General features: G+C 56.9%; 15 protein-coding genes and 1 long non-coding RNA gene across 31 annotated transcripts; 2 read left to right on the top strand and 14 right to left on the bottom strand.

The window, feature by feature from the left end:
• Nucleotides 1–561: 561 nt before the first annotated feature.
• Nucleotides 562–3,897, bottom strand: mustn1b (musculoskeletal, embryonic nuclear protein 1b). 5 transcript variants are annotated; one of them, XM_088637195.1, is made up of 4 exons: nt 3,784–3,897; nt 3,518–3,643; nt 2,293–2,400; nt 562–1,174 (listed from the first exon to the last, which is right to left on the bottom strand). In XM_088637195.1, the coding sequence occupies exons 1-4, from the start codon at nt 3,875–3,877 to the stop codon at nt 1,065–1,067; spliced, it is 438 nt and encodes a 145-aa protein (XP_088493321.1). In that variant the 5' UTR covers nt 3,878–3,897; the 3' UTR covers nt 562–1,064. The 5 variants fall into 5 exon arrangements, with proteins under 5 accessions (XP_088493321.1, XP_088493323.1, XP_088493325.1 ...); XM_088637197.1 differs by lacking the exon at nt 3,784–3,897 and having other exon boundaries at nt 3,518–3,662; XM_088637199.1 differs by lacking the exon at nt 3,784–3,897 and having other exon boundaries at nt 2,277–2,400; nt 3,518–3,661.
• Nucleotides 3,898–5,926: 2,029 nt separating this feature from the next.
• On the bottom strand, nt 5,927–16,277 carry stimate (STIM activating enhance). The gene is made up of 8 exons (XM_088637193.1): nt 15,194–16,277; nt 14,711–14,759; nt 13,854–13,949; nt 13,601–13,722; nt 10,159–10,271; nt 9,773–9,850; nt 9,504–9,653; nt 5,927–9,280 (listed from the first exon to the last, which is right to left on the bottom strand). The coding sequence occupies exons 1-8, from the start codon at nt 15,408–15,410 to the stop codon at nt 9,164–9,166; spliced, it is 942 nt and encodes a 313-aa protein (XP_088493319.1). The 5' UTR covers nt 15,411–16,277; the 3' UTR covers nt 5,927–9,163.
• A 1,089-nt stretch (nt 16,278–17,366) lies between these two features.
• On the bottom strand, nt 17,367–34,352 carry sfmbt1 (Scm like with four mbt domains 1). 3 transcript variants are annotated; one of them, XM_088637183.1, is made up of 21 exons: nt 34,234–34,352; nt 31,877–32,019; nt 31,680–31,774; nt 31,135–31,375; nt 30,478–30,566; nt 30,078–30,327; nt 29,505–29,602; nt 29,239–29,340; nt 28,625–28,775; nt 28,135–28,217; nt 27,226–27,352; nt 26,839–26,952; nt 26,392–26,434; nt 25,232–25,299; nt 24,735–24,874; nt 23,590–23,699; nt 23,318–23,493; nt 22,805–22,983; nt 22,482–22,703; nt 21,367–21,495; nt 17,367–19,471 (listed from the first exon to the last, which is right to left on the bottom strand). In XM_088637183.1, the coding sequence occupies exons 2-21, from the start codon at nt 31,929–31,931 to the stop codon at nt 19,331–19,333; spliced, it is 2,613 nt and encodes an 870-aa protein (XP_088493309.1). In that variant the 5' UTR covers nt 31,932–32,019; nt 34,234–34,352; the 3' UTR covers nt 17,367–19,330. The 3 variants fall into 3 exon arrangements, with proteins under 3 accessions (XP_088493309.1, XP_088493310.1, XP_088493311.1); XM_088637184.1 differs by having other exon boundaries at nt 25,232–25,296; XM_088637185.1 differs by having other exon boundaries at nt 31,907–32,019.
• A 6,126-nt stretch (nt 34,353–40,478) lies between these two features.
• On the bottom strand, nt 40,479–47,872 carry rft1 (RFT1 homolog). The gene is made up of 13 exons (XM_088637192.1): nt 47,600–47,872; nt 47,029–47,114; nt 46,829–46,945; nt 45,975–46,164; nt 45,640–45,741; nt 45,413–45,547; nt 44,847–44,925; nt 44,562–44,612; nt 44,145–44,275; nt 43,460–43,604; nt 42,515–42,620; nt 41,984–42,233; nt 40,479–41,891 (listed from the first exon to the last, which is right to left on the bottom strand). The coding sequence occupies exons 1-13, from the start codon at nt 47,660–47,662 to the stop codon at nt 41,724–41,726; spliced, it is 1,623 nt and encodes a 540-aa protein (XP_088493318.1). The 5' UTR covers nt 47,663–47,872; the 3' UTR covers nt 40,479–41,723.
• A 10,464-nt stretch (nt 47,873–58,336) lies between these two features.
• prkcdb (protein kinase C, delta b) lies at nt 58,337–87,542 on the top strand. Of its 7 annotated transcripts, none has more exons than XM_088637173.1 (19): nt 58,337–58,470; nt 69,109–69,240; nt 71,028–71,227; nt 71,504–71,570; nt 73,103–73,265; nt 74,512–74,543; nt 75,443–75,528; nt 75,643–75,772; nt 76,874–76,974; nt 77,549–77,566; nt 78,421–78,502; nt 79,566–79,702; nt 79,981–80,154; nt 80,669–80,760; nt 82,235–82,297; nt 83,707–83,845; nt 83,971–84,159; nt 84,248–84,376; nt 85,261–87,542. In XM_088637173.1, exons 2-19 carry the CDS (start codon nt 69,132–69,134, stop codon nt 85,417–85,419), a joined length of 2,070 nt encoding a protein of 689 aa, XP_088493299.1. In that variant the 5' UTR covers nt 58,337–58,470; nt 69,109–69,131; the 3' UTR covers nt 85,420–87,542. The 7 variants fall into 7 exon arrangements, with proteins under 7 accessions (XP_088493299.1, XP_088493296.1, XP_088493295.1 ...); XM_088637170.1 differs by having other exon boundaries at nt 70,983–71,227; nt 79,569–79,702; XM_088637169.1 differs by having other exon boundaries at nt 70,983–71,227.
• A 679-nt stretch (nt 87,543–88,221) lies between these two features.
• pfkfb4b (6-phosphofructo-2-kinase/fructose-2,6-biphosphatase 4b) lies at nt 88,222–113,705 on the bottom strand. Of its 4 annotated transcripts, none has more exons than XM_088637177.1 (14): nt 105,347–105,589; nt 103,179–103,295; nt 102,682–102,778; nt 102,460–102,526; nt 102,297–102,371; nt 101,714–101,770; nt 101,464–101,585; nt 100,862–101,069; nt 100,620–100,766; nt 99,374–99,478; nt 97,540–97,669; nt 97,388–97,450; nt 95,832–95,896; nt 88,222–91,300 (listed from the first exon to the last, which is right to left on the bottom strand). In XM_088637177.1, exons 1-14 carry the CDS (start codon nt 105,441–105,443, stop codon nt 91,241–91,243), a joined length of 1,410 nt encoding a protein of 469 aa, XP_088493303.1. In that variant the 5' UTR covers nt 105,444–105,589; the 3' UTR covers nt 88,222–91,240. The 4 variants fall into 4 exon arrangements, with proteins under 4 accessions (XP_088493303.1, XP_088493305.1, XP_088493302.1 ...); XM_088637179.1 differs by lacking the exons at nt 88,222–91,300; nt 105,347–105,589 and adding exons at nt 92,630–94,615; nt 113,515–113,705; XM_088637176.1 differs by lacking the exon at nt 88,222–91,300 and adding an exon at nt 92,630–94,615 and having other exon boundaries at nt 105,347–105,587.
• Nucleotides 113,706–117,955: 4,250 nt separating this feature from the next.
• LOC148662240 (actin nucleation-promoting factor WAS) lies at nt 117,956–125,828 on the bottom strand. The gene is made up of 10 exons (XM_088637165.1): nt 125,595–125,828; nt 124,235–124,375; nt 123,644–123,730; nt 122,978–123,083; nt 121,615–121,729; nt 121,372–121,414; nt 121,006–121,159; nt 120,132–120,520; nt 119,090–119,204; nt 117,956–118,360 (listed from the first exon to the last, which is right to left on the bottom strand). Exons 1-10 carry the CDS (start codon nt 125,685–125,687, stop codon nt 118,308–118,310), a joined length of 1,296 nt encoding a protein of 431 aa, XP_088493291.1. The 5' UTR covers nt 125,688–125,828; the 3' UTR covers nt 117,956–118,307.
• A 128-nt stretch (nt 125,829–125,956) lies between these two features.
• Nucleotides 125,957–138,315, bottom strand: mapkapk3 (MAPK activated protein kinase 3). The gene is made up of 10 exons (XM_088637166.1): nt 137,156–138,315; nt 131,950–132,089; nt 131,057–131,121; nt 129,839–129,918; nt 129,386–129,512; nt 128,751–128,826; nt 128,416–128,540; nt 127,913–127,998; nt 127,280–127,360; nt 125,957–126,552 (listed from the first exon to the last, which is right to left on the bottom strand). Exons 1-10 carry the CDS (start codon nt 137,420–137,422, stop codon nt 126,400–126,402), a joined length of 1,200 nt encoding a protein of 399 aa, XP_088493292.1. The 5' UTR covers nt 137,423–138,315; the 3' UTR covers nt 125,957–126,399.
• Nucleotides 138,316–141,856: 3,541 nt separating this feature from the next.
• On the bottom strand, nt 141,857–202,666 carry dnah1 (dynein, axonemal, heavy chain 1). Its single transcript, XM_088637167.1, has 79 exons — nt 202,615–202,666; nt 201,022–201,252; nt 199,953–200,025; nt 199,467–199,641; nt 198,605–198,761; nt 197,876–198,008; nt 196,648–196,794; nt 195,895–196,144; nt 195,635–195,792; nt 194,611–194,822; nt 193,315–193,613; nt 191,963–192,113; nt 191,626–191,819; nt 190,631–190,856; nt 190,129–190,248; nt 189,696–189,778; nt 188,994–189,135; nt 188,388–188,543; nt 187,947–188,145; nt 187,383–187,636; nt 186,586–186,798; nt 186,059–186,223; nt 185,518–185,639; nt 185,141–185,246; nt 184,561–184,740; nt 184,009–184,149; nt 183,571–183,734; nt 182,968–183,081; nt 182,477–182,665; nt 181,724–181,829; nt 180,917–181,030; nt 180,537–180,686; nt 179,349–179,435; nt 178,618–178,804; nt 178,007–178,098; nt 177,523–177,677; nt 177,247–177,424; nt 176,378–176,572; nt 175,829–175,948; nt 175,118–175,276; nt 174,242–174,349; nt 173,333–173,473; nt 172,598–172,758; nt 171,539–171,696; nt 170,547–170,720; nt 169,732–169,761; nt 168,559–168,737; nt 167,653–167,883; nt 166,951–167,147; nt 166,320–166,455; nt 165,494–165,702; nt 164,645–164,816; nt 164,029–164,220; nt 163,559–163,669; nt 162,787–162,972; nt 162,488–162,679; nt 161,471–161,638; nt 158,519–158,710; nt 157,826–157,957; nt 157,215–157,340; nt 156,502–156,621; nt 155,527–155,676; nt 155,229–155,389; nt 154,624–154,849; nt 153,951–154,146; nt 153,165–153,316; nt 152,668–152,864; nt 151,903–152,047; nt 151,150–151,308; nt 150,578–150,709; nt 149,760–149,930; nt 149,196–149,375; nt 148,551–148,727; nt 147,237–147,407; nt 146,674–146,804; nt 145,669–145,813; nt 145,275–145,481; nt 144,948–145,182; nt 141,857–142,317 (listed from the first exon to the last, which is right to left on the bottom strand). Exons 2-79 carry the CDS (start codon nt 201,238–201,240, stop codon nt 142,196–142,198), a joined length of 12,657 nt encoding a protein of 4,218 aa, XP_088493293.1. The 5' UTR covers nt 201,241–201,252; nt 202,615–202,666; the 3' UTR covers nt 141,857–142,195.
• A 1,338-nt stretch (nt 202,667–204,004) lies between these two features.
• Nucleotides 204,005–211,030, bottom strand: efcab12 (EF-hand calcium binding domain 12). The gene is made up of 8 exons (XM_088637129.1): nt 210,181–211,030; nt 209,823–210,026; nt 209,306–209,468; nt 208,396–208,601; nt 207,575–207,788; nt 207,192–207,378; nt 206,973–207,101; nt 204,005–205,029 (listed from the first exon to the last, which is right to left on the bottom strand). Exons 1-8 carry the CDS (start codon nt 210,703–210,705, stop codon nt 204,798–204,800), a joined length of 1,860 nt encoding a protein of 619 aa, XP_088493255.1. The 5' UTR covers nt 210,706–211,030; the 3' UTR covers nt 204,005–204,797.
• Nucleotides 211,031–212,625: 1,595 nt separating this feature from the next.
• uroc1 (urocanate hydratase 1) lies at nt 212,626–224,901 on the bottom strand. The gene is made up of 20 exons (XM_088637128.1): nt 224,540–224,901; nt 223,146–223,276; nt 222,128–222,221; nt 221,389–221,448; nt 220,296–220,424; nt 219,836–219,897; nt 219,051–219,117; nt 218,248–218,391; nt 218,068–218,156; nt 217,448–217,510; nt 216,371–216,550; nt 215,832–215,929; nt 215,540–215,612; nt 215,157–215,275; nt 214,732–214,802; nt 214,110–214,208; nt 213,741–213,840; nt 213,526–213,607; nt 213,167–213,266; nt 212,626–212,894 (listed from the first exon to the last, which is right to left on the bottom strand). Exons 1-20 carry the CDS (start codon nt 224,753–224,755, stop codon nt 212,754–212,756), a joined length of 2,118 nt encoding a protein of 705 aa, XP_088493254.1. The 5' UTR covers nt 224,756–224,901; the 3' UTR covers nt 212,626–212,753.
• Nucleotides 224,902–226,245: 1,344 nt separating this feature from the next.
• LOC148662235 (mitochondrial intermembrane space import and assembly protein 40-A-like) lies at nt 226,246–231,577 on the bottom strand. Its single transcript, XM_088637162.1, has 3 exons — nt 231,385–231,577; nt 229,784–229,882; nt 226,246–229,328 (listed from the first exon to the last, which is right to left on the bottom strand). Exons 1-3 carry the CDS (start codon nt 231,404–231,406, stop codon nt 229,033–229,035), a joined length of 417 nt encoding a protein of 138 aa, XP_088493288.1. The 5' UTR covers nt 231,407–231,577; the 3' UTR covers nt 226,246–229,032.
• A 1,783-nt stretch (nt 231,578–233,360) lies between these two features.
• sec61a1a (SEC61 translocon subunit alpha 1a) lies at nt 233,361–242,883 on the bottom strand. The gene is made up of 12 exons (XM_088637143.1): nt 242,726–242,883; nt 241,566–241,633; nt 240,455–240,520; nt 238,774–238,852; nt 238,295–238,426; nt 237,828–237,937; nt 237,540–237,693; nt 236,641–236,801; nt 236,122–236,319; nt 235,373–235,564; nt 234,039–234,115; nt 233,361–233,943 (listed from the first exon to the last, which is right to left on the bottom strand). The coding sequence occupies exons 1-12, from the start codon at nt 242,730–242,732 to the stop codon at nt 233,757–233,759; spliced, it is 1,431 nt and encodes a 476-aa protein (XP_088493269.1). The 5' UTR covers nt 242,733–242,883; the 3' UTR covers nt 233,361–233,756.
• Nucleotides 242,884–244,286: 1,403 nt separating this feature from the next.
• hemk1 (HemK methyltransferase family member 1) lies at nt 244,287–252,651 on the top strand. Its single transcript, XM_088637158.1, has 12 exons — nt 244,287–244,552; nt 245,081–245,180; nt 245,266–245,442; nt 245,626–245,717; nt 246,109–246,202; nt 247,499–247,651; nt 247,826–247,890; nt 248,450–248,499; nt 248,927–249,032; nt 249,352–249,447; nt 250,576–250,677; nt 251,863–252,651. The coding sequence occupies exons 2-12, from the start codon at nt 245,106–245,108 to the stop codon at nt 251,909–251,911; spliced, it is 1,059 nt and encodes a 352-aa protein (XP_088493284.1). The 5' UTR covers nt 244,287–244,552; nt 245,081–245,105; the 3' UTR covers nt 251,912–252,651.
• On the bottom strand, nt 249,329–257,991 carry LOC148662232 (uncharacterized). The gene is made up of 3 exons (XR_015939686.1): nt 254,382–257,991; nt 249,598–249,786; nt 249,329–249,437 (listed from the first exon to the last, which is right to left on the bottom strand). It is a non-coding gene; the product is annotated as an uncharacterized LOC148662232 (long non-coding RNA).
• A 3,478-nt stretch (nt 257,992–261,469) lies between these two features.
• On the bottom strand, nt 261,470–267,795 carry cisha (cytokine inducible SH2-containing protein a). The gene is made up of 3 exons (XM_088637161.1): nt 265,477–267,795; nt 262,768–263,018; nt 261,470–262,334 (listed from the first exon to the last, which is right to left on the bottom strand). The coding sequence occupies exons 1-3, from the start codon at nt 265,494–265,496 to the stop codon at nt 261,847–261,849; spliced, it is 759 nt and encodes a 252-aa protein (XP_088493287.1). The 5' UTR covers nt 265,497–267,795; the 3' UTR covers nt 261,470–261,846.
• Nucleotides 267,796–269,590: the final 1,795 nt, after the last annotated feature.

The following is a 269,590-nucleotide window of genomic DNA, read 5'->3' as shown; positions in this document are numbered from 1 at the left end:
TGCTGTTCTGGGAATCGGGCACGGACGGCCTTGTGCCCTTGTGCAACGCTGCCGATCAGCCCGACCGTCAACAGGAAATTAAGCCAGGTTCCAGGAACAGACCCTTCCGCTATTTATGTGTCGGCAAGACAGACCGCAGGGGCTTTCAGCCGATCTCCAGCGGCTGATTGAGCCTCTCGGGCCTGAGTAGATGGGAGTCTCACCCCTGGGGTTCGCTCTTGCATTAGGGGGGGCACTCAGAGAACTGGGGGCCCCGAGTCACCCCTTCAGTGTTCAGCTCTCCCACCTCCCCCCAGTCACACTACCCCGAGTCCAGGGAGGTGCCACACTGGTCACCCCACACACAAGCAGGATGTCCTCTGACCCCTGACCTCGCCACCCTCCCTCTCCCTCCCCGGGCTGATGAGCCTCGGACCCGGGACCAGAACCCCAGCCTGTCAGTTCCCTGCGCCCGGAGCCCAGAGCTCTCCCTGCCTCCTGGCCCAGGCCGGGGCGCGCGTCTGTCCGGACAAGTGCAGCGAACACCACTCTGACCAGCACAGAAGAACCCAGAGCCTGCGGTTTCCGAAAACTCGTTTATTCACAAAGGGAGCATCTTGATGAGGACAGAGAGGATGAGATCTGCAGCGCAACAGATCCGCACACGAGCGGAGGTCTGGATTCACGCCGACAGGCGCACACCGTCTCTGCGTCAGGCTGGGGTGACTCTGCCGCCAGCAGATGTTCAAAGCTTTTTGCCCCAAGCAAGGGTTGTCCGTATTATTCGGGAAAAACCCAGCAATCTGATCATTTTTGCAATTCTAGTCACGCAGCAGAACGGACCCCAGGGCAGACGGAGTTTTCCCAAAAGCCTGGCCTGCTCTCCTGCCCCGCTCCTCTCCGGCACACGTCAGGAATCAACTGGGAAGCGGCTGTGTGACGGCCAGCTCATTCGAACCCGCGCAGGGGCGCGGCAGGAGGAGCTGGCGGCTCAGTCACACCCCCCGGGGCGGAGAGACGGGCCGGCGCGGGTCCGAAGGCAGGGAGGGGCCGCTGGCGCGGGGTGCGGGGCGCCCGGCGGCCCCCTACTTCCCGAAGACGCTCTTGGGCGGCTGCTCCTTCGGCTTGTCGAACACGGTCTCCGTTCCCGTCCGCACGCCGCTGAACACGGAAGGCGCCGCCTTGCCCGCTCGCTCTGAAACGACAGCGGTCGGCGCAGTCAGGAGGCCGCGCCCGTGCCAGCCTCCGCTCTCCGTCGCTCAGCGATCGGTGTGAACGGGTAACCAGGCGGGCAGGGCAGCTCGACCCTCTTCCCAGCTCGACAGCGGGGGGGATGAGGCTTCCGTGACCCTTGACCCCGAGCGAAGCAGGAGCTGTGTGGTGACCCCTCTGCTCTCCCTTCCCCGCAAATAGAGACTCCATCTCCCCCAGTTTCAGGCTCTGCTGGTCTTGAACCAGGAGCATGGCAAGGAGGCAAGGGAGAGCAGAGGAGAGTCCGAGCTGAAAAACATCCGCTGGGGCTCTGTCTGCCACAGCTGCGTCCCGTCCTGGCTCCTCTGTGAGATCCTGTGTCCCTGTTCCTGCCGCACCCACCCCGCAGGGCCTCGTCACTTGTGCGCCCCCTAGTGGGTGCTGGCAGACTGAGTCAGTCCCTGCCCCCGAGATCCCTTGGCGCCCAGGCTGTGGCCCGGCGGGGGGGTTTCGGGGCTGTGGAGAACTGCGACAGCACCAAAACAGAAGTGGAATTTCACAGGGGCCACGGCAGCCCGTGTCCTACAGGAACACCGGCAAACTCCGGGCCGTGCCAGCCTGCAGGCTCACCCCTGTCCCCCGCGCGAGCGCCGTGGCGCAGCAGGCTGGGAGAGCAGCCAGAGGGCGTCAGCGAGCCCCGTCACGAGCAGCCTGGGACAGTGTCCTGGGGAGGACCGGCTCTCTCTCCCTATAGAAGGAGTGGAAATTCAGAGGCTCTGAGGAATGAGCAGCTGGGCCTGAGGGCTGGCCCAGCCTGCGGCGCTTTCCCACACTGCTGCCTGTCTCTCTCCCCTCTCCTCCTCCTCCTCTGAGCCTGCTGCCTGCTGTACAGCGTCACTGTCCTTCCCCGAACCTTTCAATGTTTGGAATGGTAAGTCCTTGGAACCCATGCATATAGAGAGAGAGCCTTGCCTCATGTGAACTAGGGGGTTTATAACCTTCGTCCTAGTGCGCTATATAGAAATGAATGTCAGTCTCGCCCTGGAGCTCCACGGGCCGCAGGGAGACCCCCTCCACCCCCCGCTGGGCCGCCCCGTGACACTCACCGCACTCCATCATCACCTCGTAGGTCTTGGACTTGACCTCCCCCTTCAGCCCCAGCTTGCTCCGCGCCCCCTTCAGGTCCTCCTCCTTCATTGCCGGCCGCTTCTTCTTCTTCACTTCCTCGGGCTGGGGGGGCGAGACCACCCACACGGCCGGGTTACCCCACTGCACCTGCGCCCCTCCGTCCTGGGGGAGCGCCTGGCCCCCCACTTCCCAGCCCCTGCAGTCTGCTTCCAGGCCAGAGCTCACTGTAGGACAGGTGTGCTCCTTTGCAGTGCCTTTCCCTCCGAGGTACACCGCAGCTCGCTGCGCCAGATGGCCCAGTGACGGCAGACCCAGTGCAGAAGAGAGAACCAGTTTACCCGCGGACCCCAGTGTCCTCTGTACCCCCATGCAAACCCGTCACCACCAGCAGTGTTTATTACTGCCAATACAAAAACACACCTCTTCTCCTGAGACAGACACCTGTATCACTGGGCATCACCTGGCACCTCCTCCCCAGACACTGATACACCTGTATCACTGGGCATCACTGGCACCTCCTCCCCAGACACTGATACACCTGTATCACTGGGCATCACTGGCACCTCCTCCCCAGACACTGATACACCTGTACCACTGGGCATCACTGGTGCCTCCTCCCCAGACACTGATACACCTGTACCACTGGGCATCACCTGGCACCTCCTCCCCTGACACTGATACACCTGTATCACTGGGCATCACTGGCACCTCCTCCCCAGACACTGATACACCTGTACCACTGGGCATCACCTGGCACCTCCTCCCCTGACACTGATACACCTGTATCACTGGGCATCACTGGCACCTCCTCCCCAGACACTGATACACCTGTACCACTGGGCATCACTGGCACCTCCTCCCCCGACACTGATACACCTGTACCACTGGGCATCACCTGGCACCTCCTCCCCAGACACTGATACACCTCCATCACTGGGCATTGCCAGCCAGCTTCTATAGCTCTGTACACATACCACATTAGCCTCCTGGCACATGACTTCACCCACAGGGAGCATCGTTACCATCTGTCTAGTAGCTCTCAGGAAGGAACAGCGATGATCTAAATTTAAGTGCGAGTCCTCCGGTCGCGTCTCAGCTCTCCTGCGCGCAGTCGCCACCCGTCGCTCAGTTCCTGTGCTCGCTGTGGGAGTAACAGCAGCCCACCCGAAACAAAAGCTGACGCCCCCCGTGAACACCGGGGAGACCCCGCATTGCGTACCTGGGACATGTGTGCTGATCGCAGAGCCGAGTCCGACTGCCGACTGACGACTGACAGCGCCGCTCTCACTCCTCCTTTTATCGTGGCCCAGAGGATGAGTCAGTCTCCCCCTGCCCTGCCCCCGTGCTGTAAGAGGGTATTATTAGATCTGACGAGCTGCGCCGAGACCGGCCTCTGGACAGCTGCCGAGGACGGCGTCCCCCTGTCCCTCTCATTCTCTCCAGCCCCCTTTGTGTTTCCGGCGAGAAAAAACACCACCAGCTCACTCTTAGAAGACAGGAGATCTCCGCTTTGCCCCCTCATGGTCCTGTGTGTGTGCTTGCGCCGTTTCCCACAGCCCGATTCTCCTGCGGGGGCCATCCTCAGCGCTCGCAGGATCCTAGTGCTCCGCGACACCGGCAGAGAATTCACTAGAGCCGGTTAGAAAAGGGATGGATGAAATAAAACCCCACACTTCCCACACAACTGCTCCAGCAGCTCGTTAGCTCTATTACAGCTCCCGGTACGTCAGGTAATTGAATGAAACACCCAGGGGGGCCAGTTGGGCCAGTCCTGTTCTGGACACCCCTGGTCCTGAGCAGCGACATCACCTCCTGGTCCGAGAGGAGCCCGGAACACAAGAACTACAGCAAACTCCCCAGCATCTGCCAATCCCCCGGAACCCCAGGAGCAGGCTGACACCCCAAGATGAGTCGGGGGGACCCCCTTTCAGACGCACAGCAGGGAGCAGGTGAACGGGAGGGTCTGACCGGACCAGCAGGTGGGGGGTCTTGATTGGGTCACTGCTGAGAAAGGAGGGTCACCAAGCTAGAGCACTGAGATCCTAATCTCGACAGCCCCACAGACACAAAGCCCATCTGCAGGCGCTCGGCCGCCCAGCACGTCCGCCACAGCTTCATGGGAAAGGGCAGCGTGGATTTAGAAACAGCAGGCAGAAGGATTTAACCCTTTAGGCAGTGGCTGGGGGTGACTGTTGTGGTCTGTGCTGTGAATTCAAACCCACATACTGTATCTCCGAAGGTCATTGGTGCTGATCTTCCTGCCCCGTCCACCATCATGCATGTGTTTTACATAAAGCAGAATCCATCTGTGACGATCCTTCACACCCCTTGTTCAATAATGTCCAGTTACTCCCATCAGAACCCAGATACTGGCTCCCCAACTCCAAAACCAACAGGTTGAAGTTCTCATTCATTCCTGTAGCCGTATCCTTACTTAACACTGGACTTTCTATGCAAAGAAGGGTGTATATTGTTGTTCCTGTCGTGGTTTTTTCTCTGTCCGTCTGTATACCAACACGTGCCCTCTCGGGGATAATAAAGACTGTCTCTCTCTCACAGATCTCCGACGCTGCGCCGACACGCACACACTCTCGCTGGAATTCTGCAGGAGCTGTGTCGTCCGTGAGGAAGCAGGCCAGCAGAATTCCCAGCATGAGTCATTGTTACGAGAGCCTGAGGCATAAACAGACCCTGGGTGTCCTGTTTCACTGCTGCCCTTTCCAGCACCTGTTCCTGCTGGACGTCCTGGGGTTCCCCACGCTCTCTATTAGAATTAAAGAGACGCCCCCCCCCTCCCCAACTCCCATTTAATCACAGGGGGTGGAGGACTGTCGTCTGCAGGACAGGGCTTGTCTGAAAGACAGGAAAGCAGAGCAGCCCATAGCTGCTGGTACCACTGCTGTCGTTATCAGATCAAGTTAGTGTGGCTGCTATTCTTCAACTTTAAAAATAAGCACTTCACCAGCATAAACACACGAGACAACTGACTGGACTGGAGACACTGCTGTCCCTCTCCTGTCACACTCCCCCTGAATTCACACACTTGACACACCTGACTGGACTGGAGACACTGCTGTCCCTCTCCTCTCACACACCCCTGACTGGACTGGAGACACTGCTGTCCCTCTCCTCTCACACTCCCGCTGAATTCACACACTGACACCCCTGACTGGACTGGAGACACTGCTGTCCCTCTCCTCTCACACTCCCTCTGAATTCACACACTGACACACCTGACTGGACTGGAGACACTGCTGTCCCTCTCCTCTCACACTCCCGCTGAATTCACACACTCACTGGACTGGAGACACTGCTGTCCCTCTCCTGTCACACTCCCTCTGAATTCACACACTTGACACACCTGACTGGACTGGAGACACTGCTGTCCCTCTCCTTTCACACTCCCCCTGAATTCACACACTGACACACTCCTGACTGGACTGGAGACACTGCTGTCCCTCTCCTCTCACACTCCCCCTGAATTCACACACTGACACACCTGACTGGACTGGAGACACTGCTGTCCCTCTCCTCTCACACTCCCTCTGAATTCACACACTTGACACACCTAGCTCAACCACAGCCAGCAGATCAATCCCAGTTTCGCACTGAAAATAAAAAGAGTACATTTTACTTTATAAACTTTATTGTAAATGCTTATATAATGTCAGTACATCGTACTATAAGTAAGACATTTGAATTGATCTCCCAATAGCCCTCATGTTAAAATGCAACACAGGAAATCGGTTTTAACCTGGACTCCTCCCGGGCTGGACTGCAGAAGATCCACTGGACCCGGACCCGGACAGAACTCCCTCAGGGAGGCCCAGGTGCGACGATCTCTCCTTCCGGCCGTCTTCTCCAGAGCCCAGACCGAGGCCCGACAGCAGCTCAGAACCTCCAGGGTCCGTGCGGTTAACCCAGTCCTTGTGGACGCGCGTGGGACAGTCCTGCTGCCTTCAGCTGTCCCACCCACAGGAGACGGGACATGCTGCTCCCTCCAGCCCACACGCTGGGGTTCAAGGACAGAGGGAACAGGGAGCACAGGAACACCGCTCACGGAGCAGGAATGGGGTTCGATCAAGGAATGACCTGCAACGCTTTCTGCTCCAGTGCAACATTCCCCCACCTGGTGTAAACCACTGTAAGCGACACACCAGCTTCCGAGATCCGCTGTGGAAACTGCCGAGTGACGGAGGAAGGAATCCGCCATGCAGAGCAGAGGATCATGGTTAATGCACGCCCACTGACACCGAGAGCCCGGCTCCTTCTCCACACCCCCACTGTGGCTCCCCTATCCTGGGCACTGGGAATGCCCACGCCCACTGGTGTGTACTGGCACTGCCCACAGGTACCTACCGGGCCCAGCTTCCCAAATATATACTGCTCATCTCGGACATTCAGCTCTTTCCCCTCGGTCTAGCTTCCTCCGCACAGAAACAATTCTACGGCATCAGTCTCCTTAAATTTCAGGCACTGCCCTTCACACACACGGTCAGCCCCAACAGCCCTGCACGCCGGGGTCCGAGAAGGGCAGCCGGTCAGTGTGGGGGTGCGCGGGCGAGCCCGAGGGGTGAGGATCAGCTCCTGACGATCTCGATCAGTGTGAACGAAAGAGCCTCCCACCTTTCTTCTCACCCCAACCGGGCCGCGTTAACGAACCTTCCATCACCATCGAAGGCACTGGAGGAGGCTTTCAGTGAACCACTGTTGCCCGTGACGCACACAAACAAAAGGTACCCTCATCGTGCACAGATACATAAACATTTTGCAGCGCCGCACACAGAGTGCCCATACTGTACACAATCTCTCCAGAACCACAGCTTCGCACTTCCAAAACACAGAGGACAGCAAGGACTGTCCAGCCCTGGGGCTCCCCCCTCGACCCCAGGGGACCTCCTCACACAAAACAGGAAGGATCTGGAATGTAGGTGAGGAAACCATTTCACAGTGGGCAAATGAATCATCTAGAAATAAATGACAAAGGAAGTTAGGAAGCGAGTGCAAGAGGTGGCAGTGGAGTACTGAGGAACCAGGCCCTGCAGACGGGACTCCGCACCGAGCTGCCCGCTCTCCGGGACAGAATCCCTCACGTGACCTTTTATCACTAATCACACGAGTCGCTTCAGAACAACGCACTCATCTCCCCGGGTCGCTCCACCGAAAGGGCCCAAGAACTGGGACGCAACATCGCCTCCTGCTGGTCAAACAGGAACAACCGCTCTGCTCTAGGGGGTCTCGCAGGGGGTGTCCGCCATCGCCACAGCCCACTTCCCCCCTCCGAGAGCGACACCAACGACCGCTTCCCCGCAGAGGTGCTGTCCCAGAAGCGCCGGAGAGGCTCGGCCCACAAACTGCGCAGTGGGTTCACGCGCGCTGCTCCCCGTTAATCCTTCAGCCGGCCCTGGGGGTCACACAGGCCTGGGCTCCGACTCCCTGCTCACAGGAGCGCCGCTCCAGGACCGGCCAACCGAAGGAGAAGCCATCGTCCTCCCGGGTCGAGTGGCGTACCAGCAGGACCAGCCTTCATCGCCAAGGGACTGCTACCGCGGGCACTGTGAGCCCTCCTCCACAGGCCAGAGCCCCAAGCCTGCGCGCTCCAGAAACAGCCTTGCTACCACACTGATGGCACGGCCTAGCTACGGTTTTTAAATATTAAATATCTGTCCCTGAGCACGCATACTCTCTTGGCTCTAAATCATCATCATGTTTGCAATGACCGTAAAAACCCAACGTCCGGCAACACTTTCTCAAAGCAGCAGTCCGACAGCACACGGAGGGCCCCGGTTCCCCCAAGGCTGCGCCAGCGCTGACAGCAGGACCTCAGGTCGGGCTCGCAGGAGAGGGGAGGAGGGCAAGGACGTTCCGTGACTCGTTCACAGTAACACGGGGCGGGCGGGCCCAGAACCGGAACCTCACAGGTACCAAACCACAGGAGCACCCAAGGGTGAACCGCTCGTCCCACAAGCCCCTGCCCCAGGCGTCCGCCTCTGCCCTTTCACCCGCAGAGCCAGACGAGGGTCCGGGAGAAGGCCGAGGACAAGAGGGGGCTCAGGACGGGGAGACGACCGCTACGGGAGCAGTTCGCCGTCTTACAAGGGAGAAGTCGAGTTGTGCTTGTGTTCAGCAGCAGCATGTGGGACAGCGGGTCTCCACAGCGCGCCCCTGAGGCTCGTGAGCACCAGCGTCCCACGACGTCTTCAGCAGGCACGCGGGGAACGTCCCAAGACTTTGAACAAACCGCTCCAGCACTTTCCAGACGGCGCACGAGCTGAAGAGCCACATCCTCGCAGGTCTCACGGTGCACTTGTCCATGACTACAGGCCAGGAAACGCAATGCGCAGACCAGTCACGTCCCCAGTCCGCCCAATAATGTCACTTGGGTCTCTGGGAGGAGAGCCAGAAGACCCCACATTTCTCCGGGGCAGGACCAGGAGTGACAATCACTGCACTAAAAATTAGGAATGAAAGAATCCCTCAAAACTACCCAGAATGCACATGCATAGTCCCGACCTGAGGGACTCAACTAGAATTAAAAACTACTTTTTGGAAGATGCCCGTCTCAGGCCCCTGTGACAATGCTCTCCAGGGCAGCGGGGAGGCAATACAGACCCCGCCCCACAGATCTCCTCTTCGTCCCATTGGCTAGTGTATCACCACGCCCCCTTACCCTGATTGGAGCAAAGTGGCAGACTGTGGGTGTGGCTACCGTCCTGGTTGGTTCCTCAGACCAGGCGGCTTTCAGAAACTCCGCCCCCCAGAGTTGGCCAGCTTTTGCGAAGATCAACAGTGATGAAGGTGAGCACACCCTGCAGTCTGCGCCCCTCTTCTCAAGGGCGACGTGGGGCGGAGGGGGCGGGGGCCCTCAGACGGGAAGCCCCATCCGGTGTTTCTTCTTCTTGACCGGCTTCAGGCTGGTCAGCCTCCGGAGGTCCTCCTCCCCCTCCGAGTCGTCCATCTCGTCGTCCGCGGAGATCAGGATCTGACCGGGAGATGGACAGAAAAAGAAGAGCAGTCACCCGTACGCCCACTCGCAGGTGCGCATGGAAACACCCGTGACACAGTCTGCCCCCGCTGTGGAGAACGTCTCTCCCGCCTCTCGTGCGTCTGGACGAGTTGTGCCGAATACCTTCCTGCGATTCATCTGGTCTCCCGCCCTCCCCCCCCCCCACCTCGAGCAAGCGTGCCCCCCTCCTCTCCCTCACCTCGGACTCGGACTCCTCGTGAGAGTGCGCCCGCCGGTATCGGATCTTGCTGTTGCCCCTGGAGTCCTCAGCTCCCTCCTTCTCCTCCAGCTTGGCTTTTGTCCTCCCCTTCTTCATCAGGAAGTTGTCCACCACCCAGAACATCAGCGCCTGCCCACGCGCACACACAGAACAGGCACCGTGGGTATTCTGGGAAGGAGCTAGAAAACAGTGCCGGGCAGGAGGGGGGGGCCACGCGCCCCGGCGAGACGAGGACGGGGATGACTCACGTTGACGAAGAAGGGGACGATCAGCATCACGATGGCCAGCTCCAGCTGGGGGTTGGCTATGGGGTTCAGCAGGGCCAGCTGGAAGCAAAGGGCAGGGGGTGAGCGTGCAGCCCCCATCCAAAATCCAGATGTGGGGTTCGCGCAGCAGCACAGCTGTCCGACACCCATTCAACACTCTGCTATCCTGAACAGGCTCTTTCCCTCATTAGAGGCGCTGGCTACAGCTCCCCGATGGCAAGACTGATGGCGCAGCTTCCGCCTGGAGAGACTGTCACGTTCGTGCGAGACGACAGATAGACCCCACCCCCCAGAGTTCACAGCGTACCCCGCTCTCCAGACTCGCAGCGCACTCACGCACACCCCGAAATCTAGTGTTGAAACTGCACCTTCTTCCACTGCGGGATGAGGAGAACGAGGATGATGAGGATCTTCTCAAACATCATGATGAGGATGTAGAGCGCACACTGGCCCACCCAGGCACTGCACTGCAGGGGCTCTCCTGGGGCAGAGACAGAGGTCTGGATTAATACCCTCTCCCCTGGGGCAGGGACAGAGCTCTGGGTTAATACCCTCTCTCCTGGGCCAGGGACAGAGCTCTGGGTTAATACCCTCTCTCCTGGGCCAGGGACAGAGCTCTGGGTTAATACCCTCTCTCCTGGGCCAGGGCCAGAGCTCTGGGTTAATACCCTGGGTAAACAAAATGGACACCCAGACACCGACACAGAGACACAGAACTTCTCTCTCTCACCACAGACAGAAGGCAGGAGCTGCGCTGGAAAATGTAAACGAGGGGGCAGGCTTAGGGAAACTGCCCCAGTATAAACAGGGAAGCAAAAATGTAAACGTCCCCCTCCCCTTCTCACCGCGAAGCAGCTCTGCACTGTGTCTCTGCATCAACCTTCACCCCCATGTGGAGTTTAAAATAAATAAAAAGGGTTTAAAGGCCTCACAAGGGCAGAGCACGAACGTCAGTGGCATTACACCCTCCCAGCTTCACGTGGCTCAGATGCTCCGATGAGAAAGAAAACTCCGCAGGACTCCATACACAGTCTCCTTCCCCCCTCCCGCACAACGGGAGGCCGAGTCAGCTCCAGGAGCTCCTCGCCGCAGGGCTCTCTCTTCCCGAGCTCCTGTGTTCCTTTCGCTCCGGCGGTTGGACAGCTGTAAGACCAGCAGGCCAGCAGGAGCCTGAAGTGGTGCGCCATGCAGGGCCTGACGCAGACGCTCAGGCAAAGGTTTGACATTTATGATCAAGGTGGACAATTTACGACCTAATTAAGCCACTGACGTCAGTAATGGGACTGACTGGAACTCGGGATGCGGCATCTCTCCAGGACCAGCAGCGTTTTTTTCCACAAGCCACAAGGAATGGGAAGAACATGCAAACTCCACACAGACGGCACTCCAGCCCAGAGCTGAACGCTGGTCTCGAGGGCCGCGTGGCAGCAGGAATGAGCGCCACGCTCCGCCCCACTGCTGCCCGGCTCGCACCCAGCCCTGTTTTAACACCATGACATGCGAGTGCGTCGTGCCCCCGGGATCGCGTCTCGGAGGCCTGTGACCACGAGGAAGTGTGCTAATCTCGTCCGGTCACTCAGCGGGAGGACAGAAACAGCAGAATGACCGAGCGCCCCCCTCGCGCTCCACTCCCCCCCCTCCCGATCTCCCCCTCTCCACCCCCGTCTGCCTGAGTCTCAGCTTTCCTCAGCTGTGACACCTGATCCCCTCCCCGGCCGTACTCTCAAACTCACGCCCAGCCTCGGGCAGCAGGAGAGGCGCTCGGAGCCTGGACTCCAGCCTCTCCGGACACACGGCTCTGTGGCGGAGGGAGCAGGGGGGTGCCGGGGCTCTCAGGAGTTAAACAGCAACACAGATCCCACCCGCACAGCCTGCTCCGCTCGGAGAGCGCGGGTCGGAAGAGCAACAGGGAAGCTCAGCTCCAAGGCTGGACAGTAGGACCGGTGACAGCCGGAGAGCTCCGGAAAGAGTTCTCCCGGAGGCTGAGCCCGAGCCGGACTGACGGGGTGGAAGGAGAGAGGGGAGCAGACACGGACACGGTGTGAGCACCTGCCACCAGGCGTCCGGTCCCTGATCCCTGATCCACAAGTGCTCAACTGCGGCCTTACGGGCTTTCCAGATCTCTTTAAACCCCCCACAGCCGGAGAGCTCTGGAAAGAGCATGGCTGCAGTGCATCAGAGGCAGGTGAAGAGATGCGCTAATCCTGTGCTGTAAACGTCTTCTATTTGATGGTTTAGGAGTTCGAACGCGATCGCTGAAAGCACAAGCGGAACGGAAACCCTCACACGCTGGGGTGTGCCGCGCACCAAGGACATGGACTCTGGGGTCCGTGAGCAATTCGAGAGGCTGGCGAAGCCGTGAGCCCGTCCCAGCCCATAGCGCCACCGCGTTATTCTGGAGCGCCGACGGGAGGGGGAGTGGAGCTCCGTCCCTCCATCGCTGGCAGGCTGATCACGCAGCGTGACGCCCAGAGAGCAGGGGAGGTGGCACACTGTTATTTCTGCCGACACCATCAGCCCTCTTCAAAAATTCGGTCTCCTGTCAGCTGACCGCCTGCAGCCCAAGGGCACAAACCCTGAACCCCCACCAGACTGCAGGACTGACGGCCACAGGCTAGGAAAACCGCAACAACTGGCCTTTAACTGCAGATAACCAACAATGATTAACAAGGCCGGGGGCTGCCTCAAACAGCAGCAGGGGAAAAGCACTGATTGCACTGATTGTAATCTGCTGAGTGAATGTCATCGGAGCAACCGTGGGTACACAGGAGGCCCTTCTTTACACAAAGGGTGGCGGGGGTCTGGAACAAGCTGCCCAGCCATGTTGTTAAGCCAGAATCCCTGGGATCTTTCAAGAAAGAGATCAAATCGACACACTGGCAAGCACATCCACTAATTTATCTGGCTCACACATCTATTTAAAGCAGCTTACACTGTATACATATGTATATCCCATAGCCTTTAACCAAGAAGTCGGCTCCGATTCTCACAACTGCCAACTCTAACAGGCAAGGGCGACACCTAGTGGTCAAACGCATTAGTGACGCCACCTCTGAAAACAACTCCAGGCCGAGGCGATGGCGCTGCTTATGGGCTCCCAGCCTCTTGTACAATCAGTCCTGTGACGGCGATGTCGCCCCCGTTAACAGCTCTGTTTAATCGACCTGCAGACGGTCGTGCACAGACAGGTGTTTGTTACACGTTTAACGCCTCTCTGTAGTCACGTGCACAGAGCTGTTCCACACCTCGTTCACATCACGGCGCACCCTGTCGGTCATCATGCGCGCCCCCACGCTGCGACATTGTGGTCACCCCGGTTTGCCACAACCTGCTCCGCACTCCAGGAACTCTGGTCCAGGCGCCAGCTTTCTCCGGGCAGCCCGAAAACACGCGGCCGCCTTGCGTTCACGCGACGCCGGCATTACTCCATTCCCGATCGGACCACACGCACCGGTCCAGTCAGGCACGGGACACCTCAAGATCCGGGGCGGTCTCCGCAGGTAAAATCCTCACGGATTCAGAACCGGTGACAGGAGCCCCAGCCTGCCGAGAGAGCTCTGGGGGCGAACGTACCGCTGTAGCTTGGGGTACAATAAAGACTCCAGACTCTGAGAGCAACAGCACCGTCTCAACAGATCTCCCACTGGAGAAGCTGCTCAGACTCCTAGACTCCGGACTGTCCAATTCCCCACCTCTCTTTTTCAGCTTCGTGAAAACACAGCGCGTCCGCTCGCTGCTAGCGGTCAGGCGAAGCCAAGACCACCGGCGACCTCAGCTGGGGCTGCCCCCCCGCGGTGGCGCCGGGCTTACCGTACTCCCCAAACCGCAGAGAGTCCCACTGCCGCCACTCCACCAGCACGCTCACGGCGCGGACGCCCGCGTAGATCACCAGCATGCCCAGAGACGCGTCCAGCAGGAAGTTGATGAGGTACCTGCAGGGGCCACAGGGCAGCTCAGCTTAGCCCAGCCCACACGGGCCCGAAACCGGCCCCCGCCCCTCCTGCCCCCCCACTGCACACAGGCCTGAAACCAGCCCCCCCCCCACACACGGGCCGACACTCACAGTGAGCAGGGGTCCTCCTCCGTCAGGTCGGACAGGTAGACGTTGGCGAAGTGGATGAACAGCATGCCGATGGCCTGCTTGGACGTGTCGAGGAACCTGGGTGGGGGGGGGCGGGACAAACCATCAGGGGTCACAGCAGCACGAAACACCAGCAGCCAGCCTCCTTCGGCACAGAGAGACGCTGCCGGCGCTGAACATCTCTCCCTCGCTGTGAGGTCAGCTGGCCTGGGCTAAACTTTCCCCTTGCACCTGGGATCACCCAAGAAGAAGGCCGGGGGAAAGGGCTGCTTTCCACCCCCCCCCAGACTGCATCTGGTGGAACAAGCCGGCAGGACAGGCACTGGCGGCTGGAGCTCTGGACTCAGCTCTCCGGGCCCGATGACCACCACCACCCCAGGCTTAGACACTCCCCCACACCCACCAGCCACTCCCCCACCTCCTCTAGCCACACCCCCAGGCCAGCCGAGCCCCGCCCCCACAACAGCCAACAACTCCCCCACATTCTCTAGCCACACCCCCCATGCCAGCCAAGCCCCGCCCCCCTGCATCACCAGCCCCGCCTCCACACCCAGCACAGCCCCGGAAATACAGACCAAAGGCAGAGAAATTCCCACACAAGTCGCTGCGCTGGAGAAATTCCACAGCCCGGCCCAGGAGCAGGGCAGGAAGGGGCAGGGAGAGAGAGAGACGGCGACCAGGAGGCAGAGGGGAGAGGGAGAATGAAATGAGAGGCAGAGGGGAGAGAGGGAGTGCCAGACAAAGAGAGAAACGGGAGAGGACCAGGGGACCATCTCTCCCGTCCAGCAGGAAGCCCCCCGCCCCCGGGAGAGGGTGTCTGGGGCAGGCGAGGGGTTTACCAGATCCTCCAGGGGCGCCTCTCGTGCTTGGGCTCCCGGAAACGCTTCACTGCGGGGAAAGAGAAGAGCAGGTGAGAAAGACAGCACCGCCACGCCGCCGCCCCCTGCTGGTCTCAACTGGAGACACCGCCGGCCAGCGCTCATCCACACCTGCGGCACAGGAACCGGACCCCCCCGCGCCCCCCACGCATGGACCCTCAGCACATGTGACAGGCCGGCCTTCCCAGCTCGAACCACAAGCAGGACTGCTTTTACTCCAAGCAGGGCTTTTCTCCTCCATTTCCAGGTGCCAATACCTGCCGGCCTGTCACACCTGGCCCCCAGGTGTGGGGAAGCTGACTTGAGTGGTCCAGAGAGGGAGAGAGACAGACAGGGTCCCCAGGCAGAGCCAGGGCAACACTCTGACCCCGCCGAGACCCCCGTCGCTGACTCGACCCTGAATCGCTTCATGGGACGGGCGTGTGCGCAGGGCTGCGTACTCACACATCAGCGTGCTGAACGCCACCACCCCCAGCAGGCCCTGCAGGAAGATGCCGAAGCTGTCCATCAGGGCGCCGTTCTCGCAGCCCCGGGAGTCGCTCCCGGGGGTCGGGCTGGCCGACAGGGAGGTGTTGTGCGGGGAGGAGGCCGGCAGCACGGCGCCCAGGACAGCCTCCTCCCCGGGCCGGGACACCATGCGCCCCAGGCCGCTGTCCGCCATGGCGGCGCGCAGGGGGAGAGTCCGGCCGCACGCCGGGCGCCGCCAAGTCCGCTTCCCACGAAACTGGGGGGGTTAGAGGGAGGTCTGAAGTGAGCCTGCTTCTCCGCAGTCGGTCACAGTGGCCGGAGAGTTACTGCAGGCCGCGCCGGGACCCATGACCCCGGTCCATCCTGGCCGGCCTCCCGCGGTTCCGATGAGTCCCCCCCCCCAAAAAAAAAAAGAAATAGACCGTTTCACTTTCCCAGACGGGGCAGCACGTCCCGGGGCAGAGGCGGCGCGTCAGGGCGAGGGGCCGCACCCCGACCTGCCCCCCGGGGCAGCTGTGGCGACCCGGCCGGCTGACCGCGACATGTCCCGCGTCTGGGCGCCTGTCGGCACCCGCTGCGCTCCGGGGACTCCGCTCTCCCAGGCCAGGGATGTCCGGTCCTGTCTTCTTCTGTTTCTGGCTTAAACGGGGAAGCGGGTGGAGATGCTCCTCTCCTCACGTCCTGAGATAGCCCCCAGCCCGGGGGTGAAGAGTCGCTCCCGGCTGCCTCCCCAAATCGCACGTCTCCGCTCCGTCCCCTGCTGTCAACAAGCTGCCTGCTCCAGTCGGCAACACCGCACGACGCAATCCCACCCCCGGGCAGCCCGACAGCCAGCAGGATTTCGTAAACCAAATTTCCCGAGACAAGCTCCGCTACTTCTTTTTTTTTTGTTTTAAGCACAATCGCGTTTTTCTCCTCCCGAGTTCAAGCGGCAGGCGCGCCAGCTGCTTCCTTGCTCACTCATTCTGACTCCCAGGCCGCTCGTGACGTCACGGACCGGCGCCGCCCAATGACGGAGGGGGCGGGGCGTCCCAGCTGCCTTGTGGGAGATGCAGTCCAGAAGCGAAACTCCGTCTGTCTGCACAGCTGGAGACGGAACGAGACTACAGTTCCCCGATGACACCGCGACCGGTGTTTCGGAGCTTTTTTTTGCGTAGAAAGTTTAAATAACATAAATGCGTAACTGAGGTCACCTGTTCTTCCTGGTAGTTGCTGAATTGGCTGCAACACCACTGTATTGCATACATCAATAATATAGATTCTGCGTCTGTTGTTTTGTGCTGTGTTCTATGTAGTACTTTATTTGTATTCTGCATAGACTGTTTTATCGGCTGTATTTCTGCGAGATGCATTCTTTTCTAACACTTCTCGGATGTAACCCACTATATTAGATCAGATCGCCATGAATTCTGCCTAGACCCACTTTCAGACGCTGCTCGTGTCGGCATTTTAAATGGCAAACGTTTATCATTATTAATAATCATGTAATAATAACAATTAAAATGAATAATGGAAAATAATTATGATGTACCGTCTTTACACTTTATAGTAAGAAAGGAGAGGTGATAACAGAATTAGAAGAATTAAAAACAAGGTTTTCGAGTGCTGAATGCTGTGACATAATGCAGCAGATAACAGCATGATATAAATTCAGAGACCCTCTGTCAGACTAATGAGGCGAGTAAAGGGTGCAAGGTGAGACAGCCTGGCCAGCAGACACACACACACACACACACACCAGGGCTCATGAACCCTCCAGCATGTCTCTGGACTGCGGGAGGAAAGCAGACACAGGAATTGAACCCCAAGCCCCAGCACTGCACGGGGGCCACGTCGACCAGCCTGTCGCCCCATCATCATCGTCGTCAGCCTTGAGCTCGAAGCGCTGTCTTGTCACGCGCGGAGCTGTCGAGCTGAAGAGATGAAGATGGGAGGTGACAGATGGCGAACGCTGGTGAGGGGGCCACAGAGGCCACAGGCCCCTCCCTGGGCTCCGCTGCCCTGGAAACTGGCGAGCACCCCGAAAGGAGCCCCCATTCTAAACCCGCTGGCGAGGACAGACCCCCGATGTGGCGGGGAGCTGCTGAGCTACAGGCTGGAGGAAAAGTCCAATTCAACAACAGCCCACTAACCAGAACTCCCGCCTCCATTAGAGAACATATTTTTATTTTCTGCATTTTTAAATAGTAAACATATTCCACAAAACTCTGTACAATCTTATTTACAGACACATATTAAACCAGACCCACGATTTGCTTTGCCTCTCCCAGCTCATCAGACGGAGATGTGAGCCTGCTAGCTGGCTGGACTGCTGCCCTCTGGGACCAGTCCTGGCCACCCCCAGTCTCGGCCAAGCGTGACTCGGCTCTTATACTCGCTGGCTCGCCCCCTCCCAGATTCTGGCTGCTGCCTTTGCATACAGAGCTGTGACGAGAGACCTGCAGCATCTCGGTACCTTCCCCGGGTGCCGCTGGGAAAAGCCATGTGCCAGAGCCAGGAATAAATGCACGTCTGTGCAGCACTGCTCTCAGTCCTGGGCTCTGTGAGGGCAGCGTCTGTGCAGCACTGCTCTCAGTCCTGGGCTCTGTGAGGGCAGCGTCTGTGCAGCACTGCTCTCAGTCCTGGGCTCTGTGAGGGCAGCGTCTGTGCAGCACTGCTCTCAGTCCTGGGCTCTGTGAGGGCAGCGTCTGTGCAGCACTGCTCTCAGTCCTGGGCTCTGTGAGGGCAGCGTCTGTGCAGCACTGCTCTCAGTCCTGGGCTCTGTGAGGGCAGTGTCTGTGCAGTACTGCTCTCGGTCCTGGGCTCTGTGAGGGCAGCGTCTGTGCAGCACTGCTCTCGGTCCTGGGCTCTGTGAGGGCAGTGTCTGTGCAGTACTGCTCTCAGTCCTGGGCTCTGTGAGGGCAGCGTCTGTGCAGTACTGCTCTCAGTCCTGGGCTCTGTGAGGGCAGCGTCTGTGCAGCACTGCTCTGTCCTGGGCTCTGTGAGGGCAGTGTCTGTGCAGCACTGCTCTCAGTCCTGGGCTCTGTGAGGGCAGCGTCTGTGCAGCACTGCTCTGTCCTGGGCTCTGTGAGGGCAGTGTCTGTGCAGCACTGCTCTCGGTCCTGGGCTCTGTGAGGGCAGGGTCTGTGCAGCACTGCTCTGTCCTGGGCTCTGTGAGGGCAGTGTCTGTGCAGCACTGCTCTCAGTCCTGGGCTCTGTGAGGGCAGTGTCTGTGCAGCACTGCTCTCAGTCCTGGGCTCTGTGAGGGCAGTGTCTGTGCAGCACTGCTCTCAGTCCTGGGCTCTGTGAGGGCAGCGTCTGTGCAGCACTGCTCTCGGTCCTGGGCTCTGTGAGGGCAGCGTCTGTGCAGTTCTGTCAGAGCAGGCAGACAGAAGCCTGATGTCAGCAGCCAGATAGGCGCGGAGCTGTAGGGCAAACTGCAAACCTTCTCACCTGTGAAGATCAACACGAAAACAACAGTACACACTCCTGAGAAAAACAAAACAAAATCTGCTGTACACACCCTGCATTTTAAAAACCTTCTCAGAGATGGCATTCCTTCTCCATCCGAGTCGGTGTTGTGCTTGTCTTCCACTAGTAAACTCTCCCACTTTCACCCACCCGCACCTGGCGTGAGGGGGAGGGAGAGGGCAGGACTACGGTCCCCATCACTACACACAGAGAGGGGTGCCCTGACCCCCACTGGACCCCCCACCCCCAGGGCCCACCGCCCCCCATGGCACCAGGCCCCAACTGGAAGTCAACCCTTGTTCCCGAACACGGTTCAGAGTCCGTCACGCTGGGGGAAAGTCCTGTTCCTCCAGGCCAGTCCCGCTCCCAGCTCGGTCTCCCTCCAGCCCAGCTCTCCGCGCTGCAGGGGAACTGGTGCTCTGGGGCAGTTACCGGGGGCACCCCGGCGGGCTCCCCGCATGGCCCAGGACTGACGTCTGCACCTGCGCCCAGAGTCCCCAGGGAGCGCGGCGCTGTGAAAATCCACAAACGCAGAGCAAGAGCAGCCGATCTGACAGCCGGACTGGGAAGTGGCCGGCGACGGGAGCCGAGACTGGGCCTCGGAGCCAGGGGGCGAGGGCACGTGCAGTTCCGGCCCCCCGGCTCGGCCCGGCGCAGGGGCACTCAGCTGGCGAACTGCTGGTAGAAGGCCAGCTTGACCCGCTCGATGTGATGGCACAGCTTGATGGCCGGGCCCAGCTTCAGGTCCAGGCACTCCTGCACCGTGGGCAGCGTGAGCAGCAGCAGGGCCTGTCCGTCGATCTCCTGGACACAGACACACACAGGTCAGACAGCGCTCCGGACACTGGACACACAGGTCAGACAGCGCTCCGGACACTGGACACACAGACACACACAGGTCAGACAGGGCTCCGGACACTGGACACACAGGTCAGACAGGGCTCCGGACACTGGACACACAGACACACACAGGTCAGACAGGGCTCCGGACACTGGACACACAGACACACACAGGTCAGACAGCGCTCCGGACACTGAACACACAGGTCAGACAGGGCTCTGGACACTGGACACACAGACACACACAGGTCACACAGCGCTCCGGACACTGGACACACAGGTCAGACAGGGCTCCGGACACTGGACACACAGACACACACAGGTCAGACAGCGCTCCGGACACTGGACACACAGGTCAGACAGGGCTCCGGACACTGGACACACAGACACACACAGGTCAGACAGCGCTCCGGACACTAGACACAGGTCAGACAGCGCTCCGGACACTAGACACAGGTCAGACAGCGCTCCGGACACTGGACACACAGACACACACAGGTCACACAGCGCTCCGGACACTGCACACACAGACACACACAGGTCAGACAGCGCTCTGGACACTGGACACACAGGTCAGACAGGGCTCCGGACACTGGACACACAGGTCAGACCAGGGCTCCGGACACTGGACACACAGACACACACAGGTCAGACAGCGCTCCGGACACTGGACACACAGGTCAGACAGGGCTCCGGACACTGGACACACAGACACACACAGGTCAGACAGCGCTCTGGACACTGGACACACAGTTCAGACAGGGCTCCAGACACTGGACACACAGACACACACAGGTCAGACAGCGCTCCGGACACTGGACACAGGTCAGACAGGGCTCCGGACACTGGACAAACAGGTCAGACAGGGCTCCGGACACTGGACACACAGACACACACAGGTCAGACAGCGCTCCGGACACTGGACACACAGGTCAGACAGGGCTCCAGACACTGGACACACAGACGCACACAGGTCAGACAGCGCTCCGGACACTGGACACAGGTCAGACAGCGCTCCGGACACTGGACACACAGGTCAGACAGCGCTCCGGACACTGGACACACAGACACACACAGGTCACACAGCGCTCCGGACACTGGACACACAGGTCAGACAGCGCTCCGGACACTGGACACACAGGTCAGACAGGGCTTCGGACACTGGACACACAGGCCAGACAGGGCTCCGGACACTGGACACACAGACACACACAGGTCAGACAGCGCTCCGGACACTGGACACAGGTCAGACAGCGCTCCGGACACTGGACACACAGGTCAGACAGCGCTCCGGACACTGGACACACAGACACACACAGGTCAGACAGCGCTCCGGACACTGGACACAGGTCAGACAGCGCTCCGGACACTGGACACACAGACACACACAGGTCAGACAGCGCTCCGGACACTGGACACACAGGTCAGACAGGGCTCCGGACACTGGACACACAGGTCAGACAGCGCTCCGGACACTGGACACACAGTCACAAGCACAGGGTCGGTCAGCACTGGTTTCTGCCCAAAGACAGGGCAGGTGAGGTGTGTCTGGCTGCTGTAATGTGTCCCTCCTGGTCCCCCCAGTCTGACCACCTGCTGCATGTCGTGTCCTGGTCACACACTGCACACCTGCCCGATGCTCAGCCCTCTGTGAGAGTCTTGGCTAAGAGCTCGGTGTGATGAGCATGCTGTTCCTGCTCCTGGCCTCAGAGAGCCTCCCTTGAGCAGTAGTGAACCAGTCCACCTCACCGGTCTGCCTTCAGACAGCCGTTCAACGGTGTCATGTGTCTGCTCCGCTTCCTGCTCGGTGTTTTTCTGTGTCCAGCACCGCTGGCTGCTCAGAGGGCGTCGGCGGGTACCTGGTCCAGGAAGATGCGGGCCAGCGGGGCGCAGTCGGTGCTCCGGATGAACCGCACGACGTCCGCGACGCTCCAGTCCAGGGGGCTGCTCTCCAGGCGCAGCTTCTCCGGGACCTCCGCCCGCAGGCCCTGGGCACACACAGACACACAGACACACAGACGGTCTGAGGGGAGGAGCTCTGCTGAAAGCTCGTGTGTCTTTAATGGAATGTCTTCCTCCCCTGGACAAGGCTGCCAGATTGGGCGCAGTCACCCTCATTCTGGGGAGGTCCAGGCTGCCTCAGAGATGTGCATCACTAATCAATCCTCAGGCAGTATAATTCACCTGCAGGACACAACGCTTCACACTCAAAGCTGATGGGCGCAGGTGTCTGCCCACACATGCTCGGCCAACGCAGTGCAGGAACATCGGCAATCGACTGATCACATCACGTCTCGCTGGACAGACAAGAGTCTCCGCGTGACCGGATTTCTGCGCAGGGGTTAAACCTTTCTGTTTTGTCCAACGGTCCCACTGCTGCAGGAACAGACATGTGCCTAACGGGCGAGGCTGCAGCTTCCTCATCTGGGTAACTATTACACCTCACCCAGGCTCTACAGGTCGATCGAAGCCTCGTCAATCACACAACACCGATTTCCGATGTTCTGGCATTGAGTGATCCAGACACCCACGTTCGTATAACGCAGCTCAGGGCGTAAAGGGCCAAGCAGCGGGCTCGGGCCCTGGCATGAGAGAGATCTCTCCAGCTCTTCCAGGTTTCACTCCACTGGAGCTCTAAACTCGAAAACTGCCTCAGGATAATCTGAACTGACCCTGATTAACCTGACTGCAATTAGCTTGGGGAAGCCTAGAGGAGGGAGGCCACTGGCACACATCAGAAAGGGCAAAACAGGGGCAGGAGCATAAGGACATAAGACAGGTCACAAACGAGAGGAGCCATTTGGCTTGTTAAGTAGTTAGCAGCGCAATGTTCCCGGGATCTCGGTATCTCTATCAACATTAAAACAGCGTGGCGGGTCAGCTTGTTCCACACTCCCACAGCCCTCTGTGTAAAGGGGTGCCTGCTGCTCTCAGTTTTAAGATGGCTCCGTCTCGGGCCCTCTGGGGTGATTACCTTGGGGGAGGGGGGCCGGTTCTCGTCATCGGAGAAGGACGGGGAGCGAATCTTCCGCCTGCGGCGGTCCCGGCCCGGGGGCAGCTCCGCGGGGCAGGGCGAGGACGGCTGTGACTTCCGCTCGGACACCTCGGAGTCGTCCTGCAGCTCGTCCTGCAGCTCCGAGCCCGAGTCCTCGCTCAGGGAGTCCTCCTCGTCCAGGTCCTCCTCCTCGCCGCTGCCCTGGGGCCAGAGAGAGGGAGGGGTCAGGGGTTAGGGGTCAGGGGTCGCACAGATGCAGACACGCACGACGGACTGCGTGTGCACGTGGCGTGGGCGGGTACCTGCGGAGAGCCGGCAGGCGTGTTGTCCAGCGATGCAGACGAGCGCTTCTTCTTGTGCACGAAGAAGTGCTTCCTCCTCTTCCTCCTCTTCCCCGGCTTCTTCACGCCCCCCTCCAGGTTGGTGTGCCCCCCCGGCGGGCGCCCGATCCTCCTGCTCTTCTTCTTCCCATAATAGTGAGCTGCAGGCGAGACACAGGCGGCTCAGTCCCTCACTCCCCTTCACCCTCCCGGCTGGCTCGGGACAGACCGAGCACGCTCACGCCAGGCTGTCTCCTTCTACCCACAGCCCAGCCCTGCTCTCGTCTGCAGCGTGGGCACAGAGCACTGGGGCTCCCCTGCCACTGCAGCTGATACAGCAGGACGACAAGGTGCAGGGAGACAGGCAGAGGGGCAGGGAGTGAGACAGGGAGACAGGCAGAGGGGCAGGGAGTGAGACAGGGGTGATGTGAGTGGCGCAGAGAGGCAGGCAGAGCGACAGGGGGAGACAGGGAGAGAGGCAGAGCCAGTACTGACTGTATTTGGTCTTGGTGAGCACAGAGCAGTTCTCCGAGCAGTGCTCCAGCACCATGCGCGGCCCGAACAGGTTGGGGCAGCACTCCAGCTTGATGCACGTCTTCCTGCAGAACTCTGCCACCCGGTCCGCCGTGCGCACGATCTCCACCGTGGCCCGGTAGCTCTTCCCCTTGTACCTGCAGCACAGCACAGCACAGCACAGCTCAGCTCAGCCCTGTGCGCTGGCAGAGCACAGCAGCGCGGCGGGCAGCGTGCAGAGCCCGGTGTCTCACTTGGCCTTGAGGGTCTCGCCGTGCCCGCGCCAGCGCGCCTCCTCGTCCAGCTGCAGCTCCCGCAGCACGCGGCTGGGCTTGTAGGCGGCGTTGATCAGCAGAGTCAGGACCTGCGGCGCAGCAGAGAGCAGGGAGAGGGTGAGGCACAGGCACGCAGTACAGGCAGTCAGGGACAGCGGAGCAGTGAGATACAGCAGAGAGGAGTGCAGAAGAGCTCCAGACCCAGGGCAGTGTGACTCTGCTCAGTGAGACCCAGGGCAGTGTGACTCTGCAGTGTGACTCTGCTCAGTGAGACCCAGGGCAGTGTGACTCTGCTCAGTGAGACCCAGGGCAGTGTGACTCTGCTCAGTGAGACCCAGGGCAGTGTGATGCAGTGTGACTCTGCTCAGTGAGACCCAGGGCAGTGTGGTGAAGTGTGACTCTGCTCAGTGAGACCCAGGGCAGTGTGACTCTGCTCAGGGAGACCCAGGGCAGTGTGACTCTGCAGTGTGACTCTGCTCAGTGAGACCCAGGGCAGTGTGGTGCAGTGAGACTCTGCTCAGTGAGACCCAGGGCAGTGTGACTCTGCAGTGTGACTCTGCTCAGGGAGACCCAGGGCAGTGTGGTGCAGTGAGACTCTGCTCAGTGAGACCCAGGGCAGTGTGACTCTGCTCAGTGAGACCCAGGGCAGTGTGACTCTGCAGTGTGACTCTGCTCAGTGAGACCCAGGGCAGTGTGACTCTGCTCAGTGAGACCCAGGGCAGTGTGATGCAGTGTGACTCTGCTCAGTGAGACCCAGGGCAGTGTGGTGAAGTGTGACTCTGCTCAGTGAGACCCAGGGCAGTGTGACTCTGCTCAGGGAGACCCAGGGCAGTGTGACTCTGCAGTGTGACTCTGCTCAGTGAGACCCAGGGCAGTGTGACTCTGCTCAGTGAGACCCAGGGCAGTGTGACTCTGCTCAGTGAGACCCAGGGCAGTGTGATGCAGTGTGACTCTGCTCAGTGAGACCCAGGGCAGTGTGGTGAAGTGTGACTCTGCTCAGTGAGACCCAGGGCAGTGTGACTCTGCTCAGGGAGACCCAGGGCAGTGTGACTCTGCTCAGGGAGACCCAGGGCAGATGAGCTCAGCTCAGGGAGACGCAGCCCAGCGCCCCGCCCCGCCCTCACCTCCTTCAGCACCAGCACGCAGCTGCCCGGCCCCACGCACTGCGGCAGCTCGGCGATGCGGCCCTTGTTCAGGTACGGCCCCGAGAAGCAGCGGTGGTTGAAGTAGATCTTGGGGCAGCAGTACTTCCCGTTGCCCAGCCCTGCCCAGAGGAAAACAGGGGTCTTGAGTCACGGACACGGAGACAGGAAAACCAGCAGAACACGGAAAGGAAGGAGCCGCTGAGTCCAGAGACACACGATCTCTAACTGTGTTACGACTCAGACGGCCTAGATTCCAATGCAACTGGGTTCTCTTATCCCCACAGCTATTAACCTACTTAATCTGAACAACTGGTTGTGTAGTTTACTTTTATTTGCAAAGGCCTTCTGCTTCCTCATCATACACGCATGGCTCTTACTTGTGAACAGGCTCGTGTTATATTGAGTGTGTTGCTACGTCCTCGACCTGCCTGCAAGGCTGATTTCCCTGCTGGGACAGTAAGATGCGCGATACTTACCGCTCTCCGACTGGCCATTTTCCTGCTGCCTCAGGGCGTCGGGGCGCGTGTTCCGAGGAGGAGCTCTGCTGTACACAGACACACACATCGGTCGCAAAGCAGGAAGTTCCCAGAAACGTTTCATGAACTGGACCTTCAACAAACCTCACTCAAGTGCATCCCAGTGTCCTGGGATCTGTACTGACCAGCAGTCAGGACACTGGGGTTCACACCCCTATCCTAAACAGTGTCCTGGGATCAGTACTGACCAGCAGTCAAGACATTGGGGTCAACACCCCTACTCTTACACACAGTGTCCTGGGATCTGTACTGACCAGCAGTCAGGACACTGGGGTCCACACCCCTACTCTTACACACAGTGTCCTGGGATTGGTACTGACCAGCAGTCAGGACACTGGGGTCCACACTCCTACTCTTACAGTGTCCTGGGATTGGTACTGACCAGCAGTCAGGACACTGGGGTCCACACCCCTACTCTTACAGTGTCCTGGGATTGGTACTGACCAGCAGTCAGGACACTGGGGTCCACACCCCTACTCTCACACACAGTGTCCTGGGATCAGTACTGACCAGCAGCCAGGACACTGGGGTCCACACCCGTACCCTAAACACAGTGTCCTGGGATTGGTACTGACCAGCAGTCAGGACACTGGGGTCCACACCCCTACTCTTACAGTGTCCTGGGATCGGTACTGACCAGCAGTCAGGACACTGGGGTCCACACCCCTACTCTTACAGTGTCCTGGGATTGGTACTGACCAGCAGTCAGGACACTGGGGTCCACACCCGTACCCTAAACACAGTGTCCTGGGATCTGTACTGACCAGCAGTCAGGACACTGGGGTCCACACCCCTACTCTTACACACAGTGTCCTGGGATTGGTACTGACCAGCAGTCAGGACACTGGGGTCCACACCCCTACTCTTACACACAGTGTCCTGGGATCTGTACTGACCAGCAGTCAGGACACTGGGGTCCACACCCCTACTCTCACACCTAGTGGGAGGCTACATGCTAAACGAGTCCACGGGACTGCTCTCCTGACTGTGGATCCCTGGCTCAGTCTTCAACAGAGCAGGAGCTCATCTCTGCAGAGACCGACCGGCCCTTCCGTTCTCCAGCAGGGCTTCAGAGAGAAAAAGACCAAGAGGATCCTTACTGTTTCTCCGGCTGGACCACTGCGACTCTCCGCTGCTTCTGAACTGTGAAGGGAAGAGGAAAGAGCCTGAGAGCAGGTCAGCAGACAGCCAGGCCGAAGCGATGCAGGAGTCGGGGCCTCGTGCCACAGCGAGTATCAGCCCCCGACGCCAGGCCGGGCAGAGAGGATCACGAGCCGCACCTGAGCAGCTGTGTGTGTGCAGGTCGCAGACCAGCTGAGCAAAGGCCAAGGTCTCCACAGCTGCACCTCAGCAGTACTGTCACCCTGCTAGCAGAGCTTGCAGTGGGCTCCACTGTGGGCTGGTCTCACGGTCAGTGTGGTGGACACTGCTGTGGTGATGTCTGGACTACTGGACTCCACACTCTGAGTGAGCAACGTCAGCCACTGAGCCAGTTTGGAGCCCCCCTGGGCCGCTCACTGACCTGCACCCCGGGGGGCGGGACTCACCTTTGGGTTTGCAGGGGTGCCTCAGCGTGTAGCCATTGGTCTCACACCAGCTCACGGGGAAGATGTCCATGGAGTGGACGTGGACGATGCACTCTGGCACAGGGGGCTTGACCGCTGCCGGCCCCCGGGGACAGACAGGAAGAAGGGAGACGCCGTTAGCCGCTGTCCGGACAGCAGATCTTACATCACAGTTCAGGTTGTGTTTTCTCTCTTCTCTTTTCAGCAGGGAATAAACCTGTAACGTGTTCCTTTGATCTTACATCAAGCTCACTGAGCACACGAGACGCCACCAGAGAAGAGAAGACAGTACTTGTCTTCAGTCAGTTGATTATTGAGACAGACGGACAGATAGCTTGGCTGCCACCAAAAAAGGACCCTGCTGCATACCTTCCAGATGCAGCCAGATGTGCTGACCTTTCACCTTGGTAACCGTGGCGACGTGGATGTGCTCCGGAGCGAGAGGGTTCACGGCCTCCAGCCTCATCGACTCCTTGAAGCCGTGATCCGCCTGCTCCTGAGAGAGGAGAGCAGGAGAGCTCGGATGGAAACAAGCCTGTGTGTGTCAGGGCATCGTTCTGTGTGTGTGTGTGTCAGGGCATCGTTCTGTGTGTGTGCGTGTCAGGGCATCGTTCTGTGTGTGTGCGTGTCAGGGCATCGTTCTGTGTGTGTGCGTGTCAGGGCATCGTTCTGTGTGTGTGTGTATCAGGGCATCGTGCTGTGTGTGTGGGGGTGTGTGTGTGTATCAGGGCATCGTTCTGTGTGTGTGTGGGGGTGTGTGTGTGTATCAGGGCATCGTTCTGTGTGTGTGTGGGGGTGTGTGTGTGTATCAGGGCATCGTTCTGTGTGTGTGTGGGGGTGTGTGTGTGTGTATCAGGGCATCGTTCTGTGTGTGTGTGGGGGTGTGTGTGTGTGTATCAGGGCATCGTTCTGTGTGTGTGTGGGGGTGTGTGTGTGTGTATCAGGGCATCGTTCTGTGTGTGTGTGGGGGTGTGTGTGTGTATCAGGGCATCGTTCTGTGTGTGTGTGGGGGTGTGTGTGTGTATCAGGGCATCGTTCTGTGTGTGTGTGGGGGTGTGTGTGTGTATCAGGGCATCGTTCTGTGTGTGTGTGGGGGTGTGTGTGTGTATCAGGGCATCGTTCTGTGTGTGTGTGGGGGTGTGTGTGTGTATCAGGGCATCGTGCTATGTGTGTGGGTGTGGGTGTGTATCACGGCATCGTGCTATGTGTGTGTATCAGGGCATTGTGCTGTGTGTGTGTGTGTGAGAGTATCAGGGCATCGTGCTGTGGGAGTCTCACCACAGGGAAGCAGTGCTGGGGGGCAGGCTCGGCTCCACACTGCTTCAGATAGTCAGCCCAGTCAAAGTCCTGCTCAGGATATCCTGTGGCACAGACAGCTGGTGTTACTAACCAAGCCCTGAAGTAACACGTCAGTGAACACAGAGCAGCGTGACATTAAACCTTCCTCTTCTATTGCCCTGAAGAACCCTGCAGCAGACAGCAGGAGTGGGGGGCTGAGGGCTGACTGAGTTTACAGACGAAGGGGCTACTCTATAACAAAACGCTGATGATTAACTCTTTGTGTGGCAGATCCCGTCTCCAGGTGGACATTCCAGCCAGTGGCTCCTGAGAGCCCTGGGTAATGTCAGGTGTCTCTCCTGCTCTGGGCTGCCCTGCTGGCCCGGTACAGACCAGAGCAGGAGAGACACAGGGGGGCTCTGTGTTAGCAGTCTGCACGCTGCGTGTGTGTGTGTGTTGAGGGCTGCGGAGTGGCTCTTAGGTCCCTGACCTGGAGGGGGGCTGAGTGTCACCCCATTCTTCAGGCTCCACTGCGCGGGGAAGATCCCAGCACTTCCTCGGTGACACAGGAAGGAGACCCTGTCCCCACCTTCTTCCCGCAGGTCGTCCATCTGCACCAGGAAGAACTGCTCACTGAACACCTGCAAAGACACCCGCCTGTCAGCGCAGACCCCCGCAGACCCCAGAGAGGGCCCACAGGTTCGCTTCTTTCGGTTTCAGACACGCAGCTGCACCAGAGGAGAAACACGAGCCTGACGTGGGCGACAACGCGAGTCTCCTGCTCAGTTCCCAACAGGGGCACTCGGCCTCCACACTTCCTCAACCTGGAAAGTGACACCAAGCTCCGCTGTAATAACATCAACGTCCACCCCAAAATGTCGAGGGGTTCTATTTCTGCACCCGTTGTTAAAGCATCTGCTTAAAGCTGGACAGTCTGCATCAGGCCCTGCTCGATTTACGAGGGCGGACGCGGTCATCTCGGCGCGCTGGTGCTGTGTCTCAGCTGTGGTAGCCTTTCCTCTGCGGCCCTGTGCCGCCGTAGCGCACCACAAGCTCATTCACCTGCAGCTCAGCCCTCCAGCCCACAGGGGGCGCCCCTCCTACCTTGGCGACAGTGGCGGGGCGAATGGCGAAGGGCGCGTTGGGGTCCACAGCCTCCAGCTTCATCCCCTCCGAGAAGCAGTGAGGGCCGATCACAGGCTGGTCCTGAGGGCACAGGACAGAGTTCGACTCGCTGAGCAGATGAGGCTGCACACCGCACACACCTGGGACTGCGGAGGTCAACCCGACCCCTTCCCATGAGGCCCAGGACAGCGCCAGAACCGCGGTTCTGCCTCGGCGTCAGCAGGACCAGGCTCCCGGGCTCCTACCTTGAAGAATTCCTGAGTGACGGGCGGCTCCGGCGTCTGTGCGCGGACCTTCTGGAGAACTTCGGCCCAGTCCGCCTCAGTCCGCAGGGCTCTCAGAGCTGAAACACAGCGCAGGGTCTCATCGCACCCTACTGGTCACCCTCCGCCCTGCTGCCAGTTCAAACACCGCCAGCACCCACAGATCCGCTCGGCTGCCTGTTACCAGCGGCGGGAGCAGCAAGGAAAGGAGGCGTTTGAATCCGCGAGCCGACACGTGAGCGCAGCTCTCTGGAGCACACAGCAAACCGACGCCGGGCTGAGGGGTTTCACACTGACCCTTACTGCTCAGACCGAACAGGCGTCACGAGACTGAGGCAGAATGTCACACCCATCACTGGGCAGCAAGACAAAACACTCTGGGGACACTCTCTGTCGTTTGACGCTTTCTGTCAGCTCAGCCTGTATTCCACACAGGTAGTGTTTAACGACAACTTCAACGAAGTTTAACTTGGGATTTGTTCTCGGCCTGAAGACGGCGAGAGAGGTCCGGCTGTGGGAGTGGCCGAGGAGGGGTGTGCGGCCGCGCGCTCTGACCTGCGGGGGGCGTGAGCGCGCAGCCCTGCTGCTCGGCCCAGCCAGGGGGGTGCAGGAGAGGGTGCAGGTAGAACAGCCAGCGCTGGGGCGTCTGGGGGAGCCCTTCCGTCCCGGCGTAGCGCAGGCGCAGGCGCCCCCCCGCGTTCTCCTCCACGACCACGGCCCAGGCCAGCCCGGGGTCCTCGCTGTCCTGCAGCTCCAGAGTCGAACCCGGGCTCAGCAGGTCCAGTGGGTTCTTGCCACGGTGCGGCTGGGGGGGACAGAGAGGACAGCGGCTATTCTCAGCGCTCACGGCAACGGTCAGTTTATCATGCTTGATCTCCAGCTCGGCCACTTTCTCCTGTATGTGGGGGGGGGCAGAACTGATTTGTGGGGGTTCGGGGGTTCACAGGTCACTCACCCCCTCCAGAAGGTTGGCGGGCACGCTGCATGCCCCTTCCTGGCCATGTGCCAGGACGGCTGCCCAGTCCGAGTACTTCTCACGGAGACCTGCAGGGGGCAGGAGCGAGCGGCGTGAGAGGGGTCCCAGTATGGTCTAATACAGGGTTTCCCACCCTGGTCTTAGGGCCAGCGTCTCTCAGAGGGGTCAGCAGTCCAGGACAGTCAGGGTGTCTCCAAGCAGACAACGGTCCAGCGGTCAGCAGTCCAGCAGGGTCAGTGTCTCTCCGAGTGGTCGGTCTTCCAGGAGGGTCAGTGTCTCTCAGAGTGGTCAGAAGTCCAGTGGTCAGCAGTCCAGGATGGTCAGTGTCTCTCCGAGCAGTCAGCGGTCCAGTGGTCAGCAGTCCAGGATGGTCAGTGTCTCTCGGAGTGGTCAGTCTTCCAGGAGGGTCAGTGTCTCTCCGAGCAGTCAGCAGTCCAGGATGGTCAGTGTCTCTCAGAGTGGTCAGTAGTCCAGGAGGGTCACTGTCTCTCTGAGCGGTCAGCGATCCAGTGGTCAGTAGTCCAGGATGGTCAGTGTCTCTCGGAGTGGTCAGCAGTCCAGGAGGGTCAGTGTCTCTCCGAGCGGTCAGCAGTCCAGTGGTCAGTGTCTCTCCGAGCGGTCAGCGGTCCAGGGTACCTTCAGGGGGGCGCAGCGGCAGGCCCTGCTGCTGGCTCCAGCCGAGGGGGTGCAGGTCCGCGGTCATGATGTCGCACCAGAAGTCTGCGCGGCGGTCAGCGCCGTAGCCCTCGTAGCGCAGCAGCAGCAGCTGGCCGCAGGTGGTGATGATGGTGGCCACCCAGCAGGCCGCGGGCTCGCCCCGGAGGGCCACCTCCAGCTTCATCCCGGGGCTCAGCCCGCTCTGCAGGCTCAGGTCCACCTGGGGGGGCGCGGGGGCAGTGCGAGTCAGGGGGCAGCGGGGAGGAGGAGGAGGAGGAGGAGGAGGAAGGAGCGGCTACAGTACAAGCCTGCGTCTCTGCACCATCACGGATACCAGCGCCAGAACGACTCCATGTTTGCCCTGTCTGCCCCCCCCGGCAGGACCGAGGACGGCTCCCTCCTTCTCCAGCACGAGACGCTGAGCTCGGCCAGGGGCCCTCTGTCCAGTCACCCCACACCCCACACCCCAGCCCCCCCGGTCGCCCCTCGCTCCCCGCTGTCGGCCCGGCGAGGACGAGACTCACGTGTTTGAAGGCGTGGTGTGGCACCGCCGACACCCCGTTCTCCTCCAGGTACTCGTCCCAGTTAAAGTCCGACTCGTCCTGACCAGAGCCACCGCCTGCAGCACAGAGGGAAGGCCCACAGTCACCCTGCTGCGCCCCCTCACCCTCACCCTCACCCTCACCCTCACCCTCACCCTCACCCTCACCCTCACCCTCACCCTCCACGCGCGGCGCCACCTCCGCCTGACCTGATTCCTGCTGCTCCTGGCTCATGGTGGCGCCTCCTGCTGGCCGCTGTGCTGTAGTGCACCTCCCCCCGGCTCCTTGGCTGGCCGTGCTCCCGCGTGACCCCCGCGTGACCCTGCACACAGACGCACAGAGAGGGGAGAAACCACGTTAGGGGCTAGAGCACCCCAGGATTCACAGGGCCCTCTCCTCCGGAACTGTCCCTGTGTGCGTGCAGGGTGTCCAGTCCTGTCCAGGGGGGGGTCAGTGTGTGTGCAGGGTGTCCAGTCCTGTCCTGGGGGGGTCAGTGTGTGTGCAGGGTGTCCAGTCCTGTCCTGGGGGAGTCAGTGTGTCTGAGGGTTTTCCCAGGCCCGCAGGTCCTCAGGAGCTCTTGAACAGCACCACGTCTCCAGAGACACTTGAACCCCAGCCCAGCAGAGGACTGTGGGCTCAAGCCCCCAGGTGTGAGACTGCCTGAGCCCAGGCACTGCAGCGGGTTCAGTACCGGTAACAGAACAGCTCACAGCTGTACTCGACAATAAACCATAAGAAGTATCTTCTCCGACCGGAAAACCTGAGACGCTGCAAGAGGCATCGGACTGTTTCCCCGGCGGTGCCCTGCAGGCGCTGTCAGGAGCGGCTCCGGGGCCCCCGGTACCGGTACCGGTGCCGCAGCCGCCCAGAGCCCTGGACTGACCACAGCGTGAAGCGGCACAGATCTCTCCGTCACCGACTGCAGTCCGACACGACTCGCGAACACGCGTGACTTTCAGGAGCTGCGTTTCTAATATTCTGAAGGGTTTCTGCGACCCACGCCTCGCCTTCCACGCGAAAGAGAGAAGCCCCTTCAAGCACAAATTTCATGTCAAAGTCCAGATCCGACTAGACCGCCGGATCCGGGCCGGGACCTTGAACTCCCGAAATCACGAAACCAAATGTTATAAACTGACAGGTGCAGTTATTCTTGGTTCAAGAAACGTGTTCGGATAACGAACAACAACAACAAAAAAAAAAAGGTTCGTCCGTCAAAAGGCTTAACTTCCGAATAAAAACGCACTTGGTCCCGTCTTCCCGTTTCCAAAAACCCGCCCACTGGGGCTCCAGGCGCGGGTGACACCTCCACACGCCCCGCTCCCGCCGCCGTGACCTTTGAACCCCTGCGTCCGAGCGCCCTGCAGCAAGACCCCCGGCCAGGTCACCCTCGCCCCCCGGCTGAGGCGGTCCACGCCTTGCTCTTCCTTTCCGTAAACAGCTGGGGGAGGATCTGTGGCGGCACACTCTTCAGCCTCCATATTTAATTTTTTTAATCCTAACGATATGTATGATTGTGCTGGATGACAATAAGTTTGTGAACGAATCAGGTCAGCGGCTCCGGGTGTCAGGCTGCCCCCCCCCGGGCGGTCCCCGGCGCGACAGCGGTGTGAGGCGACACTGACCGCTTTTAAACACGATTCAAAAAGAATGACACCTTTACCCGCCATTTTACATCTGCCAAAGTTAAAATAATGCCAAGAAGTTACGTAACTGGCAAAGAAACCCCCGGTGATCGAGCGAAGCCGCCGGTCGCGGTGTTGAAGTTGCTGCGGGCGACCGCAGTTCTGTCCACCTGAGCAACACCCGCGTACTGAGATGGGCTCCGCTTAAAAACTGTGTATATTGCACGTACCTGAATAACTGAACGGTGAATAAAACTAACACGCGAAAATGGAGCTGGGCTCGGCCACTGGCTTTAAGGAGAATATTCCAGGCGCCGATGAGCCACCGTGACGATAAACGCGGATTCGAAACCTCGCTTTCCTGAGCTGTATCCCAACACGGGTACCCGAAGCCTGCCCGCCTCTCCAGCGCGATGAACCCGAGCCCCAAAACAACACGCTGCTCTTCTCGTGATCTCTCGTTCGCTCAGCTCCACAAATGGACTAACCCAGCTGTCCCTGCCGAAAACTGCCACTGTTACACAATTTCTCCATACCGACACTGTCAGCGCTGCAGACACAGTCTCTGCTACACAATTTCTCCATACCGACACTGTCAGCGCTGCAGACACAGTCTGCTACACAATTTCTCCATAACCGACACTGTTAGCGCTGCAGACACGGTCTTTTCTACACAACCGCTCCGCACCGGGCTCAGTTAGCGCTGCAGACACGGTCTCTGCTACACAACCGCTCCGCACCGGAGAGCCCGGAGCCCAAGTTGCTGAGACGTCAGAGCCTCTCTCGATCACGGACGAGCTTTTTTAGCGCCGGGAAAAAAGACGGGGGCAGCCGGAAGGCGCGCGAAACCGCTTTCACTCGGTAGCCCGGGCTGCGCCTTACTGAAGTAATCAGTCCCCGGCCGCGGGCCTCACCTGTTCCGAGTTTTTCCGAGTCGGTTTTGGATGCTCTGCCCTGCCCGAGCTGCCTCGCCGCTCGCCGCCTCGTTCCAATATGGCCCAGCCTGCCCGTGCGCATGCGCGCACCCCCTGCCAGCGGCGCGCGAGCCGCTACCTCGCTCTCGCCTTCGCGAGTCAGGCCGGGGTATTTAACAAGCGGGGGGTGCGTGAGTTAGGGGTGGTGCAGGGACTCGCGGGGAGGGGGGGACGACTGTTATTTGCTTTTTTTTGTAAAACACGCAGACAAAAACTCCACCGATCGCCTCTGCATGCTGGTGAAAAACACTTCAGCGCGACACTGCCGGTTTCTGGCGCTGTGCCCCGTGCCTCCGAGTGCTGCGCGCTGTGCTGGGGGGTCGCCCCCCCCCAGCCGTGAAGCGCGCACTCAGATTGTTTCCTTCTCTCCCTCAGCTCTCCGGTGTGAGCTCTCTCTGGCCAGGCGTCCTGGGCAGCGCAGGGGCGGGGTGTGCATCATGCATTCGTTCATATTTTTGGAAGACGAAGACGCAGAAAGCAAATTGACTTCCCCCCACGGCCGCCGCGAGGCCCGAACAATAGGAGGGCGCGCGGTCATTCTCCCCGGCGAGGCGCCGCTTGTGGGCGCGAGGAGCCGACCGCCGGGAGACGAATCCAAAATGTCGGGATTTTGCGCCGGAGCCCGCGGCACGCGCACCCAGAAGCGCCTCTCGCGGGGAGGAGCACGTGTCCCCCGCGTGGAGACTCCGGGCTGCCTCGCTCTCGCCGCGCGCTGCGCTCGGGGCGCCGTTCTGGCAGCTGCTCGGCTCCGCCCAGAACCGGGACCCCCCCTGGGGGGTCACCCAGCACGGACCGCTTCCTTCACGGCCGTCTTGCCGGTGAAGCCGGGCGGAGAGATTCGAGGTCCAGACCGTGATGGCGGGCTGTGTAGTCTATATAGTGTGTAGTGTATAGTGTATATAGTGTTTAGTGTATATAGTGTGTAGTGTATAGTGTATAGTGTATATAGTGTGTAGTGTATAGTGTGTGTAGTGTGTAGTGTGTAGTGTATAGTGTTTAGTGTTAGTAGTGTCAGTGTATAGTGTATAGTGTTTAGTGTTAGTGTATAGTGTATAGTGTTTAGTGTTAGTAGTGTTAGTGTATAGTGTTTAGTGTTAGTAGTGTTAGTGTATAGTGTATATAGTGTGTAGTGTATATAGTGTATAGTGTGTAGTGTATAGTGTATATAGTGTTAGTGTTTAGTGTTTCGTGTTTAGTGTTAGTGTGTAGTGTATATAGTGTATAGTGTGTAGTGTTTAGTGATTCGTGTGTAGTGTGTAGTGTGTAGTGTGTAGTGTATAGTGTATAGTGTATAGTGTTAGTGTTAGTGTTTAGTGTTTAGTGTATAGTGTATATAGTGTTTAGTGTATAGTGTATAGTGTATAGTGTTTAGTGTTAGTGTATAGTGTTTAGTGTTAGTAGTGTCAGTGTATAGTGTTAGTGTAAATGCTGTGTCGTGGCGCACGGGTTTGGCTGTAAGAAAGCTCATTCTGCAGGACCGCAGCGTGAAGGACGCGGCGGTATTCGACCATCCTTGAGACCGGCGCTGCGACAGACGTGGAGAGCGACTCCATTCGTCTGCACCGTCCCCACGACAGCCTGTCGCGAAGCGGTTTGTGTTTATTCTGCTGGGGGAGGAAAGACGAGCGAGCGCGGGCTTCGGGGTACGCGATTTCCGGGTCCCCCCCAGAGAGAGAGAGAGAGAGCAGGAGAGGGGGTGGTCAGCTGCTGCGATGTTCCTCTGCTGCGGAGGAAACGGCCGCAGGACGTCAGTGCGGTCAGGGTGGTCAGACCCTTTCTGTCCGTCAGTCCGGCTCCGCGCGGTTTCGGACCCACAGTCGGGTCCCCGGCGGTGCAGAGGCTCGGGGACACACGGTCTCGTGCCCGGGCGTTCGGCGGTCCCGACGGAACGCAGGCGCGCGCACGCGGAAGTGCACCTGAAACCCAGAACCGGGGGGACGCTTCCTGTACACAGAGGGTGGTGGGGGTGTGGAACGAGCCGCCCAGCCCTGGTGTTGAAGCCGGTACCCTGGCTTCTTTCAAGACAGCTGGGCGGCACTTGTTATCTCATGTGCTGTGTCACCCGTCGTGTCGTTGTGCTCAGGGTACACGGGACAACACTTTCCAACGTGAAACCTGAACTCGATGAGAGCCCCCAATCAGGACAGGAGGCGCTTCTTTACACAAAGAGTGGTGGGAATGTCGCTCAAGCCGAGACTGTGGCTTCTTTCAAAAAGCAAGAAACTGCTGGACGAGATCCGGGGATCGATGAGCTGCTGTCTGTGCCTTCTAGGGCCTGCAGACTTGATAACTCTACACAGCGATTCCGGCACCATAACGCATTCACGTGAACGCGATCGTCCTTCGCTTGTGGAGAGTCTGTCGACCCCTCTGCGAGGGCCGGCGACGGAGCCGGAAAATGACGTGTCGGATTTCTCGCCTCGACAAATCGGCACCCTCTGGGGGACAGTGACGCAGGCGGGTCCGCTGGCCCGCAGTTCTCTTTTCGCGTCTCCTGCTGTTTTTAAATCGGGTCACATTTCAACACGGTGGTCTTGCGCGCGGAAGCGGAACCCGTCTTCCCGTCCCCTCTAGCCCTGCAGTACGCCTCGTGTGAACGGGGCTGGTTCGGTGTGTTGTGTTGTTGCGTTCTGTTGATTTCTGAGCTTTTTTTTTCACACGCGTACGCGTGGTCTTCGTGCTGCGTATAATAAACTACCTGCACTCTGATGATATACACATCCCCGTCTGTTGTACAGCTCGGTGAACGAATTAGCAAGCTCAACGCAAATAAAGATCTAACACTGAGTACCGACTCCTGGGCTCGTTTCTAGCGAGCTGAAAAATAACAAGGGTTTCTATGTTGTATGCGAGCTTTAAATGGTCAGAATAATTGTATTGTCAGGACGTTTCTTAACAACTGGAGAAGGACTGCTTTTGTCTGAAACGCCCCCATACACATTTCTTTATGACCCTTCAAACCCTGGGCAGCATGTGAAAAGTTCAGATGTGGGTTGGCGCACTGCAGCGCAGCCTGACTATCGACCGCTCCGTCTCCGTCTCCCTGCTCTAGCGTGGCTGGAAATGCGCCGCTCTCCCCTAAAACCGGCTCGCTGCAGCACCGACAGCGGAGGTCTCTCTTCGGGGGGGTCCCGGTTGTCCTCCGAGGTGGGCCCTTCTGTCGGGCGGTGTGAATCCGGGTCGGGCCCGGGTTCAGACAGCCTTCCGCCCCGTGACCCCACCTGCGCGTCCGGCAGCGACAGAAATTCAACCCGAATAAACAGACGCGGCTTTCTACAGCACCGAAACGGAAATACAATGTTCCCAAAAAGACACTGCAAATCTGAGCCACTAAACGCTTATTGATCATATGTACCGTACTTATTTAAGGTTGGGGAGACAACCGAAGTATTGACACCCAGTGACAGCCACCCAATGAGCTCAGCGGTGCTGTACCCCGACTTCCTTCAAGATCAAGGGGATCAACGAGCTACATGGCGTCACCAAGACCTGCTCGTCTGGCCTGTGTGGCCGTGCGCGCACCGGAGAGCGGCTCCGCGGACGCTCTCGGGGCTGAAGCAGGGCCGGCTTGTGGTGTCCGCAGGCCGGGTCACTCTCACTCCGACACGTGCAGAAAGAGGGAGAAACGCCGATCAGACGCCGTCGCCTGACACGACGCACTTCAAACTGGTCTCACGCTAAACCCCGTGATCGATGGGGCGAGTCGAGCGACCAGCACCTCCACTCTTCCAGCTTCTAGACCAGCCGCCAGACAGCGCAGGACTATTGATCCGGAGCGCCGAGAGGCGATCGCAAGCCTGTTGTTTCAGCTCGGTTTTCACTGGTCACTGGTGATGAAAAATGACTGGGGAAAAAGGCACCTGCACAAGATAAATTATTGTTATGTAACTGTTACCTTGTCTAAACGTAATGAGATGTGTTCGTATATACTGTTTTAAGTATATATAAATTAATGCAAAGCTTTCTGTTGTGTGATCACCTGTGTTTGTTTGTGAAAAGAAAATAAAGTTCTTAAAAATCGAAATCGTGCCTCGGCCTCAGCCCCAGTGGATACTCGGGCACAGAGACGCCCGCTTTGGAGAGGAAGAAATATATGAAATAAAATTTCACTGAAGCGGCGTGAACGAGGATCGACTCGCGACATGCATGCTACAGGTCACCCACGCGCGGGCCGGCGCCCTGTTTCGTCAGTAATGAGTCCTTCACATCCGCGTCTGCAGCGGCGCTCACTGTGTCCGGGCTGATTTCCAGGCAGCGGGGATCGGGTCCCAGTCACCCCAGGGGGCTTTAGATGTATAGTCCCGACAGAATCAGATGCCAGCGTCTCCCTCCGTGAGTCAGGTGAAAGTCTACACTGGGGTCTTGTGGACAGACGCACTGTTACCTTGTCTAAACTTAATGAGATGTGTTCATATATACTCTTTTAAGTACTCGCAAACTCACACATATTCACTGACACACTCGCAAACTCTTCTGCTTGAATACTGCTCAACATGTTTGATGGGGAGACAAACAGTTTCTTGTTTGGTCTTCCGAAGACCCCCGCAATGCACACCGGCTGTCGGCTCCACAGCGGCAGCTCTGGGATAGAAGACGCCCCCCCCCCCACGTGACACCCTGGTCACGGGGAAGTTCACTGCCCCTCCCTCGCGCACTCAAATTCAAACTCGGAGAGCTTTATTGGCAGGACCGCTGAGTTACAGAACCTTAACAGGAGAAATGTCTCACTCGCTCGACGCGATGAGGACAGTGATTTTACTTTTGTTTCATCAGGTGGGTCGACGCGCTCTGTGCCGAGCCCCCAGTGACGGACGCACAGTGAGAGATTCAGAGCGAAAGCGGTCGAAATGTCTTCGCAGCGACGTTGTTTCTTGGTGCTGCTGGCAGTGGCGGGGCGCGTGGGGTGGGCTCCCTCGATATACTGAAGCACGGGGAGCTTCTGGTCCTGCGAGGCCCGGCACCGAGCCGCCTGGCGGTCCAGACAGGCTCGTCAGTGTCGTCCAGCAGTGCGCGGGGCGCTCCGGGCCAGCGAGCCCCCAGGCAGAACCGAACCTCTCCGGGCTCCTCCTGCTACGGCCGGGAGGGATCTGATCTGATCAGAATACTTTGTCAGCTCAACGCACGCACGGGCTTACTGGTCTACCTTGCACACGCAAACGAGAAAACAGTTCTGGCACCATGTCAAGGTTTAACGAAAGAGAGAATTCCCATCAGCTATTCTTCAGGAATAAACATCGTGAGCAACTCCAGAGGGTGCCCAGTGGGAATCTGGGCACAGCTGTGTGGAGTTTGCATCGGCCGCTGTCTGTACACCCCTCCCGCCACCCAGCACAGACACCGTCCTTCAGGGCAGGGCTGCAGGTCCTCATCGGCACACAGCTCTCTGAGCCAGGGCAGGGGTGAGCAGGGGTAAAACAGGACATGCAGTTTCCGCAGAGCAGTCTGTGCTGGCCGACTGCCTCTTGATTCAGCGTTGGGTGCTGGAATATGTGCATCTGTGCAGCTGAGCAACACTCACTCTGGGAGGGCAGCCCCCACGCCAGCGCTGCACTGCTTCAGCTCATTAAATTGACCACCTGATGCATTTGAAACTCAAAGAAGGCAAAATCAAACACACCCAAAACGATGAAGGTGCCAAAACGACCTGGGGGCTGTCCAGCGAGAATTTGGGACTGCATTCTTGTCGGTCTGTCTGGTTTGTACCTGCTACACTAGACCAGATCTCCGCTGGTCACTCAGTGGAGTCCCACAAAGGCGATGGGGAATTCTCTGAGCTAGATAAGTCAGCACTCTGTGACAGCCGAGAGTCTGTGGTTTGTTAACAACACGGGGCACGAGTCTACAGTCTCTACCCATAGCCCACCACAGGCATGAGGGCCCGGATATAAACCCTGAGCCTGGCCTCTGGCTCCCCCTAAAGGCCACGGCAAGACTGCAGCCTAGATCCAGCGGGGTCAGAGTCTGTGACCAGCAGTAACACAGAAGAGGATAAACCAGCGCTCGAGCCACGTGTCTCTCCCAGGTGTGTGGAAACAGACACACCTGACAGCCCCAGGGCTGCAGCTCTCACACAGAGGCAGCTCTGGAAACCTCTCCTGCCAGCGGCGAGGGGGCTGAAGACACAGGGCCCTCAGAAACAGTTCTGCAGGCGCCCGTGAAAGAACCACTGCTGTTTTAACAGGAGGGACATTCATAAAGTGTTTATAGACCAACGTGTGATAATCACCAGGCGCAAGTGTACATTAATTCTGAGTTACAAAACCTAAATCTGGATCTTAGCCTGGATCGTACCCAGCGTTGATGATGCAAATTCAGTTGTCATGAATCGTTTTCAACACCCTGAGAAGTATAGAGATAAGGCACACTGCCCAACCTCTCCTATCAGTATCTACAGACCTTGCACACGACCAAGAGACCTGCTGACACAAGCAGCTAATTAAAAACTTAAATAGACACACTGTAACAGCGAGTCCTGCTGGTGCAAGCACTGGGAACCCCCACACGGGCTGCTTTTAATAATAATAATAATTGTTTACACTTATATAGCGCTTTTCTGGACTCTCCACTCAAAGCGCTTTACAGGTCATGGGGATCCCCTCCACCCTCACCAGTGTGCAGCCCCACCCCAATTTTACTTTCAGCCCAGCTCTGTTACATAATTAAAGCCTTAATTGGTCTCAATTACAGGATTAATTTGAACCCTCATGGTTTGTGGCACCTGAACATGTCTGAGGTCGCCGTGTACCTGCCCTGTACTCAAGATCTCCAGCTTTCTAGCAGGAGAAACAGCTTTGCTTTCAGTCCAGCAACCCGTCAGAGAGATGACTGTTCGGGTTAATTCACGAGCGCATGCGAGAGGAAACCCAGCAGGTGTGTGGGTCCCCACCGCCGGAGCTGGGGAGCCCCCGGGTACCGAACTGCCTGCCGGTTCTGTTCACTGTGAGAACAGCTAACAGCCCCCCCGACAGGCAGGACTCGGCCCTGCGGCTGTCAGCCACTGTGAAAGCAGAGAACAGCGCCACCTGCTGGAGGCTCACAGAATCGTCACTCCCTGCAGCTGTCCTCCTGGGCATCGGCCTGACCGCGGGGGCCTGACCGCGGGGCCCCAGGGCTGGACCGCGGCCGCCGACGGGTCTGCGACGTCTCGTTCCGGTCTCGTGAAGACCCAGCCCGTGCCGGGGCTGCTGGGGAGCCCGGTTCACGCCGGGTCCTGCAGGCCATCTGGGGCTGGTTCTGGACCCGGGAGGAGCTGGACTTCACACTTCCCACCCCCCGATACCGCCGCCACGCCAGGAGCCCACAGCTGTTCATCACTGCAGCCTCTTCAGGGCTGGGCCAGGGCCCGGAGGGCAAACCAGCCTCCCCAGCGCTCCCAGTGCACCCCCAGGCGCTCCGCCGAGGGGTACAGGGACCGGGGGGGACCCCCTCCGCTACGCCTCCTTCTTCCCGCGCCGGCGGTGCAGCAGCTGCTCCCGCAGGAAGCCGAGCAGCCGGGTCTCCGTGACGCCGGCGACGAGCAGCACGGCCAGCAGGCACGCCGCCCCCACTGCCACGTGGCCCAGCCGGTACAGCCCGCCGCGGCCGCAGCACAGCGCCCCCTGCGGGGCAGAGCGGGAGACAGACCGTCAGCGGGGGGCGCCATTACAGAGCCGAGGAGCTGGCCGTCGCCCACCCCGAGACCTCTCCGTACCTCGGAGGCGCTGGTGACGGCGGCGCAGAGCGCCAGGGCGAGCAGCAGGGCGGGGGAGGGCCGCAGGCCGCGCAGCGGCGCCCAGGGGCTGCCGGCGAAGTAGCGGCGGGTGTAGCGCAGGCTGTGGCCGATCCGCAGGCACATGTTCAGGCAGTTGGCCAGGATGAAGCCCACGCTGCCCTGCCAGCAGGTCAGGAAGTAGGAGAGGCACAGGAAGGACACGGACAGCGCCAGCATCACCAGGTTGTACCTGCGGGGGCAGGAGAGGGCTTACACACACACACACACAAGCTGGAACAGGCGTACAGTCTGCACAAAGAGTGGTGGGAGTGTGGAACAAGCTGGTCAGCCGTGCTGTTAAGGCCAGGTTTCTTTCAAGAAGCAGCTGGACGAGACCCTGGGATCAATTAACTACTCACTAACCGAACAAGCTAGATGGGCTTAACAGCACCTCTCGTTTTTTCGGCCATTCTTCTGTTAATGAAGTCACCGCGATCTGTGATGGCTGAGGTCGCCGGGGCCGAGACGCACCTGTCCACCTCCTCCTTGCTCATGGCAGCGAAGGTGAAGCACTCCGTCACCCCGTTCACAGCCAGCAGCAGGACGTAGCCGCAGTAGCAGCGCAGGAGGGTGGGACCTGGGGAGGGGGAGAGCGCTGGGACTGGACTCGCACAGAGAGACAGACGTTGCCCTGAACCCAGACTGAGGGACAGGACACCCACAACAGTGGAAGCTCCGGCGAGTTTCACAGGACAGATCAGAAAATCACCCATGAACAGTAAATAAGTTAATAAGCGAGGCTCCCTCTGACAATACAACGTTCACCTGAAGCGCAGGATGGATTTCGATCTTAAAGACTGGGCGGCAATCGCAGCTGACGGTACTGTAGCTCGTGTGTAAGGCGTGTAAACCTGTGGTATTATTTAGGAGATTCACAGTGGATGGTCTCTTTCGTTTTTTAGCAACAAGGAAAGGCACCTACATCGTGACTTAGGAACCAGGCAACGTTATTTTAACGCGAGCTAACCTGCTGTGCTGTGTGAGCACTTCTTGCACGGCTGCTGCTAAAACCGCATTCCGATCGCCCTGATGGCAGCTCACACCGGCAGACGGCCGCAGTATTCCGGACGGGCTTATCTCACGCCAGGAAACGGCAGCAGCTGGTTTTCCTGAGTCCTGCAGCACGGGCCAGCAGCCCAGCTACACTGTGGGCAACGTCCGGGAATTATGTTCTGACTGAAAACGCGGTCAGGGAGACACGGACACGACAGCGCCTAACCGGGCGATTTCGGAACACAACCCTCTCTTGGCGTCAACCTCCGGCGTGAAGTTTCCAGGCTTACTCCAGCCCCGAGAGACGTGCTGGCTGGGATTGCTGGTGTCTCTCTCCGTACTGGCCTGCTCCCCGCTCCTCTGGGATAAACCCGCCGGGACGAAGCGAAGGAAGAACGGCCGGCGCCCCCAGTTCCCCCGTACCTGTGCCGCTGCTCAGCAGGGAGCCCCCGTAGATATCGAGCGCCAGGTGCGAGTAGGCGTGGCCGAACACCGTGATGATCAGGCCAATCAGAAGCACCAGCTTCAGGAGGCACTCCAGCACGTCTGCTGCCACGGCAACGTCCTCCTGCAACGGCACGCGACGCATCACCGCGGCGGAGGGCGAAATCAGCAGGCCGCACCGCGGCTCAGGCAAGGCCTTTCACCACTCCCCTGGCAGAGTGTGGATCGCAGATCGCTCCCCGAGAGGGGCTTGGCCACTAGGGCTCTTGTGTCATAAGAACGCCGTCCTCAGATTGTGCCCCTGGGAGACAAACTGCCACTTATCTATTGCAGGGGAGCTGTACCGGAGCCCAGGACATCAAGGGCACCCCCTGGGGGGCTGGCACACCTCTCTGTGCCATCACTGTGGGTCACAGGGATTCCCAGCGGCGTCCCAGACTGTTTCGGTCTGCCGGCACTCTGAAAGATCGCTTTCACTGCTCAGGCTCTGCCAGTGACCCTTCTATTAAGGGCAAAGTTGGGCCCTTCCAGCTAGGGGGCGCTCTAGTGACTTCGCGAACGGGAAAATGAGCTGCAGGCGTGTCCCACTGCTCACCTGTCTCTCCCCTCTGCCAGCGGGCAGCGTACCTGGGGCACAGAGCTGCAGGTGTGTCCCACTGCTCACCTGTCTCTGCTGCCTGGCTGTCTTGCCGCGCTCCAGCACCTTGGCGAAGAAGATGTAGAAGCTCTCCTCAATGGGCAGGAAGAGGAACCGTGCCACCAGCGAGCCCAGGTTATTCACGATGTCATACACCCCTGCAGAGACAAAGGAGAACTGGGCCAGGCCCGACCCACAGAACTGCAGCAAGGGTGCTCCACTGTCACAGCTGTTAGGTATGTAAGACGCCAAGTATGTAATTAGGAAGTTAGCTCTGTCCACGTCACTGTTTAAAGTTAGCGGTAGCCTTAGGTCTCTCATCGTTATAAAATAGTGAGCTGATGAAAAACGCTGTACTAATTTGATCAGGAAGTGGCTCTGAGTGACCAGAGCTCAGCCCTGGACTGAGACACGGCGTGTTCGGACGACGATAAGCTCACTCACCCTGGTCTCCGAAGTCCAGCACGTTCAGGAAGGTCATGACGTAGCGTTCGCCTTGAATACAAGAAGATAAAACGTTTTTTGAGATCGTGCCCGAGACCCCAGGAGGGTGTAGAGGAAGGACAGAGGAGGAGCGAAAGACGCCTCACAGATTCCAGATGTTTAGACTCCTCGGAGTCTCCCGTCTTGCTGTCACAGAGACGGGGGCGTAACCTCCTTCCGCTCTGTCCAGCTCTGGCCAGCGGCGACGGGGGTGTGGGGGTGCAGACGGCGCCTCGTGATTCCTACCTTCTGTGAGGATCTGCTTGAGGAAGGACTGCTTGAAGAAGCTCCAGGTCAGCCTGGCCAGCCTCCCATTCAGCACCGGCTGCACAGACACACACAACAGGCGCACCGTTAAACTGGGGGACACCTGCCAGAGACACCTGCTACAGGGCCCATCCAGCTCAGGGGGTGGGGCCTTATCCAGCCTACAGTCAGAGAAATACCCACGGACTGGGACACCGGACTGTCGGAAGTTACTCAGTCAGAGATTCCCCATCCTGGTCGTTATGATCACACAGCCTGTGCTCGTCTATCTCAGCGAGCTCTGAATCGCATTCTTCATTTCTTATCCGTTCATTAGTAGAATGCAAAACCTTTATTCTTACTATTATTTTCCACTCTTAAGCAGCAGAAGACGGCGAGCCGGCTGTGAATTTTAATTAGGATCTCGAAGTCCGCTGGTTCCCAGGAGCTGGGGAGCAGCATAAGCGTTGCGATTTCGATCGAGTGGTAACTTCAGCGACTACGAGCCGGGACAGAGAGTCGGGGTGCGCTGGGCGGTGTGGGGTGGGGGTGGGGCTGCTCCCTACCTCTCCGTCCACCCTCGCGGGCAGGAGCTCTCCAAGTCTGCGGAAGGGGAACGGCTTCCTGTCCGCGTCCCGGGAGCGCAGGAACCTGGCGAAGTACAGGGTGTAGCAGAGCAGCAGGCCGCCCGTGTAGACCAGCTGCGAGACACACAAAGACAGAGGCCCTGAGCGACCCGCTGGCGAGGCCTGGCCTGGCCTGGCACCCCGCCCCTGCTCCCAGCAGCGCTCACCTGGGCCGCAGAGAAGATGTACAGCCCCCAGCGAGGCACGCACACCACGAGGGCCACCGTCAGGCCGCACTTGGCCACGATGGACAGACTCTCCGCCACCACCTGCGGGGAGAGGGAGACAGGAGTGGGCAGGCGCTGGACCGCCAGCGCTGTGAAGCAGAAGAGAAGACACTGCGGAGAGCATGGCTGCCCTGCGGCCGGTACAGGTCAGTTCTCCTCCCCACGGCCCTTCAGACGGACCCTTGTAAGAGTACCAGGTCAGTACCTGAGAGCCTGAGCAGAGCAGCAGAGCAGCAGAGCGGCCCGCCGAGACTCGGGTCGGGCTGGGTCGGTACCTTGAGCCGGACGAACATGTGGGCCTGCGCCAGGACCCAGAGGGGCTCGGCCAGCAGCTCCTGCACGGCGGCCAGCGCGAACAGCGCCACTGCGGCCGGGTAGTGAGGGATGGCGTCGGGATCCGGCGACTCCAGCAGCCACAGCCACACGGCGCCAAGCAGGACAGACCACAGCACTCCCAGCGGCACCCTGCACAACGGCAACCAACAGCCCCGGCCTCAGCACCCCGGCCTGGCCTCGCCCAGCCCCTCCCACAATCCCGCAGCCCGCGACCCCGCAGCTTCTCCAGCACACCACTCCCCCAGACCAGCTCTCCCGAAGAAAAACCAGGACGCAGCTCATCACCTGAAGCAGTGGGGCGTCGCTGCCCCATCGCTGCCACACATCACACTTCCTTCACAAGCCCATTCCTCACGGCACAGCAGGCGTTCACAGGGCCCAGCTGGGCACTGGGGCTCCTCATGCTGCCCTGAGACCCGGCGACAGTCTGTGCTCGGCAGGCCGTGTGACACACGGATCTCAGCCCAGAGCAGCAGCGGGCTGACGTCAGGGGGGAAAAGAGCGAACGGCTCACTCATCTTCAACACTTCCTTTTCCTCCACACGCGGACCAGTCTGCACGGAGCACCGCTCGCCGCCCCCCTGCGGCAGACTGTGTACCGCGGCACGCACAGCAGAGCTGTCACACCTGCGCCCACACGCTCGGACTGAGCCCCTCGCGCAGAAAAGCACTGTCTAACCCAAGACTGCTGGCGATTTCGAATCCCCAAGAAATAATACCATATCCGCTCTAGCCTAACATCGCCCTGCTGTTGGACACTGAAAGCACACGCTAGACAAATTGTGGGACTCACGTCAGCCACAGCAGGTTGACCACTTGTCTCCAGTTCTGCTGGGCACTCCCACTCAGACAGGCCCTGCGGAAGGCCTCCCTGGACAGGAACACGACGGTGGAGTACAGCAGCGTCAGCCTGCGAACACACGGAGCCATCAGTCACTCACTCGCCCTCCTGCACGCCGGCACGGTACCCCTCCGCAGGGCGCCACTCCTCACCTGACGTTGACCACTCCTATAACCTCTCTGGACAGGAAGCGCAGGGTGAAGGCGTTGAGGACGAAGGTGAGCGCCCGGAACAGCACCTGCGGCAAAGGAACACGACAGAGTTTCAGCTCACGCCAAGAGTGGCGGGGGTCTGGAACAAGATATCCAGACCCTTTTCCAAAAGCGCAACCCCAGGATCCTCCGAGACCATCCGGTCAATTAGCCGCTATCAACCAGATGAGATCAAGTTCCAGATCTCGTTTACTAGGTTTCTTCATACTGCACACACTGCTGTCTTCTGAAAACTCCTGATTTGCAACTTTGAGTGTCGTTTCACAGGAAGTGGGTATTATTTTACTACAAACGTCTTAAATGTCTCGATAAATACTGTAGAGATATTATCATCTCGTCTTCAGGTAGGGTTCCTAAGCCATCGCAGTGGGATGTTTGAGACTTGGACCGCGCATGACCCTCCTCGGGGTGTCGCTGGTATTGACCAGGACTGCGCACTGTAGTAACGGCTACTTAACTCTCCCCCATGTTTACTCGGGAGCGCAGGGGGGTCACAGTCTGAAGAGCGTACCTGCAGCAGGACATTGTAGGAGGCGAGAGCCGTGACGCTCTCCAGCACGTCCCGGGAGCTCATTTTCAGCTCTGTCCACCAGCGCCTCCGGGCCGCCGAGCTCAACTGTCGATTTAAGAGCGCACCCCGGGACCGCTCATTACCACACTCAAAATAAAGGACTACAGCACGAAACTACTCTTCCTGGGTGGGCTCAGCGCCTCATGTCTATTCAACACGTCGCCTTCACTTCCTCCTGCTGACTTCCGTACACAAGCCTGGGCAGGCGGGGCAATGACGTCATCAGACTGCGCCCGGAGCACAGAGATCCGACACCAGCCAGCCTCAAGACAGCACTGCTAGAGCACCGCAACTCAGAATCAACCACATCACATCACAGATCGAACAGCAATACCTCACACAACATAAACTGGAATGCTACAGAACCCTCAACAGACAATACACACTAGCCGAATATTTGACCAAGATAAGAAACAACAAAAACAAACAGACCCTGACGAAGTACAGGCTCAGTGACCACAGCCTGGCCAGAGAAACTGGGCGACACAGGCAGACCTGGCTGCCCAGAGAGGACAGGCTGTGCTCCCACTGCCAGCAGGGAGAAATAGAGACAGAGGTGCACTTCCTACTGCACTGTGACACATATTCTGGGATAAGAGAAGCATTCTTCCCGAAATTCAGAAATCTAATCCCAGAGTTCCCAGATATACACGTTAATACACGCGATTATTTCCACGCAAACCTCATGATTGTTTTTTTTTAGTTTATACGGCACGAGTAAGCCACCAATCAGAATTCCAACCATTGACCACCATATATATGAAATGGTCGTATAGCAGTAATACCTGCATTTTCAAACAGCATTTTTTGCAAATGTAAAAGATACATAGGAGTACAGTTAATGATTTCTGCGCACCATATCTTGGTAGATTTTGCTATAAATAAACTGAGTTGTGAATCGTTTGTGCCGCCGAGTCCACAGCGCTCTCGGGGTCCCATTCCAGCTGAGATCTGCATGACTTATTTGGTTCAATATTTTGCTTAATTAGGACAACTGAGCTTCTGTTTCAGGTCTGGATTGTGGGAGTGTGGAACAAGCGGCTCAGCCATGTTGTTGAAGCCGGTACCCTGGTTTCCTTCAAGAAACAAGAAACCCAAGAGGACTAGATAAAGCGAATGGCTCTTTGGATCCTTTATCATGCTCTCAGGTTTTTATGAAAGACACATTCGTGCCTCCTTTTTGGAATAAAAATCAAGTATACACAGTAAAACAACACAATTATGGTTTGCTCAACAGTAGTTGTTTAGTGTTGAAATACTGTATTGACACCCAGATAAGATCATGTGTAAATGTTTGACAACATTGCGTCATTTCCGTCTAGTCAGCTTTGTCCGCGAGCTCTTCGCTTTCTGGGAGGGGTGCAGCGTCGCGGTCCGGCCACAAGGTGGAGCGCTGACCGAGTCATTTTTCATGCACTTCGGTTGTTTAAAGAGAACTCCAAGTCGGAAAGAGATCGTTCAGATTCAGGATCAAGTGTTGTTCAGCGCGATCGTTATTTTTAGTTACAGCGTGTAACCTGAATCCTTTGCTTTCAATGTATAGCTTTTGCAAAAAGTTCATCAGTTTCGCAAAGGATTGAAAACCTATTAAAACGTTTCAGCTAAAATGGAAATCGTTTTTTTCTGTGTGCTGAATGCTGGTTCTGTATTTATGTAAAAGAGAAAACAGTGTCACTCTGAAGGAGCACAGACAGCAATCCCCAGAGCCGAGCCAACCTCAGCTGCTGCTGCAGAAACCGACAGTGCAGAGAGAGAGTTTCCTGTCGGTCCGTGCCGATCCTGCTCTTCATCCTGATCCCAGAGGATCAGACAGATCCGGGTGAGGAAGAGGAAGAGGCTGGAGGACACCCCCCTGTCGTCAGTCTCCTGCAGTCTCTTGGAGCCACTACTCTGGGGGTGGCAGAGAGAAACTACTAACAAAGCCAAGGAAGGAGAATGCTTCCAGCCACAGCAACACACACCACAATATACACACACCACAAGACTGACCTACACATCACAGTACACACACTACAAGACTGACACACACCGCAGTACACACACACCACAGCAACACACACCACAGTATACACACACCGCAACACTGACACCCACCACAGTACACAATCCGCAACACTGACACACCACAGTACACACACCGCAACACTGACACATACCGCAGTACACACACCACGACACTGACACACACACACCACAAGACTGACACACACATCACAGTACACACACCGCAACACTGACACACACACACCACAAGACTGACACACACATCACAGTACACACACCGCAACACTGACACACTGCGGTTTGGTCTGCGCAGGTGTGAGGTTTGATACCCAGTCAAGCAGCAGGGCTGAGCAGGACCAGGGAGGTGTGGACATGACCCCTCTCAGTGCCTGAGCCACTGGTTGTGTTCAACTGAGTAATAATAAGACTCAGTTTAAAATACTCAATCGTTAAGCTATGTAGCCCTCCAATCAAGGAAAGGGTTAAATATTGCTGTTAATAGATTAGCATTTCTTAAAACTTTAACTAACTAGCAGAAACATAAATTGACAACACAGAAAATAAAGCAAAAAAAAAAACAGTGACCTATTTTGATTTTTTTCATGTTTATTTTTTAATCCCCACACAATATTTATCATCCTGAGCTAAATCTGACAGAGTACACTGCCTCACAAAAGGTTAACTTAAAGGCTTAAAATGATAAAACTGCTCATAAAAGTCCCAGTTAAACAAAGTGTCTGGACTGTGTTTCCCAGTGAGGGTCTGTTTCCTTTCAAGGACAATGACAGAGAGGAGGGAGGGAGGGAGACAGAGGGAGGAGAGACAGCAAGGAGAAATGGACCCTGACAAAGGACAGGCTCAGTGACCACAGTCTGGCCATAGAAACTGGACACAGGCTCAGTGACCACAGTCTGGCCAAAGAAACTGGACACAGGCTCAGTGACCACAACCTGGCCATAGAAACTGGACACAGGCTCAGTGACCACAGTCTGGCCAAAGAAACTGGACACAGGCTCAGTGACCACAGTCTGGTCATAGAAACTGGACACAGGCTCAGTGACCACAGCCTGGCCATAGAAGCTGGACACAGGCAGACCTGGCTGCCCAGAGAGGACAGGCTCAGTGACCACAGCCTGGCCAGAGAAACTGGACACAGGCAGGCCTGGCTGTCCGGAGAGGACTGGCTCAGTGCCCACAGCCTGGCTAGAGAAACTGGACAGAGGCAGAGCTGGATATCAGGGAGACAGAGGGAGAGGGGGGGACAGTGAGGGAGGGACGCAAGGCTGAGAGAGAGATTTGTTCTATATTTCCCAGTCCCTGGAGTTTGCCTGACCCAGTATTAACAGAGCGTACTAGGAGGAGAAGGAGGGAAAAGTTTGTTTCCAAAGCACCTGAAAGTTATAGACACCTTGGTCCACTAGCACTTGTGTCATTTATCACTGGAACTTTTTTCATCTCCGCTTTTGGAAATATCAGGGACCCAATTTAAATACTTTCCTGCTTCTTCAGACAATCTGCTGATCCTCAAGGCTGTGTTTTTCCAAAGAGGAACATTTTCCCAGGAATGTCCTGAATATACAGAGTGTGTGTGAGAGTGAGTGTGTGTGTCAGTGTGTGCACTTGAGTGCTTGTGTGTTGCATGTGTGTGCATGTGTGTGTGTTTGTGACTGTGTGTGTGCATTGGAGTGCTTGTGTGTGTGTTGTCTGTGACTGTGTGCACAGCAGTGTGTGTGTTAAATGTGCGTGAGTTTGTGTGAGTGTGTGCATGTGTGTGTGGGAGTGTTTCTGTGTGTGCACAGGAGTTTGTGTGTGTGCGTGTCTGTGCATGGGAGTGTGTGTGAATGTGTGTGTGCACAGGAGTGTGTGTGTTGCATATGCATGAGTTTGTGAGTGTGTGTGTGTCAGGAAACGGAGCCTGTTGGACCTGCGTTGGGCCTTCAGGTTGGGCCTATATAGCTGCGCTCTTACAGGAGGGAGTTTCCTGTGAGCCGAGCCCCAGGGAACTCTGTCTGCTGCCTGCTTGTGCTCCTGAACTGCCCGCGACAGCAGCGTTGTCCAGTCTGTCCCGTCTGGGCCCGTCTGACCATGTCTGGTCTGCGCTGGACCCATCTGACTAGCTGTGGTTGTTGGATTGGCAGTGCAGTCCATCCGGAATGTTTTGTTCCTGGGATCCCGAGTGGAATTTCCTGAGACGGCCCCTGTGACCCGCCGACCGTGACACAGTAAATCCCTGAGGCATCTCCTCGGATTCTCCAGAAGGCTGCTGGCCCCTCGGTCTCCCCCGCGTCCCTCCAGGCTCTTGTCCAGATGTGTCCAAAGGATGCTGGGAAATGCGCTGCAGAAATGTACGTGGTTGGGGCACCTTGCTCCAGACTCCCACAACCCTCTGTGTAAAGAGGATCCTGTTCTTTCTGACCTGAAGGGATTCCCTCTTAACCTCCGCTCGAACCCGTCCACTAGAAGTGCCGGAGAATCAGACTGCATTTTACATGCTGCAGAAAAAACAGACAACAATAATAGAAACAGACAAAAGTTTACAAACGAGAATATTTGGAGGATGTGGGCCGTTTGATCTGATACGTCAGATTAGGATCAGGTTACGCCGTTTAGAGCTTGAGGGAAACGGACTGGACAGGGCCATCAGCACCGGCCCAGAACCAGTCCAGTCCAGCGGCCCCTGGCTGCGGGGTCCCTGGGGTCGGCCTGTGTCTGTCCACCTCCCCCTGAGTCCCCAGTAAGAGACCTGCGTGTCGCTGTGAATTTAATGTCATCCCAGGAAAGGGGTGTTGATTGGACGCGTTGCCAAGGGAACCTCTCCAGGTAGTCTGAGATGAGAGGAAGCTTGTGGGGGTAACAGGTGGGGGTGGAGGGGAGTGGAGGGGGGTAGGAGAGACAAGGGGGGACAAAGGGGGGGCGCGCCAGGACTTGGGGATCTCCTCAGAGATTGCATTTGCAAGGACATCAAAACTCATTTCCAGGAAAGAAGTTATTGCTCTTCTCCCCTGCTGCAGCCAGGATATTCAGCCGTTCCCTCCAAGTAGAGCTCAATATTTAAAACAAAAAGAACACTCATTCACCTTCTTCTTTTGGATATGTGTGATGGTTTATTAAGCTGGGGCTTTTATCCAGACTCTTTAAATGTAAACAGCAGGGCCTGACTGTACTGTTCCTCGTTCAGGAATAAAACAGCAGAGCCCCGGCCAGGATTTGAACCCACAGCCCCCCTGCTGTGCCACTCTGCAGACAGGCAGGCAGTGCTCTACACTCCAGGGAGACTCAGCTCTCCTCCAGCCCCCCCTGCTCGCCGCCCTCTCCCTCGATGTGCTGCTGGTGTTGGGGCCGAGGCCCTCTGTGAGTCTGTGCCTCACAGGGACACCCGCTGCTCCGCCGTCCCGCAGGGCAGAACCTGGCACAGGGCCGGCGCCAGCCCGCTCCTGCCTGCTGTATAGAGCACTGACTCCCTCACAGACCACAGACATCAGGCTTCCCTGTGCTGGAGGGAGGCTTCTGCTGAACTGCAGTTGAGCTCACTTTAAACACACGGGTTTCCCGAAGCCCAGCGGTGCGAGTTTCTGTCAAGACGGACGGACAGTGTCCTCTGTGTCCTCTGGGTGTTGCATCTGAACGGGCCGCCAGTATCGCTCGCTGAGCATTGTGGGAAATCATGCATAATACCATTGCTCTAATTGGCTCAGCTGGAAAAGACCCAGCCCTCCTCCGTCCTGACGTCACTGGTCAGGCGTGGACAGTGCCCTCTGTCCAGCCTGACGGGGCACCAGCCCTCTCCTCAGTGTGACTGGGCACCGGCTCCCTGTCCAGCCTGACTGGGCACCAGCCCTCTCCTCAGTGTGACTGGGCACCGGCTCCCTGTCCAGCCTGACTGGGCACCAGCCCTCTCCTCAGTGTGACTGGGCACCGGCTCCCTGTCCAGCCTGACTGGGCACCGGCTGGTGAGGCGCTCTCTCTGCGCTCTCTGTGTGGCACAGCCCAGCAGCCTGCCAGCTGTCGGAGAGACGCGCCAGTCGGTGCGTGGCGCCAGGACAAGGGGAGCCTGGAGAAAGGAGATAGAATTACCGATGCAAATTCGCCATGATGAGCTTTCAGAAGAAAACACGATTAAGACCACAAGCAAGAGGAGGTCGCTGGGCCTGTAATTAATCCAAAGATCCAGCTCATCAGCAGTTTCCACTTGTGTCCTCCGGCTCTGTGTCCCTGTGGGCTCCCTGGGTTGACCTGGCCAGTCCTGGTGACCAGAAGGGCACACAGTGTTCTCTAGGAGGACGCACTTGTGTGTTGTACTGGTTTAGCCCAGTGTCCTTGTCTGCTGGAGAGCTGGCTGATCCCGGAGCTCCCCGATCCCAGGCGATCCCAGAGGATCCTTCCGTGACTGGCTGTGTGCCAAGTGCCCGGGTACAGAGTGGTCAGACAAGAGGGGGTTTCCGGCTCCAGGTCCTCCTCCTCCACAAGGGGGCGTCTTTCCAGACGAGTATGGGATACTGTCCTTCACTTGGTTTTGAAAACGAACACCGAGTCGTCGGTGGAGACTTCTTGTGGGGTTCAAAGTCCGAACTCTGAAATGGTTTTACATGACTCCTAATGTAGGAGATCAGTGCCAGAAGTATTCGAATACCAGGACAAATAGCCGATTTAGCTTTAGTTTACAGGAAGACAAGAGAGGTTTCCTTTGTGTCTCTTTATAGCAGGCGTGTGTTCAGTACAGAGGAGTGTTGGGTGACAGTGGAAGAATCTGGTAGCAGTTCTTTATTACAATAATATTATAAAGCTATATTAGGATATGTAGCCATTTATGTCTCTTGGTGCAATTTTACAGCACAACCTAAGCAAAAAAACGATGTTGGACTCAATGGAATGGCAGGACTCTGTGGAGCCTGTTTTGGTCTCGTCTGGAACTGGTTCTGGGGCTGTGGCGGCCCGCGGAGCTCTTCAGTCCGAGGCCCGACAGTGGCTGTTCTACCAGGAGGGCTCACAGTGCAGCAGTCCCAGTCCAGGCCTACATAGAGGAGACAGCTGCCCCTCCCTTCCTGAGAGCACAAGACAGGTCACGAAAGAGAGGCCCATCTATCCTGTTAGGGAGCTCGTAGCTCATTGATCCCAGGATCTCAAGCGGCCATCTCTCGAAAGAAGCCGGGGTATCGGCTTCAGCAGCCTGGCTGGGCAGCTTGTCACAGACAGCCGGAAGCCTGGAGGAACAAAGGCAGATTGGGGCTCTGAGAGATCTGCGACCAGCCCAGTCCACCCCAGTCCACCGCAGTGCAGCGCGCTCAGCACAGTGGGGGAAGAGACAGCCTGGCCTAGTTTACCTGCGCTCGGGCCACGCAGAAGGGCTATTTCTGTCCTGCCACCTGAGTCTGAACAAGCACGCAGATAAATAAAGGCTCCAGCCCTTCGCTGCAGGGTGTTGCATTTCTATTTTAAAAGGAGAGAGAGGGAAGGGTTTAAACCTGCTCTAATGAAATGTGTGGCGTGCGTAAAACACCTTCCTTTAATGTTAATTTCGGAATCAGAAGGTAGACCCTACGTGCAGCAGGGACGAATACCTCTTTCTGGGAGCATCATTTAGGGCACACAGGGTCAGCAGTGGGTGAGAACATCGTTTGCTCTGTTATTAGACGTCTTCGATGGTCAGACCAAGAAGAGCCGCCCGATTACCTCTGAACAGGATGGAGGAGGATGGTTGAACAAGCTGAACATGAAGTACCAGCCGGGCTTGAGCAAACTGAGCTGATGACATTTCTGGGTCAGCCCTGTTTTTGAGCCAGTTCCTGTATATGGAGATTGTAACACGGCAACACCGTCTACTAACGCAAATCATTAGAACACAAGACAGGTTCCAAGCGGGATGAGGCCACCGAGTCGTTCCTGCTAGAATCCGAAATGTCAGCATTTTCCACGGCGTCTGGACGGCTTGTTCCACACCCCCACAACCCTTTGTGTAGAGACGTGCCTCCTGTTTTCGGATTTTAAAGCATCTCTACAGAGTTTCCACTTGTGTGCTCTGGTTCATGAGTCACTGAGGCCAGCAGCTGATTCGGAAGAAATCTGCTGGCTTGACATTGTCAGGGGCTTTGAGGATTGTGAAACCTGTTCCTATCTCTTAAAGACTGAACAGGTTTATTTCCTTCAATAAGAATGCCCAGTGTAGGACAGTCGCTTAAACCCCAGAATGTATCTGGGTGCCCTTCTCTGGGCTGCTTATTGCACTGCACACCTGTCTGTGTGGAGTTTGCATGCTCTCCTGTGTCTGTGTGTCTTTCCTCCAGGCCCTCCGGATCCTTCCCGCCTCTCCAAAGACACACAGGATACTCTGACTGGCTGCTTCAAACTGCCCGTTCCGGAGTTCGATCCCTGATCCCACAAGGAAGGTGCCTGCATTATGCATCAAGGCCAGAGGTTATTAATTAAAAATAAGTACAGGACAATCAGCAGATCACAGCAAACAAACTGAGGAAGGAGGGGAGCTGTGCTGGATCTGGAGAGGAGACAGGGCTATGTAACTTGAAAGCTAGAGATCTCTTGATCTGTATCTTTATGATGTTGTAAAGGGTTTCCTTTCATGCTGGGGTTTCCTTGTTGGTGTGTGTTTGTTCTCTTGTCTGTCTTGTTTGTTCCTTAATGATGGACGCTGTGTGAACTTTGTTGAAAATGAATTAAAAAAAGAAACGCAGGCTTGCAGTCCGGGGTCAGGAAGTGCGAATCCTTCGGAAGACAGTGATGCGGCTTGTCCACACGCCATCCCTGCAGTCTGAGATCATCCTCTCGGCGCAGTGGTGACTCAGCCCCGCGTGGCCCCCACGCCCCCACGCCCCCACGCCCAAGCTGACAGGCACCTGATCACCTGCGGGTCTCTCCTGCTCCGAGCCCAGCGGGGAATCCCAGCGCTGAGAGTGCACAGTCACCCGTGCTGTCATAACTTCCAGGTGGTGGCGAAACTCAGTCACGTTCCCAGAACAATACACACACACACATAAACACACACACACGGACTTGCTGAGTCACGGAGGACTCATGAGTTGACTTGTTTATTTCTTCTAAACCAGCAGCCCTGTCTTACGATTTTGCAGCTCTTAGGCCTTTTCTGCAAACAGGCTCCTGTCTGGAATTCTTTCCCACTCCCACTCCCACTCCACATCCCTGCCTGGACAACCTTGTGCTTTGGGTCAGGAGGGGTGCAGATGTTCACATTCCCGAGACAGAAGAGCTGTCCCCTGTCTCTCTCCCCTGTCACCATCTTGTCTGTCCTCCCACCTTCACAGTGTCTCGTCACATTCCCTCCTGGTCCCCCTGTTGCGTCTCTCTGGTCTGTCTCTTCCACGGGTGCCCAGCCCTGGTCCTGGGGAGCCCCTGGGTCAGGGGTCTTCAGGTCACCCCTAAACCATCAGTCCCCAGACTCCTGTGAGGGTGTGGCTGTGACCAGTGAGGCAGGTGCCCTGGTGCAAGAAGGAGTTTAGAGACCCTGTGAGCTGAAAATCCCTCTCCTGTCTCTCCTGTCTCTCTCAGGGACCACAGCTGGACACTGCTGCCTCACCCGAGCCCGCTAGCTGGCCGGCTGGGCCGTGGCCCTCCGGGACCAGGCTCAGGCTCTTCCTGCTGGGCCAGCTCCCTCGGCTGCCATCTTCAGGCGAGTCGTGCTGACCTCCCGCCTGTGCGCCGGAGAGCGGAGAGCAGACTGTGGGGGTTTACGGGTCGCTGGCCTGCAGAGACCTGCCTGGCGTGCAGGCTGAGCCCCTCGGCCATCAGAGAGGTCTCGTTCTGAACTGGGCTGAGCTCTGCGGAGGAGGAGAGACGGGCACCTGTGGGCTCCGTCAACGCGTGGAGCGTTTGCAGAGAGAGTTAGTGATATTTCACATAGAAGACAGGAATGAACCTCGTCAAAAATGCTGTGTCTGGCAATCTCTCTCTGCCTGACACATTTATAGGACACGAGAGATTGACCAGGACTGCTCTCGGATTATAGGAAGACTTGGAGAGTGATCGTGTACGGAGTGTAGCAGGAGGAGCCACCAGAGGGGTCAGAATCTCACCCTGCTGGTTCTGGAAGGAAAACATAGCTGGGCAGCCTGTTCCACACCCCCACAGCCCTCTGTGTTCAGAAGCTGCTGAGAACCGCTGTTCTCAGTTCTTACTCCGCTCCAGCTCAGTATTGTGTACATTTATACTGCGTTTGTTTATTCTGGAACGGTCAAGTTCCCTGTGGAATCGGTGTTTCATCATGTTTTATACGTTTTGTTTGGATTTCAGACATTGGCAGCTGTTGTTTGAGCCTGGGCGTCACGGAAGACGGGCGGACTGGTGGGATCTGTGGGTGTCCCGGGAAGTCCCCGACCGGCCTCCGAACCCGCCCAGAACGCAAACCCACCTTTCGCTCGACTGTCTCGGGAAGCGAGCGAGTCAGCCCGCAGGGATCGCGACGAGCTCCTGCGATCTGCTCGGCCGGAGGAAACGCTCAGAAGCTGCAGCGAAGAAAACCCGAAACTCGTCACGGCCCGGGCTGCCCACCCCCCCCATCCTCCTCCTCCTCCTCCTCCTCCTCCTCCCAGGTGGCAGTACAAGTGGAGCGCGCCCCTACCTTGGCCGGCCAGTGAGCGCGCCCCGCCTGCCGCGAGCCGCACCTGAGCGACGTCACAGCGCCGGGCGGGTGCCGCTGCGCGAGACGAGCGCGAGAGAGACACTTCCTCCAGCACGCGGCGCAGCTCGAGAGAGAGCGGCAGAGCGAGCGAGCGCAGAGAGGAAGCGGAGCGAGCCGAGACCCGGGGCCACCGCGGCGTCGCTGCCAACAGCTGCAAGAGGTGAGCGAGCTGGGTTTTTTTGTGCGAGGCGATAGCGGCGGCTCCCCACTCTTATAACCCCCCCACCCCCCCCCGCCGCGGCGAGAGGACTGGCCCCCACCCGCCGGATCTGCAGGCAGCGAAACTTTCGGGCTGCAGTGTCGCGCTCTTCCTCGCCGCTTGCGTGGAGTTTCGGTGTGTCGGCCGGGGCGGGGAGAGACGAGACGAGACAGGAAGAAGAGTTCGGCGGCTCCGGCCGAGAAACTCGCCGCCAAAAGCGAGAGAAACAGAAGCAGGCGGGCAGAGGCGCGGTGCCGGTCCGCTCAGCCCCCGCTCCCGGGTCCCCAGGTGGAGGAAGGGCGCCGGGTCCGGCGGGGTCCCGGGGTCCCCCCGCTCGGCTGGGCTGAGGCGGCGGTCGCGCTGTCCGAGTGGGCTCCGGGCTGGGGGCCGCGGGGCGTTTCAAGAAGTTTTGTTTTTTTTGCGCGTGTGCGTGTCCTTCGGCTTCTGAAAATCTCTTCCACCCTCCGCCGTGGTCGGACTGCCGGTCTGAAAGGGGCTTTCTCTGCGTGGAGGAAGAGGAGCGGGGGGTGGTGTGGATGTGTACGTGGGATCCCGAGCCCTGCGTGGGTCTTCCCCCCTCGCGGGACGGTGTGGCCGGTCTGTGCTCTGTACCGTCCTGGAAGTTGCTCTGCACCCGCCTGTGTCTCGGTCCGTGGGACAGCGAGACCGCGGACCTGTTTCCACTCTGTTTGACAGCTGCTAAACCTCCCAGCCCGCCACAGATCCCAGATCCGTCTTGTTGTTGTAAGCGTCTCTAAAAACACTGGGAAAACAGCCGTTTGGCGTGTGCGCGCTCCTGTGCGGAGGTAGACACCTGTCCCACCTGCGCAGGTGGGGTACAGTCGCTCCGTCCACGGCCTCCGGGGACCCTCCTCCACGCGTGGGGCCCCTCTCGCGAGAGTGTCCCGGGTGGAGCCGCCCGCCCCGCGGGGGGGCAGCAGTGTGGGCCGTGGGTCGTCACTGTGCTCGGGCTGCAGGGGGTGATTACAGTGGCGGCTCTGCTCTGCAGGGACCGTGGGCCCGGGACAGGACTGAGGTCACCCCGAGAGTGAGGGGGTTAGTGTGTAAGTTTGGGGCTCACGCCTTTGCTGAATTGAACAGGACTGCTGAGGCGGGGCGGAGCTGTGGCTCTGTGGCTCAGGATCTGCGCCTGTGACTGGGAGGTTGCCGGTTCAAATCCCGCGAACAGCAGAGGAATCCTACTCTGTTGGGCCCCTGAGCAAGGCCCTTCACCCCAGCTGCTCCAGGGGCGCCGTACAATGGCCGACCCTGCGCTCTGACCCCCAGCTCCTCTCCCTGTCTGTGTGTCTGTGTCTCCATGGAGAAAAGCTGGGGTATGTGAAAAGACGAATTCCTAATGCGAGAAATTGTATAGGGCTAATAAAGTACCAGCACCAGTGCCGAGCGCGGGTCGCTGCAGAGCTGTGATCAGGGCTCGGGCCAGAGCAGGAGGCCGGAGCTCAGCCTGGGGAGGTTCTCGGCTGCGCGGTATTGATCGCTCCGGGCCCAGACTGGGATCGATCCCCGTTTCGCCCGCTGCGTTCCTGGGAACGCCTGGGCGGTGGGTTGGCAGGTTGTGCGCCCCCTGCAGCCGGGCCGGGCCCTGCGCGCCTCTGGACCCGTGACCCCGGTGTTGTCGGTCCAGGGGGGGTGGGGAGGTCGGCTCTGTCCTGCCCCTCCCTGTCCCAGGCCAGCAGAGAGAACAGCCCTGAGCTTCTCCCCTCTGCCTGGTCATCTCCTTGCTGTGGATTGTAAGTGTTGGAGTGGAAAATGTCTCAGGCTGGTCCCAGCTCCAGGCCTCCAGGAATGCAGCTTGTCTGGTTTCTGTTCCACCCACATTCTCTCGGCGGCCTAATCGTTTAACTGCAGAACTGCGACGCCTCTGTCCGCGCGCCGAGGTGATTCCCAGGTGACTGAACCTTCAATGAAGCGACTGTCTTGTGTCATCGACTGTAAAAGACCTATATACGTCTCATTTGGGAAATAATGGGGTTAATTGCTTAATCGACTGCTCGGGTTGAAACAAAAACCCGGAAAACATTGGAAATGTGGGAGTTTTACCAGAACTTAATAAAGGACTGCAAAAGAGGACGAGGCTCTTGATCGTTTGGTCATTAAGCACCTAAGAGAATCTTAATTTTGTCCAGCTGCTGCTTGTAGGATTGGCCACCTGACTGGAAACCCTGCTCCCCACACCCACAACTCTTTGTGTAACAGGGTTTCCTGCACTCCTGGTTCAGAGCCTTTTCTCGGTTCTCTTCCGGTTTTCTAACGGGGCAGTACAGCGATATAAACACCGGTGTTGGTGTTTGCACCTCAACACGCTCCGTGGGCCTCTTCCCCTCGTCTTGCTGGCGGCGCGGGTCCCTGTGGGCCGGCGTGGGCCCAGGTCCAGGCCCGGCCGTGAGAGACCCCATCTGGGAGGAGTGCTGTTTTCACTTCTCTCTTTTCTTCTGCGCTGTGGTCAGCCTTGTGCAAGCCAGTCTTTTTCAAGGAGCCCCGTCTTCTGAGAAGAGTTTGAGGAACTCGCAAGAAAAGCAGAAGTTCTTTTTCCGGCGAGCGCGGGGGGGGGCGTCGTCCTCGGCTCTCCTGTCCCCCTGCGGCCCCCCCGGTCTTGTCTGTCGGTTGCATCGGTCCAGGGCGGAGACCGGGGCACAGGAGCTAGCAGGTCAAGTGTGGGGTCGCTGTCTGAGGACCGGTGAGGTGTCCTGAGCTGATGTCCCGGCTGACGGGCAGGGCGCGAGCTCGGGAATTTCGGGCCAGCAGCTCACACCGCCCACACCACCCAGGTGGCACAGCTGGGCCTCGAGCCGGCAAACACCCGGTCCTGAACGGCCGGGCCTGCTCCCGTCTGGCGCGCTGCCTGGGGCAGGGGTGGCGTTCTGGCGCCCTTGACGGCGGCTCTCCTCGGGGAAGCGGACCCTGCCTTTCCAGACGGGCACCGAGGACGGACCGCCCCCCCCCGCTGCCCGTTTGAAATCCGCCTCCCTGTCGTTTCCACCGGCGCCCTTGTGCTGAAGGCGAAGGACAGGCGGACAGCGGCACAGGCCCAAATTAGGCCAAGGGCCCTGGAGGGAGAGGCGCTGTGCTGTGCAGCAAGGACAGGCTCCGCTGACACACTTTCCTGGGCCCCCGCGCGCAGTCTGACGGGTCTCGGCTTTCCTGCCGCTGAGGGCTAGCAGCCGGGTGTCTGGTGAGGCACTTCCGAGTTGCTTGGCCAGTGCAGCAATCTGCAGGGCTGAAAACGCACAGCTCCTCTCCTTGACCAGGCTCACAGCGCCACGGGGTCTGGCGGGGGGAGCGACAACGAGTCGGGCGGAGAATTGGGGACCGGCACCCCGAACGCGGGGCGTGAGCGTGGCTCTGCGTGGGCGCGCTTGCGGGCTCGGTGTGAGCTCAGGCCGGCAGCTGAGCGGGGTATTGATCTCCGCTGGGACAGAGATGTGCCCGGCTCAGGGGCCGGGGAGGGGTCGAGCCAGTACAGCAGCAGGAAAAACAGCCCCCCCCCCTCGGTCCCCCCACAGCAGCAGGAGTGGGCTCCGGTATTGCCGAGTAAGACTTTTCGCCTCTAATTATTTCTAATTACTCATTAGCCCGGGGGGCGATGCTGAGGCACTGTGAGGCAGGGGGCCCCCTGTGTGCTGGCATCCTCCTCCCTGGCTGCTTTCTCAACAGCAGGTTAAGCATTAACCTCCGTCGGGCTGCGCTCCCCCTGGAGGGTCCAGAAAAGGGCTATATCAGTGTAAGCAATTATTATTATTATTATTATTATTATTATTATTGTGTTCCTGACCGGAGCTGGGCAGCTGCTGTGTCGTGGAGCTGGACACTGGACAGGTCAGAGAGCTGGGCAGACATTGGGCTGTGGCAGGACACTGGACGGGCCGAGAGCTGGGCGGGTGGTGGAGATGGACACCGGACGGGCCGAGAGCCGGGCGGGTGGTGGAGATGGACACCGGACGGGCCGAGAGCTGGGCGGGTGGTGGAGATGGACGCCGGACGGGCCGAGAGCCGGGCGGGTGGTGGAGATGGACGCCGGACGGGCCGAGAGCCGGGCGGGTGGTGGAGATGGACGCCGGACGGGCCGAGAGCCGGGCGGGTGGTGGAGATGGACGCCGGACGGGCCGAGAGCCGGGCGGGTGGTGGAGATGGACGCCGGACGGGCTGAGAGCCGGGCGGGTGGTGGAGCTGGACACTGGACGGGCCGAGAGCCGGGCGGGTGGTGGAGCTGGACACCGGACGGGCCGAGAGCCGGGCGGGATGGGCCGAGAGCTGGGCGGGTGGTGGAGCTGGACACCGGACGGGCCGAGAGCTGGGCGGGTGGTGGAGCTGGACACCGGACGGGCCGAGAGCTGGGCGGGATGGGCCGAGAGCTGGGCGGGTGGTGGAGATGGACACCGGACGGGCCGAGAGCTGGGCGGGTGGCAGGCTGGGCTTCTTGTGCCAGGGCAGATGACCCTGCTGCCCGCGAGTGCGCTCCCAGCTCTGCCACACTGGAGGCATTGTGCAGAAAGTAGCTCTTTCAGAAATAAAATATGGCGAGCACCAGGGGGATGCGTCTGGCCCAGTGAAAGGGCCCTTTGTCCCGGCCTTGGGCCGGTTCTGGGGCCCTGCAGACCCAGTGGAGGGGGCTGGGGTGCTGCAGTCGGGTGGTCAGTACGCCTGAGGGTGACTCTTCCCCTCGGCAGCTCCGTGTCCTGATCGGCCCGGTCCCGGTTCTGTTCCGATCTCATCTGCGTGCGTGGTTCTCCCCGATCCCTTGATCGTTCATGATAAGAGCCGGAGACGCCGGCCCGGGCATCAGACGGCCTCGGGCTCAGTCCGGATTCCCGGCTGAGCCTCAGGGGAGCCCGTGGGTGGGTGGGTGGCATCCCGATCCGTCTCGGGTGTATCCAGGAGCAGTCCTCCGTTGCCATCTTCAGTGCACTTGCACAGACAGGCACCCGACAGAAAAAACCCACCCCAGATGGATCAGAGCAGCAGTGCAGTGAGGTCTCGTCCCTGCGCCGGGCCTGGGCTGTCGGGCCGCAGTCGGACGTGATGCAGCTCTGTCTGTCCGCGCTGTTTCCCAATCTGCTGCAACGCCTGTGGTGAAACGAGCTGGTTTAGAAACCGTGCTCTCGGCCCGCAGACAGGCTGTTGCAACGATGAGGTAGGAGCAGTTGCAAACAAGAGGGGGCCCCACCGGCCCCACCAGGTAGTAATCTGATCCAGCTCGCTCATCCAGCTCTTTCTCAAGAGAGAAGCCGGGGTATCGGCTTCAACGACCTGGCTGCGCCGCTTGTTCCCCACCCCCACCGCCCTCTGTGTAAAGACGTGCCTCTCGTTCTAGTGAGAGAGAGAGGGAGAGGTGCAGCAGGAGATTGAAGAGGGAAAGTTAGAGAAGGAGAAGGGTGCGAGTACGTTATCTCGGGCCGGCCGGCTATCATCTCCATCGGGGCGTATTTTTCCATCGGGGGAAAGAGACATCGTGCCGGAGGGAGTCGGACCTGCAGGACCTGTTGTGCGGGATGCAGCGGAGAGCGTGCACGCGTGTGCCGAGGCCTGCGCGATCGGACCTGTTCGATCTTCAGCCCTGTGTCGCTGCTGCAGCCTGAGCTCGGTGGCGCCTGTCGTTCCCCTGCAGCCCCCCCACCGCAGGAGTGCATCACGGCGCTGTGGTTTCTAGCACCCTGTCATCAAGTGACACCGGGAGCCCTAACAGCCTTTCTGCGGCAGGAGTGTCAAACTGCACTGCTGGGGACTGTTTGACACCCCTAATCTCACTCCCCCTGCTCCCCCTCTTACAGGAAAGCAGGGGGGGCAGCCTTCCTGAAGTGACTCCAGAGCCGCAGCTGAACCAAGTGAAACGTTCCGCTGAGGTTTCGTCCGATTTCACTAATCCTGAGAAAAATCCCAGACAGCAGGTGGCCGCTCGGCCCATCTAGTCCTTTTGTTCGTTAGTAGCTGCTTCATAGCAGCCAGGGTTTCGGCTTCAGCACCTTGGGCGGGTGGCATGTTCCCCGCTCCCACAACTCTTTGTGTGCAGAAGTGTCCCCCCCCACCCCGGGGTCATCTCGGCAGCCCCGAGCCCAGCTGTGCGCTGGAGTGTCCTGGCCGTGCGCTGGAGTGTCCTGGCCGTGCGCTGGAGTGTCCCGGCCACAGGCAGCTAAAGACAGGCCCGGCTGCTGATGACGTAAAGGGGCTCGGAAAGAAAGTGGCAGAGATTGCCTGGAAGCTCTGTCGGACCCGTGTGCGTGGGGTCCGGTGCCGGGCCTGTCCTCCCCACAGGCCACGGGCCTCGGGCCTCAGGCCCCGTCTCCAGCGCTGGGGCGCGTCAGTCTGCGCTCAGCCCAAGTCAGACTTTCCATCCAGCAAAAAAAAAAAATAGGCTTCAGATCTGAATTGATTTAATTTGTTGTTCAGGAAGTGTGGGTGCTTTCCGAGGATGACTGTGTGGGTCTTCTTTGCAGAGAGACAGGGGCAGATGCAGGCTGGAGCTTTTCTGCACCATGTGGCCATCAGAGCCTGTGGCCTATAGTTCAGGCATTATAAAGCAGGCGTTCCTGTAGGCGCCTTAATCTAACTAAACATTCGATAATCGGTATAGGAAGCAGGAAACTGTTCAAGTACATGATGTATGAGGTGTTGTTGAGCAGCGAGGCTGTGCTCTATCCACCTCAGCCAGCATGATGAGCTACTTTTTATTCTGATGGAGAACTCCATTCCCAATTCATGAGTTTGCACCCAGACTTTGTAGGAATCGAGCTGGACGTGTCGTCCCATTCACTAGGAGCTAAACCACCGCTGAAGGGTCTGTGAGGTTTGGAAACTCGGCTCTCTCTGATTGCACCGCAGGGCAGGACTGTGGTCAAGTGGTTCGAGAGTCATTAAGTTACAGTCCGTGAAGGTCCATGACACATAATTAATACACGCTGAGCATTAAAGTCCAGTACGGACAGCACCAGAAATACACTTTTTGTTAAAACCTGCTGTACGGGTTGTGCTTCAGCTCGCGCTAACGAAAAATGGACACCGTTTCATGCAACCAGCTGGCGGATAGAAATCCGAAGTCCGAGCGCTACGCAGAAGACCGGGGCAGAGGGGTGCGTCCGCTTGCATTCTGGATTGAAGCTGGAACGTTGTTTCCCAAGACGAATGCAAGAGGCTGGACGGTATTTGTCAGTCGCTGGCCCCTCCACAGCTGCTGAAACAAGTCTGTCCTTGTGTGGGTGGGCTTTCGCACAACACTGTCAATCCATGACGGGACAAATCGGGCAGACCAGCTGACAGTGATTAAATCGAGCGACGGAATACAACACTGGACGCTTTCTTTCACTGCGCTGGAAGTCATGTGCTCTTTGCCAACTGCCCTTTCTCTTTACTTCACTCTGCACTGTTTCTGTACGGCCTGCTGCAGCTTGATTATGCTGCCCCACTGGTTTACGATTTCGGTTCTTATTTCCTATTCAAGTAGATCAACCTGTCCTGCAGGGCAGGGGGAGGATTGTTCCATAAGCAGATTGAGATCTGGATGCTACAGGACTGAAATACAGGTTAGGAGCGTTGAAAGAGAAATTGAGCCAGCAGCCCCCCGGTGTCCAGGCAGCTGGGTGTGTCGCTGTGTGTAAACAGCACGGAAGTGCCCAGTTTCTCGTATCGACTGGACTGGCTCGAGCTTGCTGGGGCAGGGCTGCAGCATATTTGCTTGAGCTGTGAGACTCTCTGAAATGTGAGACGCCCAGAGATGTATGGCGTGCAGGAGATCTGGATACTAATTAAGAAAGCGAGCGGTAGTTAACGAAGTTCCAGGAATCGCCTCTCCTGATCTAATTTGTGCTAGGCAGCGCCGGGGGCCAGTCGGAGTGCATGCTGGGAGTGAGAGTGGGCGCTCTGCAGGGGGGCGTGAGTGAGCAGGAGAGCAGTGGGGGGAAGAGTCGTTCTTTACCGGATGGGGGAAGAACGTTCGGACCCACCGCGGCTGTGAAACCGGCCTGCGGGCGCCGGGTTTCGGATCGCGCTGGCTGGGGGTGACCGGCGGGCCGTCGGACGTCGGCTCCGCGCTGCCCTGTGTGCCCCGCGCTGGACGCGGGCCGCAGGGGCCGAGCAGCTCCGTCGGGGCGCTATATCTGCTCCGTATCCGCTCTCCTCTCTCCGGTGGCTGTCGGGCGTGAGGCGGGAAGCAGGGCCAGCCCTCTCCGAAGAGCAGGGGAAAGGAGGGAGGGTGACGGGACTCCCAGACTGCAAGCCGAGAGAGCAGCCCGCGCCCCGCCCGTTCGCAGCGCCTGCTTGCTCGGTGAAAAGCGGTGGCTCGAGGGGCCCTCTGCCCTCTGCCCTCTGCCCTCTGCCCTCTGCCCTCTGCCCTCTGCCCTCCTTGGCTGTGGCAATCGTGCCATGGCGGTTTACTTGTGGCTTTCAGTTCAGAAGAAACGAAAAAGGGTCAGTAGGAACACAAGGCGTGCCTTTCTGCGGTGTCCTAGCTAGCGCTTGTGAGCTGCTGAAACCCTCGTGTGTCCATTGTGCTTCCTGAAAGGAGCGGAGTGGAAGGAATGTGTTCGGCAGCCTCTGTGCTCCACCTGTGTGTGTGCGTGCGTGCGCCCGCGGCTACGTGTGTGTGTGTGTCTGGCGACGTGGCAGAGGCAGCTGAGTGACAGCAGGCCGGGGCCAATCGCACTGTGAAGGCGGGGCAGCGGCTGGTGTCCAGTTTCCTGGCAGTTGCACGGCGCTCTGGGAGTCTGCTGGGACTTGTCAGCAGCCCTGCATGCACCTCAGGCAGCAGGTGATAAGACACACAGCAGCCCCTGACAACCAGGGCTCTTAAAGATTCATTCTAAAGCTTTTTCCATTTTAATAATGATTTAATAATTGTTTACACTTATATAGCGCTTTTCTGGACACTCCACTTAAAGCGCTTTACAGGGAAGGGGGATCCCCTCCACCCCCACCTGTGTGCAGCCCCACCATAGTGTTCACAGTACACTCACCACACATCAGCTATTAGTGGGGATGAGAGCAGAGTAATGAAGTAGTGAATTTTGGCTAATGTCTTTAAGACAGGCCACCCCTGTGAAAGTAAAATCTAATGATAGGAAAGCTGAAGAATGCATGTTTCTCCTCTCTGTTGGAGCTTCTTGACAACTGAGAACTGAGAACTGCTTCAACATGTTTTGGAAAAGCAGGTCAGAGTTGAAGAGATCTAGACCATCACCAATCATGCGAGTCCAGATTCCCAGCTCCAGTTTGGGGGGACTGCTGCTGCCTTGAAAACAGCGAGCTCTTGGACAGACCTCTGGGGTACACGAAGCAGCGGCGCCGAGAGGAAACGCTGCCCCTGTGTCATTGCTCAGGCTGCTGGAGCGCGCTGCGGTCTCGTCACGTGCAGGAAGCTGTGAAACCGCACAGGAAGCTGGGTGACCACCTAGGCGAAGACGTCCGAGATCTTTGTCTCTAGAGTCTAGACGTTTCATTTAGGCCGGGTCGGACGGGCTTGAGAATGAACCTCCGTTGCCGTCTCTGCTGGGCCATCCCTTGGGTCAGAACCACGCCCGGTTCAAGCCACTGCTCCGCCCGGCCCACTCAAGGCAGCGTGAAAGATGTGGGCTCTGTCGTCGAACCCCAGGCTGGCCCCAACCTGGCGCCAGGCTCTGTATAGTGTCCCGTCCCGTCGGTACCGGCGCTGTGATCTCACCTGAGACCTGCAGGCACCTGCCTACCTGCACACCAGTCGGGGAGCAGGCCCTGTGTCTCGCTGGCTGGTAGCCTGTCCGGGTCCCGGGCATTAACTGACGTTGATGGAGCTCCTGTCAATGAAATACTACAGTGGGGAAAGAGACACATGTATGTAAAGTGTTAATATTTACCACTCCAGGCTTCTGTGCTCAGGGTGTTAAGTTGACATCATCGTGAAACTATGAGCATTGTGACCAAGGGGCTTTCATCCGAACGTGCAGTGTGGGGGCTGCCTTTCAGTCTATAACCTCAGCTCTCCAGGGGGCACAGAGCCCTTTACCCCTCCGTCCCCATTCCTTTTAAAGGTTAGACATGCTTTGGCAGCAGTCGAAGCGAAATTTAAAAAATGATCAAGTCCAAACGGTCAGAGCGATTTCAAGTCGTGTGCGGCAGCCGGCCAGTCTGGGGCTGAGGGCTGGGGTCAGTGACACCTGGCTCTCTCGGAAGGACGTTCTGTGGCCGAAACACCGTTGAGAGAGAGAGAGGCTCTGGTATATAAAGTGCCAATATTTACAGCATCTGGTTTCTGTGTACACAGGGGAGGTTCTGTGCTGTACCCGGAGAGGTGGGCTGACATTCAGGGTGACAAATCATCCGACACTCTGACAGCGATGATGTTTATTACAGACACCACCTACTCCTCGTGGCGAACGCAGAAAGCCAAAACAAGTAAACAGATCAGTCAGGATTGCGGTAGTATTCGATCCCTTTGCAGTGGCAAACTTTCCAGGCACAAAATCACCGTCCAGAGCCGCACGATAAGATACAGCACGAGTGAGAGGTGGGGGGCCTGTGGGGGTGCCGGGGCGCAGCGGAGGCCGTGCAGGCGTGTCGGTGCGCCTGTGTTCCCCCTCCTCTCGGCCTGCGCTGACGTGACTCCTCTCCCTGCAGGAGGGCAGCGTGTACGGAGCAGGATGTCTCCTTTTCTCCGCATCGCCTTCAACGCCTTCGACCTGGGCGCCCAGCCCCCCCTGCCCGAGCCGCCCTTCTGCGCCATCAAGATGAAGGAGTCCCTCAGCACGGGTGAGAGCGCCGCGCCCCAGGAAAGACCCGAGCCGGGGCCCGTGGCGGCGGGATAGCCGATGGGCAAGACGCCTCTCCCCTCCCTGCTGCCCGGCTCTCAGCCGAGATTCAGATCAGAGTACTGAGCAGCTCAACCCCTGTAGTGTGTGTGTGTGTGTGTGTGTGTGTGTGTGTGTGTGTGTGTGTCTCGCAGTCTGAGGACGGCAGGTCCGTGTGTGTGTGTGTCTGTGCCGCAGTCTGAGGCCGGCAGGTCCCTGTGTGTGTGTGTGTCTGTGTCCCTCTGTGTGTGTGTCTGTGCCGCAGTCTGAGGACGGCAGGTCCCTGTGTGTGTGTGTGTGTGCCGCAGTCTGAGGACGGCAGGTCCCTGTGTGTGTGTGTGTGTGTGTGTGTGTGTGTGTGCCGCAGTCTGAGGACGGCAGGTCCCTGTGTGTGTGTGTGTGCCGCAGTCTGAGGACGGCAGGTCCCTGTGTGTGTGTGTGTGTGTGTGTGTGTGCCGCAGTCTGAGGACGGCAGGTCCCTGTGTGTGTGTGTGTGTGCCGCAGTCTGAGGACGGCAGGTCCCTGTGTGTGTGTGTGTGTGCCGCAGTCTGAGGACGGCAGGTCCCTGTGTGTGTGTGTGTGTGCCGCAGTCTGAGGACGGCAGGTCCCTGTGTGTGTGTGTGTGTGCCGCAGTCTGAGGACGGCAGGTCCCTGTGTGTGTGTGTGTGTGCCGCAGTCTGAGGACGGCAGGTCCCTGTGTGTGTGTGTGTGTGCCGCAGTCTGAGGACGGCAGGTCCCTGTGTGTGTGTGTGTGTGTGCCGCAGTCTGAGGACGGCAGGTCCCTGTGTGTGTGTGTGTGTGCCGCAGTCTGAGGACGGCAGGTCCCTGTGTGTGTGTGTGTGTGTGTGCCGCAGTCTGAGGACGGCAGGTCCCTGTGTGTGTGTGTGTGTGTGCCGCAGTCTGAGGACGGCAGGTCCCTGTGTGTCTGTGTGTGTGTGTGTGTCTGAGGACGGCTGGTCCCTGTGTGTCTGTGTCTGTGTGTCTGTGTTGCAGTCTGAGGACGGCAGATGCCCAGTGATCTGACTGCCATTGGGGATTTTGGCTGCTGCTGTGCCGTACCTGACTGTCATTGACTGTAGGTGGGTGGCAGCGGATGTTGTTGAAGAGGGTGTGCACACTACCATTAGCCCTCTGTTGTCATGGCCAGGTAATTTCTATTTAAATGCCATGACTGGTAACAGTATTGAGAGAAACCTTCGCAGGCCTGCTGTTTAAGTGGAGGAGTCCGCTGGTGGAGTGCGAGGGTGTTAATCTAGGTCAGGGCCCCGGGGTGCAGCTACTGTCGGGCTCCCCGAGTGGCTCCACAGTTCACGACGAAGACGTTGTCTCTGTCTCCCGCAGACGGGGTGACGTTCTCCTTTCTCTCTGTCTCTGCACCCGGTGGAGATGCTGTACTAGAGAGGACCTGAAATTAAACTCCACACAGGGCGAGGTGGGGAAAGTAGACCTAAAACGCACAGTTTGGGTGCTTTGAACAAGGCACTGTTTTTGAAGTGGATAAATTTACCTGCTCACCAACCCTCACAACAGCCATTTCTCCAAAAGGCAAGAAGACGGCGGTGTTTGGCGAGGCTTTGTCTGGACAGCCTCTCTCTTGGCACTGGTGGCTGCGTGATTGGGTACTGCTGAGGTGTCTGCTCTCTTGGGCTTGTGCACGTGCTGCAGTTCCTTCTCTCACCACTGTCCCCTGCCCCCCCCCCCCAGCCGTGGCCCAGTGTGTGATTCTGGTTCTGCTTCCGGCCGTTGCAGAGAGGGGGAAGACGCTGATCCAGAAGAAGCCGACCATGTACCCGGCCTGGAAGTCCAGCTTCGACGCCCACATCTACGAGGGGCGGGTCATCCAGATCGTGCTCATGAAGACGGCGGAGGAGCCCATCTCCGAGGTGACGGTGGGCGTGTCCGTCCTCGCCGAGCGCTGCAAGAAGGGAAATGGACGGGCGGAGTTCTGGGTAAGGGGGCGGGGTTCTGGGCCAGGGGGCGGAGTTCTGGGTAAGGGGGCGGGGTTCTGGGCTAGGAGGTGGGGTTTGGGTTCTCCATCACTCTCTCTGCCAGGTTCCGTCTTTCGTACTGTGATCTGTACCCTCTGTTCCTCTCCATCTTTGTCCTTTTTGGCTCCCTGTTCCCCCCCCCTCCCCCCCCCGGACACACCTGCCCGAGACGCTTGCGGCCACTCCACCCAGGATACTGGCGTGTGCTTACTGGCGTCTGCTCTGTCTCCTCCCCAGGTGGACCTGCAGCCCACCGGCAAGGTGATGATGGCCGTGCAGTTCTTCCTGGAGGACGCGGACACAGGTGAGAGAGGAGCAGCCGGGGATGTTAGTTCAAAGCCCCCAAATGAATCCCTTCCTCAAACTGCCCCCACCCTGGAGCCGCGTGACACGAGCGAGACACGGGGCGAAACCGACAAACCACAGGACATGCGTGCTGGAAGAATGCGCTCGCCTCGGTGCACATACTGTTGAAAGCGAGCTCATTCCTTCGTTGGGTTGTGAGCTCGGAGGCTTCAGTGAGGCCCCTGGAGAGGCTGGATGTGTTCGAGCAGATGTGGGGGGGATTCTGACAGCCTCCCGAGGTTCCGCGAGGCGCCGCGGAGAGAGCCGGCCTGCTCCAGATCCCCTTCCTGCTGTCGGACCGGCTCGCGTTCAGACCGGTTTCCGCAGCTTTTCCTCATGAGGGCAGATTGCTTCCTGAAGGCGCCGAGCAGGTGGGAAAGCAGGAATTGCAAGGAGTGAAAACGGCACCCGTTTTTCCCTCCGGGTCTTTTAAAAGATGGGTTGGAGGCCCAGATAACCCGGCGGAGTTTTGTGTGGGGGGGGGGGCGTGTTGTGTGGGAGCTGCTGGCGGTGAGACGGGAAACCTGCCCCCAGCCCGTGCGATCGGGGCGCTGCCGTGAGACGCACTGGGGGGTGTGCGCTGGGACGAGCGCTCAGTGGAGGCCAGAGCGCGTGAACCCGGGTCCGGTAACCTGCTCCCAGGCACGACTCGGGGGCACAGTGGTTACAGACCAGCCACCGCAGGGGGGGTCGAGACCACAGAGGGACTGGGAAAGGGGTTACCCAGGCGACGGACCGACGGGGTTCGTGATGCGAGAGCTGGAAGGGCCCGTGAGGGAGCTGAGGGAGAGGGAGGGGTTCCCTGGAGCCCCAGGGCAGAGCAGGCTTCTGAATGAGCCCCTCTGGGCGCTGCCCAGTCCGCAGGCCGGGGCCTCCCCGAATTCTGCTTTTCTAGATCTGGGTGTTTTGGGGGTGGGACTGGGGGTGGGACTGGGGGGGGGGGAAGATATCCGCTGGATCCGACGATTTCATTGGTGACGTTCCCTGGAAGTATTCCCACCTGCTTGGCGTGTTTTGAGAAACATTCGGAGGGGAAGCTGAGAGAATGTGAATGACCTCTGGGTGACCCCTCCCTCTCACCCGCCCATCTCTCTCAGATTCACTTCATTAATGGGATCAGTGAATCACCGCATCGCTGAAGCATAAAGCAAACAACAGGAAATAATTACTGTTCTTTAAACGGCTGCAGCTCAGAAACTTAACTCCCTTTCACTTTCTCTCACTCTTTCTGTCTCTCCGACAGGCTTTATTGGCGTGACCTATCGATCACACCGCAGCCAGAGCAGTCACAGTTAGCAAAGCATCCGCAGCCGTTCAGTTAGAACAGTAACGTTATTATTTTAGTTCGACAAGCCTGACCGGGCGATCGGCGCCGTCCGCGCCCGTACCTGACTGCGCTGACAGGACAGGGACTGACCTGCTGACTGGCGCCTGCTGCATCGTATGGGCTGAGAGAAAACCGTGTGACCCTCTCCCCCCCCCCCCCCGCAGAGAGCAAGCAGTCCATCAAGGAGGAGGAGGATGGGGCGCTGACGCTGAACCGCCGCCGCGGCGCCATCAAGCAGGCCAAGGTCCACTTCATCAAGAACCACGAGTTCATCGCCACCTTCTTCCGGCAGCCCACCTTCTGCTCCGTCTGCCGCGAGTTCGTCTGGTAAGAGCGACCCCGCAGGGGTCCCTCTGAGCCCCCACCCCACACTGGGACCCTGAGCCGACCCCCTTCTCTTCCTCGGGCTGCACACGGCACCGTGCAGGGGCCAGTGGGGCGCGTTGGGAAGGAGCCCGCTGTCTTGCGGCAGCTGGAGGGGCTCGGGGGTGTCCGGGCGGCCGGGGGGGCTGGCTCGCTGGGGGCTTGTGTGCTGGTCTGGTGTCGCCGCCGCCTGGGGACGATCTAACTGTCCAGCATTCGCCGCTGAAGGAGAGGTGGTTAATGTGACGAGAGGCCGCCCCTCCGGAGAGCCGACTGGGCCTCGCGATGACGTGACGCTGCGCCTTCCTGGGGGGGGGGGTCCTCTCTGTGTGCAGGGGGAAGTTGCTTCAGAGTCCAGCAGCGCTGAGAGGCCCCAGGCAGCTGCTGGCTGTGCGCCTCTGTGTGTGCATGTGGGTGTGTGCGTGTCTGGGCTTCTGTGTGCTGGTGCATCCACACGTGTGTGCGTGTGTGTGCATGCGTGTGGGTGTGTGCGTGTCTGGGCTTCTGTGTGCTGGTGCATCCACACGTGTGTGCGTGTGTGTGCATGCGTGTCTGTGTGTGCATGTGGGTGTGTGTGCGTGTCTGGGCTTCTGTGTGCTGGTGCATCCACACGTGTGTGCGTGTCTGTGTGTGCATGTGGGTGTGTGTGCGTGTCTGGGCTTCTGTGTGCTGGTGCATCCACACGTGTGTGCATGTGGGTGTGTGCATGTGTGGGCTTCTGTGTGGTGGTGCATCCACAGGCCTGTGCATGTGTCTGTGTGTGCATGTGAGAGTGCATGTGTGGCTGGGCGTGTGTCCGTGTGTGCCTGTGTGCCTGTGTGCCTGTGAGAGTGCGTGTGTTGCTGTGTGTGAGAGTGTGTGTGCCTGTGAGTGTGTGTGTGCGTGAGAGTGCGTGTGTCTCAGCTTCCTACTGTGCTCATCCTCAGTGTGCTGGGCTGGCCAGGCCCTTCGCAGCCGCGCTGAGAGCAGCGGAAATCTGAAGCTGCTGAGCTCTCGGGTGCCGAAACCGCACCGAGAGGAGCTGAGGAGCAATCTGTGCTGCGGCCCGCCAGCGCCGACTCTCCCTGCCCAGCCGCCACACAAAGAGCCGCTCAATGTTGTCGCTGCTCGAAGGCGCTTCCTGCGGCTGGCAGAGCTCACGCCTTCAGGACGATCGAAGGGCAACACGTGCGGTCCTTTGACCTGTCTCCTCTCTCTCTTTGATCCGCAGGGGCCTGAATAAGCAGGGCTACAAATGCCGACGTAAGTGTGTTTTCCAGTATTGACCCGTCTGCCCAGTGGTCATCATCCGCTAGTCCACTAGCCCCTGATCTCAATAATCTTCAGTCCTGCGCTGCAGTGGTGCTTTAGGTCAGGGGTCTTGCATCGGGCTGCAAGAACAAGGCTGTATTTACTGGATTCATGCAGAGTCTGGACTTCGGCTGCGATCGTTAGAGATCTTGGGCTTCCCTGAATTTACTGGAGATCTTAGAATCCGCAAAGCTGTTGACCTCTGACCCTCCCCCAAAAACATGCACTCCCCACACCCTTCAGATGGGCTCAAGGGAGTCGTTTTGGTCTCACCTGGAAACACCTGTGAGCAGGCATGTGTGGTCACAGCACAAGCAAGCTGTGGTGCAGTCAGGAGCTGGAGGCATTGGGACGAGAGTGCACAATTGCCCCTGGTGCAGTTCATGTGCTGTTTACGTGCAGTGGTGGTGGAAGGATTTGTGCCCCCTGGTCTCACCCGAGCTCCTGGAGAGATCTCCCTGTAGTCTCCAATATTGTTCCCTTACATCTGCACATGACTTCACATGGGTGAAGTCAGGGTTTGCAAGGAAACGCTGCCAGAACCTGGAAGGTTGCTCTTGTGCTCTTGAGAATGAACCTCGGTTTACAGAGAGCTGGCCACACCTGAGAACATGAGAAAGGCTACAGACAAGAGGGGCCATCTGGCCTGTTCAGTAGTCTAGGATCTCACCAGCTGTGACTTGAAAGAAACCAAGGTATCGGCTTTAACGCCAAGCCGAGCTTCTGAGAGACGAACCCGTCCCGTCCGAAGAACAAGCCCGTTAGATGACCTCATTCTTAAAGGCTTTCAAGCGTTCTCCCCGTCGGCTGTGTCTCACGTGTTGCTCTGTTTGTGTGTGTCTGTGATGAAGAATGCAACGCTGCTATTCACAAGAAGTGCATCGACAAGATCATCGGGAGGTGCACGGGTACCGCCACCAACAGCAGGGACACCGTGGTAAGCGCCGCCCTCCGCCGCTCGCTAGCGCCGCCCTGTCTGCAGCAGAGACGGGGCGCCGAAACCGGTTCTGGGAGGAGTGGGGGGCTGATGGGTCGTCTCCCCTGTCCGCAGTTCCAGAAGGAGCGCTTCAAGATCGACATGCCCCACCGCTTCAAGAACTACAACTACATGAGCCCCACCTTCTGCGACCACTGCGGCAGCCTGCTGTGGGGGCTCGTCAAGCAGGGGCTGAAGTGTGAAGGTAGGGCATGAGTCTGGGGAGGTGTGTGTGTGTGGGGGGGGGGGTTGTCGTGTGGCATTGCTGGTGTGTCACGATTTCCCACACCCACAGTGCTCTTGTCTAATTGGGACTCTAATTGGATGAATAATTAGCTCATGTAAGATCTGTTTTTAAACGCTGAGAGTTCCTGTTGCCTGTAAAGAGTCTTTGGTGTCTGGAAACGCCCTGCTGTAAAAGAGTTTTATTTCACCACTGAGAGGCCCAGACAGGAGGGAGACCGGCAGGTCTCTTCTGGGCTGTGGCGGAGCAGGGAGTGGTCTCGGGCCTTCTGAACCTTCCCTTCTCCAGATCTCCCCGTGAGCTTCGTGCGTTCCTGGGCTGGAACACGCCCTGAGCTCAGTTGTCACGCTGGCTCGCGCTGCTGTGAAAGCAGGCCTGTAGTTCTGAGAGGCTGCCGATTTCCAGTGGTGTAACACCAGCGGTAATTAAGTCTCGGCTCCGAGGAGACGCTTTTAAACTTCAGTGAGAGTGAAATGACTCGACCCACAATTAATTTAAGGCCAAAAATAATACATTTATAGACTTCAGCTTTGATTAAAAATGCAAAGCATGTACTGTATGTGGATTTTTTTGTAGATTTTGGAAGGGGTCTACTAAACCTTGCTGAAGCAGCTTCTGAGTGTCTTGATTTTACCATCCCTACCTTCACTTTGGCAAGGGCTTGGCGTTGTTTCATTTCGTACAAGAGCTCCCAGCAGCTCTCGGTACCAAGAGGCAGGCAGTGCCTGCGACTGGGCTGCTGGGGGAGAAGAGTTCCTAGGAGAGTTCCCAGGAGCTCCTCCTTGCCCAGAGCTTGCATCTCTGGGCAAGGAGGAGCAGTGACTGTCCCGGTCTGTGGCAGGGGGGGGGTCTCATACTGTAGCCCCAGGTGGACCCCCTGAGTGGAGGTCTCATACTGTAGCCCCGGCTCGCAGCCTTCACAGTTTGTCTTTCCCTTTTCAAAGGGCAGTAGACCCCCAGAGGGGGTGCTACACAGCTCTGCCCCTGCCCCCCCGGTGTCTGTGACCTCACTCGTGCCGGCGTGCTTCACTACCCAGCATGCCCTGGGCTCTCTCCTCACAGATTGCCAGATGAACGTGCACCACAAGTGCCAGACCAAGGTGGCCAACCTCTGCGGGATCAACCAGAAGCTGCTGGCCGAGGCTCTGACCCAAGTCAGCCAGGTGAGCAGACGGACAGGCTGCAGGCGCAGGTGTGGGGGGGCCCGGGGGGGCCAGGCGACAGGGAGGCGTGGGAGCCCTGTGCTTCACGCCCTCACTTGCTTCGGCCCAGTTTATTTGTCCGGCGCACCGGTGCGATGACATGCTCATGGACAGAAGGTGACTCTCCAGCCAATCTCCGCAAGCACTCGTCGACCGTTAATAGTTGCTGAAAAAGCAGACTGGATGCAAAAGCCCCGCAACTCAACACAAAACAGACAAAAGGACGTGCTTCATGTCGAACAGCGCATTATCCCTCAAGCTTCTTCAAATAGATAACTCAGGTCACTCAGGTGCTCATGTAAAGGCCTGAATTCGTAGGGAGTTAGCAGAGGAATACCTGGGTAAACAGCCTCTGAAGGCAGTGGTGGTTTTCACTGTTTCCCATCCTTATCCCCAGCTCAGGCGCTGTCATCACACCGCGCCGTATGAAAACCACACTCTCTTCCAGTCCCCCGGGACACTCTGACGCAGTAGCCCGCACGCGTTGTTCTGAAACCTTTTTCTTTTCTCCTCCCGTGTCGTCCTGTGAGTGTAGAAGCACACTGTGGTGACGGTAAGCATGTGTCCGAGCTCTCCGACGGCCCGGCCCGGCTCCTGGCAGGCCTCCTTCAGTCAGCAGCAGCAGCTCCGCCCCAGAGCGGGGTGCTCCAGTCAGTGCAGTCAGGCCTCTTCTAGTCCCATCGAGCTCCATTGCGAGTTGCTGTTGATGGCTGAAGGAGGCGAAGGCGAGGACTGCTGAGCTCCGGCCCGTCCAGCACGCTTGATCTCGGGGTTTGCGATGACCACCTCCTTAATTCAGGACCCGGTGAATCGCGGGATCCGTATGGGAGTTAAGGAGCTGGTCACATCGAAGCACCACGCCCCGGGTTCGAGCAGCCCTGGGGGAGCCCCGCGGGATCAGGCTTCGCTCTGCCGCCCTGTCTGCGCCCCCGCCTCCGCTAACGGCAGCGCGGCTCAGGCCACCTCCGCGCACCTCGGCGTTTCCCAGCTTGCTGTCCGCAGCCCTGGCCCTTGGGAAGCAGGAGGTTGCAGCTGTGGTCTGACTTCTGCAGCGCCTCCCTCGCAGGGGCCTGCCGTTGTGAACTGCAGTAGGAGCTCCGGGGAGACCCCTGGGACGGTTCCCGGACCCGCCTCGCTCCCCGCTTGTTTCGCCTCCGGCAGCGAAAGTCACCCCGGGCCCAGCGCCGGCGGGACTGTCGAGGCGCGGTCCAGCCGGAGCTCCGCGCACCCCTTGACTTCCGCGGCTGGCCTGCAAGCCTGCTTTTCCTGGGACCTGTGAGGGCGGCTGTCCTGTCGGCCGGGACTCCGCGCCCCTCTCTCGGACCGGAAGCTCGCACTCGCTGTCCTGCTTTCAGACCGTCTTGATTCTTTCCTTCGTGTTTTTAATCACGAGCTCTGTTTTTGCAGAAACCCACCAGGAGGTCCGAGTCAAACCTGTCGGACATCGGCATCTACCAGGACTTCAAGACCTCGGGCCTGGACGCTACCGGTGAGCTGCAAGCCTGGGGACCGAGCTCGGGCGCGCTGGGGGGGGGCGTTGGGGACCGAGCTCGGGCGCGCTGGGGGGGGGCGTTGGGGACCGAGCTCGGGCGCGCTGGGGGGGGGCGTTGGGGACCGAGCTCGGGCGCGCTGGGGGGGGGCGTTGGGGACCGAGCTCGGGCGCGCTGGGGGGGGGCGTTGGGGACCGAGCTCGGGCGCGCTGGGGGGGCGTTGGGGACCGAGCTCGGGCGCGCTGGGGGGGGGCGTTGGGGACAGAGCTCGGGCGCGCTGGGGGGGGGCGTTGGGGACCGAGCTCGGGCGCGCTGGGGGGGGGGGGCGTTGGGGACAGAGCTCGGGCGCGCTGGGGGGGGGCGTTGGGGACAGAGCTCGGGCGCGCTGGGGGGGGGGCGTTGGGGACAGAGCTCGGGCGCGCTGGGGGGGCGTTGGGGACCGAGCTCGGGCGCGCTGGGGGGGGGGGGCGTTGGGGACAGAGCTCGGGCGCGCTGGGGGGGGGCGTTGGGGACAGAGCTCGGGCGCGCTGGGGGGGGGCGTTGGGGACCGAGCTCGGGCGTGCTGGGGGGGCGTTGGGGACCGAGCTCGGCACACTGGGCCTGGACGATATCGGGAGGCTCAAAGCTTCTTCGTTTTCCTTGGCACAGAGCTTCAAGAGCCAAGTTAATTTTAGCACAGGAACCTCATTGTGGTCTGCAGTCATTTTGTTTGGCACAAAGCTTTATGCCCAAAGCATTCTTCCCAATTTGTCCTAAAAAATGGTTTGGAGGTCGCGTGAAACCTGACTGTTCCTGCCTGCTCACCCTCCAGTAAACGCCTCCTTGTTTTCCCTGTGTTGTGGGAACTGGGCAGCAGACAGACACATGGACATTTAAGGGCATAAATCCAGTGAAGAGGCCGTGGAACAGAAGAAAGCGTCTCTTCTGCACGGCAGCTTCCTCTTCCAGAGATTCAGCTGGTGCTCCCTGGAGGGTGGGGGGGCTGGGAAGAGCAGGACCGCAGTGCTCTGTGGGCCTGTAGGAGGCGCTGTCACAGTGTGTGTGTGCGTTGTTCCTTTGCAGCAGATGGCTCGCCGTACGACAAGCTGTGGGAGGGCAGCAGCCTGCCCCGCGCGCCCTCGCGGATCACCCACCTCTCCAAGGTCACCAGCGACCACTTCGTCTTCCACAAGGTGCTGGGCAAAGGCAGCTTCGGCAAGGTGAGCGCGCCCCCGGCCCTGTGATGGACACTGGTGTCCGCTCTGTCCACGCTCTGCCCGTCAGGACTCCCAGGGCCTGTCTCTCCGTGTTTTTCCTCGGGGGGCTCCTGGTCGTGCGTTTGTGCCGTCAGTCTCGCGAGGCTGGCGAGAGGCTGAAGACTTGGGCCTGTGGAGGAGAGCAGTGGCTCTGTTGCAGTTTCCCCGCTGGGGGAGGGCTCTGCGCCGCCTTCCATCCGGTTCTGTACAGCTCCTGACCCGCCCCCTGCCCTGTCTCTCAGGTGCTGCTGGCCGAGCTGCGCGGGAAGGGCGAGTACTTCGCGATCAAGGCGCTGAAGAAGGATGTGGTGCTGATGGACGATGACGTGGAGTGCACCATGGTGGAGAAGAGAGTGCTGGCGCTGGCCTGGGACAACCCCTTCCTCACACACCTGTACTGCACCTTCCAGACCAAGGTACGCCCTGGCCTCGGGCCAGCTAGCGGTAAGCCATGGCCCTGGGATCAGTGAGCTACTGGATCCTCTCGTCAGCCTGCTCTCCCGACACCAAGGTTCATTCTTCAGAGCCTCCTGCTGTGTGTCCCCTTCCTTGTGTTCTTATCTCAGATCGTCGCCGGCTGTGCGCGTGTGTGAGTCTGTGTGCATACATGCGTGACCGTGTGCATACATGTGTGTGTGCGAGCGTGTGCGTACATACATTTGCATGTGCATGTGTGCGCCTCTCCGTGTGCATGCATGCGTGTGTGTGCGTACATACATGTGCATGTGTGCGCCTCTCCGTGTGCATACGTGTGTGTGTGCGAGCGTGTGCGTACATACATGTGCGTGTGTGCGCCTCTCTGTGTGCATACATGCATGTGTGTGTGCGAGCGTGTGCATACATGTGCATGTGTGCGCCTCTCCGTGTGTGCGTACATACATGCGCGTGTGTGCGTGGTTCTAACTGTGCGGTCTCCCTGTCCTCCAACAGGAGCACCTGTTCTTTGTGATGGAGTACCTGAACGGGGGCGACCTCATGTTCCACATACAGGACAAGGGGCGCTTCGACCTCTACAGAGCGACGTGAGTGTGCAGCGAGGGCCCGGTTCTCTCTGTCAGACCTCTGGTACAGATGTCCGCAGTTAAAACAAAAATATTTCCTAATTATCCGTTGTGGGAAAGAGGATTAGGAAGGAATGTCCTTCTCGGAAGAACCTGCTGAGCTGGGACCTGACTCGGGAAGTCAGTATCCCAGGAGGCTTTGCTCGTGTCAGTTCCGGGATTTAGCAGCATTCCGGATGGACGCCGGGGGGCATTTCACGGAGATGTGTAAGCAGCCCGGTCCCTTCCCCAGGCTAGCGGGGGGCGTGTGAGCTGACGTGACTCGGCCCCCTGGTCCTGACGGCCCGATGCCGGGCTGGCCAGGAGCTCCGCTGCGTGCTGGAGAGACAGTGGCATCAAGGGGTGGCCTGCGCTGCGGCACTGAAGCCAGACAGCCGCTCTGTCTCTCCCCCTGCTGTCTTCCTTATGGCCTCTTCACTGCGGTTTGTCGAGCCCCAGTCCGGCGAGGGGTTGCGTGCACACAGAGCTCGGAGCTCCGCAGTGCGTCTGTAGGGGGCAGTGTATCTACTGGGTGGGGGGGAGGTAAAGGTCGCAGGTCGGACAGCGCAGGCCTTTTCCAACACTCATCCAGCAGCAGGACTGGGCTGTGGTGCGCTGGCCGGCAAACTGCAGGAGACTGGAGGAGGAGCTGTGCAGTCAGTTCCTTTAAAAGAGCGATAGTCTGGCTGCCGCAGGAGAGACAGTCCCGTCAGCCGTCGATTGATCGATTACAGCCCCGTCCCTCTCGGAGGAGCTGCTGGCAGAGAGCTGGGAGTCTGGAGCGTGGCAGTGCCCTGGGGCAGCTGCTGCCGGGCCCGGACCCCCGCGCTCCCACAGCGGAGCCTTTCAGTCAGAGCCGCTCTGCCAGCCGGACGCCCAGGCTGGGGTAACGCCGGGGGAGGCTCTGACCCAGATAGCGATAAAAATAGCTCCCGTCGCCACACTGGGCTGGGGTGGGGCCTCCCGGAGGCAGAAACACAGCTGCCGGTTCTGACGCCGTCATCGCGGCTGTTTCCGCGTCTCGCCCCTGTGTGCGCCTGGAGATCTCCACACAGAGCGGCTCGCACCCGCGTCCCGCAGCGGCCTGTCTGCTGCCACCCGCTGCACCAGCTGGGCTGGGGGGTCCCGTGTGAAACCGGCAGTGGTGAAGCCAGCACACGTCGTAAAAGGGGGTAAAGAACATCTTTTGGCTGCTGGAGCACCCCGGCGTTGGGCGGCTTTGTGCGCCCCTGGCCTGTCAGCCTGGCCTGGGCTCACGGCACCGGCGCCGGGGGGGTCGGTGTTGCGCGGCAGCGAGGCTAGAAGCCGCGGGCCCGGCAGGTGGCTAACGATGGCATCGTGGGGGGCTGGTTTCAAGCGCTGCGCTGTTGGAAACGTCCTCTTCAATTAGTCGGAGCGCGGCGCGGCGCGCGGCAGAGAGGGGGCCTGACGGTCTTTATTTTTCCTTTCCTCCCAGGTTCTACTCCGCCGAGATCATCTGCGGCCTGCAGTTCCTGCACTCCAAAGGGATCATCTACAGGTGAGGCTGCCCCGAGCGGAGCTTCCCAGCCCTGCTCCTGGAGGCACACGGGGTCTTCGGAGTCGCTCCAGTCTAGTTCTTAATCGCGGGAGGATGGGATTTCCAGCTCCTGTCACTGCAGTGGTTCCTGCATCCGTCTTCATGCTGCTCCTTAGGGAGTCTTTCAAATGGGTGGCAGACTGGGAATGTGGTTTGTTCTTAGTGTTTGTCCCAGTAAAGGACCTTGACAGCTCTGTCTGCGGGCGGGCGCTGTACTTTTATTCTGCTTCAGCAGTCACGTGTCGTGCCCTGATCTAGCCCTTCTCCTTACTGGAGCAACCAGTCACAGAGCTGGAGCTGGGGTGTTGGGCTGTCATATACCCACACCTGTCCTGCTGGGGGCGCCGCCCCAGCGACCCAGCTCGTCTGTGAAGCTCGCAGCTCCGCAGACCCCCACAGAGGGCCGAGACCCTGTTCAGGCTTCCTGTGACATGAGCCCGGTGGCTCACGCGGATTCGTCTCGTAAGCCTTGCGGTTTCAGCGTTTGCCGAAGCTACACTGCTCGTCAGGCGTGGGCTGTGGTCCGGGCATCAGAGGAATTCACGATGAGCCTGCAAATTCCTGGTCTGGGGGGAAAAAAACCCTTTCCACAATTCCCAAAATCCTGCCCCTGTGTGTGTGAGACATAAGCATGTGTGGACTTCGCCTGTTGACTGAGAGTAGGGGTGTCCCGTTCTGCCCTGGGGGCGTCGGTGTGAGAGCGTCTGCTGAGTGTCCAGTCCTGTCCTGGGGGGGGTCAGTGTGTGTGCAGGGTGTCCAGTCCTGTCCAGGGGGGGTCAGTGTGTGTGCAGGGTGTCCAGACGTGTCCTGGGGGGGTCAGTGTGTGTGCAGGGTGTCCATTCCTGTCCTGGGGGGGGGTCAGTGTGTGTGCAGGGTGTCCAGTCCTGTCCAGGGGGGGTCAGTGTGTGTGCAGGGTGTCCAGTCCTGTCCTGGGGGGGGTCAGTGTGTGTGCAGGGTGTCCAGTCCTGTCCAGGGGGGGTCAGTGTGTGTGCAGGGTGTCCAGTCCTGTCCTGGGGGGGGGTCAGTGTGTGTGCAGGGTGTCCAGTCCTGTCCTGTCCTGGGGGTCAGTGTGTGTGCAGGGTGCCCAGTCCTGTCCTGGGGGTCAGTGTGTGTGCAGGGTGTCCATTCCTGTCCTGGGGGGGGGTCAGTGTGTGTGCAGGGTGTCCATTCCTGTCCAGGGGGGGGTCAGTGTGTGTGCAGGGTGCCCAGTCCTGTCCTGTCCTGGGGGGGGTCAGTGTGTGTGCAGGGTGTCCAGTCCTGTCCTGGGGGTCCAGAGGAGAGCTGGACACTCTGGCGCCCCCAGGCCTGAGAACGGGGGGCCCTGGTGCAGATCAGCTCGATCATCCCATTCCCCCCTCCCCCCTCCTCAGAGACCTCAAGCTGGACAACGTCATGCTGGACCAGGACGGCCACATCAAGATCGCTGACTTCGGCATGTGCAAGGAGAACATGTTAGGAGAGAACAGGGCCACCACCTTCTGCGGGACGCCCGACTACATTGCACCCGAGGTAGGGGCAGGCCCGGGCGGCGCTGGGGGGGGGTCTTGGACCGGACCTGGACCGGACTGCCATGCTGTGGTCATGTCCCGGCGCCCGGGCGCTCAGTCTGCGTGTCCGTCTCTCCCCGCCCTCAGATCCTGCTGGGTCAGAAGTACTCGTTCTCGGTGGACTGGTGGTCGTTCGGCGTGCTGCTCTACGAGATGCTGATCGGCCAGTCGCCGTTCCACGGGGACGACGAGGACGAGCTGTTCGAGTCGATCCGCATGGACGTGCCCCACTACCCCCGCTGGATCACCAAGGAGTCCAAGGACATCCTGGAGAAGGTCCGTCCGGCCCGCCGGCCCTCCCGCCGGGCTGTCGGCTCTGTGTCCCGGCGTCCCGCGTGTTCACTGTGTGTGTTCGTCCTGCCAGCTGTTCGAGCGCGACCCGACGCGGAGGCTGGGCATCACGGGCAACGTCAAGGCACACCCCTTCTTCAAGACCATCAACTGGAACGCCCTGGAGAAGAAGGAGGTGGAGCCCCCCTTCAAGCCCAAAGTGGTACGTCCCGCGCCGCGCCCCGCCCCGCCCTCTCCCCCCGTTCTCCTGGGCTCCTGTGGCACGGGGCTCCCTGCGCTGCGCCCGCTGGTGACACCCCGACATTTCGCCCGCCTGCCCGATACGACGTCATTGGACCGCTCGGTTTTCACGAGCCCCTGAGCACAGCCGGGGCCGGTCCGAAACGGCAGGAAAGGCGTGTGGCTCCGCTGTCTCCTGCCCCCCCCCCCCCCCCCCGTCTCCTCGTTTCCTGGGAAACGCTCTCCCCGATGGCCCGTGGTACCGGGGTGACTCCCAGCAGCAGAGCCGAGCTCACGAGCTGGCTGCGCCTGTCTGCAGCTCGTCTGCGAACAAGCGCACGAAGCTCATACTGAAGGCGTTCTGCGACGGCTGACCTGATGTTATTTCAGTTCCAAGCAGATGGTCCGTTCAGAGAGGAGCCCAGTTAATTGTAATGACTTGTTCATAGTATTTCTCCCGACTGTGGGCACCCCATACCCCGCGCTGTCCAGCGTCTGCTCAGGTCCTCCCACGTCCAGCTCGGGTCTCGGGTGCCCCTGGCAACTGGAGGAGGGTCCAGTGGGAGGGGCTGTTACGTTGTGATTTGCCCCAGGAGGGGAGTTCATCCTGAAACGTCTCTCTTCAAGGGTTTTCCTGCGCTGCTTTTGTCCTGTTCGTTACAGATTAGCGCCACCTGTAGGGAGACAAGTGCATTACGCACATAATCCTCAGTAGGTTTCCAAGAGACGGCGATGAAGCAGCTGCCAGGGCTGGGAAGAGCTTCAGAAATGGGGTGTTCAGGCACCCCTTCTCTGAGGTTTGCTGGTGCTCCTGTCTGCGCCTGGCTGGCTGGTTAACAACCCCACCCCCTCTGTGTGCGCTTGCAGAAAGCCCCCAACGACTGCAGCAACTTCGACAGGGAGTTCCTGGGCGAGAAGCCGCGCCTGTCCCACAGCGACAAGAACTTCATCGACTCCATGGACCAGATGGCCTTCCAGGGCTTCTCCTTCATCAACCCCAAGATGGAGGTGATGCTGGAGAAGTGAGGGGCAGCCGGAATTGGGCCGGACCGGACCGGACCGCGCTGGGGGACGGAGTAGGGCTTGGTGTCCAGTGTTACACACCTGTGTGGGGGAGGCGGGAGGGCCCAGATGTAAATCTGATCAATAATCTACTACTCTTACAGATCAAATTTTAAAGAAAAAATATAAAATAATAATGTTGTACTGTAACGTGATTGTAATGTACCTAGCGTAGACCCAGGCCTCGTCTTAATGGCAGCAATCTTGTTCTGGTAATTACTGTTCTGTGCATGCCAGGGAATTGAGGGTGCCAGGTGTGCGTGTTTGTGTGTTTGTGTGTGTGTGTGTGTCCACACCGTGCTGGGGTGGTGGCAGACAGGACCAACAACACCACGATTTGCTCCTTTCTTCCCAAACTCTGTGCTCCTATTGGAGGGGGAACCATCTAAAATACCCCAAAGAATTTAAAATTTTACAACGGCTTCCAGACAGCAAAGACTCTGTCTAGGAGCCATTTAACCATGAAATCTTATTCCTTAAAACTGGCTCCACCCTGATCGGGGTTTTAGCTTCACATGACAGACTGGTGCTTGTGCTGTGGATAGCCTGTGAGAGAGACAGTGGTCATCAGGCTCTGCTCTATTCCTGCAGTGTCCTGTGTGTGAGAGGCAGTGGTCATCGGGCTCTGCTCTATTCCTGCAGTGTCCTGTGTGTGAGAGGCAGTTGTCATCGGGCTCTGCTCTATTCCTGCAGTGTCCTGTGTGTGAGAGACAGTGGTCAGTGGGCTCTGCCCTATTCCTGCAGTGTCCTGTGTGTGAGAGACAGTGGTCATCAGGCTCTGCTCTATTCCTGCAGTGTCCTGTGTGTGAGAGACAGTGGTCATCGGGCTCTGCTCTATTCCTGCAGTGTCCTGTGTGTGAGAGACAGTGGTCAGTGGGCTCTGCCCTATTCCTGCAGTGTCCTGTGTGTGAGAGACAGTGGTCAGTGGGCTCTGCCCTATTCCTGCAGTGTCCTGTGTGTGAGAGACAGTGGTCATCAGGCTCTGCCCTATTCCTGCAGTGTCCTGTGTGTGAGAGGCAGTGGTCATCGGGCTCTGCTCTATTCCTGCAGTGTCCTGTGTGTGAGAGACAGTGGTCAGTGGGCTCTGCCCTATTCCTGCAGTGTCCTGTGTGTGAGAGACAGTGGTCAGTGGGCTCTGCCCTATTCCTGCAGTGTCCTGTGTGTGAGAGACAGTGGTCAGTGGGCTCTGCCCTTTTCCTCCAGTGTCCTGTGTGTGAGAGACAGTGGTCAGTGAGCTCTGCCCTATTCCTGCAGTGTCTTGTGTGTGAGAGACAGTGGTCAGTGGGCTCTGCCCTATTCCTGCAGTGTCCTGTGTGCCAGTGGGCTCTGGGCTGTGTAAGAGAGACCGTGGTCAGCAGGCCCTGCCCTGTGAGTGGACAGTTGTCTTTTTCCTGGTATACACAGGACCACTGTCCTAGCTCCTGTCTTCTGTGTTGCTGGAGTGTGGGGGGTTGTACCCACAATCTGTATAATTTATTTTAAAAGGGGGGTTCAGTTGTGCTATAGACCAGGATTCCAAATCTTTCTGTTCCTTTTTGTGATTTAATTGAACTAATTAAATGTGGGATTAGAGCATTCAGTTAGTCAGCTGGTGTTTAAATAATTACTGAGCTTCAATCAAGTGTTGAACTGAGTAACAGCTCAGTCAGCAGACACTAGGGCAGGACTGGGGAGCCCTGCTGGGGTGTCACGCTGGCACAGGTCCGTCAGAGCACAGGGGTCCCAGCTCCACTTTCATCTGGGACTTGAACTGTTTCCAGGCCAACTGTCCGAGCTGGAGCTCTCTTGGTGCGGTCCTGCACGGTGCCGTGCAGAACCTGTGGTTCTGCTGGACCGGGAGCTGGGTCGGTGAAGTGTTTTACTGGGCTGCAACAATGATCCGGAGAAGCAGACTTGAGGGAGAGAGGGAGCCTGTGCTGTTCTGGATGAGTGTAAATCTTTGTGGTTACTTGAATGTAGTTGTTTTAAAGTTAAGATGCTGTATATATATATTGCTCTAACAGATCTATTGTTGGTGAGCTAAGGTTGTGCTTTTTTTTTATTGTCATCGTCTTCTACGTCTCTTAATAAAAACCAACCCAACGAAACTCCTGCCTCCGATATCATACAGGCTCACCAGCTCGGTTCTCTGGGTTGCTGTGAACATTTGACTTTTGACGAGAATGCCTCTATGAAACTTAAGCGGACTAGTATTACACAGAAGTAGGGAGCTACAAACGCACAAGTACAGGTTTATTCCAGGCTGAAAAGAGAAGAAAAGAAACAATGTTTTGGCTGTGGAGCTTTCGGGTGGTGGGTGAGTTCAAGAAGAAGGCTCCACAGCCAAAACATTGTTTCTTTTCTTCTCTTTTCAGCCTGGACTAAACCTGTCCTATTATACAGTACTTGGTGAACCAATTCAGGTCAAACTGTCCCTCGGCAGAAGTTAGACTTTCCGAAATGATGATTTGTGCAGGACTGTAAGAAAATGTGTGGAGAATAATTGCGCAACTGATTAACAGCATATTAATTAACGGAACATTTGCAGTAAAGGAGACGTGCCATCAGCTGCAGAGAGAAGTGCAGACAGCCCTGTGCAGCGCCCTCCTGTGGAGCTGGAGTGTGATGCACACAAGGCCCATCTCGGCTCTGTGAAGCAGGGCAGCGATCTCCCAGCTCTCTTCCGTCACCAGAGCTGCTGTTCCTGGAAGAACACCGGCTGCGGCTAACAGGGCCCTGCCTGGAAGATGACCAGGCCTGGAAATTCACACAGCAGCTCTCAACAAGCAGGGTTTGCACTTCCAGCGCTCAGGTATTTTATTTTTAAAGAGACATTCACTGAATACACTTACATTGAAAAACAAACAAACTAGAGGTCGCGGAGGGGCCGTGTCGGGTTGTTTCTCCCCGCGTGTCCGAGCGGAGGAGCTATTGCACTTGGACAGGTCCAGCGCCCGCGGACAGAGGCCACTTCTCCTCCCAGATGTGCTCTTCTGTGCCACAGCTGGAGCGAGGACCCCGCTGAGCGTGCCGGGCCGCCCCGTCTTCCTCCCGAGCCAAGACGGGGGGAGGAGGGACCCCCGTTTCCACGGTACTACAACCACAGCGTGTTTCTCCCCCGCGGCGGTGGCAGCGCCCCGGTGACCCCGCGGTCCGCGCCCGCCCGCCGCAGGGGCTCCTGGGGGCCCGCGCTCATGACGGGAGGGGGCATCAGGGCTGGAGGGGGGAGGAAGTCTTTGTAAATCTCCCTGAATGAGGGCAGATTTCAAGCGAAATGGCTCCTCCCACCTGCAGCAGTCCGCCTGGCTGCCCCGGGTCCCCGATCTTCAACCAGCCGGACTGCAGAGGCAGCGGCCGGTGGGCAATGTCCCCCCCCATCCCCCCAGGACAGCTCTCGCTCTAGAGCCCCCTCCCGCGCGGCGGCTGACACAGAGACTCGTTCCTCCCCCAGCAGGGCAGAGAGCAGGCCCTGGAGTCCATGTTTAGCTTCCAGCGCCACGCTGAGAACCGGTGTGTTGTGAACTTTGCACAGCATTTTCAACTCCAGCCCGACACCACAGGATTTTGCATCGTACAGTATTTTCAAGCAGAACACCAGACAGTACACTGACCTGTGTGTGTGTGTGTGTGTGTGTGTGTGTGTGTTTATACATAATACAAACTAACGCACTCCTGCAGCTTGAGAGTAAAACATGGCTCTTCTGGGTGGGACAGGCGGGGCTGTGGAAGGGCTGGGTCTCCCGTGACCGAGTCCAGAGCAGGGGAAGGACGCGCTTGCAGGTGCCCAGAGAGTCACGGGGGGCCGCTGTGGTGCACCAGACAGACAGACAGGACAGGCGGCGCCACACAGGACTTAATTTTAGGACAAAATTAGTGGCGATGGTAATTAAACTCATTCTGGTGTCCTTGGACTAAACCAGTTACTGGCTGCCCCAGCGCCTGCAATTAGGAATTCCTCCTTTGCAATGTTTATTCCCAGAGCAGTACCAACGTCTCCAGCCCTTCCCAGCCTGTCGGAGCTGTCTGAACGCTCTTTGCCGATAAAGGATGCTTCTCCAGTCAGCTCTGCACAGAGCCGGAGCCCATCCATCCCTCCTCCTGCCTTTTATTAGTCAGATACGACCTGATAAATATTCCCAACACTTCAGTACTGAATTCCAGCATTGCTTTTAGTTGCCAAAACCGTCTTCCCACCACACAACAACAACGAAAAAAAAGTACTTCAGGGAAAATCAAATTAAACACATACATTTCTAAAAAAAAATCCCTTCCTGCCTATAACCCAGAACCTGTCTAAATCAACCAGCATAACAATAAGAAAAGGGCTGGAGCAGAGACTCCTCTCCAGGCAACGCACGGAGACGAGGCTCCCGGCCAGCCCGGACACTAACCCGTCTCTGCGTGATGTCAGCACCAGCAACAGTAACACGGCAACCGCAGCACTGCCGTCAGAGGTGATGTCATCAGCGGAGCCTCTGCTGCGGTTCTGTTGCCGTGACAACTCAGTGGACTTCGGAGTGTCACTCTGTCTCTTCTCGACACAGAACCTGACCGCTCTGGGTAGTAAAGGTTACAGCTCTCACACCTCAAGAACACAGCCAACCTTGATACCTCTACTCCAGTCCCCTTGGTGTCCTCTGATCAAGACCAAAGAGATTCAGTCCCCTCATGCTGTCTTAGGAATGTATTTATATAGGGTAACAGAAAATTCCACCCTGAACTCTTTCGGGAGCCCCACTCTGAACTCTCTCTCTGTGCCCCCCCCCCCCCCCCCCCCGTGTGATTGGGTGGGGTCTTCTATCACCTCCATACTGCTCTGGGCCCAGGCCCCTGCAGTGAAGCCCAGCCGCAGGCGGAGAGAGTTTGGCTCTCGGATCACCAGGGTCCTGCTAAGGAAGGGGCTCGGTCTGCCTGGACCCAGTCCCAGGACTCGATTCAGCCTTCAGCAGCTCCAGAAACTACCAGTACAGCAGCAGCAACTGCTTAACCCTGACCTGAGATACACTGGTTCAAACGCATCGGATAAAACTCAAGTTCTCACACCCATTCTTTTGAATTACTCAAAAAAAGGCACAGACTGAAAGCATTTCAGAATGGCTTCACTCGTTTTTAAAGTTCCTTTCAAACGAAACTTGAGGAAAGAAGCCAAAATTAAGTACATCTTTCCCAGTGTCCCTTGTCCGTGCCACTCCCCACAATCAGGACATTTCACAAAACAGAAAATTGATTGCCGTCTTAAAATTCCATAATCCTGTTTTGGAATTTTAAGCAGCAGACTATTTCCCCCTCTGCGGCGAGCATGAGCCTCCACAGCAACAGCAGGCTCGGGGGGGGGCCCCCTGCTGGCTGCCCAGTGGAGCTGCTCTCCTCCGCGGCCTGGCTCCACAGAGGTGGGGCCGACGCCCACACAGCCGGCCTGCGGTCACAGCAAAACCGCACCCAGACCGCAGAGAGGCGATCGGCGTCCTCCGGGGGCAGCAGAAACAGGAATAACTCAACCCCCTTCTCTACCGAACACCCCCGCCCCGGTCTGGCCCCCCCGCGGATCGGTCAGCTGTCCCCGACAGGTCCAGACCGACAGGTTTCGGGAAGGTCAGGCGTATCCAGAGGAAGAGCCGGACTCTGATCCGAGCTTCTTCCCACAAACCAGACCCTGTGGAGCAGAGCCGGGTGCGTTGCAGCAGGAGAAAGGAGGGGGGGGGGGTCCCGACCCCGGCGCCCCTCTTCTCTTCCACAGCCGGGTGTCTGTTGTGCGAGAGATCCCCAGAGGGCGTCGGTGCGGGCCCCAGAGGTCGGAGGTCAGAGGTTAGAGGTGAGGTGGGACCGTCTGCAAGGCGTCCTCTCTGGACCTGTCCACGTGTACTTTCTGAAGAATAAAAACACAACCGAGAGAGAGAGAGAGAATAAACAACACCTGGACAAACTGACCCCAGTGTCTTCAGGCACCTTGACGTATGAAAGCAGAAAAAGGGTCAGGAGAGGAAACGCGTCCAAGCTTGCAGAACAGGCAGTTCATTATGAACGACAGGAAGCCTGGCACCTCCACAAGCTGCCCTTCACTGCTCCCTGCAGATCTACACAGCTCATGCAGCTGCTTCATGAAGGACTGCGGTGAAGCTGCCCCGCCCACAGGACAGCCAACTTGCTCCAGACACCCACCACTCTGTGTGTAATTAAAGCATCAGATGTCACTACCCCAGTTGTACTGAATGGGACCTGCACCCCGCTGCTTCACGCAGAGACCTCTGCCATGTGGTCAGCGCCCCCGGTGGCCGAGCCCGTCTCTGGGGAGACTCGGCTGCAGGGTCTACAGCGGCCACAGCACCCGGCCTCACTCATTTCGATTACACCCCTAAGCAGAGGAGGCCCCTGTAGAGGGTTGGGAGTTCCCATCAAGGCTTCAACTCGTCCAGCTAAGCATAGCGAGTTCAACTGGGTAATCAAGGGTTAACTAAGGGAGAGAAAACGAGGTCCTCTGGGACCAGTGTCCAGACAGTCCGGGCTGCGGGCCGGAGGCCGACAGGTCTTATAGAGGACCTTCCAACCAGCAAGCAAACGCAGCTGAGAAGTGTCCTGCGCTCTAGAGAAGCCTGCGGCCCCGACCTCACTCACCGGGCCAGCAGCCCGCCTCTCCATCGGCGCCAGCTCCGCCACCTCACACACACGCCCAGCGCCGGCCCGGCCGGGGACACCGGCCCCGCGCTGCCCCGCCACAGGGCCTCGTGCGCTCATCAAGATGGCCGGTCCAGTACGGCCGTCCAGGGCGCTGCAGGAAGCGCTGGGCCGGGCCAGGCTGCAGAACCAGCTGGCTCGCGAACCCCAGCGAGACGTTGGGGGCACACTCGGAGCCGCTCACAGAAGCAATGGGAATGTTTTGGGGATCGGATGTTCTTTGGGGGTCTGGAAAGTGCCTCCCAGGCGTCCCCCGGGTAGATATCTGGAATCAGGGCGCAGCCCAGGAGGAACCCCCAGACCGGGGGGGGAGCACAGGGGAGCAGTCCCCACAGCCTGCGCCATGTCACCAGCTGCTGTGGACGGCGGACGAGCTCAGAAACCCAAGAGCGAGCGAGCGCCCGGTGCAGAGGGGGCGAGACCAGGCCGAGACCCGTCTCACTCATCTCCACCCCCCGGAGCACCGGAGCAGCACTGACAAGAGACAGCCGAAGCACAAACAGAAACGGGCCAGGAAACTGGGTGGCTTGACAGATCTTTTATTTTCCTCCCGGACCGCGCAGGGCAGGGGAGACAGGCAGGCACGTCCCGCCGAGAGCACACTCCCGCTCCCCCCAGGCCCCCGGCAGCACCGCGAGCACGGCGCCGGCTCGGACCCGCCGCAGACGAAAGAACACCAGCAGTGCCTGCGCCCGAGCTAGCGGCCGCCCCGAATCGGGACCGTCGGATTAGTGTTGCACAGAGGCTGCGCGCTCAACGGCGAAGCCCTGGGCCAGACGCACGCGGGCCAGCACCAGCACCCTCAGCCCAGCAGAGCCAGCTCTCCACCCCCCCGGCTGAGCCGACCAGAACCGCCGGGTGGACACTGGCCTGACAGCAGTAACGGATCAGGTCACTCACGGACCCACTCAAGTCATGAACTGCTGAGACCAGGGGAGAACCAGAAGACTGGGCCTGGGTGCTGGAGCTCAGCAAGTCGGATCAGAACCAGGTCATTAGGAGCTCTGCCCCTTGCATCTGGACCCCATGGGCTCAGACAGCAGGTAGTACAAGTCCAATCCATCATCCTGCAGCGCTGGTAGAAGACCAGATTGGAAACGTGGTTTCCGAACCACTAATCAAGAGACAAAAATCAGTGTGGATCACACCTTCGTTCACAATAGTTTAATTTTAAACAACACCTGATCAAAGAACGGCTCCGAGCTGTGACCGAACCCGTGCTCGGGATGAACTTGTGCGCGCACACCCTCTGGGGCAGCCGTTTGTGGATCAACAGGATCTGATCCTATTGTCATGTGCAAAATAAAAACAGACCAAGACAACCTAAACCTCTTGAATCTGCCAGTCCAGGCATTCCCCAGGACCCCAGTCGAACCCCCCCCACCCTGTCAATCTGATCTGGCATCACAGCAGTAGAACATGACATTACACAACTGATTTCTTTCTTTAAATCAGGGGCAACGATGTCGCACATCACTCATTGCACAGGTCTCAACACTCATTTCAAAAACAATCAAGGACAGTTTTATGAACACGGATACATTTTCTTCTCGATTAGAAGGGAACTCATTTCAGTCCCGCAATAAAAAGATGAAAACAAAAAGAAAACAGAGCAGGCTGGGCTTGGCCTAGTTCCCCTAGAAAAGGCACGAGATTGATCCCAGCTTTTTAAAACCAGGTCGTTTCAGTTACATTTCTTATTTAAAAAAAAATTGCCCCTTATCAAGACATCTGCAACTTCCTGCTACATGGAAACATGGAAAAGCAGCTCGACTTGAGGAGCACGACTCACAGCACACACACACACACACACACACACACGTGCGCGCTTTCGGAGGGGCAGGGCGGGCGGGGGGCTCCGGAGGGAAGGAGTGATGTCCCAGAAGAGCAGAACCTGCAGTGGACCGGTGCTGGAGGGCCCGTCCAGCAGCTCGTCCGGCTGCGCTGGTGCCCTCACCCACAGGAGCACTTCCCCGAGAGCCCAGCCGTGCACAACTGCGGCTGCACGCCCCGCCAGCCCCCCAGCGGCGTCGCGGGGGTACCCCTGCCTGCGGCCCACAGCCCAGCCCTCCGGGACCGGAGCAGCCGGGCTCTCCCGGGCTCACCCCTCCAGCACGGGCGCAGACACGCCCGCAGAATTTGTTGCCCCAGCGAACGTAAAGATTTCACCATTGTAACTTGCAGGAACGGAACAATCTTCACTGCTTGGTAAATTGCAATTTAAAAAAAAAAAATCAATTTAAAGTCGTATTGCGATTTCCCCTCATTTCTGTTTTAGCACACAAACCCTGTCTGACAGCTGGAGTGCCTCCTATCCGAGATGGGGGGAGGACAGCTAGGCTCTTAGGGTGATGATTCAGAAAGTCCAGCACACCCGGCTGCGATCCCAGTTCTCAGAGAAAGCCATGAAAAGAAGTGAAAGGCAAGTCCTCTGGGAGAGAGAGGCGTGTCACTGGTGTGCGGGGACTGTGATGAGGGCCTCCTCTGCGTGCCTGGAAATGTCTACGTTCTGTGCAATGATAAAAACAGAAGGCATCAGAGGGGCAGCTGCACAACACACACACCAGGGCTCTGTCCACGAGCACAAACACACACACAAACACACACACACACACACACACACCAGGGCTCTCTGTCCACGAGCGCACACACACACGCACGCACACAAACCAGGTCTCTCTGTCCACGAGCACACACACACACACACTCGCCCTCTCTGCCCCAGAAGCTGTGATGCGGGTTCCAGTCCCACAGGCACTCTGAGCGCCCCCCCACCTGAACACAGCCCCCGACGGACACGATCCTCAGAGCAGGATGGGGATGAGTTTAATCACTTCTCTGGAGGCCCGAACCCTGAACCTCCCGTTTCAGGACAAAGCAGGGGTTTAAACAGGACTTAATGGGTTAATTGCCTATCTGCCTTCTTAATTAGCAATGTTGCTGACAGCTGTTGCAACAAAGGATCAAGGGAAGGGGACAGCAGGGGGCGCCATCTTGGGCCCACAGGTCCGACCGGAACAACGCCCTCACAGTCCCAAGAGGGCAGACTTGCAGGACAGAAAAAAAGGGCTGGTCAGTGCGTCTGCAGGGTGTCCAGTCCTGTCCCGCAGGGCTGGTCAGTGCGTCTGCAGGGTGTCCAGTCCTGTCCTGGGGGGTCGGTGTGTCTGCAGGGTGTCCAGTCCTGTCCCGCAGGGCTGGTCAGTGCGTCTGCAGGGTGTCCAGTCCTGTCCTGGGGGGTCGGTGCGTCTGCAGGGTGTCCAGTCCTGTCCCGCAGGGCTGGTCAGTGCGTCTGCAGGGTGTCCAGTCCTGTCCTGGGGGGTCGGTGCGTCTGCAGGGTGTCCAGTCCTGTCCTGGGGGGGGGTCAGTGAGTGCAGGGTGTCCTGTCCTGGGGGGGTCAGTGAGTCTGCAGATAGCACCATGCCTGAACACTAAGAGCTGGAGGCACTTCAGGGCAGCAGCCATTCCCAGACTGTCCACACGGTGGGGCCATCCAGAGTCGGGGGGGATGATGGTGGGTGCCCCAGTGGTATCGGGGTACAGGTGTACAGCCACCACAGCGCTCATCGAAAAACACAACCCGCGAGGACGATCCGAGGAGACAGCTTGCGGCCGGAATGTTATAATCTCACAGGACAGGCAGCAGAGAGCAGGCCTGGGATCAGAGGGGAACGGGCAGGTCCCTCTCTCCGATCGGGGTTCAGCCCAGCGCCGCAGGGAGAACTCACCTCCGGCCGGTCCCGGTGCGTGTTGACCGCTTCAACGTTCAGGGAAATGGACTCCACTCGGCAGCCTGCAGGACACAGGAGAGAGCAGGGGGGTCACACAGGGGTCACGAGCAATGCCCCTCAGCATTTAAAACAGGGAAGAGCAGGTTCGGCCCCCAGCCAATCAAAGAACAAGCCGGAATAACAGCATGATGGACCACAGAGGTTCTGTCGGGGATAACTCAACATTATGAGCACGTATTGGAAAACTGTTCACCGCTGCACAGAGCCTAGTGCACAAGTATCCTGACGGAGTCAGCTCTGAAACTGACAGAAGTGAAGGAATCCCGAAAGGGGAAGCTGGCAGGAAACCAGGCTCAGGAACAAGGAACCAGCGGCTTGGCCACGAATTTCAGCAGGTGGGCACAGTACCAGCACTGTCCACACGAGGGACTCAACGCTCTCTTTCTCTCTTCAATTCAAGGAGCTTCATTGGCATGACCATTGAATAAATCAGTGCTGCCAAAGCATATACAGTTAACATAAGACCTACAGACACTTACAGACATTTACAAGCAAACATATGGAGCATTACTGAGAGACAGGCTCACTGTCTGTTCCTCAGGCTGGGACAGGAGATCACACACTGTATTATTATTATTGAGAGACAGGCTCACTGTCTGTTCCTCAGGCTGTGACAGGAGATCACACACTGTATTATTATTATTGAGAGACAGGCTCACTGTCTGTTCCTCAGGCTGGGACAGGAGATCACACACTGTATTATTATTATTATTATTAGAGAGACAGGCTCACTGTCTGTTCCTCAGGCTGGGACAGGAGATCACACACTGTATTATTATTATTATTATTATTATTAGAGAGACAGGCTCACTGTCTGTTCCTCAGGCTGGGACAGGAGATCACACACTGTATTATTATTATTATTATTATTATTATTATTATTGAGAGACAGGCTCACTGTCTGTTCCTCAGTCTGTGACGGGAGATCACACACTGGGCTGCCAGTTCAGCCGAGTTCCCTCCTCCCCCTCCCAGTAGGATTGGGAGGTGTTGTGATTATGGCAGGAGTGGGAATTCTGGGACTAGATTTGTAAATTTAGGGAAGAATGTTTCTCTAATCCCAGAGTATCTGTCACAGTGCAGTAGGAAGCACACCTCTGTCTCTGTTTCTCCCCGTTGGCAGTGGGACCACAGCCTGTCCTCTCTGGGCAGCCAGGTCTGCCTGGTCATCCAGTTTCTATGGCCAAGCTGTGGTCACTGAGCCTGTTCTTCATTAGGGACTGTTTCTTTTTGTTGTTTCCTTGCTTGGTCATTGTTCTCTCTCTCTCACACACACACACACACCAGCCCCCTCCACCCTCGAATCCAATTACACTGCAGAAAACTGCAGCAATGCAGGTGTAACTTGGCCAAGTCAGCACTGTCAGAAAGACAGGCCATCTGCTCGGGCTACCGCTGGGTTCCAGCATCGCTGCTCAGGTGCGAGCAGTCTGCGTCAGGCCCTGCGCGGCGCCCTCAGGCCTGTCGCCCCAGCAGAGACGCACTCCTCTTACCGTATGCCACAGGCGTGAGCTTCAGAACGGTGTGCAGGGGGCACTTCAGGTAAGGCAGCTCGTCTGCAGGACAGAGAGAGAGATGGACACCAGTGAGATGGTGCGGCCAGATCGGCTCGGACCGTGCTCCCCAGCCTGTCTCCACCCCTCACCTGCGGACTTGTCCAGGAAGTAGGCCAGCAGGCAGCGCATGACGGCCTGGTGGCAGATGACCAGCACGTTCTCCTGCCGCTCCAGCTCCATGATGACCGGCTCCAGCCGCTGGACCAGGTCCTCGTAGGACTGCAGGGACACGCAGAGCGGTCAGTCAGGACACAGGCACGCACACACACTGCTGTGCACCAGGTCCTCACAGGACTGCAGGGACACGCAGAGCGGTCAGTCAGTCAGGACACAGGCACGCACACACACTGCTGTGCACCAGGTCCTCGTAGGACTGCAGGGACACGCAGAGCGGTCAGTCAGGACACAGGCACTCACACACACTGCTGTGCACCAGGTCCTCACAGGACTGCAGGGACACGCAGAGCGGTCAGTCAGCCAGGACACAGGCACGCACACACACTGCTGTGCACCAGGTCCTCACAGGACTGCAGGGACACGCAGAGCGGTCAGTCAGGACACAGGCACGCACACACACTGCTGTGCACCAGGTCCTCACAGGACTGCAGGGACACGCAGAGCGGTCAGTCAGCCAGGACACAGGCACGCACACACACTGCTGTGCACCAGGTCCTCACAGGACTGCAGGGACACGCAGAGCGGTCAGTTGGACACAGGCACGCACACACACTGCTGTGCACCAGGTCCTCACAGGACTGCAGGGACACGCAGAGCGGTCAGTGAGGACACAGGCACGCACACACACTGCTGTGCACCAGGTCCTCACAGGACTGCAGGGACACGCAGAGCAGTCAGTCAGTCAGAACACAGGCACGCACACACACTGCTGTGCACCAGGTCCTCACAGGACTGCAGGGACACGCAGAGCGGTCAGTCAGTCAGGACACAGGCACGCACACACACTGCTGTGCACCAGGTCCTCACAGGACTGCAGGGACACGCAGAGCGGTCAGTCAGCCAGGACACAGGCACGCACACACACTGCTGTGCACCAGGTCCTCACAGGACTGCAGGGACACGCAGAGCGGTCAGTCAGCCAGGACACAGGTTTCTAACAGCTCTGCTCCATGACACACAACAGCACTGCAAAGAGGGAGACGTGGTGGCCATTCTTGTATTGAAGATCACTGCGCGCACACACACACACACACACTCTCTCACAGCCCCCCTCTCCTCTGTTTACCTGTGTTCTGCTGTGCATTTCAACTACAAGTCAGCTGGAAAGGCAAAGACATCATGTAACTAAACAAACATCAGAGGGATCCCAGCTCCATCAGCCCATTAGAGGCACTAAATGACTCCCTCAGAGCAAACAACTCACAGGAAACATTTAATAGGAGACAGGAGGCCAGTCCAAAGGTTCGCTGCAGGTTAGCAACAGCCTTGCTAACGACCCAGCCAGCTCCCGGTAACGGGCGCTAATGGGGTGAGGGTCCGGCTGGGCTGCAGATGCGCTCTGGTTAATCGCTCGGCTCTCAGCCTTGATGGGCCCTCTCTCCCAGTCCCCTGCACCAGCTGCCGAGTCGGCTGCTTGAGCAATCCGTCGTCTGCTGAGGGGGCAGAATGAGCCGGGCACCGCGCTCGCGAGGAGCCCATCTGCCCCGAGACTGCAGCGAGTGAAGAAACAGCGGCTCGGAACTCTCCCCTGGGTTTATCAGTTAGGAAATGTGGGGTAAAGTTTGCACCAGGGCAAAAGGCCTCTTACAGTCTGAGGCTGGAGGCGAAGTTTCTGCAAGGAGTGGGCGGCGGTCTGGTGACACAAGCAGACCACAGCGGGAAAACGACTCGCCATCGCCTGCGAGACCAGCTCAGAACACACCTCCAGCACAGGCAGGGGGCGCTGTGGAGCAGGGGCAGACCTACCTCCCCCTTGGGGTAGCGGTATCTGTACTTGTCCTGGTCGCGCAGGGCGAACTCCAGGGGGTAGTGTTCCTGTATCTCCTCGTACATCATCTCCTCGCACACGCCCTGGGAGAGACAGCGGACAGAGAGGGGTCAGACAGTCGCCCTCATCACGTTCTGCTTCAAAACAAAAGATTCCAGCCTACAGCAGCCCGGCACTCAGGCCAGCCCTCATTCACTCAGCACTGGGCCTGGCAGGCTGGGTACTGACACAGCCTGTTCACATCACTACCGACTGCAGCGTCACTGCGGCCCAGCAGGCAGCTGGAGCGCTCAGGGCAGGACATGGAGCTCGGGGCTCCCCCGGCGCCCAGACCTGAACCGGAGCACATCGGCCGCTATCGCCAGTGCCAGCTCCCTGTGGATTTGGGAATAAAATTCCAAATACTGCAGCCTGAACGGAATTTGGCAAAGACATCAGTGACCTGTCACCTCCCTAAAGTCCTACGCATTCGCATGTTCGTTGGACTCTGTCCTCCTCAAACTGCCAACGCGAGTTTAAGGAACAGACACGTCAGCACTTTCAAACCAAGGGCCAAGTCCAAAAACATCCACCCCTTATCAGTCACTTATCAATCAGTCATCCATCCCTTATCAATCAGGCAACGGGAGTCGGTCCCTGCGCTGCTGGGAAACGCCCATGGCAGATCGCCAGCTCACCACATGGTGTGTGTGCAGGCACCCACAGGCAGAAGAGAAAAAGGTACTAGACGCCTAGAAAACACCCATCACTAGTGAACCAGAACAGACTGGATTCTGTTTACTGTATTAAAATGGATTTGTGCGTTGCTAAGGTCTTTGCTTCATTTATCGTACAGTGTTTCGAGATGGGGTTGTGAAAGGCGCTATATAAAGCATCACCGGTAGTAGCCGGTCTGCACGGAGCCCCAGACCAGCACAGCGGCCCGAGTCCCCCCAGCACGGACCTCCCTGGACGCACACGAGAGCTCGCAGCCCACCACCCTCTCGCCCCGCAAGAAGGGAACGGCCCGATCCGCTCCAGCCTCCTGGAGCTCCCCAGCAACATCCCTTCCCATTCCCTGACCCCCGCCCGCGTCGGCCCACCCATCCTCGACTAATCCGATCCACTTAAGCTGCCTGGCTGGAAGTCCTGGGCTTTCCCGGGCAGCAGCAGACGGAGTAGACCTGCTCCACCCTGCCGGCAGGGCGGTTCTGACCGGACCGCTGGGGCGCCGGCGGGCCTTACCGCATCGATCTCGTTGAGCGCCTTCCACTGCTCGTAGGGCACCCCCAGCGCCTCGGCCGTCTGGATGGTCCGCTTCATCTGGCTGGTCCACACCTTCAGGTCCTTGATGTTCTGGTCCTGGATGAACTTGGCCAAGCACTTGGCAAACTGGACACACACACACACAGAGAGAGAGAGAGCGTGACCACCGCGGCCCCTCACTGACCCCACCCCCCCCCCGCGGGAGAAGGGGCGCGCCCTACCTGCTTGCCCCGCAGCGAGAGCCCCGAGTCACCCCCGATGCGCCCCTTGACGTTGAGCTCGCTCTCGCCGTGGCGACACAGGTAGATGGAGCGAGGGGTGATGTGGATGTTCATGAGGTAGTACACGATGCGGCTCTGGATGTGGTCCAGGACCCGGTTCACCAGGTACCGCCGCCCCACGTCCATGATCTTTATGTAGGACAGCTCCCTGCGGGACCGGGGACAGAGGGGTCAGGGGTCAGGGGTCAGGGGTCGCTGGCTTTAACACAGGGCTCCAGCTCTGAATCGAGCTCTGGGGCCGAGGCGTGGGTCTCAGCGCTTCAGGGGGCACACAGCCAGAGAAATGGGGTCAGAGACGTCTGGGGGGGGGGGATGACCCCCCCACCTGAAGAACAGAGCTTGACCTGAGCAGCAGGGATCAAACGACAGGTGTGCAGCCTCGGAGCTCGAGCTACGGATCCCCTTGACCCCAGACAGGGGTAGCCGGGCTCGAGCCGGCCCCTGAGCCCCCAAACCTTTCTGGGCAGAAGAACAGGGGACCCAGCTCGACTCGCTGCCGGCCCCCCCGAGGCCCCCAGCCCCGACACGGTGCCCGCGCTCACCTGTCCAGAACCTCGTCCAGCGTCTGATACGAGTTCTCGTAGCACTTGATCCTCTTCATGAAGTCCTCCACGGCCTCCTCCGTGTTGCAGTCGGTGTAGTCCGGGCTGCTCAGCTTCACCTGCTGCAGAGGGGGAGACAGGCGAGCGGGAAAACCTGTGAGACCGGGGCGCCCCGTCCAGCTCCCCGCGGGGCTGCGGGGAGGGCGGCGTCCGAGGACAGAGAAGCGCCGGATTTGAAACCTGGACTCACCACTATATTGGCGGCGATGACCTCGGGGTCCTCGCAGACGGACTCCACGAAGAACACCTGCAGGCGGGAGGGGGAACCGGGGCGTCAGGCCGAGGGGAGACAGCGATCCTCTCGGGGGACCCGCGCGCTTCAGGAAGTGCAGGGCCTCTGAGGCGCCAAGGCTTGTCCAAGACAGCTCACGCCTGCTCTCGGGGCTACGGCAAAGGGGGCGCGATGGGCTGCATGCCCGGGGTTCAGTTTCGGGGGTGCTGCGGGGGCGGAGCTTGCATGGTCTCCTCCCGCAGTCCAGAGCCACGCCGGTTGATTAACGGGCTGCTGGTGTGTGCGTGTGTCTGAGAGAGAGCGTGCGCGCGGCTGTGCGTCTGAATGCCCCGTGATGGACTGGCGTCCTGTCCGGGGGGGGTACCCCGCCTTGTGCCCCTTGCATGTGGGACAGGCTCTGGCTCTCCCACGACCCTCAACTGGACAGAGCGGCTAGCAGTGGAGGAGACAGCAGGGCCCGTCCCGGGACGCCGCGGGTGTGCCCCCCGACCCCCCCAACCCCCCCGAGCCCCGGCCCGCCACCCCGACGACCCCCCCTCACCTTGTAGCCATTCTGCTCTGCGAACGTCACGATGGTGTCCCGGCGCTCCCTGGTGGTGTTGGTGGCATCGAAGACCTGGGAGCAGAGGCGGGAGAGGAGGGTGAGCGAGGGCAGAGCGCTCCCGCGAGACGGGGGGGAGGGGGGGGTCCGGGTCTGTACTTACCGCCACCTGCCCGCCCTCCTCGCTGAGGTACCCCCGCACGTCCTTCAGGGCCGCCAGCGCGCACTGCCTGCAGCGAGACAGGAGACAGAGAGAGAGAGCCGCCCCCGTCACCAAGCAGGCCAGACTCGGGAGCCCCCCCCCCCCACAGGACCGCAGGGGTGTCAAGCCCGGAGCGGGACACGCCTGCCGGCCGCCGGCCTCGGCTCGGAGCGGCGCTCTTACTTTCGGATCTTCAGGCCCTCCTCGTTGTCCGGGCGGAAGAACTCGAAGGACTTGTAGATCTTCACGCACTCCCGGCGGTACTGCCCGACGTTGAACTCTGGAAGGACGAGACGGCCAGACGGTGAGACACAGACCGGAGGGGACAGCCGGGGGGGGGGGCACTTTACACAAAGGGTGGCGGGGGTCTGGAACGAGCTGCCCTGCCATAGTGCTGAAGCCAATACCCTGGTTTGCTTCTACCCTCTACAGCTGGGCGAGACCCACTCATCGAGACAGGAGGTGCTTCTTTACACAAAGGGTAGTGGGAGTGTGGAACAGGTTGCCATGGCGTTGATACCCTGGTCCTCTCTTCCAAGACACTGCAGGCCAGCGGGCTACTCAGACCGGGCAGAGCGGACACTCTCGTCCGTGACCCGTCTCCCAGTCCCATGGGAGCAAGGCGGACTCCGGGCCGGGCCCCGGCCAGCGAGGCAGGGGAGACAGGGCGGGCTCGGTACCTTTGGTGGGCACGCCGATCCAGTTGAGGTACCGCGTCAGCTTCTTGGAGATGTAGGTCTTGCCCCGTGCCGGCAGGCCCACGGTGACGATCAGCGTGGGGCAGTTGGTCATGCACACTGCAGAGGGAGAGGGGGGAGCACGGTGAGGGGGGCACACAGACACACTGACCCCCCCAGGACACGACCGGACACCCTGCAGACACACTGACCCCCCAGGACAGGACCGGACACCCTGCAGACACACTGACCCCCCCAGGACACGACCGGACACCCTGCAGACACACTGACCCCCCAGGACAGGACCGGACACCCTGGAGACACACTGACCCACCCAGGACAGGACTGGACATCCTGCAGACACACTGACCCCCCAGGACAGGACCGGACACCCTGCAGACACACTGACCCCCCAGGACAGGACCGGACACCCTGCAGACACACTGACCCCCCCAGGACACGACCGGACACCCTGCAGACACACTGACCCCCCAGGACAGGACCGGACACCCTGCAGACACACTGACCCCCCCCCCAGGAAAGGACAGGAGGGGGAGCAGAGCAGTACACTGGCTAAAAACAGCCTCGAGGTGCCTGAGTGAAGAAAGAGCGCCCCCTGCAGGCTGAGAGACAGGCGGACAGGCCCTCTTCCAACAGAGGGACAGAATGAAATGTGTTTCCACTTCGCGAACAGCCTCTCCAGGGGTCAGGACGGACCTCCTGGGTGTTCGGGTGGAAAAGACAGCTTCGTCACCGGCAGGGACCCCCCAGGTGCCCAGCCACTGCAGAGAGGGGGCTGTGTGTCCAGAGGAACAGGCGGCACTTCGCTGGGAACGCCTGTGCCGACCAGCCCAGCAGGAGCCCCGTCCCCTCGCGCTGCTCTGTCATGCGAGCACCCCCCCCAACACCGCGGCTCCGTCTGCCTCCCCTCCGCCGCTGCACACGCCTGGGAGCTCCCCTGGGCCCCCGGAGACGGGCCGGGCCGCGGCTCCGTCTGCTGGGGAGCAGCAGAGTCACACCGGCACACCTGCTTCTGCAGGGAACAGACACCTCCACCTGCGCGCCTGGACTGCTGCAGTGAAACTCCACCACTCGGCACCGGCGCGCCAGTCCGTTTACACGCCCTGCCCAAAGCTGCTGCAAGGCTAACGCCAATGGGCCGGGCCGGGCCGGGAGGGCCACCAGCTCCAGAGAGCTCACCCGCCCCTGGTCCTGAGCGGGTCGACACCCCCAGCCCTCGCACCTGCGCCGCCGAGCACAGACCGCCCCGGAGGCAGAACCGGCAAGCCCAGTGAGAACTGGGACACCGGGGGGCAGGCCAGCCTGGCATCGAACCGACGCCGAACACACGTCACTGGGAACATACAAAGAACTGCTGAAGTTCTGACCCCACAAGATAAAAAATAAATAAAAAAAAAACACCCGCTTTATCGTTCTCGGATAGAAAGTTCCAAAACTTAAGGAATCCAGAGTGGAGTCCAGGGAGTCTCCCCGCTCGGATCCCAGGTTTAAGGGGCCGGACCACACGGGTCAGTCAGGAGACCGCAGCCGCATCTCCTGCAGGACTGACCCAGTGTCCCTCTCCGCGCTGGTTCGGTTCGGGTGATGACCCCCGCTCCGACTGCGCTCGTCCGGTTCTGCCGTCGTCGATCCGCCGGGGGTGTTCAAAGCCAATACCTCCTTGGGAGACTGAACTACAACTGAGCCCGAACCGCAGAACTGGTCCACATTATCGCCAGCCTCCAATAAAGGCCTGGGAAAGGACTCGGCTGGGCCCAGCGGTGCTGGGGCACATGAACCCACAGCACCGCTCTGGCGACGCCGACTGAGCGGACCAGCCCGGAGATCTGCCTGCGTCAGAACCGAGCCCGCACGCGCAGCGCGTTAAACAGCGACGGGCGACATCGCACCCCGGCGACACCACAGCAGGGTTCGGGTGTCAGTCGGACACGCAGGGGTCCAGACTCGGGGGGTGGGGAAGAGTTGGGAGCGCTCGGGTCCCCCCCCCCCCGCGCGCGGCGGTGATGCAACAACACCGGACTCCCCGCGAGGACGAACCCGAGACGCGCACACCGGACACCCGGCCCCGGGACTGGCGCAGCCGGGCTGGTGTCGGTCGGTGGTTCTGATCGTGTTGTTTGCCCGCACTGCCCCGTCTGCGACACGCTTACCCTTCCGCTGGGAGCTGTGCGCCTCGGGAAGGCCGTTCTTGCACGGCATCCAGATCTTTTTCAGCGGGTTCTGGGTGAGCTCCCGCGGGGACGCCATGGCTGCTGGGGGGGGTTGGTCCGTGCCGACGGGTCACCGGGATCAACCTGCTGCCCAGCGCCGGTCCGCTGCCTCTTTATAAGCGACGGGCTGCACACTGGCCGGAGCGGCGCGCGGCGCAGCGCTGCACTGCGAGCGGAGCCTGTCACGTGGCCGGGGGGGGGGGGCAGCGGAGGCTCGACCGTAATCCTCCGAAACACCGCGCACGGCTGTTCGGCGTCGGGATCTCCTTCACCGGCAGCTACGAACTAGACAACCGCGTCGTGCAAACTGCGTCACTTTACTGCTTTATTGTGGTCGAAGGTTTGCACCTTGTACCTCACTGTAGGTTCCCAGATCGTCACTATGTCACCGTCAATGTCACTGTCAATGTCCTCGATAACTATCGGCCAAGCGGGTGAGTGAAATACCGAGCAGGGATTCCTGTCCTGGGGAAACAAACGGTTCTCAGGGGCTTTGTTTCCTTATACAGAGTGCGCCAGTAGGAAACCTTCAGACTGAGATTTTACATTCCGCCTTCGCTTCAGTGTAAGTTAAAGGCCTGCATCAATGAAAGAAAACAACCGTTTTTACTAATGCTCCAGAGAAAAGCCACCGATTTTACTCTCACTTCTGCATTTCACGGAAAACATCAAAAAAAACAATAAACTGCCCGTTTTCAGGCACCAAGTTTCAAAGCATCTTTTAAGTCAGGAAAGCTGCAAGAGTTCGTGTTTAGGACGCTGCGACCGGGCAGCCACAAGGAGGCCCGGCTGTTACTGCTGTTTAATGTTTAAAAACAGCAGCTGTCGTTTCACCTCTGTCGGTACTTAAAGGGAACTGGGAACGTTAGATTCGTGATGGAGATTATTATACACCAGCCGACGCGTTAATTTTGTGACGAAGCTAAAACATTCCTGTGGGACCTGCACACAGCCCCCCCCGCCCAGCTCTGCGCCCGCAGAAACAAACAGGTTTCCCCCGCGGGAATCAGACGCTTGCGGGGCTGTTTCTGACCATGTCTGCGCTACCGTAAATCCACACGAGGAGCTCTCGAACCCTGCAGCGGCGAGGCGGCGCTTGCAGGGTTAACAGGGTCTGGGCAAAACGGAGGAAAAACAGGGAAGTCTCAACCCAACCCGGCGTTACGTTAGAAAAAAAAACTGCTTTGGTTTCAGTAAAAACAAATCGCCTCTCAAGCGTCTCACATGAGACCCACATGGGCCGAAGATGCTGCCCCCGTCGTGGCCAATCGCAGCGAGGAGCGGGCGGGCGGCCGGCCAATGGGAGGGCGCGGCGGGGCGCGGGGGAGGGGCCAGGGAGGCGTGCGCAGGGCCCGGGCTCGAGCGGAGCTGCAGCGTGCACAGCGACTAGGCCGGAGTGCACAGGAGTGCAACAGCAACCCCTCCACCCTCACCCCTCCAGCGTGGATACAGAGTAACAGCCGGCCCGCTCCGGCAGCCCCGCGCCTCTCCCGTGTCCCTGTCACTCACACCGCCCCCCCCCCACAGAGACCCCCGGGACCGGGGGGTGCCCGTGCAGGACTGGGGACCCCGGGACCCCATCCGGGCGCTGCGCTCACCGACCTCGCAGAATCTGCACTAAAAAGGGAGAAGCGTTCAGACCGCTGTTGAAACCTGACTTCCGGTCTCTGATCTGTTTTTCTGGCTGATCAGTGTAAATCAACATCGCCTCCGCTGCCCCAGAGCGCGGCCCCAGGCCTGTCCACTCTGGCCTTGCGCTCTGCCGGGGTTCACTGGACCGGACTGCCGCTGGGCGTGAACAGAGCGCCCCCCGACACCTGTGTCCGGACTGACCGGTGACCCCGCGGGCTCCTGCTCCGTCCTGCGGGTCACTCGGCTCTCGGCTTCACGCACACAGACACTGGACACGGCGGCCGCGTCCGGTCTCGCCCGCTTGACCACCGGCCCTGCAGGCGCTCGAGCCGAGCGGGGCTCCCCACTTTCCGACATCCCCACAGACTGGGGCTCATTCCTCCCGACTGGGACACCCCGGTTTTTCCACACTTCGGGCCGCTCTCTGGGGAGCTCAGCAACTCGCGCTGCCCAGGACGAGGGAGAGGGAGCCCCACCCCACGCCGAGGCGCTCCGTGGGGTTCACGGTCAAATGGTCTTTCAACACGTTCAGTCGCCGAGCTGTTTTTGTGAACCGCGGCGGCAGGAATGTTGTCAAACTGCAGGTGTTGTCAAACGTCGCCCCTCCCTGCCCCAGCGGCACAGTACTGCCACCTTGTGGCTGCTATGCTGCCGCTGCCGCAGGCGCCTCTGCCCCCACTGTTCTCCGGGGGGGCAGCTGTTCTCACGCCGCCTCCACGGCCGTGTCTCTGCGCCGACAGGACGTCAAGCCGTCAGCTGCCAGCGTGGCGCGACCGCGAGGCTCGTGGAGGACAGGAGCGAGCCAAACCCGAAACCAATCTTTCAGATCCACCCGGCTGGAATCCCAGAACCGCCCCGGGAGTCCGGCTGGACGAGCTGAGCTGCAGCTTCCAGTCGGTCTGAGGGCGTCGGGCAGACCCGCCAGCCCGCACAGCGCCACCCATCGGGTTTCAATGCAGCTGCACGTCACCTACCTGCCAAGGTCATAATACCCGACGCACAGTCGGAGACAACGTGCTCGCTGGCTCGCCGTGTGAACCAGAGGACATCCCGCCAGCTTTAGAAATGCACACATTGATCAGGGCCGCCAGACACCCCGGACTGATACTGGAACCCCTCCACACGATACTGTAACTGAGCTCACATGCACTTCCACGTCCCAACACTAGAGGGAGGCATCTCCCTGCGCTGCCGGGCTCGCTCAGGCCGCCGAGGCAGCTGTCGCGGACAGCAGGGTCAGCAATCCTGTAATTTGCTGCAGACGCAGCAGAAGATGTTCGGATAACAGGAACCCGCTTATAAGCCTTCGCGGCCGCTGAGTCATGTTAAACCTGTTACATGGGCTCGGTGTGTGGGCCTCACAAACGAGCGAGTCTCCTGGAGCACTCCAGTCCTAGGCCGTTAGTGACCCTCGCTCCCCTGCACGACCACCGAAACCTTCCTGTAGCTACGGCGCCAGGGGCGCTCCGCTTGAAGCGAGCTGCGTTTTCCTGCTGTTGTGCCAGCCCGGACACAGCTCGTTTCATTAGACACCATCCGTGGACAGTTCTCAGAGCCGACACTAGGTGTCCTCCTCACCGACAGTACAGAGACGCGATACGGCGCCTCTCCTCGTGACCTTGCAGGTCCCACTCCAGCGCATAGAAACTATAAAACCCTCCAGCTCCCTACAGGGCATGAGAATCCCACCAACAGAAAAACTGAACTCAAGCTGGGCTACTGGCCTGGTGGGACTGGGCGCACAGATGCTAACATCTACAAAGAGCCTTTCCGAAACACGAGGGTGCTATATGGAGTGACAAAAAAAAAAACAACAGAAAAAGTAAAAGTAAAAATTAAAGATGTACAGGTTCAGACAGAATGTAGAGATATCAGACACAGACCCTGGCAAAAAGGTGAGTTTTGAGTTAAGATTTGTAGAGATTCAGGATTTGGTGGGAGCCTGGCCTGTACCTGGAGGGGAGACCCCTGGGAAAGCTGAGGCTGCTGCTGGAAGAGGTGTCAGTGGGGCCAGTAGGGGGCGCTCACCCTGTGGGCTGTGTGGGTCCTAATGTCCCAGTGTAGTGACGGGGACACTATACTGTAAAAAGGCGCCGTCCTTCGAGAGACGTCCTCTCCCTGCCCAGCTGCCAGCGCACGAAACTTCAAAACTACCGGACTTCTGTCCCGGCACCGAACCGGTCGGGCCGGCGAGGACCCGGGCCTCCCTCCAGCCCCGACCCACTCCTGCAGGAGCACCAGAACCGCTCTGCGCCTCCGCTCAGGGGTCTGCACGGCTCCTGAAGAAGCTCTTGCCCACAGCCAGCCTCCTGCCTCACCGTGAGCCTCAGATCCTCTGCTGCTCCCTGGTGTACCTTTACCATGATCTTACAGCGATTTTACAGGAGAGGGGCCATTCGCCCCATCCAGCCTGTTGGCAACGAGAAGCTAGCTGATCCCAGGATCTTTCCCAGCTGCGTCTTGAAAGAAGCCAGGCTATCGGCTTCAATCACATGGCTCGGCAGCTCGTTCCACACTCCCACCACCCTCTGCGTAAAGACGTGCCCCTGTTCTGGGTTTACTTTCCACCTCGGCCCTCTTCGTTCACCGCCTGGCTGTCTAAAGCGCTCACAGTCCTGTCGATAGGCAAGCGTGACAGCCCCACGCTGCTCAGCCAGTGTCACCCCTCCTCAAGAGTGGCCACAAGTGCTTCAGAGATCAGAGTGAGACAGTGGCCGTCCACTCTCAGAGTCCCATTCTGTCCTGTCCTGCCTGCACCACCCACTCTAGCAGGACTCGTCACACACACACACAGACAGACACACACACACCCCTGCGCAGGCCAGGCTGGGAGTGTGCAGGACGTGAGGGACGCTGTTCCTGGAATGTACCGATCTCCCCCCCTCCTCCTCCTCACGCCTGCCCCCCGAGGACCTGTTCCCATGGCAATGAGCTACAACACTGCGCAGGACAGCAGTGGCAGCAGGGGCCCCGCGCTGCTCTCTGCTCTGTCTCCACTGGAGTTGACAATACTCTGCTCCTGCTGCCACCACCCTGAGCCACAGGGGTGCCCACCCAGGCCCTGCCCCACACCATGGCAGCCTGCCAGCGCCGGGTCTCCCGGACACATCCCGGCACGGCCCGCCGGACCGCACTGACCTTCCCAGAACAACACTGCCGGTTCTCCTCCAACAGCCGCAAGGCCGGAGTCCGGGGAGGGAGAACCCCAGGCAGCGGATTCTCGACTTCAAACGCATCCACAATGTCAGCTGAAGCGCGAGAGACCGTTTATGGCCTCAGTAATTGCCAGATGGCATTCCCAGCATTGTTCTGGGGCTCTAGGCGTTATCTCAGATGTGCAGTACCCCCCCATGAAAGGCATGTCCGCGTCACCTGCGTCCCTGAACCGAGCAGCTCCTTCTGACAGATGGGGAAGAGGAATGGAGAGGAGTTTGTAGGTTCAGCCCAGAAAAGACCCTGGGAGACTCCTGGCAGGACAGGAGCAGGACAGGAGCAGGACAGGAGCAGGACAGGAGCAGGACAGGAGCAGGACAGGAGCAGACTGACCTCTCACAGGCACATGGGGATCAAGCACGCAGCTCCCCGCTCTCCACCGTTGGGAAACGGCAGGCAGCCAGCCCCCTCATCGCAGGGACCGGCCTGCGGGCTGTCCCGGGGCTCAGCGCTGCCCAGCGCCAGTCCCGGAGGAGCACGGTGTCCCCAGGGCGGCATTCAAGCTCAGCTCTGGATCGCCCACGCTGACTGGACGCTCGCTTCAAATCGTTTGCTCAGGCAGTCCTGAGTGCCAGACAGACCCAGCGCCAAGCACACCGAACCCCACTGCGGCTCCCCTCCTCGGGCCGGCCAGCAGGGGGCGCTCACCTGGCAGTCCATGTGGGTCCTAATGCCCCAGTATGGTGACGGGGACACTGTACTGTAAACAGGCTCTGTCCTTCGGATGAGACGTAAAACCAAGGTCCTGACTCTCTGTGGTCATTAAAAATCCCAGGGCGTCTCTCGAAAAGAGTAGGGGTGTTACCCCAGTGTCCTGGACAAATCTCCCCCCGGCCTTTACCAGTCATGGCCTCCTAATAACCCCCCTCTCTGAACTGGCTTCATCACTCTGCTCTCCTCCCCACTGAGAGCTGGTGTGTGGGGAGCGTTCTGGCGCACTATGGCTGCTGTTGCATCATCCAGGTGGGGCTGCACACTGGTGGGGGTGGAGGGGATCCCCATTACCTGTAAAGCATTTTAAGTGTGCTTCTGGAGTGTCCAGAAAAGCGCTATATACGTGTAAGCAATTATTATTACTATAGCAGTCCAGATCCGGAGCTGAACCCAGGGCCCCAGCTCTGTGTCTTGTGTCCCCTGCCAGACCAGGGCCTTTTCATCAGGCTGCAGAGCAGGTGCACAAACACCGCCAGCGGATCACAACTACAGATCAGTCCTCTGAAGAGAGCAAGAGGAGAGCCAGCCGATCTTCAGGGGATCCACGTTCCTGAGGGCCACTGGCCGAGGCGAAAGACAAGGGCGCAGGGGGGCGATCCACATCACGTCTAGGGTGACCCAGGGCGGACAGAACACGGGAGACACTACTTTACACAGAGAGGGGTGGGGGTCTGGAACAAACTCCATCGCTACAGTAGTGGCACAGTTGTTTCGTTTCACCCCCCCCCCATAGAGACTGAAATTCTCAGGTCTTTCATTTACCAGCAACCAAAACCCACGAGACGAGCCCAGTCACCCCACGTGTGCCCCGGTCACTCCAGAACCGCCTGTTCCGTCTCTCCCGAGCCAGAAGAAAAGGCCACTTCTTATCTGCTCGGAGAGCTTGTGCCGCATACCGGCCGGAGACACGTGCATAGCTTCCCGGCCGCCTCTATTTTTAAACACCAGCACTAGGGGCGCCCTGCCCGGCCGGGCTCATGAGGAGGGGAGGGGAGTGTTGTTATGAGTGCGATACCGTTAGGACAGAGACAACGGCAAAACAGCCAAGAGGGAAGGAAAGCTCTCCCTCTCCCTTTCCCGTTGTCGTCCTGGCTCTGGTCTGTACGAGATCGTGACTCCACACACGACGCGAAAACACGACTGAAGTCTTCCTTAGGCGCATATATAGAAAACCCAACAGGAAACCGGGTCCTGAGCAGCAGTGAAACCAAAACTGCTTCCTCTCGGTTTCCACTGTGTAGATCTCTTCCCACACAGGCCTGACTCAAAGCTCAGCCCGTCGTCCCTCTACAGCCTTAAACCCCCATGCTGAAATTCTGAAGGCCAGGACCTGGGACAGGACCCGCGCTGATTGGTTGGCTCGAGCAAGCTAGCTGAAGCTGGTTGGTCGGTCGCCCGCCTATCATGGTGATCGCGGTGGCAACGGCTTATTATTGTCCCGCCCCCGGACACGCCCCCGGAACCACGGCGTGTTTGACGGACAGGTCGGCCTGAGTGACGAATCTGGGCCAAAGGGGAAAGTGCTGGCCTGGGCCGGGTACAGCACCGCTTTGCCGAACCGAACCCGGGACCTGGGGCGTTCTGCCTGGCCTGCACGCACGTATACCGACAGATTTCACCTCCGCGTACTCTTATGGGGGGAGGGTCTTCAGGGAACAGGCTTAATTCTGTGCGGCGGATCTCCCCGAAAATCGCCTTCAAGACTTTGTCGTCTGGGGTTGTACCACGAACGCCAACGCTGTCTGCTAATGTACCAGTAATGAGCACGACGCTAAAGCAGCGATGATGACTATCGCTGCAACAGAGGACGTGCAGAGCTGAGCCTGGTGTTTGTCTTATAGACACAGATCCTCACAGAGCGGTTAAGGAAATCGCAGTTTCCCCAGTGCAAACTACAGCTGCGGTGTTCCACATCCAGACGTGGTTTTTCGTAATAACCTCCCTCTCCAGGCTGAAACGTTACTTCGAAAGCTGCCCGTGCGCACACCCCTCACAGGGCAGGCTTCCGGGAGCTCGTCAGTGCAGACAGCTGCCCAGCGGACACCCGACATCGGCGCACTACCGACCCGCACAGCCCCCGGCGAAGAGCAGGTCCGAATCCCAGCAGAATAAGCAACTGGTTATTTACAACACCACGTCCCCTGACTTTTCAATCGATACCCTCCAGAGATACGGATTTTATTTGTGCAAAAAGAAGAGAAACATGCAAGAGCACACCCACCAGCAAACTGCCCCACTCCGCGCAGTCTCCCAGAGCCGAGCCGAGCCGAGACTCCGGGGCCTCGGGGAACCGGGACAGAAACGATCCCGGTGCCAGCGCGAGACGGGCGTTCCGCTCGAACCCCGGGGTCCGGAGCCTCGCGGCGCCCCTGAGCCCGCGCGTGTGAGCTCCCACACACGCACACACACACACACACCGGAGCTGCCTACGTGACGGCGGCTTGTTTACTTCCTCCGCCGCGCACAAGCCCCCGTCCCGCAGCTGCAGCAGGGCGGCACAAAACACACCTTTCGCCAGCAGGGGAAGCACGACCCGGGCTCGCCCTTACCCGTCCTGTCCAGGGTCTGGACCCGTGCGCAGCGGCCGGAGCCCCTCATGTCTCCCCGCGGATCCGACGCGGCTGCTCGCTCGCTCGCCCGCCCGCCCGAGCGCCGCCGACACACGCTGAGCGCTACGGCGCGAGGCGAGGCTCTCGGCTCTGGTCGGCACACGGCGCGAGCTGCGCAGCTCCCGGCGCAGGACTGCAGCTCGCGCACCTCGCTCACCTCCTCGCGCGGCGCTCCGTGCCCCGGGGTGGGCGTGCGTCGGCCCCTCCAGCGGCCGGATGACAAGGCAGCCGCTTCTCCAATCACTGCGCTCCTCCGGCGTGTTTACAGTCTTCCTTTTCACGGCTCTGACGCCTTGAACCACAGAGCCCGTCTGCGTGGAGTGCTGTGTCCCACCGGGACTTGAACCCGCAACTTTTCCAGCTGTTTCCAAACTCCCCCCCTTGTCCCGTCCCGTCCCGTCCCGTCCCGTCCCAGCCCGCAGCGCTAGGGAAGCCCGCACTGGTCGCGCTCGCTCGCCTATTTATAAGGCAGCAGGAATCGGTGCGGGCAGCGGGTCCGGGCTAATCAGCTGGGTGTCGCAATGTCCCGGCCTTTACTCCCGCCGGACAAACAGCACCAGGCTGGGGGGTCATTGCTAAATGTACCAGCTGTTTGTGAACTTAACAGAACAGACAACAGCCCCGCCTCCACACACACACACACACACACACACACACACACACACACACACACACACACGTCCTGCTGTTGCAGGGTGCAGACGTACACATGTGATTACAAGCAAATCCAGGAGGGTTCTGGCCCGGATCAGGACCGGCTGGGCTGCTTAAGGCTGAAGGGAAAAACACCTCCAGCTCATCCTTAATTGGATCAGTCTGCCCCCCCCCCCAGGGCCAAGAGCTGTTTGGCTCTTAAGGAGATAAAACCGTCTGGACTGTGGACGCAGAGGAGCAGGCCGGCAGCACCGGCACACACCCCCCCAATACCAATTCCCCAGCGCCCACACACCCCAGCACCCATCTCCCTAGAACCAACCCCTCAGCGCCCCAACACCCCAGCACCCATCTCCCCAGAACCAACCCCCCCAGCGCCCCAACACCCATCTCCCCAGAACCAACCCCCCCAGCGCCCCAACACCCATCTCCCCAGAACCAACCCCCCCAGCGCCCCAACACCCATCTCCGCAGAACCAACCCCCCAGCGCCCCAACACCCATCTCCCCAGAACCAACCCCCCCCAGTGCCCCAACACCCCAACACCCCTGCACCCATCTCCCTAGAACCAACCCCCCAGCGCCCCACCCATCTCCGCAGAACCAACCCCCCAGTGCCCCAACACCCATCTACCCAGAACCAACCCCCCCAGCGCCCCAACACCCCAGCACCCATCTCCGCAGAACCAACCCCCCAGTGCCCCAACACCCCAGCACCCATCTCCCTAGAACCAACCCCTCAGCGCCCCACCCATCTCCCCAGAACCAACCCCCCAGTGCCCCAACACCCATCTACCCAGAACCAACCCCCCCAGCGCCCCAACACCCCAGCACCCATCTCCCTAGAACCAACCCCTCAGCGCCCCAACACCCCAGCACCCATCTCCCCAGAACCAACCCCCCCAGCGCCCCAACACCCATCTCCCCAGAACCAACCCCCCCAGCGCCCCAACACCCATCTCCGCAGAACCAACCCCCCAGCGCCCCAACACCCATCTCCCCAGAACCAACCCCCCCCAGTGCCCCAACACCCATCTCCGCAGAACCAACCCCCCCAGCGCCCCAACACCCCAGCACCCATCTCCCTAGAACCAACCCCCCAGCGCCCCAACACCCATCTCCCCAGAACCAACCCCCCCCAGTGCCCCAACACCCCAACACCCCTGCACCCATCTCCCTAGAACCAACCCCTCAGCGCCCCAACACCCATCTCCCCAGAACCAACCCCCCCAGCGCCCCAACACCCCAGCACCCATCTCCCTAGAACCAACCCCTCAGCGCCCCAACACCCATCTCCGCAGAACCAACCCCCCAGTGCCCCAACACCCATCTACCCAGAACCAACCCCCCCAGCGCCCCAACACCCCAGCACCCATCTCCGCAGAACCAACCCCCCAGTGCCCCAACACCCCAGCACCCATCTCCCCAGAACCAACCCCCCAGTGCCCCAACACCCATCTCCCCAGAACCAACCCCTCAGCACCCCAACACCCATCTCCGCAGAACCAACCCCCCCAGCGCCCCAACACCCCTGCACCCATCTCCCTAGAACCAACCCCTCAGCACCCCAACACCCATCTCCCCAGAACCAATCTCCCAGGAACCTAACCTCCCCCAGCACCCCCACAACATCAGCACCCCAACCCCCTGCTCCCTAGTGCCCCACCACCCCACTTTCCAGCACCCCGCCCCACAACCCCCAGGCTGTGCTGGACGAGGCGCTGTCCTTCAGATGAGACATTAAACTGAGATCTCCCAGGGGTCTCAGTCTCCCAGGGGTCATTAAAGATCCCGGGGCTGCTAGTCGGGGCAACAGTAGGGGCTCCCAGTGACCCCAGGGTCCACTCTGACCTCCTAACGTACCCCCTTAATCCACCTGGACTTTCTCTCTGTCCCCCTGACCCGCTGTGTACAGGTCCTCTCCTGTCCATAAAGCGCAGTGTGATCCTCAGGGAGTGAAAGGCACTATATAAACAGCAGAATTTCTTGTGCACACCACCTGCTGAGCTGGGCTCCCCTCTCGAGCCACACGAGGTGCCCTGCAAGATGTCTGCTGCCCGAAGGCAGCGTGAACCCGCCAGGCGACCCGGGCACAACCGGACAACCCCGCGCACTGGCCGCGCTTCACACCAGCCAGCCACGGCCCTCTTCCCAAGCTCAGCCCGATCTCTGTCCCGCTCGTGTGTTTCGGAGGTGAACATGTTGTCGGTCAGAAGCCGCCGCAGGAAACGCCGGTCCTGTCCCCGCCCCCAGAGCAGCGCACTCCTCCGAAAGGGCCGAGCGCCCAGCTCGTGGACGGGCCCCACCCCCGCCCTGCCTCTGCGCTCTCTGCCCCAGGGCAGCACCAACACACCCCAGCACCGGGCTCAGAGCCGCCCCAAGTCCAGCGCGCGCATGTGGACCGGTCAGCTCCGAGCGTTACAGAACCGCCAGGCTGCACCCTGCAGAAACCGGTCACGCTGGGGCTTATCCAGGACATCGCCCCGGGCCTCCCCTCCACCTCCTTCCCCTGCCGATAGCGCTGACGACAGCAGCCAGGTGCTCTGTTAATCAGCAGCCAGTTTCCCCAGCAGGCTGGACAGCCCCCACAGCCGGAGATCAGAGCGGAGCGGCGACCTCGCTGCACACAGAGCCGGGCCGGTGCTCGTACCGCACGCGCTGCGCGGAACAGGAGGCCCCCAGGCATCCGAGAGGGCAGCTAAAGTCGGGGCCTGACTGCTATTGGCTGCACTAGAAATAGGGCAATAAAAAACACGAGCCCATGTGACTGGTCATTACACCACGACGGCATGCTGACCAGGGCTCGAACCCGTGACCTTCCTGCAGCAAGAGGTCACCAGCTGCTGTGGGTTCCGGTTCAGGGGGGCGTGTGGACCGACAGCTGAGACGCGAGTCATGCAAGAGGCTCCTTTCTAACCACAGAGACCCATCCCCAGTGGACGTCACAGGCCACAAGTGGGAAAGTAAAGGGAAGAGAATTCAGAACTAATGGGCAGGAGACACTCCTTTACACAAAGGGAGGTGGGGGTGTGGAACAAGCCATGTTAAAGCAGATATCCCAGCTTCTTTCAAGAAAGAGTTGGGATGGGATTCTTGGATCAATTAGCGATTATCAACCAATCAAACCAGACATCCTTCTTTAACTGTCCTTATTTTTCACTGGATCAGTTGGACTGATAAGGGCTGAGCTCCAGGGGAAACAGCTTTGCTGTAATACAGTAAAGGGCAGGGCAGTGGCTCTGTGGGTGAGGATCAGTGGGTGGAAGGTTGCCGGTTCGTATCCCGCGGCCGGCAGAGAAATCCTACTCTGTTGGTCCCCTGAGCAAGGCCCTAAATCCCAACTGCTCCAGGGGCGCCGTATAAATGGCTGACCCTGCGCTCTGACCCCAAGCTTCTCTGTCTGCATGTCTCATGGAGAGCAAGCTGTGGTATGTGAAGAAATTGTATAGGGCCAATAAAGTGATCTTATCAAATCCGCAGATCAGCTTCGCCCACCCAGAGAACAGAGCCTGAAGGATTTCAGCTTAAGCTCCTCAAGTAAGGGATTTAAGATGAAGTGACACTCCGATCCACAGTGGGCTTGCGGCGAGCTGGGAGGCCCAGACAGAGGTTCAGCAGGGCTCGGCGAAGGCGAGAGAGAGTCTATCTACGCAGCTCGTTCAGGAGTCTGACCCCCCAAACTACCCCCACCAGTCCAGCACACGCTGAAACAATGACAACGCTGAACATCGAGAAAAAGACAATACATCTTTATTTCTTTCAATATAATCCTTTAAACTTTGAAGTGAAAATAGAGCTGCATTTTTATAAATATGAGAGAAACCCCCCTTGCCACCCCCCCCATCCCCATTTCAAACCAGCTTTTTTTTTTAAAGCCGTTAACTCTGCTTTCTGAACAGTCTCAAGAACGCAGTCAAGTGCTGAAACAACCCTGGAAGACAGAACGCTGAACCCACTCAGAAGCCAAACTGTTCCTCAGAGAGAAGCCACACAGTCCCACAGTGCACAGCAGCAGCAGGGCGGGAGATCCAGGTGGGAAAACTGGGAGCCACATGGAACGCCGCCCTGTGGATAAGGGCGTTAAGACCACTCCTCTCCATCGGAGTCCTCATCGAAGTCGTCCAGGTCTTCATCTGCCACCCCGAGCAAGAGCACAGGTGTGGTTAGTGCGAGCAGAGAGAAGGGCGTCGGTCTGGACAGACTGCAGAGCAGAGGCACCAGAACAGCGACCCCTGCAGGCCACGCAGAAGTACTGCACGCGCGCCGATTCAAGAGGCCACCAGTCTGCACGGCTGGGGCCCAGGGCAGGGCTAAGAGGGGTCAGGTCTCAGCTGGGGGACCGTCTATAATCAGGGATCAAAGATCCCAGGAAGGATACACACACAGCTGGAACTCCAGAACTGGACAGGGGCGCTGAACAAAGTTAGCCAGCCTTTCGCAACTACCAAAAAAAAAAAAACAAGTCCTATGCAGCGGTTAAAATGCGGTGCAAATATAAACTGATCCAGGGGGAGCAAGACGACGGGCAGCTATGGAAGAACGAGATGAACAGTAACACAGGGCCAGAAACAAGAGGCTGCGAGTTAACTGGTCTGAAGACCTCATCGAGCTGGAAGACGCCAGGGTATCAACTGCAATTAAAAAGGATGGGTTTCTTGTTCCACACTCCCACCACCCTTAATGTAAAGAAGCACCCCTCCCCTCCCCCCCCCTCCTGTTCTGAGTTTTAAACGCATTTCCGTGTTTTTTCCACCTTCTCCCGCAGTGGACAGTCGACAGCCGGTTCTGCGCCCGTCGAGCGAGCGTCGCTTCTTCCGAACCGCACCCCGGGGAGGAGGAGGAGGAGGCCGCGGGGGTCTTACCTGCCGGGTACATCACGTCGTAGCGCTTCAGCAGGGCGTCCCTCAGGGCGTCCACGATGCTGCCGGGCTCCGCGGGCGGGGCGGCCGCGCCGTCCTCACCCGGCCTGCTGGACACCTGGAAGAGCAGGACAGGACCGTCCGCGACCACGCGCCCCAGCTGCTCGCGCCAGCGCCACCCCTGCCGGGCACGAGGCTCGCCCTGCGCACCGGGGCGGCGGCGCGGAGCAGCCAGGGCACGAGCTGGGACGGGGATCTCTTGCCGAAACCGCGACCCCCCCCCGACCCTTCCAGAGGAATGTGGTTCCGGAGGTTTTCCAAGAGAAAAAACAACCAGAAAACCGGAATGTGGCATGTCCCAGGCACGTCCCAGGCCACAGTCTCGGCAGTGCGGTGTGGGACAGGCGTCCGGGGGCACAGGGCATCTTGACCTCCGCATTGACCCTCCCTGCCAAAGTCTAATCCTCCGGCACACACCCAGCGCTGCGTGGAAGACTAATCTACACAGGCCTGGGGTGGGCTGGAGTGTTACACCACACGGCTCCCTCATCACACTCACATGGCTGCTTACATCAGCCCTTCCCCCGTGTGCAGCACCCAGGGGGGGCCGGCCGATTGCAGACGGAGACGGGAGACGCGGCCCTCCCCCTGCGCAAGGCATCGGGGGCACGCGCCTAGTCCCGTCAACAACTCATAACCCATTTTAGCACTTTAACACACATTCATCTCATTTCTTAACAGGCGGAGCTGTAAACTTGTGGCTCCCCCTGCTGGCACGTTAGAAAAAGTGCGCCCCAAATCTCCCCCTGGCCTTCACCAGTCATGGCCTCCTAATAACCCCCCTCTCTGAACTGGCTCCATCACTCTGCTCTCCTCCCCACTGAGAGCTGGGGTGTGGGGTGCGGAGGGGATCCCCGTCACCTGTTAAGAGCCCTGAGTGGAGTGGCCAGAAAGGCGCTATCGGGGTGTCGGGAATGAGTTATTAGGAACTGGGGTGCCTTCGGTGCTGGCCGCGATGTGTCGAGGTGAAGAGAGGTTTGCTCACCTCCCTGAGCGCGATGCCTCGCCTGATCTGGTCCATCATGGAGGAGCTGGGGGGGTCGGGCAGCTGGGGGGGCGCCGGCCGGGAATCGGGGAGGGGGAGGGGGAGGGAAGGCAGCGGGGGGGCGGGAGGAGGGGGGGGCGCAGGCAGGCGGGGGGGAGGGGGGGCGGGGGCGCTGGGGGGAGGGGGGATGGCGTCCCGTGCCGCGGGCAGGGCCGGCAGCGACCCCGTCCTCAGCAGGAGCGGGACGTCCCGCCCGCTGCGGCTGCGCGCGATCAGGGACCGGGGGCTCCTGCGGGCGCGGGGCAGCGGCGGGAGGGGCCCCTTCACCAGCGTCAGCGGGGCGGGGGCCCGGGCGCAGCCCAGCCTGGGCGCCGGCGCAGCGGGGGGACCTGGGGGGGGAGGAGAGGGGCTCTTACAGCTGCAGGGGGGCAGACGGAGACGCTGGCCTGGGCCCGCGCGGCTCTTCGATACAACGGCGGGCTCCAGACCCTCGCCACAGCGGCGCCCAGCAAGGCGGGGTCAGTCCTGGGACTGGAGGCCCCTGGGCAAAACCGCAGGGCCGCTGCTTGGGAGCCCAGCAGGTCCAGAGCAGGTCTCCCCCTCCGGACTAGAATCCAGTGCCCAAGAGCAGAGCCGGCAGTGTAACACCGTCTTCTGCCAACGGCCCAGTCTGGTGCGGGACCGTCCGGCCCTGCCCACTGACCCAGCAGCTTCTCTCTCCCCGGCCCGTGTGCAGAGGGGCTGCAGGGGGACCCCACCCACACGTGAGCCGCTTTAGGATCCCTTGGGGGTGAACCCGGCGGCGGGACGGTTTCCGAGGAGCGCCCCCCCCTGCGAGCGGCCGGACACGGAGCCCCCCCCCCCGGGGACACACCTCTGCCGCGCAGCTCCTGCCGGACCGCCTCCAGCCCCCCCCGCCGCTCGATGACGCTGTAGATGATGCGCGAGGTGAGCCCGTCCCGCAGGTCCCGCTCGCTCACCCCGGCCTTCAGGAAGAGCTTCTGCAGCGCCGGGTCCAGGTGACCGACCTGAGGCGGGACAGGGGGCAGTCAGCTGGAGCGAGGCCCTGCCGGACTCCGGACAGCCCGGCGCGGCGCTGGGAGAAAACACCGCGCAGACTCCACACAGAAGGTGAATCAGAATGCCACAGACTTGTTGCAGAACCCTGCCGCAGACCGCGCACGGTCAGTCTACAGGCGGACACCGCTACACCTCACCGCTGTGAGGCGTCAGTACTCACATCGAACCCCGTCTCCGGGTCCCAGCCGACGTGTCCAACGTGCCTGCAGAGACAACACGTTCCGTCAGGACCTCCGTCCCCAGCCGACAGCAGCGCGCACCCCTCACCCCAAGGCGGGGAGACGGGGTCCTTTCGCAAGGACGCTGGCGCGGAAAAGCACAGGCATGAGCAGCGCCGTGGGGCGGCGGGGTGTGGGACACGGCGACCCGGAGCTCGGCCGGCGGCGGCGGCGGGCGCACTTGCCGGAAGCCGGTGGGCGGGCCGATGTCGGCCTTGGTCAGTCTCTTGCGGAAGAGGCGGCCGGCCGACGGCCCCAGGGTGTGCGCGCGGGTCATCGGGAGGCGCGAGGCCGGGGAGTCTGCGGGGCGAGACGAGCGCGCGCGCGCGTCAGGAACCGCCGGGGCTCGGGTTCGGGTTCGGGTTCGGGTTCGGCTTGGCCCGCATTTTCAAAGCGCAGCCCCGCTCGCTCGCTTGCACGACAGCAGCGGAGTGAACACAGCCGCCCTCCTTAAAGCCCCGGCCGCCCCTGGGGCTGGGATACAGCACTAACACACACAGGGGTTCGCCCATTTAAAAAACTTATACCGCATGTTTAAAAACCAACAACAACAACAACAGCAACAAATGGGTAGTTTTACCGAGTGTGACCACATTTCTCAAGAAGTCCATTTGGCGCGCGAAGGGACGGACACGGCGGGCAGCAAACGAGAGCGCGCGCGACCCCGCCCTCTCTCCTTTCAAGCCGCGGCGGACACGTCACTTCCCCAATTAAGTCACGTCACTTCCTCAATTAAGCCGCTTGATTGCTTCGGGTGACGCGCCCCTTTAATGTCAACGGCGGGTCTGTCCTTTCTTTCGCCGGGGGGGGTGGAGTTGTGAAAGGTGACTTTCTAACTGAGCCTTTGCGAAACCTGATCTCCACTAAGGTCGAAATAAGCACAAAACCGGGGGTGGCCTCAGTCCTGCCTTTCCCTGTAATCCGATTCCAGGTCTCTGCTTCAGTCACACAGAAGAGCCCTTGATCTTCCTCGGCAGTATTTGCATACGTGTCTGGGTTTCGTTTTCGTTTTTTAATTGGTGCCGCAACCTCACACCCAGCGGGCACCGAAAATTGAACAGGTCTGAATTTGTCCGAATTGAAGCCGCAGACGAGGCAGACCGTCCGAAAGGCCCCCTCTCGTGTGTGAACCTGCCCTGTGGGAGGAGTCGGTCTCCCGTGGAAGGAGAGAAGGGGACAGGTCGTTCATGCATGTGCTGTATGACTGCAGTGTGTCAGTGTGTTGTGTTGGGTGTGTAATGTGTTAGTGGAGCCCTGGAGGATATTGTGTGTGTGACGAGTTAGTGTGCTGTGTGTGTGATGAGAGTGTGTTAGTGCAGCCCTGAAACAGTTAATATTGGGGTGCAAGGCTGAGCTGAAACGGGGTGCTGGTCAGGACCTCCCAGCCTCCTGCGCCTCTGTGCTCCTCAGACTGGGGTCTTCATGCCTGTCAGCCTGCAGGTTTCACGTCACTCCCCGCTGGTCCCTGGAACAACCTGAGACCTCGCTTGGGATGCAGGTCCCCGGGGTCCGAGCGCTGGGGTGTGCTGGGGTCCCCGTGGGTCTTACCGTGCTCCGCGCCCCGCCTCTCGTCGTGTCTGATCCTTCGCCCCACCGCCGCGCGGAACCTCTCTGCCTCCCCCTCGTCCGCGAAGTTGAGGGCGGCCTGGCACAGCTGCGGGGCGAGACGCGGGGCGCGGGACCCCAAGAGCAGAGCGTCAGCAGCCGCGGGGCCGCTCGGCCTCGCACCCGGGCTCCCCCTCCCGGGGTGCACCCAGGACTGGCCTGCCGGAGCCCCGTGTCTGTGAGGCGGTGCTGCAGGGCCGGGGAGACCAGCCTGTCTCCGAGACAGAACCGTCAACTAGGAGGAGGACAGAGGAGAGAGGAGCACAGAGGAGAGAGGAGGACAGAGGGAGAGAGGAGCACAGGGGAGAGAGGAGGACAGGGGAGAGAGGAGCACAGAGGAGAGAGGAGGACAGAGGAGAGAGGAGCACAGAGGAGAGAGGAGCACAGAGGAGAGAGGAGCACAGAGGGAGAGAGGAGGACAGGGGAGAGAGGAGGACAGGGGAGAGAGGAGCACAGAGGAGAGAGGAGGACAGAGGGAGAGAGGAGGACAGAGGGAGAGAGGAGGACAGGGGAGAGAGGAGGACAGGGGAGAGAGGAGGACAGAGGAGAGAGGAGCACAGGGGAGAGAGGAGGAGCAGACTGAGAGAACAAGCAGAGGGGCGCACTCACGTCTCCTTGGAAGGTGTGGAAATACGGTTGAGGGGTTGAGTATCTGAAGGGGCGATACAACTCCTGTTCCCACAACTGCTTCCCTTTCTGATCAAAACAGAACACAGCACTGAGCACTGTACACAGCACAGCACTGAGCACTGTACACAGCGCACAACACAGCACTGAGCACTGTACACAGCACAGCACTGAGCACTGTACACAGCACAGCACTGAGCACTGTACACAGCGCACAACACAGCACTGAGCACTTCTACAACACACAACACAGCACTGAGCACTGCGCACAACAAAGTACTGAGTACTGTACACAACACACAACACAGCACAGTGAAGACTACAAATGGCATGCACTGAGCACTGTAGACAAAACAGCACAACACAATTAGCACTACACACAACATGGCACAGAGCACTGAACACTGTACATAGAAGCCTGAGCACTGAGCACAGTGTAGCACTGAGTATTGAGCTCAGAACTGTACAGGATGAATCGCAGAACACTGTGCACTGCAGCACCTGTTACTCTGCACAATACGGTGACGATCACGGACACAGGGAGAGAGGACAGGGCCAGACCCACAGACTGACCTTCACATTGTACAGGCGGAGGAAGAAGGAGCGCTGCCCACGGTCCTTGACCAGGCAGACCACCCCGCAGTGGACACAGCTCCAGTGGGCCCTGTCCTCGGGCAGCGCCAGCCACAGCTGGACCACTGCGGACGCCCGTACCTGCTGAGACAGACACACAGACACTGGTCAGCGCAGCGCCTGCCCACACACAGACACACAGACACAGAGACACCGGTCAGCACAAACTGTCCACACACAGACACACGGGCAAGAGAGCAACATTACTGCTCAGTGCAAGCACTGTACCGCCGTGATCGGATCTCAAAAGCTAAGCAAGTCTTGACCCGATCGGTGGTGGAGCTGGTGGGCTAGTAGGTGGCTCTTTCCCCTCTGAGCCAGTGTTGCTACATCGAGATATAGGGGACGCCGTTCTTGGGACGAGGTCTTGCCTCCCTGTGGACCCCACAGATGTCGTGAGCACTAACCCCAGTGTCCTGGCTGAGCTCCAGCCTGATGAAAAGAGCCTCTGTGTGCACGAGAGCACAGGGCCCGCAGACAGCAGCTGATTTGCGTATACATGAGCCAGGGCTCATCACACACGCTCTTCTGAAGCTCGCTGCTCCGGAGCGCCGTCCCCACTGCAGGGCGAGCTCCTGGTGACAGAGGCAGAACCACCAGCTGGGCCAGCTGGGCTCTGCTCACCCCGCAGTGCGAGTCACTGGATACATCGCGTGCTGGGAGAGGAAGCGACTGTGCGTCTTTCTTGAGCAACAGCGAGACAACAAGTCATCTCAGATAACAAATCATGAATGTAGCGTCTTTCCTGTGCAAAACGCCCCAGAAGAGCAGCCCAGCCTGTTCACAGCAGTGCTCCACAGCCCTGAGGAGAACTGTCCCAATAAATCAATAAATCACACACGCGCTTGAAACTACAGCCAGCAGTTTGCCTCGCACCCTGACCTGCCTCTCCGTCCTTCGTCCTGAGTTCCCTGCTCTTGGATCCATTTTCCTCTGCTCTTACTGTGGTAAACCACAGCTGCCCTCCGAGCACGAGGGAGTCACGTCTCTGCATCACCCTCCTCCGGCACCTCCTGCCCCCTGGGGCATCACCCTCTGACCCCCTGCCAGCTGGACGGTCCGTTGAGCCCTGCAGGACTGACCCCCTGGCCTGGAGCGTGTTTACAACTGACCGAGCACAGACTCCCGGCTCTGAGATCGGATGAGCGATTGTGCTCACGCTGCCTGCTCACCTCTGGCGCTCAAAAGCCATGAGGGGGTCACCCGTCTCTTAATGAGAATTAAATCCATCGTCGGCTGGACTGGGCGCGAGAGCTCGCCAGCGCCGGCGGCGGCAGGAACGGAGAGCGGCCGGACTCACGGAGCAGCTGTGTCCGAGGAGAGAGGGGAGCAGCGCGTTCTCCCGCAGGGACAGGAGCTGGCTGAAGACCCTCACGTCCGCTCGGGGCTCCATGCTCGCAGACTGGATGGCGCAGCAGCAGCAGGTCCTCTCCCAGCCCGCCTCCGCATGCAAATTCCCTGTCCTCCGCAGCCCACAGCCCTGGCGACGCCCGAGCCGAGCCCCAGCAGCTTCCTCCTTCCTGAGCTTCCTCTTCTCCTCTCAGCCTCTGGCTGTTCCTCCCCGCTGTGATGAGTATTTCACTGGGTAAACCTCCTGCTTCTCCACCCCTGCCCCTCTGACAGGCTCAGCCAGCAGCTGAGTGAAATAAAAGCACCACAATGTTTGTTTTGTTTTTTTTAGGGGTTTTATTTCTGTAAAAGGAGCAGAAACAATAAAAATAAAACAGATCCTCTCTGAGGTGTGCCGGGGCTGGGCCCTGCCCGGCGCTGTGTGCTGGTGCTGCTGGGAGACTCATCTCGCCTCCTGGGGGGGGGCTCTGTAGATCGGGGTGTGGAGGGGGTTCACGGGGGGGGCGCAGGAGCCCCGTAGACACCCGCAGCCGAGAAGACAGACCAGCTCAGCCCACACGGACAGGAGCTCACCACAACTGTGGTGCGAACTGTTACAAGCTCGTCCGCAGCCCAGAGCTCTCCGACTTCTGTCCTCTGTAATCCGGAGTCTTCTTGCTGCTGTGCCGACAGCCGCTGGCGCCCCCATCCTGGACTCCCCCCGACTGTTCCGCACAGTGCTGCGCCCCCCTCCTCTCTCCACCGCTCCCCCTTCTTCACTGGCTGTTACAGACGGTGTTGCCGCCCCCTCCGGCTGCCGCCTTTTTCCGGCGCTTGTTGAGCAGCGGGTTGCTGGAGGTGTCCAGGTCCTTGATCTTCACCTGGTCATAGTCCACCCGCATGGTGGCCAGGGCGCTGGTCATCTCCTCCTGGGGAGACAGGCAGCGGTGAGGTCCGCTGGGGGTTATCTAGCTCCTTTCACTGCCAGGTCACCTTGGAACTGAGCTGCACACCCGCAGGGCCACAGTGCCAGCAGAACATGCAAAGCTCTCCCTTCTCTCCCTGGACCTTAAAGGCTACAGAGACCACGTTATCGCTGTCACGTTTCACTATTAGCAAACACTGGGTGAAACTAAACAGCACCTCCTGATGCTGGACTGTGGGAGTTGATTACAGGGACAAAGCACATTCTCATCTCAGCACTCCTGTATTCCTGTGTCCGTGTGTTTTAGAGTCCCCCCCGGACAAGGTGGCTGCCAGACAAATAGAAAAAATGAACAGAGGCAAGCTGGTAAGATCATGGCCCTCTAGTGGCTGTACTGTGAAACCGCAGGAGCTGAAACCCTCCTGACCTGCTGCCTTTTAAACTGGGAGTAGATCACAGGCCAGCAGCTCCGTTCACTCTGGATCCACAAGCCCTGCCTGAACCCCTACTTGGACAGGAGCCCCGACTTCACCCCTTCAAACGCTGTCCACTGTGGTCCCGGGTGGTCACAGGCTCAGTGCGGGTTTGTCCAAAAGCCGCAATAAAGAAGTGTCCCTTAACCCTGCTGACCAAGCCCTTCAATGGAAACCCAACCTGATTCAGAAACACAAACCACCTGCAGTGCGAGAGGAACAGGAAGGAACACATCACTTCCTGCCCTCCAGACCCACCTTCACGTCGTCCCACATCTCCTTGTCCTCCATCAGCACGCGCGTGGTGTGCAACGGCGTGGGCGGCACCACCATGGATTGCTGGAAGACAGAGAGGCAGTCTGTTACACCTGCAGGGCACAGCCGCAGCACGCTCAGAACAGACAGCAGGGGGCGCTAGTCCGTCACCCCTCCAGGGCACAGCTGCAGCACGCTCAGAACAGACAGCAGGGGGCGCTAGTCCGTCACCCCTCCAGGGCACAGCTGCAGCACGCTCAGAACAGACAGCAGGGGGCGCTAGTCCGTCACCCCTCCAGGGCACAGCTGCAGCACGCTCAGAACAGACGGAGGAGGGGGGGGGGGCGGATTTAAGGGGGACATTCACTGCCGTGAATAAGGGGCGCTGGGTGATTTAAGGGGGACACTCACTGTCTGTGAATAAGGGGCGCTGGGTGACTTAAGGGGGACACTCACTGCCTGTGAATAAGGGGCGCTGGGTGACTTAAGGGGGACACTCACTGCCTGTGAATAAGGGGCGCTGGGTGACTTAAGGGGGACACTCACTGCCTGTGAATAAGGGGCGCTGGGTGAATTAAGGGGGACACTCACTGCCTGTGAATAAGGGGTGCTGGGAGAATTAAGGGGGACACTCACGTTGATCCAGGGGTGGTTCATGAACTGCGAGATGGTCATCCTCTCACTGGGGTCCGTCTTCAGCAGCTGGTGGATCAGCTGCTTTGCTGGGGAGAGAGGAAGAGGCTTCACTGAAGGCTGGTTTGGTTCTGTGTACCTGGAGCTACAGAGGGTGGGTAGGACCCAGACAGAAACCACGGCCAGCGTCTGCTGTGCTTTCGCTTATCTTCTCTCTGTACGAGTTGAAATCGATGCTGTGCTGTGGAGTTATGGAGGGTGGAGCTGGGGGACTGGGGCGGGGCTATGGTGGGAGGGGTTAGGAGGTGGGGGTGGGCTATGGGGGGGGTGGTTTGAGGCTGGGGTGGGGATATGGAGGGAGGGGCTGGGAGGTGGGGTGGGGCTAAGGGGGTGGGTCTGAGGCTGGGGGCGGGTTGTTGGATGGGGCTGGGGGTGGGTGTGGCTGTGAAGGGTTGTGGGCGGGATTGTGGACGGGCAGGGCTGGGGGCAGGGAGGCAGTGCTGTACCTTCCTGGGACACGTCAGCCCACTCCGGGTTCGGGAACTCGTACTGGCCCATTCTGATCCTGCGCTTCATCCCGGGAGAAATGGCCTGGCCGGTGTTGGAGTAGAAGGGAGGGAATCCACACAGCCTGGGAAAAGAGAGAGAGAGGAGTGACACAAGACTACATTTAACAGCGCTGAACACTTTTTACAGAAGAGAAATGGGCTCATCCAGGGCTAACAGAACACGTCAGTGTGAAACTCCTCCATGCAATCCGTTCAGCTGGAACTCTTGCCAGCACACGCCTGATCTCAGGCACACGCCTGTCACACGCCAAGGGGCACACGCCAGCACTCACAGGATGTACATGATCACGCCGAGGGACCACATGTCACACGACTTGTCGTACTTCTCCGGGCCCAGCACCTCCGGAGCTGAAACACACGCAGGTAGATCCATTAGATCAATGTATGGAAACAGACGCAACATGCAAATCTGTGAAGCGCTGGGGTCTGGGAGTCTAGAATAAGATACCCTGCCATGTTGTTGAATCCGATATTCTGGCAGCCATTAAGAAACAGTCGGATGAGATCCATGGATTAATTAACTAATAAATCAAAAGGCCTCCTCTCGCCTGTAACCTTTCTCGTAATCTAAATGAGTCAATATGATCATATTGATCAATCAGAAAGACACTTGTTCCCAGTAAGGGTTATGGCAGCCCGGAGCCCTTCCAGGATGCATGCTGGGAGCACGTCTGTGTGAGGAAACTGTAGCACCCTCGTGGACCTGTGGAGAATCACGTGTCCACACTCCACACAGAGCGGTCCATCGAACCCAGGGCCTACGAGCTGTGAGGGAGCACTGCTCACTGCCACACCCCCCGCCGCCCGCGATAAAATAGTCTGCGTGTTCACGACTCAGACACGAAGGGTGCTTGCCACTGAAACACGGACAGGAAGACGCACAGACGTCTCCCTCCTGCCGACTCACCAACGTAGTACGGCGTGTAGCAGGGCGTCTGCAGAGAGTTGTGCAGCGTCGTCTCCTTGGCGAAGCCGAAATCCGTCAGCTTGAGGACAGCGTTGGACTCCTTCGTGGTGTAGAGCAGGTTCTCCGGCTGGGAATCAGACAGGGAGAAGTCCACAGCTTCACCGACAGATCGAGGGAAGGAGGCAGAGAGACAGGGAGAACCTGGATATATAGCCCAGGGCTATATAGTCTGCATTCTCCTGTCTCCTGACCCCTGACCTCTGACCCCAGAGGCCATTGTTTTTGGTCATTAAACACATTCAGACAATTTCCTCATAAATGTGTCACCTCCTTTGTTGGTGGGAGTGGGAATTAACTCCCTTTCTTCCAGGGCTTGAAAATAAAGTAATCTGATTGATTATTGGTGGCCACTGCACAACCACAGGATCCCGCATTCGCAGAACGACGTGTCACCTTGACGTCTCGGTGAGCGATGCTCATGTGGTGCAGGTAGTGGATGGCTGTGCCGATGTGTCGCATGATCTCCGATGCCTCTGGGGGAAGACAGAAAGAAAACTATTACACAGCACAACAACACTCCAGCACCACCTCCACGCTCGCCTGTGGACACTGTACCTATTGATCCTGAGATCTGTTCCCGCCTCTCACCTGCTGAATGACTGACATCTCACATCACTGCACTGCTCCTGCTGTCTCAGGACACGGCACTGCTCCTGCACTCCTCCTGCTGTCTCAGGACATTGCCCTGCTCCTGCACTCCTCCTGCTGTCTCAGGACAATGCATTGCTCCCGCACTCCTCCTGCTGTCTCAGGACATTGCCCTGCTCCTGCACTCCTCCTGCACTCCTCCTGCTGTCTCAGGACACTGTGCTGCACCTGTCCTCCTCCTGCTGTCTCAGGACACTGCCCTGCTCCTGCACTCCTCCTGCTGTCTCAGGACACTGCCCTGCTCCTGCACTCCTCCTGCTGTCTCAGGACATTGCCCTGCTCCTGCACTCCTCCTGCACTCCTCCTGCTGTCTCAGGACACTGCCCTGCTCCTGCACTCCTCCTGCTGTCTCAGGACACTGCCCTGCTCCTGCACTCCTCCTGCTGTCTCAGGACACTGCACTGCTCCTGCACTCCTCCTGCTGTCTCGGGACACTGTGCTGCACCTGTACTCCTCCTGCTGTCTCAGGACACTGTGCTGCTCCTGCACTCCTCCTGCTGTCTCAGGACACTGTGCTGCTCCTGCACTCCTCCTGCTGTCTCAGGACACTGCCCTGCTCCTGCACTCCTCCTGCTGTCTCAGGACACTGCCCTGCTCCTGCACTGCTCCCGCTGTCTCAGGACACTGCCCTGCTCCTGCACTCCTCCTGCACTCCTCCTGCTGTCTCAGGACACTGCACTGCTCCTGCACTCCTCCTGCTGTCTCAGGACACTGTGCTGCTCCTGCACTCCTCCTGCTGTCTCAGGACACTGTGCTGCTCCTGCACTCCTCCTATTGTCTCAGGACACGCTGGATGGTAGCTCTGCTGTACTGTGTTGATGCTTCACACAGTTTCCTGCCCCATACTGCAATATGTAAACTTGAAAACATGTCTCGCTATGTCTGTACAGGTGCACACTGGCTTAAAAAAAGACACACGAGTTGTCCTTGTGAAAGAGGAAAGAAGGCCTGGCTCACCCTTACCTCTCTCAGTGAACGCCTGGTCACCCCGCACCTGGATCCTGCTGAACAGCTCCCCGCCCTCCATACTGAAACACAAACAGCACAGCAGTGGGCCCGCCTGCCCCGGTATGCTCCCTGTTCTACCTGCTCACACAGCTGCCTTGGCTGTGCGCGAGATGGCTCAGGGCGCAACCACGCTGGGGCAGCTCTGAGGGCGGAGTGGAGTCAGTCTGGCATCAGTGGTGTCGGGGTCGGGATGGCGTCAGAGTGGCTTCAGGGTCAGCTGTGCGTGTGTGCGAGTCAAGAATGGCCTCAGGAAGGTGTCAGTGTTCGGGAGGCGTCGGTGTTAGGGAGGCGTCTTTGTTAGGGAGGTGTCGGGGAGGCGTCAGTGTTAGGGAGGTGTCAGGGAGGTGTCAGTGTTAGGGAGGTGTCAGGGAGGTGTCAGTGTTAGTGAGGCCTCATTGTTAATGAGCATTAGTGTTAGGGAGATGTCAGCGTTAGGGAGGTGTCAGGGAGGTGTCAGTGTTAGTGAGGCCTCATTGTTAATGAGGGGTCAGTGTTAGGGAGGTGTCAGCGTTAGGGAGGTGTCAGGGAGGTGTCAGTGTTAGTGAGGCCTCATTGTTAATGAGGGGTCAGTGTTAGGGAGGTGTCAGCGTTAGGGAGGTGTCAGGGAGGTGTCAGTGTTAGTGAGGCCTCATTGTTAATGAGGCGTCAGTGTTAGGGAGGTGTCAGCGTTAGGGAGGTGTCAGGGAGGTGTCAGTGTTAGTGAGGCCTCATTGTTAATGAGGTGTCAGCGTTAGGGAGGTGTCAGCGTTAGGGAGGTGTCGGGGAGGCGTCAGTGTTAGGGAGGTGTGAGTGTGGTGTCAGTGTTAGGGCGTCATCAGGGAGGTGTCAGGGTCAGGGGCCAGACCTACCACTCCATGATGATGAGGAGGCACTTCTTGCCGTGGTGCATGTTCTCGTACAGCGCCAGGATGCGCACGATGTACGGGCCGCCGGACACGCGCCAGTGCAGCTCCACCTCGCGCCGCGCCTTCGGGCTGTCGTACAGGATCTGTGGGCGAGAGCGCACCCACGCATCAGAGCCCCCGCCCAACCTCACCGCCCCCCTGCAGCTGGAGTCCCGGGCCGGGCTCTGTGACCGTCCCGCAGGCCGACACCGGCAGTGTCTACAGAGCTGGAGCGGCTGACCTGAGCCCTGCTGGCCAGCTGACTGGACAAGCGGACTCGTTCAGGGGTCTTCTGGATCACAGACAAGAGGATCCTTCACCTCTCCAAGAACAGAGCCCCCCTCAGCAAAGTACTTCCCTCAACAATAACTTGATCACTTGCAAATGGTCAGAATCGTGGGGGACCTGGAAGAAAGTGGACTGGGGCAGCCCAGGACCAGGGCTGGAGTCCCTCTCTGTCTATTTGTGTGTGTGTTGCTGCGTGCGTGTGTGTAGGAGTGCGTGCATGTGTGTGTTTGTGTGTGCATGTGCAGATGTGCAAGTGTGTTCATGTGTGTGTGTAGATGTGAGTGTAAGTATGCAGGGGTGCATGTGTGTGTGTGATGCCCCTCTCTAACTGATGGGGACAGCAGGCACAGGCCGCACACTCCCCTCCTCCCAGAATAGGAGCAGGGCCGCGAGCAGGTATTTCTGGACCGCCCCCCGCCCCCACAGGAAACACAGCCCCCCCGCCGGCCCGGAGAGCAGAGAATATATATATATATTTATAGAGGGGTTTATCTTTCCACACAGGAAACACCCACAGCTCTGGTGTCACTCGGACTCGGAGGGGGGGTCAGCGACGCACACCTGCCCCCCCAGTGTGACAGCGACACCTGGCCAGCCTGTCCCAGCGCTGCTCCTCTCCCGGAGTCTTTCCGCTGGGCGGGCAGTGGCCCTGGCGCGCTGTCTCCTTCCGTGACGAGAGAGCAGCTGGCGGGGTGCAGCGGGCGCGGGCCGTGATTCAGGCTGTAGAGGTTGCTGGGCAGACACCGGCAGTGTTTACACACAGTCCCCAGCCAGTCTGCCTGCCCCGGAGTTCCTTAGAGCTGGAAATCATCTTCCACCAGTTTATTGCGGAAAATCCAGGCTGCATTTTCCTTTGCTTTGGCGCAGTTCCCAGCTGGGGGGGCGCTGTGCTCTCCACACTGCCCTGGGCTTCTCCTCCAGAACCCACTTCCTCGCGCCAGCACACAGGAAACACTGACCACACAGACAGGCCTCTGGGAGGGACACTGGGAGAAGGCACCCCAGTTAGAGCTCAGTGACACTGAGAGGGCACCCCAGTAAGAGCTCTGTGACACTGGGAGAAGGCACCCCAGTAAGGGCTCAGTGACACTGGGAGAAGGCACCCCAGTAAGGGCTCAGTGACACTGGGAGAAGGCACCCCACTAAGAGCTCAGTGACACTGGGAGAAGGCACCCCAGTAAGAGCTCAGTGACACTAAGAGGGCACCCCAGTAAGAGCTCTGTGACACTGGGAGGGCACCCCAGTAAGAGCTCTGTGACACTGGGAGAAGGCACCCCAGTAAGGGCTCAGTGACACTGGGAGAAGGCACCCCAGTAAGAGCTCCTAGAGGAGCCCTGTGTGAGCCCTCAGTGTTGGGTGGAGAGGCAGCCAGGCAGGCTGGTCTGTCCTGGCTGGAGGTCAGGATGGGGGCAGGATATTTATAAACACACAGCCCGGCCCGGGGGGGGCTGGGAGAGATCGCTTTCCCAGGAACACAGAGCCTGGAGCTCCACCAGCTCCAGGTCCAACCCTTCTCAGGAGGACAATCTGACTTATTGTTTTGTCTTCAGCTACCAGGCACTTAGTTTACTTGCTCTTTAACGCGCGAGCTTCCAGCTGCTGTGCAGGTGCAACGGCAGCACATTGGATTAACAGCAAGACCATTCAATTAATCAACTAATCAATTTTAAAACCTTAAACCCTTCGCTGAGATGGACTGGTGCCCCGTCCAGGGCGCATCCCGCCTTGTGCCCGCTGCTTGCTGGGATAGACCCTGGCTCTCCCACAACCCTGACCTGGAAGAAGCGGTCAGAGAATGGAGGGGAGGCCGGCAGGGATCCATTCTGTAGTCACTTCTTTCAGACCAGAAATATGTCAGCTTCTTTAGACCGCAGCCCTGCGTGTCCGGAGAGGGGCTCCCGGAGGGCCCGGTCCCGAAGCGGGGCGCCTGAATGAACCGTCAGGCCCGCGCCGGTCGCCCTGTAACTCCCGTGATGAGCTCTCCTCCGCTGGCGCTGCGATCGCGGCCAGGGCAGCTGCTGCTGGAGCAGGCTGGCAGAGGTCCAGCTGGAAAGAGCAACACAGCGAGCGAGTCCTGCTCTGAGCCGCGAAGATGGCCGTCTTCCAGACCAGATTAAATCCGGAAAGCGTGCCAACTTCCGTTAACCAGCTCTATCGCTCACCGTGCTTAATTAAAGAGAGTTTTGGCTGGACAGCAGCCTCCTCCATCACCTCCTCTCCCCTGCGGCTGCCAGGAAGCAGAGAGGGGCCCAGGGGGGGGCGAGGGGCCCGGCGGGGGGGCGAGGGGCCCAGCGGGGGGGCCGGGGTGACGCCTGCAGGCTGGCCCACGGCAGAACTGGACAGAGGCCTCTGGGATGAGGAAGGGAAGGAGAGGAGACACAGCCCCACTCCGGCCCTGACCTGTCCCCTGCAGAGGAGGGGTGTCTGTGCGGGGTGCCCCCCCAGACGCTCACACGGGATGGCAGGGGCGGACACTTGGCCTTCCCAGGAACAGGGCTCGATCCGGGCGAGCCAGCATGCCCTATGGGAATGGGAAATTCCTACGGGGGCTGTGGGAGCAGCTCCGAATGCTCTGCCTCTCCGAGCTCCTGTAGGAGCTGTAACACACACACACCCCCACACCTGCGCACAGCTGGGCTTCCTCTGGAGGCAGGAGTGCGGCACCACACCGGGGGTGGACAGCCAGCGCACACAGAACAGCTGCAGAACCCAGCGGGCCGGTTTCATCGCCACGAGTCTCGCTGTGAGCCCCTGTGCGGAGAGGGGGCTGTGGGGGGCCGCGCTGTTCCTGCTGCCCTGAGCGCCTTTCAGCGGGGGCCGCGGTCACATGTGGGGAATTCGGCTGACCTGTGAAGTCTGTGCAGCCGAGAGGAAAGTCACTGTCCGCGGCTGGGCTACAGACCGGTTCGGTCCTGAGCCTCTCTGCTGTGCCCCCCTGCTCTGGCGGTCACCAGCACCGCTTCGGGATGAACCCGTGGCACTGGCGCTCCTGCTGTCCTGCACCAGCGTCCGGGCCCTGAGCAGGGCCCTGCTGGTCACTCGGGCTGCCCGAGAGGACATCTGGACACAGGGCTGACCGGACACACAGCAGCCTGCAGGCAGAGGGAGCCCTGATCCCCGAACCCATGGCCTTGACAGACTCCTCTGGGTTTGGACTTCAGTTTCCTATTTAGACCTTCATTCTTTGCTCAGCTGGACAGAGCTGATACGGTCTCGGCCCCCTGCGACAGTTCAGGAAGTGTGGGCACAAATAAAGCCGAGGATCGTGGGGGTCTGGGATAAACTCCTCAGCCGCACTGCTGCTGCTGACTCGGCAGATCTTCGGAGAATCGGCTTGCAGGGATCAGGGTCCCGCTAGCCGCCAGGGCGGGGGGGGGCTGCCCAGCCTCCTCTCAGCTGCAGCCCTTGCTGCTCTCAGACTGGACCCTGGCCGGGTCACCCCCCCACCCCCAGCTGGCACGCCGACCTCTCCCCCTGCTGTGCCCTCTCGAGCTCCTGGCCACACCACTGCGGGCAACAGGAAGCTCTTCAGCCGGACCGCCCCGAAGAACCAGCGAGCTCCACAGTCCTGTTCGCTGTGTGTACAATGACACCGCATCCCAGCTGGATAACCTCCTTCCCATCAGGGGGCATGGGCACAGCTCCGCAGCACACAATCCTGAACCAATCCCTGAGGAGTCACACAGTGCCTTCAGACGGAAACTGGCCAAGCACCTGGCAGAGGCGAAAGGGCAGATTCCTCAAGGGGGTTCGGGAAGGCGTTCCTGTCAGGAACATGGCAGAGCCCTGGGGACAGGCAGGGCCGGGGTCGGACAGGCGAGAGTGAGTCGGGCCACGTAGAGCCTCGCCTGCAGAGCGGACGAGCGGGACCCCTCTTTCTGCGTCTGCAGGCCCTGAAGGGGAACCGCGGCAGTGCGATTAATGCACCTCGTGATCCCCCTCTCTCCTCCTGCTCCAGTGGGAATAACCTACAGACAAGAGCCCCGCCCCCCAGTGCAGCCACCACGCCCCCTGGCACCGTAACCACGCCCCCCGCCACAACAGCACAGCCCTGTAGCACAACCACCCCGCCCCCTTCTGCGGGTGACACGCCCCTTTGTGCCGCGGCCCTGCCCTCTGGTGAGAGCGCCCCGCCCCCGGCACACTCACTTCTCTGTGTGACATGTCTGCGAGAACCACGTCACTGCCTCTTTCAGACAACCTCTGCACAACAGATAGCGGTATACAAGATGCTGCGGCGAGCACAAATGTATTATCCGCTCACCCAGTCCAGGGAAGCTTCAGCAAACGCGGCTGGACCTTTCCTTCCACGTGATCGACCGCGACAGGTGGTGACACGGCCGTGACGTCACCGCCCGCTCCGTGGCTCTACACCCACGCGGCGTGACCCGCGCGGAGAGGGCTCTGCTTCTGACGCTAAGCCGAGCCGCGAGGAGCACGACGGGTTCACCCTTGACCCCGGGTCATTCCTGGCGTCCGGAAATAAAGCCCCCCTCTGCAAGTGGCTCTGTCAGACCCCCCTCCCACCTCGGAAACTCGCACGGCGAACACGGCCACGAGGGCTCTGACCTCAGCGCCCTCCGTGGGACCTCCCCTCGACTCGCGCTCTGTTTTTACCGAGCCCGGCTCCGCTGCCTGTGATAACCTCTCTCCGCTCTCACGGAGGTGCCATCAGTGCCACCTGCAGGTATGGAAACTCCTTCTACATCGCCGGCGCCAGCTAACTGGGTCTCGGCCGGGGACGCGCTGAGCAGATGTCGTCACCGCGCCGACAGTAACATGCCCCCCCATGTAGGCAGCGTGTTTGTAAAGCAGCGCTATCGGCTCTGGCGGTGCCCAGTCCGAAAAGGCCCCCGACCCGTCCGAACCGGCCTCACGGTACCTTCAGGGCGCACTTGTCGCCGGTCCTCTTGTCGGAGCACTCCAGCACCCTGCCGTTGATGCCCAGCCCCAGGACCTGGCTGGACACCTTGTAGTCGTCCGTCACCGCGTTCCTCCTGAACTCCAGCTTGGGGTGGCCGGGCAGGGGGAAGAGAGGGGGGCCGGACACGGCCGAGGACAGCGCACTGCCGTCGCTCGGGGTCTGGGTCGGGTTCGGCGGGTCCGCCTGCGGTTCTGGGGGTTTCTCCTGCTCGTTCCCGTTGCTCATCCTGCCGGAACGTGTTGAACACACGCGCTCGCACACAGCGGGAATTTGAAATGTATCTGTCCAGGCTGGGGGTAAAATAGACAAACTCGGAGGAAACTGCCAGCAAACCGGAGCCTAAGCCAGTATAAGAGAAGAGAAAGAGTCGATTTACTACAAATCGACACCTTGAGGTGTCGGACGAACCGGCCTTCGATCCTCTCGCCGTCCCTGTGTAACAGGTCGTCAGCAACTCCGCCGCCTGCCAGGCGCGTCCTCGGCGGGTCGGCTACGGCTCGTTTTCCCTTCTTTCCTTCGGATTAATCCATAGCGGGGGTCCGGAGTCCTGCCCCCCGCAGCCGCGGGGCGCCCGGAGCGGCCGAGCGTGCGAGATGACCGTCCGAAACCAGAGACACCGACTGGCGTTCACAAGCTGTTCCAACTTGACATTAAAATTAAAACAGTTCACAAAGGTCACCGGTTTCAGTTTACTTGCGAGTGAAACAAAAACAAAACAAAATAAAACGCTGGATACCTGGAGCTCAGTATACAATGTATAATCTACCCAGTTATGGGGTAAAAACCGGAGAAAGGGACTCCTTCCGCGGGGCGGCTGTCCAGTCTATTGCGGGAGAGCCCCCGTGTGGGATCCGGACGCGCACGCAGGAGTGTTCCGCGACCCCACGGCAGTCCCACGGCTCGGCTCGGCGGGACGCGGACGAGCGCTGGGACTCTCGCCGGCTGGACTCTGCGAGTCCTCCCCCACGTCACCGGCGATGACTTCAGCCTCGGAAAAGGTCTTTATCTCTTAAAGGCGCAGCGCAGGGCCCGGCGGCTCCTGCCTTACCCGCAGAGGACGACCTGGGAGAAAATGTCCTCATGCCTGTCCGTGCACTACAGCCCCGCAGCGACCCGCCTCCCCCTGCCACCCCCCTCCCCGCCCCGACCCCGGGCTGAAGCAACAGCGGTTTCCTCGGCAGCGCACCGAGGAGCTGCAGCGACAATAAAAAAAAAAAACGACACAACGTGTTGCGCAAGGAAGTTGAAAAGCGGGGCTTTGGACACGAAGAAACGCGCTGCTAGTGTCGCTGCCGCCTCCCGGGAGAGAGACGCGAAGCGAAGCCATGAGCGATGCGCTTTGAGAGCGGCCGAAGACACCGGCGTGTCCGGGACAGGACTGGAGCCTCAGTCAGCCCTGCGCCCCGCTCGCCGAGAGGGGGAGAGCGGCCTTTACTATAGTATCTACTGTATTACTATAGGCCTGTACCTTTCTTGCAATTTAACCAACGCAGTGTGTTTCTTCGCTCAGTGCATCTTGTATGTCCTCTCCAGAAACAGCTGGACCAGATCCCAGGATCAATCAGCTACTGCCTACTAAACCGGCTCGAATAATTAATAATAATAATGATTGCTTATACTTATATAGCACTTTTCTGGACACTCCACTCACAGCGCTTCACAGGTAAGGGGGATCCCCTCCACCCCCACCAGTGTGCAGCCCCACCTGGATGATGCACCAGTCCTCTCCCCACACAGCAGCTCTCAGTGGGGAGAAGAGCAGAGGGATGAAGCCAGTTCAGAGAGGGGGGTTATTAGGAGGCCATGATTGGTAAAGGCCAGGGGGGGGGGGAATTTGTCCAGGACACTGGGGTAACACCCCTACTCTTTTCGAGAAACACCCTGGGATTTTTAATGACCACAGAGAGTCAGAACCTCAGTTTTATGTCTCATACAAAGGACGGCGCCTGTTTACAGTACAGTGTCCTCATCACTATACTGGGGCATTAGAATCCACACAGACCGCAGGGTGAGAGCGCCCCCTACTGGCCCCACTGACACCTCTTCCAGCAGCAGCCTCAGCTTTCCCAGGCGTCTCCCATCCAGGTACTGACCAGGCTCACACCTGCTGGGCTCCAGTGGGTTACCAGTTGTGAGTTGCAGAGTGATGTGGCTGCTGGCATAGAAGGACTGAATGATCTCCTCTCTCCTGGAAACGTTTTGAATGGTGTCTGTTCTCGGTGTGTCTGTGCTTCACCGCTTAGCCGCTCTCGAGATGGGTCCCCTTCGCTAGATCATGGAGGCCAGGGGTCAGTGCTGTGGGGGCTGTGGTGGTGTGACTAACTGCAGGAACCTGCTCACTCACCCTGGAGCTGTGCAGCGGCCCCGGCGTTGTGCAACGGAGAGGTTAGTCATACTTACAGGCTGTGTTGCTTTCAACAAGCCTGGGGCAGGGACTCTTAGTCTTATGAGGTCCAAACACACCGCAGGCCGAGAGGGTGTCAGAACTGGACTATGGGGTAGGCCAGAACCGGGCCTGTAGCTCTGCGCGGACACAGGGGCTCCTCCTGTTTGTTTTAAAATGCTGACACCACACCTTGGGAGACCTGTGCAGGTGACATACAGTGTACGCAGACGTCACAGCTGAGTTAAAAAGATGGAGTTGTGGGCTGTTTTTCTTCTTACTCTTGCCTAGCCACAGGGGGGTGCTGTTGCAGCAATCCAAACATATTTTGGCTTTCTCTAGCCCTCCCACACCTAGGCTAGTTGCTCCTCCACTGGAGAATCACTGTCTTAATCAATTAAGGGCATAGAGCTGACTTGAACCAAGCGACTGGACGACAGTGCGAAAATTGTTTTAAAAATAGCTACAACATTTACAACACCTGAATATCATGTGTAAAAGAATCTGCTGTGCCTGTTATCCCACCCTTTCCCTAGTGCCTCAGCCTTGAGCAATGAGCTTTTCTTGTAAACGCTTTGTAAGACGTTACGCAAGCCTGTCATGCCAGGAAAGGAGGCTTTGAGCTGCAGCGAGTCAACACTGAGCTGGCACAGGCTGACATTCCTGGACAGATGACCCGAGGAGAAAAGAAAGTGCACTGTCATTCTGCACATCCACAGGAAGGAGGGAGACAAAAGGAGAAGCGGAACGCGTGTGTGGCCGAGCTGGCGCAGAGCTCGTTCAGGCCTGGCTGCTGTACTGCGGCAGTTTGCAGTTGCAAAGCCCAGGCCTGTGTCTCTGTTCCCTCAGCACTTCCAGGTCCCTCTGCTGGCGTCACGTCCCAGGAAACCTCACTTGAAATGAGCTTGCATTTTAAAACCAACTTACTGCCATATTCGAAAACAGAATGCACCATGTCTCCCTACTAGAATATCTAGGATTCTGTCATTTTGGCTGTTCTCTTCCAGCCTGTGAAAGAGGGACACTTTAAAGAATGGCAGCTTCCTGCTCCTCGCTCCCTCCCTCATCACAGCCCCAGCGCCAGAGGGCAGGAGGGACGATTACAGGGGCAGAGGAGCCCAGTGCTTCCAGAACAACTGGATCCACTGTTCTGGAACCCCTCCCTCCCCAAGCAGCACAGCTGGAGCATGAAGCAGAGTGGTACAGGACCGGGAGAGCAGAGCTCCTCGCCTCTGACCAGCCCTGGGCTCTGTAGCAAATCCAAACGCAAACGCAAACGCAAACACAGCCTTCCTGCACTATGACGACCGCGCACGGCGGCGTCTCTCTCGAACGTGTGGCAGGGCGAGGAAACCGATATCAGCTGGTGTTTGGTTGTCAGGGCTGCTGTCATGCGGGAAGGGCCTCAGTAATTTCCACTCCTTGCTCTTCGTGCTGTCTGACTGTAATTGGGTTTGTGGCAGTGGTGTGTGAGCAGCCCCAGGTGTCAGTAATCTAATTGTCCCGACTGGATCGAAGGTTAAATTGCAGATCTGGAATGGCCTAACGTAGCAGGAATTGTCTTAAAAGCGGAGGCTCTGCATAGACGAGGGTGCCTTTCTCGAACAAAGAAAAAAGAAGAATGTAGATCTCCATATTGAGAAGACTCTCTGGTCACCTCTGGGGTAACAAGTACCACCCCCTTATACTTTCCGAGAGTTGGCTCTTATTCCAGACCTGCTGGTGATAAACTGCAGCTGCAGAATAATTGCAGAACATTAATTATGAACTTTAAAAAAAATCAGAGACACCAAGGAACTGCAGTTGGGGGGGAAGGTACTGCACACAGTACAAGCAGACAAAGTTACTGCCTCTGAATACTGGAATATAGAAGCTGTCAACACGCAGTTCCTAAAGCAGTTGTAGAATATCTTAGTAATTAATTTCCCCATCTGAAAAAGAATAATATTTATGAGATGTAAAATCTACTTGAATGATTCTGTCAGCTATAAATAAGACTAATGGTCAAAAGACCAAACAGCAGCTGGAGTGACACTGAGTGTCCTGAGCAGCCTCAGGCTGCTCAGGCCTGTAACAGGGGGCACTGTGCCTCAGGCCTTAGGCTGCTGCTCACCTCAAGTGTCTTTCAGGACAGGGTAGCCGAAGTGCTTGAAGAGCAAACCAATGAGCTCAGCAGAGCTAAAAATAACGTCTTTGTATAGATGTCAGAAATACAGGCTGCTGGGCTGCAGTACACTGCAAACTCAGATTAACAAAAACAATAAAGTTACTGTACATCCTTTTGCAACAATATATTGGTTTACAGTGCATAACAGTCTAGATTCCTCCTTTTTCCAACCTGGAAACCACAATGCTCTGTGCAAACACTGCCCAAAATACTATATTCTTTACAAATATTGGAATCTACAAAAAAAAAAAATCAAACTAAATAATCTGACGATAACCTTTATGTTTTTGCGTGTTTTAATGTTGGCACAAAAGCCCTCCTCATGCTGCCTCCCTTAATAAGCCCTGTATCTGAAACTTATTTAAATTGCTTCTGGGTGATAGGAAAACCAGTGGAGAGTACAGAGTCTCTGCGCAGTGCTGCACAGGTGGGAGACGCGCTGATGGGTCTAATAGTCCAGGGCACAGATGAGCGCCACCCCTCGCTTGATCCAGTGTCTTTGCAGTTTGTCAGTGGGCAGCTCCACTGCGATGACATAGTTGGTGGAATGACCAGTGGTGGACAGAGTCCCTGCAAGAGAAACAGGAGCAGCTCAGAGCAGAGGCCCTCAGGCCCAGGGGCTGAACTCAGTACAGAAACAACTGCCCACGACCTACAGAGTGTTAAAAGCAACTGACACATTTCAGATTTCCGATACATGACGGCACGGAGAGCACCGTGAGATCATGCAGCTCCTTCCGGTTAGGCAGGGCTGCTTCAGGATCTCACTTCCAAGTGTGAAAGTAGATCCCAAGGCACTCAGTGGGGGGAAGATGAGGGGTTGTTGCGACAGGAGAGAGGGAGAGAGAGGAGGAGTGAGAGAGACTCGAGGTCGAGGAGAAGGGCACTCGTCTTAGGAACACTCTTCAGTAGATTCATGGATTATGTCCACTGTTTTTTTAATGCAATTGCAACTTTTTAAAAGTGTCTTGTAATGTCCAGTTTTAGTTGTTTTTTTTAAATGTCAGGCAATGGCTACAGCTCTTGCCTGCGCGGCAGTGGGCACCCATCCTCTCAGAGCGGTGCTCAGAGTCCAGGGCAGGCCAGCACCGACCTGAGGAACGATGCAGCTCTCTCTGTGTCCAGGGGGGCCGCAGGGGTCACTGCTCTGCAGTAAGCCCTGGGTATCATGCCCTGGTCACCCGCAAACTTGCTCAGGCCCGAACCAGCTGTGTCTGGGTTACTGGGCTACACAGAAGCCCTCACAGCAAGAATGTGGATGTGAAGCGGAAGAGAGAAACTGTTTTCTTTTTACTCAGAATATGTTTTCAAAGCTATAAAAAGAGTAGTAAAATTAGGACTGGAGAAAATGGGCTTTGAAAATCATCCTCCAGCAGGTGAACTTGTGTGCAGGAAATCACAGAGAGAGGACCAAATGCAACAGGTCCTTTCTGAAGAGAAACTGACTCCACCTAGAAACCTTGTTTAATACATTGACTAGCGGACCATTTGAGAAAAGGGTAAAGTGTTTTTTTTTTACTTGAAATTGAAAAATCTAATATAGTAATATTTTCCATATTCCAGGGTCTGGGCAATGGGTCTCACCATGCGTTCTGAATTTCCTCATGGCACGAGCGGCCGGAAAGGCCAGAAAAGGAAAGTGCAATTGAGCTGGGGTGGTACCTGCTGGCCAGCTGGGGTCGCCATGAAAACAGGCTAGCAGCAAGCGTGACCACACTCTTAAACACCTCCCGCTGTGGCGTGGCGTGGTGAGCACGCCAGGCTTGGTCCCTGCCGGTTCGTCCAGAGGCGACGGGGGCTTTCTGCTGGGCTGGGACCGAGCCTGTGGGCTGCGACTCCACACAAATGGAAGTCTGGCTGCATTTTTCACAGACACACACAGACACCTTGCGTAGGAATGCTGAACAAATAGCTGCTACAGAAGGTGCCCTTGACAGGCTGTGCATGAATGCTGCAAACAGCGGGCCTCTTTTATCTGGTCTCCCCACAGTTCTGATTGGGAGAGAGAGAGAGAGAGAGAGAGAGAGAGAGAGAGAGAGAGAGAGAGACAGAGAGACTGTCTCCGCCTTGAGAAGCTGTGAGATAGCTGTGGAGAAAAAGCACAGTACTGTGACCCCGGCTGCTGTCCTCAGGCTCTGCTGCCTGAAGCGTTGAGCAATTTGTTATCTAAACTCACGACCAAAAACAACAGACAGGCAGACAGACGTGGTGGAAATTCAGAGCTCCTCTGGAGATGAGTCAGTATGTCAGCGCTCTCTTCCCACACCAACAAACCTGAAGGACTGCCGAGAAAGTGATTTAGATCTTCGAGGGGCACTTGCACGATAATGAATAATTCTGATTTGTCTGCAGGTTTACAGTGTCCTCAGCAGGAGTGATGGCTTGAAACAGCGCTACCCCAGTTCAGGTCAGGAGCAGAGACCTCCCCACAGGCTGCTGCTCACATAGAGGCTTCTCCTTGGCTGCACTTGCCAATGCAACAGGACTGCTGGGGGGACTGGGACCTGCCCGGTCTGAGGCTCCAGTGGAATTTAACCAGGATGCTGGGGTTTCAGTGCAGTGGAATCTTTAAAGATCACACATAATCAGAAAATCAGTTCTGCTTCTCAATCCCCAAAAGCACAGCATCCCTGGGTTCTCTGGGCTAGAGGGCAGAGCGCCACCTACTGGCCCAGCAGCACTGTTGTCCACAGGAACCCGATTCCCCACCCAAACTCAGGCTGGCCTGCCTTCCTCAGCTTCACAGAGATCCGTTTTCAAAGTGGACCAGCCTGATGGTACGGCTTTGCCTTTCGTGTTCTGTACCATAACCATGGGCAGTGTGGTGGCTCTGTGGCTGGGAGGTTGCCGGTTCAAATCCCGCGGCCGGCAGAGGAATCCTACTCCGTTGGGCCCCTGAGCAAGGCCCTTCACCCCAACTGCTCCAGGGGCGCCACATAAATGACTGACCCTGCGCTCTGACCCCCAGCTTCTCTCTCCCCGTCTGTGTCTATGAGTCTCACGGAGAACAAGCTGGGGTATGTGAAAAGACAAATTCCTAATGCAAGAAATTTGATATGGCCAATAAAGTGATCTGATCTTATAACTTGGCGATTTTACCGAACCCCTCTACGCTTCAGCCACTCCTTGCGCAGCCTAGACCAGGGCCCTCCGGTCACGGGCGGGCCCTCCGGTCACGGGCGGCGGAGGCCGACTCTGACCTGCGCGGGTGAGGGTCTTGTAGATGGGGCTGAGGTACACCCCCGTGCCGGGCGCCCTCCTGTGCGGCTCCGGTATGAGCCAGATCACCGCCATCTCGGTGTACAGCTCCTTGGGCCGGGACTCCGCCAGCTGGTGGGCCGCGGGGTCCCAGCGTGCCCCCTCCAGGAACAGCCCGTGGATGTAGCAGCCGATCTCGGGGCGCTGCTCCAGCTCGCTGGGGGTCTCCTTCATCACCTGTGGGGGGGGGTCCACACAAAAACTGTGAGGGTGACGGTCTGCGGCCGGGACGCGTGCACTGGAGCGACAGCAGCGGGGTGTAGACATGCCTTGAAGTCGAAGGAAATGGTGTCAATGGAGATGACGGACTTGCGGGCGAAGTTCTGCAGCGTCCCGGTCAGGAAGGCCTGCGGGAAGAAGAATCCGCTGATCCAGAAGACAGGAGGGATGCCCTCGGAGATCCATTTTTCCAAGAAGCTGATCCTCTGCAGCAGGTCTGACACCCAGGAGGCCAGGGGCTTCAGGGAGGGATAAGCCTGCAGAGTGGAGCCGAGAGTGAGAGGCCTAAACACACTACACACTACACCTGAACACTCTCCCCCTGGGCCCCAGAGTTCAGTCTTTTCACTATGGTTCTACTATGCGGTCAGACAAAGTTTCTGAGCTATGCCAGTCCTTGGCTAGAGAAGCACGGGGTCAGGGGTCAGGGGTCAGGGGTCTTGCCTTGGCATTCCACATCTGTGGCACAGTGTTGTTGAAAAGGCTGTTGGCCATGAGTTCCAGCTCAGAGGACATCACCACCAGCCCCTTCAGAGCTTTCAGCAGGTCACTGAGGCTCTGAGCGATCACCCCCAGCAGGCGATTGTACCTGAGAAACAGAGAGAGAGAATAAGCTGTAGGTCTTGCTTTAAGCCTTACACTCTCCTGTTCAAAGGCCTGACCAGAGGTCTCTGGGTGGCCTACTCTTTAGAACTACAGCAGTAAATGTGTACAGATAAAGCCTGATAAACCTCATACTGTAGCTCTGCTGAAATGAAATCCCACTCCCTCTACAGTACTTCCACACCTGGTGGAGGAGGTGGCAGCAGTGACTGATGCAATGGAGAGTAAGTTGCTATGCTGTGTCTATTTCTGCCGAGATGTGCCCTGCACCAGGCTGCTGTGTGGCTCAGCCAGTAAAAGGGCTCACCCCAGTCTTGAGCCACACAGCCCCGACATTGCCGGTCTGTACCTGCTGCATGTCAACCGACCTGACTTGACTGAGCATGTGACGGAGATAAGTGTGCATTCTGGCAACTAATAGAAAAAATAACAATCCTTATACTTATATATAGTGTAACGCTTTCCTGGACACTCCACTCAAAGCACTTTACAGGTAATCTCCACCAGCACCGAAGTTACAGCCCACCTGGATGATGCAACGGCAGCCAGAGTGCTCCAGGACACTCCCCACACACCAGCTCTCAGTGGGGACAAGCCAGTTCAGAGATGGGGATTATTAGGAGGCCATGACTGGTAAAGGCCAGGGGGAGATTTGGCCAGGACGCCAGGGTTACACCCCTACTCTTTTTTCGAGAAACGCCCTGGGATTTTCAATGACCACAGAGAGTCAGGACCTCGGTTTTACATCTCATCCAAAGGAAGGTGCCTTTTTACATTATAGTGTCCCCGTCACCATACTGGGGCATTAGGACCCACACAGGGGCCCTAGCAGGGGCTGTGTCTCACCTGATGACCTCCTGGATCAGCACAGTGTTCATAGACTCCTCATACAGGACAGGGTACCTCCTGGTCACCTCCTGCACGTCAATGGGCTGGGGCACCTTCTCTGCGATCCCACCCACGATCTCCTCCACGATCTGAGGAGAGAGGAGACGCTCTGATCCCACGCAGATTCCTGGCTCAGTAGCCCTCGTTCAGGCAGAGGAGAGACAGCCCGTTCTGAAACATTCCCTTTTACTCACACTGCAGGGCTTCTGCACTACAGCAGGAGGACAGGTGAATCCTGCTTATCAATCAATGAATTAATCAATGCAGGTTTTTTTTTACCCCGAGTGTGTCAGATCACCATGTCAGATGATCTCATTCTCAGTGTTTATGTTTCATAGTGTCTTTTCATCTCAAAGTCCTTTTCCACAAATGGTCACCCCCAGTTTCTCCACTATCCCCTTGCAGAGATCCCCAGTTTCTCCCCTCTACCAAGGCAATGTCCCCCAGTTTCTCCACTATCCCAGGGCAATGACCTCCCAGTTTCTCCCCTGTCCTATTACAGGGACCCCCCAGGCTCCCACCTCCTCCCGGGCCTTGCCCCCGCTGGTCGAGGCTCTGGGCTGCAGCTGCAGCACAGCTCCCAGCAGCGCAAAGGTCTCGTTCTGGGCGAAGGTGATGTTGGCGTTGTCGTGGAGGCCGAAGATCTCGGGAGTGTCGTTGATGGGCAGGCTCCTGATGTACTCCAAATAACCCTGCAGCAGGACAGAGGGGGGCAGCAGAGAGAGGCGGGGAGATGTGGGTGTGGCTGAGCAGAAGTAAAGGCAGAATTGAGGTGTCCCTGGAGCTCCAAGTGTGACAGTGTAGCTGTGCTGAGCTCACACACGTAGGAGGTTGTGGGTCAGAGAGCTGGGAGACCTGAGTGTGACGGTGTAGCTGTGTTCACACACTGAGGAGGTTGTGGGTCAGAGCACTGGGGGTGACAGTGTAGCTGTGTTCACACACTGAGGAGGTTGTGGGTCAGAGAGCGCTGGGGGTGACAGTGTAGCTGTGCTCACACACTGAGGAGGTTGTGGGTCAGAGAGCGCTGGGGGTGACAGTGTAGCTGTGTTCACACACTGAGGAGGTTGTGGGTCAGAGAGTGCTGGGGGTGACGGTGTAGCTGTGTTCACACACTGAGGAGGTTGTGGGTCAGAGAGCGCTGGGGGTGACAGTGTAGCTGTGTTCACACACTGAGGAGGTTGTGGGTCAGAGAGCGCTGGGGGTGACAGTGTAGCTGTGCTGTGTTCACACACTGAGGAGGTTGTGGGTCAGAGAGTGCTGGGTGTGACGGTGTAGCTGTGTTCACACACTGAGGAGGTTGTGGGTCAGAGCACTGGGTGTGACAGTGTAGCTGTGTTCACACACTGAGGAGGTTGTGGGTCAGAGAGCGCTGGGGGTGACAGTGTAGCTGTGTTCACACACTGAGGAGGTTGTGGGTCAGAGAGCGCTGGGGGTGACAGTGTAGCTGTGTTCACACACTGAGGAGGTTGTGGGTCAGAGAGTGCTGGGGGTGACGGTGTAGCTGTGTTCACACACTGAGGAGGTTGTGGGTCAGAGAGCGCTGGGGGTGACAGTGTAGCTGTGTTCACACACTGAGGAGGTTGTGGGTCAGAGAGGGCTGGGGGTGACAGTGTAGCTGTGTTCACACACTGAGGAGGTTGTGGGTCAGAGAGCGCTGGGGGTGACAGTGTAGCTGTGCTCACACACTGAGGAGGTTGTGGGTCAGAGAGTGCTGGGGGTGACAGTGTAGCTGTGCTCACACACTGAGGAGGTTGTGGGTCAGAGAGCGCTGGGGGTGACAGTGTAGCTGTGCTGAGCTCACACAAGGAGAAGGTTGCGGCTCAGAGATCACTCACGCCCAGGTTCAAGGTGGTGCTAATCTGGCAGTAGATGCCGGACTGGGAGTAGGCGTGCTCCTCGTTCAGCACGGCGGGGCAGTAGAAATCCTGCAGGATGTTGAGGATGCAGCGACGGTCCCAGTCATCCGTCACACGTCCCCCGTAGTTTATCTCCCCGGCTGTGTACTGCAGCACCTGGAGAACAAGGGGAAGCACGCAAGCAAGAGAGTCAACAGTTGGTCGCCACTATCCACACAGTGCATATAACTGCAAATAAGATAAGATACTGGGTATATCACGCACATACTGTATCTGTACTGTCCCCAATCCATTGTTTGGTTACTGCCAGCATTGTTTTCTAATGTTTCTGTTTAATACAACACTGCTTAAAGCACTGAAAAATAATCTCACTGATCACATAGAGCTAGTCTGCATGTGTGATGCATAATATGACCTGTTCTTCCTAAGATTTAATTAATTCATTCTCAGAAGGAGAATTCTGAGTGAGACAGATTATCTGGAGGGTATGAGGCAGTGCCTGGGCTGCTCTCCACACTCATCCATCAATATCACGTCATGTGTTAATGGCCGGTCAGCGCTGCAGGACTGAGGGACCGGGCAGAGAGGTGACTGATGCCTGCTCATCCTGCAGGGCCGCCGCACCTTGTAGGGGATGTCCTGGTACTCGTCCAGGAACATCTTCAGCTGGCTGATGCAGATGCGCAGGTCCCCGTCGGTGAACTCGTACGGGATGTTGAACCCCAGGGGGCCGAACTTCCTGCGCTCCAGGGCGTTGCCATGGAACAGGCAGAGCGACAGCAGCAGGGACTTGAACTCGCCCACCTGCAGAGGAGACACAGCGTCAGCCGAGACGGTCGCTCGGCGCGAGGGCCGACAAAGCACAGGGTGAGCCGGAGCAAAGCAGACGTCCGGGGCAGCAGCTGCAGCGCGCAAGTGCCACACCGTTTCATCAAAAAACCGGAGCAGGAACAGAATCGTGCAGTGGGAACAGTAGCACAGCCCAGCAGGAAGGGAGTGAAGGAGGCAGGGAGTGTGTGAGCATTGTGAGATAAGGGCTGGGATCTGACTGAAGAAGCAGAGAGCAAGAGAGACACAGAGAGAGAGGGAAGGAAGAGGGGGCAGTGGAGAGGGGCAGGACAATGGGGTGATCCATGTGGCTGGAGCAGGGGACCCCGAGAGAGCTCCTGCTCTCCGAGCGCGCCCCACCTTGGAGCAGGAGCCGAGGAAGTCGTCCGTCAGGCTGAGGTAGGACTTCAGCAGGTTGGCCTTGATGCCGCGGGGGGGCTCGATGGTCATCTTGGAGCCGTTCTGCAGGATGGACACTGGGAACTTGTTACTGGGAAGACTGGTCAGCCACAGGCGGAAATCCCGGTGCACCTGGAATCAGAGATCGGGGGGAAGGCACAGTCACTAGGATCTTGTCTGCTCTTCATTTTTAATTGGAACCGGCTGTTTCTCACACACTGGAGCTGCCAGCGGCTAACAGCTCAGCTTAATGGTATCCCTCCTCTATGAACAAAGGGGATCAAGGGCAATGTGTGCTTTCCTATAAGACCCGCCCTGTCGGAATCCTCTGCCACTGTCAGGCTGTGAGTCCCTCAGTGCCAGGAGAGGCAGTTTTCATCAGGGGCAGGTGGACTGGCACAGGCTCACAGTCACATGGGTCATCGCAGGCCCGGCCCTGCTGACCGGCAGAACAAGGATGGCCTGGCTGACCTTGCCACTGTGCTCCACTGTCTGGACGATTCTGGACAGGTTGCGGTTGTCCTACACTGGTGATGTCTGGTATGTAGGGCTCAGTCTGCTCACTGAACGGGCATTGCAGCGTCCTACAAAGTGTGCTTCCCACACTGGTTTCTGTCTCCTGCTATAGTTGGATGCCATAAGGAGCAAGGTATATGTTCTACTCTGGAGACAATAAGGCTGTGCCTGCTTGTGTGTCTGCAGGTCGGTCTGCACATCAGAGCATGCTTCAGCCTGTCCACCTTACCGCCTGTCCACCTGGCCCCCTGTCTGCGCCTCACCTTGTCGATGTCAATGGTCTCAATGAGCCTCTCTAGTGAGGGCATCCAGCTGGGCGCCAGGTGGCAGTTCTGGAAGAAGATCCACTTTCCTCTCTCCATGGCGCTGTACATCATCGTCTCTGCCCGCGGGCCCTGCACACCAAATATCACAACCATGATAAGAACAATATGACCGCGCCCTTGGTGCTGGGTACAAGGGGCTCACATCTCCCTCACAGAGTGCAGGAGGAGCTGTCTGAGCCCTCTGTACGCAAGCACAGCGACGTCACTTTCTTTCACACTGTGAAGCACAGCCCCGGGCTGTGGCACGAATAACACTGTCAGACACAAAAGCTGTTATCAGCAGTCCATCACCTACAGCCTGGAAAGGAGAAAGCCCGTCATTTTCAATGGCTTTACCCTTGCGTTGCCCTAACAGAGGGCTGCATCCAGTCCAGAAAGCACCCGGACAATTCATAACCGGAGATGTTGTGACAGAAACAAAACATACAAGATTCTGTTCTGTCCTGTTCTGTCTCGGGAGCAGGTGGTTCGGAGGATGTGGGTCAAGCAGGACTTTTCCCAGTTCTCACCTGGCCCTGCCCCAGGGAGATGGCGTTCAGCTTCTTGGAGAACTTCATGGCCTCGGCGAACTTGTAGAGGTCGGCGGCGGGGTCGGTCCCGGGGGAGAGCACGAAGATCAGAGGGGTGGAGGGGGACGACTCTCTGAACACGGCCGAGAGGTCCGCCGTCTGCAGCAGAGGAGGAGGCCAAGGAAGAGGGTGAAGGGGGCGATGAGGGAGGGTCGCTCGTCAGAGAAAAGAAGGCTCGATCAATAACGCGACCGGAGTGAGCGGCAATCGTGGGCCTCCCAGCTCTCAGAAGACCACTGATTGCTAACAAACTGTCACTCAGTAGCCCTCTCTGTTCCAAGGGAGCCATGTAGACCAGGGGGTTAAACATCGGTATCAACAGAGACACTGCAGAGTCACTGACTGCAGGACCTTGGTTTGTGTCTCTCCTGAAGGACCTAGCACTCCTGCTTCAGACATGACGCACAGGGCGTCCTTGGTAGGGCCAAGACTCAGAAAACAACCCTTCAGTGTGATCACTGATGGATGGCTCTTGCAGTCACCAAAAATCCTTTCCCAGTGCATCGCACGACTCAGCGAGACACATCACAACTCGGCTCGACTCAGCACAATTCTGCATGGGGCAGCTCACCTCAGCACCACAGCATTATTCATTATTCACTCATCTCAGCTCAGCATGACTGAGCGTGACTCAGCTCGACCCGGCGTGACTCAGCTCGACCCGGTGCGTGGCCAGCGGAGTGGGGCGCGCACCTGCGGCTCGATGAATCGCTGCCCCAGGTGGGCCGACACGAAGTCCTGCATCCCGAGGGTCAGGCAGTCGGCGCGCAGGCAGCGCAGGACCAGCAGCCTCTGGAAAGAGTCCAGCCGGGAGTCCCACTCGGCAGGCAGCGCCTCCCTAGGAGAACACAGAGCCACATGGGTGCGGGATGAGAACCGCTCCCTCAAGGTCAAGAATGAAGATACTAGAGGCTTGTTGACGTTTGTTACCAGCCAGGCATTTAAATAATGTGCAGGTCAGCCAGTGATCATGAGATTTGTATTCATCAGGAACTTTCCAGGAACTTTCCAAGCCCGGAACAGACGTGACTCATACGTTCACGCTCTGCTCCTGAGAACTTCAGCTGGCGTCTGGCCATTATTATCTTTTGTGTTATCTTTTTAACTGACCCCCCTGAGAGGAGACCTGGTCAAGATCGATTCTCTGTTTTGATTTATTTTCTCTTACTGACAAGCACTTAAAAGGAAACGCAGGGGAACAGTAGCCAAAAAAGGAGACGTAGAGGAACAATAACCAAAATCTTCACCTCTATTTACTTCATAGGTCTGGCCCGTTACTTTCAGGGAGTTTGTAGTCCCGGACTTGGCAGGTTTAAGGGGGTGTGCTTGGAAACGAGCCTGAGGGAGGCTGGCTTTAAGGGAATTCACCCACCAAGCCAGCACACAAAGCTTCAGCTTTCGCCAGAGCTCGGCGTTGTAATCGATCACACCACGGCACATCCTGTGCGGGCGGCGCACCTGTGTGGCTCCGCGCTGTCGAAGATCCTCTTGAAGCCCTCCAGGTTGTGCGTGAAGCTCTCGGCGAAGTCGGAGAAGCTGCTCAGCGCCGACAGCCCCAGGACGTCCTGCCAGGCGCGCTCCGACAGCCAGTCCGCCACCGGCTTGGGGGTTTGGCCCTGCACGGTCCCGCCGGACAGCAGGTAGCGCCACTCCACCTGGGGCCCGGAGCAGACAAGCAGGAGTCAGGGCAGGTGCAATACAGGCCTACCAGTCTGTTCACACGAGATGCCTGATTACACATAAAGTGTCACGGGGCACGGAGCCTAGGGGATTTCACAGGCTTCACAGCTCATAGCCAGGTTCAGCTGATCAGACATCACTCTTCTGTTAGTCTGGAGAGCTCTGGAGGGAAGAGCCACGCAGAGCCTGCAGGGATGGAGCAGGGGGCGGGTGCAGAGGAAGAGGAAGGATGGGGAAGGGCAGTGTTTTGGGACAAGCAGACGGACGGGTCTCACCATATCGATTTTGTCTTCGTTCGTCATGATGCGGGCGCACAGCAGGAAGGCGAACATAAGCTTGTGCTTCTCGAACAGGCTGCGGCAGACGTTGCTGTACAGGCTGAAGGTGAAGAACTCGTTGATGTTGACGATCCTCTTCTCCACCGTGTCTGAAACGCAGGGCCAGGTCAGGAGAGGGGGAAGCGCATGGCAGCACCCCAGAAAGTGCGCTTTCTGGGGTGCAAATCGGATTAGGAAAGAAAGAGCAAAGTGCTAACAGATCGCACTGTAGCTCAGAAGGGATCCTGATGTGTTCTTGTAATTTTACTCTCAAACTCAGGAACTCACGCTGATATTTGTGCCTTGCAGCCTGAATCATCTGCTGAGGATGAGAACAGAGTCACTCTGTCTCCTGTTTCATGTAACCTCTGACACAGCCCTGACAGCCTGACACTGCTGAGACTCAGTGTCAGAGAGCACCGTTTCCACCCAGACTTTATACTGCCATCACATGCACATTATTAGCCTCAGCTTATTAAACCGATTAAAGACTTATTAAACACACTTATCTGTGGGCAACAGTACATTAACAAGAATGAGATCTGAAAGGAAGCCGAGATTAACTCATTTTTTAAAGATGGCAGGAACGTACTGTATGTATAAATAAACTCAATAAATCCTTTTTTGCATGTTGAGCTCTTAGATGTTTAAAGGTTTCATTAGCACTTCACTGCACTTGTGCGTATGACAAACTGAACCGAACCGAAGGTGTGTTAGAATGCCGAACGGCGGAGAAGTGCGCACCGGCTCTCTCGGAGTTGGCGATGCCGGCCATGAAGATGCCCAGGAACCACTCCAGGGAGTACTGGTACATGGGGTCGACGCCGGCCAGGTCCGAGACACAGAAGAACAGGATCTGCGTGCGCACGGCGACGGGCACGTACTGCAGGCGCGTGGCGTCGATGTCCCGCTCCGTCTGCTCCGCCGCCGTCACCTTGGCCTGCAGGAGGCGGCCGGCGCAGGTCAGTCCCACCCTGGGGGGCCCAGTCACTGGGCAGCACCGAGCGCCGCTCGTGGGGAAACACAGTGGGAGACTGCGGGGGGGGGGGGGGGGGCTCTGCAACTTTCTGAGCCCAGCGATCAATAAAAACCTATCTGTCATCTAGCTACAGACACGAGAGAAGAATTCCAACTGATGTATGCAAACTGCGCTTTCGTGACGCGTCCTATAGCATCGAACATTTCATGATCTCTTGATTTTCGGCCTGTGTGATGACTTCTGTGAAAAAGGACGGGGAAAACCGAGAAAGAGCAAGCACTCGCAAACACGCTCTGCTCTGCAAGCGCAGGAGCTGTAACCTCTGGTGTTTCCCTCTGGATGAAGCACGGAGCGTGAGTGCGGTGTCCGGGTGGGCGTTGGGACTGTCACAGTGCAGGACAGAGTGGCACAGAGTGTAGCGCGCGGAGCGTGGCGCACCTTGATTTCTCCGGCCTTGACCTTGGACGCCCCCAGCACCTTGATGAGCTCCTCGTCGTCCACGGGGTTGCCCTCGGAGGAGCTCAGCCGGAACAGGATCTGGTCCTCGATCTCCTTCAGCTCCTGCCGCATGCGGGCGTTGCTGACGATCAGCTGGTTCTTGGCCTCCTCCAGGTCGGGCCTCTCCTCGGCCACCACGCGGCCCAGCAGCTGGTCCTCCAGCCCACTGCCCGAGACAGGGGGAGCCCGCTTACAGGAGCAATCTCTGAGTGCTCAACCTTCTCTGTATCTTTACTGTGCGGGTCTGTGGTAAGACCTCTCTACAGCGCAGTAGAGACCGAGACAAAACCATCTGAGAAGAAACTAAACCCACCATGCAACTTGGGAAAATGGAAACCACAGACTGGACTCTGATGTTCAGCGTTGGTGTCTGAGAATAGTAAATCGGTAAGCAACTGGACCTCCACCACGCAATAACCACACCCATGCGGGCTGGAATGACATCACCTTCTGGATGAAAGGAGCGCAGTGACCTCAGGGAGGTGAGCCCAGCCCTGGGACGAGGCGCATGGGAAGGAGCAGGCTGAGGGGCTGGGAGCCCTTACCTGGGAGAGAGTGTGAAGTTGATGAGCGTGACCTTGGTGGATATCTCGGGGGAGTAGTGGGGGTTGGGCAGCTTGGTGGTGATGTACATCTGGAAGTCGTTGTGGTACGGGATCACGGTATCGCCCAGCCTCAGCACGGTGGTGCCCTGCTGCTTGTAGGTCTGCGGAGCACAAAACACCCAGACCCGCGCTGCTGAGCCGGGCTGCAGGCAGCCGCCGCGCGGATCTCTGCACCCGGCGGGAGCCAGTAAGAGCCGGGCGTGCTCTACAGCGGGGGCGGCCAGTCGGCGGCTCTGACCTGCCGCAGCAGCACGGGCTCCAGCGCGGGGTCCAGCTCCTCCCCCACGTTCTCCAGCAGGCAGGGCTTCCCGAAGCGGATGGCGTTCTCCAGGCTGCGCAGGAAGTCCCGGTCGCTCAGCTTCAGCACGTCCAGGCCGCTGTCCTTCCTCTGAAGCCGCGCACCGCCGCCGCCGCCGCCGCACACACACGCGCACACACACGGGCACAGGTCACACGGGGGTCGCGCAGGACCGGACACACTTGTGAAAGAGATCTGAACTCTCTGGGGGTTTTACATTCTGGAGGTCGACAGTCCCTGAAACCACTGCCGGGGTGGGTGCAAAACAAAGCCAACAATAACGGCCCGCCTCTTGTCCAGGCTCTGATCGGTCAGTCCGGATTTAGTGAGTTTTCGAAACCCGACAGAATCTAACGTCGAAACAGACGAGGGACACAGTTTTCGCCAAAGCCAAAAACACAACCCATCCCTTTCCTTCACCGTGGGAAAACCGCCCACCTAATTAATTCAATCTGGAGCAGGCGGTGTGGCCAGAGTGGAGGTGGAGCGTTGTGCTTGCAGCTGGCGAGATGCTGATGCTGCATCGGTTAAGACATGAGAGCTTGTTTTCACTTTGCGCAGGGCTGGAAATCCAGCTCGTGAAAATCAACCAAAAACTCCTCTCCTTCAGAGGCAGGGAACGTTTGCTCCTTCACGAGGAGTGCAGCAGAATCCCAACCCCTCAGACTTTATTCAGCCTTCAGTTATGGGCAGAAGACTGGGATAGTCTCGGCTCAGTTGACCAGGTAATTGGCTCAGTGAAGTTAATAATAATAATAATAATTCCTGACACTTCTATAGCGCTTTTCTGGACACCCCACTCACAGCACTTTACAGGTAATGGGGATCCTCTCCACCCCCCCCGTGTGCAGCCCCACCTGGATGGTGCACATCAAGTGAGCAAGCTGGCGCTGAGCCCCAAGCCCCGGGTCTCACCATGTTCCGGATCCACTTGTTGGCCTGTCCCTGCGGGTCGATGAAGTGGGGCCAGCGCTGGGAGTACTGCGCGATCACGCCGTTCTCCACCGACAGCGTGTCCTTGGGCAGCCCTGTGATCTACAGACACGGGCACAGGCAAGCAGGCTGAGAGCCAGCACCCGGGGGCTCGGCACCTCTCTCCAGCCTCCCAGGCCAGCTCAGGCCTCAGTGCTGCGTTACGTTCCCTAAAGGTCTCTCACTAGCTCCCGAGGAGCTGGAGCCAGTGCCTTGTTCTTAGCTCATTCAATAACATGGGCGTGCAACGTCAGGACAGCTGTAGGAGTGCATTTAGCAGAATCAGTAACTTAAGTTTACAAATTCACCTAGAAAAGAAGCTCGTCACAGTGATAAGCACCTCATACAAATATTTTAAGTCAATTGTGTCAAGTCTGAAAACCGTGTCACGTACGGTGTTAAGAATTCTTGCATCATAAGGTCCTGCATCACTTACATCTGGTCATATTTGGTTATTCTTGCAATGGGACGTTCATCACTTTTAAAAGGTACATGAACAGAAAATACCATGAATCTGTGCATAAGCAATTAATTCATGTTTGCAGGAAAATATCAAGAGATAAAAGCAGCACGATTCAATGCATCTGTTTAAATTCTTGGGGCACAGTGTGCTCACTGCCAGTCAGCCCCAAACTGCGGGCTCCCCCAGCGCTGACCTGCCAGGAGCGAATCTTCACGGGGTCCCCCAGCGTGCTGATGAGACTGGGCTCACTGGTGTGGGGGACCCCCAGCTCCTTGAACCCCTGGAGCCACTCCTCGGCCATGGCAGCCCGGTACTCGCCCTGGGGAGAAAGACCACAGAGGGGGCATCAGCGACCGCGGGGGAACCGCCCCCCACCGCTGCCACGCCTTCCTCTCCAGCGACAGCACGCCCCCCCGTTTGTCAACCTGCCCGGGTCCTCGGCGTCTCCTCCCCGTGTTCGTTGCCACTAACTTCCGGATTATACCGTCTGCGTAGGGTCCTGACCAATGCATTGCTACACATAGGGAGCAGTAATTGGTTTTACTTCAGCAGCTTCCAATTGTTTGTAACTTTTCTACTATTATCATAGTTTCCAGCGTACATAACCAAACTTATCACTGTCCCTTACAGACCACCTGACAGGACCGAGGTATAACCCCTGTGGAGCAAGAAGTGACTGTTTCACATCTTAAACATACATGAAGTCTGACATTTAGAGGAAATTCAACAATGGCCAAAATCCACATTTTACATCTAAAATCGGATCACTAGAATGTGTTAAGGGCAAAGGCGGTGCGTTCTCACTGTGAAGGGCCCCAGATAGGCCACGTATCCAGCAGCCAGCAGCACATCTCCAGCTACATTATCCACCATGAACTCCAGGCTCTGCACTGTCTCCTGCCAGCGCACCTTCTCGTCTGCCAGGCCTGTGATCAGCTGACAGAAACAACAGAGGCACAGTGAGGATCCGCGCAAACCCACGATACACTCAGGACTGTGCCACGCTCATGATACTCTCAGCACTGGGCAGACTCGCACGATACACTCAGGACTGCGCACACTCACACGATACACTCAGGACTGTGCACACTCACACGATACACTCAGGACTGTGCACACTCGCACGATACACTCAGGACTGTGCACACTCGCACAATACACCCATGATCAGTGCACACACACACAAAGCACTGAGGATCAGTGCGCACTTGTACGAAGCACTCAAAGATTGACAACTCCTCGAGGACCAAAAGGGTCCTTCTGGACTTTAATCCAGTTAATTACTTCATCGAAAAATAAGTTGAATCACCTGTGTTTGTTAATTTAATTAATCAGCTGCTAATTGCAAGGCACCCGCTAAGGCTGCAGGACTCCAGTCATCAAGACTGGAGACTCCCTTCCCTGTGGTGCACTCTCGTAGTTTAGTCGATACCCAGTGGAATGTGCAGCACAGTGTCCAGTAGAACGTGTGATTTGGGAGCCCTGTCCAGTGCTTACCTTGTCTGCCCTGACCAGCCTCTGCTCGCACTGCTGGCACTTGGCCTCCAGCTCGTCCCTCTTGGCCAGGCAGTCCTGGTACTTGGCCTGCAGTGTGGCGATACCCTCCTCCACGGCGGCCAGGCGGTCCTTCGCCTCCTCCAGCACCTGCTGCGTCACTGCCAGGTCCGCTTGCGCCTCCTGGAGGGCCAGCTGGGGAAAACCCGGAGCACGGGGTTGAGAGAGAGACCATTTCTCCTCCTGCTCTCAGCACCCTGCATGTTCAGAGAGGAATGGAACCCTGTGCTGTGGCATAATGCGGGGGTGTGTTCACTGTGGAGGCGGAGCAATGGATTAAGGCCGACATTAGCAAGCACAGCTGCCCTGACTGATTAAGAACCTTAAAGCGCTTTAAGACACACTGAGTGCCTCCCCGGAGGGGCGAGCAGACCCCGCAAGGGGAGAACCTTCCAGCCACAGTCCTGGAGGGGTTTGTGATGCGACTGTAAGGCCGTCGTTTTCCCTTCATTTCCCCTCACAACTGGCAGCCCAGTGGAGCTCAGCAGGTGTGAGCCTGGTCAGTGGTCTCCGCCGGGACAGGTTGAGTTCTTTTGATTTTTGGCCTCACGCGTTTTCCCAGACTGGACCCCGTTAGACAGGGTGAGTCCGGTCTGCAGACCGCTGTCTCAAGTGTGTTTTTTTCCCAGACTGGACCCCATTAGACAGGGCGAGTCCGGTCTGCAGACCGCTGTCTCAAGTGTGTTTTTTCCCAGGCTGGACCCCGTTAGACAGGGTGAGTCCGGTCTGCAGACCGCTGTCTCAAGTGTGTTTTTTCCCAGGCTGGACCCCGTTAGACAGGGTGAGTCCGGTCTGCAGACCGCTGTCTCAAGTGTGTTTTTTCCCAGGCTGGACCCCGTTAGACAGGGTGAGTCCGGTCTGCAGACCGCTGTCTCAAGTGTGTTTTTTCCCAGGCTGGACCCCGTTAGACAGGGTGAGTCCGGTCTGCAGACCGCTGTCTCAAGTGTGTTTTTTCCCAGGCTGGACCCCGTTAGACAGGGACAGTCCGGTCTGCAGACCGCTGTCTCAAGTGTGTTTTTTTCCCAGACTGGACACCATTAGACAGGGCGAGACCGGTCTGCAGACCGCTGTCTCAAGTGTGTTTTTTCCCAGGCTGGACCCCGTTAGACAGGGTGAGTCCGGTCTGCAGACCGCTGTCTCAAGTGTGTTTTTTCCCAGGCTGGACCCCGTTAGACAGGGTGAGTCCGGTCTGCAGACCGCTGTCTCAAGTGTGTTTTTCCCCAGGCTGGACCCCGTTAGACAGGGTGAGTCCGGTCTGCAGACCGCTGTCTCAAGTGTGTTTTTCCCCAGGCTGGACCCCGTTAGACAGGGTGAGTCGGGTCTGCAGACCGCTGTCTCAAGTGTGTTTTTTCCCAGGCTGGACCCCGTTAGACAGGGACAGTCCGGTCTGCAGACCGCTGTCTCAAGTGTGTTTTTTTCCCAGACTGGACACCATTAGACAGGGCGAGACCGGTCTGCAGACCGCTGTCTCAAGTGTGTTTTTTCCCAGGCTGGACCCCGTTAGACAGGGTGAGTCCGGTCTGCAGACCGCTGTCTCAAGTGTGTTTTTTCCCAGGCTGGACCCCGTTAGACAGGGTGAGTCCGGTCTGCAGACCGCTGTCTCAAGTGTGTTTTTTCCCAGGCTGGACCCCGTTAGACAGGGTGAGTCCGGTCTGCAGACCGCTGTCTCAAGTGTGTTTTTTCCCAGGCTGGACCCCGTTAGACAGGGACAGTCCGGTCTGCAGACCGCTGTCTCAAGTGTGTTTTTTTCCCAGACTGGACCCCGTTAGACAGGGACAGTCCGGTCTGCAGACCGCTGTCTCAAGTGTGTTTTTTTCCCAGACTGGACACCATTAGACAGGGCGAGACCGGTCTGCAGACCGCTGTCTCAAGTGTGTTTTTTCCCAGGCTGGACCCCGTTAGACAGGGTGAGTCCGGTCTGCAGACCGCTGTCTCAAGTGTGTTTTTTCCCAGGCTGGACCCCGTTAGACAGGGTGAGTCCGGTCTGCAGACCGCTGTCTCAAGTGTGTTTTTTCCCAGGCTGGACCCCGTTAGACAGGGTGAGTCCGGTCTGCAGACCGCTGTCTCAAGTGTGTTTTTTCCCAGGCTGGACCCCGTTAGACAGGGACAGTCCGGTCTGCAGACCGCTGTCTCAAGTGTGTTTTTTTCCCAGACTGGACCCCGTTAGACAGGGTGAGTCCGGTCTGCAGACCGCTGTCTCAAGTGTGTTTTTTCCCAGGCTGGACCCCGTTAGACAGGGTGAGTCCGGTCTGCAGACCGCTGTCTCAAGTGTGTTTTTTCCCAGGCTGGACCCCGTTAGACAGGGCGAGACCGGTCTGCAGACCGCTGTCTCAAGTGTGTTTTTTCCCAGGCTGGACCCCGTTAGACAGGGTGAGTCCGGTCTGCAGACCGCTGTCTCAAGTGTGTTTTTTCCCAGGCTGGACCCCGTTAGACAGGGACAGTCCGGTCTGCAGACCGCTGTCTCAAGTGTGTTTTTTTCCCAGACTGGACCCCGTTAGACAGGGACAGTCCGGTCTGCAGACCGCTGTCTCAAGTGTGTTTTTTCCCAGGCTGGACCCCGTTAGACAGGGACAGTCCGGTCTGCAGACCGCTGTCTCAAGTGTGTTTTTTCCCAGGCTGGACCCCGTTAGACAGGGATAGTCCGGTCTGGAGACCGCTGTCTCAAGTGTGTTTTTTCCCAGGCTGGACCCCGTTAGACATGGACAGTCCGGTCTGGACACCACAGTGCAAAGCGGCACATTTTTCTTTTTCCGTTCGTTTGTTTTTTTCCCCCTTAAGTGTTTATTTTTGGGGTTTTCGCTGTCCTCACACCAGCGCCTCGCCCCCTCAGACGGGGCGCCGACTCTCACCGATGCTCGCCGCGGCTCCCCCAGCCCCCAGAGCCCTGCTGCTTACCCGTTTGGGCGCGACGCCCTTGGAGATGAAGTGGTACTTGTGCATGGCGCGCACCCACTGGCAGATGGAGGTGCAGGCTTTGGACACTTTGGCAATGGAGGCTGGGTGGAACTCCTCATTGTCCATGTAGGGCTGGATCAGCTTAATCACGGAATCGGGGATATTATCCTGAAGGGAAAACGCCAGTGTTTAAGGGGAGCTGCAGTCCCCAATTCTCAGACCAGCTGGTAAGTCTCGGTAACAAAATAAATTCATCGACGAGTATCGCAAAATGTTACACATTCTGAATGAAGCACAACATCGTGAACTCTGTGAAAGTACAGTAAGTCGCCATGTCGTTGCAAAGCCCTGGTCTGGCCACGGGCGAGAGTGAGGGGTCGGGAGAATTGCGCTGTGAAGGGGCCCTTCACTACACTAGTCACTGTGATGACTTTAGTGATGTGATGTATGAGCAAATAAGTACAGGCTGTGCAGCCTGTTTGTTTGCAATGTAATAAGGTCCCTTCACACCACTGGTAGTTTGGTTGCCTCGTTCTGAATCGCAGAATATGGACCTGAGCGTACCTGAAAATTTCAGCTATTTTGTGATGTAAATGAGAGGATTTACATGTTACAGTGTGTATTTTATTTTTACTGTGGTTTGAAATGCACTCAATAATGCCAATTCCTTCTAACCATGACATATTAAAAATAGTGCTGCAGTTCCCCTTTGAAAAAGTACAGCTGGGTAGAGACAGCAAGCCTCGTGTAAATGAGCATGTAAGTTTGTGGCTTCAGGGTTTAGAGCTTCGGCTGACACCCGCCCAGCAGCGCAGCGTCGGCTGAATTAAAGTTTCTGTTGCAAACCGGACAGAAGCGTGACCTTTGGAAGCACTTGGGCAAAGTGTGACTCGGTTTAGAAATGTGGCGATTGTGCTAGGCAGCAGGAGTGAAGCAGGTTTCAATTCATTTAAAGCATCTTTTATGTGGTCAGCGCTATCTCAAATCACTGCCCGCGGTCAAATACAGATACAAGACCTTGTCAAACTTGAAGAGGCTGTCCAGGAACTTCCCTGGGTCCTGCAGGAGGCCCTTGCCTGGCTCCCAGTAGTCGTCCACCTTGGTGCCTGGTTTCTCCCCGGCAATCTTCTTGGGCTGGATACCCTTCATAATGCAGACGGCCTCAATGACCAGCTTCACTCCCTGGGGGGGCCTCTGCATGGCGCGCACCTGATGTCCACACACGCATTAGGGACATAAGTCCAGACAGGTCCAAACGATGAGTTACAACAGCTCAGGGCTTTATCCTGGATATGCAGTGAAGTCACATGCCATACCTCAATGACATCGTTCTTGTTCAGGGACTTGAGGCTGGCCAGCGCGGCGTCCAGAGCGGGCAGGGCCTCGTCCAGGTCCTTCTGTGCATCGTCCGCAATGGCCTGAGCCACCTGGGCCTTCTCCGTCGCCTTGGCCTCCTCGGCCTGCACGCGCACCCGCGTCTCCTCCGCAACTGCTGTGTCAACCTGGCAGCGTGAGGACAGAAGATCACGACTCAGAACGACCCTGCAGTAACAGCAGCTGCAGTGCGCTACGGTAACAGTAACAGTCAGCTACAGTAACAGTCATAGTCAGCTACAGTAACAGTCACAGTCAGCTACAGTAACAGTCACAGTCAGCTACAGTAACAGTCACATTGTGCTACAGACCCCCATCACAGTGCGCTACAGTAACAGTCATAGTGTGCTACAGACCCCCATCACAGTGTGTGCTCCTGTCTCCACCCTCATAAGTTGAGTAAAAACAGAACACGGCACATTCAGAGTACAGTAAAAAAGGATCCTAACCATGGGAACTCATAGCAAAGCAAGTGGTGAACCCAAGGAAAAAAAGGCACAACTACTGTATGAATTTACTGTGGAAAACCTTCACAAATACACCCCTGTACACAGTCACTGCCCTGGGCAGCACTCTCCACTCTCTCATCAATCCTTCATCATTCGACCCATGCAGCCCATTGGCAGAATGTATGCAGATGTGTTTCAGAGTACTTCTGTCTGTCTGTGCACACGGATGTTTCTCAGGAAGGTGGGAAATAAACCAGGACTGAACCTTGATTTTCTCCATAGTGACCACAGTGTCTTTGGCCGCCTCCTCCAGCAGGGGTCTCATCATCTCCAGCTCCTCCTGCATCTTGGCCACGTCCTCAGCCGTCCGCAGCAGCTGCACACACACAGATCATAGGGTCAAGGTTCACGCGTTCACAGAGCCACAGGAATGGGCAATAGGCATTTATATTTATGCCAAATATACTGTAATGACATTTAAAAGGTGATTTTATCCATAGCAACATGCAGATACTGAGGAATGTTTGTGCATCTGCACCTGCTGCTGCAGACGTGAACACCTCTGTCTTTCCTGTCTGACACTGCTGAAGCAAGACAGATTCGTGGTCAAAAGAAAAGATGGTCCCTCTGCAACATCCCCCTAGGACCTTCACAGATTCCAGGGCAACACACTTCCTAACTGCCCTCCTGCCCTGTCCGGTGCTGTGTCCACAGTCGGCCGCTGGCCGGCCTCACCTTGTCCAGGCCCGTCTTCATCCGCAGACGCGCGCCGTTCAGCTCCTGCTTCTTCATGCCGATCAGGCTGGAGAAGATGCTGAGCAGCTCCAGGTAGCTCTTGGGCGTGACGTAGTTGTGCCTGGACAGCTCGGCCAGGTACTGCGTGCACTTCCTGGACACCATCTGGTGGATCTCCATGCACATCAGGGTCTGAGGGGGAATCGAGGAGCAGAGGCATTGTCAGAGGGTGCTCACAATTCATGGATAGAAGCCAGTTCCTCTCTGATTCTAATCACACACGAAGAAAGACCTGCCATTTAGCCACATTTCAAAAGCGAATAGTGTCCACGAGAGTTTAGCTGAGAAGATTTATCTGTCCGTATGGAATCTGGATTCATTCATTTTGCTATAATGTGCCTGTGATGGACTGGCGTCCCATCCAGGAGTATCCTGCTTGCCGGTTCCCTGCGTGACCCTGAATTGGAAGAAGCGATTAGAAAATGGATGGATGGATACAGAGTGCTTCCCTGGTTGGCCTGTTTCTATAAATAGGAGGTGCCCTGTCTCCCCCTCCATCTCTCCGTTCGGGGTTCTGACCCTAACCCGGCCCGTCTCCCCTCCCCGCCCTGCTCACCAGTCCCCGTGTGACCGCGGGGCAGTCCTCCAGCTCGGGCAGCTCGCTCAGGAAGGTCGAGGCGACGGACTGCAGCGCCTCGGCTGGCCACTCGCTGAACCAGTCGATGGTGCAGCAGGTCACCAGCGCAGGGAACTGCCTCAGGCGCGCCCGGAACACCTCTCCGATCGGGCTGAGGGGACAGGCGCGGAGGTGTGAGAGCCTGTCCCACTCTCACCCCACTCCACGTACACAGCCCCTGCTACTGTCCAGTCCAGACACACCCCCAACCTTAACTGCACAACTTTCCCACAGTATGTTTTCCATGTTTCCTACTTATCAAGCAACTTTAATGTAAAAGCAATGAATTGGCAGAGCTGAACTGAGCCGCATATCTGTTGTTTAACTTAATTTAATGAAGTTTATGAAATCTGACGCTTCCCAAGATTTCACTGCGTCACAGTTCAGTTGCACCTGTGGTTCTGAATATCGTGACTTCACATGCGTGTGCACTGCTCTGGTGACCATCCAGAACAGGCATCTTCACAAATAATAAACCAAACTTAGAAAAAGTGAGTCAAGAGGCATGGAAACTTTTCTAAATCCTGTTATTATATTCTGTAAAAGACTGACGCGCTTTTGCCTTGGGCGGCTGAGTAGTAGGAACCCAGATGAAACTTTGTGTTTTGTGCACCGTTTTCAGCAGGAGTGATTCCAGTGAAAATTCCTCTACAGAATCCAGTGGAATGTCTGTAGAAAGGGTTCCCAGCAGAGATCGTCAGCAGGGAGAATGCAGATACAGCACAGGAACCCCACAGGATTCTGCAGGGGATTTTCACGTGTGTACTGGTGCGTCCCAGGCCTTGTCACCTCATGCACAGCACGGTGTGGATGTTGCTGCGGACGCGCTTGATGTAGGCAGCCATCAGGTTGGCCTTGGTGGGCTGCTGACCGAGGTCCTGGACCACAGGCTTCATGGCGGTCAGGATCCTGTCCTGCTCGTCGGGGGCATACAGGTTGGGAACGTCCCCGGAATTCAGGATGTTGTTGATGTCCTCCAGGAAAGACTCGCTCTTGATCTGAAACCATTGGGGGAAATCTTTTTTTTGAAAGAACTCAAGAATCGCAGAGCTCTTGCTGTGCCGTAACCTGTTACCTTTCCCCTGAACATCATCATATACCGTGATAAATATAATTTGTCTTCTAAAAAACAGGATATACAGTATAGTGACACACTGCTCTATGGGTTAGGTCTTTTCTCCTGTAGTTAAGAAAAAAATCCAGACATTACTAAATCAAACAGAAACACACTAATGGAAAGAATCCTATATTGCCATCTTGAAAGAGTTGTCTGATGCGCTACAGAAGTCTAATCAGAGGTCTAACCACACCGCTAAATATTAAACTTATGTACTTTAATCCTCAGCAGGTCCCTTACACTAAGCTAAAGTCTTGAGACCACAGCCCTGATGATCAGTGCAGGCTGTGTGGATGGTTTGCCTTAAAATAGTTTTTACAGCCTGGAGGGACTGAACAAAAGTAAAAGAACCAGGACTTCTGACAACCTGTGGTTTATGTTTCTGCACAAAAAAATATCTGGGCTATGTGAAACTTTTTCCCCTCTATCTCTGAGACAGATGATAGCCTGGAGGTGCAGCACCAGAAAGTATCTCCTGGAGCTGGTCTGCACGCTGACCTGCGTGTCCACGAACAGGAAGGTGATCTGCACATTCTGCAGCCCGGCCTTCAGCATGATGCTCTTGATGTCTTCACGCCACTCAGCTGCGCCGTAGTTTTTGGACAGTTCAATCTGGAAGCACTCGTAATCAGCCCTGACAGGGAGAAACAAGACGCAGGATTAAGAAAAGACAATCTTCGCGTACAGAACATGCCCTTGACAGTTGTGTGCGGACACCTGAGGCTGGTTATTCTTATTGTTCTCTTTGGTTACTTGGAGTTGGAGATTCAGCCAAAGACTTTGTCATGAAATGAAACTGTAACTTAAACCCTCTCTATAACAAACTGTGTTCTTGCTCATGGTCTGGTGTGACCATGGCTATGGAGTCCACTTTCAGGGCTGCTTTTCTCCCTTTAAAAGCACAACTGCAGATTGGGGGCGGTTGTGCGGTCAGCTCTCTCCATGGGAACGTCAGGGCTGAGCTACAGCCAGCTGGACACAGACAGGACCCAGACAGCGGCAGGGCCTGGTGCAGACCCTTGCGCAGAAATCGAGGTCTTGGGGAGAGGCCTGTTGATTGCAGTGCTGTGGGCGCAGGGGGCGCTGTGATGAGGTTGTGTGTTTTTCAGGAAAGGGACAGGTGCCTTACATGTGTGACGCCAGCTTGGTGAGGGATTGGCGCCCACTGCCGCCCACGCCCAGCAGCAGGGCGTTGCCCAGGGGCTGGCGCAGGATGCGGCTGATCTTGCACACGTGCTGGATGGCATCCATGAACAGCACCAGCTTCATTTTGGTGGTGCTAATCTGGTTGTAGTCCTCCATGTACTCCTCGATAACCTGCACCATCTGGAAAACACAGAACGCAGGCCCTTCTGTCACAGCTGTGCCACAGCCCCCAACCTTCCCCTGCGTTCGTGATGCACAGCCGTGGTGCAGCACACCCCAGCTACCGGCTCAACGGATGAAGCAGCGAGTGTTTCCACTCCTCCTTGCGCCAAGGATCACAAGGTCCAGTTTTTGACTAGATGTGTTGGTGACTGAAAATAAGAGATTGTTAGTTGAAAGAAAAGGGTCAAAAAAACTTTGCAACCAAGAAAATCACGAGCCACGCACCCTAAAGAGAGAGCTACCAGTGGAAAATGTGGACTAGTGAGCATCCCTGTCTTCTCCTGAGTTGATTCCAACAACATTCCCTGGCAGAGCACTTCATTTGGGAAAACCTCTCCAGGCTCCTAATGGGTCAGCCTGTTTCTCACCTACCAGTTATAGGTTTAAACTAAAACGTGAAACCAACTTTAAATACGAGAAGCAGCACAATATTACACCACTAATAGTGGCACTGGAGCCTCACTTTGTCTTTGTCTTCAACGAACTGGTAAATCTTGTTGTCGGACCCTGGCACCATGAAATCTCCGTACAGCACCGGCCGACTGGGGATGACCTCCTCGAAGGTGGTGCCAAACTCTGCCATCCGCTCCCTCATCAGCTCGTCGAACCAGCGCCGGTCCTCCGGGCTGACGAGCCGGTCCTGGAACACGCGGCAGCTCTCGTGGTACCAGAGGCGCAGCAGCAGCAGCTTCTCCTGCGGCGACAACCCCAGCCAGAGTGACTCAGCGACTGCGAGCACTGTAGCAAAACCCACTTCACGATGCCACTCAACATGAGTGACTTACATTAGCGGGTTCAGCTCAGTCCAGTGTTACTGAGTCAGCATGCAGCCCAGTCCAGTGTTACTGAGGTCAGTGACCAGCTCAGTCCAGTGTTACTGAGGTCAGTGTGTAGCCCAGTCCAGTGTTATTGAGGTCAGCGTGCAGCTGTGTCCAGTGTTACTGAGGTCAGTGTGTAGCCCAGTCCAGTGTTATTGAGGTCAGCGTGCAGCTGTGTCCAGTGTTACTGAGGTCAGCGTGTAGCTCAGTCCAGTGTTACTGAGTCAGCATGCAGCCCAGTCCAGTGTTACTGGTCACTGAGGTCAGTGTGTAGCCCAGTCCAGTGTTACTGAGGTCAGTGTGTAGCCCAGTCCAGTGTTATTGAGGTCAGCGTGTAGCCCAGTCCAGTGTTACTGAGGTCAGTGTGTAGCCCAGTCCAGTGTTATTGAGGTCAGCGTGTAGCTCAGTCCAGTGTTACTGAGTCTGCATGCAGCCCAGTCCAGTGTTACTGGTCACTGAGGTCAGTGTGTAGCCCAGTCCAGTGTTACTGAGGTCAGTGTGTAGCCCAGTCCAGCATGTAATCTCTGATCCCCAGCGCCTGCCCCCCATACCCCGGTGCTGGAGGCCTCTGCCATGAGGATGCCCTGGAAGACCTTGGAGAGGTCGCGCAGGTTGAAGGTGTAGTGGGACTTGGCGGGTGTGGGCAGCAGCTGGGAGGTGATGGTGGAATAGACCCGGATGGTGGCGTCGACCAGCGGCCTGTTGAGAGGCTGGATCTCCGGCACGGACTCTGGAAAATAGCGCAGGGGGGGGCGTCACGCGCCTGGGGGGCCCTAAGGCAGCCACAGCCATGGGGACCCAGTAAACAAGCTCCCTGCTTGAAAATCTCTGCCAGATTCTGAGAGAGAGTCTTACAAAGTAGTGTCTTACTCCTGAGGACTGTCAGCGAGTCCCTCAGGGGGAGAAACCCATTTAATAGAGAGAACATTAGACTCCAATCATGACAGGGTAATGCACAACGATGCTCTAATCATCATGGAGGGATGATAATGATTCTCAGCACTTAACCATTTATGAACAAAGTATTTTATATCACTGTGCATTTAGGCATTTTGTTTTAAACAGTTTCTAAAAATACAAATGTGCTGCAATCACTGGCTTTTCAAGTGAATTGTTTAGAAGATTCAGTGTTCATTCACTTGTTCCTGTTTTTTCATGGTGGTGAAAGCTTTTAATCAATTGCTTCATAAAGTTTTCTTTAATACTACTACTACAGTTACTACTACTACTACTACTACTACTACTAAGACTAAGAATAATATCTTGTGTTCATAAAGCACCTTTTAATGCTAGACTACCTCAATTCTCTTTACTTAGTCAAACTATTTTGATGTACTGTGCTTAAGGTAGTGGAGTATAAAAATGTGTGTCTTATTTTCTAAATATATTTAACTGGCAACAGGCCTGTTGCATTCATTTTTTAAATGAAAAGGTGCTTAGACATGTGATTATTAAAATAGAAGTAATAATAATAAAACTGTTCAAGAAATATTGCTATCATAAAGTCAACAACAAACAGAATGCCATAAAAGGAAGCCCTGCAGCGCTTGTACAAATGCCTTTTTTGGGTATTAAAATGATAATGGGAGAGCTCCAAGCTGCAGCACTCAGCCTTGGTTTCACTGCCTTATAATTCCGTTCCTAATCTACACCAAAGGGCTCCTTCAGGACTGCAACTCTCAGCCTGTCTGTCTGTCTGTCTGTCTGTCTGTGTCCTGACTTACTGCCTGGATCCTTCTTACTCATGTTTCCAGCTGTGGAAGAAAAAGAATATAAATCCCATTAACCCGGGTGCAAAATTCAACAAGATCACATAACCCCACTCACTAGCGATCAATGCAGGGCTACAGGATTAAGCAACACGAAGCACCATAACGTGTGCTTACATACACTATATATCCATCTGTTATGAGAAAGCATCTTGTTCCAGAGACGTATTACTACACAGGGCACAGGCCGGGGCTACACCCTGCACAGGACACACTGCAGAGCTTGCACACAAACACACAGGCACAACTTTCGCACACACGGGGACAATTTCGCGACACCAAGTAAGCTGTCTGGCACATCTTTGGAACGTGGGTGTAGGGGGATGCCTGGAAAAAAGGTGGATGTGGGCTGAACATGCAGACTCCTTACGGAAGGTGTGACCCATTGAGAATCAAAGCCAGGACCCAAGAGCTCTTAGTCAGCACTGCTTACAGCCACACCACCTTACTGCCCTGAACTGTATATGTATCCACATTGTGTGTCTCTGCGCCTGACGTCTCATCGTCTCCTTCCCTGCCTTCACGCATTCAACCCACCCCTATTCACACAGTCCTCCTTCCCTGCCCACCCCTATTCACGCACTCCTCCTTCCCTGGCCACCCTTGTTCCTGCACTCCTCCTCTCCATCCAGCCCACCCCTATTCCTGCACACCTCCACCTCCATGTCCACCCGTATTGCTGCCCTCCTTCTCCCCCTGCCCACCCCAATTCCTGCACTCCTCGTTCCCAGCCTACCCCTAATCCTGCCCTGCTCCTCCCCTGCTCTCACCCATCCAGCTGCCCAGGATGGTGGAGAAGATCTTCCTCTTGCTGGAGTCCTCCATCTCCGTGAAGGAGAGGTAGTTGAAGTGCCGAGTGAATCGGGGAGTGATGGGGTTCCTCCCGCCCCCTGGGGGGCCCATTGCACACGCAAAGTTGATGTCCACCAGCCTCCGGAACGTGCCTGTGGCGGGAGAGAGCCCTGGTGAAACTGCGCCCCCTGGAGGAGCACGACGGCTGTTCTGAACCAGCACAGGGGCGCTCCAGTGGCCAGGAGTCACCAGCACAACAGGGAGACACTCGGGGAGCTCGGACAGAAAGCAGTGAACGAAACCCAACAGTTCCCCCTTTTCACCTGCATAAGGATGTGTGGCTAATGATAGAAAATGTCATGGTAAAGTCACGGTGCTGTAAAGAAAGACCAGAACTGGCAGACGTGGGAAGAACAGATTTATTCAGCAGACGGCAGAGATGAATGTGTTGCAGTAACAGCACCCGTTTGGTTGGGTCACGAACCAGACTGCAGGGGACCGTGATCTGTCCATTGCTTTTCACTCCTGATATTTTACAGTTGGTGGTAATTAAAACACAGCCTGTCCTCTTTTTACAGTCATACGTCTGGGTTTCACAGCAAATACCCAGATGTGTGATTTCCATATCAACACTCATGCTGTGGCATAACTGTATCCCTAATTATTACCCACACTCTCCTCCGAAAAATCTACGCCACAAAAAACTGCATGAAAAAAGTAAACTTTGAAATTGGACTACCGCTATTGCTTAATACCTTTACTATTCATTGGGAGCGTTATAAGAAATATTTGAACTATTACGTTTAAAAGCTTTATCAGGTAGTTGTTTTTATTCTAAAATTTTATGGAAGAACAGTTTTCGCTCTTGATTTTTTAATGAACTCAAGAATGAATCTCATTTGCACACTTCCCACCTCCACTGCGACCAGTGAGGTTTAGTTTTCTGAGAGACCCAGCAAGGAGGCCCTACCTATCTGCTTCCTGTCGTACCAGCCGCCGTGGTCCAGCCACTGACGCAGCAGCTCGATGGGCGGCTGCGCTCCGTACGTCTCCAGCGCAGGCATGTTCAGGTCATCGATGAAGAAAATGAAGTATTTCCCCAGAGGGGGGCCGAAGACTCCCTTTCGCCTGGGGGACACAGCAGACAGGTGTGCTCACGTCAGATACAGCAGACAGGTGCGCTCACGTCAGATACGGACAGGTGTGCTCACGTCAGATACAGCGGACAGGTGCGCTCACGTCAGATACAGCAGACAGGTGCGCTCACGTCAGATACAGCAGACAGGTGCACTCACGTCAGATACAGACAGGTGGGCTCACGTCAGATACAGACAGGTGCGCTCACGTCAGATACAGACAGGTGTGCTCACGTCAGATACAGCAGACAGGTGCGCTCACGTCAGATACAGACAGGTGCGCTCACGTCAGATACAGACAGGTGTGCTCACGTCAGATACAGCAGACAGGTGCGCTCACGTCAGATACAGCGGACAGGTGTGCTCACGTCAGATACAGACAGGTGCGCTCACGTCAGATACAGACAGGTGCGCTCACGTCAGATACAGCGTTTAGGTGCGCTCACGTCAGATACAGACAGGAGTGCTCACGTCAGATACAGACAGGTGCGCTCACGTCAGATCCAGCAAACAGGAGTGCTCACATCAGATACAGCAGACAATTATTTAGCCACAGCAACACAGAAATCAACTGAAGACACAACAGGAGCTCCCTCAAAAAGCAACAGGAGTTCCCTCCCACTGCCACTCAAGACACAATGGAATCTTCAAGGGAAGGACAGGATTTTCTGTTGACCCCAATGCAACAGTTAATTACAAATAAGAAACTGATACTCTTTCATGGGTGCCACATTCAATGTTTTTTTAAATCTTGGGTGGAACTGTGGTATATCTCCAGTGAATCGAACAATGAGCGCGACTCCTGCTGACTCATGTCCTGTCACTCACGGACGGCTGACCAGGCAGCTGTCTTTTTAGCCACCATGCAAGCACTCGAGGCCCCGGGCCCTTGCCTCTTGTCCAGTTTGCTGTCGATGTAGTCCTGGGTCTGGTTGGCGGAGGTGCGGGCGGAGAACATGAGGAAGTGAGTGATGTACGTGGCAGGCATGCCCCTCAGGAGCTTGTTGGACATGGTGAGGGTCTTGCCTGTGCCCGTGGGCCCCACACACAGCACCTGCAGGCCGACACAACCACAGATTACACAGATATCCTCGTTTCTGAACTGTCCCTGTGTGCTTGTGTGCGTATTCTTTGAAATGCACTGGCATCACATCCGAGGCAGACCTGACTTGTACCCCATGCCTCTGGACCAGGCCCTTCCCAGGAGTAAGCACTTTTCTGACTACAGAAGGACGAATAATTACGGTTTTTATATTCCCGGTGTTGTTGCCCATTATGGATGGTCTAAAAAAGAACTTTGTATTTGCTCCTGCTTGGATAATACATTGGTGTATTTTTTTGTTGTTCTCAGTGCTGTCTAAACTCTAAAACAAAACTCATGGAAATCAAAACGAATCAAAAAGCCACATCAGTGCAGGAGCAAGAAGAAGACGAGCGCTGGGACTGACAGTCCACCGCAGGGCGTCATGCTATGCGATGATCTGCAGGCCCAGAGAGACACTGGCAGTCTGTGGCCGGTGTCCATCCCCCTTGTGTAATTCTGGTGTAATGAACGCCCGGCTGGAGTGGAAGGAGGGGATAATCGCACGTCGCTCGTGTTTGCGAACGGACAGATCGGCAGGTCGTACGGGTTTATTGTTGGAGAGCAGCATGTCCATCAGGAAGGACATGCGCACGGTGTCCGGCGTGGGGACGATGATGTCAGAGTAGCTGGTCTCTGGGGTGATGACCACGTTCGGGGAGGACTCCATCCAGCTGACCCAGCACACCTGGACACAAGGACAGACACACATGATGGACTGTCTCAGTCGTTTCAGTCACCTGAAACTGAGCCACAAGAGAATCTGCTTTTCTTATAGTGGCTGTTGTGCAGTTTCGCTGGTTGTTCAGATCAAACCTTTTAATTCTTGAAAAAGGTCACCTTGCAAAGGTGGGTTTTATGATCTGACTTTGATAGTTCAATGTCTACTGATTTGTTTAACAAAACTGGGTGCAAGAATCTCCCTGCCAAGAGAGATCCGAAAATACAGCACCGGGCACGTCTGTCTCTATATCCCAGGACCAGCTTGACCCATTTTCGGATTTCATTACCAAGAGGTTCTTATACAAAACAAGCAGAAAATCACATATATTTAATTCTAGGCAACAAACATTCAGAACTGAACACTGATCTGTTCTATCACTGATACCACACAGTTGTTTAATTAGTAAATTAAATGAATTAGTAAATTAGAGTCCCACAAATTCTCATTGTTGGCTGTGAAGATCTGCTTCTGTTAGGGTTAAAAAACTAAGTGAAAGTGGACCACATGAAAAATTCCTGGTTACTGTTTGATGTTGTAAAGCAAAAAAATGTTTTCATTTGTAATTTCTTTTTGCAATGTTTGAGCTCCTGTTTTTCATTTGCCGGCTGTGTGTTACAATGTGTAAATAAAGGTAAAATAAAGTCTGATTTAATGTTTTTTTATTTCAGCTGAGCTGAGGCACACTTAGGATCAGCGGGAGCTGAGTGTCTTTACTGAGTAAGAAAGACTCACTTTCCTCCCTGACTTCTCCTCCTCCTCCTCCTCAGCCACGTTACTGATCCCAGCGTCATCCAGCCGGTAGTCATAGACCAGGCCCTCCTCAGGGAAGCACAGCTGGACCTATAGGGGAAAAACCAAACACCCCCTAAACTTTAATTGTACAGTACATGAACTTTACTTTTCAAATGCTTTCCTATGTTCAACCTGATTTCCCACCAGAATTAGCCTAAGTGTGGTTTCACTTTGTTAAATTACCCTGCGTTAAGATAAAACCATGTGAAGCCCTTTTTACCAAATTCATTCAATCTACAGTAAAACTACTAAAAGACAAGTTCTTCTTCCAGCTCAGAATATCACCGGTATATGTTCACAGCCTCAGGAGCAGTACTTAGTAAATCTAAATGAATGAATGAGTAGAGTACCTTGGTTTGGAAGGAAGGGTGTGAGCTCTCTTGTGAAAGTACATCTAGGGCGTAATGACCCCAGTGTCTGCTGCTTTTCCCTCCTTCTGTTCTCTCAGTGACTTAGATGAATCAATAACCCGGTGAATCACAAAACAGGTCTTCTTAGAAAGGGATTCAGCTCATACGGTGTTTCATACTTCATGTCACTTATGTTTTAAGCAAGAAAACAATCTCGAAAGGCTCAGTAGGCAGATTCAGATATGATGTATGTCAGTAAATGCAGCTTGTGAACTGGTGACTAAGACCTGAGCCGGGATCAAACATAAAACGAACTCAGTCCAGTCCCACAGATCAGGGTGAGGAAGATCTGAATAGGCAGGGGCAGACAGTCTGGGAACTGTTTCCTGCATACCGGGCGCTGTACAGCCTCAAGCCCTCTGGCTGATGGACGGGCTGGCGGAAAGAGCTCTGGGCTCACTCTCACCTTCTCCACTCTCATCTTGTCCCTGAGCCAGGAGCTGAAACGCCGGCAGCTCTGCGCGTCCCCAGTGGCCCCCACGCTCCACACCAGGGAGAAGATGAACCAGGGTTCGATCAGCTCCCCAAGGCGGGACAGCTTCTCCTGGGAGGGCAGCCTCTCCCCCTGCGGGACAGACAGCCGACAGGCATGATACTGGAGGCGGGAGGACGTAGCTGTGGCTTGTGTTGCCTGTCTGACAACAGCAACAAACCCACTGTGACACCGCAGACTCTGTCAAGGCTGATGAGATCAATTCTCTGACGCCTAGATGGTTGCGGTGAGCTTTCTGTAACTGAAATCAGAAGGACCCTTGGGCCATTTTATCGTGTTACTTAAATTGAAAGATGTGACTCGCTGCCCACTGTCAGGGCACTGCTGGCAGGAACTTGTCGTTTCCCACTGGTGGAGGCTTATCAGCTCAGCGCTTCCAGACTGGGGAGGCACACAGCAGAAGCTCCAACTTTGAAAAAAAGATGCGATACAATCCCAGCAACGAGAACGGCACAGAGACATCGATTCTGGGAGGAACTGCCTACATGGAGTTTAGCTCTTGCTCAAGTGCTGCATTTATAGCTACAAGAAGCCTGGACCATCCAAACTGCTGGGCAGGATGTGGGTTAACATGGTAAGCATACACACGCGCTCAGCAGAAGCTCTTCTGACCCGGGTCTTTACCTCCTTCTGAATGAAGGGCTGGAAGAAGCAGTCCAGCAGCTTGAGCAGGCTGAAGGCCAGGTTGCTGTCCATAGACGCGATGACCTCGGTCACGGACTGGCGGACGAAGGCGATGGAGTCCTGCGGACGGGGCAGAGTTAGTCCCTAGCCCCCTGTCTGACAGCGGCCCCTGCGTGCCCACAGCACCCACCACTGCATTTCTGGGACCGTTCAACGAGACGGGACCCGGACACCAGCCAGCTTGAGAAAACTGATACCTATAAATGACCTGTAAGAGTTCTATCAGTCCATAAATATACCCAATCTTGGATTATTAAATTAATAAAAATCTAAGCACTTTATTTCAGTCATAATCTTCTCGGACTGCATAACTGATATACAGTTAATGTCAAGTTGGGCACAGTAATAATACAATATCATCCGCCGTAGAGAATGTGCAGCTCTTTCAGAGAAGGTGAGGCTCCTTAATGAGTTCAATTCCTCCACTTCCAGGGCAGCCCTGTAATCCTGTCCTGTCCTGGAGAGGCTGACGGGGTGAGGGGTCGGTACCTGGAGGAACCTGTCGAAGAGAGAGGCCAGCTGCTGGCTGAAGGGCTGAACGGGCAGGGGCAGGGTGCGCAGCCAGCACTCGGTGAAGGGGGTCAGGCCCAGGATGCTGGGCTCCAGATACACCATCCCGCAGCGCGACACTGTGGCTGGAGACGCTACGGCCAGGTCCTGCACCTCGAACATCATGGTCATCACCTGGACACACACACACAGGACACACCGGAACATCATGACCATCAACTGGACACACACAGGACATACTTGGACATCATGCTCATCACCTGGACACACACACACAGGACACACCGGAACATCATGACCATCAACTGGACACACACAGGACACACTTGGACATCATGGTCATCAACTGGTCACACACAGGACACACTTGGACATCATGGTCATCACCTGGACACATACAGTACATGATCACTGCACACACACAGAGTGACCAGAACATACACACACACAGGGGCAGACACAAGACCCAGGACACAAACACGGAAAGATCCAAGACACACACGCCAATCCAGGATATACAAAAACACACACATAAACCCAGGGAACACACAGACACAAACAAGCTGTAGATCCAGAACACACATAGATAGATAAATATACTCAGGACAGATACAGGCATGGATAGATTTGCAGGACACACACACCCATATACACAGACTTGGATAAGTTCAACACACATAGATAAATCCAGTCTAAACTGCTACGCCACCTAACAGAATCATAAACACACCACTGCTACAGTACAGCATGAATCTGTTCATTTCAACTTCCTTAGGTTTACTCTTTGTCATTGTGACACATGACTGGGAGCCCCAGCAGAACGGGGAGCCCCGGGGAACCCCACTCACGTCTGCCAGCTTGATGATCTCCCCCGAGCTCAGGCACAGCTTCTTGTTGTCGTCCAGCACCGTGTTCATGTTCTCGATCCACACGGCGTCCACCGGCCCGTCAAACATGTACCACTTCTTCTCCTGGTCCATCGCCACCGCTCCCACCCGGATCAGAGACGACAGGATCCCGTCCGTCCTGGGGGTCGGCGGGAGAGAAGGTTGTGTGGGCAAGCCGTGACCCTTACAGTGTATCTTGAACAGTTCATCTATTCGCAATGTGGTGTGGCCTCTCACCACTCGTGGGTCAGCAGGTCGAACTCTCCGTACAGCTGCCCCATGGTGATGGATTTGGGGTTCAGGACATAGGTCTGCACAGCCTCGTATGTCCCCCCACTGACGGAGGGCTGCCCCTTCAGCGCCGTCATCGCTGCCCCCAGGATCTCGTAGCACTGCGAGGCGGGGAGGCATGGTGTCAGCTGGGCGCTCAGTAGAGCATACCCACAGCCACGCGCGAGGTGTTAAACTAAACCCCCAGACTTTTGAATGCAGGACTGAGTTTGCAAAACAAGAGAGAACAGCGCAGGGCCTTGTCTCTCACCTGTGAAATATCAGATTTTTCAAATGCCAATAGAGACCTCCAATCACTTAGTTAATCTTTGTTCATTGAGGCTGGAGGGACACTCCCTGTGGGTGCTGCGGTTGCCAACAAGAGTAGGAAGCAGAAGAGCAGGATTGCTAAACCGACTGACCGGTGTTTTTACAGCCTTAATTACAATACCTTGGTTTTTCCAGACCCCGAGGGCCCCACCAGCATCAGCCCGTGACGCACCACAGTGGTCTCGTAGAGCTGAATGCACTTCATTATGTAGCCTGCAGGGTGAGAACAGCGCAGACATGAGCAAACGAACTCACAGCCCAACTCCCTCACATTCAAGTCAGCAAGGCAGAGTTGTGTTGGTTCTCAACAGGCCCTCATTTGGAAGAGATCACGCATCCATGCAAAGCCTCCTCAGGACGCACTGGGAAAAGCGATAGTTTCTACAGTCTTAGTCACTACTTTCTCAGATAATCTTGTTCTTTATTCATGCAGTAAACCATGCAGGCTACCACCTTCTAGACCTTGATTAGCTTACTTTTGACACCCCTGGACGCCCCCTCAGAAATGACCATAGCAGAGGTCCATGTGCCATCCACACAAGCCTGGGCCGTTCCGAATCAGTGAATGTGGCCATTACTCGTCAAACCCCACAACTCACTGAGCAGGCCCATTGTGGGGTAGGCTTTAGGTAGCTATGGACTCCCTGGCTCCTGTGACTCCTGGGACAACCTGGGCACCCCCTCTGAGCTCAGCGACCCACCCCCCCACCGTGGCACAGCACTCCGGCTCACCATCCACGTCCTTGAGGCAGCTCTTGAAGCAGACGTTGCGGATCGACTCCTCCAGGATGCCGTAGTCGATGGGCTCCTCCTTGATCTTGGGGAAGAGGTCGGACACGATGCCGTTGAAGAGCTTGAGGTCGTCCTGGAGGAACTTCGGCACGTTGACGTCGCGGATCGCGCGGAGACAGATCAGCTCCTGCAGGGACGCGGCACAGTCTACCGTCAAATACTGATCCCCTTCAATTTCACTTCTGCACAGGCCTCAGCTATTTAATTACAGTCATAGCATCAAGGTGGCACCTGTAGCTGAAACAATGCCAACTGAACAATCTATTAAGTGTGACAGCCGTTCTGTGTCAGACTGTACGTTTTCGATACCAATTCTACATGAACATTACCAGGCAGATGTTCTAGTGATTTAACTAATTAATGATGCAGGGTTCTAGTACGTACAGCAAATCTGCAACCTTAAAACCCTGCATTGATCCGTCACGTGGTTAAAGTCCTGCAGGGGAAGGTGTTGTATTTGACTACTATGCTGGCTGCTGCAACACGGCTGTGAGGCCTTACCTTCTTTGGTGTCGAAAGGTGTATTGAACAAGGCAGGTGTGTTCAAGCACAGGGCTTCAAGGGTTTCAGGAAATCGAGTCTGAATACTTGCACAGAGAAACGTGAGACAGCACGCTGGGCTGGGGGACTCGAGTGGGGAAGCAATACCTGTTGCGCTCTGAGCAGCTCACCTCGTTCATGGCGGGATTCTCTCTCTTGAGGTTTCCAGCCGCAGAGATGACCGTCTTCACCGCTCTCATCCCGAAGTCGTAGTGATCCTGTGTGCACACAGACATCCCCAGTGCGTTCACCTAAGCCTGCGGCTCTTGATTTTACATGGGTAAAACTGGGAAAACACATATTTACTGCTGAGTGTGTTTGTGCACAGTGCGGGTACCTACTTCAGATGGAATTATTTTTACCATTGGTGCGTAAATTTAAACTCGAAGACTGCAGGAATACTGTAATGCCAGCCGTGCGATTGAATCCCTTCGCAGCCCTGTGACATGGCCAGTCCTGTACAGGATGTGGTGTGTCACCTCTGCCAGGGTGCGAACAGGCAGTCACAGACGGACACACACCGGAGGGCGCTGTCACGCTGCTGCAGGCTCTGCAAGGCAGCTCTGGAGCACAACGCTGTGCGGACGATGCCAAGAGGAGCCTGAGATGGTGGAGTCTGGCGGATTTGAGCTGGAGTGACACGCGGCAGCAGTAACTCCTGTGCATTTAAGGCAAGAAAAGCTTTGCAAGTTTGTGTGGGGATTTGCAGCACGAGTGGAATTGTGGGAGATTCCCCTGGGGCCGTAGCTTTTCCAGCGTGCAGGAAAGTGTCTGTACGCTCTGTGGCTGCGCGGATCTTATTTTGTTGTGTTTGGGAGACACACCAATGACTTGGAACAGATCCTCAGGGTGGGGCTCAGAGCTGCTACAGCACAGCTGATGGCGTGACTGGACCACAGGCGCGACAGTGCCGTCACACAGCACAGACAGAGGCTGAGCAGTGGCGGGGGAGCGGACTGCAGCAGGGAACATCTTGTAGATGGTCAGAACTTCTTCGCCCATTTCATTGACATTAAAAACTGAAGCCTTTCACTGAGGTTTTTTTTTTCCGGAAAAAGCTAAAGCCCAAAGCCGACCTGGGAATTTTTGCATGCTGGGATCTATTGCAACTACAAAGCCTGATTTCACTCATTACAGTGATAATGAACTGACTGAAAATGACCTTTACGAGGATAATAAACTGACTGACATGTTACAGTGATAATGATCTGACTGACATGTTACAGAGAGAATGAACTGAGTGACATGTTACAGAGAGAATGTACTGAGTGATGACGAACTGACGGCTGACTGAGACCACCGGCCTATAAACCACAGACCTGGGAGCTGAGCTGCTCGGAGGACAGTTTGAAGGTGGTGGTGATCTTCTTGGACAGGACCTTGGCGTCACTGAAGCCAAAGGAGTAGAGGGAAATCTCCGCAATCATGGCGTAGTCTGGCACCATCATGGCCACCGGCCGGAAGAGGGCCTGGACCACAGGGGAGAAGAAATCCAGGGAACAACGGGATCAGACACACCCAAACAAATTGGAAAACAGACATCCTAGGTGGTTCCAGCCCACCACTCTTATAAATCACTCAGAATCGCTCGTATAAAGCATCTTATTTTGTAACATATATGGTGCACTACGGCAAATGGTGGATTCGTTGAAAACGGTAACGGTTATTATTATTAAAATTAACGTAGTGATTGAGTCACCTTGAGGTTGTCAGGCAGCTCGGTGCGGCCGGCGTAGCCTGGGTTCATGGTGATGAAGACAGCGCAGGAGGGCACCAGAGGGATCTCCGCTCCTTCAAACACAAACCTGCTGGCCTGCGTGCACACACACACACACAATTTACACACACAGCGTGAGGTGTGAGTTCCTGTCTGGTGTGGCTCTGTGGCTTTAGTGCATTCTGTATGATGAGCGCCCACCTCAAGCGTAGGAGAGTCACAGCCCAACAAGTTTTCCTGTTGCTCTTAATTGCCAATTTCCTATGGTCTAACTGACAACTAATAATTTAGCACGTCATTTGGTCAATTAAGCAATTTTCAGTTTCCTACTTGTAGCAGAATACTAAATATGTCCCATAATCATCATATTTAGATCATCCAGGAATCCTGATATACAGCACATTTAATAAAATCACTACATACATTAAAAGGCAGCCATTCTTTGTCATTGGTGAGTCAGGGTCCTGTCTGCTCATTCTCTAGTTCTCACTGATACATGCCTGTGCTCCTGTGCCCCTGGGTTCCAGCCTCCCAGTTTCCCCAGCTGCCTGCCTGACTGGAGATTACTGACTCCTTACTGAGGTCTGGCACTGAAAGAGTCGGTTTAAGGGTGATGGCCAGACTGGATTCTCTCCCTGTTAGAGTGGGAGTTATGGTCAGGCTGGTCTCACCGACCGGGCAAAGTGTTCAGGCGTTACAGTAAGAGTGTAAGAGTGGGCGTGGTGGTCAGGAGTTATGGTCAGACCGGTCTCATGGAGTGGGCACAGTGGTCAGAGCCGGTGGCCTCACCCTCTGTTGCTGTGCTTTCTGAATGGTGGTGATCTGCTGAGCCACCACTGACAGCACCTCCACGTCGATGCGGTTAAACTCGTCGAAACACGCCCAGGCCCCAGAGCTGGAACAACAGCACAGGGCGCCCTTACAGTCGACCGCGGCAAACGCACAGTGACAACAGCAACACCGGGCCGGGGGGCCGGAGCGCTGGGGAACGACGTAAAGGCTGACACATACAGCAGGAAAAGCTGGCACAGTCAGAAGGATGGTTAAACCCAGGGAAAACTGAAGATGTGCCAGGGTGAGCTGTATCACCCTGTGGGCAATGACAAGAGCAGGCCACTCAGCCCAGTGGGACTCAGAAACTGACTCCGCAAAGGGAACATGAAAAACTCTTAATTCAGTGGTCATAAGACACGCATACCTGCCACGCACCCTCACTTTTTCTAAACCTGTTCAATAACTTTGTCTTTTCATGAAATATACAACAACCTGCTTCTCATTTGTACTAGAAATATCTTGGGGGAGTGTGTTTGTTTTCTTAAATCTGTGTGTTTCATCACGCAAGTAAGTGTGGTATGAGTGTGTGACTGTGAGTGTGCGCGTGTATGCCTGTGTGTGATGTTGTGTGTGAAAAAGTGAATGTGGGCAGGTATGTGTGTGATTGTGAGTGTGTGTAAAGGTACTCCTATGAGACACTCAAAACCTCCACTTCAGCTTGACCCCGTGACCCCGTGACCCTGTGACCCTGTGCTGCACCACTCTCACCTGGCCAGGCCCTTCAGGAACTTGCCCATGGCCATGAAGTCCAGCTGGTCGGAGCAGTTGAAGACCACGGTCTGGATGGCCAGTGCTTTGCCCAGGTCCTTGGTGGTCTCGGTCTTGCCTGTCCCTGCAGGGCCTGCAGGAGCCCCCCCAAACTTCAGGTGCAGGGCTCCCGTTAGCGTCAGGTAGCATCTGACGGGAGAGGGGGCAGTCAAGACATGTCTCCCATCCAACGTCTCTATCCCCCCCCCCCCCTTCTTCCCTCTCTCCTCATCTCTGTCTCTACCCACACGTTCATTTGAACCCTCTGCCCCGTCCCCCCCGCTTGTCTCCCTCCCTCCAGCCCTGCGTGAGGCGGACAGGTACGTCCGAACAGAGAGTGTGTTCGTGTCACGGACAGAGACGCCACGACAGGGGACGAGTCAGCAGCCGTGGTCGCCACGCTAGCAGGCCGCCCATCTCACAGCGGGGGTCAGGTGACCGGCGAGCCGTACCTGTCGGTCAGCGGAGTGATGACCAGCCGGCCGGTGTTGCCCAGGTACTCGTACCCGTACAGGAACTCGGCGTTCACCGCGCGGATGTACAGGTCATCCCTGGCCCAGTAGTACCTGAAAACGCAGATCACTCTCTTACTAGGCCTGACTGCTGCTGGGCGCAAACTGCCTTCAGTCTTTTGCCCGTGCTGAGCGACAGATTTCCAGGATATCTTCCAGGGGTCGCGTCCACATGACAGGGGCTCAGCCAGCTCTGGAGACCCTGTCATCGCTACAGAGCTAGTAATAAAAGCATGGCCATGTGGGGGAATCCCTTTACGGTCGATGATTCGTAAACACATGGCTTGTTATCCTGTGATGAGAAGGTCCATGTTGCAAAATCACATGAAGACATTTTTGCGTGACAGAGAAGCCAGCGCCGCTCGTTAGGAGTGTTCCAGTGAAAGCTGCTTACTCAGGAGGTTAAAGGCAAGACAAAGTTCAAAGAGACGAGTAATCTGAAAAACCAGTTTGCAATTGAAAGCCGGAGGCAAGGGTGACGAGCAGCTAAGTAAGGAAGCGTGAAGCCTGTGCGAGGGGCCGGGGGGGCGGGTGACCTCTGACCTGAGCTGGCTGATCCACTCGAAGTCGCTGACGCTCTTCACGCCCTCCTCCACCAGCCGGGCCGCCACGTCCTTGGCGTGGACCTCGATGACGATGAGCGCCGAGAGCACGGCGCGCTGCATCCGGGACAGCCGGCCCCGCACCAGGGCCACCAGGTCGCCGAGCTGCGTGACAAACAGACGCGCCCAGACGCACTGCGGCCATCATCCGTGGACACGCGACACGCGTCTTTATGTCCCCAGTAAGAGCTAAGCGCTGACCGCTATGCCCCTAGAAACAGCCGGGGAATGAGGCCACGCTCTTGTCCAGCCAGCTGCTGTGCTGGGCAGCTGTCCGGAGGAGCGATGCAGCTCTCGCTGGCAGCCCTGCACACTCACAGGCGCCGGGACGGAAGACTTCAAAGACAGACAGATGTACACAGAGAGCCGGCAGGCTTACCTGGGCCTGCAGCTGAGGGTACAGCCTCTCGGCCAGGTCTCCCTGTTCTAGAGACTCTGACACCTCGGTCGTCCAGAAGGTCTGGCAGCCAGCGATGACCACCTGTCCCGGCCAGCTCAGCACCCACTCTGTGCGCGCTTTCTAGGGGGAACCAGGCAAGACAGACACGAAACATAACACAAGGACTTTCAAGTGATGGACCGTCCTGGTCATGGCTTTGCCTTCTGTGTGGCTAGAAAATTTCCATGAATTAGCCATTCTAATTACACACAATTTCAGCAGCTCATTCACGCACTGAACAAGGTAGAACAAAGTAGATGCTGCTGTGTCAGTGGAATGACTACTAAGCCGCATCAAAGCTAAGAAATTCAGAGGCACGTTAGCTCCCTGAAAATAAATGAACTAGACAGGACTCCTCTCACTTGTGATCTGGCTGTCTGTCCTGCAATATTACAGTTTTACTGGGATAGCCAAGACAGGCTGCGGCGATGACCGAGACGTGTCTCGGGCGGCTGTGGTTTCTGTGGGGGTTCTCTGGCAGCGGGGCCAGACCTGGGGGTACTCCCGCAGGGCTCTGTCGATGTGGTCCCGCAGGCTGGCCCTCATGGACCTCTCCACCTCCAGCAGCCAGTCCTCCACGTTCCCCGAGGGGCAGACCGGCGCACACAGCCGCACCTCCTCGCCCTCGCCGGAGTACATGTGGGTGATCTGCAGGTCGGGCTGGAACTGCAGCTGCGGGACGACAGAGCAGCAGTGAGAGACGGGGGGCAGAAAGCGGGGTGCCTGGGGTGCAGCCCTGAGTTCGTGTGCTGCTGCGGAGACAGAAGACGAAGGTGAGGGTATGAACTACAGCAGGTGGAGAGGATAATCGAAATCAATAAGCATCATTCTCTCATTCCTGGTCCTGGATTAAGGCAGGGTCTTGTGGGTTTTTCTTCTGTCTCAGCTGCTAACGATTTAATTGAATGAATTATTGACTGAAATGGACCTTCACGGAGGAGCGGGGCTCCCCATCACACCTGCAGGCCTGCGCCCCCCTCGGCCCAGGCAGGGGGGTCAGGGCTGTGAAGGGAGACGAGGCTGTGCTAGGGAGAGGAGGGACAGGGCAGGGAGGAAGGCGGGGAGCTGGTACCCGTGCGATGTTCTCGAAGCACTTTCGGAGATGGGGCTGCACAGCTGTGGGGTCCTTCGTCTGGGACAGGATCTCCAGCAGCTCGTCGTCGGACAGGAAGTAGAATCTGTGTGAAAATACAAGAAGAGGCACTCTCGTCTGTCACTCATTCACCGAGCTTTCTCACAGGACTGGAAATGACACCAAATTTCAGTTTCAATTTCAAATTCAATACATCCTAAATGGACATGGTGTGTGGAGTGGATTAGCTGCAGGGTGTGGAGTGGATCAGCTGCAGGGTGTGGGTGTGGAGTGGATCAGCTGTAGGGTGTGGGTGTGGGTGTGGATCAGCTGCAGGGTGTGGGTGTGGGTGTAGGGGTGTCCAGTGAGGGGCGCACCTGGGGAAACCCCCTCTCTTGGTCTCCAGGTAGTCGCTCAGGCCCTTCTGCACCAGCTCCAGCAGCTTGTTACACTCCCTCAGGCTCTCCAGGAGGCGAGGGTCAGGACACAGGTCGATCACCTGGGGTACAGGGGGGCAGGGAAGAAAGGAGGGCAGGGGGGCAGGGAGACAGTGGAGAGGGGGGACAGGGGGGACAGAGAGGACAGGGAGACGGGGAAACAAGGGAGACAGGGGACAGGGATGAGTCTCGCTCCACAAACAGGTCACAGAATGCAGCCCAAACAGATAAACAAGGCCTTGCTCTCATCGTCTGAGTGGAGCTGAAAATGATGTATCATCGTTCAGCATTTTTAAAAATAAATAAATCTCATCTCTCCGCTCAAGCCTTCAGCAGAAAACGTGTGGACAAACATTTACAAAGATAAATATACTGTACACGTGAAGAGAGAGTGGCGTCGATACTGATTAAACCTGTCATTCAGGAAGCAGACCTGCGGTTAGCCCACAGTCCCGCTGTGTGGGACCGCCCGGGACCCCACCTGCGTGTTGTCGTGGGCGCTCTTCATGACCTTGCGCCAGGTCCTCTCCATGGTCTGGTAGCGCTTGCCCTCCACGGGGAGCTGCCGGTTGATGTCTTCGGAGCTGAAGATGGGCTCCAGGTAGAGCCAGGAGCGCTGGCAGGTCAGCCACTCCTCCAGCACGTCCTGGGCAGGGAGAGAGACGGGTCGGGTCGGGTCGGGTCCGATTCGGGACACAGCTATGCCATGGCAAGGCCATGTGCATTAAGAGCACTGGAATACCACCTGCGCCCTCAGGGTGCACTCAACAGCATTCTACAACAGGCCGTGCACGGTGACGATACACGAAGGCTCAGTGTCGGAAAGGTATTCGGACATATTTGCTGTATTTCAAAGGCCTGGTGTGTGTCTCCCTGCACGTGCGTTTGAAGCACACTGAAATGGCTGACAGGGCCACATGCGCTTGGACGAGCTGCAGATTCAAGCCATAGCTAAACAAGCAGTCGACCTGGATCCTCCACTGCGGCGCCGCAGTCGCTTTGCCGTACCTGCGTCATGCGCAGCTTGCTTTCCCAGGTGCTGATCCGCTCCTCGAAGGGCTTCTTGAAGGGCGAGAAGGACATGCTCTGGGTCATCACGATGTGGTCGTCCAGGAGCTGCGACGCCTCGTCCGGGCTCTTCAGGATGAACGTTCCCGTCTCCTTGTAGGGCAGGACCTCAAAGGCCACGGTGGACCACTCTCGCTCCATCTTGTCCAGGGCCTGGGAGAGGCAGACAGAGGGAGGAGCGTTCCAACGTCGGCATTAATATTTTCTGAAAGGATCTAACGATCCAAGGCTATAAAAAAGTGGACTGGACTCTCACAAGGCAACTTTGAATTCAATTCATTTTAGAAAATGAGAATGTAAGCTACCAATGGAGTAATATCTTATGAACCCACTCTGTTAATATGAAGGACAATACTCAGTACTATCCAATTTCTACCCCTGTTCATCCTTCTCCACTTCTCTGTATTCCTCTGCTTTTACTTTTCTCCCTGTCTCTTGTCCCTCTGTTTGACTTTCTATCCTTCCATATCCCCCTTTCTTTCTCACAGTCTCCATTCTTCTCTATCTGTCCCTTCCTCTCTCCCTCTTTCTGTCCCTGACTTCCACTCTCTTTCCGTCTCTGTTCCTCTCCTCCGCTCTCTATTCCTCTCTATCCCTTTCTCCCTCTCCTCCACCCTCTACCTCTCCCCATCCTCTCTCTCTCTCTCACAGTCTCCATTCTTCTCTATCCCTCCCTACCTCTCCTGCTCCCCACACCCCCTCCCCCTCTCTTCTCTCTCTGTAACACCTGCTCTCACCTGCTCGATGGCGAACTCCTTCCCTGCGACCTCTGCGACCTTGGCGATCTCGTGGATGTGGTCCTGTAGCTGCAGCTCCAAGCAGCGGGCAAAAGTCAGGTTGGCCTTGGGCTTCACGTTCATCTGGATCCGCTCGGAGAGCAGCTCCCAGTGCCGGTTCCGCATCCCTGGGTTTCGCAGTCCCTGGATCAGAGGGATGTATGGCTTGAATTCCTCGATCTTCCCACGCACCACCAGTGCAATGTCCAGGCAGCCTGCACACAGACAGTGAGAGAGAGGTACAGCGTTAAGCACCTATGAGTACAAGAACAGGGAGCGGTGGAGAAAGGCTGCTGTCTGTGGGAGCTGTAGGGAGCTGTGGAGAAAGGCTGCAGTCTGTGGGAGCTGTAGGGAGCTGTGGAGAAAGGCTACAGTCTGTGGGAGCTGTAGGGATATGTGGAGAAAGGCTGCAGTCTGTGGGAGCTGTAGGGAGCTGTGGAGAAAGGCAGCAGTCTGTGGGAGCTGTGAGAGCTGTGGGAGCTGTGGAGAAAGGCTGCTGTCTGTGGGAGCTGTGGCCACACTCACCCGGGACGTCCTTGAACTGCTTGACACACTTGTGCATGGTCTTGAAGGCCTCGTTGACGTTCTTCTCCAGCTGCTCAGCGTCGACAGTGTTCAGGGGGTCGGTCAGCCAGCCCTCGTGGCAGTGCAGCCAGTCTGAGGTCGTGACCCACAGGTCCTGGAAGGGCTGGAAGTCCTTCACCAGCTTCTGCAGCTTGTCGTACTGCGCAGGGCAGACAGGACATGCAGGAGGCTGCACTCAGATAGCCATTCCCACAGTCCAAACTGTATGATGGCAACTCCTGATTAAGCCAATTACTTTCACTGATGACAACAGATTTAAAAACCAGGATGCTGCAGTCTTGTCGTCGTGCCAGCAACAGCACATGGGATGATGTTGAGGGGAGAATTGTCTGGGGAGGCCTGTCAGTGGGGGTTCTGTACCGTGCGGCAGGCGGGACTCACGTTGGTGACAGGCATGCCAAAGAGACGCTCCCTGTTGTTGTAGACCTGCGCCATCTGCTGCGACTCCTTCAGCTGCTTGCTGACGCGCCGGGCCTCATTGGCGACTTCGTGCGCCCGCCCCATGTCCGTGTAGGCCAAGAACCCCGCCACCACCATCTGCAAGGAAGACGCCACTGCGGCTCGTCAGAGCTCTGCTCACAGAGTATGGGAGTGCACCTGTCGCTGAGAACGGGTGTGGCCTTCCACACCTCAGCGGCACCCAGTCGGTGACAAGCCCTACTCAGGAATGATTGTGCACTGTCAGCAGAAAGTCAGCTCAATTCAAAATACTTTGTACACCCCCCCAGGATTTGGGATTCAAGCGAGGGCAGGAGTGTGGTAACATACGTAATACTGAAAGACTTACAGTCCTGTACTACAGCCCAACTGTGTCAATGCACAGCAGCCCTGCTGGGTAGGTGGTCACCATGCACTGAAATAGTGCTTCCTGTAGAGAGCGCTCCACAGAGCCTGGAGACACTGAGACGCTGTGCTTGTAAAGGGCGTTAGGTGTGACGGCGCAGTTCAGGCGCGCAGCTGCTGTGGGTCCACTGCAGTCGGGCTCACCTGCAGCGTGTCCAGTCTCTCCTGGAAGCTGTTCTGGTCCACCTGCTGGATTTTGTGGAAGCGCTCCTCCTCCTCCTCGTGCTGCACCACCACGGACTCCATCTGGGTCAGGATCTTACTGGGCCAGCCCACCGCTGTCCACCTGCACGTGAGCAACGCAAATCCCCATCTTTACCCGCACTTACGAGAGAAGCAGCCGGTCGGGTCGGTGTTTTAATTCTTCCTTAGCACCTCTGAACTGGCTAGCTTGGTTATGTGTGAAACAAGTCTAGAACAGGCTCTCCAACCACCCTGGCTTCTTGCAAGGAAGATGAGATCCTCCATTCAGGACAGGAGGCACTTCTTTACACAAAGGATGGGGGGAGCGTGAAACAAGCTGCGCAGCTATATTGTTGAAGCTGATACCCAGGCTTATTTCAAGAAACCCCTCAATGAGATCCTCCATTCAGGACAGGAGGCCCGTCTTTACACAAAGGGCGGTGGGAGTGTGGAACAAGCTGTGCAGCCATGGCTTTTGAAGCCCCTGCATCGGGATCTTTGAACAAACAGTATTTATTCTGAACAACTCCAGGAACCTTCCTGCCCTTTGCAAGATTGGCAGGATCTGCACCACATTCTGATTTACCCCTCTGGGAATGTTCTACTCGTGGTTCAGCACGTGAGGCGTGAAAAGCAAGACGGGAAGATCGGTTCCGCACTCACTTGGCGTTGAAGTCGTCAGTGGAAAGACTGTAAAAGAACTCGTCGATGAGCTCGTAGTCGACCATGGCTTTGGATATGAGCTCCTGAGGAACAGAAAGGAGAAACAGCAGCACAGATGTATTCAAGTGGGGAAATGGAAGCGGACAAGAATGCAGGGCATAAGGATCTCTTTTTAAACTACACTGAAATGGAGTCCGGGGTGACATAAGCAAGCGTGCACTTAGTCTGGGGATCTCTGTGTGCTCCTTCGTCTTAAGCCCTAACTGTGGGTAAAGGTCTCTTGAACTGCACCTGGGTTGCTTATTGACAAAGGTGCAGCTGGGCAGGGAATGTGTCAGGTGTGCTGTGGTAAAGAAGAGTAAAGTACCTGATTGTATTCATTATAAGCGGGGAAATGAAGAGACTCCCCAAGGGTGGATACAGGCAGACCTACCTCGTGCGCCTTGAGCTGCTCAGGAATCTGCTTCATCCACTCGCGGTGGTCCGTCAGCTCCTCGATGCTGTTGGCCTTCTCGCCCAGCTTCCTGCTGATGGCCCTGCACTCCTCGCAGGCCTGGAACACACAGCACAGCACGGCCCAGCCTCACGTCAATGAGAAGCCAGCACACCTGTTCACCTGAGGTTCTCGGGCTCCAGCTGAGCGAAAGGTCCCCAGGGGTCTTGCAACAGAGCTGGCCTCTCGCCTGGGCGCCTCTCTGTTTATTTCATCTGCACATGAAAACACAAAGCGGCCATTTGCCTGTCCTGCAGGAAAGAGCAGAACCGAGGCCCCGAGCTGCCAGTCTGAACCACGGTCCTCCCAACGCCTGTGTGACCTTCTTCGTCACTCAGACCGTGGTCTGAGCTGAAGGAGGTAAGGCAGGTGTCACATCAGCACTGTAGACAGGGCAGAAGGGACAGGGTTCCCGCACCTCGTCCACAAGCAAGGTACTCGCCTCGTCCACCTGCCTGCGCAGCTTCTTGGCCAGCTGGTCCAGCACGGCGTTGGCCAGGGCCCTGCGCTTCTTGGAGAGGCTCTGGCGCACGGCCTCCACGCTGACCAGGAAGGGCCCGATGACGATGGAGACGGGCAGCGAGTGGTCCAGGAGCTCCTTCTCCCGCAGGTGCAGCTCCACCTCCCGTTTCACCTCCTGCAGGCTCATGCTGGGCGGGCTGTGCTCCCTGCAGGCAGGGGGGGACAAGCACGCATCAGGCAGAGCGATGCGCACAGCAAGAAGAAACGGCAGCTCACCGAGGACCAGAGAGGACCACTACCTCTGAGGTCACCTGCTCACATGGGGAAGTGTATTTAAAACCAAGAACAGGGGACACTTCTTTACACAAAGGGTGGCAGGAGTGTGGGACACTCTATTTCGTACCTGTTTTAATGCTCTGATGAAACAAAAGGGAGCCAAAACATCCAAATACCATCCATTTTCTAACCACTCTTTCAAATTCTGGGTCGTGGAGACCTCCAGCAACGAACAGGCACAAGGCAGCTTACACTGCGCGCAAGATGCCAGTCCACTGCAGGGCTCACACACACACTCACACTCACCCAGGTACAAGATTACCAGAAGCCAATCAACCCACCAGTAAGTCTTCAGACGGCGGGAGGAAACAGGAGCACCTGAAGGAAGTCCATGCAAACAAGGGGATAACACGCAAACTCCACACAGACAGCACCCCGGGTCTGTAACTGAACCCAGGACCCCAGCGCTGCGAGGCAGCAGTGCTGACCACGGTGTCACCATGCTGCACATACGAGTACTATTTCCTAACTGAAATGCAGGACCTGATTATTGTGTCACATTTTCGGGTTCTGTTGTGTCATTTTTTTGGGGGGGGTTGAGCGTTATTACCCACATGTGTTTCTAGTATCTTAATATCTTTGTTTTTCGAAATGATAGCAAACAGGATTTTCGTAGGGACTCCAGTGAAAAGGCCGTACCGCAGGAAGGCCTCCACGTCGGTGTTGTGCAGCTCGAGGTGCCGCTCGTACTCGCGGGCGTAGGCCCGCAGGGGCACGGCCGCCTGGCGCAGCGCCGCGCAGACGCTCTCCCGCAGCTCGGACACCGCAGGCTCCCACAGCCCCACGGACTCCAGCAGGGGCGTGCCGCTGATGAACAGGTCCTTCAGCACAAACTGGGAGGGGGAGGAAGAGGGGGAAGGGAGGGTTAGGGTTAGTGCTGTCACCGACATCTCTCTCAAGCCTCGGGGGACACGCGGAAAATGTCAGCTTCGGCTCTGCTGGTGGGGCAGTGCGGCAGCACAGAGGGGACACAGACCTTCTCCAGCTGGGGCACGTTGTGAGTGGCCAGGATCCCCTTGTCAAACAGGTTAAGGACGGACATCTCAAAGTCCTCCAGAGGAGTGCTGTAGTGGACTCCGGACTGATCCAGGACGAGGTCCAGGAGGAACAGAGGTTTCTTTCTTGGTCTGGAGAAAATAATGGAAGTGGAGTTTCCAGCCATTAGAAAATGAGCACCCTTTACTGTGAAATGGCCTGTATTTTAACAGTTATCATGAGATAAAGGACTGTATGTGTTGGTATCTGCTAACATGTGGTTTGGCCATCCAGGAGAAGTGATAGTGGGGGGTACTTAGAGCTCCTCAGTGGGAGGCTGACCTCAGAGGTCAAGAACCTGGGAAAATGGTGCTTCCCAAACAAATCGAGTCCGGCCTCCCGGGATCCCATCCTGGGGTGAGCAGGATCAAGGAAACAGCTTTGGTGCTTTTGTGCTCATCGTGCAGCCTATGTCCACCACCGCTTGTTACCTACAGGGGGCACTCTAGCCACGCACGAGTCATCCCTGGGGGGCTGACGGAAGATGGACCAATTCCAGATTTGTTCTTGATAAATTAATGCAGATAGCAATTCTGGAATTAAATAAATTAATCACCCGGGATCATTAACGATGACCATGATGTCATCAGACCATCACTGAGTTATCGTTAATGACCATCTCGGGCAACTTCAGAAAAGCAGAATAAACCAGCAACTTCTTTCAGTTTTACAGATCATCCGTCACTGTTTTGTTTTGCATGGCAATCTGGACAGCTACTCGGAAGGAGGACCCGAAAGACTCGTGGCCAGAACCTGACAAATAACAGGCTGCGAACACCCTGAAATTTCACCCTTTTACACAAGCCATACCTCCAGGCATGCTGACAAGATTATCTCAGACCCCTCTCATCCTGCTCATAGTCTTTTTCAGCTCCCCCTCCAGGGAAAACACTTCGAATCGATCCTCTCAAGGAGCATCTGCTGCAACCTCAGCTTCTTTCCCAGTGCCACTCAAACTTTGAACTTTCCCCCTTTCAGCTGTTTAGCCCCCCTTGAGCATCTGTGTTGTAATTCTGTTGGCTGAAGGTGAATGTTTACGTACAGCATGCACTGTATCTGGCTGTGTTCTGCTTGTGATTTCCAATTGTAATCGTTGGATAGTGCAGGTGGTGTCTACTGTATCTGTTTTATTCGTTTTATTTTGCAGTGCCACAAGCAAATTCCACCAACTGTTGTGCGGCAATAATAATAATCTTCATCATCACTATCATCACACAGGAGGAAGGGAAAAGCAGCAAAGCACAAGTAACACAGGAGGGCAGAGCAGCAGGCGGACAGGGATGACGACCCTACTTGTAGGGGCTGTTGACGAGGTCAGCGCCCCAGGCCATGTCCTCCGGGCACGGCAGCACGCTGTGGCAGGCGTCCAGCAGCAGCTGGGCGAAGCTGACCAGCGAGTCCTGCACCAGGAAGCGCAGGGAGTCCTGCAGGCGGAAGCGCAGGCGCTCCATCAGGCGGCACAGCTTGGAGAGCCGGTACACCTCCCAGCGCCGCTCGGCCAGGCTGAACCAGCCCTTGCCCACGTCGCGCAGGCTGGCGCGCACCGCGTTGCACAGCGTGGTCACCCAGGTGTCCCTCAGGAACAGCTGCACCTGCGAGGACAGACACCTGGACACTTCCACACACAGCTCTGTCCTTATCCCGTTTACAACCACTTTTGTGCAATATATGCCAGGGACCTGTGCAATACATTTATATTTATATTTATATCTATGGTTACATCTATATTTATATTCATACGTGTGATACGATTTTCTGTGTACTGTTCTGTTCTAGTTTCCTCTTGTGTGTCCGGACTGTGAGTAACTCTTGTATTGTATTGTATGTATTGTACTATTAGTATATAATTCGTTACACTGTGGCTGTGTTGTGTGTGTTAAGCTGCTGTTGCACTGCAATTTCCCTCACGGGATCAATAAAGTATCTATCTATCTATCTATCTATCTATCTATCTATCGTCTCAGACACTCCGACAACCTGTTTGCTGGGGTTGACTGAGCTCAAGACAGCGTGAAGTACCGTGAAGTCATAAATTCACTGCGGGCGGCACAGCGGCTCAGGGGTCAGCATCGCTGCCTCGCAGTGCTGGGGCCCTGGGTTTCAATCCTGGGGTGCTGTCTGTGTGGAGCTTGTATGTTCTCCCCGTGTTCCTGTGGGATTATTCCAGGTGATCCGGTTTCCTCCCACAGTCCAAAGACATGCCGGCGAGTTGATTGAGTTCTTGGAAAATTGGCCCTGGTGTGAGTGTGAGTGTGTCTGTGTGCCCTGTGACGGCCTGGCGTCCTGTCCTTGCACCTGTTGATCGCTGGGATGGGCTCCAGCTCTCCTGCGACCCTGAACTGGATAAAGCGGTTTGGAAAGGGATGGGTGTATCTCTGTGCATTACTGACACAACCGCTTCAGTCAACTCCTGGATTATTTTACTGACAGTTAGCCAGATCTACAGTATTCAGCAGTGTGAGGTGCAGCTTTATTGCACTGCAGGTGAGAGCACTGGAAAGGACAGGTGCCGAACAGCTCTGGGCAGGGCTTCCCTGTGTCACGACAACAGACAGTAAAAAGAGGTGTAACCCCACCCCGCACCGGTACCTGAGAGTACACCTGGGACTGGGTCAGCTCAAACTCCTTCAGCCGGACAGTCTTGGTCAGGTTGACGTGGAACAGGCGCATGGCCACCACCCTGTTGCACTCAGCCTGCACCTTGGACAGGGCCTCAATCACCTCGGGCTTCGTCAGCAGGGAGTTGAAGGCAAACGCTCTCTGCTGCTTGGCAAACGGGTAGTCAGGGACCTCCACGAAGCCTAGGCAGAGTTTAAAGGTTTAGTCAGGGCTTAAATCCCAGTGCTCCTCAGGTTGGCGTCTATATGGTACTGCAAGACGGGCCAGTGAGTGCTCATTTAGAGTGGTGGCCTGTGGTCCGGACACTGCCAGTCACAGCCACAACCACGATTCCCCATGCAGCAGCATCAGGGCTGGATAAGGAACAGAGAACATCAGGGAGTATTCCCAGGACACCCGTGGTACCAGCTCTTCTGCGAGCTCTATAACTCAGGAAGGAAACATGCTTTTCTGGGGGCAACATGTGCAGTTCATACTGTCCTAATCTCACCTGTGTTGGTACAACATCACTGGACTGAGCTGAGGTGATCAATTTTACAAAAAAATAAGAACAATATATATATTTTTTCCAGAATTAGGATACACTTTTTCCCCCCTTCTACACAAAATATAATAACACTAGTATTCATTCAGATTTCTTGCACCCTACAGGCTAGTGCATTGTAGCTCTGGTGCTGGTACTGCAGATGACCATGCACTATGGGCCTACTTGCCCATTATTATAACTACATTCATAAAATTAAAAACATATATATATATATAAACATACATTCTGACAATCATACACAATCAATACACAATACACAATTATTAATTTCCAATAATGGAGAAGGGGCAGTTAACACCACACAGCAAGAGCCCAGGTCCTTCCAGGACGGCTCTCCATAGCTTGGCTCTTCGAAAAGCATGACCTGACCAGGACAGGCCACGTGCCCACCCCATGCTTGCACCCTCCCCCGTGCCCCCTCCTGTCTCGGGCTCCAGCCGGCCTCACCCCTGTCCGGCACCACCTCCCTCTCCGGCTCGGGCAGAGTGATGTCGCAGAAGTCCTGCGGGTTGGAGGCCACCACCCTGTCGAAGCAGATCCGGTTCATGGTGCGATCGAACTCCAGCGCGATCTCCTTCTCCAGCCGCTCCGCGCAGTCCCGCAGCCTGCAGGGAGACGGGGCGTCAAGGGGGTGCAGGGAAGGTGCAGCTGCAAACTGGGAATGACTGCTGAATTTAGACCCAGGAAAGAGGACGGCGCTGTCTTACAGCTGCTTCCGCAGGCCGGGCGTGGACAGGGCCCACTGCTTGATCTTCTCCAGGGTGCTGCTGCTGATGGGGGGCTGCCCCTCCACCGGCATGCAGTCGATGGACAGGTGGTACAGCAGCAGCCCCTCTGTCCTCTCCCGCGCCCGCTGGGCAGTGAGCACGCGGCGGGCGAAGGTGCGCGGGTCTTCGGCACAGAACGCCAGCCTGATCCTGGGCACCCAGTACTGGCAGGGCAGCAGGAGTCCAGCTCCTGCAGGGCGGGGGAGAGACACGCAGGGGGAAAGAGAGGTTCACATGATACGCAGAAAACAAGGAGGCCCCGCTTTCCATAAAAATCACTGTTCCAGTGCGAAACGTGCTGTGCTTTTTCACTCTCATCTCATGATGATTTTTCCTAACCATGCCTATCCGAAAAGAAAATAATAAATCGATTTCTTTTTTTTTTTCCACGCCTGTTTTCCCACATGAACGAGAGGATCGATCGGCTCCGGAGCCAAAATAACTCCTGTCTCCGCTCCTGCAGGGGCATCACAGCTGTTACCCTTGTAGGATGCAGCTGACTGCGTGTAGGCTTTTTAAGAGATTTGGAAGGTGTTCGAATCAAAAGAGGACTCAGGACTCAGCACAGGTGGGCAGCGGGCAGCCACGTGAACGGAAGGGCCTGGTGTGGAACAAACACGTCGACGAAGCAGGAGAGGGGAGGGGCCGGAGCCTGGTCCTGCACAGCAGTGGAGGGGGGGGGTCAGCACTTGCCTCCGTTGAGGACGGGCCTCCCCTCGCTGTCCCTCACCCGGCCGCCAGGGTCGGCCTTGTGCACCAGGTACAGCTTCTGGCCGGGGGCGTAATCCAGGACGCCCACAGTCTGCCAGGAGTACAGCAGGGCGGCGCTCTTCGGGTCCTCTGCAACAGCAAGCGAGGCTCACAAACGTGGCAGAGGTACAGCTCCATTTTTGTTGCAATACACTTTAAATACAGGCTAGATGTCGGAACGTAAGATGTTACTAAGCTGTATAGAAAATAAAAGAAGGTGTGTGTTGATACAGTATCTGGCTTTTTAATGTCACAGAACATTTAAATGTGAAAAGCGCTCCTATCTATCGCCGTAAAGAACATACTCATTTGCATCAGTGTTTCTGTATAACCTCCACTGGTCTGCTTCTCCTGCTGTATTTTTTTCTGATAAATGGCATAGTGAAATCAGTGTCATTATGGATAGCATGGTGTCCCATTGCAGGCGGGGACAGTGATAGGCCTCAGAGAAAGACCCCAGAGAGACTTGAGATCTGCTCACATCGTTAACTCTATTTTAGTCACCCTAAATTTTGAGCAGTCCTCAAGCTTGCCTGTGGTGACCCCGGACCTAGTTCAGGCTTAGAACACGACGGCACTTCTAAAACCCTTCTTCCTTAAACCCAGCCTTTGCACATCTTGATTTAGGAGGCGACGGCTGTTGTCTGTCTGTCATCGGGTCAGGGGGCGACCCAGACTTCAATGCAGGAGGCGGGGGAGTTTCAAAGTGCAACATTAGAGATGTAATGTATGAGAGGAGTCCTGGTGTAACTCTCCTAGCTGAGAGAACTGCAGCCTGGATCAACCCACTCTCTTTCGTGAAGAATGAGCCAGGGAGCTGCTACAGGGGTTCTGATGGGGCAGTAGGAGGGGTGCGAGAGAGACACACAGAGGGAAGTCCAGGAGGCGAGATGTGGGAGAGATTAGGATCTGACCTCCCTCCCTACTTTCTATGAAAAACTACATTTTTACAGCTGAGTAGTAGCTGTAGCTGCAGTAGTCACAGCAGGAGCTGTAGCAGTAGCTGCAGTACCACTCACAAGGAATGAGCCAGGGAGCTGCTCCAGGGGTGCAGATGTGGCAGCAGGAGGGGTGCGAGAGAGACGCATAGAGGAATGTCTAGGAGGCGAGACATCGGAGAGATTAGGATCTGACCTCCCTCCCGCATTTGTGCAAAAAACACCAGCAGTACCGTGTCCGAGGAGGTCGTCATCAGGGAGAAGGGCTTTTGCTGGGATGGGTTTTCGGTCAGGTGATCCCGGCTCATAGCCCAAGGACAGCCACTCTCCAGGCGTCCGGCAGTCGAACTCCTCGTCATCAAACACCTGTTGGCCCAAGCGAGACAGCACTGTGACATCTCGTCTCACACCAGGTGACTTAACACTCAGTGGAGCTACTGTACAGAAGCTGTTAACAGCTGGACGGAAAAAACAAACAAACAAACCTCAAAACAGAGGTGCAACAAACAGTTGGAAAAGAAAAATTATAAAGGTGCAAACTGTATAAAAACGAATTACTCCGATGCCCTTAGAAAGACTAGCTAGGACCACCACAGAGAGACAGTTTCCAGTTATTCTTGCTGGACTTTTGAAAAAGGGTGCTTTTCTGGTCATTGAGAAAACCTTCAGCACTGGGAACAGATCCAATAACTTTGAAATCTTTTCTCCCAGTTTTGTAATCCCGCGCTCTTCGAGGCCTGCTCTGGAGGAAAGGCAGGGACATGCACTGGCAGCAGAGCCCGCCAGCCTTCTCTGAGAACTGCCTCCAGCGCAAGTGATGTGTCAGAATCTGACACACCGCAATGCAGCGGTCTCGCAGCAGGGGGCGCCCCCTCTCGCACTCTGGGCGGGCCAGCGCGAGAGCGGGGCGAGGGTCAGCGCGCTCAGACTGGACACCCCCGAGGGGGAAGAGCGGACCACACCTCCAGGGGCAGGTAGCTGGCCGCGGCCGGGAAGCCCTGCTCGGGCTCGGTCAGGTGGTCTCCAGAGCCGGGGCGCCGGGGCATCAGCTGGTTGGAGTCGATCCCCATCTCGGACAGCAGCGCGGCCACGTCCATCCGCAGGTACTCCCGCCTCCGTCTAGGACAGGGAAGACAGGGGATCCAGCAGACGTACAGCACTAGCGCTGGTCCTGGACGCCGCCAATACTACAGCCTCACAGTACAAGCACACGCCATTGTTTTAAGAGTGGAAAAGTCTGTTATTCCATGCTCTCAGGAATGGTTTTCCCATAAACTTCCAGGAAATCATTCCAAATTCCATCCATTAATTTCCTAACTGCTTCTTCTAACTCGCGGGGGAGCAGCAGCCTATCCCAGCGAGCAACACACGCAAGGCGGGGTACACCCTGGACGGGACGCCGGTCCATTGCAGGACACACAAACACACACTCACACCGGGGACAGTTTTCCCAGAAGCCAGTTAACCCACCAGCAGGTCTGTCGACAAAAGGACGACACCGGAGCACCCGTAGGAAACCCGTGAGAACATGGGGAGAACATGGGGATCTCCACACACACAGCACCGCAAGTCTGTAATTGAACCCAGAGCTCCAGCACGGCGCCACCGTGTTCCCCTGGAGTCAAATTCCAAATTTCCATTCCTTCTAACAGAGAAAACGAACTTAAAATTCAAAATAATGCTCTGACCAGGAGACCTGTGGTTTTTACTCCCTTTCATTTTTTGAATAATAAAGGAAACGCAGCTGGATCTCTGGTGCTCTCCAGTAATACCCCCCGGACAGCAGTGGCCTGGCTCAGATCTTTGCCCGGGTCTCGGCCTCACCTTTCGATCTCGATTTTGCGTGGGCACTGCCCCTGCACCGCCTGGTACGGCAGCTGCACTTTGGCGATGTAGCCGCTCAGGGAGAAATCCGACTTCTTCACCAGCTCCGTCGTGGGCCCGTGCCTCTCCGCGTCCAGCAGCTCCAGCATGTCCCGGGGGCTGTGGAAGGTCGTCACTGGAAAACAAGGAGCTGGGAATTGAAAGCTGTCCACTTGCAATGGTGTACTTTCCATCCACCCTTCTGTTTTCCAACCTCCTGGCCTCTTGCTGGAGCCTATCCCAGCAAGCAACAGGCCCCAGGCGGGGCACACTCTGGACAGGACGCCTGTCCATCGCAGGGCACACACACAGACACAGACACGCACACACTTACATCAGGGCCAGTTTTCCCAGAAGCCTCCCGCTGTCCTTCGCGTGTGCTAACCTCCCCTATGTTCCCATGAGCCCTTGCTCACACCTGCAGAGCCAGGCTCCAGCCTTCCTCACCTTTCGGAGTGTGCTGCTCGTAGCCAGACTGGTTCACTAAGTTCTGCTGCGTCACGGGTCCCTGCAGACATGACTGCAACACACAGTAATAATAAACTTCATTTTAGATAGTTTTTTAGATATCAATATATTTATATCAATATAAATATAAGGTGTTTTAATATACAGTGGTGTGAAAAAGTGTTTGCCCCCTTCCTGATTTCTTATTTTTTTGCACTTTTTCACACAGGGCCATGTAGGTATGGATTTTTTTTTCCCTTAATAATAAAAACCTTCATTTAAAAACTGCATTTTGTGTTTACTTGTGTTATCTTTGTCTAATATTTCAATTTGTTTGATAATCTGAAACATTTCAGTGTGACAAACATGCAAAAAAATAAGAAATCAGGAAGGGGGCAAACACTTTTTCACCCCACTGTAAATATAAGGCTAGATATAATTTTATATAGTCTTTAAAAGGAGCTTCTCAGACTGCTTTACAGTAAGGAAAAAAAATATCCACAAAACAAAGGAAGGACAAAACATCTTTAGTGTGTTCTGTAATTTTATTTCTTCCCAGATTTCCCTCCTCCATACAGCAGGGGCTGAATGGCCTCCTCTCGTCTAGGCTTTCCTAGGTTCTTATGTAGAAGCAAACTGAAAGCGTCAGAAAAGGTGACAGAAATGTGACAGTGGGAAAAGTGGCGCCGAAGAGAGGCGACGTGCTGCGTGTTGCTCCTCGTCTGTACGTCTTTGTCTGTTCTGTGTTGTATCTGGTGATTCCTTCAGTGTCTTTGTATCGGAGCACACAAGCCCACAAGCATTTCACTGCACTTGCGCATATGACAGATAGACTGAGCTGAAGTGAAGATCTGACGCGGTAATCAGCAAGGGTGCGATACCTCGAGGATGTGCACAGACGTCGCGCGGCTCTGTGGGTTGGGAATGGCGCCGCCACAGGGACACCGTGGCTCAGTGAGAGAGAGAGATTGGACGGCTGTCTAGCCCAGCCTGCAGCTTGGTAAAACTAAAACCCGGCACGGCTCGGACCGCTCTGCACTGGGAGCCTGCTGCTCCTCTCTCCGTTTACCTTCAGGTGGGGGGCCGCCGCCTGGGAGAGCAGGTCGGAGTAGCAGCCTCTCTGCTCGATGACAGGGTACTTCCTTGCCGCAGGACGCCTCGCGCCCTGGCCGTGGCCGGACCCCGGCAGCCCGCCGAGAGCCCGGGGTGAGGACTGCCCCCGGGGGGGGTGGGGGTGCAGCCCCGCCCAGCCCGGGGCACGAGCCCGCCGCACGTCTGCCTCCTCCATCTGGGGTCACACCTGCGGGGAGTCCCCAGACAAAGGCGCAGTGATACACCTCTGGCCCTTGACCACGCTGGCCTGGGCACCCCAGCAAGCTGAAACCAGGGGCGGTGAGTCAGCACCGCTCGCTCAGTTATAGAGCCATTTAGCCAGCAGCTGTAACACCCAGCACACATCACAGCTAGCAGCCCGCTGGAGCTCAGCAGTGTGGGCCTGGCCAGTACCTGGAGGGGAGACTCCTGGGAAAGCTCGGGTTGCTGCTGGAAGAGGTGTCAGTGGAACCAGCAGGGGGCGCTCTCACCCTGCAGTCTGTGTGGGCCCTAATGCCCCAGTTTAGTGATGGGTACACTATACTGTAAAAAAGCGCCGTCCTTGATGAGACGTAAAACCTGAGGTCCTGACCAAAACCTGAGGTCCTGACCAAAACCTGAGGTCCTGACCCTATGTGGTCATTAAAAATCTCAGGGCGTTTTGGCCAAATTTCCTGCTCAGGTCTGTCGTTGTGAGAATCACTCCTGCCGGGCCCAGCTTTCTCCCAGGGCTCTCAGCTACACAATCGAACCCTTGATGGACCTAATAACAATGGGGTTATTTTGTGAACCGCTTGAGGTAGCAGGAGCCAGCTAACTACTGCATTTCATTCATGGAACAAAATCCCAAACGTTTGAGCAGGAAAAAAAAAAAAAATTCACTATTATACACTTTTAGGAGTGGATAATCCATCTGTTTTCTCATCACTTCCTCAATTGTGGGCAAGCAACACACCGGAGCCGCCTTTCCCAGAAGCCAGTTAACCCACCAGCCTGTCTCTGGGCTGTGGGAGGAGCCCCACAGGAACACGGGGAGAACATGCAAACTCCACACAGACAGCACCCCAGGTCTGGAACTGAACCCAGGGCCCCGGCGCTACAACGCTGACTGCTGCATCACCCTGCCGCCCGGTCACGATGGCCTTATCATCAGCCATGTTCCTCAGGCTACAACACACACAGGACAGCAGACACGACACCGGCCCGTTCGCTCCCGGTAAGATCACCAACACCCGGCGGAGATACAGACACTAACATAAAGTCATCCTTTCTGGCGAAAAATATAACACTACGGCAGTAGCAGTCTCAGAATATAATATCAGCACCGGTGTCTGTCGCCATGAGCCGCCCCTCGCAAACCTGTCCGCGTCGTTTGTTTTGATTTTCTTTCAGCTTCAGTGCAATTAAATCAAAACTCTAGTGCGACGGTCTGTTACCGCCAGGGCTTCTCCTGCGGGTCAAGTACGGTACCTGACACATTTGACAGTTCACCGGTACGACTAATGTCTGTGTTAATATTAAAATATAGATGTTTTAAAAAGTCACAAAAGTCCCCGTTTCCACAACTTACCCGGCGAGCGGTTTGTTCCTGAAATCTCGGTTTCCAAGCGAGAGGACGCCGCAGCTGTTGCTAGGGAAATGCCATTCGACAAGCGCGGGGGGGGGGGGGGGGGGGGTGTCGACTAGCTCCTACGTGTACGTGCCTGGCAATTAACTCTTTAAAGCCAAAACCTCCCGTAAGGGATTTTTTTTTCCGTATAAAACGACCTTTCGCCGCGGCGACGCCATGGTGCTCACGCAGCTCCGTTGTGCAGATCAGAGGAGGTAGGGGACCCCCCCGTTTCCTAGCGTGGCACACGCTGACAGATGTGCAGGGCTGTCCCGGGACCGGCGGGGGGTCATTGAGGAAAACAGCTGCGCTCGCCCATTCTACGTCACCTGCTTGCGCTCCTTCCAGCCCAGCTCTGTGCCGAACCCTGATCCCTTTACCAGTCATGGCCTCCTGATGATCACCATCTCTGAACCGGCTCTCTGAACTGAGAGCAGGTGTGTGGGGAGATGACTGGTGGGGGTGGAGGGGATCCCCATGACCTGTGAAGCGCTGTGGAGGGGAGTGTCCAGAAAGGCGCTGTGTAAGTGTGAAGATGATGATGATGGTTATTCAGGAGAGGACCCACTTCACCTCCCATTGAAGTTTAGGGGGTACTGTAGGGACGCCAGACTGGTCACCCCTGCTGGTTTTATAAGACCTTGCACTTAAGAAAGGTGACAAAGGAGAGCCTGTTTGGTATACAAATACCGAAGACACCGAGCTGTCCGCAGGGTCGGTCCTGAGATCTGTCACACACACACAGACACATACACAGACACACACACACAGACACACACACACAGACAGACAGACACACTGGCACGTGTAATTGAAGAGTCGAAGCGAAACGCAATCGACGAAGGGCTCATTTATGAACCCCAACACGGACGAGATGCTGTGGGCTCCCCAGGGCAAGAAACCCCTTGTGTTAGAATTTGGAAACCCCTGTGACTGAGAATCAGACGATGCAGGTGACTGGACTCTCAGGGTTGTCTGACTGATTAATTGATTTATTGATTTTAAGCAGATTTATTCATCCACATACTTCCACTGAGGACAAATTCTCACGCACAGCAGTGCATCAGAAATCACAGGGCCCCCCTCGCAGCACAATGAGTGTAACTACAGCCGCAAGTGAAGAGCTTCTCTGCCGCTTGTCTGTGAACTATTAAACCCCTTTAAAAAAAAAACTGCTCAGCAATCACAGCAACACGATTAAGGTGTTTTCCTCACCAAATGCATAGCCTGGTCACTGTAAGTTTTCGATTAATGCTGGTACCTTCGTGAACAGATTTATTCATGCTTAAACTTAAACACCTAAAGTAAGCAACTTGAAACGAATGAACTAAAAAAATGTAGCACTGTGAGGTTTTCAGCTCTGTTGTAAATTTTATTCTGAAGCAGTACAAAGCACAGAGAGGAATCCTGTCGGTCCGGGGTCCAGCTCTCAGCTCGCAGTGCCTGTTCTCGCAGGCTCTTTGCCGTTCCGGGTGATTTTATGAGAAATACACACTTTCAACAAAAAGGCTGACCTTCAGAATTAAAGCACATGAAACTGCTGCTTGAGGGAGGGGGATCAGGGGTTCGTGCTGGGGGCTAAATGCTCAGGAAACTCAGTCCTTCTGGAGCATTAAGCCATGTATGAAATTACATTAAACCCTAAGGCCCTGTCAGAGACCTGCACCTAGAATGCACTGGTGTATTGCACACAGAGCTTTACAGCATCGAGCAGCCATGGAAACAGGGTTAATAGTATGTGCCGGACACAACACCGAGCACAAACCTGAGCAGCCACCAACACAGCAGCACCAGCAGGTACGGACCCAGGGGACTGAGGCAGACTCCCTTTCCAAAGGCTGACATACATCCGTTATGACAGTTTACAGGGGTGTATCAGGGAAAGACCATGGGTTTACGTGTCCAGACACGTGGTAAAGCCAGGGCGAAGCCCAGAGAATACTCCCTGGAGGGGTAAATGTGTGTTAAAAGCCTGGTAAAATCACAGGCATGGCACAAAAAAACCTGCGATTCTGCGTGGCAAGCTGTCCGAGGGGACACGACAGGCGTGGACTTGTGTGCAATGGCCAGTGCTGCTCGGAGGGCATTCCGAGGGTTTCGCGTGTGGCTTCTGGGAAAGGGGAATCCGGGGGCTGTGGGTGAGTCTACGGCAGCAGGGGGCTCTTGTGCGCCTCGCTGTCCCCGGAGATGAAGAGCCCCTGGGCGCAGGCTGGCCAGCTACTGGGACGGGGCGCAGGCCCGCGGCGGACGGGGTGGAACAGGACCTCCTCCGGGACGCGCCCCGTCTCGGGCAGCAGGAGCCGCACCGTCTCCAGGTCCCGCCCGGGCCAGAACGCGTCGGGGTTGGCACGCCGGCTCGGGCGCTGCGGAGAATCCCTGAGCACACACGGACACACGGGAAAACATCCCGTCAAGGACAGGCGGCCGGGCACCCAGAGGCTCTCCTGCTGGTGCTGTGCAGGGAGCTCAGCTGGTATCGACTCCGACGTCACGCAGTCCTCCGTCTGTTTCTCACGCGGTGCAGATGTGTGTCTTTCATTTTGTGTCTCTCTACTTCCCACTATTTCCCAGATTTCTGAATCCAGTTTGGCAACCACTCTATCTTACAGGCAAACAAACATTTGCAGTCCGTGTGTATAACTCTCACAAACACTTACACGTGTGCAGTGCGTGTGTGGCGTGTGCACTCTCATTATAATCTACAGTGTGCAGTGCGTGTGTGGCGTGTGCAGTGTCATTATAGTCTACAGTGTGCAATGCGTGTGTGGCGTGTGCAGTGTCATTATAGTCTACAGTGTGCAGTGCGTGTGTGGCGTGTGCAGTGTCATTATAGTCTACAGTGTGCAGTGCGTGTGTGGCGTGTGCACTCTCATTATAATCTACAGTGTGCAGTGCGTGTGTGGCGTGTGCAGTGTCATTATAGTCTACAGTGTGCAGTGCGTGTGTGGCGTGTGCAGTGTCATTATAGTCTACAGTGTGCAGTGCGTGTGTGGCGTGTGCAGTGTCATTATAGTCTACAGTGTGCAGTGCGTGTGTGGCGTGTGCAGTGTCATTATAGTCTACAGTGTGCAGTGCGTGTGTGGCATGTGCACTCTCATTATAGTCTACAGTGTGCAGTGCGTGTGTGGCGTGTGCACTCTCATTATAGTCTACAGTGTGCAGTGCGTGTGTGGCGTGTGCAGTGTCATTATAGTCTACAGTGTGCAGTGCGTGTGTGGCGTCTGCACTCTCATTATAGTCTACAGTGTGCAGTGCGTGTGTGGCGTGTGCAGTGTCATTATAGTCTACAGTGTGCAGTGCGTGTGTGGCGTGTGCAGTGTCATTATAGTCTACAGTGTGCAGTGCGTGTGTGGCGTGTGCAGTGTCATTATAGTCTACAGTGTGCAGTGCGTGTGTGGCGTGTGCAGTGTCATTATAGTCTACAGTGTGCAGTGCGTGTGTGGCGTGTGCAGTGTCATTATAGTCTACAGTGTGCAGTGCGTGTGTGGCGTGTGCACTCTCATTATAGTCTACAGTGTGCAGTGCGTGTGTGGCGTGTGCAGTGTCATTATAGTCTACAGTGTGCAGTGCGTGTGTGGCGTGTGCAGTGTCATTATAGTCTACAGTGTGCAGAGCGTGTGTGGCGTGTGCAGTGTCATTATAGTCTACAGTGTGCAGTGCGTGTGTGGCGTGTGCAGTGTCATTATAATCTACAGTGTGCAGTGCGTGTGTGGCGTGTGCAGTGTCATTATAATCTACAGTGTGCAGTGCGTGTGTGGCGTCTGCACTCTCATTATAGTCTACAGTGTGCAGTGCGTGTGTGGCGTGTGCAGTGTCATTATAGTCTACAGTGTGCAGTGCGTGTGTGGCGTGTGCAGTGTCATTATAGTCTACAGTGTGCAGTGCGTGTGTGGCGTGTGCAGTGTCATTATAGTCTACAGTGTGCAGTGCGTGTGTGGCGTGTGCAGTGTCATTATAGTCTACAGTGTGCAGTGCGTGTGTGGCGTGTGCACTCTCATTATAGTCTACAGTGTGCAGTGCGTGTGTGGCGTGTGCACTCTCATTATAATCTACAGTGTGCAGTGCGTGTGTGGCGTGTGCAGTGTCATTATAATCTACAGTGTGCAGTGCGTGTGTGGCGTGTGCAGTGTCATTATAGTCTACAGTGTGCAGTGCGTGTGTGGCATGTGCAGTGTCATTATAGTCTACAGTGTGCAGTGCGTGTGTGGTGTGTGCACTCTCATTATAGTCTACAGTGTGCAGTGCGTGTGTGGTGTGTGCACTCTCATTATAATCTACAGTGTGCGGTGCGTGTGTGGCGTGTGCAGTCTCAGAATGACCTGGTGATGCTGGCGTATTCCTCGAAGGTCAGCCAGCAGTCAGTCCTGCGCCCGATCCTTGCCTGGCCCGTCGACAGCTTCACCAGCTGCCTGCCCCTCTCCACGGCCTTGCGGGGCGGGTACACAGGCCTGCCGGGGGGCGGGGGGCACAGACAGACAGCTTCACCAAGCGGTTCACATTACCAGCGGCCCTCACAATCGAGCTCCTGTTCGGCTGACCTGTCGGTGCCAACTCGGGGCTGGCTCGTCCCTGCGCTGAAGGCCTTCTCCTCTTCCTCCTTCTCTCTCCGGTCACCCCAGGCGCTCTTCTGTCCCAATGTCCTCGCGGCGGGGCTCGTCCCGGGCTGTCTCAGCTTCAGGAGGGGGTCAGAGGCTCTCAGCAGCCTGTCACCGGGGTGCAGCAGAGCTGGTAAAAACGACACACGAGCACATAAACACACACACACACTGTTAGGCGGAAGTGTTAAGATTTTAGCCCTCAGTGTTTCACAGGGGAAAGAGCTCTTTTGCTCCCTTCTGTCTGAAGAATGTTGGAGATGCAGGTGCAGACAGGAGGCCGGTGTGGTGAGAGAGAAAGGGGGTCGTTTGGTCTGACCGCTCACCCCTCTCCAGCGTGGCCTCGCTCAGCGCCAGCCCTCGCTCCTGGCACAGCTGCAGGGTGTCCATCAGCTCGCGGAGACAGGCCCGCCGGTACCGGTCCACAGCCTCCCCGCTCTGCCCGCCGGCTGTGGACGGGAGGGCGTGCCCGTCCACAGCTGCCCTGCCCGTCTTCACCACCCAGGCCCGGGCCAGAGCCTCCACATCGCTGCTGCCCAGCTGCAGGGGGAGAGGCAGTGAGACACCCCACTCCTCCAGTCAGCACCCAGAGTGTCAGTGAGACACCCCACTCCTCCAGTCAGCACCCAGTGTGCCAGTGAGACACCCCACTCCTCCAGTCAGCACCCCCAGTGTGTCAGTGAGACACCCCACTCCTCCAGTCAGCGCCCAGTGTGTCAGTGAGACACCCCACTCCTCCAGTCAGCACCCACAGTGTGGCAGTGAGACACCCCACTCCTCCAGTCAGCACCCACAGTGTGTCAGTGAGACACCCCACTCCTCCAGTCAGCGCCCAGTGTGTCAGTGAGACACCCCACTCCTCCAGTCAGCACCCACAGTGTGGCAGTGAGACACCCCACTCCTCCAGTCAGCACCCACAGTGTGTCAGTGAGACACCCCACTCCTCCAGTCAGCGCCCAGTGTGTCAGTGAGACACCCCACTCCTCCAGTCAGCGCCCAGTGTGTCAGTGAGACACCCCACTCCTCCAGTCTGTGAGCCCCCAGTGTCAGTGAGACACCCCACTCCTGCAGTCAGTGAGCCCCCAGTGTCAGTGAGACACCCCACTCCTCCAGTCAGTGAGCCCCCAGTGTCAGTGAGACACCCCACCTTGGCCGTGCGCCGTCTCTGCCGGTGTAGTCTGCCCAGCTCTTCCTCGTCCTCCAGGGTCAGAGGTCGCCGCTCCCGCAGGCAGGGGAGGGGCACCTGCAGGAAGGGGGATCCCCGAGAGACACGCGCAGAGGGAGCGCCCTGTTGACCGGGCTCCGGGCCAGACCCCAGCTCCTGGCCGGCGGACGGGCGCGGCTCCGTGTCCGCTGGCGGGGAGAGAGCAGGCAGAGAGCTGGAGAGCAGCAGCAGGAGTCGGGGGCACAGCGTGGGCGCAGGCCTCAGCCGGGGCGCCGGTCACTGACACACGCAGGGCTGGTGCTCCAGCGCGCTGATGAAGCAGCTGGGAGGAGCTCTTCCTCCTCCTCGCTGTCTCAACAGAGGTCCCCAGTCTGCCGACTGTGGCCAAGACGCCCCCAGGCCCCTGACCTCCCTCGGCGCTGTGCGGCCGGCTCACACGGTCTCAGCCCTAACCGTAACAGGAGCAGCACAGCGCCACCCTTTCCCACTGCACAGTGAGCCCCGGCGCTGAGAGCAGACTCGCACCAGCAGGGGCGCTCCCACAGGCTGGGGACCCCCGTGTCCTGAGGGCAGCTCACCCGGAGCAGGAGACCCCTCAGTGGCCAGTGCGTAGCCAGCGCCGGGCGCCAAACTGGCCAGCAGGGGTCAGCCACTAGACACAACGACAGAGTCAGCCCTGCTCGTGCTAGGCATGACCTTCCGCAGCCCGATTTACAGCACAAATATCGGTGATAACCTGCCCGAGCAGTTCCTGTGTACTGTATTCGAAATTCCAGGCTGTCCGTGCAGATTTCCGCAGAAGGAGGCAGCCTGTCTGGAGGATCTGGCTCCTGATGCTGACGCCGGGGCTGGTAAAACCCGGGCCGGCTCAAAGTGCTCTGCAGCGCGTTACCTGCGCGGCCCTGCGCTGGCCTGCTCTTCCGGGCCTGCCTCGTCTGCAGGCTCCAGGCCCGCCGGCCGCCCACCAGCTCCCTGTAGCTCACCGTGTCCACGTCCCCGGAGCTCAGGGCCACCAGGAGGTCGTCCAGCTGGGCCTCGTCCACCGGGATCCCCTCCTGGCTCACGGCGGGGGGGGCAGGGGAGAGAGCTGGGGTTACTGACGCCCGCGCTCTCGGGGGGAGGACAGCCAAAGCTCAGGAACGGCTGGCAAGATCCTGGGATCGATGCCAGCAGCCGAAGGGACACTCTTGCACCCCTGTGTTCCTGAACACACACAGGCCTCCTGTCCCACAGTGCTGCCCCCCCAGTGTGTGTGTCAATGTGTGTGTGTCAGTGTGTGTAGGTCTGTCAGTGTGTGTGTCAGTGTGTGTAGGTCTGTCAGTGTGTGTATCAGGGCGTGTGTCTGTGTGTATCAGTGTGTGTAGGTCTGTCAGTGTGTGTAGATGTGTCAGTGCTCACAGCGACCCGACCTGCTCAAAGACGGTTCTGAAGTCGCCCCGCGAGACCCGGCCGGTCCGGCGCCGGTCCAGACGCAAGAAGAGCTCCGTCAGTCTCAGCCTGTGAGCGTGTAGGTACCGCTGCAGGGCTGAGACCGCCTGAGGCGACGGCCGCCTGATGACTGGGGGGGGCGCCGCGTGCTTCCGGGGGGGCTTCTTCGGTTGGGGGGGCCCCACCTGCAGGAGGAGACGGGGTGAGAGGGTGTGGCAGGCAGCTGGGGCACCCCCCGCAGTATTCCTGATCACCCTGGACTCACTCCTGTCAGGAGCGGCAGTATTCCCGATCGGAATTCAGGAGGTAAGGAGCAGCAGTATCGTCAGTATTCCCTACCCCTGGTTTCACAGGAGGCTTCCGGGCGTCTCCCTGCTCGCTCCTGGGCCAGGCCTCCCCTCTCTCCGCCACGGACGCCTCCAGCTCGGAGACCACCGGTTTGCTCCGGACCCACTTCCGCACGTCTCCCATGCTGTCCAGCTGCCTGCGGAATTCCTTCCTCTGCGCCATCCAGCCCTGGAGCTCCCTCACGGCCTCGTCCCGCTGTCCGGCTCGGGGCGCCGGCGGTCCGCTCTCCGGCTCCTGTGGGGCCGGGTCGGCTCCGGCGAGGGGGGCCGGGGGGGCCCGCCTGGGCCGGCTCTGGCCCACAGCCGGGCCTGGGGGCGCGGGGTCAGAGGTCAGCTGGAGGTCACGGTCAGCCGAGGGCATCGGCGGCGCGATGATGACCCTCTCCCGGCTCTTTGGGGGGCCGAACGTTCTGGCTGCCACTTTAAAAAAGTAGGTCTGGAAAAGGTCTCTCTGTCTGACCCGCCGTAACTGTTCCGCAGGAGTTGCTTCTGCCATGATTTCCGTTTTCACATTCATACACGGTGCATGTATATGTCCCTCGGCACCCTACATATGAGCAATTCCAACACTACAACCCTAGAGAACCATAGCTGGTTATGTGGACTGGTCTGAAACGGCAATGCGCGTCTGGTTTGCCCTAGACCGTGTTTTAAGAGGGCATGTTTATAATCCGTCTCTAGACGAAACACCGACCGGCCACATGCGAGGGGACACACGCCGGCGGGGCTCTGTTGCGCTTCCCTGGTTCCTATGGCAACCCTCTGTGGCGCCGCCCGGAAGCAGGGGCAGGAAGGGCTCTGATTGGCCGCCGGCCCGCGGACGACACGCCCAGACTGGAGAGGGAGAATCTCGACCCGAGTTTTCGGCAGCGCGGATTCTCTCTTTTTTATTTTTTTATTTTCCATTTAAAAAAAAATCTGATATATTCCAATTCGATTTAGTTTTGGAGACTTTTATCTTGAAAGACTCAGACGCCTCTCTGACCGCCGCACGATGCTCGCTGAATGTTAGTGGAGCTGTGGAGAAGCATTCTTAGTTCCTGCACTTATAATGGTCAAACCACAGGTCCATTCTTCTTGCTTGACTTTGACCCATTTTGCATTTTATTCCTATCTTATTGAACACCTAAGGCGGTTTGTTTTTGTGTCATTTTCCGTTTCGGGTAACTGGCTGCATTAACAGGGGAATAAGTGTTTTTGTTTTCAGGAAAATGAAACCTAAAGTCTCAAACACCCGCGACCCCCTTACCAGAGAGATGTGACAGGGTTGCAGCAGTGTGGAACAAGCTGCCCCGCCATGTCGTGACGACGATATTAGACTCTTTAAAAAAAAACAGCTGGATGAATTAGCTGCTGACTACAGAAACCGGTTAGAGAGGCAAATGACTACTTCGCGTCTTGTTCCTGCTGGTTCAGTACTCGCTTGTTGACTTGTTTCTGCTTTTAACGGTTCATTTGTACGGGTAGTTTCTCTCATTTTCACAAACGCAGGCCAAGGGAGACCCTGCTGTCTCCCTCTGTATTCTCCACACCGACATCTGTATTCCCGACAGAAGACCGCTCTCCGGGTTGGCTGTATTTCGGAGTTTTACCACGAGAGGGCGCTAAGTCCCAGAGGTCTTTGCGGTCTGGCCTGGCCTGTGTTTTGACCAGCTGCTAGAGATTTTGTATTTTATCATGACAAGAATGCCAATGACCAGTCAAGCCTAGTATTGCTCTGGCTCGAATGCCTCACCAGGCACCACAAGCGACAATGAGAGAGAAAAATGACAATATTTTCCCAAGACGCCCGAGCATTGTGATAAATCGCCTTTCCCAATTGGCTCTTGACTTAGTCGGCCCGCTGACGTCCGTATGGAAACAATTGGTAAGGAGGCCTGGAGAAATCACTCCACGCCAGCGGGGCCACTGGGCACCGCCACAGAAACACTCCGAAAGAACACTGTCTCCCAGCTGGTCCGGACTTCCTCCGGAGGACAGCAGGCAGGGAGGATGCATCTGTCCATGAGGACGGCTGGTAAAGCTCAGTGAAACCATGGTAAATCGCTGCCCAGCGCCGACAGCTGTCGAAAAACTGGTGCTGGTGTGTGTGTGTTGCAGCTGTGCGATGTGCTAGTGTGTGTTGCAGCTGTGTGGCGCACAGGTGTGTGTGTGGTGTGTGTTGCAGCTGTGTGGCGCACAGGTGTGTGTGTGGTGTGTGTTGTAGCTGTGTGGCGCGCTGGTGTGTGTTGTAGCTGTGTGGCGCGCTGGTGTGTGTTGTAGCTGTGTGGCGCGCTGGTGTGTGTTGTAGCTGTGTGGCGCGCTGGTGTGTGTTGTAGCTGTGTGGTGTGTGTTGCAGCTGTGTGGCGCGCTGGCCGACAGCGGGTGTGACTCCAGTGCTATCAACCCCCCCGCGCCTCCCTGTGCCCGCGGGTGTGAGGCAGACAGGACACAGACACACTGGGCTGGCAAAGGCTTTATTTCGTGAACCGGCAGGAGCGCGGCAGGCGGGCGGGGGGGCGGTGAGACGCCGGGACCCCGGGCCGGTGCGGAGTGGCGGCTCCTCCCGGCTCCTCCTGGCCCCCCTCAGCCGCGCAGCGCCCGCTCCAGGAGGCCGTCATCGCGCACGGAGAACGGCAGCACCACCCTCAGCCCCTCCACCTCCTCCATGGCGCGCTGGATCGTGGCGTGGGCGCTGGCGTTGCCGGACCAGCACCGCCGAGCCACCTGCGGACAGACAGCGACCGCGGGCAGCGTGAGTACTGACCGCCCGCACCGCCGCAGCTCGGCCACAGCGAAGACAGAGGAAGAGGGTGAAGAAGAAAGACATCCACAGAGACTGGACAGGACACTACTGCCCACTGCCGTTCGTCAGTGGGCACTCTGGAGCGTTGCTGACCGCTGTAGTCCCTGACAAGAGCACTACTGATATTTGCAGCCCATCAGAAGCATTCCAGAGTGTGACCGGCCACTGCCCGGACTCTCCACGGTCCTCTCACCCCATTGGACACGTCCCAGTTGAGCATCATTCTGGCTCTCTGTCCTGCCTCTTCGGACCCGTCCAGCACCAGCCCGAAGCCGCCGTTGACCACCTCTCCCCTGGGGAGCAGAGCACAGTGGGGCCGTTCAGAGACACAGAGGGGCGCCTGGCTGCAGGTCTGCAGTCGAATGGAGCAGCACGGGCCTCTGGTTTCCTGAGAAATGACTGAACAGCAGACGAGTCACAGCGATCAGCTGCTCCCTGTTCCCGTGACTGGTCAGAGCCAGAGAATGGCCCCACAGCAAGCCAGACGGGGGTGGAAACGTGCTGCTGACCAGGCCCGGTGCTGCTCTGTCGAGAGGGTCTCTGTGTCCTTACCAGCCCACTCCCCCTCCATTGTGCAGCGCCACCCAGGTGGCTCCACGGAACGCGTCTCCCACGAAATTCTGCACAGCCATGTCTGCGGGAGAGACGCGGAAAAGGAGGTGAGCAGCGCGCGCGCACCCCCATCTGCAACAACCTCCCCCGATTAAGACCCCCGCCTTCACACACGCAGCCCTGGGGTGGGGGCAGCCCCTGTTCTGCGCTCTCACCTGCGCAGAAGGCCGAGCCGTCGTAGATGTTGGAGGTCTCTCGGAACGGGCTGTCCGTGCCGCTGACGTCGTGGTGGTCTCGGCTGATCACCACCGGAGCCTGACGGAGGGCAAAGACACGCGTGCGTAGGTCAAAGGTCACCGAGGGGCGATTCTGCGCGCGCTTCTGCCAAGCCCACCAATACCGGCGCCCTTTCCCGACCTGGTCACTGTCGGGATTTCTGAATGTGCAATTAGCACACGTTTTACAATGTAGGACTGCAGTCACCAGTAATGCTAAAATTAGAGGTCTAGTCACTGCAGAAACAGTAAGAAAGCAGGAACAGTAATATCACTGGTAGCCGTGCAGCTGTAACTATTCTCCTTTACCTTGATCCTTCCCTCAGCGATGGCGCGGTTAATGGCCAGGGCAATGGCCACACGACCTTTCTGGTCAGAGTACAGAATCCGTGCCTGGGAGCCCACCACCTGCAAGAGCAAGAGCAACACCAGTTACACCACCTGCAACACTAGTTACACCACCTGCAAGAGCAACACCAGTTACACCACCTGCAACACCAGTTACACCACCTGCAAGAGCAACACCAGTTACACCACCTGCAACACTAGTTACACCTCCTGCAAGAGCAACACTAGTTACACGACCTGCAAGAGCAACACCAGTTACACCACCTGCAACACCAATTACACCCCCTGCAAGAGCAACACCAGTTACACTACCTGTAAGAGCAACACCAATTACACCTCCTGCAAGAGCAACACCAGTTACACCACCTGCAACACTAGTTACACCACCTGCAACACCAATTATATCTCCTGCTACATCAATTACACCTCCTGCAACATCAATTATATCTCCTGCAACACCGATTACACCTCCTGCAACACCAATTACATCCTGTCACAACACCGTCAACAGCGACAGAGACAAACCCCTTTCATCATCAATACAGCCCCGTGTGAGGAGCGTGGCCCCAGCCCCTGGACGCACCATGTTGTGTCGGCCGGCCTGGCGGATCCAGCGGCTGTTGTCGCTGTACTGCTGCCTGACGCGCTCCGGCGCTGAAAGAGAGGACAGGTCACTGCAGGACAGCTCCACAGGCATCAACCCCCCTTAATCACTCCTCTCCTCGTTAAAGGAAGCAGCTCAACGAAGTCAATAAATCGGACAGGTACTGAGGTGCCGAGCCATGTCGACACGAGACCTGACGGGAAGCCAGTGCAAGGACTCCAGGACAGGAGTAATATGATCACTTGCACACGACCTGGTCAGGATCTCTCATCCTGCAGAGATCTGCTCTCTGTTAAGACAGGCAGGGAGCAGATCTAAAAGAGTCCAGGTCTCTTTGCTGCTTCTGATGTGACGGTCGAAGCAGGCGTGTCACCTGTCAGACAGGAGCGGCCCCTCCCTCCTACCTGTCCTGCTGATGTCATCCAGCACGCCCGCGGCGATGTCGTCCGTCTGCGCCAGGTCACTGGGGTCCCCCGAGGTGCACACCCAGCGGAACGGCCCGAACCCCAGGGAGAAGATCTCTCTGCAGGACAGGCAGAACCGGCCCATGAGCTCTCACACACAGCCATGCTCCAGCCTCTCTGCCTGCAGGTATCCACTCCAACTCAGCTCTTCACGAGGCAATGGCACTCATTACTGAATTCACTGGAGAGGCCTGGCAGCTTTCCTCAGCTCTTCAGATGCTAAAATCTGATGAGGAGACCTGGGAAACGTGCAGGACAGCAGCCGCTCGGGACTGGAGCTGGGCAGCTGCAGGGAGAGATGACCAGTGGTAGTGGGCACCTACCCCATTATATGCTGGACGTAGGAGGGGTATTTAAACTCAGTCTTTCCAGCCCCACTCTTCTCCACATCAGCTCCTGCAGCACAGAGACAGGTATTCACGCGTGTCAGGCGGCTGGTTTCTAAAGCTGAGACCCCTGCAGCCCTTCACTGACATTCCTCTTCAGCAACAAAGAAGGCAGAACAAAACGTAGCACTACATGTGACATGTGATCGTTAATTATGAAATGATTAGCTGCTGCCCACAGATCCTCTGCTCACGGTGAGTACAGACGGGATCGGCAGCCCTGACTGACCGGCTCTCTGGGCCTCCAGCAGGAACGCGTTCCCATAGTCCCAGAAGAACATGCCTGCTTCTGCCAGCTTGTTAATGGCGGCTACCTGCCTGCGCAGACTGTGGAGAGGACACACAGGGTTAGCAGGACAGCAGAGTGGACAGCACACAGGTCTTACATCACAGCAGAGTGGACAGCACACAGGTCTTACATCACAGCACAGTGGACAGCACACAGGTCTTACATCACAGCAGAGTGGACAGCACACAGGTCTTACATCACAGCACAGTGGACAGCACACAGGTCTTACATCACAGCAGAGTGGACAGCACACAGGTCTTATATCACAGCAGAGTGGACAGCACACAGGTCTTATATCACAGCAGAGTGGACAGCACACAGGTCTTATACTGTATCACAGCAGAGTGGACAGCACACAGGTCACCAGATGGGACAACACACATTTATATCACACTGCATGTCCGCAGGGTACTGGCAGAGAGCCAGAGGGAAGTCAGGCAGGCGGAGAGACGGGCAGGCCGGCGCCGGTCTGAGGGTACCTCTCCTGCACCAGGCAGCGGAAGCGGGCCGGGTCGCTGTGCATCAGCTCCTGGGCCTGGCGCAGGCTGAGCTGGGCGGGGTAGTACCCCCCACTGAAGGGGTTGTGGCAGGAGGTCTGGTCTGAGCCCAGGTCCACCAGCAGCTCCCCGGAGGCCTCGTACTCCTGGACCAGGCGCTCCCTGGGGGAGAGGAGAGGACACCCCTGGGCGCAGAGCTCCCAGGACAGGCCTGAGCCCGGGACCTGGCAGTACGCTGGCTGGGGGGTCAACCCAGCGGAGCTCTCTTACAGAATGGTCTGTGAACCACCTGCTTAATTCACAAGTTAGGTCTTACCGGCTCCCGAGAAATGAGCAGATTTCAGGTCACCAATTTAAAATCTCTAGCTGCAGAAGAGATGAATGAAAAAAGTTGTCTAACAATAAATTATTTTGCTGACGGGAGCAGTACAGAGATTAACCGATAACACTGCGCTGAGGGCACAGAGGCTGGAGGCAGTGCTGTGCTTCGTCTCTCTGCTGCAGGTACCTGCTCACAGGCAGCCCCATGGGCTGTGGCCGGACAGGCGGGGGGAAGGAGAGTTTCTTCATTTTTAGGTTTTACGCAGGTTTTAGTTTTTACGTTTTTGCTTCTGTAGCCATTTGGCCTATTTCAAGAACTGTAGGGCTAAAACTGAGAAACCCCTGTTGTGAACTCCTGCTGCAGGCTCTGCTGTTCAGTGAGCCTTCCTCGGCCAGGAGTCTTTGAAGTGGGCAGCAGGCCTGCTCCACCACACTGCGGCCTTGTTTACTCAGCCGTAACACATTAGCCAGACACCTGTCTCTGGGCAGCCAGCGCATCGGCCGGCTCGCTGGTTTCAGGCTGTGGCTGTAGGACCCTGGGACACCTGCTCCCCTTCCCCAGCCCCATCCCTGTGATCTGCACACTCTGAAACTCTGCCAAAACTCCTGCTTCTCCCTTGCCATTCGGGCTTTTCCTCCGGCTGTGAACCCCACAGCCGGTCCTTTCTCGCCCCCTGACCTCCCAGAGGGGCGTGTTAACCTGAGCGGAGAGCGTGACCTTTGACCTCCATCTCTTACCACAGATCCACCACGTTGCCATGGTAACCCAGGCTGAGTGCCTCCTTGGTCTTCCGGGCTTCCCTGGCGGAAAAACGCAGACAGACCGGCATGAGAATCACCAGCGCTTCCCGTTATCCCAGAAACAGGCCCTTCTGGGCGGATTCTCTGTTTGATCCGTTGGGACACTGGAACTGGAAAACTCGTTCCTGTAATGTGTTTATCAGAAAGACACCTGCTCCAGGTGGGGGCACAGCTGGGGTCATGGGGCACACACACGGGCAGGTGGGGGGGGTGGAGGGGTGGAGATTCAGAAAGAACATGCAAACTCCTCACAGAAGGATCCCCTGACCAGTGTCGAACCCAGGACCCAGTGCTAATAGACTACAGCTGGTTCACCGAAGGCAGGTCACTCTTTCAGACAGGCCTGCGCGCTCTGGCCGTCCTGTCCTGAACTCTAGAGTTACAGTTAGAGCTGTCCTATGTGATATCGGGAGTTCAGCAACTGGACCCCAGAAGTGGGGGGACCAGCCCCTGTGTGCTGGGTTTCCCTCCCTGGACCCCAGAAGTGGGGGGACCAGCCCCTGTGTGCTGGGTTTCCCTGCCTGGACCCCCGCAGCGGGCTGCGCTGACCAGCTCACCTGATCCTGCGCACGCAGCGGTCCAGGTCGCTGGTGACCTCCATCAGCCAGCCCTGCTCGTGCCGCTTCTTCAGGGCAGCTTCATCCACCTGCAACAACAGCACAGGCGTGTCCCACAGCAGGCCGGACAGGCGGACCGCAGGCGACGCTGGGGGTACTTCCTCCTGGGGGCGCTCTTACCTCGGCGATGACGCCCACACAGCCCGCGATCACGGCCGCCTTGGCCTGCGCCCCGCTCATGCCCCCCAGGCCCGCGGTGACGAACACGCGGCCACCCAGCTCGCCCGAGCCCAGGTACCGCCGGCCGGCGTTCAGCACCGTCAGCTGCGACACACAGGGCAGCAGGTCAGAGAGTCACGCAACATGGCCACCCGCGAATCCCATAGTGCCTTTCACCCTGCTGGCGCTCAGAGAGGGGTCAGCTGCTGCTGCCCAGGCAGGACGACCTAGAGGAGCTCCCAAACCTTCAGAGACTTTTATCCCGAGCTTCCCTAAGCTCTGGACAGAGGGAGACAGTGGGAGAGACAGTGGGAGAGAGAGTGAGACAGTGGGAGAGACAGGGAGACAGTGGGAGAGAGAGTGAGACAGTGAGAGAGACAGTGGGAGAGACAGGGACACAGTGGGAGAGAGAGGGAGACAGTGAGAGAGACAGTGGGAGAGACAGGGACACAGTGGGAGAGAGAGGTAATGGAAGAAAGATCACCTCTGAGAAAACCTTTTAAAGTTTCAACACAATTGTATTTGCTCAAAACAGTAAATAAACATTCCGGAGCAGTCAGTGAGGCGCAGGAGAAGGCCGGGGCCCTGTTATCAGGAGGTTCCAGGTTCAAGCCCCAGCTCTGCCACTGACAGACTGCCAATCAAATCACTTTTCAAGTTCTCAACAGGCCCGTGCTGCTCTGGCCTGGTCACCGCCGAGCCAGGCGGCCGTTTCTCTCTGGACCCCACTGACCCGCGGGTAGAGAGCCGCCGGAGGGTCCTACCAGGGTGCCGTGGACAATGCCTTGAGGGCCAATGTAGCAGTAACTCCCTGCTGTCATCTGCCCGTACCTGCAGGACACACAGGGCAGGATACTGTAAAACTAGGACACAGTGTTCATTCCATTAAAGGACCGGACAGGTAACCGCCCAGGGGCTCCCAGAGCGCTTCACACACAGTAGGGAACCCATCCACCCCCACCTGGGGGACACACAGCAGCACACCTGCACACAGGTCAGGGGCAGGAGAGGGGAACAGCTGCACCAGGTGGACTTTGAGAAAGTCAGAGTCTTCGAGCCCAGAACAGGATTGAGCCACACCACTGGGGTTAACACCCCTGCTGCTACAAACAGGATCTTTAATGACCCCAAGTGAACAGGACCTTGACTGAACATCACATCTGACAGACAACACCTCCCACAGTACAGTGTGCCATACTGGCACATTGTCATAACAACTAAAGGCACTATCAACTCTACCACAGCACTATGTCTCCTAATAACATAATGACTCCTTAAAACACTTTAACAGCGTGGTGACTACTAACATCACTGTATGAACATTTTAAAAGCATGGTGATTCCTTACACTGCTGTAATAACGTTTTAACAGCATTCTGACTCCTTATATCACTGTAACAACACTCCAGCAGCTCTGTGGCAGTGTTCAGCTCACAAAGACACATGTTGTCGAATCTGTGAAATGATGTTATCAGAGCTTCAAACTGCTAGTGAGGATGAGGACCAACACTAAATGAATTCAGCTGGCATGGATAACTTCATTCTCTTACATTGTTACCCCCAGAGCAAACATCTTGTCATATTCCTCCCGAGAGGAGTAGTTCGGGATGACCTGAGAGAGAGGTGAGGAAGACCAAGAGTGAGAGACTTGTCACACACAGTATAGACAGTGAGACAGGATAGTCAGAGAGTCTATAGGCAGTGAGACACTATAGACAGAGACTACAGTGAGAATACAGACAGACTAAAGAGACAATATAGACATAAACTAGAGAGGGATTACAGACAGAGAATACAGACAGAGACTACAGTGAGAATACAGAGACTACAGAGAGAATACAGACAGAGAATACAGACAGACACCACAGTGAGAATACAGACAGAGAATACAGACAGACACCACAGTGAGAATACAGACAGACACCACAGTGAGAATACAGACAGAGAATACAGACAGACTACAGAGAGAACACAGACAGACTACAGAGAGAACACAGATGGAGCTCTTGCCATTCCATTAGTGATGACGAGCCGGGGGGCCAGGGGGTGGCTGGGGAACAGGCCCAGGGGGTGTCCACTGTACATCACCAGAGTCTGTGCCTCTGTCATCTCACTGAGGAAGTGCATCACCAGCCAGAACTGCACAACACAGCAACACAACATCACTGCAGCAACACACACACAGAGACACTGCATCACCAGCCAGAACTGTACAACACAGCAACACAACATCACTGCAGCAACACACATACAGAGACACTGCATCACTAACCAGAACTGCACAACACAGCAACACAACATCACTGCAGCAACACACACACTGAGTTCGCAGTTGGACCCAGGAGGTTATCTGACTGTGAGGACAGGAGGTCTCCGCTGGACACCTGTGTCCATCCAGTGTTGCCTGAAGACTAGAAACCTCTTACACACGAGGGGCGGCCAGGCACCCTGAGAGAGGGCAGCCTGTGCCCCACTCTGCCCGGCCGCGGATCGGACCGGCTCCAGGTCGGAGCGATGGGGGTGGAGCGACCCTGCCAGCAGCTGCCCTTCGGGAACAGAAGGGTCTTCCTACCAGGTGGCTCGGCGCTCACCGCTGCCATCCAGGAAGACCAGGAAAGCAGATCTTCATCTGCTCCCTCATCATCCTCTGACACGCATCGTTCCCGCCCTTAACTTTCCAGGTGAGCCTTCGAAAATTCTTCTTTGTCTACTTTCAGAAACCCTGCTGCCTGCCTCGCACCCGGTCATCTCTGAGAGGTGGAAACCTAATCTTGGGCACGGGTCCGAGGTCGGCCGCCACATGGCTCGGGCTGTTTGACGTTGTTGGGCGCAACAGCTCAGCTGCGCTCTCCTGGGGGAGCGAAGGTGGGGCGCAGGACCCTTCAACCCCAAGTCTCAGACGTTACACTTTGTGGTTTGAAGGTTTTGGGGTTCGTGCTGGACAGGGGTCACCAGAGCTGCCCTCCCCACCCCCTCTGGATGTGAGGCACTATCCCCTATCCAGTCCCCTCTCACAGGGGCCAACGGCAGGCCGGCTGTGTCCCCTCCTGCACTGCGCTGCCAGACCTGTGGGTCTTCGCGAACGATCGATCACACCTCCTACCTGAGCCCAGTTGCTGAACACCTGCCCATTGCCCCCGTAGGTGACCAGCTCCTGAGGAAACTGCGGGGGAGACAAGCCAGGTTACAGCCCTGCAACACCTGGTTTTATAACAACACGCGAGATATTCCGTCAGGATACTGCACACAGACTCTGCCGGCTCACTTTGGTATTTTCTTCCTCAGTATGTTCTGGGTTCTCTGCAGCGCCGTGGGGGAGAATGACCTGCTGAAGCTGCCCCCTCAGGTCAGGCCAATTGAGACCGCCCAGCGAACAGTTCCAATCGGAGAGACAGGACAGGCGATGGAAAAGGAAACCTCTTCAACTTAATTCAGTGAAAGTCTCCCGGTACTCTCTATTGTAGGGATTGGCTTCTGCAGTCTGATAGCTGTGGGTAGGCTTCCATTGAGTAGCTCTACAATTGGCATGCTGTGATTGGCTACTTCTACCGGAGGCATGCTGTGATTGGTTACTTATGCAGGAGGCAAGCTGTGATTGGCTACATCTGCCAGAGGCATGCTGTGATTGGTGGCTTGTGCAGGAGACAAGCTGTGATTGGTTACTTGTGCAGGAGGCAAGCTGTGATTGGCTACTTGTATAAGGTCAAGTTGTGATTGGCTACTTGTGCAGGAGACATGCTGTGATTTGTAATCTGCGCAGAAAGGAGGCTCTGTTTAGGTGCCTCTTTAAGGAGAGGTGTTTGAGTGGTTACTTGCACGAATAACAGGCTGTGATCGGTTACCTGAGCAACTGCAGGGTCCAGGTTGTTCATAATCATGTGCATGATCGCCGCTGCCTGTCGAGTCCGGCAGGGGTACTGGTCTATAGGATAAGCCCTGAAAGAGCACCACCTACAGTCAGCATCACTGCACAGCAACTCTCTCCACTTCTCCCTCTCCGCTCTCTGTTGATCTCCCTCTCCTCTCGCCTTCCACTCTCCCTCTCTTCTTTTTCATCTCTGTCTCCCTGCCCAGCCCCCCCTCATAAATCTCCTCTCCCTCTCCTACCCTCCTGCTGCCCCTTCCTCTTTTCTCTTGTACCCTGTGTCTCCCCTCCCCCCTCTCTCCTTTCCTCTCTCCTCTGTCCTCTTCTCTCTCCTGTCTCACCTTCCCACTCTCCCCTCTGTCCTCTGTCCTCTCCCCCCTCTCCTCTCCTCTCTCCTCTGTCCTCTCCTCTCTCCCCTCCCTCCTTTCCTGTCTCCCCTCTCCCCTCTCCCCTCTCCTCAGGGGCTCAGTGCCTGGAGAGCACTCTACAGCATCTCAAACCCGAGCCGTGCTGTCTGGAAATCACGTGCTGCTCCTGCTCGGTCTTGGAGCTTGATGGTTTCCTCTCACACCTGCTCTTCAGACCTGGGAGCTGCAGGGGAACAGCTTGTGCGGACAGGTGATGGAGGCAGGCAGATATCATTAAGGAGAAGAGGTTCCGAAAAACGGCTTCTTACAGGGGCTGCAGATCAAACATCTGTAAGGACTGAAGAGGCTGGACGAATTCCAGTGGGTTGTTTAAAAAAAAACACACCCAATGTGTCGTGAGGCACATCGCCCTGTTACACACTCGCTGTGGCACACCACCGTGCAAGCATGGTAAAACTGAGAATACCACAGCGTGCACCAGGGTAAACCAGCAGCGGCCTAATCCTGCAGTTGCCTGACGAACCTGCCTGTTGGAGCAGCGTGGACAGAAAGCAGCAGGACAAGGCGGCTCCTGCTGGGTTTCGGAGTGTGCGTTTTGTGCTTGGTGTTGTGTCCTGGACAGCTCACCTCATGGCCAGCGGAGGGCAGAAGCGGTACATGTAGATGTGCCCGAACAGCCGCAGCTCCTGGGCGAACTCTGGGGCCAGCGTGGTGTGAAGCTCGGGAGGGATATAGCGCAGGGCATTCCTCAGGGCCAGCTACCACAGGCAGAGAGAGGGAGAGTCAGGGAGACAGCTGGAGACAGCGGGAGAGTCAGGAAGACAGTGGGAGAGTCAGGGAGACACCGGGAGACACTGGGAGACACCGGGAGACAACGGGATAGAGAGGGAGAGAGAGGGAGAGAGAGGGAGAGTCAGGGAGACAGAGGGAGACAGCGGGAGAGTCAGGAAGACAGTGGGAGAGAGAGGGAGAGTCAGGGAGACACCGGGAGACACCGGGAGACAACGGGATAGAGAGGGAGAGAGAGGGAGAGAGAGGGAGAGTCAGGGAGACAGAGGGAGACAGCGGGAGAGTCAGGAAGACAGTGGGAGACTCAGGGAGACAGTGGGAGACAGTGGGAGAGTCAGGGAGACAGTGGGAGACAGCGGGAGACAGAGGAAGGGAAAGAGAGGTAGTGGAAGGTGGAAGGAGACAGACGGGGAGGGGCCCGTGAGGTTGAGGGGGGGAATGGGGGAGACAGACAGAATGAGACTCTCCAAACCAGTTGTGCAACAATGCACCTATATCAAACAGATGATATAGGTTTACAGTATATTACAGAGACCGATTCTGCACTCCTGTCTATGCAAATCCATTCAAAGTGCAAGACTGAAGCCCCTGTGTGAAGTACAGGCTTTGCATATGAAGTCTCCCAGGGCCTGGGAAGAGATCGGTCTCAGCTGGAAGACTGGAGCTCTGGTATCTCAGCCCCTCTATCTGAGTAATCATTGACCAGGCCTGGTGCAGACCGTCCACAGGTTACTCATTCCGGCTCTCTCTGCCCCGAACTGTTATCAAGCGCACGCAGGTCCTCAGAAACTCCTTATCTAAACCTCTCAGAGACACTGCTGCTCTGATGTCCTCACGCCAGTCTCTCGCTGTCTTGAGCTCTTGATGGCGGAGCGCGATTGATTTTACTTGGCTCTCAGTCACCTCTCTCTCTGTCACTCTAAGAAAGCGTGAAGACTCTGCCCTCCCAATTCCCTCAACACAAGCTACCAGAAACGAAAAACGATCACGGCGGAGACAGGGCGTACAGCAGCTGAAATCTATTATTCTTCAGAGCTTATTAGTTTTGCAGCAGCTCAGGAAGAGTGTAACAGCACAGACACTCCGCCCCGTCATGGCTCCCAAGCAATCTGGGAGAGAGCGATGCTAGATCAAGCCTCTCTTCCCTGTCTTGCAGTTAACACTCCCCCATGTTGAATCTGCTCCGGTGTGTCGGAACACAAGTCCTTTGTTACCAAGAAACGAACACTCACCTTCTCCTCCTGCTCCGACAGATTGGGGGTCCTAACAGGGGCGTGGGGTACCCCGGGATCCCTTCCTCTTTTGGGGGGCAGGGGGCTCAGAGGCAGCCCTGCACAGAGCTCCTTCAGACTGGACATGGCGGCCCCGGCAGACAGACAGACGGACTCGGCGATACAGAGAGATGGAGGCGCACCCTGCTCAGGCGGTGCGCTAACAGACAGAGACATGCAAATCTGAGCCAGCAGGCCGGCGTGTGAGCTCGTGCAGTCCCAGTCACAAACTCAGAGCGCTCCCCCTGGCTGGCTGGAGAACCCCCTCGGTGTGCCACACCCCATCATCTGATTGGACACAAACCCCCCCATCCCCACCAATCGCCTGCGCAGAGCCGCCTGGGGCAATGTTAATCATTCACAGCGGTGCCTGCTTCTGGTGTCACTCCCGCCAACCCCACTAGGCAGTGTTCCCGCGGCCCGCGGCCGGCGTGCCCCGAAGCCTGGCGTGGCGGGGGGACTGCGCGGCCCCCTCCGGCCAGAGCCCCCAAAGACAGCCAGCCCCCCACCCTGCGGCGCACAGAGCCTCTCAGCATGGCCGCCCGGGCCAAAGGTCTCTGGCCACTGTGTCTCAGGTTATCTATTACCTTCCCAGGCCTCTGCGTTTCAAGGCAGGGAGTAATTTTTTAACTTTCACATTGATCCACACCGTCGTCCACACCATCCCTAACCTGCCTCTCCCTGCTGGTGTGAGATACAGCGGCCTGGAGACAGACACCCCTCCGCCTCAGAGCCGCAGGGCTTCACCCAATTCCCCGCTTCACACATAGGAGGGGACCCACATAATTCATCCCTGGGCTGCAGCCCCACTGCCCAGCAGGGCAGGGGCAGGAGAGAGCAGCTGCTGCACCAGGCGAAAAAGGGGACGATTTTAACAGGTCGTGTCGTGCTGATGAAGACCGATGTCTGGTTCTCCTGTTGGCTGTGCACCCGTGTCTGTGTTAGGGTCAAGGTGAGAGCCAGGGGTCAGCAAGGCGGCCCAGTGGTCAACATTGCTGTCCTGCAGGGCTGGGGCCCTGGGTTTAATTCTTGGGGTGCTGTCTGGGTGGAGTTTGCATGTTCTCCCCGTGTTCCTGTGGGGTTCCTCCCACAGTCCAGAGACATGCTGGTGGGTTAATTGGCTTCTGGGAAAATTGGCCCTGGTGTTGGTGTCTCTGTGTCTAGGATGAGTGTGTGGCGTCCAGTGCGAGTGCGTATGTGTGCCCTGCAATGGACAGCCATCCTGTCCAAGGTGTACCCCACCTTGCTCCCTTCGTTGGCTGGGCTAGGCTCCTGTCCCCCTGCGACTCCGAATTGGATAAAGCAGCTAGAAACGGGATGAATGGATTAGACCTAGGGTCAGCATTCTTCAAAATGCTCAAGCCACTCTGAGGTTTTAGAAATCCCATCAACAACATGCTCAAGGGGGCTCAAGCTGAACCAATAATCATGATAATTGCACCACCAGAACCTCCTCTGTTCTGTAGCTGCACTCTGGCCCTTCAGCTCTCCACTGGACTTTGAGCCGGTGCTGAGCAGAGATCTGTGAGCACAACACAAGCCTGGGGCAGTGCACAGAGCCATCACCAGGGGGCAGTACCACAGCTGAATTGCTCTCCATGCAGTAAACCTAACCTGCCACATTGGCATGGTCACCAGCAGACGAGTCAACAACACTGACACTCCGAGAGGTAAAAAGAGCTTTAATTGAGCTCCAGGGAGGCTTTGGGAGACTCAATGCACACTCTTGCCTTCATACTGGAGACCTGTACTGCGAACACTGGGATTTCCCAGGACAGAGAGTGCATTCTTCCCCTTATACAGTACATGCCAGGAAGCCCAGGCCACCTTCCAACATTAAAACAAATGCACATCGCTCCTGTTCAAAGCGAAACAGCTCAGGACAGTACCCTCCTGGCACAGACTGGCTCTGGTAGCCGGTGACAAAACTCCACGACCCAGAATTGGGGAAGAAGTCGAGGCCAAACTCCAGGAACTCAAAATCTCTTCCACAGAAAAAAGCACTGAGATATCCTATTTAAAGATCATTGTTTTTTTCTGTCATCGGCAGAACTGGCACAATGGCCTACAGCTCTCGAGAGCCCACTCCCTTCACTGCCAAACCGAAAACAGCTCTTCTTCGTGAAAGAGAATCGGGATCATCCGAGCCGAGCCCCAGTGCCTCAGACCTCGACTTCGGACTCCTGGTCCCTTGCATCAGCTGGAATTCAGCTGCCTGTGAAATTCCACGGTGCACGACTGTAGGGCCCTTAGCCAGCCCTGGTCATTCATTATTTCATTATTCTTCTGTTCTCATTGACAAAAGCGCAGCTAAAGATCACTGAGCTTAGAAGCAGCCGACTTGTGAGGTTAATAGACAATCAAGAGTCCAGGAGGACTTTCAGTAGTTTTTTTGAGTAGGAAAAAAAAATATTGTTTTTCAATCAAGCACATTATTAGCGTGATTAAAGTTTCAATTAAGTAATTAAGCTTTCTAATCTAAATCACTGCCCTGTCCTGCTCTGGAAGTGTCTCAATCCAGCAGGTTTGATCGGGAATAGATAAATATTACTTTAAAACAATCTGTAATTAATGGGAACAATTTGCAATTAATTAAATTAGGAACAAAATATGTTCGACACCTCAGGGATCAGAGTTCTCTTTTACAAACTCCTCGCTTAACTGATCGATGAGCCACAGGTATTTAAAAACCGGACTGGGGCTGGAGATGCTTGTTCGAGTCTGTGCACGAGGGATGAAACACTGAAAGTTTCAGCAACACTAAAACCTGAAAGCACAGGTGGTGTAACAGTTTATTCAAAGATGATATCAATTTTAATTCAGATCAGAGCTGGAGAACGAAACTGAGAGCTCTGCTCTGGAGGACTGGAGCTGCCCACCTGAAAGCAACAGAAGGAAAAGAGACACACAAGCACAAGAGGCTTCGGGTGTTCAAAGAGGTTTTAAAGCACTTTCCTCTTCTCAAAACGTGAATTATTTTAAAACGTGGGAGTCTTCCTCCAGGAAAAAGGGAACAGTAGAGCAGCGGTCAGCCACAGCTGCACTCGTGTCCAGCAGAAATGCATCATTCCAGCTGCCGGACACAGCACAGCCCCTCGCTGTGGAGCGATTCCGAGACCAGCAGAGTCGAGCCCCCCCCGAGCTTTCAGTAGCCGCAGTCCCGGTGGCCTTGCAGAGGATCAAAGAAAGGGTACTGGTTTCTCATCACAACCTTTTGTAGTTGTCAATTCATAACTTAGGAAAGTTTAGAGATGAGACTATTCCGGCGTGTCTGGCTAGTTAAAAGCGTACTGATTCCTTCATAACAGGACTGGGCTGCTTGTTACACACTCCTGACCCACTCGGGATCCTTCGTTCTGAACCTCTTCCAGCGGGTAGCGAGTCTTTGTTGATCGCTGTAAACTGAACTGTTGGTCCTATTTAAATGCAGAATTCTGGTGAATGAAGAAAAGGAACAGAGACTGATCGACACACACTGGGCTTTTTTAACAAAACCTGATATCCAGCTGCATCTAAAAAAAAAAAAAGGTCTTCTTAACAATTAGTACAAACAAGCACTCAATTGACAAGAGAGCTCAGAAATAAACGTGGAGACAGTGGCTGTGAGCTCTGGAGAGCAGGACCGGGCAGCACTGATCTAGAGGAAGCAGCAGTCTGGACGAGTGCTTCGCTTATCCCCATAGCAACGCTCTGGAGAGCTACGTCTCCTCGCAGCAGACCGCTGGGCACACCCTTGACCAGGCCAGCGACCCGGACCCTGCGCTGGACCGGTGACGAGCACTGGGCGAACCGGACTCCGGGTACAGACCACCTGGACGCCCCAAAGCTGGGAGACCCTCTATCATCCCACCCCAAGCTTCAGTACCGATGCGCTCAGCCAGGGCTGGCCTCCCACCTCCCAGCACCCTGCCAGTCAAGCCACTCCAGCTCTGAAACACCACAACACATTCAGCTTCGGGTTCATGTAAGCAGGGTGGGAGGATTTATAACTATTAAAATTTTAGCCGCAGAAATTAAACCCCTTGAACCTTGGGCCCAGAGACGCTCACAGCTCCATCATACATACACGTATAGCGACAGATCATCTGCGATCTGAATCCTGAAATTAAAAGTCAGAATACAGGAGGAAGTCCAACAGAGGGCGGCAGGCACGTTAGTTCCCCTGTGACTGGAAGGCAATTGGGGGGGAAAGAGACCTCCACAAAGACTCAGGCATCTAAACATGATTATTTAGGGCAAGCTCTAGGAATACACTTATTCACACCACCAGGATGAAAACTCAGACAAAGCAGGGACTTGAAGAGATAATCCTGCCGTACGGAAAGCGAAGGAGTCTCCTTCTTGTGCAGTCGGGGCACTGCTGTGTGCAGCCAGTGGCAGCTTCCCTTCGCGAAGTTTAAGACCGCAAGCTGCTCCCTCCTGTTGTTGTGGAAAAGCCCAGGGGGTGTGGCCTATTAGCTGGAGGCGGGGCTCTCTGTGGTGGGTGTGTCTCCGGGGGCGGGGGCGGGCACACCCGAGTCCCCACCCTGCTTCTCCTCCTCCTCGTCCTCCTGCGGGTAGAGCTCAGGGTATCTCTGCATGCACTCCTGCATCCCGCGGAACTGCTCCACGCAGTCCGAGCCCTTCACCTCCTCCGTGCTGTAGTGGAAGCAGGAGAAGGCGGACTTGAACTGCTCCCCGCAGGGCCCGCTGGCCATGCCTCCCAGGCAAGGGCAGTTCCAGTTGATCTCTCCGCTGGGCAGGATGAGTCCTGGGGGAGACGGCAGGGTGGGGGGGGGGGGGGGGGGGAGAAGGGACACATGGTCAGAGGCCACCGAGACCCCCTGCGCGTTCGTTCGCAAGCTAGAACAATCATACAGAGGAGTGAAAACGGACTTGGAAACTGCGACAGTCCTTCTCCTAAAGACGCACCGTCCCTCTCCTAAAGACCCACCGTCCCTCTCCTAAAGACGCACCGTCTCTCTCCTAAAGATGCACCGTCTCTCTCCTAAAGACGCACCGTCCCTCTCCTAAAGACGCACCGTCCTTCTCCTAAAGACGCACTGTCCCTCTTACTCTCTACCCAGGACTGAGCTTCAGTGCGGTTTTTCGGAACAGAAAAGACAACTCTGCACCAGACTGAGCTTTGGGTTGATGGAAGCAGGACGAGAGGGGGTGCGGGCGCATTCAAATTTCAGCTGCGGAAATGAAATACCCTCCACCCACCCTGGTCTTCGTAGGGGTCGTTGGGGTCGTCCGCTATCAGCTCGGCGTTGCTGGGGGCCTCGTGGTCCTCTTTGGTGACGAATATGATCTTGTCTTTCCCTGCGGGGGCCCAGGAGGGGGACAAAGACACAAACACACGAGTGAACACACAAGCCGTCTCCACAACTAACGGAGAAGCACGTTATCCTCATAATATAATCAAGCTGATCTCTGACCCGATCAGAACCTGAACCAGGAAACAGTCCGGCCGAGTCAAGGGACCCCGGACCGCCGAGTCAGAAGTGATTTACGCCAAAAGATTCCACGATGACCGATCACGGACATGGTTACCCGTGGCGCTGCTGTGCTGGCACTCTTGGCTGTTGACATTTTCTAAACTTGCTTAATGACCCGGCTTTTCACCAGAGCTGGCAGCACGCAATGCGGTTTCATCCCTGGTTTCACCGAGCCCACCTGCTCCATACCTGGTCAGAGCGCAGGGTCAGCCATTTATACGGCGCCCCTGGAGCAGCTGGGGTTAAGGGCCTTGCTCAGGGGCCCAACGGAGTAGGATTCCTCCGCCGGCTGCGAGATTTGAACCGGCAACCTTCCGGCCACAGGCACAGATCCTGAGCCACAGAGCCACTGCACCGCCTGACATCCTGTTCATTCATTATGTTTGTACTGTACTGTCTACACTGCGTGTGTCCCCAGAGATCAGAGCGGGGTACGTGTACACATGGGAATGAACCCCTCCACCACTCAGTGCTGCTCTGTTCTCCATCTGTGCTTGTCGTGCGTTGTGTGCGCTAACGGCCAGCGCCTGGAGCTTCCTGCTGTAAACAGAACTGGACTATCAGGAATTGTGACGATCACCCTGAATGACACTGAGCTCTGGAAATCGAGGTGGGTAACAGAGTCTTTCAGGCTGCGGAGTAAAAGCAGGTCAGATTCATGACCCGTCGCCATCTTTCTCACTCTTAGAGGTCGCAGCCGGCGAACAGAAACGCGGAACCGCCGGCAGCAGCCCGACTCGTGGCGAGAGGGCGCCCCCTGCCGGACCTCCTGGAACTGCAGCGTTAACCCAGCGGGGGGGGGGGGCGCTCCTCGGCCGCTGCGACTCCACAGCGACAAGTGCAGGACCAGAACCTCTCACCTCCCCACCCATCGCCTTTATCGGTGCGGTACTGCACCGTCTGCCCACGCTGTGACAAACCCACAGGTCTTCCCCACCAGGACGCGCGTCTACTGGCGGACAGACGCGCTGGACACGGGTATCAGAGACCGACTCTCCGCCCTCTCTACGTGCGGTGGCTTCTTTTGAAGACCTGACACAGCGACTGCAATACACAATACTCGTACCGGCCCCTGCACTCATCCACTCATCCACACTCCCTGAGCTCTCAGCAGCTCGAAGTTTGGTCCGTGAGACACTTCCGACACAGAAGTCCCTTGCGCTTTCAAAATAAAAAAAAATATTTCGTGCGCATTACTCGCACTCTAGGATGACCGCGACCCCAGCAGCCCCCGAGCCAGTGTGAGCCCCGGTGCAGCCCGGCTCGGCAGCCCGGCTCGACCACAGGCAGTGACATTGCCGCGGCGCGCTGATGAATGAGCCCGACCTTCCTGCCTGCAGTACGACATGGCTGCCGTTTGCTCGTCGCCCGTCCCGGATTCCGTGAGCTCCGCCGGTCCCTCTCTTGCCTCGGTACCGAACCCTCTCCCACAGCCCGAACCGGCTCCACTCACTCACGCCGCACGCCGTGACCTTCAACCTCTCCCCTCCCCTCCGACCTCTTACGTCACGGCGCACCAAGGACCTCTTTCGTAACAGTGTGCAGGGAGGGGCCAGGCTGCGGGCTGGCTCCCGCATCGCCTGATCATAAACACAGTACTTGTGTAACTGACACGTAAAAAGGTTTATTCCTTGCAGAAAAGAGAAGAAACAACGTTCTGGCTGTGGAGTTCCTTTGCAGCCTACGCATGCTTGAACTACTGTAACTAACACTGCCATTACAAACTCCTCAAGTGCTGGTGTGTGGCCATATGGTTATATGGGGGTTTCATGTTTTGTTATCCACACCGTTTACAGTCCTGCCAATCTGGGAGAAGACATCCTTGTGGAAATGCTGGACCTATCCCTCCATGTGCATAACTCACTTTCGGAGGGAGGTGGGTTACATCTTCCCTCATCAGCCCCGTCTTAAAATAAAGCCAAGATCTGCACTAGTCAAATCATGAAACTGGAAAGTAAAACACTTGGAAACCTGAAACGTACAGACCCTCCACCCCAATAGGTTTGCCGACATCTCTCAATGGCGGCTTTAGTCAGAATAAATCAAATTCACAGGTCAAGCTACTCTTGATTGTAGCTCTTCTCATTTCGGCCAGCTGTTGAACACCAGAGCTCAAGGCCTCTCGAGTAGTTTCACAGTTTCAGAGACGGATCAAGAGTTCAGGGACTGGAGTCCTGGCCTGAACACAGTGTAGTTCCTGTGGCAAAGAAACACCAGCAGAAAGAGAAGAAACAGACTTATTTCTCCCCAAGGACATTTTATTGAGTATCAGTTCTTTTGTATTTTTATGTGAATACAATGCACTTGTTCAAAAGAATTTTGTATTTTAAAAAATTCACACTTTAAAGTGCTGGAGGAATGCACAGTATGACATATATACAGAAGAACAAAAAACATGGTGGAGAAAAGGAATGTACACTGTTTCCAATACAGAAAGAAAGGAAGAGCAGCAGGGGACCGTGGAGGGGAGGTTACGTCACCCTGCGAGGAAGTCCCGCCCTCCGCAGACAGCGCAGAACAAGAGGACGCCCCCCGCGTGCGCCCAAGAGGCGCCAACGCCAACTCAACAAGTCCCACCGCTCCACCTCGCCACACGGGAGTGGGAGCGATTCCCTTGCGATACAGTTCGTCTGGTCTGGGAAAAAAGAAGTTTCCTCCGCGACAGAAACACCTCTCCTCGATTAACAGTCTCGCGTCGGCTCGAATGGCTTTGAATCCCAGCGTCACCCACACACAAACACCCACGCCCCCCTGGAGAGCTACTCGTGCTGCAGTCTTGGGGGTCCCTGCTGAAATTGTCATTTGGTTTTCGCTCCCCAGCCCCTCGGGGTCAGAGACAGACCGAGGCCTCCGTCTGCCCTCCTCACCGCGTTCGGCCCGGGCCTGCTCCCCCAGGCTGGTCGTCCTTGAGAGGACCACAGCAGCTTAGCAAGTTAGAGAGAGATCGTGCTGCAGGAGTTCACACAACCCTCAAACACCCTGAAATGCCTACAAAAAAAATCTCCGTTTAGTATTAGCTTAAAGCTGACAAGAGGTAGAACTCTCAGCTGCGCAGGTCACCCAGGCTGAGTGAGTTACAATTTCCAGCAGCGCTGCGAGAAATTCCGTTTTTCTAAGGGGACGATTCAGCAATGCAGCCGGAGTGCTGTCACGAGGAACGGCACGGCCCTCTGACCCAGCCACTCGAGCAACAGGCAGAGGAGCAAAACCGAATAAGAGCCCAGATAATAAAGCTGAAGCCAGGACTCTCGAGGAGCGCAGGACAGCACATCGCAGAGGACAAAACAGAACCCGGAGTAGACTTGAGCTTTTCAACACCAGTTTTATTGTAAAAAGGGGAAAAAAGGGGCGAATGGCACACAGTACCAAACAGACGGACAGCCGGGCGGAGAGGACCGCGCGTCTTCCAGCACCCGAGCGCAGAAAGCGCGGTCACGCGCCCCTCCTCGCAAACATTCCAGGGGTCCTCCCGACCCTTGAAATTTCACTAACTCTGGAAATTTTTTGCTTATGTGCACCAGTAAAAAAGAAAATATATATATATTTATACCGTGCACATTTTCTTTTAACAAAAAAAAAGTCAGTCTGGTCAACAAAAAAAAAACAAAACAAACCGTGGAAAAAAATAACCACCAGGACAAACAGAACCACCCAGGAAACCGAGGGAGGAGGAAGCAACCGCCAGGTGGGCCGGGGGGCTAGAAGAGGAGGGCCCCCATGCTCCCCACTTCGCTCTGCTCCTTGACGAAGATCTCGAAATACTGGTAGATGATGGTGACGGCCAGCAGGATCCCCGTCCCCGAGCCGATCGCGCCCAGGAAGTCGGCCATGACGGACAGGCCCCCGATGCACAGCCCCCCGAAGGCGGCGGCTGTGGGAATGTACCTGGGCAGGAGAGGGGGAGCGAGAGAGTGAGTGAGGAGGGCTGGGGAGGTGGAGGGAGGAGGAGGAAGAGGCCGGGACAGAGGGGCAGCGCTCACCTGTTCAGCTCGTGCACCATGGAGGTTTCCCTGTGGCCCCTCATCACCATCTGCTGCTCCTTCAGCTGCTTGGCCACCTGACAGGACAGGACAGGACAGACCGCTGAGTGCCCCTGTCCACCACCACCCTCCACTGACAGGACAGGACAGGACAGACCGCTGAGCGCCCACGTCCACCACCACCCTCCACTGACAGGACAGGACAGGACAGACCGCTGAGCGCCCCTGTCCACCACCACCCTCCACTGACAGGACAGGACAGGACAGACCGCTGAGTGCCCCTGTCCACAACCACCCTCCACTGACAAGACAGGACAGACCGCTGAGCGCTCACGTCCACCACCACCCTCCACTGACAGGACAGGACAGACCGCTGAGCGCTCACGTCCACCACCACCCTCCACTGACAGGACAGGACAGGACAGACCGCTGAGTGCCCCTGTCCACAACCACCCTCCACTGACAAGACAGGACAGACCGCTGAGCGCTCACGTCCACCACCACCCTCCACTGACAGGACAGGACAGACCGCTGAGCGCTCACGTCCACCACCACCCTCCACTGACAGGACAGGACAGACCGCTGAGCGCTCACGTCCACCACCACCCTCCACTGACAGGACAGGACAGACCGCTGAGCGCTCACGTCCACCACCACCCTCCACTGACAGGACAGGACAGACCGCTGAGCGCTCACGTCCACCACCACCCTCCACTGACAGGACAGGACAGGACAGACCGCTGAGTGCCCCTGTCCACCACCACCCTCCACTGACAGGACAGGACAGACCGCTGAGCGCTCACGTCCACCACCACCCTCCACTGACAGGACAGGACAGGACAGACCGCTGAGTGCCCCTGTCCACCACCACCCTCCACTGACAGGACAGGACAGGACAGGACAGACCGCTGAGCGCCCACGTCCACCACCACCCTCCACTGACAGGACAGGACAGGACAGACCGCTGAGCACCCACGTCCACCACCACCCTCCACTGACAGGACAGGACAGGACAGACCGCTGAGTGCCCCTGTCCACCACCACCCTCCACTGACAGGACAGGACAGGACAGACCGCTGAGCGCTCACGTCCACCACCACCCTCCACTGACAGGACAGGACAGACCGCTGAGTGCCCCTGTCCACCACCACCCTCCACTGACAGGACAGGACAGGACAGACCGCTGAGCGCCCCTGTCCACCACCACCCTCCACTGACAGGACAGGACAGGACAGACCGCTGAGCGCCCCTGTCCACCACGCCCCCCTGACTGGACAGGCCACTGAGACCCCACCCTCCCACGACCAGTCCCGCTCCGACAGGCAGAGACTCACGTCTTTGGCAGAGGAGCCCGACACCTCGATCCAGGTCTTGGAGAAGAAGGCGCAGGAGCCCAGCATGAAGACGATGTAGATGACGGCGTGGACCGGGTCATCCAGAACCGAGCCGAAGGACTCCGGGGGCGAGAGGTAGTAGCACAGCCCTCCTACGGGGTAGGCGCGGGCCGGCCCGCCTGCAGAGGTGTCCTGCACAGGAGCGACAGACACGCATGGAACACGGACACCGACCCCGGGAGCAGAGCAGCAGGTGGATCCCAGCAGGACGCCACCCTGCCCCTGCAGGATCACGGGAGATCCGCTTGAACACCTGGTGCCAGTGATCGGGCAGATCCCGGCACTGAAGACCAGGACCAGGAGAACTCCGATGGCACACCACCTCCCTTATGGCACCACTAATTAATCACCTTTATTAATTAACCCTTATTAATTAACCCATCAACATCGCATACTGGGGCTTAAATTATACACGTTTAACATACATGTTTACTAACCCTACAGCACCGCTAAACAGGACTCTTTCCCAAATCTGATTCTCATCTGTTCATAATTAAAGGCCAAAAAAATGATAAAATTTAAAAGAAGAGAGCTAAACAGAAATGGGAGGTTAAGATGCAATAATTAGGATTCAGGAAACCGTACACAATGTCAGCTATTACATTCTGAGAAGCACATGGAGATCAGAGGACAGCACTAGTGTTGAGGTTTGGAAGTGGGTGTCCATGTGTGCATAAAGGGATACTCACAGACCAGGTGCCCAGCAGGTTGACCAGGAAGTTACCGCTGAACCGCGTGGAGAGCATCTGGGAGATGACGTACAGATTGGACACCAGGGCAGACTGCAGGATGATGGGAATGTTGGAGGTGTAGAAGAGCTTGATGGGATAGGTGTTGTACTGGCCACGGTACCGGGCCGACTTGATGGGCAGGTCCACTCGGAAACCCTGGAAGAAACAGACCAGGAGAGATGACCACGTGGTTCCCTGGACACACGGGGCACACAACCCCTCCTCCCAGCACGGTCCGACTCGACGCACGTCTCCATCGTCTTCATTCATAGCTGCAATCCCAGGAGTGGAAAGCTTAACTTGAAGACTTTGGGTTAAGTTTCCAAAAATTTCCAAAAACAATTACAAAGGTCCAACGGGGCACATTGGTCCATTTAAAAAAAAAAAACAGCCCAGGTAGAAGGAACACTAGAGGATGGAAGAGGTGGGGCTAGGCCACACCAGGGGGGCGGGGCTAGGCCACGAGCGGGCACACACCTGGAAGTAGATGACCACGGCGAAGACGAAGACGGTGGCGATGAGGTTCATGAGGTTGGGCAGGTTCTGGCGGTAGAAGGCCTCCCGCAGGGCGCGCACCTTGTCGTTGCGCGTGGCGAGCAGGTGGAACAGAGCGATGATGGCCCCCTCGAACTCCGTGCCTGGAGACCACAGGAGAGAAGAAGCCCGAAGCGTCACACTGAGAAACACAGCAGGTGTGGGCAGCCCAGTACAGACGCTGGCGTCCATGCAGGAGCTCCCAGTTCAAAACCCAGCTGCTGGTGGTGAAGGGTCATGGGTTCCCATGCAGGATGTTGCTGTGGCATCCCGGGACAAGGCACTTCAGCGCAACTGCTCCCATAAAGACACTGCAAATGGGTCTCCTGGTTATCGCTGCAGTAGAAGTTTTGCTCAATCGACGTAATTGATGAAATAAAGGATTCAGACAGGAAACAGCTTTCTGCTTCATGCTAAGGCACGAGCTCCTAAAGAGATTCAGAGCTTTTAAATCCAGTCCAGTTCTCAGTCACGTGAAGAATTTAAATCAGTTTAGTCAAGGTTAATAATCTTCAGTTACTGCTTGGAGACGGGCTGAAACGTCAGGGCTTGTGGTACCAGTTGACTGAGCCACTGCCCCTAAGAGAGTAACTCTCCGTGTCAAGGTGAGATTTTACAGACCATGGTATCAATTTCCCTACGGGATTAATAAAGTATTATCTATCTATCAGCAACCACTAGGCGGCTAGGTAATGTATCCCCACACATTTACTCCATGAAATGAAAGTTTTTGGGATCATCCCGTACAGAACCATCTCCACCCTACTCTCCCTACATCCAGGGGCACAAACACTGGGGTCCTGCTGTCACACTGACCCCCCTGCAAACACCGCGGTGCTCACCTCTGCCAGTGTTGACCGTGGTGGGGCTGAAGGCCTTCCACACGATGGTCTCGCAGATGTTGGTGGCGATGAAGAGGGAGATACCCGAGCCCAGGCCATAGCCCTTCTGCAGCAGCTCGTCCAGCAGCAGCACGATCAGGCCGGCCACAAACAGCTGCAGAGGGAGACACCGTCAGCAATGCAGGCCGGGGGCACACACCACGCTCCCTTCAGAGAAGATTTACCAACTCCCAAGCACAGATTAACACTCCCGCTACCGCCGGCAGCACTGTTTTTCCAGAATCCCACCTGGATAATGATGAGCAGGCAGATCCCGGCGCCCATCTCCGACGGGTCTCCGTACATCCCGGTCATCACGTACACGATGGCCTGGCCGATGGTGATGATCATGCCGAACACTGCCGGGAGAGACCGTCGGAATTTCAGGAGGGCTACGGACCGCAGGAGGCTCGTTCCCCGCAGCTCGGCTTCCCTGCTCCGTTACCAGAACTTAACCGGACCCTCACTGCTCCCGAGATTCTCTCAGGCCCAACACCAGCGCGTTACCGCCCGAGATCACACTCCCGCTGCACAGCAGATTGATCCATGCCACGTTTTGATTTCTGCCAACTCTTAAGATTGGCCATATACAATTTCTTGCATTAGGAATTAGTCTTTTCGCAGACCCCAGCTTGCTCTCCATGAGACACATAGACAGGGAGAGAAGCTGGGGGTCAGAGCGCAGGGTGAGCCATCTAAACGGATGCAACGCTTACGTTTCTGCGCGCCGTTGAACAGGGCTCTGTCCTTGGGGGTGTCCCCCACTTCGATGATCTTGGCTCCAGCCAGCAGCTGCATGATGAGGCCGGAGGTGACGATGGGAGAGATGCCGAGCTCCATCAGGGTCCCTAGGATGGGGAAACAAGGAATTCAGGCCCCGGCACTGCCGCCTCGGAGCAGAGCAGGAGGCACAGCCCGGCCCAGCGCTCGTGCCGGGGCGACAAAACAAACACTGGTGCGTAAACCGCCCCCGGAGATCAGGACGGGAAACACTGCGCCGCTGTCACTGGGGCAAGATCGAAGAGACGCACATCGAACCGCAGCCGTTCCTTTCATCCGTGTGCATCGGAATCTACATCCCCTGCGTGTCCACCTGGAACTCCCAATCCGGTGTTTACAGGGCAGGACAACTGAGGAACGACACGGTGGGGGCAGCAGACACCCTTCACGCTCAGCAGCGCTGGGGCCAACCCACCTCGGTTAGAAGCCAGGATCACCCTCATCCAGTAGAAGGGATCCGCGGAGTCGGAGGACATGATCCCAAACAAGGGGATCTGGAACAGAGGGAGAACAGGGTTACTTGATTATTAATAACTATTAATAATGAACCATTATTAACTTAGTGGAGACCTTCAGCCAAAGCCACCACCACGCGTACCCACGGGTATGTCACTGCAGCAGTGCAAGTGTATCATCTTCCAGAGTAGGAGCTGTGTCCCCCCTGGGATTTGAGCCCACAACCCTTCCCCCTTCAGGTACAGGGTCATGACCTCTAGGCCACACTGCTCCCCGTACTTGGCAGCGACGCCCAGACAGAAGCCCCCTGCCCCCTCCTTCTAAACCATCGCGTTCTGTCCAGTGTGTCCCTCCTCCACCCCTGGGTTCAGTCTTGTGATGGCAATTCGCATCCTGCTGCACAGAAGCTTCAGCCCCTTCAGGTTTTATGAGCTGCAGTGTGTTGTACAAACTGTACCAATTATGCAAAAGAGGAAATATTCCTTTCCCTTTTAGCATGTACTTCACACACACCCGCACACGGAGAAAGTAAGGCTTAGCTCCTGGGGCTCTATGATATGCCAGAGCACGGAGATGACACAACCCGAAACAGCTCGACAGCTGCACACCGACGAACGGCGCTAGACCGGTCCAATTAAGCTAATGATCGGCTCCATTAGGTCATTCAGAGCAGAGGTGGAACAAAATAACAGAAACTCCAAGCCCCCCCCCCCCCACATTGTAAGCAGATGCTCTAAGAGATCCCACCCCCTGCAGAACACAACGGGGCGCCATATACAAGAGGACCATGGGACACCTCCCAAGGTCACTCTGCCGCAGAGAACAGCGGAAGGACAATACTGTAAACAGGCGCCGTCCTTCGGATGAGACGTAAAACCGAGGTCCTGACTCTCTGTGGTCATTAAAAATCCCAGGGTGTTTCTCGAAAAGAGTAGGGGTGTTACCCCAGTGTCCTGGACAAATTTCCCCATCGGCTGTTATCAATCATGGCCTCCTAACAATCCCCCTCTGTGAATTGGCTTCATCACTCTGCTCTCCTCCCCACTGAGAGCTGGTGTGTGGGGAGCGTTCTGGCGCACTATGGCTGCCGTCGCATCATCCAGGTGGATGCTGCACATTGGTGGTGGTGGAGGGGATCCCCATTACCTGTAAAGCGCTTTGAGTGGAGTGTCCAGAAAAAGCGCTATATAAGTGTAAGCAATTATTATTATTATTATTAATACTTCACACCCGTCCTTGTGAGAGGTTAACGGGCGCCGCTCACAGCCACCTGACTCCGCCCACTGGAGGGCGGGCCGGCCCATTGAGGAGACAGGAGGGGGTTAAAAAAAATCAAAAGGATACTAGGAATCAAAGCTGGCTGCTGTAAAATGACAATTGCTTATTTTGGGTTTTTTTTTTTTTGGATGTGCTAGACACTCTTTTTCTAGAAGCCCCCAGAGGCAACAATAAAGGTGCAAAATAAAAAGTGCTGCATGACACCAGTCTACCCAACCCCTCCCTCCCCCCATCTCCCTCAAAGGAAGTGGAACGGTCCACGACCTCGGCTGTGACCCCCCCCAGGCCTGCAGGGGGGGAGCAGAGAGCCCTGGACCCCTCACCCCAACACGACCCCCGACCCCGCAGAGCGGCGGACTCACCTGGCAGCACACCAGGAAGATGAACAAGGTGATGGCCGTCCATAGCACCTTCTCCCTGAACTGGATCTGCAGGGACAGGAGAGAGGGGCGAGACATTCAAGCCCGCGCTCATGGTCAGCTCGGCTGCCGAGCGCTGCGCTCCACACAACCGATCCAAAGAAGAGAGAGAAAAGGCACAAACAGCACACACATGACAAACCAAATAGCGGGGACTTCAGCTGTGACCCACCCTGCCTCCCTCTAAATCTTTTTCTAGATCTCTTCGTCGTTCCTCCTCTTCCTCGCTGAGCCACTTGCCCCCCCTCTCTCACCAAACCAGCCTTCCGTCTCCTCACAGCGGTCGGCTGCAAGACCAGGCTTTCTGACCACCTCCTGGTCCTCCACAGATGTCGTCGTTATAATGTAATCGACATACCGAACAGGGACAAATCCACAAACCAAGCCAGACGTTTAGGACACCCGACACTGTGAAGGCAGTGTTGGGAGAGGCACGAGCCACAGGAACTGCTCGGCACAGACTTGCTGAGGGAAAAAGCTCAGACAGGGGAGAACCTGGGTGGGAGCGGTCCTTGACAGCCTTCGGAGTTTTCACTATTTATACTGTTGGGTATATGGGAGCAACAGGCAGTCACAGCCAGTTGTTTCAGAAGCTGAGGACCACTCTGTCCATCTGTTTCCGCCTCCCGAGAGGCTACAAACCTGAACCAGACCGTCACAGAAAAAAAGTTATTAACGCACTCAATTGTTGCCCTGAAAAGCAAACCGTGGTTTCCTGAGACACGCCAAACTTCTTGAGACGCCCGACAGGCTCTTTTCCCGATCTGGTGAACTGCTCCCCTATTTCAAGTGGGGGGAGACTGTTGTGCCAGGAAACATGAAGGAGCCTCCATCACAAGGGCCTGTCTCATCTGAGGTCAGAGGTGACCTCTCGGGTTTGACGAACACGGAGCTAGAGACGGCTGTCACTGCCCACCAGCTCACCAAAGCCGATATTAATCATTCCCCCCCCCCGATTAATCTGTCTGCCAGGGCGGTATCATCTCTGAAACCGATTAATTCCACCATCCCGGGGTGCAGGGGCTGGAGATCGCAGAGACGAAGCGGACCTTACCTTTCTCTCCGGCTTCTGGATTTCAGGTAAGACCGCGCAGAAGGGCTTTATCACTTCCAAAAATTTGACTGAAGGCGAGAGAGAAAAACACAGAACAACGTGTTTAGTTGCCAGAGCGACAGCGGGCACCCTCGCACTTGCAGGCGGCCCTGCGGTGCCCAGACGCCGCCTGGAGACCCCCGGCAGACCGCGAGCAGACGTGGCATCCCCCGGCACGGACAGACCCAGCGGACAGGCGGGCCTGGACACCGGCGTGGGGCTGTCTGGTCACCGATAACCGTGCACCGGCCAACACGGCGCTGTCCACCCCCGGCAGCACCCGGCAGGGCCGTTAGGGCTGACGTGTCTGACAGGGAACCCCCCCCTCCCGCCAGGAGTCACCCCTAAACACGGCACTTAGGGACGAAATGCCTGAACCCCAAGAGAAAAAGAGAGATTTCAGCTTGGACGGCGAGGTCTGAACCCCTGTCCCCCTAAACTCCGTGCGGGTCAGAGTGTAAACGTCATCACTCGGCTCTGAGTCTCGGAGAGTGTGTGTGTGTGTGGTGGTGGGGGTTTAATTTTAGAACTGCAACAGCAATACTTAAAAAAAAAGACTAAACGATAGTCAATTTGATTTGCAGCATCGACCCCGGGGTATCTGCAAGCGGAGGTTTCAACAAAATCGAGGGGAGACGGGGAAATCACACCGAGTCCCGCCGACATGACACCCCAATACCCCCCCCACTTTAAACACGACTCGGAGCCAAACCGATCCGCTGCAGCACCGACCTGCAGACCGCCAGTCACTAGGAAACTAGGAAGCTGTTTCGGCTACAAGCCCCCACACCACCGCCGGGCCGGCGACACGGTGAAGGTCCGTTTGCGGGCGGGGAGCCCCTCCGGCGAGCCCGGGGCAGCTCGGACACGGCCCGCCCGGACAGCAGCCGGACGCCCACCCCGACCCAGCTGTACGGGACCGGCGCGGTGAAATGGGGAAGTCGGGGGAGCTCAGACCAAGGGGCTCTCTCAGCTTGCGGAATTAAAATGGCTTCCGATTACAGAAAAAAGGAAAGGCAGCCCTAGACATTCACCTTAAACGAGCTCTCCCAAACACACACACACACAAACAAACAAACAAACCGCGGAGGGTGGCTTTGCCCCCGGCGCGCAGTACTCACTGCCCATGCTGGAGCCGGCGTGTGGATGGTCCCGGTCCCGGTGTCAGTTGAGCCCAGTCTGTGCGCCCCGGCTCGCCGCTGTCTCGGAAAAGGAGAGAGCCCTCCGCAGGACACGTCACCACTACCGCCGCCGCCGACGCGCTCCTCTGGTTAGCGGGCCGCCAGCCCGGCCGTGCGCGCAAGCGGGCGGGCGGATAATTTTTTTCCCCTCCCAAGACGTCCTATAATACTTCAACACATTTTTTTTGGTGGGGGGGGGGGGGGGGGGATATGGGAACACCCCTTTCTTTTTTATTTGAACAACAAAAGGAAACACAATACAAAACAAGAGTACATATAACCTATCAATAGCATCGTCAGGGGGTACATATTACAATACAAAGGAACAAGTGGAGTTTATTCCCTGCTGAAAAGAGAAGAAAAGAAACACAACGTTTCGGCTGTGGGGCCTTCTTCGGCTTTGGGATTATATACATATAACAGTACAAATACACTTTGTGGAAAAAAAGTTTTAGGGGAAATACAGATAATAAGGTCCGCATCGCTTTCAGGTTTTTACGTTTCGAAATAGTTTGCACACACACCTTTACATCTCTTTGTTCAGACACAGGACTCTTCCCAGGCCATTTGGCTTCATGTCTATAATACTGTGCAGGAACAACCCCCTTCACGATGAGCTCTTGTTACAGCCCTCGAGGGCCTTTAATGAATTCATTCAGCCAATCTATTTATACAGCTCTATAAAGCTTCAGTCATAAATCCCGTAAATCCTGCAGAGATCCAGCCCTGCAGAAGAACAGCTGCCCATCCCAGCTACAGGGGGGTATAAGCTCGTGTACATCCTACCAGCCATTTCTCACCACTTCTTCAAGTTCAGGGGCACAGCCATGTTTCTGGCAAGCAAGAGGCAGGGTACACCCTGGACAGGACACCAGTCATCAGAACACACACCCTGGACAGGACACCAGTCATCACAGGGCAGATACAGACACACACACACCCTGGACAGGACACCAGTCATCACAGGGCAGATACAGACACACACACACCCTGGACAGGACACCAGTCCATCACAGGACACACGCAAACACACACACACTCACACCGGGGCCAGTTTTCCTAGAAGCCCATTAATGTAGCAGCATGCCTTTGGACTGAGGGAGGAAACTGGACACAGGAAGAACACGCAAACTCCACACAGACAGCACCCAAGGCATCGAACCCGGGGCACCAGCACTGCGAGGCAGCAACGCTGACCACTGAGCAACCAATATGACCTGTGTATCTAAACTAAAGAATTTCTAACCAGCTTCATTCTGCTTGCTCGGCTTTTCACACCCCCTTTAGACTGATGGTGCTCTAATCTCCCTCTCTTCTCCTCCCACTGATGATGATGATACCAGTCATAATATCAATAGAAATGTATATAGCAATATCAATGAGAATGTATTATTATCATTATTATTATTGTTGCTGTTACTATTGCATTTATTCTTAACCTTAACTTAATGCTAATCACGCTTCTGATTTCAGACCCGAGGAAAGCAGTAGTCGGGCATGAGAAACAGAAAGTGTTCGTCTCTGCTGCTTTGGCTCGGAGTGTGACGAGTTGGAAGGGAACAGGCCCGACAGTAGTACTTCCGGGTCACTACAGAGGTGATTTCCGGCAGCTGCTTGACAGGAAGGAAGTTTTTACTTTGAAAGAGAGAAGGTTTAGGACGTTAATTCAGACTGTTTTATCTCCACATGTGCAGAAGTGGCGGGCCTGGAGTCGTTTAGGTTGATAGGGGTCTCTCTTCCTCGCTACTGTTTGCAGAGTTACGTCGTGTGAGTGCGGATTTAACGACTTAAAAACAGTCGAAAGATTGATTTCTGCACCAAAGCTCCTGTAGGAGGGAGGGGTCCCAGGTCGGACAGCCCCGACCTGCTCGGCCGTGCTGTCAGTCATGTGTAAACCGACAATAGAACTAAATACGATTAATTTTACTTCTTAAAATGTTTTCAGCCCTTCAACACTTTAGACCGATGCTTTGCGGTGTGGGGGGTACAAAGAGTCAAATTAAGCAACTTCTGACTTCAGTTCATCAGCTGAGACCCCACAGCAGGAATGGGGAACCCCTGCACTACAGACAGGGCAGTTCCTCTCTTGTGGTGCGGGACAGATTCGGCCTGGTATAGTTCATCCGGACCCGAACTGACACAGACAAGTCACTAACTGATCGAATTAAGCCATTAACAGCTGGGTCTAAAGGTCTAACGTAGGGCAGGCCCACACTAACACTGTTCTGCAGGCCCAGCCTTTCTAATAAAAAGAACTAATTGTATAGCCCTCCTTTACGCACACTGCCTTGCCAGTCCGGACTGACGGCTCCTTTGGGCGATGCGGACCCTCGTGAAGATGTGTGGGCGCCTGGGGCACAAGCTCTGCCTGCGCTGCGCACCCGTGAGCCGACAGGTAGGGGCAGCTGTGACCGGGTCGGGTCGGGCCGGACAGTGTCTTGCCCAGCAGGTAGGTCAGCCGTGCTCTTCTCTGTGTCCAGGCGCGGCGTGCGGCGTCAGGCCTGGGGAGTGCGCCACGGCCCCCGCCGCCCTCTGCGGGACGTCCCAGCGTGGAGGAGTGCGTCGATCTCTGGGAGGGGGTCTTCGGGGAGAGGGGGGTGTCCGAGCCGCGGCTGTCCAGCGAATACATCGTTGCGCACGTCCTGGGAGCCAACACTGTGAGTCCTGCAGGCCGGGGGAACAGGAAGGTCATGTTTACTGCGGAGAGGAGCTGAAGGAGAGTCTCGGTATACTGTTCACGTGTCCTGGGGGGCGTGCTGGGAGCTGATCGAGAGCTCTCCGTGGGGGGCCGCCCTCGATGCCAAGCCCGGCTCACGCTCCTGCCCCGTCGGTCTCCACAGCTGGCGAGCCTGGCTCGGCGCGGGCTGGCGGCGGTGCTGACAGAAGCGCAGACGCAGCGGGTCTGGGACCTGTGTGCCCGGCGCCTGGAGAGGTACGTGGGAGGGATCGGAGGGGCTGCAGGTGAGGAAGGTGAGAGGCTGAGTCTTCATCCCACTGCGTGCGTGAGTGTGAGGGCATGTGTGTGCGTGTGTTTGCAGGGGGGGGGGGGGGGGGGGCATTACTGTTACCACCCATTATGAGAAAATATCTTTACAAAGGCAGGCAGTAACTCCTGCGGACCAGGTGAAGTCCTGAGTCCTTGTGGGGAGTGATGAGCTGGTATGTATTGCATACACCAGTTGGCTCGGTCTTACAACTCTGGAAGTGCCAAAAGTATTTGTTTCAGATCCGCTTTCACCCTGCGTAGAAGCTCATTTCGGCAGAACGGGAGTCAGTGTGTGATCCTCACGAGCGTCGATCTGTAAAAGTGTGTGTGTCCACAGGATGCCCGTGCAGTATGTGATAGAGGAGTGGGACTTCAGAGACCTGACGCTGAAGATGAGGCCACCTGTCTTCATCCCCAGGCCTGAGACCGAGGTACGACGGACAGAACGAGGGACTGTTACACAGAAACGCAGAGTATAATGAAAGACTGAGGGGTGGGAAGATAGGCTACAATATGTTCAGCATTCACAGGCTAGAATCGGATGGACACTTGACACATGAACAACTGATCACATCACTCCTGTACTGGAGTCCCTGCACTGGCTTCCTGACAGGTTTTGAGTAGATTTTAAAACTCTACAGCTGACCTCAAAGCCTTGCTTAAGCAACTTGTAATCTATTTGCTCTCCTCCAAGTGGCTTTGGCTCAGCTGCTGTGTGTCCACTCTGTGGTGACAGGGCCTGGTGTTGCTGAACACTACAGCTCTGGTAGTAATCCACAACAAATTTATCACTCGGGTTGATTCATATAAGTACTTAGGTGGACACATAGACCGTAACATGTGTTGGTCTACTCATGTTGAGAGTGTTTGCTCCAAAGTTCAGCAGCGTTTACATTTCCTGCGAAGACTAAGAGTGTTTGGGGTTCGACAGGAAGTAATGCTCCTCTTCTACCGTGCTGTAATCAAGAGCATGATCAGATATGGTATTTCAGTGTGGTTTGGTAATCTATCAGTTCATTTTAAATCGCAAAGTACCCGCCACATCCAGACAGCTCTGAAGGTCATGGGAGTGAAACAGCACCCCTCCCTGCAGACAATCTCTGAAAAATCCCTAATCAAACAGGCAGTAAAAATTATATCAGATCCTTCTCACATCCTCATCTCTGAATATCAACTTCTGCCTTCTGGCAAACGTTTTAGGGTTCCCAAATGTAGGTCAAACAGATACAAACATTCCTGTGTTCCACTATCCATTAAAGCTGTCAACACAAATGTCAAGGATAAACACAATTGTGACTCTTACAACCCACTTGAGTGCCATATGTTTTGTGATGTGTTATAAATGTTACATGTTGTTATGTGTTATACTGTACATGTGCAACAGAGTGATGTGCAATGTGTTTCTTCTCTCTTTTTTTGCATTCTATTTAAATGTACAGGAGTGCTGGGTGTCCATAAAAAAATTCCCTCAAGGGACAGTAAAAGCTTATCTTCACTTTGGTGTGAACATAAAAGTGTTTATCTCTGTGTCCACAAGGGTGCAGCATTTCACCAGTGATGAAGAGATCTGTTTTTAAATCTGTGTCACAGTCCGAATTTGTTCCTGATCCTCGACACAGATGTTCAAACATTCTGACCTGAGATTGTAAAGACCTTGTCGTGTTTACTGGGTTCTGAATCGCTGCGATCTTCCCCGATGACTTGACATGCGCTGGCTCTGTGTGCAGGAGCTGGTGGGCCTGGTTCTGACGGACCTGCAGCACAGCCGCGGGTCAGATCAGCGGGGGGCCGTGCTGGCCTCGGGCCCCAGTTTGAGGTTCCTGGAGGTAGGCTGCGGCTCGGGGGCGATCTCCCTGAGCCTGCTGAAGAGCCTGCCGCAGGTGAGGCAGCGGTCCGCCGCACACGGAGAGAGGAAGGAGCAGTTTAGCTGACCGATTCTCCCCCGAGGGGGAAAAAAACAACCAGCAAGCAAAACGAACATTTCCATCTTAAACGTGTCTCTCTCTCCCTCCCAGATTCAGCTTGTGGTTTAACGCCCTCCCTCTGTCTCTCAGGCCCGTGCAGTGGCAGTGGACAGGAGTCCTGCGGCGGTCTCCCTGGCCGAAGAGAATGCACACAGGTGAGTGCAGGCAGGGTAGAGGAGTGATGGACAGCCCTGGCTCCTGGCCGACCCCCCCCCCCCCCAAGCAGTTGCCCCACTTCTCCAGAGTGATCTACAAGGCCTGTCTCAGTGCAACAGAATTATCAACGTGCAGCGTCATGGCGCCAGCTGTGGGACATGATGGTCCAACAGCTGGCGGCACGAGCTGAGGATAGATTCACTGCTAAAAGTCTCACACAGGCCCAGCGGTCTCTCTCTGTAGATGACAAAACAGCAGGTGGTCGATACCCCAGCTTCGAAACGGACAGACAGGATCTTTTTCTGTCGATTAGCGGCTAGCAAACCAGCATGATGGGCCACATGGCCTCCTCTCGTCTGCAGGAGAGAAGGTGCATGTCACCTCTGTCACACAGGGCTGTTCTGTCCCAGTTGATCATTTCCCTCTCAGCCAGGGTCGCTGTTTGACCGTTAAAGTGTTTTAACAAACTCCGATCCTCAGTCCAGATTCAGACAGTCTGTAGGTCTGTGCTGGGTTGGGGTCAGTAATGTGCTCACTGTCCTGTGTCCTGTGTTACAGGCTGGGACTGCAGGACCGTCTGGACCTGATGGAGCTGGATGTGATGACGGGTGAGATCTCCCCCTGCTAAAATCACTGTGGCCTTTAAACCTCTCAAAACCATCATGTCATGGGGCGAGGGGTGAGGTGAAATGTTCCGGTACTCTGTGTTTCTTTGGAACACTGCAGCCGATACCTAGAAACTGAGACCCAGTGCACCTTTCTGTACGGTCTTAAAAACTAAAAACTCATGATACTCTAATGTTGCAGGAGTATCTGCATACACCCGCAGAAGCAGGAGCAGGTTTTAATGAGCTTGCTGTTTTTCTGTCTGGTTTAGTAGAATATTCCATCTCACTGTTTCTGTGAAGCATGCAAAGGAGTATCAGGTTTGAGCTCTTTGTTGATTCAGTGGCGTGGGTGTGTTCTTGTTTGGTTCACTCCCATTTCTGAGAAAATGTTCTGCTGCTGACGAAATGTCTCTCTGTATCTGTACAGATGCCCAGGCTGTGCTCAGTCATTGTGGTCTGTTCGACTTCATCGTCAGCAACCCTCCCTATGTGTTCTCTGCTGACATGGCTGCCCTGGAGCCAGAGATCCTCAGGTGAGGAGCTGGTGTGGGTCAGTGGTCGACTCTCTACACTGACCACTGACCACTGTGTCACAGAGACAGGCAGTGTCGCTGTAGGCCTGTCCACAGTGTACTGACCACTGTGTCGCTGTGGGAGGGGCAATAGGGCTGTAGGACATTCCCTTGTACTGACCACTTTGTCACTGTGAGATGGGCAGTAGGGCTGCAGGCCTATCCACAGTGTACTGACCACTGTGTTGCTGTGGGAGGGTCAGTAGGACTGCAGGCCTGTCCCCTGTACTGACCTCTCTCTCACCCCGTCTCCCTCTCCCGCCTCCCTCCTCTTCTGCAGGTTTGAAGACCCAGGGGCGCTGGACGGAGGAGCTGATGGGATGGATGTGATCAGGCATATTTTGTCCCTTGCGCTGCAAATTCTACCTGTAGGCGGGTAAGGGAGCGCAATGTAATTCCCTGCCAGCAGGGGGCGGCAGAGTACCACCTGAGTCAACAGCACTCAAAACCACTCGCCCACCCCTGCACCAGGTGTACACTGCGCCCAGCGTACCAGGTGCACAGTACCCACAGTTCACCAGTGTACCTGTGAGGGTTTCCCCTGTTAGTCTTCTCCGCTCACGGCTGAGGTGATTCCAAGGAGGAGCTGCTTGTACTCATGTCTTCATCGCCTCCCCCCTCTTTCTCTTACTCCCACACGCAGCCAGGATTGTTCTACAAGAGCAGGCCCATTCGGTCCACTGCCAGGCGTGCGTGAGTGTCCCCTGCGTGGTACCTACAAATACGATGCAGCCTGTGACATCAGCCCTTCGCCTCGCGGATCTGGCGCTCAGTGCGTGCGGCATGTTTGGCAAAGATGGCCGCCGTCGGTGGCCGATGGCTCCTCTGTTGCTTGCGGCGGTGTTTTGTGGTGTCGGGATGAGCCGAGCCCTAGCAGCTGGCCTGTGGGGGGTGGGGTTGCGTGACGCAGTGGGTCGGATGAGGACAGAACAGGACCTTGATTAATCCAAGATTTAGCCCTGCAAGGGGAGGATTTTAGGCTGAGTCAGACACGGGTATTAATAGGAAGGACAGGCCCTGTAATCCTGAGGTCGATGGGATTTTGCTGTGGCTCTGGATTCGGAGGAAGACACGGAGGGGGTAAATAAAGCAGAACGTTCCTCAGCTCGGATCTGGGGTTCCTTCCCCCTGCCAAAGCCCGGGGTGCTGGACGAGAAAGCGCGAGGCGTCTGTTGGGAGTCCGTCTCTCCCTCACTGAGGCCTAGCCTGCCTCTTGGTTGTCATTGAAAATCCCGGGGTGTTTCTTGAAAAGAGTAGGGGTGTTCCCCCTGGCCGTTACCCATCACGGCCTCCTAATAACCCCCATCTCTGAACTGGCTTCATCACTCTGCTCTCCTCCCCACTGAGAGCTGGGGTAGAGGTGGAGGGGATCCCCATGACCTGTCAAATGCCTTGAGTGGAGAGTCCAGACAAGTGCTATAGAGGTGTAAGGAAGTATTGTTATTATATACGTCCACCTGCATCCCAGTCTTCACCCCACTCTCCCTCTGTCCATCCTCTGCAGGAAGGTGTATCTGGAGGTGGAGCCGCGGCAGCCGGAGATGCTACAGCAGAGAGCAGGAGCAGGCCTGCAGTACACAGCCACACACAGAGACTTCAGCCACAGGTACAGTCCTGCTGACCCGCATGACTGTGTCAGGGGAGGGAGTACATCATGGTGGTTAACAAGATTTACCGCTAAGGCAGACAGAGGAGCGAGCAGGTCAACCTCACAAACCCGCTTCGTGGCCGAAATATTAGGACCCCATGCCAGACAGCCCCGACAAGGGCTTGAGAGGGATGTGGTGGCACAGACGTGTTTTTGGGGGTGTCCCTCTGTGGAGTTCGTGATGCAGTTGCGATGGGGTGTCGGGGCCCACTGGTGCTCTGGTTCAGGATGGGGATCGGCGGAGGCCTCGGGCCAGGGGCGGGGTCTCCCACTCGCGGATCCCAGCATGCTTTGCCCTGCCACTGAGACCGCCCACTCCTTTCACTGGGAGATCACGCGCCCTCGCCCGGCGAGCACAGGCGCCCAGGATCTCTGCGAGAAAAGTGCAGCAACACACCAGGAGAAATCCTGCAGGACCCGTACAGAAGGGACCGTGGCTTTCCCACAAATATCCTGCAAGAGCCGATTCTAGGAATCCTTCATGTGTGTCCCAGGGGCTTTCCAGTTAATTTTAGGAATGCTGTAGACTTCCTCTATGATATTAGAAGGAGGACAAGGAGGCCAGTTTTTAGTCCCTGCATCTGGGAGGATTTTATGATGTGGATATCTAATCAAATTTGGGATTTGCTCACAGCCAAGAGGTGACCTAGTCTAGCTGATGTTGCGACGGCTCTCTGTGGGATAACTCTTCCTCGATAATCTCCATCCTGGAGAGCCCCCTGTCCAGTCCACCAGGGTTTGCGAATGTAACCATTTGGGGGAAAAAAATAATTGAGACCAATAAACTCAATTTAAGGTGATATTTCTTAATTAAACCACTCCTCCGAGCCAGAACTCCAGGCACCGTCCAGGCAGCAAAGTTCGAGATCTTAAATTGCCCCCCCCCTGGTGACAAGGAAAGTCATTTGAACCGAATTGAGTTAAAGTTCCTTTAACTGGAACGAGTTACTGGCTTAAGTGATCAGTCCCCACATCGCTGATCGCTGGGGATTTAGGGTGACCTCCGACCCCTGCTGGCTAGGGGCTGGAGCAGCCGAGAGGCGGCGTGGCTCTGAATGGGAGGAGCTGGCGGGGGCGTTACTCGCGGGGAGCTGTTCACCTCGTGCTGCGGGGGCTGACGATCTTGGGGGTTCTGCTCCGCAGGCCCCGGTTCTGTGTCTTACAGAGGGGCCGGGGCAGCGGGGGCGGCTGACGGGCAGGAGGACGAGAAGACAAGGGGGCGCAGCGGAAGAAAACACCCCCACCCCACACGCGCTCCTCTCCTGTCTTCGCACACCCCCTGAACCCCTGGGGCTCCTCTCTGCAGCAGAAGAAATCACCTGCGCCTCTGTCCCAGTCCCCCCCCCCCACCTTTCCCACTCTCCTCTCCTGTCTCCGCACAGGGGGGCTGGGACACCCCCTGAACTCCTGGTGCTCCTCTCTGTAGCAGAAGTTAGAAGTCTGCGGACCGGCTAGAATTTGGAGCCTCAGAGACCCCCTGTGACCCCTCACCCTCAGCTCTGGGAGGGGTGATCCTGACCATATGCAGAAACACTTCGACAGCCGTCCGCCTCTCCCTCCCCCGTCTCCCTCGAGCTTCCGCAGAACCGCTCAGAGTCCAGTGTACCTGACCTTTGCCCAGTACTCCCGGTACACACCCGGAGGTACGGAGAGGGGGCGGGCGCATGGAGCAGCTATCGGATTCCTAGGAAAAAGAAGGCGGCAAAACAACAACACGCTTGCGAGGGCTGATGGGAGCGAGCCCAGCACTGTGGTGCACAGACAGGCCTTGCAGCCGCTGGGAGCTGCGCAGGCTGGGGCCTGCTCTCTGACGGGCCGAGTTCGATTTGCTTATTGACAAGTGGGGACGTCAGCCGGAGCTGGGAGGGGTGGCTCTTTACAGCCCCGTGGGTTTGTACAACCAGAATAAATGTTTCCTGTTGACAAACAAAACGAACGTTTTTTGTCCCTGGAGTTCGTTGTTTTCCTCGAGGCAGCTGCTCGGGGCCGACCTGCTTCGAAAGACGGTAAAACCAAAGACTGTGCACCCGGGGCGTAAGTGTCGGGACCAGGCTGCTGAGCTCTCCAGTGGGGTGGTGGGTAGTGGGTCGCTAGGCCCCACCCGATGAAACCTTCCCTTGCCGAGTGGTCTGGGCGAGACAGACTTCTGCTGACACCCCGGCACCTGTTCTCCTTTAGGGCCCTGGGCCCGTGGGGTTTTATAGGTTCGTTTCGTAATGGTCAAGACACAGACGCCTGGTAATTCCGTCTCGTACCAGTTAGGCGAACTGACGTGTCAGAGCAGGTCAGGTGTGGGCTGCAGTGAAACCCTGGAGACTCTGTGCTGCACCTGCCCAGCGACAGGGGCTGCTGACAGCTTCCTTACTGCCCCGCTGTTCTGCTCTGAGACCCAGGGTTCACACAACCAGGAAGTACCTCTGTTGCCACACAGGATCAAACAGGCCCTCTTGTCTTCCTCGTCAGCTCATGTGTTGTCTAGTCCGGTTTTTGTCAGCTCTCCAAACAAGACAGCGCGATTCTCTGGAATTTGAAAAACGCCGGACGCCGCTGCCTCAGGCTAGCTGGATCCTGCATTTCTGGGCGGTTGTGTTCCGTGTTCCTTCCTGGTGTTTAATTTCTTGGGAAGTCATGCCGGGCTGCGTGTGTGGCACACGGGAGGGGCGGCCGAGCGTGCCCTGTGGGCTGCCTGTGTCTGCGTTTTCCCATGGCCCCATGATGCTCTCTGACGCGAGGTGTTTCCGTTTCCGACATGCAGTCATTTTGCTCATCTCAGTAAAACAACAGAGGCTTTTTTTTTCTGTTCCAGGCTGTTGATCATGTGGGCGGCTGATCCTCCGTAGCCTTGGAAAAGGCCTCTGCAAAAAGTAGGGCGGGTCAGCGCGTGGGGAGCCAGCTGGGCGAAGAGGCCCCAAGTCTCTCCTCTTGCGTCTGCGTCCCCTGTGAAAGCTCGCTCCTGCAGCGTTTCCGTGGTTCGGGCCCCAGCCAGCACCCCAGATATTTCCGACCGTGCTATCGTGTAATCAGGGGCTTTGCGTGATGTTCAGGGGATTATAATAATAATAAACTTTATTTTATATAGCGCCTTTAAAGGTGGCTTCTCAAAGCGCTTTACAGGATGACAATAACAATAAATAAGAAGACTACAACAATAAATAAGAAGAATACACAAGATAAGACACAATTACAATTACAGCAATACAACAATAACAATAGAGGAGACCGTGGAAGGTGGTACTAAGAAGAGCAGAGGGGTGAAGAATGGAACCAGTTAAGTAAAGGCTTTTCTGAAGAAGAGGGTTTTGAGTCTGGATTTGAAGGAGTTTAGAGAAGGTGACTCTGATATCCTTGGGCAAAGAGTTCCAGAGCTTGGGGTCATAGCAGGAGAAGGCCCTGTCGCCCATACACTGTAGACGGGCTTGGGGGACAGTAAGGAGGGCAGAATTTGAAGAGCGGAGGTTGCGAGGTGGGGAGTAGGGCGATAATAGTTCAGACAGATATTGAGGTGCCAAGCCATGCAGTGTGCTCACGCACTGAGAAATAACTGCTATGCTGTTTCTTGTCCGGGATCGAGACGCTGTCGATAACGGCAGTGGCAGGAGAGCTCTCTCGAGGGCCGCGTGAGGCCGCGCTGATGCTGTAAAAAACGCCGGCGGGTTTCTCACCAGCGATGAAGGACATGTCTCCCTGCGGAGAAGCGCTTTTCGAGAGGGGGTTCGTCCCCGGTCGAGCGGAGCCGGACCTGCGGACGAGCCGGCGCCGCCCCGGAGCTTCGCCAGGGCCTCTGCCTGCAGGAGCCTCGTGGGCCGGGGGGGGAGGAGCCGAGCACCGCGGGGCTCCTGCCGCGGCTCGCTGGAAGGTGGGGGGGCACTGGGGCAGGGGCGTGGGTTCGAGTAGCTGTGCAGGTCCTCAGGCTCCCCAAACGGAGGAAACGGGGGGGGAACTGCCCTGCACCCCCAAGCCCCCGACACGCCGCAGCAGAAGAAGGAAGGAGAGAGCGCCGGCAGGCCAGCGTGCCCACAGCCCCAGTTCCTGCTGTCAGATTCTCAGAATGACAGCTGCAGGCAGGCAGGCAGAGCCCGGCGGTTTTGCTGAGTAAACTGAGAAAGCAGTACAGAAGGCTTGTTTGTTGTTGTTTTTCCTCTCGTTTCGCAGTACCGCAGCAACGTTTCGCAGTACCACGTGCATCGCCGAAGGTGTCTGAGTCACCTCGCGCAGAGGAAGGGAGGGGGTAGGCGCGAGGGGGGGCGGCAGGCAGGCGGTTGTGTATTAAAGTTGCAGAGTGTTGTTTTGAACATGGGCTGCAAGTGCTGAGCGCTGTAATGGAATATGTCTTCTGCGGTCACTCAAATGAATACCCCCTCCCTGGTCCCGACCCCTGCCCCCCAATCAAACATCCGCTGTTTCCCATTCCGAGTTGTGCGCCGAGTCCATCGGGAGGCGATTGAGAGCCACAGCAGCTCGAGCGCACCGTGTGGATGTTCCCCAGAACGGAGTGACCCCAGCACCGGTTGGAGGACCCCGGGGAAAGGCAGCTCTTGGGGTCCAGCCAGCGCATCGATGAGGTAGCTGATAATGGATTCGGGGTTCGTCACGCAGGAGAGAGTCAGATGGTCCGTCCCTGAGCCTGCACACTGATGCACTGACACACAGACAGACTGACCGACTGACCGACTGGCCGATCTGACACACAGACAGGACTGTGCTTCCTCATAGGGTACGGTGCCCCCCCCTTCCTTCGTTCAGATCTCCTGATGGCGCTGGAAGCTGATTGGTCAGATCAGACCTTGACCTTTTCCGTTTCCCAGAAGGGGGTTTCTGGGAAAGCTCGCCTGCTCTCTCGCCAGCTGGCCTGGCGGGAGGACAGGGGTTCGAGTTTCGCTGAGCTGCTGCCAGCACCCTCAGGTCCTCCCCCCCCGTCACCTCGTGCCTCCACCTCGTCCAGGAGTCACAGGAACTCCCTTTACTCCTGAGCAGGACGGGAATGTCTGATTGAGAAGGTTACTTAATTTTGCACTTGGCATTGGTTCGTTTTCAGTTTTGACCTGGTTTCCAGCGGACTTGTGCCGCACGGTGATCAGCACTGCTGCCTTGCAGCGCCGGGGCCCTGGGCTCAGTCACAGACCTGGGGTGCTGTCTGTGTGGAGTTTGCATGTTCTCCCCGTGTTGGCGTGGGTTTTTCCTCCAGGTGCTCCAGTTTCCTCCCGCCGTCCACTGACAATGCTGGTGGGTTCGTTAGCTTCTGGGAAAATTGGTTCTGGCGTGTCTGTGTGTTTTACGTCTGTGTGCGCCCCACGCTGGACTGGTGTCCCACCCAGGGGGTACCCTGCCCTGTGCCCAGTGCTTTCTGGGATAGGCTCTGGCTCCCCCACGCCCGTGAGCTGGGTAAGGGGTTGCTGGAAGTGACGTGTTGTGGTGATGAAGCGGCCTTGTGCACTTTTCTGCTCCCTGTTCCTTTTCTTTGGCGGCTCGAATTGCACCCGGCGCCACGTGCCCCGGAGAGGCAGGGCCTCTCTCGGAGCACCAGTCTCGTCCCCGTGCCGTTCAGTCAGCAGGTCCTGAAGCTCCTGACGCCCGTGCAGGGCAGGCTTTGATCCCCCTGCTGGGATAATTAGGGTATTGTGTAGGGCGGTGGGGAGGGGGGGGGCAGTCAGTGCCCCCGACTGGCTGCTGTGTGCACTTCTTGGAAGCAGGAGGCTGGGTTTAATTACTGCACCGTTTCCTGGAAGGATATTTCCAGCAGAGCCTCTACTAGGAACTGTGAGGAGCCCGTCTCCTCTGCTCTCTCTCTCCGATAGGCCCCCAACACACACATATAGTCACACAAACACCACACGCACTCAGGCGCTCAAACACTGGCACACACTCTGCTAGGAACTGTGAGGAGTCTCATCTTCAATCAACACACACGTATAGGCACACAAACGCCACACACACTCAAACACTGGCACACACACTCTGCTAGGAACTGTAAGGAGTCTCGTCTTCACTCTCTGATGGGCTCCCACCACCACAACACACATTCATACATTAACATGCTGGTACCACCACAACACACATTCACACATTAACATGCTGGTACCACCACAACACACATTCACACATTAACATGCTGGTACACACACGTGCAAACACATCACACACACAGTCACACGTGCACTCGGTCGTGTTTCCTGAAAGGAGCCCTGCAGTAGGACAGCAGTGCCCTCTTGCCCCCCTCCTGGCCCAGAAAGGAAGACATGCTTGTAGACGGAGAGACAATGTGAGTAAAATGGACAACAGACTTGATGGCAGGACAGCCGTTTTGTGCAACCTCATCATTTTAACCAAAGCCACAGTCCTCAGTGATGCTGCAGATAACCGCCCTGCAGGTAACGACATTACTGCTGGGCTTAGAGGAATGCAGCTCTAGCAGATGTAGAGATTAGTCATCGCCCTCCGCGCCGATATTTACATGTGGTGGGGGGTGGGGGGTGGGGGGGGGGGTAGCGTCTGATCCACTCAGTATGTCTGATTCAGCTACAAAAATAACAAGCTCGTGTGAGAGTTACAGAGTTCCTTTCTGTGCTCTTGAGCTGAAGCCGGCTGGACCCGAGGCGGGATCTGTTTTTAGCCACTTGAACATTAACAACAGTAATACCACACTACACATAGGCAGACACACTCACATCAGGGCCAGTCCTCCCAGAAGCCAATTATTAACCCCCCGGCAACTCTTTGGACTGTGGGAGGAAACCCACGTAAACAAAGGGAGACCATGCAAACTCCACACACAGACAGCACCCCGGGTCCGGAGTTGGATCCGGGACTCTGCCCTCCTGTGCGTCCAGATTCTATAAATCCGCTCTGTTCAATGTCTGCCACAGCCCCACAGGCCCCTGGAGGTGGCCACATCGGTGTGAATTGCAGCAGGTGCTGAGTTTCATTCACAGCTGTACTCCAATACAATGAACTGCCCTACAGATAGAATTCAGCCCCATCCTGCCTGCCTCCGTAAGTGGGAAAAGCAGGTGAAGCACGAGGGAGCTGGGTTCTCATTTCAAGTCAGGGGATCCGACTGGGCTGATGGCTGCTCCAGCACTCCCAACTCTCAGGACAGATGCCCTCCTCACAAGACAAAAGCCACCCGCTTCCCCCTCTCCGCTGTCTGAACATCTGGGGTGGATTCGGAAGCTGGAGGAACAGCTGCTTGGCCCCACCGGGATACAGAATGGCGAAGCCACGCCAGCCTGCCTGTTGGCATCGTTCATCGTTCGAGACGGAGAGCTTTCACGGATGAAGGTGGAGGGAAGGAACTACAGGAATGCACCCCGCTCTGCGGGGGGGGTACCCCGAAAGGAGCCTAGCTGGCTCCAGGTGCACCCAATGGCGATACCACGCGTGTTGTGGTCTGTCGTCAGGTGCGCAGTCGCACGGGGAGGGAATGCAGGCTGAGAGCTGCTCTGCTGGCCCCCTCGCTCCGTGAAATGACATCAGTCCTGCAGCAGCGGCGCTCGACTCGAGATAAAGCGGAAATTCCCAGAAGTGGCAGAGAGAGAGACTGACTAACTGTACACACAGGCACACCGCATCAAAGAGCCACACAAACCCTGAGACACACACACACACTCAGAAGCACAGGCAGGCTGGGGCACACACACACACAGTCAGTCAGTCAGTCAGTCAGTCCTGATATACACACACTGAGACAGATACACTTTTACAGATAAACATACTGTCCTTATACACATGCACACACACTGTCCTGATACTCACACATTGACACATTCACTGAGATAGATGCACACTTTTCTGATACACATTGAGACAGATACACACCCTGTCCAGATACACCCCCGACACAGATACACACATTGTCCTGATACATGCACACTGAGACAGATGCATACATTGTCCTGATACACACACACACTGACACACATGCACACACTGTCCTGATATCCATACTGAGATGCACACACTTTCCTGATACACACACACTGAGACAAATACATAAACTATCCTGATTGACACACATTGAGACAGATACACACACTGAGTGACACAGATACACACGCTCAAACATTGGACACACGCTGGCACAATGCGCACACATTTGGACACACGCTGGTGTACCCAATGTACACATGCACACAAACCGAGCCTCACACATACAGATGTTCACACACAGCTGGCATGCTGGTTCATCAAATGAGGAAATAAAACCTGATGGTTTTTCTCAGCAGAAGCAGAAATAACTGTTTCTTGCGAACAGGATCAGCTCAGACGTTTCCTTCCACTACAGCTGTCTCTCTGCTGAGCAGAAGGGGGTTTAGCCCAAAGCCTCTTACAGGGGCCTGCTGAGCACCTCTCAGCCCTGCGTGATCCCCGATTATTCACAACTTAGGCTGCTGTTACACAGAAGTGTGGACCTCTGCCAGCTCGACTACTCACTGGTGTGATTTCCCAGTCACAGGCACCCTTCCATCCGGGATCAATCCTGATTGACCGCAGAGGCAGAGCCCGGTGTTCCCAGGCCTGCAGGGCACCAGCGGTTTGAAAGCTGCAGCCTGGTCGCAGGTACATTTCCAAAGAGCCGCCTTCTGACACTGTGGTGCTTCAGGGAGAACTCCAGAGGGGTTACAGACCTGTCCTCAGCACGCCACTGATGGCAAAGAAGGGGGAATTTAAATCAAGGGAAGTCATGTTAAAATTGTATGAAGCACTAACTAATAAGGCCTCATATAGAATATATCATCACATTCCATAAACTGCTCATCCAATTCAGGGGCCCGGAGGCCCGGAGGCCCTTCTCCCGGGAAGCACAGGGTGCAAAAACGGGATTGTGCTTGGATGGAACTCCGTCCCCGTCTCAGGATTTAGAATAGTGTGTGCCAGGTTTGCCAACATGTCCTGGAAGAGCTACAGCTGCTCTGGAATCATCCCAGAGCAGGGCAGCCAGGTAACCCTGTGTCCCGCACTGACCTGCAAAGGAACTAAATCTCTTCAGCCTTGAGCAGGGTGGGACCCCAGGGGGACCTGGTACAAGTGCTCCGAATCCTCAAAGGCCCTGGCGGAGTCAGCCCAGGGGACGTCTTTAGAATCAGCAGTAAAAAGCAGGAGGCACACGTGGGAACAATGTGGAAGTGTATTTAAAACTGAGAACAGGAGGCACTTGTTTACACCAAGGGCGGTGGCGGTGGGGAACCAGCTGCCCAGCCATGCCGTTGGAGCTGATAAACTGGTTTCTCTCAAGCTGAATGAGGTCCTGGGATCAATAAGCTACTAACTTTTTAATGGGCCAGCTGGACCGAAAGGCTCCTCTCGTTTTTTTGTCCTGTCTTGTCTTCCTAAATTCTTTCTCAAGTGCCCTGCCGGTACGTGACTGCTCTGGCAGGGCGGACACGCCCTCTCTGGACTCTGGAGGGGGTTCTGTGGCCGGATTTCCTGGAGCTCTCTCGTTGTCCTCTCTGCGCCGCGCTGCTCCACAGTGACCCGGAGAGCCCTGCCCTCCGATTGCACTCCTGCGGTGTACAGTAGGTGCCAAGGTGGCCTGGCGCTTGTCACAGGGCAGCTCACAGCTCCAGGAAGTCGGCAGCGAGTAGCTGCCAGCACGATCTCTAATCTCTGCTTGTCAGTTGTGAGATAGCGCTTCTGCAGCCGCTTCGCAGGAATGCCAGATTTTCTGATGCGTGGAAGGAAGTTGATTAACTGACTCGGCTGAAGACCGGCGCTGAGGGCTCCGAGCACAGAGCAGGGGGCCGGGCGCCTGTGGCCCTGTGGGTTACGGTACCGGCGGGAGCCCTGCCCCCACCACAGAGCGGTTCTGCTGTGGGCCCGGCCGCGGCTGTGTTCTGGGTTCTCGGCAGGTGGGCTCAGGCAGGAGGCGCCACGGAAGCGCAGGGTGCCTGGGCTCAGAGGCGTGGCCTGCGGTTCTGAAAACACCCTGCAGCCCGTCCTGGGTCTGTGATGACAGAGAAAGTGCAGATCTGTCAGCTCGGGTCTCCTGCTGGACCCTCCCGACCCGTTTCAAGATTCTGCGTCACCAGAAGAGGCCCGCGGACGGCATTCAGAGCTCAGTGGAGTTCACATCTGACGACGCTCTGAGTCACCTGCAGTACGCTCTTCATACACACATGAACAAGGGCAGGTTACCAGGACTTGCTTCATCGTGAAGTCATTCTGCAGGATTCTCAGGAACTCCACAGAGCAGAGGAGCACGTTCAGTCTCGACACAGCGAGATTTCGGGTTACCCAGGACGTGATCTATACAGCAAGTAATATGCTGTTCTCCTGTCAAAGCAGAACATAGGCACATACCTTCTTTGGCCATTCCTTAAAAAAAGTCAGGGTATTTATATAAGATCACTCTATTGGTCAAATACAATTTCTTGTAACAGGAGTTTGTCTTTTCACAGACCCCAGCTTGCTCTCCATGAGTCACACAGACAGGGAGGGAAGCTGGGGGTCAGAGCGCAGGGTCAGCCATTTATACGGCGCCCCTGGAGCAGTTGGGGTGAAGGGCCTTGCTCAGGGGCCCAACGGAGTAGGATTCCTCTGCCGGCCGCGGGATTTGAACCGGCAACCTTCCAGCCACAGGCACAGATCCCGAGCCACAGAGCCAATGCCCCACCCATTTACTTCAACAACATGGGTTTGGAGCTTGTTCCCTGCCTCCACAACCCTTTGCGTAAACACATGCTTCCATTTCCCACGAGCATAAAGTCAGCAGAAAAAAACATGGGAAACAAATAAAGAGATGGAATTCTGGATGTTTGATAAAAGCATTTTTTTTACTGAAAAATATATAGATATTTATGACATATGTACAGAGCATTCACATTGTGAAAAAAAAAGACAGTGATCATTGTTAGAAAAAAAAAACAACAATAAAACTTCTTGCTTGCAGCATTGTCCCGTACCAAGAACAGCAAGTTCTGGACTTGTTTATAGAGAACCAGCCCGCGGGCCCAACACAAGGAGAGGCTTGGGCCCTGATTTTCTCATTAACCCTCAGCTCGTTCCATTGCCTTCTGGGCTCCGGTCCCATCGGCCCCGCCCTCTGCAGCTGATTGGCTGTCTGGGCAACCGGGAGGGGGGGCGTGTCTCCCACCAGCGCCGCTCATTGGCTGCCCTGAGAAGGCCACGCCCTCACAGCGGGAAGGGGTACTCCTGCAGGAAGTGCTGCAGCCGCCGGGGCAGGGGCAGCCGGTCCGGGCTGGCCGTGAGCCGGTTGATGGCGAGCCGGGACAGGTGCTGCAGGGAGGGGAAGGCGTCCCGCCGGTGCAGGGGCCGGACCAGCTTCAGCAGCACCGCGCTGTCCTTCGGCTGCGGGAGCAGGGCGGGGCCGGCGGCCCCCTCCTCGCCCTCCGCCGCCCGGCAGGAGCCCACGTAGTGGCGCACCAGGCTGAGCACGTCCGGGAAGGCCAGGATGCGGGGCTTGGCCAGGCAGGAGGAGTCGAGGCGGAAGAGGCCGTGGCTGTACTCGATGCGCACGTTGGTGGGGCCGCGGTGCGTCTTCACCGACAGCGTGAGCATGTAGAGGGGGTGGCTGCTGTCCCGCACCAGGAAGGTGCCCTCCTCCACCGGCTGCAGCTGCTGCCGCGCCTCGCTGGCCGTGAGGGCGCCCCAGTACCACCCTGACAGGGACAGGAGGGAGAGAGGAGTGAGGAGAGAGGAGAGAGAGAGAGGGAGGAGAGGAGAGAGAGAGAGGATTGAGGAGAGAGGGAGGAGAGAGAGGAGGGAGGAGAGAGAGAGGAGAGAGAGGGAGGAGAGAGAGAGAGAGGAGGGAGTGAGAGAGGAGTGAGGGGAGAGGGAGGAGAGAGAGAGGTGAGAGAGGGGAGAGGGAGGAGAGAGAGGAGAGAGAGAGAGAGGAGGGAGTGAGAGAGAGGGGAGAGAGAGGGAGGAGAGAGAGAGGGAGAGGGGAGAGAGAGAGAGGGAGGAGAGAGGATTGAGGAGAGAGGGAGGAGAGAGAGAGGAGAGAGAGAGGAGGGAGTGAGAGAGAGGGAGGAGAGAGAGAGGAGAGAGAGGGAGGAGAGATGGGAGAAGGGACGGAAGAAGGAGGGGGCGTACCTGAGCTGTCCAGGTAGCGGAAGGTGGTGGCGATGCAGCGGAGGTCCTCGGTGGGGTCCCACAGCGGAGGGGCGCTCTGCAGACAGCAGGGCAGGGGGGTGGAGGGCGAGGGGCTGGCCGGGCGGGCCTCTGCGCGGGGGTCACAGGGCCGCGAGCCCCCGTCCCGCCTCTCGCCGTGTCCCAGCACGTCCGCCGCCAGGCTGGGGAGAGGCAGGACGCCGGCGGGCTGGCCGGGCAGCAGGGCAGGGGGGCTGCGGGAGAGAGAGGGAGGCGGGGTCAAGTAACCGCGGGCACAGCGGGGAGCCCCGCGCCCCGGGCCGAGAGGGACATCCTGTCAGGCTCGCCACAGGACCCTGGAAACCAGGGCTGAGTCTGACAGCGGCTTCTGTCCCCAGGGGAAAGACTGGACCCTGACTCTCCGGGCCCTGGACTTCTGGAGCAGAAGAAGAGGTGTGGGGAACCCCAAGATCGGGACCAATACCCGGCAAACAGGTCTCGTGCCCGAGCGCACAGGGACGCCCGCTCTGCCACTGCCCCAGCGCGCGGGGCGACCGGGACCGGACTCCCGGCGCCAGCAGGGCCTCGGGGCCACAGGGCTGCTCGGGCTGACGCGTGTCCAGCTCTCTCTCTCCCTGGGGCGACAGGGTCAGGAGATCGGGCCCTGCACACTGCAGACAGAGCAGCTCCTTCTCTGCACGGGTCTGAGGCTGGCTGGCGTCCTGACCCGCCCTGTGAGCCCCCAGATCTTCCAGCACTGGTTCCCCCGACCGCAGACCTGGCCTCCCAGTTCCCCCCCCCCACCCTCACCCGCTCGGAGCTCCGACACGCCCGGCCGGGAGCGCGCCCCCTGGGGAGAAGCCGGCACCCCGTTTTACGGAGCGATCTCCCGGACTGCCGGGCCGGGCAGGGTCACGCCCTCCTGCTCAGGGAGTTTGGAAGGCGGACGGAGGATTAAGGGAGCCCGTTTCTGCGCCCCTTCCAGCTGAGCAAGCGCTGCTGGTGTTCCGCACACGGACAGCTGAGGGGGGTGAGCCGGGGTGAGCCGGCCTGTGTCCTCCTGCTGTCGAGCTCGGCGGCTCCCTGCCTCCCGCGCAGACACAGAGAGCTCGGAAAGGCTGCAGCGAGACTCACCCCGGGACCAGGGCTCAACACGCAGGGAACCGGGGCGTCATTTTCTCCCGCAGACACCTGTGGCGGAATGATAGCGGGGTGCGGACTGTTCCTCACTGCTGCCCGTACGGGAGATGTGCCGCTGTGGGGGTCAGGGGTCAGGGGTCAGAACACGAAGGTAGACGGAAAAAGCAGAGTGGGCTTGTGGTGCCATTCCTCCCTCCCAGGCGGATATTCGACAGAAGACAGTGCATCGCCGAAAATCCCGGGCCGTTTCCCTTTTCGGCAGTAAGCAAACTTCTTTTTAAAGCTCGGGTTGAACGCTTGATCGAATATGCAAAGCCGGTTTCTGGACAGATGTTCCTGTTTCAAAGGAATGCAAATCAGGTTCTGACAGGAATTAACTTCTGACTTCGGAGGAAAAGTGCGGCGGCAGAAATGCCGTCAGCGGGGGAGGGGCGGCTGGGTTCAAACCGCGCCAGCGGCTCCTGTCCAGCTGCTCTCGCCCAGCTCCTAACCCCGTGGGCTGGTCAATCGATTCGTATATATCGCCTTTCCACCAGAGCATTCGCGAGAAATGTAAAGAAATAAATGACGCATAAAAATGAGGCGATCTCTTTGATTAATCTGGCTTAATTAGACCTTTGTCAGCCTGTTTCTGACGCGAAGACGTCTAGCAAAACCTCTCCCGAGCCTCATGCCTGTTTAAACACCTCGCAACAACCACGTGTTCATAAGCCTCCCACTCCGGCCCGTTCCCGATTATTCTCTGGGAAGAGGGAGCAAACAGGTAGACCCCCGAAAACGTCCACACCCCGGGGAGAGGGAACATGCAAATTCAACACACAAGAAGCCGAACGCGATCGAACCCGGGACCCAAGAGCCGTCGAGCTCCGGGAGGACCGGAACACCCTACGGAGAGGGGTTGCTGAAATTCGGGAAGTTCTCCTAGCAGGAGAAAAACCGGGACACGGTTTGTAGAACCTGATCTACAAGCTGGCGATCCCCGCGACAGCAGGGACGGTGCTGCGCGTTTGTCCCCAATGTCAAAGTTGTGTCAGCGGCTGTCCAGAGCCCGTCGCCTCTCCGGCGATCTCAGGAGTCCTGGCTAGAGTCACTAGCGGCCGGTTTTCACTCCTGTCACAGAGGAGCGCACCGGAGCAGAAATTGCTTTATCCAGTCTGAGCCATCGAATCATTCATGTTCGTTTTAACATTCCGAACATTATTTTAACAGTGTTTTCGAAGGCGGCTGTTTTGCACTGGGAGCCAACAGCTTCCACACCACCCCTGACGGCAAACAGCTCAAGTGAAACCGAGGAGAAGCGGGTCTGATCATTCCCGGCCTGCGCGCCCGGCTTCTGGTCAGTGTCCCGGGAATCGTGTGGATATGACTGGATCGCAGGTATCGCCGGCGCCGAACTTCCCTGACAGCGCTCAACACGGCCGGGAGGGCAGTCCGTACGGCACAGCGTGGTGCCGGGGCCGTGACCCGCTCGGTACAGCCCCCGTCCTCCCGTTACACACAGCACACTCGAGTCTTTGCACACGGACAGACGCGACACCTCTCCGCGCCGGTGCCCGTCCAGGCGGGACTCACCTCTGAACGCACAGCAGCATGTTTCGACACCAAGCCCCGACTCCTCGGCGTGAACTCGACCTCTCTCCGGGATCCCGCTCGGAACTTCCTTTATATAGTTTAATTTTCACGAAAGCTTCAAAAATAGATCCCTGGGAAACTTCCGCTCCTCTTTTCCCCGAATCGGAACCGGGCGCAGTAGACGGTTCACAGTAGAGAGGCGGGAAGCGCGGGATAAGATCGTCTTCCAGAGAAACCGAGAGTAAAAACAAACAAGACAGTGTGTCCCGAATCACAGACGTCTTTCATTAAAAATAAGTTTAACAAAGTTCAGCCCTGAGTGGTTCCCACGGGTGAGCGGCGAAAGCGCCGGGCTAATGAATGAGACAGCGGCCGAAACCGGACAGCTTTCCAACTCCTCTCTCTCTCCCGCCTGTCGCTCGGACCCGCGTCCAGCCCGTGTCCACAGCGATCTCCCCCGAGCGCCCGGACGACACGGCTGCGTCGGGTTTGTTGTCAAAAAAAAAAAACTGTTTCATTTGAGAAAACAGAGCGGAAAAAACCGTGGGCTGTGCCTCTCTGAGCTCATCGTGAGTTCCAGGAATTGTGTTCGAAGAATTTTTTTTGTGTGCCGGTTCTCAGAACTGCTTTGTGCTCTCGGCAGCGACTATGACATCAGTGCTAACTGCGTCTGCCCACATTCAGCCAGACACCCTGATGAAAGCGCACGGCGCTGCGGCCTCTTCCCCTCTCAAGACAGCCTTTCTGCGGTGGGTTAAGTCTTGTGCACCCCTTAAATGCCCAGCAGAGCGACGCCCCGGTTCCGCCCAGCGGTCACGGCCCCAGCAGGTCTGACGGAACCGGGTCAGAGACGCGGCCTCCTCCCCCGGCCCCTGGCAGCCCGTCAGCTGAGTTCAGAGGAAACACCGCCGGCGGCCTTCCAAGAACTTTCCAGGAAAACTGCGCAGCGGCCCCGAGGCGCTCCAGTGAGCTCCCAGCGCCCTGTCCCGGCCGGCCCCCGCCCGGGGAGAGCCGCCGGCCCGCAGTTTAACCGTCTGGGCACCGGGGCTCTGTAAGGCCGTGCTCCGGTCTTGGGGTGCAGGGGGGTCCTGGGGTGCGGGGGGTGCTGGTTTCCCTTACGCCCGAGCTCTTGTGCTGTAGCTGGAGAAACAGAAGCCCCGCCTGCTCTAAGGGGGGCTGCAGACTTAGGGAGACAGTCCCGCTGGGGGCTTGGCCGGCTGGGACCCCGGTTCTGTCCTGGGCAGCGGGCTGTCTGTCCCCCACAGCACGCAACAAGAAGCAGCTCTTTCTCTTTCTCTTCGCCGTCTTCTTCTGCTTCTGTACAAGAAAACACCGCCGCCTGAAATGTAAAGAATTAAAACCCTCTGAAAAAGGGGTCGAGAGACCCCCTCGGAAGCGGGGCGAGCCGTGGTGCCCAACTGGACCCCCACTGGGCTCGTGCCGCGGGCGGCCTCTAGCGCCGCCTGCCGTTCGCGGAGAATATCGCCTCGCCCGGTCCTCTTGGTCAGGAACAAGTGCAGGTTTGTTCCGCGCCGAGAAGGGAAAGAAAATAGACGCAGCGCTTCTCTTTCCGTTTCCTCTCGTTTCCTTGCTGCGCGGCATCAGCCTCCGCTTGTTCCTGCTCCCGGCGTGAACTCCGTTCTGATTGGTGTCGAGCTCGTTTGTACGATAAAAACCCCCAAACACATGACAGAAGCATGTTCTATTAGAAAGACTTGAGCTTTGTGTGTGTTGTGGGTTTTTAAGCGTTGTGATGACCAGCAGCCTCGGCCTCCGCTTCCCTGCTTCAGCTCCAGATGGGAGAAACTCGTGTGCTGGAGTGTCTCAGCTCCAGAGGAGTGAAACTCGTGTGCTGGAGTGTCTCAGCTCCAGAGGAGTGAAACTCGTGTGCTGGAGGGTCTCAGCTCGAGCGGTCGCTGAGACGGACTCTGTGTTGACAGAGTTAACCCCTGCGTGCCCGGCGTGTCTGCCGTGAGCTCAGGAGCAGCTGCTCTTATCAAACGGGTTCTGTCTGCTCCCTTCCCACCCTGCTGACTTCCGAACCCGCATGTCACCGCGCAATCCTGCTCTCTCCTTCCACGGCGTGCTCCTTTCTCACTGTAAAGCGCCATGAGGAGCCCCTATTATTAATTACGATGATGATGATGATTATTAAGCATTTCCAGCGGCGGCGAGGGGGGGATTTCCAGCGCGCGCAGCCCGGCCTTGCAGCTCCAGCGACAGCGCGGCGGTTTTCCTGTTTGTGCTCCTCGCACCGCGTGGGCCCGTGCGGTCTCTGCAGCCCACGCGGCGTGGGGCTTCCGCGCGCCTTCTTCCTTGCAGCGCCTGGCCTTCGCACGCCACGCTGCCCGCAGGTCACCGCGCATGCGTCCCCCCCCCCCCGCGCTCAACAGCGGCCCCTCTGGCTGCTCCCCTGGAACTGCAGCGGGGCGGATTGGAAGCGCCGGCGTCTGAGCAAGTTCTGGTTCCGGAGCTGCAGGGCAGGCGATCGGGTTTCCCGCCCACAGTCCCCGTTCAGTCCCGCTCCTGAGATCAGCGAGGGGCAGCTCGGACATTGGAAAGCTGAGCTACTGTCCCCGATGTCCAAGCAGGAGCATCTGGACCTGGGACCTCACACCTCTATAGTGCCTTTCTGGACACCCCACTCATAGCGCTGGACAGGTAACAGGATCCCCTCCACCCCCACCAGTGTGCAGCCCCACCTGGATGATGCTCCAGTCCTCTCACACACACCAGCTCTCAGTGGGGAGGAGAGCAGAGTGATGGAGCCAGTTCAGAGAGGGGGGTTATTAGGAGGCCATGATTGGTAAAGGCCGGGGGGGAGATTTGTCCAGGACACTGGGGTAACACCCCTACTCTTGTCGAGAAACGCCCTGGGATTGTTAATGACCACAGAGAGTCAGGCCCTCGGTTTTACGTCAGGTCTTTTTTACAGTCTAGTGTCCCCATCACCAGTAATTATCTGCAGAACTGTGACATCTCTACCCAGGTCCAGAGGTGATTTGTAGATCACTGTGCCTGTGCTGGTGTGACCTGTCTTTGTAATCAACTGTAAAAGACTTTAATACCAATCTAGTACAGAGCCTACAGGAAGTCTATATCACCCTTCCAGAGTAACACAGTACAGGCCTAACAGCCTGAAATCAAGACGCGCTAAATCAGAATGTATTTTACTTTTATTTACACACTGTAATACTCCGCCTCCCCAAGGGGAAAAAAATTAAAATTCTCAAACATTCTGAAAGGTAATTAAAAAATTGAAAATGTGTTACTTTGGAAAGGGCGTGTAGGGTGTGTGTAGGCACAGCATGTCTAATTTAGAAAGTTATTAAGGTGAAGTGTTTATTTAACAAGCAGATTGGAACAAAATCCCGAATACATCATGACCCGGAACTGGGTGTGAGATTGCTGACATACTCGGCCCCAAAACAAACTTCACTCTGTTTTCTGTGTGAACGTCGTTAAGAGACCAGCACTGTCCTGCGTGTCTGAGCGCCCGGGTGCAGTATACCCGGCCCGCCACTAGAGGTCGCCAAAGTGCCTACCAAGTGGTTTCCACGTAACGCGTCTCGCCTGCTCTTCCGAGACCAGGCTCTCGTCTGCTGACCCCATGTTCAACATCACGGCCGCGGGAAATCTGGGAAGGAAAGCACAGACTCGACCCCACAATACCCCCCCTCATACACCACCGCAGCTAGACTCCCCAGCAGTGAAGCCAGGTCTTCTTCAGCAATTCAGCAAAAAAAATAATAAAATCCATCCTTTTGTGTGTCGAAAAGACAGACATGGGCGAGTGTGGTGCACCTGCAGACTGCTCAGTGGAGGGCACCGAGTGTCCAGTCACTACAGCCCGACTCCACGGAGCGACACTGGTCCAGCTGCCAGCGCCAGACTGGCCTACCATCTCGATTTGACAACGTTCCAGTTTCCCCACAGCTGCAGGCAGGATGTCTTCCCAGCCAGACCTGTGCTCCGCTGCACACCTGTGGGGTGAGCTGGGACAGCTAGGGGCCTCCGGGGCCCAGAGACGGCGCCGACCCGGCTGTACGAGAGGAACAGGACAGAACCGCCCCAGACAGCACCTGGAATCTGGTGCAAAGCCCGTCTCAGCGTC

The sequence above is a fragment of the Lepisosteus platostomus genome, chromosome 6, assembly GCF_059453375.1.
Source record: "Lepisosteus platostomus isolate fLepPlt1 chromosome 6, fLepPlt1.hap1, whole genome shotgun sequence".
Taxonomy (NCBI): Eukaryota; Metazoa; Chordata; class Actinopteri; order Semionotiformes; family Lepisosteidae; genus Lepisosteus; species Lepisosteus platostomus.
This window is presented reverse-complemented; position numbering and strand designations above follow the sequence as displayed.

Excerpts from the sequence above, each read along its gene's own strand:
- mustn1b (XM_088637195.1), bottom strand. The coding sequence starts at position 3,877 with ATGGCCCCCGCAGGAGAATCGGGCTGTGGGAAACGGCGCAAGCACACA. Across the intron at positions 3,644-3,783 it reads AGATCTCCTGTCTTCTAAGA|CACGGGGGCAGGGCAGGGGG; the intron begins GTGAGCTGGTGG and ends ACCCTCTTACAG. Across the intron at positions 2,401-3,517 it reads GATCAGCACACATGTCCCAG|CCCGAGGAAGTGAAGAAGAA; the intron begins GTACGCAATGCG and ends TCGCCCCCCCAG.
- stimate (XM_088637193.1), bottom strand. The coding sequence starts at position 15,410 with ATGGCGGACAGCGGCCTGGGGCGCATGGTGTCCCGGCCCGGGGAGGAG. Across the intron at positions 14,760-15,193 it reads GGCGTTCAGCACGCTGATGT|TGAAGCGTTTCCGGGAGCCC; the intron begins GTGAGTACGCAG and ends CTTTCCCCGCAG. Across the intron at positions 13,950-14,710 it reads AGGCGCCCCTGGAGGATCTG|GTTCCTCGACACGTCCAAGC; the intron begins GTAAACCCCTCG and ends CCCCCCACCCAG.
- sfmbt1 (XM_088637183.1), bottom strand. The coding sequence starts at position 31,931 with ATGAGCCAGGAGCAGCAGGAATCAGGTCAGGCGGAGGTGGCGCCGCGC. Across the intron at positions 29,603-30,077 it reads CGCGCTCACGCCCCCCGCAG|CTCTGAGAGCCCTGCGGACT; the intron begins GTCAGAGCGCGC and ends GCTGTGTTTCAG. Across the intron at positions 26,953-27,225 it reads CATCTGGCTGCATCTGGAAG|CGGTCAAGCCCCCTGTGCCA; the intron begins GTATGCAGCAGG and ends GGGGGCCGGCAG.
- rft1 (XM_088637192.1), bottom strand. The coding sequence starts at position 47,662 with ATGAGCTCCCGGGACGTGCTGGAGAGCGTCACGGCTCTCGCCTCCTAC. Across the intron at positions 45,742-45,974 it reads ACATGTTCGTCCGGCTCAAG|GTGGTGGCGGAGAGTCTGTC; the intron begins GTACCGACCCAG and ends CTCTCCCCGCAG. Across the intron at positions 42,234-42,514 it reads AGCAAGGAGGAGGTGGACAG|GTACAACCTGGTGATGCTGG; the intron begins GTGCGTCTCGGC and ends CTGCCCCCGCAG.
- prkcdb (XM_088637169.1), top strand. The coding sequence starts at position 69,132 with ATGTCTCCTTTTCTCCGCATCGCCTTCAACGCCTTCGACCTGGGCGCC. Across the intron at positions 71,571-73,102 it reads CCTGGAGGACGCGGACACAG|AGAGCAAGCAGTCCATCAAG; the intron begins GTGAGAGAGGAG and ends CCCCCCCCGCAG. Across the intron at positions 73,266-74,511 it reads GTCTGCCGCGAGTTCGTCTG|GGGCCTGAATAAGCAGGGCT; the intron begins GTAAGAGCGACC and ends TTTGATCCGCAG.
- pfkfb4b (XM_088637177.1), bottom strand. The coding sequence starts at position 105,443 with ATGGCGTCCCCGCGGGAGCTCACCCAGAACCCGCTGAAAAAGATCTGG. Across the intron at positions 103,296-105,346 it reads GCACAGCTCCCAGCGGAAGG|TGTGCATGACCAACTGCCCC; the intron begins GTAAGCGTGTCG and ends CTCCCTCTGCAG. Across the intron at positions 95,897-97,387 it reads GCTCACGCCTGTGGCATACG|GCTGCCGAGTGGAGTCCATT; the intron begins GTAAGAGGAGTG and ends TGTGTCCTGCAG.
- LOC148662240 (XM_088637165.1), bottom strand. The coding sequence starts at position 125,687 with ATGGAGCCCCGAGCGGACGTGAGGGTCTTCAGCCAGCTCCTGTCCCTG. Across the intron at positions 121,160-121,371 it reads ACCCGGAGACGGGGTTCGAT|GTCGGTCACCTGGACCCGGC; the intron begins GTGAGTACTGAC and ends GTCCCGCCTCAG. Across the intron at positions 120,521-121,005 it reads GCAGGAGCTGCGCGGCAGAG|GTCCCCCCGCTGCGCCGGCG; the intron begins GTGTGTCCCCGG and ends CTCCCCCCCCAG.
- mapkapk3 (XM_088637166.1), bottom strand. The coding sequence starts at position 137,422 with ATGAGCAACGGGAACGAGCAGGAGAAACCCCCAGAACCGCAGGCGGAC. Across the intron at positions 128,827-129,385 it reads CTACACGCCGTACTACGTTG|CTCCGGAGGTGCTGGGCCCG; the intron begins GTGAGTCGGCAG and ends CGTGTGTTTCAG. Across the intron at positions 127,361-127,912 it reads TGAACCACCCCTGGATCAAC|CAATCCATGGTGGTGCCGCC; the intron begins GTGAGTGTCCCC and ends TCTGTCTTCCAG.
- dnah1 (XM_088637167.1), bottom strand. The coding sequence starts at position 201,240 with ATGGAGGAGGCAGACGTGCGGCGGGCTCGTGCCCCGGGCTGGGCGGGG. Across the intron at positions 183,082-183,570 it reads GAGTGGATCAGCCAGCTCAG|GTACTACTGGGCCAGGGATG; the intron begins GTCAGAGGTCAC and ends CTGCGTTTTCAG. Across the intron at positions 149,376-149,759 it reads TCCTCGGCTCCTGCTCCAAG|GTGGGCGAGTTCAAGTCCCT; the intron begins GTGGGGCGCGCT and ends TCTCCTCTGCAG.
- efcab12 (XM_088637129.1), bottom strand. The coding sequence starts at position 210,705 with ATGAATGTGAAAACGGAAATCATGGCAGAAGCAACTCCTGCGGAACAG. Across the intron at positions 207,789-208,395 it reads AGAGACGGCGCACGGCCAAG|CTGGGCAGCAGCGATGTGGA; the intron begins GTGGGGTGTCTC and ends CTCCCCCTGCAG. Across the intron at positions 207,379-207,574 it reads CGAGGCCACGCTGGAGAGGG|CTCTGCTGCACCCCGGTGAC; the intron begins GTGAGCGGTCAG and ends CGTTTTTACCAG.
- uroc1 (XM_088637128.1), bottom strand. The coding sequence starts at position 224,755 with ATGTCTCTGTCTGTTAGCGCACCGCCTGAGCAGGGTGCGCCTCCATCT. Across the intron at positions 219,118-219,835 it reads TTTGCTCTGGGGGTAACAAT|GTACGGGCAGATGACAGCAG; the intron begins GTAAGAGAATGA and ends TGTGTCCTGCAG. Across the intron at positions 215,613-215,831 it reads GCTGGAGGCCCAGAGAGCCG|GAGCTGATGTGGAGAAGAGT; the intron begins GTCAGTCAGGGC and ends TCTGTGCTGCAG.
- LOC148662235 (XM_088637162.1), bottom strand. The coding sequence starts at position 231,406 with ATGTCGTACTGCAGGCAGGAAG. Across the intron at positions 229,883-231,384 it reads GTCGTACTGCAGGCAGGAAG|GGAAAGACAAGATCATATTC; the intron begins GTCGGGCTCATT and ends GGGCCCCCGCAG. Across the intron at positions 229,329-229,783 it reads CGACCCCTACGAAGACCAGG|GACTCATCCTGCCCAGCGGA; the intron begins GTGGGTGGAGGG and ends CGTCTCCCCCAG.
- sec61a1a (XM_088637143.1), bottom strand. Across the intron at positions 238,427-238,773 it reads GATCCTGGCTTCTAACCGAG|GGACCCTGATGGAGCTCGGC; the intron begins GTGGGTTGGCCC and ends TCCCCATCCTAG. Across the intron at positions 237,938-238,294 it reads GTTCAACGGCGCGCAGAAAC|TGTTCGGCATGATCATCACC; the intron begins GTAAGCGTTGCA and ends CTCTCCCGGCAG.
- hemk1 (XM_088637158.1), top strand. The coding sequence starts at position 245,106 with ATGCGGACCCTCGTGAAGATGTGTGGGCGCCTGGGGCACAAGCTCTGC. Across the intron at positions 246,203-247,498 it reads TCCCCAGGCCTGAGACCGAG|GAGCTGGTGGGCCTGGTTCT; the intron begins GTACGACGGACA and ends CTCTGTGTGCAG. Across the intron at positions 247,652-247,825 it reads TGCTGAAGAGCCTGCCGCAG|GCCCGTGCAGTGGCAGTGGA; the intron begins GTGAGGCAGCGG and ends TCTGTCTCTCAG.
- cisha (XM_088637161.1), bottom strand. The coding sequence starts at position 265,496 with ATGCTGCTGTGCGTTCAGAG. Across the intron at positions 263,019-265,476 it reads ATGCTGCTGTGCGTTCAGAG|CCCCCCTGCCCTGCTGCCCG; the intron begins GTGAGTCCCGCC and ends TCTCTCCCGCAG. Across the intron at positions 262,335-262,767 it reads CCGCTACCTGGACAGCTCAG|GGTGGTACTGGGGCGCCCTC; the intron begins GTACGCCCCCTC and ends TGTCCCTGTCAG.